The sequence below is a fragment of the Manis javanica genome, chromosome X (genome assembly GCF_040802235.1).
Source record: "Manis javanica isolate MJ-LG chromosome X, MJ_LKY, whole genome shotgun sequence".
In the NCBI taxonomy this organism is placed as follows: Eukaryota; Metazoa; Chordata; class Mammalia; order Pholidota; family Manidae; genus Manis; species Manis javanica.
Genome location: NC_133174.1, coordinates 19,618,620 through 19,906,977, shown reverse-complemented (window position 1 = coordinate 19,906,977; position 288,358 = coordinate 19,618,620).

Below are 288,358 nucleotides of genomic sequence, written 5' to 3'. Positions count from 1 at the left end.
TAATCAACATGTCTTGTTAGAAAACAACAGAGAAACTCTCTATCCATGCCTCCTTCTCATAGGTAAACCGTTCTCTGTAGGTATGCAGTGCAGTTTTTCCTAAAGGAAATCAGTTGAAAAATTAAGCTATTCATTAACTCAGCATGCTTTAAATAAGTAAGTAAATATATAAATAAATACTCTCCTATTTAATTGTTAGGCCGGGTGCTTGGATGTGAGACGCTTTATGCTTTCCTGAGAGTTCAACTCAGAGAAGGTACAAGTAGTCAGGCTTTAAGAGACTTTCTAGTTGCTTCGTATGTTGAAAGGATTCTATCATCAAATCTAAGTGTGCTTCATTTGGGAAGCGTGACAGCAGCAGGTTTGGCATTAAAGTTAGAAACATACAATGAATTGGAGAAGAGGAGTGTTCCTCAAGTGATCTAGACACATGGACTCTGAAATCAATCTCATCTTATTAAAGATTACAGCCCCAAGGTCTTCTGGTGATTTTTCTTCATGACATCCCCTGATAGTTGATAATAGCAAAATAATAATAAATAAATAAATAAATAAAAATAAAACCCAGCAATCCTACTCTGATGTAACTCCAGCTTCTGTTCTATTTAAGCTACTGTGCATTGTGACCTCTTTTATAGCGATTTGTTAATTTTTTCTCTCTTGTATTGTGAAACTTGTACTGCACATTTCCAAAATTGGCAGTTACAATGAAAGTCCACATATCCTCTGTGATTAAGACAGAAATGTTCCATAGAACACACAAATCAAGTATTACAGAAGAGAAATACAAGTCAATGAGACTTACTGGTGCCTGGTTCACAGAAACAGAGCGGCAACTCATCCATTATGAAAGTATTTCAGAATTTGTGCCGCAGTGTATGTGCCTACAGCATAAAGTAGCTATACTTACACTTTTTATGTGTATTTCACTGTATAGTCCATGTGAATCTAGTATCAACTCAAGACATGGCTATACATTTTAGAGTAACTGAATCATGTATGTTTTTGAAAGTTAATAATTATTTTTGGTATTCTCAGAGTGTTGGGACATATACAGTAACTACATGTAGAGATAATACATATTTCTATGACTATGAATTCTAATAATATATCTATTTAATGACTTTTCACATGAAAAGAAAATAACCCTAAATGAAACTTCAGATCAATAATCCTGAGAAAATTAACTACAATGAATAAGTTTTGTGATGCACATTGGACGAAGCCTTCAAATTTGTCAGATCTTTACAAATGATTTGTTTGTGCAGATTCATTGTTATGTTTTATGAAAAATTTTGGAAATTGACTCCACGGAATAAAGTAAAAAGGAATTTTATTAGCTTTTGTGAAATGCTTTTAAATGGTTTCACTAAACATTAAAAAAAATGAAAATAACATTTGAGACCATTACATCACTGAGGTTATTTTAAAGGTCTCTTGGAAGTACATATAACTTATTTGCTATTATAAAAAGGTTTTATTAAAAAATATTTGTATTTTGTGTCCAAAATAACTCAATAATATATTCATTTGTTTTGCAAACAGCAATAGCAGTATTTATTTGAAATCTTACCAAACTTGAGCAGAGACAATGTGAAGACAAATGGACATTTATAATCAATTAAAGACAAAGAGTTACCTTCTCACAGATTCTCCTCAAAAGAACCAGTAATGAACATACTTCAACAAGAAGAAAAATGAACCTAGAAGAAAGGAATTAGATGAAAGAAACAATGAAGAAGGAAGAAAATCCTAAATAGGTTGTATGAGATTTAAAATGATTGTAAAGAAGTTTGGGATGATTTAAAAGTAAAGTTTAATAAAAAGGCTAGAAAACAATACATGGATGATAGAAAGTATTCAGATAAGGTCTTTGACTTGTAAAGGATGAGGAATGAAATATAGACTAACTCTAAATCTGGGAGTTAAATATAAAATTAAATGTGAATATTCATTAAAATGGATAATAGAGTGCAAGAATAAAATGAATATGCAAAACAGAACATGACAACTTAAATATCCTAGAAAGAAATGCATTAATAAAAACTAAATGTAAATGAATTAAACTTATTCATTAGAAGATAGCAAGAAACTAGGTTCTTAAAAATTAGATATACATGACTTACAAGAGAAATACCTAAAGCAAAACGACATATAAAATTTGAATAATCAGATATGGAAGGCAAAATATCCCTGACAAACTAAACAAATAGAAGATGATGAAGCAATATGTATTATTAGGTAAATGAAATTTCACATGCCAAGGATCCATAGGAACTAATAACAGAAGTCAAAATTCATGAGAAATGCATAGCAATCATAAACTTGTACAAACCTATATGAGCTTATCTTTGAAATATAGAACATAAAATAGCATTAAAAATAAAATTTAACATGTCAACCTATTTGAAGATTTTAAGAAAATTGGGAAAAATGTCTTAGAATATAATACATTGAGCATAAATAAATATGAATATTGGTTAATTGTACAGTACTATGTACAATTAGTACTGTACAGTACAGTACTAATTCCCTATCTATGTAGCCATTAGAACCCTATAGCCAATAAAGACAGCACAAATATTCTAGTCTCATGGTGCATAGTATACAATTAAGTATGTATGGATTTAGAAAAGGAAGCTGTAACAAACTCCAAATAATTGATTGGGGCATTTGGTTGAAAAGAACGTTAAGGAGTAGATAAAACAGCACAGAATGCTATTCAGCAGTTAAAATTATTGGAGTCAATTTCAATTTAGTCTTATCATCATGAATAGATCTCAGAAATAATGTTGAAAGATAAAAGCAAGTTGTGGAATGTTTGTATAATATAATTCTATTCAATATTGAACACACTAATTCTAAAAATATGCATATATATAACACATATATATTACACTAAATATATGATGGTTGTTGCCTCTGTGTAGAGGGAAATGGAATTGGGAATCAAATCAGACACAACATGGTTAGTGTCCTTCCTCTATGCGAAATGTTTGATGTTTTCTTGTAATGAACACCCCCCCCCCAGATGGAGAGGGGTTAGGGAGAAGAAGAGAGAAGAAAGGAGGGAGGGAAGACGGAGAGAGGTTTTTCTAACAAAATCTGTGTGGCGGGTCCTTGAGTATTTCTGATATTATTTCTTCATAGTTTTCTGGAGTTGTAACACTTATGAAAACACATTTAAAAACCAACAAAATATTTGAATGTTTTATAAATGATTTCAAGTTAAAGGAAAGGAATTGAAGTCGAGAGATGTGATTTTCAGTGTAGTCTCCACCACTTACAAACTTGCGCAAGTCACTAGTGCTGAACCTAGATCCCTCATTTATAATGTTACTAAGAATGTTCTGCTTAGTTTTCGAGAGTATGTGTAAAAGCATTTTGTAACAGAGAAAATGCTTTCAAAATAATAAAAATGAAAATTAACTATTATCCCCATTTGAAAGGGGAGAAAATTGAGTCTTAGTAAGAAACTCATCTAAATTGATAGGGGTGATGAATGGCACTGGTAAGAAAAGGCCAGAACTTTGCTAATTATAAATAACCTTTCCTTTTGGTAAGAAGTATATCTTTTGCTGCATATGGAATATTTGGGGGTGGGGGAGAGGTGGCAGGGGAAAGGGACAAATTTAAGGCTTTTTCTCATATCTAGCAAGGGCTTATAAAACTTATTAGTGATTGTGTAATAAGTCATTTTTCTGGGTTACGTCCTTGAATCACATTTCCTAATTGAAAGTTATACCATTTGAATAAAAAGATTAGCAGATGCCTTCATCTGGGACTCTCCTGGCTGCAGAACTGCATGTTTCAGTACAGTAATTTTTATATTTCTACCTTCTTAATGACATGTAGCCTTCTGCTAGTAACTGAAGTGGCAGTCTGTCACCCTGCTACTTCTGCTTGCTGTCTGCCTGACAGCTAGGATAGAAAAGAGCTGTCGGCTCTGCCACTCTTGTTCCCAGGAGTCCACAGCTATGCCCCCTAATCTGAATGTTGTGCTTCAGTAACTCCTTAAGAGGGTTCTTCTGCCCACTCAGCTTATGTTCCCTAACCACATGGCAGCTGCTCGGGAAGCAGGCGATCATCACTTCTCTACACAGAGTTGCTCTGCAGCAAATATATGGATTTAATAATGGCAGGCTCCTACGTTACTGATGCTTAGGCCATCACAACATTCAAAGATGAATATGAGTCACTGATACCAGGTATACTTATTCACAAAATGATTGTGATCCATATTAGGTGCTGGAGTTTCTCATTCCTGCACAAGATGCCTCTGTTGACTCAGGAAGAGCAACCCTGTAGTGGAATGTATGAGAAGGAGAAATATGCCCCACTCATTTTGTGAGAGTGTAAGAAATGCCAGGTTCAGAACTCTGTTTCAGGGTTAATTTGAATGTCATTCATTTCAGTGGTTCTCCAATATTTGTTCATGAAAGTATTTCCACCACTCCAATCATTATTTGCTTTGGAACTCAGAGATCTTCATCCTATTAGTCTTGATTCTGTGATTCTGTGACGATTAGTAGCAGAAAAGCAAACTAACCAAATGTGGTCATCCTAACACTATGTTTTCTTTCAAATTTTTGGTTGAATTGAGGTTTCTGGCTGTTGTGCTTATGGACAAAGCTAAAACTCCCCAGTGGAGTTCTAGTCATGTCTTGTAAGATTTATGTACCCCATGAATGAGTACATGTATGTTTTATTACTATTTTAAACATATTAATGGTTAAAATCTGTATGATGAGAGATTGGAATATGCGCCCATATTTACACTTGGCTTTGAATAACTTGTTTTTGAATTATACTAATTTGAGATTGTTTCAGTATTTCAGAATGATTGACTATATATACGAGTGGAAAAGGCTAGCTATAGTGAGATGCTGATGTTTCATAAACTTGTTCTTGTGTATCATCTCTAAGATATATTTACATGACTACTTTAAATAGTTTCTCTTTCCATTATACTTTGAAATGGAATTTTTATAGCCTCCAAAAATGTATCTGACTGTATCATTGGTTTATGTATTCTTACTCTATGTAGAATTTGAAATGAAGTCCTATCTTTTTTATAAATAGATAAAATAGCAAAATTCCCTATTTTCAGGCTCATTTTAATAACATCCAATTGTAGGTAATTTTAAGGTGAGTTGGATGTTAATGCATTAAAATTTTAACATAGTTCACAAAAATAGAAATCATGTGTGGCAAGTATTGTCAAAGTCTCAGGGATGGAAGGTCACTAAAAACTATGGGAATAGGAAATTGATTTGGGGCAGAGTAAACCTTCCTGTTCTTTTTTCCATGTCAATTAGGAATTTTTTTCTCAAAGAGTCATACTGGAAGATGACCTAGGAATAACTCGGTATACCATCAAAAGCAGACAAAGGTCATCCACAGAGTCCCAGGTACTTCTGGTACCATCTCTAACTCTGATCCTGATAAGGCCTGTTGGAATCTGAGTTAGGAACTATTAGAGCTCTGGGTTCCTTAGCAATAAATTCTTCATATGCTTCCCCAATTTGGATAGCCCAAGAACGACAACTTATGAAGAGATGGTTAGTTGCAGTCCACTCATTCACAGATTCCTTTGGTCTCAGTGAAGAGGCCTGAGACCCCACTTCATCACTCGTCACCTGGACTCTCATCTTCATCCTTATATCTGACTCAAACCTGTACCAAGCTTTGATGCATCAAATCATTTCATTCTTTATTCTGGAATTCCCCATAGCCTTGCACTCAAAGTGTTGGTATGACCTGGGAACTTGTTAGTAGAGCAGAATCCCAGACCAAACCTGAGACTCTGTATGTAAACAAGATCTCTGTGCGATTTGCATGTATGTTTAAGTTTGAGAACTACTGCTTCTTATGTTTTCTTACCACATTTATCTAAGTGAAACCTGGCTGTCTCCCTAAGCCATTATTTCTTATGTAGTGGCTTCTTCTCAGAAGATAATGTTCTCCATCCTGTATTCATCATACAATTCTGAAGTTTGGAAGTGTTTCCTCTCAGCTCCTCACTATTGTATTTAAATTGTTCTCTCTCTTCTCCCTAAGAAAACATCTACACTGAAACTTTTGCTCTGAGGTTTCACCATTCTCCTTTATTCCTTGTTGCTAACTTCTACATATCTGTGTGTTTCTCCCCTCATTTCTTGAAGATTTGTGGAATCTGGAGGACTCTTTCTCCCTTGCACACTATTCCTGATATAATTCATGGTGATTTATAAATAGAGAATCCTTCCAATATATGGGCCTCCCAATTTCTTGATCTCCTCGCTTGTGAGTATCTTTGCCTCCACTATACATAAGCCATCAATACCCTGGTAATACCACCAGTGGATATTACCAAATGGTAATGTCTCTAACAGTAATAGAGACATTACCATTTCCAATATGTATGTGTCCTCCATAATCTCAATTTCAAACATTCTACTCTGTAATCCTCACCTTCTCTTTCCAGTTCATCCCCTCTAGTACCTTCACTGACACAGTTCTTTGCTCCCATTGGCATTCATAACCAATTGCCTTGTCCTGTTTTTACTCTCTTTCACCTGCTTTTCCTTTGGCCTGGCTACCAAAGTCTTCTGAAAAACCTGAAACCTGGTTAAATCAAATTCTCTAAGTCTTACAGTTTATCACTTGATTATGTCATATAGTTTTATGTTCATGATACATCAAATCTTAAGTGTGCCTTTAGTACCATCATACAACTTAGCAGTAATTTTCCTATCTGAATGAGACCCACCCTCCTTCTGATAATTATTTCATATTTTCTCCTCTTTTCTCAAAACTCACCACTTCTTCCCCTGCACACTCCTTTTACTATCTGTTGATTGTCTTTTTTCTTATTTCATTGAGAAAACAATCCAAAGAGAACTCTCTCATACTTCTACCTCCAAGTCTATGAACAGATCTGCTTGTGTAGCCACATAAACTTTCTACTCACCCATTTCAATTGATAACCTGTCTGAAATACTTTCTAAGGCCAATTTTCAATGTATGCACTGATTCCATGTCTTTGTGTCTTTTCAAGGACTTTGCTACTTCAATTGTCCGCCTTTCTCCTGAATAACTATGTTCTCCAGTTTAACTGGATCATCCTAATCTTTCTTTTAAATGTCTGTGATACTGTGACCCTAATCTCTATCTGCTATCATTGTTCTTCACACTTCTACATGAAAGAATCGCCCTCACTTTATAATTCATTGTAGCTTCAACCCATTTGTATTAATCTAAGTTATACGGAGAAACAAAACCAGTAGGAGATAAATGTAATTTACCATGAGGAATGGATTCATGGGATTTTGGAGGCTGAGAAGTCCCATGATCTGCAGTTGGCAAACTGGAGACTCTGGAGAGCTGATGGTGTCAGTTCCAGTATGAGTGCAGAAGATCAAAGTCCCAGCTCAAAAATAGGCAAAGAGTGAATTTACCTCTACTCTGCCTTTTGTTTTATTCAAGCCTCCAACAGCTTGGATGAAGGCCCATCCATAGTGGGGAGGGTAATCTGCTTTACTTGTTCTACCAGTTCAAATGTTAATCTCATCCAGAAACACCTAGAATAATGTTTAACCAAATATCTGGGCACCCCATGGCCCAGTCAAGTTGACACTTAAAGTAATCATTACATCAATCACGCTTTCATCTCCAACACTCCAGTAAAACCACTTCTTAAAAGCTGCTGCTAGCCTCCATGTTGCCATCGCAGTGATTAATGCTCAGTTCTCATCTTCCTCAAACAAATCTTAGCATATGATACTCCTACTTTCTTGAAGAACTGTTAAATTCACCACAGGGATGCCAAATTCTTGCATGTTTTTCCTATCTAATTGGCTGCTCTCTCTCAAACTCTTTGAAAGTTCCTCTTTGTTTTCCTTATCTTTAAATTTTGGAGTGTCCTAGGGCTCAGTCCCCTGGCTTCTTACTTTCTCTGTATACCTCCATTCTGTAAGTAAACTCATCCTGCTTTAAATACAATCTCTGTACCAATGACTGTACTTTTCACTACAGCCCTGGGTTCTTCCCTGAACTCCCATTGTGTAGTTGACATGACCCAGCTATATAATAGACTTTTCAATTTTAACATGTCTGAAACCAAACTTTTAATTTACTGCCAACCTAACCTAATCCATCTTATTTGCCATCTGAATAGATGACATCTCCATCCTACCAGTTGTTTTAGAGCAAAAAACTTGAAATGATTTTTCTACTCCTCACATTTCACATCAAATTTAGCAGTAAATCCTGTTGACACTAATTTTGAAATAGATTCAAGTTTTGACCACATGTTGCCTTCACTAAAGCCACTATAATCTCTTCCTTTGACTACCACTAGAGCCTCTTGGCTAGTTTACTGGCTTCTATCCTTTTTTCAAACAACTCTACTGAGATATATTTTACATATAAAACTCATACAATTTCAAGTGTATAATTCAATCATTTTAGTAACTTTACTGAGTAGTGCAACCATCACACCTGTTAGTTTTAAGGCATTTTCATCCCCTCAATAAGATTCCTCGTGCCCATTCCCACCCTTAATTCTAACAACCACTAGTCTACTTTCTGTCTGTGGTCATTTCCTATAAATGGAATAATATAATATGTAGTGTCTTGCATCTGGCTTCTTTCACTTAGCATAATATTTTTGAAGGTCATCCTTGACAGCGTATATCTGTATTTTGTTTCGTTCTATTGTAGAATATTTCATCATATGGATATCCATTCTGTCTGTTTATAAGTTGATGAACACTTAAGTTGTTTCCATTTGTAGGCTATTCTGAATAATTCGGTTGTGATCTTTGACATGCAGGTGTCTGTGTGTACATGTTTTCCTTTTTCTTGGATAGATACCCAGGAATAGAATTGCTGGGTTACATGGTAGTTACATATTTAGCTTTTGGGGAAGCTGAAAAGCCATTCTCCAAAGTGGCTGCACCGTTTTACATTCTACCAGCAATGTATGAGGGTTGTTTTTCCTCCACATCCTTTTTTTTTTTTCCATACTAGCCATACTAGTGAAGTGAAAAGTTATCTCATGGTGGTTTCAATTTGCATTTCTCCAATGACTAATGATGCTGAGCATCTTGCATGTGCCTATTAGCCATTCAGATATCTTCTTTGATGCAGTGTTTGTTCATACAGTTTGGCTGTTTTTTGATTCAGTTGTCTGCCTTCTTATTCTTAACTCAGTCTAGTGACTAACCTATAGCATTTGATATTTCTATTTCTATATTTGAAAGTATATTACTTTTATAATGGAAAAAAAACAGGAAAAATAAAATCCAATGAAAGAAAACAGAGTTGTTTTGACTATAGTCCTTAAATAAAAGACCTGAATGGAAACTAGAAAATTTAAACTTTACTGGACTCAGTGCCTAGGTGATGCCCAAATTATAGAGGAGAAGTCAGATAGACTCCTGAAATAGTACTCAGATTATACTCCCAATTTGGCATTTCCTTATCCTTCTAAATCTCATTTTAACTGCTAATTTTGGATTTGGGGGCCTTCGGGACCATACTAGATTGAGACAAAGAAAGAAAGGAAAAAATTATAACTTTGGTCAAAATATTAGCTTGTGATAGTGGCACTCCATACATTATTCACAAATTAGATTTCCTACCTCAGGCCAGGTAAGGTCAGACATGTGTATAGATCTTTTTTCTGGCATATGATAATACCGCACTTATCTATGTGCCTATAAGTATTGGACTAAATGGATTTTGTTGACTCTAATGTCAGGGTTAATAATGAAACGTGCTCAGCGCACCAAGGATGTTAAGCCTTTCTCTCAGTGTTACCACCCTATACGCAGTGGGGGAGGAGGGATGTAAGGGACAGAGGAAGAAGGGGAGGAGGAAGAGGGTGGTGAAACCTTGCGATTTTCAAAGTGTTGGTTGCGTGACTTCAGAGACATGGCAGAAAGTTTGAGACTGTGGCATACCCCAGACTGTGCCACTGATGGCTGTAACTTGGGGGTCTGGGCTACTCAGCTATCTCCTTTGGTACTGGAAGAGCAGAAGAAAATGACAAGTTTAATGACAAGAGATAATCTGTGACCCAGAGACAGAATCTCTCACAAGAATAAAAAACATCTACTATCTACTTTTAAACCATCTAAAACAATTAAACCATCTAAAAAATGCTTAGCCTTTTTGATAGGCATCAAAGCTCAAAAAAAGAAACAGATTTCCAATTGATAATCTGAAAATTACTACTCTGGAACATTAAGGACTGAAGAGCATTAGCTGGAGGAGGATACACTTGGGCAACAGGACTCAAGTGAACACTTAGACATTCTAATAGAGGTGGTTGAGAATTTGCCTGAAATCCAGCACACTACTGCTGATAGTCACAGATTGCTACCAAGAGAATATGTGGAGTGAATTTGGGGGCTAAATTTCTAACGAACAAGTTCCCTGAACTGAATCCTTACATTCCCATCTGTAAGACTGCTACTTCTACCTTCAGAGAGTGATTGTTGGATGGCTGGGGACTCAGAGCCACCAAGGAGAGTTTCATGAGTTGTGCAGTACCATTACGGTGCCAGACTGCAAGGAGAAGGGACATTCAAATAATACATATCATCAATTTGAATGTTTTTGAAAGAATGTCCTGACAGAAGCAATGTGTCTTGTCCTAAAACAGTTTATTGCAACACATTCCCAATACATTCAACAGAGTGTCTTGAGATTGGGTCACTTTCTAATTTGTAGAAGGCACTAGCATAGCACTGACTGCCTCTCCTTTTTAATGGGCTGCAAAGAATATATACTAAGTGTGTGACCAGTGTATCCCTGGAGGAGGAAAAATAAATATACTTGTGTTTTATTCTTGTGAGAGATTGTGTCTCCATGTCACAAGTTATCTCTTGTCATTAAACTAGTTTCCCATCCCACCCTGATATTGGCAATGTGTCTGCAACTAACGTGGTAAATTATGTGGAAATTGAAATATATTCATGAAACCTAAAAATTCAGTACAGATCAAAAACATATGACAGATTTAGACCCAGATTTAAAGTCGCGGAATCCTTTTTTGGAATATGGACTGCTTAGCTCTCAGTTATTGCTGCTTTGTATGTGTCAGAATATCCATAACAAAGTTAAAATATACTTTTCTTTTTTAATAGAGGCTGTATAAAATAGTGGTTAAGGGCATAGAATCTGAAGCCAGAGAACCTAGATTCAAATCCCATCTTTTTTGATATCTCTATGCCCTTAGGCAAATCATGGAGCCTTACTGTGCCTCAGCTTCTTCAACTGTAAAATGGAGTTGAGAGTATTAATACATATGTCATAGAATTATTGTAAAGACTAAGTGAATTAATGTGTGAGAAGCATTTTAACCAAACCAACATACTAGCACAATATATTTGCTGCTTCTTCTAATACTACTACTATTACATAATAGTAATTAAGTAGTGGTTATATTTTGCCTATGTTCTTCATCTCAAATAAGAAATGAGTATGAAAATTTTTGTGCTAGAGGGGAAATACTTGTGCATTTGTAGGCCTTTTGGCATTCTTCAAATTAACGTATTACTAGCATTTTACTAATTTTTCATCTACATTCTGTCAAAGTATCTTTACTATATAATATATAATTGCTTATCTGTGTTAACCTTTTAGGCACAGCTTTGAGTCTATGTCCCTAAAAACTTTCTCTGTACACAGAAAAGTATTTCTTACCCTTTCTGGCACAATTTTAACAATGTTCAATATGACTATCTATATGCAAATTTGATAGAGACATAGATTTAATACATAATGTCCATCTCTTCTCCCTCTTTTTAACTTTATAAAAAGTGTATGGAATAAAAACTAATCTAAATAAATAGAATCTTAGTCTTGGCTATGATCAGACTTAGACACTGATCATATGAGATACACATAAGATTATATATAGATACATAGCTATATAGATATCTTATTAATTTATAATCTGAAACATACAGTACACAGGAAATTTCTTTTCAGGAGCAGTTTGATTTACTAATTCAATAATGCGGGCTGCAGTAGAATGTTCTGGTAGAGGCGGATTTCTAAGAGTCTCCATTTCTTGGTAGTTTTTGCTCACTCTTGGTCTTTCTTTTATGAAGCAGGCAAGTTATTTGAAGTGGTAATAAACAGATGAGAACATAGTTTAAAATATAAAACAGCATTCTGTGATAATTTACTGCTATTTTAAGTTTTACCTAAGACTGCAGACTTCACAGCATTATCTCATGGTTGGTCGTATTAGCTGCAATTGCACCCTGCAATTTTTTATTTGAATGGCAAAAAATATGGGATATGGATAAGTCAGCCAAGAAAGAATGCCCTGTGATTCCTGTCTGAATGCACTCTTTGCCTTTTAGTATGATGTAAAGTGATACACCTAGAAACCTGAGCCACCCAGAACTCTACTTCTTATTTATACCATTGTTATGTTAGTACAACGCAGGTCTCTCTCTAGCTGTCTGGTCCTTAAACTGCTATGGTCCTGATTCAGTTACTTCATTGCTTATTGCTTTGAGCAAAGCATTCTAATCTCTTTTGCCCTTGGTTTCCTGGGATGTGACATCAAATTATGGATTCTTTATGGTTTTGTTTATACTCTTTCTAATAGGGTTCAAGTTGGAGGCTTTTACCTTCAAATGATTTCAAGTTGTCTTTCCAATTTCTCAATGGCTTTTCTGTTAAATTGCAGTTTGTGTTTTTAAAAGAATATAAAATATTAAAACATGATGGAAAAATTGTTCTTGCTTACAAACAAGTAGTAATGTAATATTTATGACACTTTTCATTAGAAATCAATTACTTGATATCTCAAAGACATACAATATAGTATTTATATTGTTGAAATTACCTTTATTCTGCATTGTGGACCTAACCCAAAGTATTCCATGGATATTCTGATGCTCCAGATTTTAGTATGAATGATGTTAGCACCTCACATATCCCATGAAGACATTTAAGCTGTTGGATAAAACTACAACTTAAAATTGAAGATTGAGTTCCTTTGTGTATGTCATTTTATGTCACAGTAAGATGTTTCATTCTATCACTGAAATTTCAAACTATTTCCATAGACTGAGTTTAGTACCTTTTTATCCGTATGCCAGGTAATACTATTTTCTTTGTAACATAGCAATATCATTTTGTTTCAGAACATTTTTAATAAAGTTAAGCCCGAGAAAAAGGTATTTAGTTCTTTAGAATAAGTCTGCTGATAGTAAAGGTATTTTACTATCAATGGGTGAACATGTTCTTAGTCATTCAGAAGGAAATAAAAATAAGAGTACCTCTGACAAAATTTGGCATCTCTAGTCCATCTGTCAAATGAGCCAAACAAATTCACATACCATAATATCTTTCTAAAGCAACATCATCAACACATGTCAGTTATGGATATTATTAAGGAAAATTGTAATCTTTACAATCCAAGTTGTTAATGGGGGACAGTTTTGAACTTTGAAAGGGGAAACTGCTTAGATGTTGGGAAAAGAAACCATGAAGACATGACTTAAAGGATGAAGGAGGTAAGGAAACGAATGTAATATACACATGACCAGTGTCAGTCATTCAAAGAAGGTATTATTTATTTTTGTTGGTTGGTTGGTTGGTTTTAATGATTATAATATTTTTAGTATTCTTATAAAGTTAATTAGAGAGAAATTAATAAAGATTAAAAACTGGACTTATAATAAGAGAGAGCCAGCTTAATCAGCTGGCCCTTGAGAGAGCAAATGTTGGTGAAGACAAGAATAAATGTAAGAGATATATAATTGGCATCAAAGAGAAATTCCTTTTTCTCTGAAAAAAGAGAGGGAGATATTAAAATAAGGATAAACTTTAAGAGAGTAGGAAAGAAAACTCAAGGACTTCACATCTCATTTTCTCTGTCTTCCCATTAACATAGAAGGCAAATTCATTTATTAACTGGTGGAGAAAGGCACAGATGGAGACGCTGGAAGCTCAGAAAACTGAATATTTGATTTAGGATTTAGAACATAAGGTCTGTTCTCATAGCCAGGCATTATGTCTTTGTAAATTACATTCAGTCCAGGCTTCTAATAGTCACTCTATGGACATGAATTTGACCATTTAGACTGAACTGGTCTACATTCAGTTCTCCAAATCTTGTATTTCTTTAATGTTGCCCTATAGTTCCTGTTTCTGCCCCAAATTTCAAGCATCTTTCTAATTCACACACAGATTTACATTAAACATCCAGTTTCTTTACTAGAATAATACCTGTTAAGTCTCGAGTTGTACCATCCAATATGGTAGTCACTAGGTGCATGTGACTATCTGAAGAAAATTAAAAATTTAGTTCTTCATGTGTAATAGTCACATTTTAAATGCTCAGTAGCCATTTGTGGCTAATGGCTGCCATATTTAATAGTATAGATATATTTCGTGGCAGAAAGTTGTATTGGATATTGGTGGTCTAGAATCATGCCATTCCTACTTGGCTAATTTTTTTTAGTGAGATAAAGATGATCTGTTAAAATCACATTTATAAGTGATTTTAAATTTGAGTGCATTCCTGACAAAGTAGTTTCCTATCCCCATGATATTCCCAAGCCTGTAGGTGAAGTAGGTATATATGCCCAAAAGAAATGAGAAGATTCAGCTTCAGGAGTCTTAATATTCACAAAACTGTAGTCTTTGACTCCTACTGGTAGTTCAATGCAGATCATAACTTTATGTTGGAGAAATTTAAGTAATTTATCATCGACCTCTCTGACTCATTCCTGATCTTGTATCCCAGCGAGAATAATGAGCTAAATTTTTCTCAAGGCTTCAGCCACACCTTTTATACTCCATACTGGTTAAGAAGGCCAGGAAGGTTTGGTTTTCTCTTTTCTTAGCCAGGAAGTGTCTGGATGTCGCAGGAGAAGAGCATAGTTGTTTAGCTAAGGACTTGGGTGTGTTCCAACTCTGTCACAAATAAGTTGTTTGATTCTTCTGATGTTTGGTTTCTGTATTTATTGAATTTGGTTAAAAATACCACCTTTCAGTCTAAAATAAGAAAATATACTTCAATCCACGAAAGGAATCCCAGTCATAGATGGTGCTACCTATGTGTATAGACTGTGCTAAAAGCTTTCTGCAAGTGTGGTAACTAAGTTCTCACAGCAACCTCTTACAGCTTTCATTTCAATTTTAGGGTTTCTTTTTTTATCAATGCAGTGCATCTCAGTGATTAAGAGCATTGTATTAGTGTATATTAAGGTAGATACCATAACTGATAAGCCCCCAAACTCAATTTTCAATACAATCAGTGTTTCTTTCTCATGCAGTGGTTACATAAGAAAAGTCAAGGATGGCTTTCAACCTGGTGATGGACAAGGCCAGATTTCTTCCATCTGTTCACTCCACCATAGGCCAGGACCTTGGAGATATTTGCTTACAGCCTGAAAATGAGAAAAAGAAAGAATGGAGAAGGCACATTAACTTCTTAAACACCTTGATCTAGAAGTGAAACAGATCACTTCCACTCACATGTCAGTAGTGCAAACTAGTCACTTGGACTCACCTAGATACAAAGGATGCTGGAAAATGTATCCTCTGGCCAGTCAGTTATTTCTCAGTAATCAACTCTTGATTATGGAAAGGGAGCATGAATCTAACATCTCCTTACTGTGCATGATTTTACATAATCTTTGTTTTCTCATTTTCTATAATGGATATATAACTTTATGTAATCTTTGTTTTCCCATTTTCTATAATGGACTAAATGACCCTATCTCACAAGAATTAACTTAAACTATTAGGTTCAGGGCTCAAATATAATAAGCGCTCAATAAATAGAACCTCGTTAATTCATTGTCATGCTCTTTAATAAACTGCAAAATATTCTGGTCTCTGCAATATTGGGGCTTCATTTGATTTTGGCAATTTCTTTACTCCAACAATCAGCTTAATTAGGAGGACTCTATCATGTCTGCTAGCTCTCCATGATGCTAAACATCACCCTGCTGATGGTCCCTGGGTATTTTAATTTTGCACAACTGTGCTATGCTTCTTTTTTAGAATTTCCTTATTATTTTCTTTTCTTTTCTTTTTATCTTGTGTTTCTGTTGCTAACTGCACATTTTTTTTCCATTTACTCATTGAAAATTGTACTTTTCCCATAAGTGGATGCTTAACTGTGGCTTAAATTGAGGGTATGTCTCTACCCACAGCATCATGCAAATAGCAGGTTTTAATTTCAGACCTTTGTGAGATTGGTCCATGTTGTATGTGTACCATCAAAGTATAGCAATTGAGCAGTAAATAAATAAATGAACTAAATAACAGTCTAAATGAAACCAGACCATATGTGCAGGAGAAATAATGCTCATAGAAATCTTTTTCTGCATTCATTTTTTAGTTTATCTTCCTTGGACATGGGTATGTATGCATGTACATGTTGTGTGTAATGAATGTGTGTGTATGTGTGTTTAATTTTGGGTTAGATGGTGAAAAGAAAGAAATGTATATAATGTGCATAAATTTTTGTCTTTAGGGGATCCGTTATAAGGAGGTGCATTTAGGAGGGCTTCAGTGGCAATGATCAAGGTGAATATTATTTTTATCGACTAATGGATTTTACTGAAAAAAAGAAACAGGGTTTACACTTACGTTCCAGAGTCTGTGTGTTGTATGTGTTCAAGAAACATAGTATAATAATATTTCAAAATGGAAGTGTTAATTAAAACACATTACAAAATAATGTATTAGGCCAAAATGTGAAAATCTTATAAGTAACAGAGATGCATTTAGAGGAATTTTAGTCTTCATGACCCTATCAGGAGTGTTAAATGATGGGTTTGATTAAATATTGGGAGGAGCCTTTTCTTTGCTGACAACTGTGCATCAAGGACCTCCTTACTCCCCAAGGGGGAAAGATGGTATAATACCTTCTAACCCCAAGCAGGGTCCTAGTAGCTAAACAGAGTTTATTTGAGAATATTTTTAGCAGGTTTATTTGGAAGGAACAAAGTGAATTGAATTCTTTCCCTTCAAAAGGAGAATGGTGTGGTATTACTTCCAAATCCCAAATCAAAAGAGAGTGTAATGGGTAGTAAATAAACCATAGAGATTTGATGTACAGTATAATGAATATAGTCCACAGTAGTGTACTATAATGATGTAATGTGATAAATATTGCTTCAGTGTCAATCCTTTTGCAATATTTAAATGTATCAGAGTAACATGCCATACACTTTAAATTTACAAATTGTAACATGTCAAAATATCAAAACAACAAAAAAAAGAGGGACTTTAAGGAGTTGCCGCAGTGAGCTTAATATGTAAATTTCATGGAAAATAGGGACTGGCATTTAACTCATACCAGCAGCAAGAGACAGCTGTCTGTGTAGAAATTAGATGGCACTCCAAGTATATATTTGGGCAAAATTGTATAGCTATTTCCTGTGGTCTACATGTGGACCATGAACAAGAAAAAGTGAGAATACAGTTTTCTTAGATTTTGTTCAGTGAAGCCTCTGAAAATATTAATTAGGTCACAGAAAAAATAAATCTGGAAACTTTTCCAGATATCTAGGGGCTGGGGAATGAAAGGGCAACTCATGAGCATAGAAATGCTTATGATCTTCCTCATCAATGAAAAAAGCATGTAAGATATTTCCCCATAATTAGGGAAGCCTCAAAAGAACTCATGAGGGTACCTGTATCAAATCTCTATATCAGATCTCTATTGTCACGATAATACGATGTAACAAACAACTGAACAAACCAACCCCACTTCATTCGCATACAATATTAACCTTATGGTTCATCGCCATATAGATGTCTCTATTGATCCTGGCCTGGCTCATCCATACATTTAGGGACTGGTTGCCTCTGAGCTTTCTCTAGGATGCTTCTGGCTGGGGCAACTGAGATGACATGGGCCTTTTATCCTCTAGCAAGTTAGCATAAGCAATGACAGAGGCACAAAAGTGGGGGCAAGCCCATTTACACAAGCCTTTTTCAAGTCTCTACTTACTTCATGATGGTTCACGTTTCATTGGCCAAAACAAGTCATGTGGCCATCTCCATTCCAATTTTTTGGAAATGTTTCCATTAGTGACATTTTTCTGGTTGTCATGTGTAAGTCCTTTATTCAGTTAGTAGGTATTTATTATCTATTATTGAACCTTTGTCATACAAAGTGATAGTTCTAACCTCCAAAAGGCAACTGCTAAAACATAGTTGCATATATATAACTTTTAAGACAGATCATTTTATTTGTTTCTTTAGAAAACAGAGTATCTAGGTCTTAATATGAGATACAGAGTCATAGGTTTAGGGCTAGGAACAACCTTACAGATAGTTTATTCACCTCCCTCACTTTAGCAGATGAGAAAGTCAAGGCCAAAACGCATACCATTATATGTCCACAATTACAGACAATTTTCCAGAATCAGGACTGTAAGTAATGCCTTCAGATCCACAAGCCCACATCTCCTTCCATACCTCATAGCTTCCCACATGAGCACTCTCAACAGGGAATAGAAGAATTTGGATAAGGTGGGTAAGCAGGGGTTAATGTTAAAAAATGGAGTGTAGACTCAATGCAGGTAATAGAAACCAGTTTTATTTGTTTCTTTTAATTTATTTTTTTATTGTGAATAATAGTGATGCTGAGGTTCTTGTTTGCAGAGTCAAAAAATGAACTTAACAAACACTCAAGGTAGGAGAGCCAGGGAGAGGCTTTTATTTAGAGATAAATGAGAGGACAAAGCTCACTCCAGGACGGGACAAGACAGCCTGTAGTTGTGCATCGTCTAGGGGTTTTATAGGCAGTTGAGGATTTTGGGAAATGTGATAAAGGGCTTAGGGGTGTGGACTTGTTAAGTGGTCCCTGAATATTTAAAATTAACTTAACACAAGAAATGTACTGCTCTGATTTCTCCCTGAGATACTGGTGCCTTAGTCTGGGAGCATATCAAACATGACCACCTGCCCAGCCCCCAAAGTGGGCTGAGGTATTGTCTGTTTGCTAAAGAGTAAGTAAAGAATCTTACTCCTTAACTTCCTAGGTATTAAAATACAATCTTATTTTTAAGATGGAATCCTTCCTGCCTTTTACTATGTTGTTTATGGCTGGATTTACTTGCCATTATTAATTGCCCAGATTGCAAATCACCTCATCAGGTCTGAAGGAGGAAAGACAGCACTTAGGCCTGGGCCTTTTACCATGCTAAAGTGAATCTTACACATGATTACAATTAGCATAATAAAAATATGGGCTACTTCCCTTTACCTGGGGAATATTAACTGATCTCACTGAAGAACGACTCTAGAGCTTAATGTTTGACACAGAGTTTTGGTAGGGGGTTTCCTTACATGTTGTTACATAGCTCTGACTGTATTTATCCTGCCTTGCTTTTCCTGGAGGCCCTCACCCTACTCTGAGTATACCCACGGTCCTGTCTCAGTAGTGTTGTAAACATGAGTATACAAGTATCTCTTTGAATCCCTGCTTTGAATTATTTTGGGTGTATATCCACAAGTGGAATTACTAGTTCATATGGTTCAATATTTGTTTTTTTTTTCAGAAGAAACCAGTTTTTAAATTGAAGACTGACTATGCTGCTAGAGTCTTAAATGCTCTTTTGCACAAAAATGTGGTGGGAAATGCTTCATAGGAGGCATAAGGGAGATGAAGAGCCTTCTACATACCTTTGCTTCATGGCAAAGGTACTATTGACAATTTATTTTCTTCAATCACATTCGCATTTTCACAATGATGAAATACCACTTTGTGCCCTGTCATTGTCTTTGTCATGCTTCAGAGTCACCTGAAGGGCCTGTTAAAACACAAATCCCTGGATCTCTCCTCCAGAGTGTCTGCTAAGCAGACCTCAGGGCAGGGGAGGGAGAGTGGTGGTGCTGACACTATATTTCTGACAAGTTCTCAGGTGGTTCTAATGCTGTCAGTCCAGGAATGAAACAGAATCATTGACCTATGGAAATAGTAGTGAATAGTAATATGACAAATGTGGAGACTGCGTGTCATGCTAAAAATTCCATACATTGCCTGTGCATATGTACTACATTTAGCATAGAAGAATTATCTTCCTGATAGACATTAGGAGAATCAAAGAGTTTATAATGTGTGATATAAAATTTATATAAATATATATATATTTCATCTTCACTGTGTATGCGACTGATTAGAGATGTTGCTGCAGCATTTTTTAAATTCATTTTATTATCATTAATCTACAATTACATGAAGAGCATTATGGTTACTAGACTCCCCCTTCACCAAGTCCCTCCCCACAAACCCCATTACAGTCACTGTCCATCAGCATAGTAAGATGCTGTAGACTCACTACTTGTCTACTCTAGGTTGCACATCCCTCCCTATGCCCCCCCACCACATTATACATGCTAATCGTAAGACCCCCTTTCTTTTTCCCTGCCCTTATCGCTCCTGTACCACCCCTCCTGCCCAGTCCCTTTCCCTTTGGTAACTGTTAGGCCCTTCTTGGGTTCTGTGATTCTGCTGCTGTTTTGTTTCTTCAGTTTTTCTTTGTTCTTATACTCCACATATGAGTGAGATCATTTGGTACTTGTCTTTCTCTGCCTGGCTTATTTCACTGAGCATAATACCCTCCTCTAGCTCCATCCATGTTGTTGCAAATAGTAGGATTTGTTTTCTTCTTATGGCTGAATAATATTCCATTGTGTATATGTACCACATCTTCTTTATCCATTCATCTATTGATGGACACTTAGGTTGCTTCCATTTCTTGGCTATTGTAAATAATGCTGCGATAAACATAGGGGTGCATCTGTCTTTTTCAAACTGGGCTGCTGCATTCTTAGGGTAAATTCCTAGAATGCTGCAGCACTTTGATATCTATCTCAAGGAATATAGTTTAGAATTGTCTTGGCTGCAGCTTCACAGCTACTATAAACTACTCTAAGATCTGCTTTAACCTAAAGAACTCTTCATTTATTTTACTTCATTAAGAAAAGCTCAGTAACTCCTTTCTTAAGCAATCTCTCCTCTCCTAACATCTTTTCTTCCCTCAGTCTGTCTGCATATTGGTACAGTTTTATCAATTTTATGCAAGAATATGAATTCTGGCTGCTATACATAAAGGTCATGTGGTTCCACATTGTTTTCCAACTTTCAAATGACACATTTGTACCAAAGTCTTTCTGGAAGTTTCTTGGGGAGTTCAAAATACCACATGCTCTTTGAAAAAGACTTTGACATGTGGTCATTTGATTTCAAATTGGAGGTGTTTAATGAGGGATTCCTAAGGCAAGTATATGAAATACAGCAGGACGAGACTATGACAAACGTGTAGACAAAGTAAAATGGATTTTCACAAACAATGGCCTTAAACTGTCAGCACATCCAGGTATGTTTCTTTCTTCATCCTCTCTTTTCAACTCTCCTTTGACTCTGGGCCCTTGTAAGGTCTTCAGCCGACCTCCGAGGCATGAGCATCCAATGCTAGACACCTCTCCCAAACTTCCTCCTTCCCTTCCCTGTTTCCTCCTCACTTTCTGTTACACTTTCTGAGATAACCTCCCTGTTTATAGGAGTTCAGGAAATACCAGTGGGCCATCAAACAACCTTTTCAGCTATCAACTCCCAAATGACATTTTGAGTCTTATTATAGAGCCTCAGTATGAAATTGAGAGTTTCAGGTAGCCAGGAGAGAAAAAAAGAAAAATAATGCAAATGAGATATTTAGTTATCCTGAAAACCACATCACATGTACAGTTGCTTCCTTGCCTGTATGGATGAATAGTTCTGAAGAGAAAAAAAGAAATAATAAGACAAAATAAAACCAGATGGTGATGTGTGCTCATTTCTGTTATTTCCATATTTGATACTTATATGACAGTAATAATGGAGATAAACATATTTACTGCCAGCAATATAATTACCTACCTTAGATTATAATTATCTGAGATTAGAGCTTGTGTCCCTTCCTATAAATTGTGAATGACAAAGGCCATCACATTTTCAACTCCCATAGCACCTATCATGGTATTTTTGACATAGTAACCAACACTAATAAAAAAATTATACTGCTACAATAATAATAATAGCTACCACAATTGAAGAGAAAATAACAAAAGGAAATACAAATAACCAGAAGAGAAATAATTTAAAGGAAAGGCATAAACATTCCAAAGAGAAAAAGTATTCTGAGAATAGATTGGTGGTTCTAAAGATTATCCTTAAATCATTGCCAAAGATCCTGTACCTGAATTTCAAGGAGAAAATCAGATTTTTCCAGGGGGAAACTTTAAAGGGTACTATGCATATGACTCTATGAGATAGTAGAAGACACCCAGACATTTCTGCAAACATTGTAAGAAAGGGGTGCATAGTGACAAGCATAGATGGGACTTTTTTCAGAGTCCAAAGGGCAGCTTCAGAATCCAGAAGGCAGCTTGTCATGATGGTGCTTCCAGGAAGCTCTGCAGGGAGAGGAGGCAAAGGAAGCCATATCAATGACCTGGTCCCCATGTCATGGATCTTCCTGTCTCTATAACTGAAAGGAGAGAAAAAGACAAGGAAAAATAAAAGATACCTCAAAAGTATTGGACAACATTTTCAGGAGCATCATTGAGATGCCAGATCTACTGATGCCAGAGTAATTTAGGAAGTTATTTAGGTGGGGGAATGAACGCCTCAAAATTGTGATGGGATTGAGAGGAATAAAACACATAGCATGCTATCATTTATTGAGGAACAATTTAAGAGTGCCAGTGTGGCTTAAATGTTTCTTATACATACAGCGCTATCCCATAATGTGTGGTTATTAAGCAAGTGAAACATGACTAGTATGACCAAGGAACTTGGTTTTAAATTTAAGTTAATTTAAATAACTTCCATTAAATTTAAGTGGTCACATGTAGCTAGTGGCTTCTGTATTGACCAGCACTGAACCTATCCTTAATAGAAGTCAGAGATAATGTTTTTAATACCCTGTATTTTAGAAATGTGGAAACTGAGGGAAAAAGATTAAGTAAATTAATCAAGATCACATCTAGACTATAGCTATCTACCACAATAATCCAGAAGTTTCTGACTAAAAATACTCTGTTGTCAGTATTATATCTCATTATCTAGTTTTCTGGAGTGACTGATAATTTAACATACCAAAAGACATACCCAGGAATGCATCACTCTTTGTAAGAGCCCCACACCAGAAACTACCCATGAGCAAGTCAAATGAATAAATATATTACCGTCTATTCACACAATAGATATTATAAGAGAATGAACTATTTACAACTCTGTGTAGTAATTTAGATAAACCTTACCAACAATATTGTTGAGTTAAAGTAGCCAAAGCCAAAAGAGCATATAATAGGTGATTCCATTTATGTTAAGTATTTAAACAGACTAAGCTAATCTATACCTCTATACCATTAAAAGTCAGGGCAGTTGTTATTCCTGGGGGCAGAGGTGGAGGAATGGTGAGTAGGGCAGTAACTGGAAGGGAATGTGAGGGCAACTTCTGGGATGTTACACTGTTTCCCATTCTGGATACTGATTAGCGTTTGTGAAAATTCATTGAGTTGTGCACTTATGATACATGCATTATATTAGTTTTCTGTTGCTGTATAACACATTGCTACAAACTTAGTGGCTTAAAGCCACATAAATTTGTTATCTCAGTTTCTGTAGGGAAAACTCTGGGCATGGCTTGGATGGATTCTTTGATCACAGACTCATTGGGCTGACATTGTCTGGAGCTGTAGTTCTTAATCCAGGACTCAGGTCCTCTTTCAAGCTCACTGGCTGTTGGAATTAATTGCCTTTTGGTTACAGGACTGCAGTCCTCTTCTCCTTCTAGCTATAGATGGTTATTAGAATCTAGAGGCTCTCCATAGATCCTTGCCATGTGGTCCCTATAGTAATTCATATATATATATTTGCTTTGTAGGCCAACTAGAGCAAGTTTCTCTGGCTTCTTTGATCAGCCAGAGAAAACTGTCTGCTTTTAAAGGAATCAAGCCCACCAAGATAATCATCTATCTTAAAGTCAACTAATTTGGGATCCTTTCTCAGGAGTACCTAGATTAGTATTTGAAAGAATATCTGAGAGAAGGTGTGCATACAGCCTGGGTTGGGAATCTTTTAATGCAATCTATGAAGTCTGCCTACTGCAGGTACCTTTTTTATGTCTAGAAAAAAAGTGAAAAATAATCCTGTTTTTATTGACATGTACTTGATATACAATATTATATTGGTTTCAGGTGTACAACATAGTGATTCAACAATTATGTACATTACCAAATGCTCACCCCAATTAGTGGATACCCTCTGTCATCACAGAAAGACAGTACAATATTATAGACTATGTTCCCTATGCTGTATTTTTATCCCTGTGATTACATTATAATTGGAAATTTGTACCTCTTTATCCTCTTCACCTATTTGGCCCAAACCCCCCCCACTCCTTGTTCTGTGACAACCAACGGTCCATTGTCTGTGTTTATAAGTCTTATTTCTGTTTTATTTGTTTTGTTATTCAGATTTCCCATATAAGTGAAATCATATGCTATTGTCTTTCTCTGACTTATTTCTCTTAGCATTAATACCCTCTAGGTCTGTCCATGTTGTCACAAATGGAAAGGCGCCATTCTTTCTTATGGCTTAGCAATATTCTGTTGTATATATGTACTACCTCTTCTGTGTCCATTCACCTATTGATGTCGACATCTAGGTTGTTTCTATATCTTGGTTAGAGTAAATAATGCTGTGATAAACATAGGAATGGATATATCTTTTAAAATAAGTGATTTGTTTTCTTTGGGTAAATTCCCCAAAGTGGAACTGCTGGGTCATATGGTATCCCTATTTTTAGTTTTTTGTAAAACCTTCATATTGCTTTCCATAGTGGTTGCACCAATTTACATTTCCACCAACAGTGAACAAGGGTTCCCTTTTCCCCACATCCTCACCAACACTTACTATTTCTTGTCCTTTTGATACAAACCCTTCTGATTAGTGTGAGATGATATTGTGGTTTTGATGCACATTTCCCTGATGATTCATGATATTGAGCATCTTGTCATGTGTCTGTTGGGCATCTGTACACCTTCTTTAGAAAAATATCTATTCAGGTCCTCTGTCTATTTTTTAATTGGATTATTTGGAGATTTTTTTGCTGTTCAGTTGTATGAGTTCTTTACATACTTTAGGTATTAACCCCCTGTCAGATCTATCACTTGCAAATATATTCTCCATTCAGTAGGTTGCCTTTTCATTTTTTTGATGGCTTCCTTTGCTATATAGAAGCTTTTTTAGTTTGATGTAGTTCCACTTAACTTATTTTTTATCGTTTACCTTGCCTGAGGAGACATATCTAGAAAAAAGTTACTAATACTGATGTTCAAGAGTATGTTTTCTTCTAGGAGTTTTATGGTTTAACGTCTGATATTTAGGTATTAAATTCATTTCAAGTTTATTTTTGTATATGGTATGAGACAGTGATTGGATTTCATTCTTTTGCATGTAGCTGTCCAGTTTCCCCAGCACCATTTACTGGAGAGACTATCTTTTCCCCATTGTATATTATTGCCTCCTTTGTCATTTATTAACCATATTGTTTGGGTTTGACTATGTAAGTGTTGGTTTATTTCTGGGCTCTCTGTTCTGTTGCATTATCTATGTGTCTAGAGACAGTGAGCCAGTACAATACTGTTTGATTACTATAACTTTATAGTATAGTTTGAAATCAGGGAGCATGATACCTATAGCCTTGTTCTTCTTTCTCAAGATTGCTTTGGCTACTCAGGGTCTTTTGTGGTTCCATAAAAATCTTAGGGTTATTTGCTCTAGTTCTGTGAATAATGCCAGTGGTCTTTTGATAAGGATTGCTTTGAATGTGTAAATTGCTTTGGGTAGTATGGCCAAAAATAATTCTTAGTATCCCCTATGAAATACCAGGGATAAGCTTCTCTACCTAGATGTTATAGCACTACTTTAGAGCAAAAGTTAGTGTGAGAAAGGAAGTTCTACAGACAGCATTATGGTAACAGGTATGGGGAATGACATAGCTAATCATTATTTTCATCTTGTATTCTTGATCTTTTCTTTTGCCTAAATAATGACGAGAGGGACTGGAAGCTTCCCAATTGACCATACTCCTAAATATGAATTCAAGTACCCTGGTCCACACAAATTATCTCTGAACATAGTGAGAAATTTATGGCAATGGTTGTTGACCTTGACAGTCTTTAAAATGCTATATTGGCATAGCAGGGATAGTTTTGTACGTTAAAAAGAGATAGAATTAATAGAATTAAGTGCATATGGATCTGTGCAGTCTGTCAGGATGGACGGGCCTGTGTTTTATGACAAAACATGTTCTTTTGACATCCCCAGGTCATGCAGGACTTGATAGATTTTGGAGGTCTCTAGCTCCAGTTTGCTCCGGTTAGCTAAGATTCAAGTAAAGACCAACAGAGTTCACAAGAGCAAGAGATGTCAAGCTAAACTACCTTCATTTCATGACAGCTTATTAGGATAGTAGATCAGGGAACTGTGTGTGTATCTGGACGTCAGCAAAACACATGACATTTTCTCCTATATTTCCATGAAAAACTGTAAACATAAGCCCTGGGTATGAGTTCAGTTAGGGAGAATTACATGTAGTTGACTACACAGAGAAGAGGAGGTCTTGCCTAATATTGTCTATCACTCCAGCCAAGTTCTGAAAAACATGATTATCAAAATTACAGATGACACAGAAGTGGAAAGAATAAATTCCCTGGATAAGAGAATCTGTTTTCAAAAAGATATCAACAGATTAGAACACTGAGCCAGCTCTAACAAGGGGAAATTTGATATAAAATACTTTAAAGCCTTGCATATATGCTCCCAAGTTATAATACCCATGGCTACCTAGTTTAAAATACTACATTTTGGTGCATAATTAGTTTGTGCATTTCCTATGTGCTAGGCATAACACTGAGAATTTGTATTATCTAATTTTATTTTTTTAATCATACTATTTGGGTGGTGATACTTTCCTTAATTAAGTTAACTTATTTTGAGTAGGCCAGAATTGGTGTACTTTGTTACTCTGTATTAGTGTAAGTACATCTATAAAGGGTTGGAGCAGCTTGTGGTTTAGGGATTACACTTTTAGAGTGGATTATAATTGTAGATTCATTAAACAATATATGAATTGTAAGATATGGGCAAAAAAGTAGTTAATATGTGAGATTTAATTCCTTATAAATATGGTGTCTACAATGCTAAAGATGAGACTTTTGTTTTTCCTTATCTACTGCAACCCAGAGCATTGAGTTCAGGTCTTAATGTCATAATTTTAGGTAAATGCAGGCAGACTAGAGCCAATTCAAAATATATCACAATCACTGTTGTGAAAATGCTCAATATTACATCAAAATAAAGAAAAGGAAATGAGATTTATTTTATATTTCTGAAGAAAAGATTTATTAAATTTCCTTTCAGCTATAAACATTACAAGGATTTTCTAATAAAAATCGTAGTAAAAGATGAATCAGACTTGCAAAGTGGGAAATTAGGACATATTAGTATTCTGAGAGTTTATTTCTGTGCAAGGAAATATATTTAGAAATATTTATGGTATAATTTAATAACTTATAGTATTACAATTATTAATTATATTATTTAACAAAATAAATTATTGTTATGAGTGGCTTGATTAATAGTAGAAAAAAAATGACCAGTACGAACAAATGTTTTTTCCATGTAGCATTAAACTTAAACTCTTTGGAAAGGTGAACAGCTTTCTTTACTAGAGAACAAACTTAATTTTCTAGCATTTGCTGATTTCTAAAGCTAATCTATCTATCAACTATCTCTCTATGGTGGTTAGATTTCATGAGACATATTTTCTTGTAGTATATTATTTAAGCTGGTGGGCTTCTATCAACCTCTAAGTGGGTATATTTTTTAAAGTTTTAGGCTTAAATTTAAAGACAAAATACATATACAGTGGTAAGATAAAGTTTTAAAGTTTGTGTAAGTTAACTTCATTTTTGGCATAGAAATTTTATTTCAGTGTTTCATGGGTTACAATCAATATTTACAAAATGATTTCCTTTCTCATGGAATTACACTCCTGAATTTCTTTTTCTTTACCATGAAGAAAACTTTCATTTATCTTCTTGATAAAGATGCTCTACGTACAAAGTTTTATGCTGCTTCCTTTTATTAGATAGACATTGTAATTGTGGCTGCAAGAGAAAGGGAGAGAAAAAGATGTGAAGCAAATTCACTTTGTCTAGTTCCCAATTAGAGACTTTTTCATGACAACCTTTATCCCTAGCTCTTTCTTTTTCTCACAGTTTTCTGGAGTATTTTAGAAGTTACTGTAAGATAACAGTAATATTATATATCAGGATGCTCATTAAATTCAAGCAGTCATGCTCTGTCGAATAACTGTAAGACAATCTTCATCTATTTGTGTTTAGATTTTGTACTATAGCTGCAAAAGTATAGAGAATGAAAGATAAATCAGATAATTCAGATAGAATACTCTTTTTCCTCTAGGTTGATATGACTGTTTATATGTTGGCTTATATAACCAAGGTTACTAATAGTACACAAAACTAAAAGACCAAGATCAAAACTAAAAGAATTACACAATATTGGCTTAATTACACAAAACATCTAAGAGGGTTAAAATACAATGGAAATGAAAATCATGCATAATCTTTCAACTCAAAATACATAGAATTATAGGTTTTCAGCTGTAATCCAAAGATGGTTATATATTGATGAAACCCAAAAAAATGAAATTCAATAGGGATTAATGTAAAATCTATCAATAAATTCTAAAATATCATGTAAACACATATGCAGTCTTTCAGGTATCCAGTTTAATGGGAATTCGTATTAAAATATGCTTCAATGGGTCATTACACCAGATGGTTTTTAATGTCCCTTTCAATTGTACAACTCTATGATTTCATGATTTCTGGCTTCTACTGAAAGGTTAATACAAATTTCATAGAATGTCATGTCAAACAAGTAACTTGATCTTGTATGACTGAAATTCTGTGCCTAAAAACAGCAAGTTAAGAGAGTTCTAGAGATCTTCTGTACACCATTGTGCTTAGCATAGTTAATGCTACACATGCTCTTAAACATTTTGGTGAGGATAGATCTCATGCTATATGGTTTTCACCCCCTACCCTGAAAAAACAAACAAATAAGGCAATAGTTCTAATCCACTTTGAATGACCAAACATATATGAAGTCTGTGTTCACATAAGAAATCCACATTTTTTTTTGAGGGGGCATCTCTCATATTTATTGATCAAATGGTTGTTAACAACAATAAAATTCTGTATAGGGGGGGTCAATGCTCAATGCACAATCATTAATCCATCTCAAGCCTAATTCTCATCAGTCTCCAATCTTCTGAAGCATAATGAACAAGTTCTTCCATGGTGAACAAATTCTTACATAGTGAATAAATTCTTACACGGTGAACAGTACAAGGGCATTCATCACAGAAACTTTCGGTTTTGATCACGCATTATGAACTATAAACAATCAGGTCAAATATGAATATTTGTTTGATTTTTATACTTGATTTATATGTGGATCCCACATTTCTCCCTTTATTATTATTATTATTTTTATTTTTAATCAAATGCTGAAGTGGTAGGTAGATGCAAGATAAAGGTAGAAAACATAGTTTAGTGCTGTAAGAGGGCAAATGTAGATGATCATGTATGTGCCTGTGGACTATGTGCTAATCCGAGCTAGACAAGGGCAATAAAACATCCACGGATGCAGAAGCTTTCTCTCAAAACAGGGGGTGGTGAGGATCTAAGCTTCACCACTGTTCCCGGTTTCTCACCTGATGGCCCCCCTGCGACTGTGCCTGTTTTAGGTTGTTCCTCCCTTGAGGAATCTTACCCATCTCTGGCTAACCAGTCATCTTCCGGGGCCATACAGGGAGATGTAAAGTTGGTAAGTGAGAGAGAGGCAATATTGTTTGAAAAGGTTAGCTTTTTACTTCTTTGCAGATTTATGCCCTGTGGCTTCTATGCCCAGCATTTGTCTTGAGGTATCTTTACCACCTGGAGGAATTATGATTCTCGGTAAATTCGATATGAGGCACGAATTCTATTTAAGGGTTGTAATTAGGAAGGAAGAAGAAAAGCTATAGAGGTAGCAGATGGAAGAAAACATGGGAGGATTGATTATTTCTTTGACATATCTTCTTGTAGAGTACCTTAAGCATGTATAGGTTTTAAACTACTAACTAACTTGCGCACACATATTAACATAATAGGAATACGGTGACATAAACTAAGCAAATCTATAATTACCAGCCATCTCCAGTGAAGCCAAGAAACCCAGTTAGGCACCCTAGGCATTTGTGAAAATTTGTCTATGATATGATGGATATTGCCCAACTGTACTTGAACAGTCTGAGAGAAATCAGACAAATTAAAGCAACCCATTTCTGGGATCTGTTCACATCCCATATGTTCTTTTAACCGTAGATAGTCTATAGTCGTAAGATTTTGGAGCGCTACAACTTGCACCCCTCCCAACTCCGGGTTGAGTTCCAACAGTCCAAATCCACTCAAATTTGCTGTCTCACTGTATGCACATGCCAGCCTAGACATCTCCCTCCTCATTCCAATGGCAAGTCCAGGAAACGGTGGGATGGACGCAGCCACAACCGCAGCATCGCCCGGATCCCTGTGGAGGCTTTTTGATGATCATCCCCCGGCACGAGTCCTCCAGAGAGTGCTGATGCCAGAAGCTCCTCCTCATATCGTATCTTAGTTCATTTTCTGGGTAGCCAAACTAGACCTTGATCTTCTGCATAAAAACAAACAGACCCTTTGCCCACACTTTGACATGCCCTCTATACCACTGTGTAGAACTCATTGGAGGTCAGCACACAGGAACTGCTTTTTTTTTATTAAGAGAAAGGAATATTATCAGAAAAGAGTACCTCCATAGCCAATCATCTGACACCCTTTAAGTGATCAAAATAAGGATATTTAAAGCATGCATTAATCTTTGATTTACCAATAGTTTTATCCTATCAAGGAGTAATCCCCCTTTTTCTTTCTTTCTTTCTTTTTTTTTCCTTTTTTTTTAATCTTTAATCTACACTTATATGAAGAATACTATGTGTACTATGCTCTCCCCTATACCAAGTCCCCCCTAAAAACCACATTACAGTCACTGTCCATCAGCATAGCAAAATGTTGTAGAATCACTACTTGTCCTCTCTGTGTTGTACAGCCCTCCCTCCCCCCCATGCATGCTAATCTTAATACCCCCTTTCTTCTTCCCCCCCTTATCCCTCCCTGCCCCCCCATCCTCCCCAGTTCCTTTCCCTTTGGTACTTGTTAGTCCATTTTGGGGTTCTGTAATTCCGCTGCTGTTTTGTTCCTTCAGTTTTTCCTTTGTTCTTATACTCCTCAGATGAGTAAAATCATTTGGTATTTCTCTTTCTCCACTTGGCTTATTTCACTGAGCATAATACTCTCCAGCTCCATCCATGTTGCTGCAAATGGTAGGATTTTCCCTCTTCTTATGGCTGAGTAGTATTCCATTGTGTATATGTACCACATCTTTATCCATTCATCTACCAATGGACATTTAGGTTGCTTCCAATTTTTGGCTATTGTAAATAGTGCTGCGATAAACATAGGGGTGCATCTGTCTTTCTCAAACTTGATTGCTGCGTTCTTAGGGTAAATTCCTAGGAGTGGAATTCCTGGGTCAAATGGTAGGTCTGTTTTGAGCATTTTGATGAACCTCCATACTGCTTTCCACAATGGTTGAACTAATTTACATTCCCACCAGCAGTGTAGGAGGGTTCCCCTTTCTCCACAGCCTCGCCAACATTTGTTATTGTTTGTCTTTTGGATGGCAGCCATCCTTACTGGTGTGAGGCAATACCTCATTGTAGTTTTAATTTGCATTTCTCTGATAATTAGCGATGTGGAGCATCTTTTCATGTGTCTCTTGGCCATCTGAATTTCTTTTTTGGAGCACTGTCTGTTCAGTTCCTCTGCCCATTTTTTAATTGGGTTATTTGTTTTTTGTTTGTTGAAGTGTGTGAGCTCTTTATATATTTTGGACGTCAAGCCTTTATCAGATCTGTCATTTTCAAATATATTCTCCCATACTGTAGGGTTCCTTTTTGTTCTGTTGATGGTGTCTTTCGCTGTACAGAAGCTTTTCAGCTTAATGTAGTCCCACTTGCTCATTTTTGCTGTAGTTTTCCTTGCCCGGGGAGATATGTTCAAGAAGAGGTCACTCATGTTTATGTCTAAGAGGTTTTTGCCTATGTTTTTTTCCAAGAGTTTAATGGTTTCATGAAAGAAATCCACATTTTTAAAGAAGTTTGACAAACCATGATGAATCACACACAGGGAGCAGAATGAAAAGAAAATTTTGAAACTATTTCATTTTCAGGAAGTTTGAGGACATAGAGATGTTTAACCTCAGAAAATGAAAGCCAGGCCCTATGTTTGTGTGTATGTGCACAGTTGAGTGTGTGTGCATGCATGTGTTTAAGTGGCAGCCAGGTGTGCAGGACATTTGGCATTTCAGTTGTTATGAAAGGAGCATTAAACACATTCAGGGGTTTTCCTGAAGGTTGATTTGGAGAAACAGCTGGGAGGAATAGGGGTAACAGCAGTTCAGTTAATAAAATCATTTCTGCACAGCATAGGGAAGAATTTTAGAGCACTTAAAGATGTCTAATGAAATTGACTTCCTTGTTAAGATATGATGGGGATTCACCCATCTTAGTTATCGAATGATTTTAATAGCCATATAGGTAGGGGAGGTAAGGCAGTTGAAACTGATATCTGTGCATCAGTCCAGGATCCTAAAATGTTCCATATTCAGAAAAAATAGACTAAAATAATCCACTCATCTGCAAAAGGAAACCAGGAAGCTCACCTGCCTCTGCTTGGCCTTTGGATGGAATAAAAACAAACAACAAAGAAAAACAGCCTGAAAAATAAAAAAGACAGGCCTGCCTCACACATGTGTCTGGTTCAATTTTATTATTTCTCCAGGTTCTAGTAAATTCCAGTTTGAGAAATTAACACAAAAAGTGATCCCTGGTTGCAAATACCCATGCAACATCTGGGAGAAGCCAATTCAATGTTACTACTACTATCATTCAAGAATAAGTACAGTGGAGACATTTTCTGACAGAGGAGAGGTTGTCACAGAGATAACTTCCAAATATACAGTTGAAGATGAAAATTAAACAAGACAGAAAAAAACAGATAAGTCAGAAGGTCGAATGAATGAAAACATGAATAAACTTGTTGGGAAGTTTAAACAAATAGTGAACATAAAAGATGAACTTAAATAATGGACAGTATTATGTAATAGGAAACTTTTTTTAAGGTTATTGTATTGTTTCAGAGAAAGATAGTGATGTTACCTATAAACTTTGAGTTAAATGTGGATGTTAATATTACATGTATACTCAGTGAAATAATACATATAGAATATATAATACAGTAAGAAGAATAATACCTCTTAAAATCAGGCAATAAATGAAGGCAAGAATGGAGGAAACCCCAATAAAATTAGAATAAATGAAAAATGAGATAAATTAGTTAGTATATCAATAAACACTATATATGCAAATAGTCTAAAATCTACATATAAAATATATATAAATACATAGAGATGTAGATTTAGATATTGTAGGTCTCTCTGTCATATATATTATATATAACATATATAACCATTCTTTTAATTTCTAGCAATTTGCTTTTGTTTTAAGTATGTCTCTTAAATAGTCCCTTAATCTTTACAAAATAAACATTAAGACAAAAATATTCCTAGACTCTATCACAATATAATGATAATTTCAGTTCATTAGTGTAATAAAAATACTCAACCAATATGTACCTAATAACTGTATGTTGTGTCTCACAATATGTAGAACAAAAATTATCAGCATTTCAGAGAAATAGACAACTCCAAAATTAGAATGGAAGTGTTTTCCAAAGAATAACATTGAAAAAGATATTTTTTAAAGTATGGATTTAGAGTACATTGAGACACAATTAGCAAAATTAACAAGCTTATTAAAGAGTTACCCTATGCTTGTATCCAAACAGGACTGTATACATTTTTAATATTATGCATACAAAAAATATTTTAAAAGTTTGGTCATAATCTAGGCAATAAATCAAGACTCAGAAAATTTAGTCTGTATCACATAGACTATATTCTCTAACAAAAGTACAATTTAGTAACCAACAACAAAAAGATTCCTGAAAAACCACGTATGTTTTAGAACTAGAGAAATGAACTTATGGGTGAAGATATAGTGAAAATTAGAAAAGTACTGGGAGCTGAATTAAGATAAAACTACTGCAGATAAAGATTTTTGTTTAACATTTACTTAGAATAAAGATAAAATATAGGAAAATGGTTGGAAACTAATTTTTTAAGTATTCAACATATGAAGTAAAGTAAAAACAAGGCCAGAACCATTGAATGATATTAGAAATTAAAGAGTAGGCACAGCTACAGAGAAAACAGATTAAAGAGACTGTTTTAAAAGACTTTATGCCAACATGTATAAAAACATAGTAAAAATATACAACTTCCTCACACATACACAGAGACACACAGTATATTATTTGTTAGTCCTAAATCTAAAGTATATACCATATATGCTTACACACTAATATGAAAAAACTGGAAATATTTTGATGGCTCTCCTTGGACTGTGGGATTTTGAATAATTTTTCAATATTTTTCTTATCAGTTTTTCTCAGAAGAGTCTAAGTGACCCAGAGGTTTTAACATAAAGCTAATGCTCTAACCATAGTAGAATGCCTATCATTCTTGTATCTGGATTGGAGTTAGCACAACCATTTTTCTGGTTATATTTACAAGTATTCTTTGTCAGTATACTCTTTCTGGATAGCTCTATAAAGGGTGGACTTCCTGGATTAGAAGGGAGTGACTGCCTAGCAAAAGTAGAGATAGTGCCTTGATTAAATCACAGACTCTTCTGAGACACTGGAATTACTTTTGCTGCAGTTTGGAAATTGGATACATAAGTGAATCCCAAGAAATACTTCAAAATAAAACTGTACATGTTCATCGGTGATTTTATATTGATGTCAGTATCTCTCCATTGACTAGGTATGAATATTAGAGAAAAAATACACTGATTTAAAACCTTATTGAAATTGTTCTACACACCACCTTTCCTAGTCAAATCAGAAGTTTGTTCTGAATAGTGTTACTGCCTGCAGATGTCTCTCTGATATTTAAAACCATTCAATGGACTAAAAGTGACCATTCCCCCAACATAGTGTATAAAAGGCTGAGGGAAGGTGACTTGGTCATATTCGGGTATTTCTCTATATACAGAGATCTAATGTTCTATGAACAGAAATTTTTAGTGACTGGATGTATTTTTTTAAACAGCATAGAGAATAGAGTCAATAATTCTGTAACATCCTATGTTGACAGATATTAACTACTGGTTGAGGTGAAGATTTAATAATGTATACAACTGTCAAATCACTATGTTGTATACTTGAAACCAATATAATGTTGTATATCAATTATAGTTCAATAAAAAAAACAAAAATAAAGAAATTTAAAATGCTTTATTTTTCAGGTAAATTTTATTATTTACTAAGCACCATCGGATATATTGCCTCACACATAAAATGTCTAAACTCAACCTCTCTTCTCCTATCCACAAACATGCTCCTTCTGAGAGGGGCAAATAGCAGCTGCATCCAGGGCTTGCTGGGCATGTAATCTGTGAAGTTGGTGTGAAGCTCCACTGTTATACTCTTGAAATTTCAATCAATTTTGAGCAAAGTACCTGCATTTTCGTTTTGCACTATGCTCCACAAATAATGTAGCCAGTTGACTGCATTTTCCAACTGCTTAGGCCAAAAAAATCTCAGTCACATTCATACCCAAACTATCAACACTTCCTATTTATTTTGCCATCAGGTTATATTTACCTCTCATCAGTATCACTACCACCACACAAATCCAGCCACCAGCACCCATACACTGCTTCCTAACCGGTCTCTCCTCTTCCTTTCTCAGCCCTCTCCTCAGTCTCTTCTCAGTGGAGTAGTTGAAGTGATCTTTATAAGAAAAGTTGAGTCATGTCACTTCTTTACTCAAATCTCTCCAATTTCACTTGACTAAAGGCCCAAATCTTCACAGTGGCCTACAAGGTTCTACAAGATCTGGTTTCCCAAAATATTTCTCTCCTCTTCTCTTGACATCCCCTTTCTTATCCACTCATTTTATCAACACTAGTATCCTTCCCATTCCTGCAACCTCCCTGGGCTTTGGAACTTTGAATATAGTTTCCATTTCTCTGCTGAGGGTCATCATCTGATTATTTATATGTCTATATTTTCCATCAGGTTCCTGAAAATCTTTTACAGCTGTTTTAAAGTATTTGTCTTATAATTGCAACATCTGGGCCCTCTTAGAGTTGGTTTATTGGCTTTTCTTCTTAAGTATAGATCAAATTTTTCTGTTTCTTTACATATCTAGTGATTATTGGTTGAATACTGGATATGAATGATATATGCTAGAGACTCTAGATTCTGTTCCTCTGAATAGTTGGTTATTATTCTAGTATGTACATAACTTGGAGGGACCCACGTTCCAAATTCCATCTCCCCTGTGGGCTGCAAAAGATGAAATCACCTTTCAGTCTTTTCAGTCTCCAGCTGGTGAGATTTTGTTGCATCTCTTGGGTTTTTAACATACTTTAGAGATCAGCCAAGGATCTGGTTGATTTTATACACAGTTGGGGCTTGCCTCCTCTACAGCTCCCTCACTTCCAGAATTACTAGTTTTTCTGCCTGTTCTTCTTCCCCAAACTCTGTTAGGCTGTAGCTTTTTGTGTCCCCATGTGTATAGAGATGTAGGTATACTACAAGGCAAAAAGACAGGAACTCACAACTTTCACCAGTCATACTTATGTTCTTAGAAGGATAGATTTCCCTCTAGTTTCTGCCCACTTTTGTTCTGTCTTCTATGTCTTGAAGTTATTATTATTTTATATATTTTCCACATTTTATAATTGTTATCTATGAAAAGTTAGTCGGATCAAGCTTCTAGTTGCACATATTTATGCACATTATTTATCCCCTCTGCACATTATTTTTTTCATCTGTAAGATGCAAATAAGATGCAGATAACAAGGTCAGTGTGAGGATTAAATATCTTACGTATGTGTCATGAGTTTGCACTGTGTCAACTTAGTTGAGCTGGAACTCTGTTCTCAGAATTCCCTTTCCCTAATAGAGACATTTTGCATGGGAATTTGAAGGTGAAAGTGATAAATATACTTTTTGCACTTGGAAGCATAGTGCATGGCCCCAACCTCTGTTGCAGCTCACACCTGTTGTCATTGATCTGCTGGCTCACCGTGTTGGTGTGGGGCAGTAGCTGGGCCCACAGCTCTTTCAGCTCCCAGTCGATCTCCTGCTTCAGCTTCTCCAACTTTTGTGTCCCTGCCTGTTTAGCTCCAGATAAAAGGGCACTAACCAGAGCAAGATTCGGGGATTAAAAAGATATGACTGAGAAAGTCAAAAATCATGGTTAATAATTCCCCATATCCTGTCAGATAGTCTCGAAGTAAATCAATCAGTTGATCAGGTGGTATCTGTTGGTTGAGAAGAAGAGTCTGCAACTGAATTTAGATCTTAGCAGATTAGTTACAGAGTGTCCTTGCTTTACTAAAATGGCCTGTCAGGACCACTGTGCATTGGCCCTTGAGCACCAACTTGATTAATCAGTCATTGCAAGATAGTCTCTCTAGGAAGGGCATGACATCTGGGTTAATTTTGGAGAATGCAGCTTGAATTAGTGAAATGACATGTAATTTTGCTTCAATGCTGATATTTTTAACAGTTCTGGATTCTTTTTTTGGAATTGTGCCTGAGGACATCTGACAAGCTGCACAAGAGAATCAGTCAACCATGTATATTGTCATCCTTCATTTTTTATCTGAAATAGAATTATCCACCTTGATTTGCTGTCTCTCTCAGTTAATGTGAAGTCAATAATTAGTGCTGATTTTAATTCTCATTCCTGATTAGAAATGGTAACTTTACATAGCCATTTATTTTCCCCAATTCTTACAATAAATAATTATTGACCATTTCCTATTTTGTCCATGCATATCACACTGAGTTAAATATAGAGGTTGTTTTTATTATTATTAAAGACAGGCTCACATAGGTGTGTAGTTAAATTTTCTTTAGTAGTAATCTACTCATGATTCTTTCTTTGACTTTCTTCCTTCTTCCTTCTTGTTTCAAACAAATTATGACTACCTACTAAGGGTTACTATCTCTACCAAGGAAACAGGATGGGTGTGGGAATGGAGAGGGAGGAAGAAGAGATTAATTGGATTTAAAATGAGATTATCGAACATAACTTGTTTCCACAGGCTGAAAATCACCTCATCTGTGGAACTGTGTTAGGCACTAACAATTTTATGTAGATAGATAGTGCATTTTACTTATACACTGTATTATTTGTACCCTATTTGTATTTGTATTACTTATGTACTCTATCCCTTACTCAGTTTGGGGGGAGTGAATATATAAAAATCTATTCAGAAGGTTTTGAGCAAATCAGATTGACTAATTAGGGATCTAATGTGGATGATGATAACTTTCCAAAGGTAAATGGTGATGAAACTTCAATATGAGGTGAAGAATTTTACACATTATCTTCTAGGCAATGAGAGGATACTGAATATCTTTTGGTTAATGAAGCTGTGTGTTACAAACATTGAATTTGTTGTAATATACAGGATGAACTGAAGGACAGAGATTTCAGGAACAGATGACCCATAAAGAAGACTATTGCTATGTGCATATTTGATGCCTTATACACAGAATATATATAAACACACACACACACACACACACACACACACATACACTAAGGAACTTGTCTCTGTGGTATATCTAATGGTGGTGCATTAAAAAGTAGTAAAGTAAACAATAATAAACAACTAAAGAAAAATTTTAGAAACATGCCTGATAGATCTGATAGTAACATGAGGACTTCAAAAGATTGAGAGTACAGTTTTAAAATAATTTATATTTCAACAGCATTATGAAACATAAGCATGCATCAAAAGAGCATGGTATTTTAGAAGAGAAAGCACAAGAGTAGAGGTCTCAATTTTAAGGTCACTTATCTAGCCAAATAGTCACTTAGTATTTGAGAAGAGTTCAGAAGGCAAAATAGCACTCTTAATTATTCTCGGCATAAAACCTTCAGGTGTGGAAGTTAACTTCTCTGGAATTTAAAAGAGAAAATATATGGCTCCTATGCTAGGCAGTTTCCACGGGTCAGAGCACTCTTCCTAAAAGATTTCCCATTTGAAATGAGGAGGATTCTCCAGTTGGAGAGGTGTGAGGTGAAAAAATAATCATGATTTGCTGGTTCTCTCTGATAATTTCTGCCTTAATACTTAGCATTTGGTCAGTAGACCACGAGTAGAAAAAATGAAACGGAATAAAAAATAAATAAATAAAACTTTCTTGATACACTTAATATTGAAATTACTCTAAATATTCAAATACGGACATAAATAATTTTTATATTTTCAATAGAAGCAATTCCATGCTTCAAGAATCAGTATGAAAAAAGGGGAGACATATCACACATAAAGCATAATATTTTCTTTTTTTCTTTCCCTTCCTTCCTTTTTTTCCTCACTAAAGCTACTACAATTTGGGATTTTCTGCATTAATGATACACATCAATAAAAGTGTCCTTACAAAGTCAGATGTCAGCCTTTTAATATAAGTCATAATGTGATCTGTTAATTGAAAATAGCCTTTGTTTAAGACAAATGCACAAATTGGGACTGGGGCTGACTAGGAGAAAAATTTTAACCAGTACGTATTCTTGTCCCCTTGTCTAATCTAATCTCAACGTACTACGTGTTATATCTCATGAGCCTTAAACAAGCCACAGAGCACTGAAAGAGACACGATTGCTGGGACACCTGTAATGTCATATAGTGTAATAAAGTGAGCATGAGGTGACAAGCCAGGATCAGGATCAGGACTGACATCAGTGAATGCCATTTAGTTATTAATCACACAAATGGCCATGACAATGGCAATTCTTAATTACCTCAAAGATGATTATCTTGTCTGTGTATTAATCATCATCCCTTTCTTTTTCCTTTTTCCATTCACCTTTAGGACAAAAGAAAGGAGAGCCTTACAATATTCCTGCTTACTAAATTTAGCAGGTGGAAGCTTAAAAGAATGGTTAAAAATGAGATATTTGGATCAATGATGTATTTGGCATCTCTATAATTTTCCTTTATCTTATTTCTATAGATGACTGAAAAGAGTTCTTTACTTTTACATATATCAGTTGTCTGCATATACACCTATTTTAGTCCAGAAACCACATTGGTTATAAAATTTGTCCCTAGATATTTACAATAGGAAATATTTTATATTTTCATTGGCCATGATCCTTTAAAGTGCCACTTAGGATTGATTGTGATAACATTGCTCACTTTCTTAATTTTGATTAAGTAGACTCATGTAACAATTGGCATCTCCCCCATTCCAAAGTGTTGCATAAAAAAATTCTGAATCCTGACCTTGAGCTGCTGAGAATGCCATTTATATTGAGCAAATTAAACACAACTGTCTTGGGCATTTTAAGTAAGAATCAATCTTGATCATTCCTTTTGGCAGATTTACAGGTAAACGTAAACCCAAAATACTTAAAAAACAAACAAGCAAGAAGATAACAAGGTCTAAAGAACTTGGAACATTTACAAGAGGACAGCAAATCAGATTAGTGGCCACACTGGAAACAGATGTGGCAAGGAGATAAATAGATATTTCCTGAGCTTGACAAAGAAACAAATACACTACTTGACACTTTATGAGTAATTAATAAAAGAGATGAATAATGATTTTGTCATATTTTTATAAAATAAAGTTGGACCATAGGGAGGAGAAGTACAGTCTTATATTTTAAAAAGGTTATTGATCTCATGTAATTAAATTCTACTAGAGGAAAATTACATCACCTAATGATATTAAGCCTGTGAATTTCTTTAGGAATTCCTTTGAGAACTGATCAGTAAGCACTTCATTTGTTTAACTAGTTCACAGGTATAATTGTGGGATTAAATCATTATATTATGAGAAGAATTTACTCCTACTTTGGAGGTGTCAATCTGTTTTCCTCCTGGCAGTTCACATGTTGTTTCTTCAAAATGCACATGTTACAAACCAAATACAACGAATAACACTAAGCACTGCACACTTCGTGTCACAAAACAAATTTAGAAATACTTCTAGGTGTTAATGTGGCTGATATTGATGACATATGAATATAATTTAATGTGGCTGGATTTTAAAATAAAAGTAAAAAGAAATAATAAGTAAATACAGAACGTGCCAAACCATTGTCTGGCTGTTCTAGTGATTTCCTTCTCCATATGACAATTTTAAGTCTGTTTTAATTTTATTCCAATGAACGTGTTCCTCATCTGCCCTAGTCCATTATTCAGGTATAATTGTGGTCTTTTGGCATAGTTCTACTTGCTTGGCTTTAGCTGCTAGAACGCAATTATACCAAATGATTTCTGGTAGTTATTGCTGCTATTATCACTTGGCTGCCCAGGACCTGCCAAGATTTTCCCAAATACCATGACAGTTTTGTTCAAGAAAAAGAAAAAATAACACAGCGTCATTTTATTCCCAAATTTGCATCTCCCTTGGGAACCACAATTGTGATGTTCTTTTCCCTACAACATTTTCTTTGTGTTGATTTTCATACTAAACATCATGGGTGTAATGTCAGTCAGAACTGGCTATCAAGCCTCTCAAATTATGTGTTTTCAGTTTATACCAGATTCTCTTTTCTACCATACAGTCCAGCTAACCCAACTATTATTTCTCAGGGTATGGTTTACTCTTTTCTGCTTACAATCTAAAACCAAACTTACATTTGGTTTGGTTTATGCAAATGCGGGTTTGCAGAAGGTACAAATGTAGCTGGAGCATGCTGTCAGTTTCATACAGCTTCCTCCTCATTTTCTTGCCAAGTAGACCTGATAGGTAATACTTCCTTTACTTTTGTTGATGGCTCTTGATTTTTCTTAGTCCATCAGTTTTAATGACTATGTTGGTCTTTCATACTGCCTGGATGGAGGAAAGGTTTAATTTAAAATGAAGAATACTTGATAGTGGTGACAACAGACCCAAATGACACAGAAAGCAATAGATGTATGGGAACGTTTGGAAAATGAACCCAGTCTTTGTGGGAAGGAGCTAAATAATAGAAATTTCTCACCTTTTGGATTGTTGTGCATGTATAGTAAAAGTCACTTTTTTGGTCCAGTTATTTTACTTGTATATTTTGGGGGAGGCATAAAAAAATATATTATTTTTTCCTTATGCATGCCAGATTGAGCCAAGAATGCATTTTGAAAAAAAGATAACTTTTGCTGTTTAAAAAAACATACATTCAGATGTATCAATAAATCATGTTCACCTAGAGACAACCATGCTCAAAATCCTCTTGGTTTTGTGGGTATAAAATAATAGAAAACCTAAACTTTGCCTTCCAAGAACTTGAAATAAACTTGTGGAAGAAGATTTGTGTCATTTTAGCTATAAACACAAATATAAAAGAACTAATGGTTAAAGTAGATTATGATCATTGTTAGGGTCTATTTGGTCTCCTTCCCATCACACTTGTCTCCGGTTGTCTCTAGGCGTGCCCTGCCTCCAGAACCAGCATGAGCCCTGCTTGAATATAGCAAGCACAGTTTCTCTTTGCACCAGCAAGGTGGGGATTTGGAAGTAACTGTTTAATACCATATGCTATCCCTCTACCTTTCTCTATACTTGACCCTCATTTCTTCCTGTCCTGTCACTGGGTTATTAACTAACTTCTGTCCTTGAAGTTCACCTCATTTCAACTTGCTTCCTTATTACTAGCTCACCCCCTCCTTCCTCTCAGTGTGCCATATGTCCAGTGTTGCTGAAAAGGCGATGCTAATTCTTTTATGACTGTGAGTGCCAAATCGGTACACTGCAGCTTATAAACTCTACAGGAATTTAAATAAGTGAGAGATGAGTCTAGACTAGGTTATCGGGGATCTTGGTCTGCCTAGAAATCAGAATGTATAGACTAAAAGGGAAGGCTTCCCAAGTGGAGCAAATAATGATAAAGCCAAAGATAAGAAAATGCTTAAGTGTAGAATGATGATACAAATTTGCTTAGATAAGAGGGCTTGTGGAAACACAGATGAAAATATAGTTTGGGGCTAAATTGTGAATGTTCTTGAAGCTAAGATGTTTGGAATTATATTGTATATAATGGAAAATTATTGAGGATTTTTGAGCATAGGCAGGTCATATTTAAAGCGACATTTTAAGAATTTGGTTCTGTAAACATGTCTATGACATTGCTTACTTGCCTTGCTTACCTTGTTTTATTGAAGAGATGCTGTGGTCATCGAAATGATATAATGAGGGCTCAAATAACTGGATACACATTAATTTCTGTTCTTCTTCTCTCTTAGACCCAAATATCATGAGTAGGGTCTCTTCTTTTGATGACTGCAAATACTAAGGTCCTTGGTCCAGAACACATTTCCCTGTAACCATTTCTCAGAAAAGGAGATGGCAGTCTACTAGCTCTTCAGAATGCTAATTCTTAATGAATTGCTCCCAGAAGTAACTGTGATAGCCTCCAGTTTACCTGGGAATTCCCAACCTCAGGTATTACCCTTCCATTGATGAAACTAGGCTGGCCTTGACTCGCTCAATCCAGTGGTGCATCGTGAAGGGATGTTGTGCCAGTTCCAGGCCTAAGCTTTAAGGAGGCCTGACAATTGTATGCTTTTTTGCTCTTGGGAATGCTGAGCTGCCATGTAAGGAATTTGTGCTACTGCAGAGATGTTGTGTTGAGACCAAATGGAGAGGCCACAAGGAGAACATCCTCTGAGACTACACAAAAAGTGAGACAGACACCAAATCAATCTAGTGTCCTGAGCTCAGCTCTTCAGCTGTGCCACCATTGAACCAGACATAAGAATGAGGAATTGTTCCAGCCCAGTTGAGCCTCCAGATGTTTGCAACCTAAGCTGGAATTACAAGGAACAAACTTATGAAGCCAGTCAGCTCAATAGAACCATGAAAAAAACAAAATAAAAATCCAACAAGAATGGCAATGATGACACAACAAAACAGTTATTCCTTTAAGCTGCTAAGTTTTTGAGTGTTTTTCTTTATTATTTTTTTTTTACACAGCAATATACTCTTATTTTAAAGGGCCTCCAAAAGTCTCTTGGGAAGATGTATCTTGAGCTAAGTTCCACTCTCTTTTTCCATACCACTCTATTCCAAAGTTTCCTAGGGGCATCCTTTTTATTTTTCCTGATCTATAATATAATTTTCATATATTTTCTCTCATTTCATTGGTACCCTGAGAAGAAGGCAACATCATAAATGTTCTCAGTTTTGCATCACAAGCTAGAGACCAATAGGTTCATTATCTCTAATTATATAGATGATAGAACAGTTTGAATTTAAATGGCATACTTTAAGTTACAGCTAGTTACATCTGGAATTCAAACCATTCCTATATTAGATGTTATATCCAAAGGGAGTGAAAGTAAGACAATATTTTTGAAATCTACATTGTATTTTATACACACATGCACGCTGAAGATCATCCACCTCATCCTAGAAATGGTACATGTAGTGGCCACTCACTGTTCATTTGTCAGAAGAAGCCACAAGCCTCCAAACTAATTCCAAAGGAAATCAGAAGAAGTTAAGAAACTCAATACTAACTGGGTCTGCTTGTGCTGGTTGAGAAAGTGGTGTTCACCCGAGTCATCTTGAAAATACCCTGTCTACTGAATAAAGGGTCTGGTAGAAAAAAGATGAAATTCCTTACCGAGAAACTTAGATGTGTCCTCAATTTATTTGTAGGGGCTTTAAATTGTAACCATAACCTAGCATTCAGTGTTGAGGTGTTGGGATTGCTTCTAGGCAAGTATCTTTGTTTTCCACTTAGAAGTAGTCACAACCTTTTTTTATGTGCATGAATGAATGGAGCTGCAAAAGGTCACAAAAGGGAATATTACCCAGCTTAGGAAATAATGGTGGGGTGCCTCATCTCACATTTTACCTAAAAAGTCATGTATGCAGGTGGCATAGATTCATGATGGAGGAGAGCTACCTGGCTACCTGAACCATAAAAGACAACAGAAATTGGGAATACATTATCATTCTGTTAATCCACAGCACAATTTAGCATTAACTTAAAAAATACAGGCATTCACTTGGCCACCAGGAAAACTCAGACAGTCTTAATCCACCAAATTATAGGAACAATTTGCCTAATGGTAGTTCCCATCACAGGTAGCATTGCTCTGCCTCTTGCTTCACACTTTTTTAAACATCTTCATGGATTCTCCCAGATACTGATGAAAAGCCAGATTTGTCCAAGTGCCCTGCTCCAACAGTGTTACATGGGAACCCTACCAAATTCTAAAATTCAGTAAGAATCCAGAACAGGTCTCTTGCAGACCCTAAGACTTGAATGGGAAATGGAGGGAAATGTTGTAGCACTCTCTACTTCTGTGAAGTTCTTAGAAAAATACTGTTAAGAAATTTTCAGCTTTCTTTTATATGCAGTAGACATGGATGATGGTCATGAAACCAGTTTGACTACTTTTTGTCCCTTCTGCCTTAATGTGTCTGGGCTGTCCTTTTAAACTATTTGAGCTCTTGCCCTCCATTGCTGTCAGCTTTGGTTCTCAGTCAGAAATCTAAAGAACATTTTTATCATTGTGTTGCAAATATTTGAGTAGGCAGTCAAACAGGCTATATTTTCTTAGGATTTTTGTTATATAATCCAACACTTTGATTACCTGCAATATATTGTGAAGTATCCCTTTCATTTTTACTTTCTTATTTTCCTTCTAATTCCCTGCCCTTGTTTTTTTCCCAAAATTCAAACTGATATATGGATGGTAGTTAACTAGTTTGGGATATGTGATTATGGGAACAAGGCCAGTCTATTTCCCACATGTCAAACCCTGGTTATTACTCAGTAACTGTGAAGAAACCACTTTTGAGGTCTGCAAAAAGTGAAACTTAGTTACAGACCCTGATTCTAATCTAGAGTCATTGAGAAACAAGTTTTAGACCTAAAGGTTAGGGCTACATTCAAAGAAGGGGGAAAAAAAGGCTATGAGGTAATAAGTGCAATGGCTTTTCTGAAGTAGTCCTACTACCTAATTCTGAATGTTGGGTTGTATATTTTTTTAAATGATAGTTACATAACATGATAGAGGTGCTAATTATTGCTCCAATGACAATCATATTATAATATATAAATGTATCAAATTAATGTTGTATACCTCAAATTTAAATAACATTATATGTCAAATATATTTCAATTTAAAAAAGGGGGTGGTGAAAAGATGGTGGAGTGGGATAGCAAAGCAAAAACCTCCCATGTACACACCCAGGAATCAACTACCGCAAATACAACTAAGTCTGAAAACAATCTGAAGACTGCAGAATAGACCATGTACACCTAGAGAAGAAGAGAGACCACACTGCAAAGGGTAAAGGAGCAGAGCCATGATCGATTGGGATCCAAGCCCTTCCCCCATCTCAGCGCACAACTGGGAGGGAGAGGAATGGAGTGGGGAAAGGAAAAATGCTCAGGAATCTGGCACATCAGGGCCTGTAAATCTGCTATGGAACACAAGTCCACATTGCACTGGGCTTTGGTGACTAATGGGGCTAGACACCAGGGAAAGTGGGAGTACTCTGGGGAGCCAAGACTCCTGTCACTCATACAGGCCAGGCATGTTCTATTAGTCCCACTTAGACTCAACACAGAGGTGGCAGTTTGAAAGATTTACAAGCAGCAGGAAGTGTGCCAGAGGGGCAGGGGTTGAAGGGAGCTCTCTCTGGAGGAGAAATAGCAAGGGAATGAAACTTTTCAGCCCTCCCTGAGAAAGCTCAGCCAAACTGGTCAGGCACTTGCAGGAGTCAGCTCCAAAATGCTCCATCTCCCTTGGTGGTGGCTCAGTCCCTCATACGCACTTCCCTTCACACCTTCCCCACCCAACACACTCAGCACAACAGTGGCCAAACGTTACTGAATGACAGGCAGAACTGACAGGCCGAGAATGGACAACACTTTCCTGACTCTCCTGGCCTGTCCTCAGCTCAACTGGACAGACTTCAGCAGGAGCCAGCTCTAAATTCTTCAACTCCCTCACTGTAGACTCAGCCCCATGGTAGTGCTTCACTGCTTGCCCACCCCACCCAGCACACTCAGTCAAGCAATGGTCCGTGATTGCTGACCAGCAGGCAGAAGACAGACTTGCCCCAACATATCACAGCAAAAATGCCTCACATCACACAAAGGTCACACAGAGGTGAGCTGTGGGGACAAGCCACTATCAGCAGACAGGCAGAAAGGCAGAAATCCTTCAAATTTAAATGATAATCTTATTTTCACAGCCCACCAGCAGCAACTATGGCTCAGCCACAAAGGAGAACCAGGTGCAGGTGAGAAAAGAGTCCTGAGCCTCTGGACACCACAGGATTCCCCCTCCATAAATCCATTACTTTCAAGAACAGGAAGTATAGCTGATATAATACAAAGGAAGAAACACAGAAATGCAGACAAAGTGAGGTACAGGAATATGTTCCAAACAAAAGCACACGGTATGATACCAGAAAAAGGGCTAAATGAAATGGAGATCACCAATATTCTTGATAAAGAATTCAAAGTAACAATCATAAAGATGCTTACTGAACTGGGAAAAGAATTGATAATCTCACTGAGAACTTCAACAAAGAGATAGACAATATGAAAAAGCCACTTGGAGCTGAAGAACCCAGTAACTGAAATGAAAAATACAATACAGGGGATTAATGGCAGACTGCTAGAAGTGGAGGAAAGAATCAACGAGATGGAAAATAGAAAACAGGAAAAGAAGAAAGAATTTCTAAAAATGAGAAGACATTAAGAGAGCTGTGTGACAACTCCAAATGAAACAATACTCTCAAGTTGGGGTTCCAGGGGGAGAAGAGGAAACGAGAGTACAAAGTGTCTTTGAAGAAATAATAGTTGAAAACTTTCCTAATCTGGGGACTTTAAATAGGCACCAGGTCTTGGAAGCTCATAGAGCCCCTAACAAAAAGAACCCCAGGAAAGCAACACCTAGACATACGAAGATTAAAGATAAACAGAGAATCTTAAAAGCAGCAAGAGACAGTCAGACAGTTACCAGTAAGGGAAACCGCATAAGGCTATCAGCAGATTTCTCAGCAGAAACTTTATAGGCCAGAAGGGAGTAGCATGAATAATTTAATGTATTGAAAGGGAAGAACCTACAACCAAGAATCCTCTACCCAGCAAGGTTATCATTCACAATTGAAGGAGAGATTAAAAGTTTCCAGATAAACAAAGGTTAAAGGACTCACCATGACTAAACCAGCCTTATAGGATATGTTAACAGGACTTCTGTAGATGGAAATATTCTTAAGTTTAAATATTTATCATCAGTGAAAATAAACCTACAATAAAGATAGTAAGCCAATTAATTACTAGGCAAGTTTAAAATTAAAAAATTAGAAGTAGTAGGATCAACTATACACAAAATTAGTCAAGAGGTACACAAAAACATACAGATTATGGTATACATAAAGCATTGAGGAGGAAGAAGATAAAAGTACTTTTAGGCTGTGTTTGAAATAGAGTGATCATCAACTTAATAGACATAGATTTAGCGAACTATCTATGAACCTTATTGTAACCACAACCTAAAGCTACCTAAAAATTTTTTTAAAAGAAATCCAAGCATAACATAGAGAAAACCATCAAATAACAAGAGACTATAAGAGAGGAAAAAAGGAACAGGGAAAACTACAAAAACAACCAGAAAACAATTAATAAAATGTCAGTAAGTACATACCTATCAATAACTACCTTGAATATAAATGGAGTGAATGCACCAATCAAAAGACATAGGGTGGCAGAATGGACAAAGAAACAAGACTCATCTTTATGCTGCCTGCAAGAGACTCATTTCACACTTAAATACATAGACTGAAAGGGAAGGGATGGAAAAAGACATTTCATGCAAATAAAAGAGAGGAAAAAAGCAGGAGTAGCAGTACTTATATCAGACAAAATAAACATCAAAACAAAGAAATGAGAGACAAAGAGGGACATTAGATAATGATAAAGAGATCAATCCGACAAGATAATAAATTGTAAATATCTATTCATCCAACATAAGAGCACCTAAATTTATAAAACAAATACTAACAGACCTAAAGGGAGAAATAGCAACACAATCATTTTAGAGGATTGTAACACCCCACTTACATCAATAGATCATCCAGACAAAATAAATAAGGAAATGAGGCACTGAACAATACATTAGACCAGATAGCTTAATAGATATAAATGGAACATACCACCCAAAAACAGCAGGGTACACATTTTTCTGAAGTGCACATGGAATATTCTCCAGAGTAAATCACATATTAGGATACAGGAAGAGCCTCAATAAATTAAAAAAGAATGAAATTCCCTAAGAATCTTTTAGAACACAATGGTATGAAACTAGAAATCAATTAAATGAAGAACAAACAAATGCATGGAGGTTAAACAACATGCTTCTAAATAATGAATCAATGAACAAATCAAAAAGGATATCAAACAATACATGAAGACAAATGAAACTGCAAACAAAACATTTCAAAATACATGGGATGCAGCAAAAGTAGTTCTAAGAGGGAAGTACATAGCAAAACAGGCCTACCTCAAGAAACAACAAAAATCCAAAATAAACCATCTAACCTCACAACTAAAGGAACTAGAAGAAGAAACAGAGCCCAAAGTTAGTTGAAGGAGATATTGATGGTATGTTAGCTGACATAATAAAGAGCAGCAGAAATAAATAAAGAATAATACAACAATAGAAAAAAATCAATGAAACCAAGAGCTGGTTCTTCAAGAAGATAAACAAAATAAATAAATGCCTATCCAGATTTACCAAGTAAAAAAGAGAGTGGATACAAATAAATAAAATCAGAAACAAAAAAAAATAGTTACAACTGATACCACAGAAATTCAAAGAATTATAACAGAATTCTATGAAAACGTCTATGCCAATAAATTGGACAACCTAGAAGAAATGGAGAAATTTCTAGAAATGTACAATCTCCCAAGACTGACCTAGGAAGAAACAGAAAATCTGAACAGACCAATTACCAGTAACAAACTTGAATTGATAGTCAAAAAGTTCCCAACACACAAAGGTACAATGACAGATGGCTTCACAGCTGAATTCTATCAAACATTTAAAAAGCTAATATTCATCCTTCTTAAAGTATTCCAAAAAGTAGAAAAGGAGAGAGTACTTCCAAACTCATTCTATGAGGGCAGCATCACTCTAATGCCCAAACCAGACAAATGCACTACAAAAAAAGAAAATTATAGACCAATATCCATGATGAACATAGATGCAAAAGTCCTCAACAGAATATTAGCAGACCAAATTTAAAAATGCATCAAAGGTATCATCTAATGACCAAGTGAAATTTATTTCAGGAATGCAGGGATGGTACAATATTCATATGATATACCACATCAACAAAACGAAGGATGAAAATCTAATGTTCATCTCAATAGATGCTAAAAATCATTTGACAAAATTCAACATCCATTCATGAAAAAAACTCTCAACAACATGGGTATAGAAGGCAAGTACCTCTACATAATAAAGGCCATATATGATAAACCCACAGCTAACATCATACTCAATGGTGAAAAGCTGAAAACTTCCTGAAAGAACAGGAATAAGACAAGGATGCTTGCTCTCACCACTTTTATTCAGCATAGTACTGGAGTCCTAGTCACAGCAATCAGACAAGAAAAAGAGATAAAAGGCATCCAAATTGGTAAGGAATAAGCAACACTCACTATTTGCAGATCACATGATACTATAGAAGGGAAACCCTAAAGACTCCACCACAAAATCTATTAAAACTAATAATTGGATTCAGCAAAGTTGCAGGATACAAGTTAATTAACAGAAATCTGTTGCATTACTGTATACTGTCAATGAACTAACACAAAGAAAAATCAAGAAACCGATTTCATTTACAATTGCATCAAAAAGAATAAAATACCTAGAAATAAGCCTAAGCAAGGAGGTAAAAGACCTGTTGCTCTGAAAACTATATGGCACAATGCAAGAAACTGAAGGAGACACAAATAAATGGAAATTTGTACCATGCTCATAGATAGAAAGAATTAACATTGTCAAAATGGCCAACCAGCCAAAAGCAATTTACAAATTCAATGCAATCCCTATCAAAATACCAAACAATGCATTTTTCAGTGATCAAGAGCAAAGAATCCTACAATTTATATGGAATCACAAAAGACCCAGAATAGCCAAGCACACCTGAAAAAGAAGAACAAAGCTGGGGTATTATGCTTCCTGACTTCAAGCTATACTGCAAAGCTACAGTAATCAAAACAGATTGTACTGGCACAAGAACCAGAACCACAGATCAATGGAGCAGAATAGGGAGTCCAGAAATAAACCTATGCATATATGGTCAAATAATATATGACAGTGGAGCCATCAATATACAATCAGAAAAGAGTCTCTTCAATAATTGGTGTTAGGAAAACTGGACAGCTACATGCAAGAGAATCAAACTGGATCACTGTCTAACTCTATACACAAAAGTAAACTCAAAATGGAACAAAGACCTAAATATAAGACATGAAACCATAAAACTCTTAGAAGAAAACATAGGAAAAAATCTCTTGAAAATAAGCATGAGCAATTTTTTTCTGTATGTCTCCCCAGGCAAGGGAAACATAAACAAAAATGAACAAGTGGAACTACATCAAATTAAAAAGCTTCTGTACAGCAAAGGACACCATCAACAAAACAAAAAGATAACCTACAGCATGGGGAATACTTCTGTAAATGGTTTATCCAATAAGGCACTAGCATCCAAAATATATAAAGAACTCATATGATTCAACATAAAAAAAAAATTAAAAAATGGACAGAGGACTTAAATAGACATTTTTCCAAAGAAGATATTCAGGTGGCCAGCAGGCACATGAAAAGATGCTCCACATTGCTAATCAGAGAAATGCAAATCAAACCATGGTGAGCTATCACCTCACACCAGTTAGAATGGCTGGTATCCAAAGACAAGAAATAACAAGTGTTGGTGAAGGTGTGGAGGAAAGGGAACCCTCTGATACTTTTGGTGGGAATGTAAATTGGTGCAGCCACTATGGATAGCAGTATGGAGGTTCCTCAAAAAAACTAAAAATATGCAAACCTATGCTTATTGCTGCATTATATACAATACTCAATATATTGAAGCAACCAAAGTGTCCATCAATAAATGAATGGATAAAGAAATGTGGTATATATATATAGAATGGGATATTATTCAGCCATAAGAAATAAAGAAATCCTGCTATTTGCAATAATGCAGATGCACTCAGAGGGTATTATGATGATTTCATTTACACGTGGAACATAAAAATGAAGCAAAATGTACAAAACAATTGACTCATAGACACTAAGAAGTGACTGATCATTACCATGGGGGAGGGGTTGGGGTGGGTAGGTGAAATAGGTGAAGGGGATAAGTAGGCACAAAATCTCAATCATAATATAAATTAGTCACAGGGATGGAAGTACAGCATGGAGAATATAATCAATAGTTCTGTAACATGCTTCTATGTTGACAGATAGTAACTACACTAGGTGGGGTGAGGATTTAATAAAGTATATAACTGTTGAATCACTACGTAGTACACTTGAAACCAATGTAATATTATGTATCAGCTATACTTCAGTTAAAAAAAAACTTAAGGTACTTAGTAGTTATAATTTAAGTGATCACTGAAACGCCATCTAGGTTCCTTGTTAAGGAATTATTTTCTCTCTCGATTGCAAAACATATTAAAAAACCCAACAATTTATACGCCCATCAGATTGTTAAGAGAACTACATGTCAGTATGGTCTGTGGTATTCAGAATAATGGCCTCCTAAAAATGCCAATGACCTAATCCTCAAAACTTGTGACTGTGTTAATTCACATGATAAAAGGGATTCTGCAACTGTGACTATCATTAAGGCTTGGAGGTGCAGAGTTTATCCTGGATAAGCCAAATTTAATGACATGAACCATAATAAGTAGAACAAAAGATGAAATAGAAGATCAGAGAGATGGCAGTATAAGAAGGACTCAATGTCCCATTGCTGGTTCTGAGATGTGAGTGTGCAAGGGCCAGAGAAAGACATCCAGGAGCTAAGGGCATCCATCAGCTGACAGCCAGCTGATGTCCTCATGGAAATTAATTTCGCCAACATCTGAGTAAGCAAGGAAATAGATCTTCTTTTAGAGCCTCCAGAAAGGAATTCAGTCCTGCCATTACCTTAATTTTAATCCAGTGACACCTGCATTGGACTTCTGGCCAGAACAACTCCAAGATAATAAAATTGTGTTGTTTTTATGTTGCTGTGCTTGTAAGGAATGTGTTATATCAGCAGTAGAAAATTAATACCACCAAGTAATAATGGTTTTCCTAACATAGCAACATAAAGTTTTCTTTAAACATTGACCTGTCAGCAGATAATCTCATTGCTGTATTTTACTAGTGGCTCCCAGCAATGAATCTTGGCAGTTGATTAGATCTGTGGTGTCTCCCATCCACGATAATAATCTGTTGCTCTTTCAATCATGGGTTCTCCATGGTAGGGACACCCATGGATAACTAATACGCAACTGTTACTCTATCTGGGATATTTATGAGTAGTCTGACACTGTTGCTAGTGTATTATTTAGGTAGATCTGCCCAAATCTTGATTACTGGATCTACTGGGTACCAGGTCCTTGGGTAATCAAACTCACCAGGATGAGCTCTAGTTTTCTTCTGTTACAAAGAAAAGAATGTAATATTCACATTCTCCCCCATAAGGATTGTATAAGGATTCATGAAGATGTCATATTGTGGAGTGCTCATCACAGTGACTACATTTGATAAATGTTATATCCTATCTCCTCTTTCCCTCTCATTCATTCATTCAACAAATATTTAATGAACACTTACTTTGTGCTAAATATTCTCCTAGGCACTTGGGGTACTTCAGTGTACAAAAGACAAAAATCCTCATGTGAATTGTATGGAAGACTCTCTTGCTCTCTCCATTTGGTAATTTAAAGTAGAAATTTTTTTTTTTTTGAGAGGGCATCTCTCATATTTATTGATCAAATGGTTGTTAACAACAATAAAATTCAGTATAGGGGGGTCAATGCTCAATGTACAATCATTAATCCATCTCAAGTCTAATTCTCGTCAGTCTCCAATCTTCTGAAGCATAACGAACAAGTTCTTACATGGTGAACGAATTCTTACATAGTGAATAAGTTCTTACATGGTGAACAGTACAAGGGCAGTCATCACAGAAACTTTTGGTTTTGATCACGCATTATGACCTATAAACAATCAGGTCAAATATGAATATTCGTTTGATTTTTATACTTGATTTATATGTGGATCCCACATTTCTCCCTTTATTATTATTATTATTTTTATTTTTAATAAAATGCTGAAGTGGTAGGTAGATGCAAGATAAAGGTAGAAAACATAGTTTAGTGCTGTAAGAGGGCAAATGTAGATGATCAGATGATCAGGTGTGTGCCTATGGACTAAGTATTAATCCAGGCTAGACAAGGGCAGCAAAACATCCACGGATGCAGAAGATTTCTCTCAAAGCAGGGGGACTGAGGTTCTGAGCCTCACGTCTGTTGATCCCCAGATTCTCACCTGATGGCCCCCCTGCGACTGTGCCTGTCTTAGGTTGTTCCTACCTTGAGGAATCTTACCCGTCTCTGGCTAACCAGTCATCTTCCGGGGCCATACAGGGAAATGTAAAGTTGGTAAGTGAGAGAGAAGCCATATTGTTTGAAAAGGTTAGCTTTTTACTTCTTTGCAGATTTATGCCCTGTGGCTTCTATGCCCAGCACTTGTCTCGAGGTATCATTACCACCTGGAGGAATTATGATACTCGGTAAATTCGATATGAGGCACGAATTCTATTTAAGGGTTGTAATTAGGAAGAATAAAGTAGAAATATTTTATGTAGAAATATTTTAAAGTAGAAATATTTAAATATAAAGAGAACAAATAATCATGTATTTTAGTTGAGCCACACACAGCCATAGAGACATGGCCTTTAAATAAATGAAATGCTTTTAAAACATACATAAATATGTAATGAGTGATTTTCAAAAAAAATCAAAGAAATAAAAAAACAAGCTAAGATACCCTCTGTACAACTGCTGAGAAATGTCTTAACCATAAACATAATTAATGAGTATTCCTAAAGGAGAACCAATTTTGGATAATGGGATATCCAGGACTATTGTTAGCTATACTTAGTAACGATTTCAACATGAAGTTTTCAAGTTGAACAGATGGCTCTATTTCAGCAGTGTCACTATTAGCTATGCAATATAAATAAGGTTTGTTTGCTTATGTTTAAGTGCCAGTTATATTTTTATTTACATATTCATTTTTAATAGATTATTTTTTCAGAGATGGTCTTTCTAAGAAGAAAAAGGATAAGCTAATTTTAAGATGTAAAGTTAACATTTTATCTAAAAATATACACTGTATCTCTTGGGCAAATAATGGTTTACAGTGAATTTCCCTTGTCATTCAGACTCAGCACATAGAAAAAATATTTCTGTTGATAATTCTTATTTTTACATTTTGCCTCTAAAAATTTCCCTTGGGAGGATTGAAAAATAGTACTCTGAATTTCTGGAGACTAGTAAAACTGATAGGTGTCTTCCCTTTCTTTAGCCTTTCCTCTATACAAACTGATAGAATCCAGACCTGAGTACCACCTTTCCAATAAGCCCACCCACCATCTCAGAGGGGCCTAGATGTCATCTTACCTAGGCTACAAGCATTCTCTATCAGCAAGCCACAAGCCCACCTTCCCTCTGACCTCTTCCCTCAAGGAGCCTGCCAAAAACCCTGGCCATAAAAAGCCTCTTGACCTGTTAGAGACCCTTTCCTTTGTTCTGCTGGACAGAACCAGAGGGTCCCTCTCAGGTTTAGCAATAAACCTGCTTGGACTGTTGAGTTTGCATCCCCTCTTTTTCTTTCATTCATCCCTTCTTTTCTTTCATCTATCCCCTCTCTTCTTTCACAAAGCCCCTCACACAAAAATGACTGAACATCAGAGTAAACACAAGTTTATTTTAGAGGAGAGGTCAACATGTATAGTTAGGAATAAATCCATACAAATTTGAATCAATTCTAATTTCTGAAAGCTGCCCAAATCCTTGTGCAGTGGCAAGTGGTTTATGAGGTAAATTTCAGTCTACTTTGGGCTGCCACTGGAAAAACAGAGAGTTCTCCTTTTCAGCTGCAAATAAAATAAATGACTTTGGCTAAGCAGAAAGCTCTGAGACAGGGAGATAGGAACTGGGAGGAGGGCGGGCGGTAAATGACTGACTGACAGAATTGTTAAGGGTGTGTGAATGTTTTTCCAGAAATGGGAGCCCTATGCAAAAGAATATAGGGTGAATGCTCCAATGAGGTAGCAAGAAGCCAGAGCTACGGTAAAGGACTTCTACAGAATCCTTCTTGGTCACTCAGCCAAGTTTCCCCTCAGGAGTCAGCTCAGTTAGGCTGTTCGGACTGATACCTCCTCCAACTTGGAGAGTGGATCATGCTCTTTATGTATCCTCTCTCTCGACCCCATTCTCTCCTCTTCACCTAATACTCACTCATCCTTCAGATCTTAACATCACTGTCTTCCTCCAGAAAGACTTCGAATACTTCCGCAGTCTGTGTAAGGGGCTGTTTTCCTCTGCCATGTTCCCTTAGGGTCTGTGACCTCAGTCACAGCACACATCATGCTAGAACTTTTGATTTAATTGTATGTGCTGTTTTGTGGACTCTAAGGTTTGGGGGAAGCTTTCTGACATTATTACCAGTGAATCCCAAGCCCTTAGCTTGTTGTAATGTACATACTGTATTTATGGAATGACTGAGCTGAAAGCCGGGAGCAGAGTGGGCTATTTAGATCAATGTGTGACTGCAGTCAGTGCTCCCCCCAGGTCCCTTCAGATCTCCTTTATCATTTCTGTGTATTTACATTTTCTTGGTACATTCACTCAACTCTAATGCTTTTATATTCCATCATTACTATGTAGAGTTATGTTATCAGTGAGAAGAATAAGGAATCTGTGACTGAGTCACACTGAAACAGACCGTCATCAGCATTTTGCAAATGGTTTCGTAGCCTCCTAAAAGTATCATATCATACAGGGGCTTTGAAAAAAATGCTACCCAAATACATGAGTTGGAAAGATAACTGCCAACATGTGGAGATTTTAGAATTGAGATTTAGTATATAAAAATCAATGAAGCTTTATATAAGATCACTCATCAAAAAGTAACTTTGAGTATCAAGTTGGCGTAATGTATAAATCAGAAACATAAAAAATAAATATAAAATTTTCTCTAAACAACTACAGCCTTAACCTTAAATTTTATTTCCAGATGAATAGAAGTTCACAGAATCTGTTTTTTCTAATCAAAATAACTCCTCCTCCTGATTCTAAAGCAATGAAATGAAATGGCTAAAATCATGTTATTTTATGATAACAGTTTTACAGCTGCTAAGAGGGAGACATTTTTAAACCTCCCATACCTCCCATATCTATTATAAACGCCACTGAAATTATCATCCTTAGATTGAAGAAGAGGGTGAAATATTTGTCACAATATAGTCTCTCCACCCCACCATCCTGGGAAGAATGCTATGACTAAAATTAGAGAGTGCATGCAGCACTGCTTAATTTCAGTCTTCTGCAGAAGGAGGAGAGAATTGGGCCTGAGGAGATAAATAGAGATCAGAACAAAGAGAAGCTAGTCAGTTCATGTGAGTCTCTCAACACCCTGGGTGGTAAGCCCACAGTCATCCAAGAAACAGATGCTAGGCTTAAAATGCAATTCAGGGTGTTGGTGAATTGCATTAAACCTTGTATTTTGTTTTTCTCATGAAGAAAAAAGAAAAATATGTTTTGTTTCTCGGACACAAGCACGTTTTTGTACAGAGATTTTGTCCTGATGTTCTGCTTTAATTTCACATTCCCTAACATGTTCCAGTAGCCCTTAAAAATTTTGTCAACCCAGTTTTACAATCATAAATTAACTTACCGCTCACGAACAGTTTCAGTAGTATAGTCAACATGGCCAATCACAAAATGTTTGACTTTTATTTACATAATGGAGCATGAGTCATACATTTAAAGCTTCAATATATTTCTCCTGTTCTAAAGAGTTATCTTGGATTAGTGGAGAATAGGTAGCAGAGTGAACAAATTACACTAGTGGTAAGACCACAATGAAATATTTAATTGTCTGTAAAAAGAGTATCTTGGGATGGTCTCTTATTGTATTGCTACCTCTCACATTTATTATGCATCTTTGAAAACATAGACAAATATTCTGATTGGAATTAAAGAAGCAAAAGTTACTCTCTATCAAGTGGTCCTGTCATTTGGAGAAGTTCATTTTTTACAAAATTGGGAATTGTTTGTCATGCTAAGAAAATTTAACAACCCAGCAGTATTTTTTTTTTTTGGTACATGTTTATATGCTTAGATACTTTTAAAAGCAGGTAGGTATTGCGAATGAAAATACAGTGGTATGAATATATTATAATGCGAGGAATTGGGATTTACATTGCCATGAGTATTTTAAGTCTACCTTTATAAACCAGTCTTGTTCATTGTCACCACTTAATGTTCCCCCTTTTACTCTCCTAGGCAGAGATAGTGTATATTGCATGTAATGATTTATTTTCAGTTACTTTGTACCTTCATATGAATGACTTGTAAACTCCTGGACAAAATGATGTGAGGGTTCTTGTTTGCAGAGTCAAAGAATGAGCTCCACAAACATTCAAGGTAGGAGAGCAAGGTACGGGCTTTTATTTAGAAATAAAGTGAGAGGAAAGAGCTCCTGGTTCATGCCTGGAGGGGACAAGAGAGCTGGGGTGGTACGTTGTCTAAGGGATTTATAGGCAGTTGAGGACTTTTGGGAACTGAGGGTTTAGGGTGTGGACTTGTACCACCTGCCCTGCCCTCAAGGTGGGCTGGGTAGTTGTCTGTTTGCTAGGGCTGTTTACAGTGAAGTCACGGGTTATGCTGAGATACTCTTGCAGAACACTCAAACATTCCAGGCCAAGTTGCTCCTGGCCTTTTGACATTTAACTGATCTCACTGAAGATGTCTATATTCCTAGTCTGGTATCTTTACCCTAGAGAATTAGTATGACCTTGACTTTGCATAATGCTTAACACAGAGTTTTGATAGGGACTTGACATTGTTACATTGCTTTGACTGTAAATGTCCTGCCTTGCTTTTTCCAGAGGCCCTCACCCTACTCTGACGACACCCATGGTCCCTGTCTCAATACGTTTTTCACTACCAACTTTTTAAACTCAAAATCATAGTAATTATTGGTAGGGTATTTTGTAATCATTAGATATCACAGGGGAGGAAGAATAATTTTCCCTCTAACCTTCTGGGTCCTTGGCTGAGACCCCCTGCAATAAAGGACAGATTAACAGGAGAGAAACAAAATTTAATCATGTATGCCTCTTGTATACACGGCAGAGATCCAAGAAAACTGAGTAACTCCCAAAATGGCCCAAGCCACCACCTCAAATACCATCTCCAGCTAAAGACAAAAGATCTTAGGGTGAGGTGGGGGCAGTTATGGGAGGTAACTGGGAAAAGCACCATAAACAAGGGTAAGATTGTTATGCAAATTTAAGTCTTTGTCTTCTCTATTGATAAGAGTTGCTAGAGATGGAATCATCCTCCTCTTCCTGGTACAGAGAGGGCAGACACCCTTACACATGGAGATTTCACTTATATATGTGAATGTCTCTTACAAAAGAGTAACTTCTAATCAGTTTTTCACAGCTTTCCCTATGTCTGCCTTTGAATGGAGGATCAAGTAGAAAGTTCTCTTGCTCATTTGTATATGATTCACTTGTGCCACATGCTGGCCAAGCCCCTGGGTTTAGACCAGGCTAGCAGGAAGAATAGAGAACCTAGAATATGAATTACCTGATTAAGATTAAAATGCCACCCTTCATTGATATACCTCTTCAGAACAGGGCCATTCCTGGGGAACTCTTATATCAGACTAAAAGTTGCAGTATTCCCATGCCTCTGTGGGCTTAGCAAAACATGAATGCTGAGGATATGGCAATGATTTTCTAACCATGAAAGAACTAAATATGACAGTATCTTTTTAACAAACAGTTTCTTCTTTGAACAGTGATTCCCAGTTTCAAATGTATAATTCAAGGAAACTCTAAAGAATAATGAGGTTCTGTGAGACTTGCCTCCTGCCAATATTTCAAAACTCTAATAAGTCTTCGAGTAAATTTTCTAAAGACCCTAGTGAAAAATCATTTTCAAAACCTGGGGTCTAAAGGGGAAAAATAATGGGTGGGCCCTAGTTGGTGAGAAAAACTGGAGGTCATCTATCTAGTGTAAAAATTTCCCATGTTTATTACTCAAAATTTTTTCTGTAGGTTCATAGGCATTATTAGAAACTGGCAAAAATAATGCAATGGTCAAAAATGTTTAGGAAATGCTGTGTTTAAATAATTTGCCTTCCTATCAATCCCCAAAGGGAAATAGAGGTATTTTCCCAAACTTATTTTAGGATTGCCCAAACAGTCCATAGGATTTTTATTTTTTTCTTTCAAAGAATCTGGCAGAACTAAAGTTCTGCTGAAGAGCTCGATTGGGTAGCGCTTACTGAGATGGTAGAGCCAGCAACACAGAAATGGATACCTGAACACAAAACCACCCAGCCTCCCTTAGACTCTTTTAGAGCATTTTCACTTTAGTGGAAGAATCTGGAAGCCATAGGCTTTTCTCTGGAGGTCTCTTCTGACCTAGTGACTCAGAATTCTTTCTTAGAACTCATCACTTTGAAATTTGCTTTCCGACTACTTCCATAAGCTGTCTGCTGAGAATTAGGTTTTACCTGACTTCACAATACAGATCCAGGAAGTAAGAACCTGGCTTTTTTTCTTAACTTCCAGAGAGGTTATGTCATGATTCAACTACACTGCAGCAGCATCGCGTGCCAGACATTCCAGCAAGGCAGCAAGGAAAACATAATCCCGGCTGGCTATGAAATTAAGGATCCTTGGAACATGTGGGACCAATGAGTTAAACTGGAAAGATGATCTGGGCAGATACCCATGTGTTATTCCAGCTAAGCTTGGCATATTAGAAAACCACAGTATTTGCAAGCAAAAAGACAGGAGCTCTGAATCTGACCTCTGGCCATTGTTTGCCTTTTAATTTGGGCAATTTATATAACTTTTCTAACTTTCAACTTTCTCACTTGTAACAAGAAGGCAACACTGCCAACTTTGAATACTTAGATCATTAAATAACATAATTTCACATTGAAGATGCTGGTATATAGTAAGTATTGAATCAGTAGTATTAGTATTAATGAAATGGAATGTAAAACTGTTCTTTTAAATCCTCATGCCGCTACCACAATCCTTTGACCCTGTTTCCTCCTACCCCTCCTTCCTTTCTGTACCTCTCCTTACCAGTAGACTGCAGGAAATGATTCTGGCTAAGTAGTGATGCTGGGGTTCTTGTTTGTGGAGTCGAAGAATGAACTTAGCAAACAGTCAAGGTAGGAAAGCCAGGAAGAGGCTTTTATTGAGAGATACAGTGAGAGGACAGGGCTCCTGGCTCATGCGCAGGAGGGGACAAGACAGCCCGTGGTGGTGGTGCATTGTCTAGGGGTTTTATAGGCAGTTGAGGATTTGGGGGAACGTGAAAAAAAGCTTAGGGGTGTGGACTTTTTAGGTGGTCCCTCAATATTTAGAATTAACATAAGGAATTTCCTGCTTTGATTTCTCCATGGGATACAGGTGTCTTGGTCTGGGAGCATATCAAAAGGCCACCTGCCCAACCCCCAAGGTGGGCTGAGGTATTGTCTGTTTGCTAAAGAGTAAGTTGAGAATCTTCTTAAACTTCCTAGGTGTTAAAATGCAATCTTATCTTTAAAGTGAAATGCTTCCTGCCTTTTACTATGCTGTTTACAGCTGGGTCTGCATGCTAAATTAGTTGCCCAGTTTGCAAATCACTTCATCAGATCTGAAGGAGGAAAGACAGCACATAGGCCTCGGCCTTTAGCATGCTAAGGTGAATCTTACACATGATTACAAATGATTAGCATAATGAAAACATGTGCTACTCTTCTTTATCTGGGGAATAGTAACTGATCTCACTGAAGAATGATTCTAGAGCTTAATGTTTAACACAGAGTTTTGGTAGGGGGTTTCCTTGCATGTAGTTACATTGCACTGACTGTAATTATCCTGCCTTGCTTTTTCTGGAGGCCCTCACCCTATTCTGTCTAAGTCCATGGTCCCTGTCTCAGTAGTATAAGGTGTTTCTGTTTCCACAGATATTTTCTTTTCAGTGGAGGATATCTGATGATTGAAAACACTTATGAAAGGAAATAAATTCATTTCTCATGATGGATTTTCAAATCATGAAGTAATGTAGAGGAGTTATTTCTAATATAACCATTTCCCCAGCATCCCAATTTTTATCATGTGTGTGTGAGACTGAGTCCTCACAAAGCTGACCCTTAACCCCACACTCAACACTCAACACTTCTGGGAACCTCTTGAACCTTCTACTCCAATGATTTTGATAACAGAAAGTAGAAGCATATAATCTATTGTTTTTCTAGCTATTTTTCATTACTCTGTGCAAACTCAGATAATAAAGTCTTATTTTACAGTGATTGGGTTCACTTTTTAAGAAGTTTCCAAATTTCAATTTTATTTTCAATTTCATGTCTTCATTCTGTTACCGGCTGAGATGCTGTACTTCCTGGGGTCGGGTCTCGGAGGCAACAAAGAATGAAACCAGCAGACAAGAGAACAGAGCAACCAGCAAAGCTTTTAATGAGAAATGAAAAGAGAAAATTTCCTGTTACCCAGGAAGGGCTCTAAGAGACCATGCTGTTGAAATGGCTGGATCTGGGGGTTTAGAAGCTTCCACGAAGGAGGAAGCCCACACCCTGTGGACCTAATAGATAACTGAACTGATGACATCACAACTCACTCCTGATGAGCTGAAAGTACGATGCCCCATTTGCCCAGGGCAACTCTTTCCTAACTGACTGAAAGTAGGATGTTCCTTTTGCATAGGGTGTAATCAGTCAGGGCTGAGGTCTATCCACCTAAGTGTACTTTTGAATGGCTGGGTTAGATTGGAGCTCTTGGAGGAGGAAGCCCCCATGATTGGCTGAGAGTTGCTGCTGGCGCTAAGATGGGGATGGGAAGACTTTCCCATCTTCCAGGACAAATTTTCCAGGAAGCAGTTTTTTATTTACTGCTAAGCCCTGATCTTAGTTCCCTGGGGCCATGAGTTCTATTTGCCTGTGTTCCACTAACTCCTGCCTCAATTCTATCTCCTTATTACAACATTATAAGCAGGAGTGAATTTTGTGGTGTTAAGTACTACGTGTGAACAGCAGAAATGTGTGTGAAATTCAGGTCTGCCACTAAACTTACACAGTGATTGCAAACACTGAAATTTTATGTAAATGTTGTCTAAGTACAAAAATGAGATCATTTAGTGTCACTCAAGCGTATATTTATAGATTGTAAAATTGCTAATATTCAGTGTCCCCTGTTGTTTGAAGTGCTTTATTTGCTATGAAATATTTTAATCATTTTTCTCCATTATTGACCAAGCTTTAAGTCACATGTAATTTTACTAATGGCTCCAGACGATACTCCGCATGTGTGTTTTCTTATAGCTTGGTTCATGTTCTGTCCATAAGCAATGTAGTTTTGTTTGTGTTTTGTGTTTTTCCAAATGGGTCGTGCAGTCTTACCTTGTGTTTCCTTTATTCAAACTGGGTTGAATATCTTCTCGTGGGCTTTCCTACTATTTAGTACTTACATCATGATTTTCACGCTCTTCCAGGATTCTCTCTTTGCTATTTCGTTCCCCACAACCAAGCACTTGGTTAGAACAATATCCTACCCACTACTGTCTTCTCAAGGCTTATCCCAGCATCTGGCCCATCACAAATGCTTAAGAAATGTTTGATCCATGAATGAATGTATGAGTGAATGTCATTGTAGAATTTTGATTCTGGGAGGGGTTCATGTTCCATTTTCAGAAATCACATGCACAGTAATACCCATGGGGGTGGAAAATATAACTTCCAGTAGAACAATTCTAGTAATTTTGAACTTATTATAGAGCTCATCTAATTTCTAAAAAGTTCATATTATTAAGAAACTTTTTTGGTTATGCTGATCCATAATGTGGTATCTGAAAATATTCTCTCTTCTATCTTCTTCTAAAGTAAAAAGTAAATATAGTTTTATATCCATTTGACATCTTATCATATCTGCATAATAATTAATTCATGGCATTTTATTTTGTTTTAGACTAAACCTTATCAGATGTTTTAATAGTCTTTGTATGCTATGTTATAAGGTCCTAAGTCAACTTTTCTGTAGCTTGAACTCCAGCCCTTTTACACAGAAAAGACGCAGATAGTGAAAACCCCAGGAATTGGAAGAATCAGCTTTTATCCAGAATCAGGTCACATGTCCTGTTTCTGTTTTCACAGGGCAAAAATGGAAAATGATGAAAATGAGAAGAATCAGCCTTATTGTCACTTAGTAGAGACCAAAGAAAGCTTGTTTGTGGAGCTGTTGAACTGCAGATCAAATGTAGAGTGCCAGGTAAGAACTGAGGACAGTGACCAAGATCTGGCTTAAAAAATTGTGTTTAGGAAATACACTTACAGGTCTGAGAAAGACTATTTAATTTGCTACTTTTAAAAACATGTAAGCTATCTTCTTTCTTGAGGTTTTAGTCTTCTTATAATGTTTGTAAGATCTCGTCTCCCACAATTTCCCAGTGGAAAAATATGCATGTGATAAACTAAGTTTGGCTTCAGTTTGTGTTAGTATAATCTAGTCTGTCTCCTTACACTTGGAGCTTGTATCCCATTTATACTATTGCTCCTCAGCTTGACTGAATTCCCTGTTAGTGATGAAACTGTATAACTATGTATATATACATGAAACATCTTTCATAGTACACTTGGATATCATCTTACATATATCTTAAAAACGTAAATCCTAGGGAAATATATTCCTACTTATTTTACAAATACCAATAAAATATGGACATTTTCCAAATAATTCAGAAATTAAAAATAAAATTGATAAGGCCCCCAAACATAAATGAAATGGATAGCACCCAATAAATGTCTAGTAACTAGGAGCAAGCGGTTGTAATACAGCAGAATAAATAAAACTAATACATCAACTTGATGAACTACTTCTTTATAGACTCTGCTATGTTTCTTATATAATTTTATTTTGACAAATCAAATCTATGTGTAAAATTCATGAAAACGATTTGGAAAGAATGTTGAGTTAATCTATTCAGTGAATCATACTGTATTCATTTTACTCCTTTGCCAAGTATTTTCATGGATCCTTGAAATCTGTAAACACATTAACATTAACATTGTAGGCTTTTTTTTTATTAACTGGACAAAACAATACCATAGTTAATGATGTTTATATTTCAAACTACAACAGGTTTTCACATTAAAAAGGTTCATGTTCTGGCAGATGATAGAAACAACATATGGGAGGGAAAACGTACTCTTCTTTGACTCTCAAAAACATTTTTACATATTTTGGAAGCAGAAGTTCAAGTTAAATCATTTTGCTTCTTAGTGAATTAGACCCTGGATGGCCAAGGGAAATTAAAATGCTTTAAATTAAAATGCTCTTCAAGGCATCAAAATGAGCAAATGATAATTATTTCTTATATCTTAGGAATTAAATAGTGGAAGGAGTTTCCCAAGTACAAAATAGTAGTTGGCTTAGACTTAAACATCTATCAAAAGTTTATTCATATTTAGGACATAATTAAGGCAGTTGCTTATTTAGTAAAGAAATAAAAAAGGACAATAATTCATGCAGCACAGAGGGATCATACTTTTGGCATGCATCTCTTTTTATATCCAGTGACACTTTACTGGTGAATGTTCCTTACTTAGTTCAACCTGACTTCCTACCAACAAACAACATGTAATTGGGATGTTCATAGATTGATACTGGATGAGCTTAATAAAGGGTTCTACTTCTGCACATCTCTGGAATTAAAACAAAAGGCACCAAACCTACAATTAACAGCTGGAGATAACATATAATTTTCCAGAGCCCAATAGCAGTTTTTATGTTACTCCATTGTGCTTCATGTATTGGCCTATTTGCTGTGGATTCTGCCCCAGGAAAGCTGAGAGTTTGTGTGTGCTGAATTGGGATGTCATTTTCTGTGACCTCTGAGTGTTAGTGATAAAAGCTTTACTGTCAGGGAAACATAGGCACCGTCTTGCCTTTTTACCGTTAGAGATGTCATTTGCTTCTCAAAACAAATGCCTGTGGGCTGCACCACAGCTGAGACACAGTTTGTCAAACATCCTTAATCATCAAACACATCAGAGAGTATAGTCCTGCTTGGAGCCTCCATTCCATCCTGGGAATCACGTGTTATTTAGCAAAACACTCTGCCAAAGACATCACTGAAATAATATGATGTGATAATAAGAACAATACTGTATAAATCAAGGAAAGGAACAGCAAAACGTTGAGACTTTTCTTGACAGCCTACAGTATGTTGTAAGTAGTTTGTTATGAGCATTTTTTCTTTAAAAATTAGGAAGTATCAAGTAATTGAGATGATTTCATTGAATTGCAAATACTCAGATTGAATAGTATAAAGATAGGGAAAATCAGAGCCAAAGCCTAAGCCATGATGTCATAAAACTGTAAGAATGCTGTCTCAACCATGTGGAAATAGCTCATATAAAAATACACACATGCAGAAACATACGCACATATGTGATGCCTAAGCAGAATTTTCAATATTTTTAAAATTCACGCAAAAAACACAGAAAAAAGCATTTATCATTTCATACAAATTATTAAGCAACAGATTATAAGAAGAAAAAGGTTTTTTTAGTAAAAGAAAATAAAAATAATTTTGAAAAAGTTTGTTAGTAGAAAGTCAGGTGATGTCCTAAGGTTACAGGCTTAGTAGGTTAAAAATTTAGTCAAAATTTTTTTTTCTATGAGTGCTTATTTTTAAATGACTTTTAAAGTTTCTGCTGAGTCTTGGTTTTTGGGTTTGGGGATTCATTTTATACTTACATCTCCTTTTATCCTAAATGCTTTATGTGGTAGCTTGCAACAAGCTGATACATAAAAGTATATACATATATATATATATATATATGAAACATTGGAAGGAATTTTATATGTGAGGAAATACTATGAAAAGTGCAGATATAAAGTCACTCTACAAAAATGCATACATAATATCCTTGCAATATTCAAGTTGGACTGTGAATTTGGTTGCAAAATTCCTACAGATTAAAACAAAAAAATGAAATGTACTAGGTTACAAATTTATATTGTGTATTGTCTAAATCATCATACATACATAAGCAAGAAAGTATAAAAATAACATAAAAGAAATCCCAAATATAGCAGATATGTTAATATGTGTAAATGTAATAAACCCATTGTGTCAGACTAAATATGAAAGGATTTTTTGCATTTGACAAAAAACAAAAACCTCGTTTGTATGCAGTCCATGAGATAATGTACATGTATAGAAGAGCTGAAGCTGAAAATACAGGCATGACTATGGGATCTCACACTCAAAATGTTTGACTTACTAAGATTGCACACTAAATAATCCTTTACTCTGACAACAAGCCACATCTTCACCAATGAGTGAATGGTTAAACAAACTGTCATACATGCAGCCGACAGAAGATGATGAAAAAGAAAAACAGCAATATAAAATGTTGTATTAAACATTACTACAATAAGCCTCCAGGAGATTGGTATATAGAAACCTGATAATGCAGCACTGCTCATTTAGTTTCTTGAAACTATCAATGTTCTTGGTGATGTTGCCTATTCTTGGCTACCTATTATATAGGAGCTTACATGATCTGAGCATTTTACCAGAGCTGTTTAGTGACCCAGATGGTGGCTGGTCCATGGAGAAAGGCAGCCCATGTGTAGTAGTCAGTTGCAGGGATGAGCCCTTTGATATATATGTCAAGTTGTCCAGGTTGAACACTCAGTGCTTCTTCAGCTCCTGGGACAAAGAGCCAACTGCAAGGCAACGTGGATATTCTATAAGGATTTGGGTTTCAGTTCTAACAGTGATGCCAAGTCAGGAAGGAGGAAGAGAAACTGGAAACGTTAGTTTGGATAGTTGAAACCACATATAGAAGGAAACCGCAACAGCTGAAAAATTGCTAATGGTTGACAAGGTGTGTAAGATGACAGGATCCAGTCCAATTCTGAGGTAGATAATAAAACAATGCAGCTTACAAAGTGGTGCAAAATAGCTCAAAGACAATGAACAGGACCAGAATATGATAACCCACAACGTGTACTGTAGTTTATAATTGAAATGAAAAATTTCTCTCTGTAGTCATGCTCCTTTTCATCAAAAATAATCTCAAGGAAAGATGATTCTTGATCACAAAATAAGTCTGTCTCATTAGATTTGGTCTGATTATTTACATAGGTGCAACGAGAATAATTTTCTAAGTAGGCCTTTTAAATTTTGCTCTGCTGGAAGTTTTTACAAAGAATTTTGGATTGGACTTTAAAAAGTCTCCTGAAGTTAGTAAGCCAAGCCAAGAAGTCACCGCCATATTTCACCTGCAGTACCTATTAATTCCTCTCTTCTCAAAGTCTCCCAAATATATATGTTTCCTGGACCTGCCAGGACACAAACTTCCTTACTCATCTGAAAGGCTGTGAGTCCTGTAAGCCAGGTGCCAGGCTGGCTTTCCCAAGAGGGCTTTGTAAGCATTGGCTTTAAAAAGTCAGCCTTAGTTCTTCAAAAGTATCTAGTCATATCTGAGTCTATGAGCATCATTCTCAAATATGACATCCCAGTCAAAGCATTAGTTAGTTATATAACCAGTGTTTCCAATCATGTTCTGTTAACAAGGAGAACAGATTCTTATTACACCCATGCAAACAATTATTTTGCCATGAAAATAATACTCAATAGGAGATTCTGAATTCTGGAAAGATAAGGCCAAGAGAAAATGTGTCTTCTCTGTTTATAAAATTATAATCTGCTAAATTGTTATAAATTATAGCTAGCTTAAAGAAAAAAGGAATTCTTATAATCACAAATATTAAAGCATCATCAATATTTCAAACAAAAACTTCATGAGTTCATTTAGTCTTACACATGGAATTTTTGTTTGGCCCCATCTTAAATCAGCAGTCTCATGAGCTCATCAGCTTCTCTGCTAGAGTTCTCAAATCCTGATTCAGTCTAATAGGTTAGCCTTAAATGTACTTAAGCAAGGCTATTCAGAAGTCTGTGCTCTAGAATACTAGGCATAGCCATTTCTGTGAGTCTCATAGGCAGTCCTTTTTTTTCTTTTTTCAAGATAGGCATTCTGGCCTGAGTGTAAGCACTTTCAGGGAAACCTCAGATTGAAACAGAAAAGTATCTGTGGATGTCAAAGGACTTAAAATAGCCCCAGTTAAATATCTGATGAGACTGAATTTCAAAAAGAAATGAAAAGGGCAAGGAAATTTGGTTGTTTCTGTGTTACACAACATTTTAAAAAATAACTGAAAGTATGACTAGTAACACTCTACTGGTGTTGTACATCATTAGGCAGAGCAGCACGAGGACGTATCATGGACGACAAGGACGTCAACAAGTCTCTGAGAACTTCATACAATTTCTGAACTATTTATATTAGTAACATTTCCCCATACAAATTGAAACTATGGAAGGTTAAGCATCTCTTATTTGATAACACTTCTCATACAACTCATGGCATGCCTAATTAGTTCTCTTTTACAAGGTGAAAGGTCCTTCGTGATTTTCTATGGATCCTCTGGAAAATCTCAAAAACAGGTTGAGATAAAGAAGATATCATTTAGAATTTGTTTTCCAGAATGTACAATGTCAAAAGCTGTCAGGAGGTTTGAACACTTGATTAAATTGGATCATGGGTCACTTAGAAGCAATATGTGGCTAACTATTTAACCAAAGTGATCATAAATGATTTCAAAAGTAAATATAGGAGGTAACATGATTTTATAAAATCTTAGCTCTTTCAAAAGTGAGACTTTGTTTTTCTAAATAATCAAGGACATGGTGAAGTCCACATAAAGCACAGGATATTTTTTTGATAAAACACAGAATATTTCCATACTAGGTAGTTTATTTAGGAAGCACAGAAAAACATCTTATAAATTCTTATTAAGATGAGTAGCCCTAGAAAAATTTATCATTTTAAAAGAAGACCAAATTCTAGTTTCATATCAGCACAATATTTGATACTAAAGCTCTTTTAAAAAATCTTAAAATAAGTAAATAAATACATCCGACAAGTCTTAACTAGTTTTGACCAAGACAAATAAAGTTCCTTTTCCAAAAACATTATACAACTTGTTCCTTTCATTCAAATTTTGTTTTACACTTCCTCTTTCTTTCTTTTTTTTTTTATTAAAGTATCATTGACATACAGTCTTATGATGGTTTCACATAAACAACACAGTGGTTTCAACATTCACCCAAATTATCACATCCTGACTGCCACCCACCTCTATTGAGTCACTGTCTATCAGCGTAGTAAGATGTTATAGAGTCATTAATTGTCCTCTCTGTGCTGTACTGCCTTCCCCGTGACCTACCTATACTGGGATTGTGAATTATAGTGCACCTTAATCCCCTTCTCCATCCCCACCCATCCTCCCCAAACCCTCCCCTTTGGTAACTACTAGTTTCTTCTTGGTGTCTGTAAATCTGATGCTGTTTTGTTTCTTCTGTTTTGCTTTGTTTTTATACTCCCAAATACACATTTGTCTTTCTCATTCTTGAATAACCAGTCATTTTACTTCAGGATGAAATTACTTTTTGCTTAACAGAAAGACATCCTGCATTTTAGTTTATTATTTTTACTAATGGAGATTTTTATAACTGAATTTGACAAGTAGGGCAGATGAATGCCATTTCATTCATCTAATGCCAAAGAAGTAAGAAAGTCTGTGTAACTTTTTCTTATGACCCTGTAATTCTTGGTTATTATTTATTTAATTTTAATTATTTAATTAATTTTAATTTAGCATAAGTCCAAAGTGTTAAGGTATACATGATTAACTTGATTACTTAATTTTAATTTTAGCATAAGTCCAAGGTGTTAAGGTATACATGATTAGTTAATTCATTTTTAATCAAGAAGGGAAATATCAACATACTGCCTTCATTTGAAATAAAAAAATACCAAATATAAATTCTTTTACAAACTATGTAATGATGTGGTGTCAGAAAGGGAGAAAATGAGAAAAATATGGGGAAATCATTAAATTTAGATGAGCCCTGAAAATCTAGACAAAGCAATTATCAACTGATAATTTGGAGTTACTTGTTTTCCAAAACTTAATTCAAATATGATGATCTTTTCTTATAGTACCCCAGGTTACTTTTTATTTTGATGCATAATTCATTTAAAAAATTAAAACATTATTCTTAAATCAATTGAAATACCTTTTCATCACTTGTTAAATACAAGGGACATTTAAGTGTATATTATGAAAGCTTAAACCTATACACATTTAATGAAATGTCTCTCCTAAACTTATTGGTAGCAATGGGATCTTTCAACATATTGTACAGCATATTCCTATAAAGGTTATGTTAACCATGCCACTTCCTTATTTCAAGATATATCTTATTCTTTTTCCTTTTCAAATTAAATACATTGAGTTTTCCAATTGGTCATTTCATTAATGGGAAATTTTTATAACTGAATTTGACTGTGTTTGTCATGCTTCTTTTAAGGGCATCACAAAATTTTGTATTAGATATTGATTTTTATTTACTCATACTTTAGTATACTTTTACCAAATTTTCTACACTGCTTTTCTTCCTCAAATTAATTACAAATTCAATTGCGATGAAAATTATAGTAAATATTTGTAAGTATCTTGGAGCACAAAACAAATAAACTTCTTATGCTTGTGTTTTATTTTAACATAACTTTCCAAATATTTCAGACAAATATAGGGTTTTTCTTTAAGAAAAAAAGTCCCTGTGTGGACTTTTTAAAAATGGGTATAACCAGACTCTGTGGTGCAATTGTAAATTTGAATTGTTATGGATATTCTTTTCAGTACCTGGTTATTGTATTCCTTGATTTTTCAAGTGAAAAATCTACAAAATACTATTCTTTCTCAAGTAATCCAAATATGAATGATAAAAGAAGCATGGCTTAGAAAAAGACTATAGTAGAAATTGTTTTTGCCCCCTCAAACTCAAAGGTTAGAGAGACACGCAATTATTGGAATGATGGTAATCCTCTATGTGATGTGGTACCTACATAAAATCCAATTTTTAGTTTAAAAAAGACAAAAAAAGCTAGTATTAGCTAGCTTTAGTTATGAACTAAAAGCAGAAAACTGACATTGGATAAACTAGATATTTAAAGTATTCTTAATCCAAAAGGATCTAGAAGTTGTTGACTGATAGTCTCAACCAAAATCCACAGAATTATGGAGGCATCATTACCAAGGAAGAGGGTCCTCCCATCTGTTGTTTTCCTTGTTGACCCTCTTTTCCCTGCCAGAATATGAAGGAGACATTAGAGACAGGTGATGCAGGGTCAGATGACAGGAAATCTTTTCAAATATAGAATCACTTTTCCCCCCAAAATTAATGAGGTAGAGACTAAAAAAATCATTGGAGACAACTATAGCTTAAGGTGTTTTTGCTTAAGATGCTCTTTCTTCCGTTACTGATTTCCCAAGAATTACAGGGTCATAAGAAAAAGTAACAGGCTTTCTTACATCTTTGGTATTAGATGAATGAAATGGCATTCACCTGCCCTAATTGTCAAATTCAGTCACAAAAATCTCCATTATTAAAAGTAATAAACTAAAAATGAATTCATTTAATCAACCATCCAACTTAAAATGGTACCAAGAACATACCCTTCTTCATACTCTAGATTTTTAGTATTTATTGTTAATTTTAGCACTCTGTTTGCATTAGATGTCCAGATTTTATTCATCTTCAATAACTGAAACTAACTGTTTAATTTATTTTTTTTCCTCCCTTTTTTTCTTCCTCCATTCTTTATATATTAGGTATCATATTCTGTACTCTTTGTCTATCCCTTGATTGACTTTGGAGGTAGATGATTTAATTTTTCATCTTCTTAGTAACTAATTGTTCTACTTTCTTTACTGTTGTTTTATTTCCCCTGGTGACAGCTATTTAGCCTTAAGAACACTTCCATCTATAGCAGTCCCTCCAAAATATACGGTAGAGGTGGTTTGTGGGAAGTAAATTCTCTCAGCTTTTGCTTACCTGAAAATTAATTCCTCCTTCAAATTTAAATGATAATCTTGCCAGGTAGAATATTCTTGGTTCGAGGCCCTTCTGTTTCATAGCATTAAATATATCATGATACTCCCTTCTGGCCTCTAAGGTTTCTGTTGAGAAGTCTGATGATAGCCTGATGGGTTTTCCTTTGTATGTGATCTTTTTTCTCTCTCTGGCTGCTTTAAATACTCTGTCCTTATCCTTGATCTTTGCCATTTTAATTACATGTCTTGGTGTTGTCTTCCTAGGGTCCCTTGTCTTGGGAGATCTGTGCACCTCCATGGCTGAGAGACTATCTCCTTCCCCAGATTGGGGAAGTTTTCAGCAAGTACCTCCTCAAAGACACTTTCAATCCCTTTTTCTCTCTCTTTTTCTTCTGTTACCTCTATAATGCAAATATTGTTCTGTTTGGACTGGTCACACAGTTCTCTCAATATCCTTTCATTCTTGAGATCCTTTTTTCTCTCTGTACCTCAACTTCTTTGTAGTCTGTTCTCTAATTTCTGTTTCATTTCTCATATCCTCTACTTCATGTAATCTGCTTTTAAATCCCTCCATTGTATGTTTCACTTCAGATACTATATTTTTCAAGGTCTCTGTCTCTTTCTTGAATTCCTCCCTGAGATCTTGAATATTTTTCTGTAGCTCTATGAGCATGTTTATGATTTTTATTTTGAAATCTCCTTCAGGAAGATTGGTGAGTTCCATTTCACCTTGCCCTCTTTCTGGTGTTTGTGGGATTTTGGTTCTAACCAGTTTCCTTTGACATTTCATATTTTTAGTTGGTGCACTCTAGTGCCCAGAAGCTCTACTCTCTCAGCCCCTGGTACAATGGTCGAGATCACAGGCAAGCAGTGCTGGTGCCTGCCAGGAGGAAAGAGCTCTTTCCTGCTTCCTGGCTGCAGTGCCTGCTTCCACTGCTAGGGCCAGTGGGCCGAGCGTGCAGGGAGGAGTCTCTATGCTATGTCCTTGTAGCTGCCATAGGTGAGGCCATCCTCTGTCTGCCCTTGTGCAGTGGCATGGGAAGCCAATTTGCAAGCCAATGCCTGCTGGGAGGAAGGAGCGGCTGGCTGTGTATTGTGGTCACAGGCCTCAGAGCTGCATTGCCAACCAGGGGGATGGAGCACCTGAAGCTCCTGAAAGTTCCCAACCTGCTGGGCTGAGTGTGCCAGGACAACTTTGTCCATCTGTCCTTTCTCCTGAGCAGCAAACTCTATGTAATCCTTGCCCTTTTAGTAGCCTCTCACTGTAGGGAAGTCTGTCAGAATGCCTGACTTTCTTTTGTCCCAGAGCAACTGGTTGTGTGTGTGCATATTCTTCATATGCAGCTGGAACCTCAGTCTCTCTGAGTATTCCTTCTTTCTTAGCTTTCCAACCCCACTCATCTCAAGAGCACCATGTAGTGTAGGTTTGTGCTCCCAGAGCAGATCTCCAGGGCTGGTGTTCAGCAGTCCTAGGCCTCCATCCCTCCCTGCTCCATTTCTCTTCCTCCTGCTGGTGAGCTGGGGTGGGGAAAGGGCTTGGGTCCCACCAGATAATGGCTTTGGTACTTTACCCTTTTCTGTGAGGTCTGCTCTTTTGCCCAGATGTAGGCAGTCTATCACAGCATTCTTTCCTCTTGCTCTTTCAGAGTTAGTTGTATTTGCTATATTTTCATAATATATGTGGTTTTGGGAGGAAGTTTCTGTCTCCCCATTCATGCCACCATCTTTAAGCCAGCCCCCTCCACTCCCAGGTGATTGCATTGCTGCTGCTCCTTGGACCAGAAAAAAAGAAAGTAGCAGGGTTGGTAAACTGCTTAATGAGCTAAATATTTCCCCAAGCTGAGAGTTATTTTTATATTTTGTTAATGAAAGGAAAGAAAAAGAAGAATGATATTTTGTGATACATGAAACTTATGTGAAAGTCACATTGTACTGTTAATAAATAAAGTTTTATTGGAATACCACCATCCTCAATCATTTATGTATTCTCTATGGCTGCTTTCATGCTACAATGAAAGAGAGTTGAGTTGAGTGGTTGTGATAGAGACTCCATGGCCGAGAAAACAAAATATTTATTATCTCGCTCTTCAGAAAAAAAAAAATCAACCCCTAGGGCATGTTGATGGAAGTAGCATTGCTGGTTTTGGTATAAGTACATGTTCAACTTTCTCATGCCATGACAAAATGGTTCAGAAGTGGAAAGTAGTACCAATTTACAGTCTTAGCAGCAGTGGGTGAAACTACTTGTTGCTCTTCATATTGGCCAATGATTAGCTTACTTTCAAAGGGTACAATATTGCATTTTTTATGATTTTTAGTTTTGTTACCCTGATTACTAATGAGGTTGAAAATATATATATTTTTATGTTTGCAGGTCACATGTATCACGTCTTCTATGGAGGTTCTGTTTATGCCTTTTGCCTTTATTCTTTTGCAAGTTTTCATCTTTTGAGTACTTCTTATTCTTTATACTTCAGTATAGTGATTCTCTGTCAGTCATACAGATTGCAAAGATTTCCATCCAGTTTCTGCTAGTCTTTTATGTAACAATATTTCTTAATTGTATTAAGTTGCATTTACCAGTTTTCTTTAAAGTGTTTGTATTTTAAGAAATTTTCCTTTTATTTGATGCATTAAATGTTTTCCTTTATTGACTTGGAAAAGTTTCATAGTTTTTCTTTTCAAAATTAAGTCTTTAATAATGATGGTACTGATTTTTTAATGGATTAAAGGGATCAAATTCTGTTCTTCCATATGGGTCACCGCTTATTCCACCATCTATATTTCCTCAAAGATATTCAAAGCTGACTGTAGCATAAATCAACTTTCAATATAAGCATGTATCTATTTATGGCCTGTTTATTTGCTTCCATGGCACCAAATCTCCATAATTTCTGTTACAATAGCTCAGGAATGGTTTTGCTCATGGTAGGGCATGTTCTCACATTTGTTCTTTTAGGGGAATGTTTTGGCCATTCTTGTTTAGTTCTATACAAATTTTAGAAGCAACTTGTCAAATTCAATGACAAAAATCCTTTGGGATCCATGCTGAAATTATATGGAATCTATAAAATAATTATTGAGTAAGTGACATCTTTCTGATATTGAGTCTTGTTGGCCATGAATGCAATATATATCATTATTTATTTAGGTCTTTTAAAAATGTATCTGTAATGAGATTGGCCATATTTTGTTGTTGTTATAAATGATCTATTTCCCCCAAGTTTATCACATTTAAAATTTTCAAACTGGAATTTTTTAAGACTAATAATCACCTCTATATCATCTACATAAATTCAAGGATTGTTCATGCTTTTCTAGAGAAGGAAGGAGAAGGATATAAAATATACTTTTAATGTAAAATCTTGTATATGTGTGTGTGTGTGTGTACGTGTGTGTGTGTGTGATCATATCAATACTTCTGGCTGACTAAGAACTTTTAACCCAGTGCTTTTAGCATTCTTTGATGATCTTTGCCATGGGGTTTATAAAATCATGATATTTCTAATTCTGTCATTCTTTGTAGATTTTTAAAAGGCATTATTCTTCTAAAACAAAGAACTTTCAGCACCCCCTTCTCTCTCTTTTTTGTATGGTTTTTTGGGTATTACATTGTAGTCATGATTTTCGTTTATTCAGTGTTTTGTAATTTATTTAATTATAATTAGCTAAAGTAATTCTTTTAGATGCTCAGATTGTTCCCAGCTTGACCTTTCTGAACCACTGAAACAGGTCCCAGTGTCCTATTAACAGGATTTCATTAGTTTGTTAGTGCTTATTTGTATAGTGGCACAATGAGATGTCCCAGGTTTACCTGTACTTTCCCTTTCATTGACTGAAAATGAGACTTTTTTCCCCAAGAGCCCCCAGTAACTTGCTACTGCAGTGTCATTTCCTCAGATCCTTTCTAGGGAAAAATTAGAAATTACTAGTATATGTCTCAAAATTACATGCTCATGTGGATATTTCCTATTCAAATTTATCATTATAGGAGTTTCTTTAAAATATTGTATTTTATATTTGTATCTCCTTTCCCTACAGTGAAATCTTGGTTTCAAAGATCCATTTTCTTGTTTTATACTGTAATATTTATAAAATTGTCTCCAAATTGCTATATTACTACTCACATAAATGTTCTTTGCAGTTTTTGCAGTTAGGCTAGTGTGCTAAAAATTACAGCAAATAATTATTGTCTCTGTGTAGTTATGTGATCAATTTGATATACACTCGACTTCGTTTCTTTTCTGTTCAACTTTCTACTTTCATATTTCAATATGTGAACTAGTTACATGACTAAAAAACCTGAAGAGCTTAAAAAGGTACATTCATATATTACATTCCCGTTGGAGCACCTGACTCCTGTGATAACATTTCCATTGACTCCTGATTTATCTTTCCTGTATTTCTCTCCACAAAAATAAACAAATACATGATATTAGTGTTTACCCTGTTTCTTAAATGAAAGAGGTCACTCTATACATTGCACAGCACCTAGCCTCTCACCCCTACCCACAGTCCCACAAATCACTGCATACCTGGTCATTGCGATGTACATCATTTAGTTGTAAGATTATATAGTATTTCATTGTGTGAATGTAAGATAATTTATTCAAGTGGTCTGCTTTATATAGGCATTGAAGTAGTTCTCAATACTTTTGTCATTATAAATAATGCTACAATAAATACTTGTGTGTATATATTGCTTATACATTTGCAGATGTGTACCTTCCAAATAGGTTTCTTGAAGTAGGATCTCTGGGTCGAATGCATGTTTAGTTTTATTACCAAATTGCCTTAATGTAGGTTCTACAAATTTGCACTCCCATTAGCAATGTAAAAAGAGCCTTAATATGGATAGTATGCTTTGGGATTTTTTTTTACAGGTTACAAATTGGATTTTAATGTGGTTTTAATGTGTATTTTTCTTATTAAGAGTGGTACTTTATAATTTTTCATATATTTAAGGGCTAACTGTTACATATTATAAACTATATATTTATGTCTTCTGCAAATGGAGTTTTATCAGCTCATTCCAATTCTTATGATTTTAATTGTTTTTCCTAATTACATTGGCTTATATATCCAGTGTGTGATATAATACATAGGTGTGAGCATCAATCTATTGCTTCTGCCTCTCTTGTTTCACCCTTAACTAAGATGCTAGTTTTATGCTGTTTGTCTCCTATTTGTCTGTCCATCTGTCTATTTATCTTTCTATCTACCATCTATCTAATCTATCTACTCTATCATGTATCTATCGTCTGTCTATTTATAGTTAAGGAAGTTTCTATTGATTTCTAATTCATTAAGTGTTTTTATCACAAATGTTTATTGAATTTTATAAAAGTTTTTTCAGCAGCCAATTTCATTTTGAATACCTTTGTAGAAATTGAAAATAAACTACTTGTAATAGAATCCAAGCCTTCCCTCTCTCAAGAAAACTATACCATGAGCAATAGGGTTGATTTAAAAAATACAAGTCTTGTTCAGTATTAGAAAATAATTAATGGCATTCACCATTTCTAAGAGCAAAGAAGAATAAAATGAGATTGATTTATGGTTTCATTTTCATATTTGTCAGATTTAGATATCAATGCTATTCTTCATTTAAAACTTTTTAAAGTTAAAAATGGAAATACCATATGATCCAGAAATCCCACTTTTGGGTATTTACCCAAAAGATTTGAAATCAGGATCTCAGAGATTATTTGTACACCCACATTCATTGCAACATTACTCACAATAGCCAAGATGTAGAAACAAACTAAATATCAATAGATGGATGAACGGATAAAGGAAATGTGGTTTATACATACAGTGGAATATTATTCAGCTTTAAACAAGAAGAAAATCCTACCATAGGCAACAACATGGTTTAAACTTGAGGGTACTACGCTAAGTGAAATAAGCCAGTCACATAAGGGCAAATACTGCAGGATTCCATTGATATGAGGTATCTAAGGTAAGCAAATCTGCTTTTATGTGAAGCAGAGAGTGAATTAGTGGTTGCCAGGGGCTGGGGGACAGGAGAAATGGGGTGTTGCTATTCAACAGATATGAAGTGTCAGTTGTGCAAGATGATTAAGTTCTAGCAGTCTGTTGTACACCATAGTGACTACAGTTAAGAATACTCTTGTGTACATAACAGTTTGTTAAGAGGGCAGGTCTCATGTTAAGTGTTCTTACTACAAAATTAAACAAATAAAACAAAAAATAAATAAATACAATCATTGTTTAGAAGTGTTCCTTCTTTTTCTATGCTCTGCAAGAGTTTCTGTCAAGTTAGCATCATCTGTTCTTTGAGGGTGTAGTAGGATTTCCAATAAAACAATTTGAACCTGCTCCTCTATTTCTTCCATGGAAATTGGTTTGGCAATTTTCTTTATCTGTAGGCTTACATTTTGTTAATTATATTTCCTTATAAATCATGCACTTCACACAGGTTTTCAAGTTCACTTGCAGAGTTTTGCAAATGACTTCCTCTGTTTCAGTGGTTATTTCAGACCTACTGTGAATTATACTGTTTTTCTTGATTAGTTTTGCTGAGTATATCTATTTCATTAATTTGTCAAAGAAGTAAGACTTTGATTTATAAGTAGTTGTAGTACATTTCTGTTTTGAGTGCATTAATTTCTGCTGTAATCCCTGTTCTTTCTTTCCTTTTGATCTCTTTATCTTGTTTGTTTTTTAGTTTTTTGAGTGGGATATTTCATTCATGTGTTTTCATCTTTTTCATTTATGCTGATAGGAATATTTAAGGGTGTGATTATTCTATCACTGCTTTAATTGTATCATGGGATCTAAATTGAGCTTTTTACATTTCTAGAAAGAATGGACTTTTAACAAAAATATCGATTTCTAACATTGAATTGTGAACCAAGTATGCTGTTTGTGTTATTTATACACATTGACCTTTTCTTTTTGAAACAATCACATAACTGTCTCAAATGCTTGAGAAAAATGTGCCTCCTCAATTACTGGAGTGCAAAGTTTGATATATACTCTATCAGATAGACTTTAAGAACTAGTATGCTTAGGTGTTCTGTATCTCTAGTGAATTTTCAGTCCACTTCACGTAACTTGATTTGTAGGTAGTGTGTTGAGCACTCATATTGATTAGTGTGTTTCTGTTATTCGTAGCATTTCCTGTCATTTCTGCATTATGTTTGTGTGCTATTTTAGAATACAGGTCTTCATTCATAGCTGTTATGTCTACATTGTGAATTTGACTTTAGAATTATCATTTTTTTATATTGTTGTTTTTGAACTGAATTCTGCTTTGCCAGATCTCAAGATTGCAACCACTACTTTCTCTCTTTTTTCCCTCCCTCCTTCCCTCCCTCCCTCCTTCCTTCCTTACTTCCTTCCCTCCCTCCCTCCCTTCCTTCCTTCCTTCCTTCCTCCCTTCCTCCCTCCCTCCCTCTCTCTCTTACTCTCACTCCCTCTCACTTTCTTTCTTTGGCAGTCTCCTGAAATTCTTTTTCTTATCCCTTTATATTTAGCCTTTCTGAATCACCTTCAAAAGTTGTATCTCTTGATTTCAGCATAGACTTGGATTTTGCCATGAGCCACTCTGAAAATAATTTCCATTTAATAGGTGATTCTAGCCTATTTGTTTTTATTAGGATGGTTGATATGACTGACATAATTAGATTAACTCTGTTAAATTATTTTATGTTTTCTGTGTATTATGTTTTATATATGGTATTTCATTCTCTGGTCTCCTCATTTGAGTTTTTTTCTTTTTGGACTTAGGAAGGTTTTGATATTTTTCTAGTGGTTCCCTTTAAACTAATACTCATAATGCTATTAACCTTCTTTTTCTTATTTCATCAGATCTTTGGTTAATAAGCTTTAAATATGATTCCCCACTACCCACATACTACCTATCTAGCAAAAAAATGTGTTCTGCATTTTAATTCCTCTTGATTTTTAAAATTCCATTTTATCTCTCTGATGGAACAAGCAACATTTATATTTCAGTCTTCAATTCTTACCTCCAAGTGTGTTCTTGATATAAAGCAACGATTAAATCCATTTAATGCTTATTACTAGTCATCTTTCTCAAGTTTCTCCTGTCATCAGTGGATAGTATGAAGCTTATACTCTAGTTACATGAGCATAGTAGATTTGTAAGGGCTTATGAGGACAATATTCTCTTGAGTTCTGATATGTCTGACTGTAGTTCCAGGGGGAAGGGTGTTCCTGGCCTGAGGCAAATCCCCTATGAAACCAGTGAAACTCAAATAAATCAAGGAAAGAGATAGGTTGGGAGAAACTATTTTTATTGCTTACAGCTTGCTTGAATTCACGAGGGAGGCCCGATGCTGTCCATCTCCTTCAGCCACAGCTCACACTCTGCCACCTCAGGGCACTCTACGTCGTGCCTAACCCTTCCAGGTAGAACTCTATTGGCAGGTCCTTGGTGATTGGCAGATGCCAGACAGACCAATAACGTACCAGGAACAGAGGGGAGGAGGGAATGGCCATTTCCTCTCCACCCCTTACCCCAGATAGATGGGAGGCTCTGCAGTGGTAAACACCTATTGACATGTAAGCGAAGGAAGGCTTGGCAGGAATTTCCAGAAATTCTGTCATTTACCCACCACTGATAATATTTTTATTTAGCCTTATGGTTGCAATACATTACAACATATAAGCTCCTTGATTGTCACTTTATTTTCTTTCATTTTTTGAAAATGTTTCTCTGTTGCTTTGCTTTGGGTGCTGCTGTCCAGAAGGCAGATTTAAGCTTGATTTTTTTTCCCATTATCATGTTCTTTTCACCTGGAGGACCAAAGGAGTTTCTATCTTTTAAGTGTAGTCATTTTCCTAGCATATGTTTCAGAACTGATGGGTCTGGATTCTGCTGCTGATGTGCATGTCACATGTTCATTTCTGTAATTGCCTTCCATTTGCTCATTTCACTTCCTTCTGAATATTGTGTTTTGCTCTATCTTCCTATTCACTCATCCTCTCTTGTTGAGTGTAATTTCTTTTCTTTTATGCCTGGTTATGTTTTACTGAGTACTGCACACTGCATGTGAAATAATGTGGAACTACCTTGAGGACCTATCAGTTCTTTTCCTAAAGATTTATATTTATTGGCTGTCTTTTGCAGCAGGATTTTATCCTAGTTTGTAGCCTTTCTGGTAACTTCAACAGATCTCTCCTCTTGGCAGGACCTGAATTCCATTGTTATTTACCAACCCCTATGAGTCTGAAAACAGTTTCTTAGATTCTCAGCTGCATCTTTAAATATTAGCAAATGTCCCAGAGGGAAATCCATCACAAAATCTGGCATTATTTCCATAGAGTTTGCTCTTTATCTTTCGCAGTCAACAAGATCTTCCAACAGATGCTTCTATTTTATCATTTTTCCAACTTTACATATTCTCGATAATCTCAGCAGGAGAGAGAAAACAAGACAACCTATTCCTCATTAGAAGATGAAGTAATTTATTTTTCTCTCACCACTTCTGAATGGTTCCCTTTACCTGTAGTGAGTTGCTGATACTTAGGAGCAAGATTTAATGGTCAATATAAGTGGTGTTCTTTCTAATATTTATAGTAATCTATATATCTTTATAGAAAATACTATAGCAGAGAACTGGTATTTACTTTCTTGAATGAGTATTGAAAGGATGAAACCGGGTTGTGGACAATACAAGAGAACTGCGTGGTCTAGAGGTAAAGGCACCACCTTTCACCAGAGAGCAGGGAAGGGGATTTTCTACCTGTAGGTAGTTTCAAGATCTATTGTCATAATGTTTTCCGTATTTCTACTTAGTGTCTGTTTAGTGCAGCTTCTCTGACTTTGTCATTGAAAGTAAATCTTAATATTGTTTATATCTTGCTTTTTTTCCCTTGCTGAATCTCACTAAAGTTGTTTAAATCTTTTTAAATAACCAAGTTTTGACACTGTTCAGTATTTATTCCCTTTGTCCTTTTTTAAAATTTATTTTACTGTTTCTTGATAACTACTTAAATTTGATAACTAGCTCATTAATTTTCATCCTGCCTGGTTTTCTAGTATAGCATTTAAAGCTCTCATTTTTCAGCTCTTTCAATTTTTTATTTGGAGCATTTTGCTATTCAGTTATAAGTATTACCTTTATTCTAATTTATTTTTGACCTATGAGTTGTGGAAGTATTTGAAGTTGTCTAATTATCTTTTCATATTCACCCAATGTGTACTTCAGCATATACTTTCATATCTCACATTGATCTGTACTGAATTTTGAACAAAATAGTTTGGCATTGCTTGAAAAAAGCCTGTCAGTAATTACAAAGCAATTTGCCAAAAAGTATGCCTTTTGTGTGTGTTTGTATATGCCTACGTGGATGTATTTTTTTCTTCTTTTCCACAACAAAGTAATGCCACAAATAGGTAACACTCGATAATTCAACTACGTGACAGTCCATCAACAGAGTTTTCATTTACTTTTAAAAACACTGAACTACATTTGTGAATATAATAAGACATAAAATGTGTAAACCACATGACCTTTTTCAGACAAATATTTCATTGGCCTGCAGAAGATATATTTTTGATTTCTATTTATCTTGCTTCCTTTCCCCATACTGTGAAAAATACTTTGAACATTCTTAATTAGTGATCTTTCCTCAAAATTTTTTTGAAATCTTACATCATAAAAATGTATTCATAATAAATCCATTAAGTCCAAAGTTCTAGTTCTCAAAATTACCATTTGTAAGAGAACTAGTAAGTCTGTAGGGGAGCTGAATATTGAAGCCAAAATCTTTCATTCTAGGATGAATTTCTAAAATATTAATTGCATTTAGAATTCTAGTAGTAATGGACAGCATATGGTTCTGTGCCCTTCTGCTTGTATGTCTCATAATCTATGAAATGGATGCTGACAACGTGGAACATATCTTAGTTTTCTCTTAATTCTAATTTTAAATATACATGTTAAACAAATTTGCAAAAAAATAAAAGCCCTACTCCCATATGTTTATTTATTCTTTGTTTAAAATAATAACAAAATCAAGCTGCATAAAGAATAGAATATAATTACTGTTATATTTTAGAAACACATTTTTAGCACATGGTTCCCATGAATTTATGATTATTAAAAGCATTTTATGGAAACTAAATGTAAATTATGGAGGTAGTTTAAATTTTAATAACCATTTCCAGCACTTTTCTCATTTAAAGTAACTCACGTATTTTCAAATTTTTTATTTTGTAAAAACTGGTATTAAGGAGGGAAAACTTTTGCCTGTCCTCTTTTCCATTCCAGTTCAGTTGAGTCATTCTTAATTTAATGCTCTAAGTTTACTAAAGGAAAAACAGTTTAGCCAATCATTATCCATAAGCTATGTATGTATGTCCTTAGGTTTTAACTACGGATGCCCTGAAATTAGAACTAAAGATGGAAAGCACATGGCTATGAGCTCATCACACCATAATGAGACGGGCTTCAGAGACTGCAAAGTGCTTCACTTCCACAATATGCAAATTGTGTACAATGCCAGATGCAGAAACGCCAATCCAGTTGCCAAGTTCTATGCAGGGCATGGTGATTCATTCACAAATTGTCACAAATTTAGATACTCAGGAACTAGCAGCCTGTTTAAGGCTGCCTACATGCATGGTTACTGTGCACTATTGTATGACATTCCAGCACCTGGAAGGAGATCTCAGCTTTAAGTTTTGTTAAACTGCCATTATGTCAGACTTGGTTAACACCAGGATATAACTCACTATTTTTATGTGCCTGTGGATATAGATCTGCCTGCTCATGACAGAGAGAAACCATTTAATTCAAAGAACAGAACTGACCTTGATGTAGATTAGCATCTGTTAGCACCTCTCCCTGCATTCAGATTTACAGATTCCTCCTTTGAAACAAATTGTCTTTTGTCCCCGTAAGCCAGTATTTATGAAATAGCCAGTGTGAGTTTCTCCATGACATACGATTATATGTATTTCACCATCTTAGAATAATATGTTCATTTATTCAGCAAATAGTATTTGATGACTTACCAGGAGCCAGGAAGTAAGTTGGATGTTGACAACAATAAAACAAGTTAGAGTGTGCCTTAAAAATATCTAAATTAGTGGAAATATAAATAAGTCATATGTTCTTTGTTATCGGTGTGTGAACAAAACTATTTGCTTTTTAAAATATTTTGTTTCGGCAGTGTTTGAGAGTTAAACAAACATTTGGTACTGAAAAAAATAAATCCAGGCCAGTTTTTGAGATATTCATCCTTCTAAATAAGAGTGTAGTGAGACTTGTACAAAAGAGTTAGTGGGTTTGTTCACTCAATCAATTTTCTGCAGGTTTATCCCTGAAGTCTAATGTTTTGGCCTAACAACTCTTTCCCAAGGTACGAATCCTCTGAAAAAATGAAATACTGAGAGAGAAAAGGCTAGCTGATCTTTACTTTCTCTTTACTTTCTTAAGGGAAAGAAACTATATGTTTTTCTTTGTATAAAATGATATAGATGCCTGTGGTGTGTATATGTGATATCAATGGAAAAATATGCATTCTAAAATCTAGATAGTTTGTTGCAGGGTCAGCAAATGATGGCCTATGAGACAAATCAGGCCTGCCACGCTTGTTTTTAAATAAAACTTTATTGGAACATAGCCATGCTCACTTATTTACATACATTTACATACTGCTTATGATTGCTTTTATACTGTAGCAGCAGAGTTGAGCAGTTATGGTTGAGACCATACAGCCTGCAAAGCCTAAAATGTTTGCTATCTGGCTGTTTACTGAAAAAGTTTACAGACCCCTGGTTTAGAGTTTTGCATTACATTTCCTCTAAAAATTAGTATTTCTTTCAGTAATTAACTCATGTTTGCAAATTATTGCCCAAATAAAAAGTACTAAATGATAATGTTTATGCAGGTTAATTTATATCGTATTTCTCATAAAAATGCAAAATAATAAATAGAATCAAAATAATCATTTTGTATAGAAGCTAGCCTATAGAATATGTTTAACAGAGAAGTTAAAAGAAACATGAGTACTACCCAAGGATAAATATTTTCTACGAAAATTACCAAATTTGGTACTATAATTTCCATGTGTATAAGGATCCAGTGAGGAAAACAGAAGTCATACCGCGTAGTTCATTACAAGACATTTAATATCAGGTACGAGGTATAAAGACACTAGAAGAACTAAAATTGAGTATGGTGATTCAACTCAGACCTTACCAACTATATGGTACCCCTGCCATCTGTACAGGTAAAAGAATAAAAGGATGCATGAGGTGAGGAGGTAAGGCTTCTTGTGTGGAAACTGGAATCACAGCAGGTGCTGCCCACTGGGAACTGGGACCGTGGAGGGGTAGTGTGTTGGTTTCCTTGGACTGTCATAACAACTTCTCATAAACCGAGTGACTTAAAACAACAGAAGTTTATTCTACTACAGTTCCGGGGTCATGGAGTCCAAAATCAAGGTATTATCAGAGCCATCCCTCTGAACACTCAAGGGAGGAATTCTCTTTGCCTCTTCCTAGCTTCTGGTGGTTAATGGCAATCCTTGGCATTCCTCAGTTTGTTGCTCTATCACTCCAGTTTCAATTGTGTTTAAACATCACTGGTTTAGATGAAACAATATCAACTTTGAGTTAAGAATTGTTGAACTAGGTGATGGGCACATAGTGGTTTGTTTTATTATTCTCCATACTTCAGTATATTTTTAATACTGTCATAATGAAAACTAAACAACACAAAATAAACTACTTAGAAACTGTTCTGCTTCTGCTAGATTTAGTTGTTGAATTAAGGCTGTTACTAAAGGTCACATAAGTCAATACTTGAATCAATTAGTAATGATGCTAATGAATTTTGAAGGTCAACTTCTGAAACGACTTTGCACTGAGAGAAATTGAGCAGGTCTATATGCTCTGTATCTCCATTATCAATATTGGTGTGTTAAATATACAAATGTATACAACACCACATTACATATTTATTTTTAAAATATATTCACTCATATACAACCCAAGTCTCCAGAAATTTTCAAATACAGATGGTTCTTTTGCATTTAAATAAAGAAAACTCATCAGCTTGGCTTTGTATCTGCCAATGCAAATAGACAATCAGATCATATCACACAACATAGCTGCATCCTAACGTGAACCAGAAGTGAGTCTGATGAGTTTGAATTCCAGTTTTGATATTATCTACATTCCTATTTTGGACATATGATCTGTATAGAACCTCAGTCTCTTGAGGACAAAAGAATTAATACCCAATGCTGTTACCATGATCTTTCTAAAACATATACCATAATCATTTTCTTCTTAGACCTTAAAGGATGAAATGGTATCTATATTCCTTAAAATCTTGCCTTTGCTCATCTCTGTAGTTATGTCTTGCCATTTCTCATGTCTCTGTGCTCCATTCATGATAAACTACTTATAGCTCTGTGTAGGTGCCATGGTTTCTGATTTTTCCATGTCTATCCATACTCCCTAGATTGACATGTATCGCATTTGGCCCATTTCACTTTTTTATCACTGGCCTGATGCCATCATCATTTGAGTTGCACTTCCCTATTCATGCACAAAGACTCTGCTCCCTTGTTATGACACAAGACATTCACCTAAATACCAAGTAAATAGTTGAAATGTATAACAGAACTTATTTACAGGGTATTGCTAGTATCTATTTCAATGTGTAACTATGCGATGTATCATTTTTCTGCAACAATCTTTAGTAATGATGACTTAAATATCCAAAATTTTCTAGCTTCTCTTTTTATCATGTAGAGTCTCACCTCCTGTTCCCTATACTTACTGCCCTTCGATAAAACACTTTAATCAATAACTTCTCTTTTTAATGAATTGTTGTCTGTGCTTCACTTTTATTACTCATGAACTTCCCTAGGTGCCTGTGAGATGAGATGCAGACATCTAGCTTTGTGCTACTCTATTCCACTTCCCTGTAGAAAACAGCCAACACAGTTACTAGAACCAAGGGACTATGGGCACGATAACTTTTAGCTTATTTTCATCTTCAGGTAAGGTTGGAATTTGCCTTCACCTACTTTAGAGGTATGTGCAGTAAATTTCCAACGTAAACATGCAATAATGTAAACAAAAATCCAACATATCTATTTCCATCAACTTGAGGGCAAATGGTTACATTTTTGAAATGTAGGCAGTATTGTTTGGAACATTAGAGCTGATTTGGCTTGAACCCCCACCCGGTTGGCATATTATTATTTGGAAGTAATAGTTAAGCAATCTGATCACTTCCTTGAAAGTTCTTTCCCCCTCTATTGAAAACACTGAATGGTCACTGATGTTTGAGTCACGTGAGTTTCAAGGTATATCTGGTATCAGGACAGCATTTGTTCATCTGGAGCAGCACATTCCAGATTTGAAATATTCATTATTCCACATTTCCTGCCTGGTGGAAATCAGTATTGATCTAGGTATGAAAAAAGGATAATCCAACAAGATCTGTACTTTTTTGTCAATTTGCATTGTTTTAATTTTTATGAATTATGCAAGTCTTTCACATATACCATAAAGCTGAGAATATTTATAAAATGGTATAATCATACTCTATAACTCTTGTATAAATATGGTCTTCATGCCCATTCAGTTTGTATACCTTGATAAGAGGACAAAGCAAAACCTTTGAAAATGTATGTGCATGCATATTTTTCAGTAAATATTTTGCTACCTGTGCATTGTCTTGTGGTATTTATCTAAATTTTAAAATTTCCATTGAGGCTGGGTGTATAATTGTTTATTATGTATCTCTAATTCATAGAAATAACTTAAATAAGTTTACACTTCATAAACCCAAATTATTTCTTTTACCTACTTGGGTTTATTAAATATTTTAAATTACAAGGATATAAAGTGATCATTGTGTTAGAAAAGTATCTTCTCTTGGTTTCCTCTCACACTTACAGTCTAATATCAGAACTTAACAATCCTTTTAATATGAAAACTTCAGAAAAGTCACTTTTTGTAAATGGTCTGCTTAAAAATACAGTTTCTGAACATATTTCCTTATTTAATTTTGCTCCTTAGTAGCAGCGTGCTTCACCACAAGGTAAACAAGATTTACTTGTAAACTAAGAGCCAAAAAATAGGATGGCATGAAAGCCTTCCTGGTAAAGGAATTTTTAAGCAACAGATCATTTACTGTCAAGCTCTGAATAATATTACATAGGAATGATTTAGGCTGACTTAAAACTAATTGTCCCCATTTTGGATTTCACAATTAAAAGGGAAGGAGGACTTCCAAACAGCCTGCTTTCCAGAAGTATGAGTGTGTCTGGAGTTACAATTCTGGCAGTGATCACATTGCTGCATGTTAACAAAATGTGCTCCCTGTTGTGTACCTGGGGTGGCAGTGATGGCTGGCTTGGTGAGTTGCTCAACCCCTAAGGACATTTTTGCAAATAGAGGCAAAACGTCAAGACCTTTCTCAAAAATTAAATCAGCAAGCTTCCTAGTTATCCTCCTGTTTTAAGTAGATGGAGTAAATTCCTGTTCCCTGAAGTACCTTGTGAGAGCAAAGCTGCTTGGGCACAGTTCAAAGATGCCTTTAGCATGAATGGGAGCTGGAAAGAAATAGCCTTTTGAGAATATAAAGCAGAGAAAGTTTTCTCTTCCCATAGATGTATATGCCATACCCTTATAAAAAATAATTACTACGTAGAGTCTGGGCATTGGAGTAACACTAGTGATCTCTAAGCAAGGTCAGAATCTTAAGAAATAACTTCATTTACTTATAAGGTGCTTTATATAAAGATGTACAGATGTGTGTTTCCATGGGTATCTATTTCAGATTCTATAATCTATCTTCAGCTTTCTGTATCTATTTTAAACTTGACTTTTCCCAATGATTTTAAATACAAGCGTGCTGTACTCTCTGTAGTGCTGTCCAACAGAACTTGGTGCTATGATGAAAATGTTCTATATCTACATTGTCCAGTGATGGCACCTGGCTGCTCATGACCACTGAGCGCTTGAAATGTGGCTAGTGAGACTGAGGAACTGAATTTTTAATTTTTAAGTTGTAATGGACATAAATTGAAATAGCCATGTGTGGCTGGTAGCTATTCTATTGGTATTGGGCAGCACAGCTTTAGAAGAGCTCTTCTCAAGTTTTACTATGCACCAGAGGATCTTGTTCAAAGGGAAATACAGATGCAGTGTGTCTGGAGAGGCCTCAAGATTCTGCATTTCCAGCAAACTCTCCCAGGTGATGCTGATGTGGTGCCTCACACCACAGTTCAAGACTGGTACTCAGACCTTTGATGCATGGTAAGATAACATTAAAAGCCCCAGTGCCCGGGCTGTACCCAGTATTAAACAAACAAGGAATTCTCTTGGTGAGACAGAGGCATCAGTATATTTTTTACACCTCTCTAGGTAATTCCAGTGTCTAGTCCAGTTTGAGGACAGTGTTTATTGTACTTTAAAGTGCATAGAAATGATCAGGAGATCGTGTTTAAATACAGATCCTGCTTCAGTGGATGTGCAGTGGGGCCTGAGAGTTTAACATTTCTAGTAGGCTTCCAGATGATCCCAAGGTTACTGGTCTGCTCTAGACATTGCCATTCATAGGTTGGGTCATGGACCAGCATCACAGCATTACCTGGGAGCATTTTAGAAATGCAGAACCTTAGGCTGTGCCCTAGAATAATGGAATCAGAATCTGTTTTTGACCATCATTCACAGGCAACTTGCATGTACATTACAGTTTAAGGGCCACTATCCTGAAATCACAACCATTTAATTTGTTGATATTGAGTTTGAGAGTAATTCTGGAAATTAGAATTTGAGTTCAGTGATTCTCATAGTATGATCTCAGGTCCAGCAACATCACTGGCCACTCACCTGAGGATAGGGCCCAGCAATCTGTGTTTCACCAAATCCTTTGGGTGATGCTCATGTGTGGTACATTTTGAAAAAGACTGTTCTGGCTTTGGTTGGGTTCAGGATTCTGAAGAAAGAAGCTTTATCAATATTTAGTTTGTACAATTCTTGTAATGTATGGAAGACACATACCCAATGCTCTATACACACAGTTTTGTGCATTATGTTAAGTACTATGTATCCCAAGGAGCAGTGCTGTCACAAAGATGTTCAATTTATATTTGTTGAATGAATAGCTACATGGTTGTTTATCAACAAAATGCATAATATGCAGAATTTTTAGGATATTCCAGGATGATATTTTAAAATACAAATCTTACCATTTTATTTCCTCACTAAAATTCTTTAACACCTTACCATTTCTGTAAGGATACCCCTAAAACTCCTTAAATTGATCCATAGGATCTGGTCACATTCAATGCCTTCAACCCCTATCATGGATTCTCTATAACAAAATTATGTAGTTCTTTATAATAAAATTATTATAGCCTTTCTTCACTTTGGTATTGGAATCATGTTCTTTCCCATCAGGACCTTTGCACTTTTCCTTTCTAAAGACATTATTCTTTCTATATCTGCCCTTTTACCTAGTTAACTAATTCTTATTCTTAGGACAACATATCTGATAACTCTTTGAAGAGAATTCTCTTGTGAATAAATGAAGTCCATCTTTTATGAATTCCTATAGCTCTTTGTATTTTCCTTTAGTTCATACATATTAGTATTTATACATTTATTTGTTTAATTAATTAAAGTCTATCTCTGATTCCATATTGTAATTCTCTAAAAGTCAGAGGTTAGGTATGAATTATACCGCTAGTGCCTAGCATATACGACCTGTGTAATATCTGTTGGATGAATGAAGTAATTCATTCAAATTAGAGTGATCAACTGTAATACCTCATTTTTTGGCTCCATTGCCCCCCATCTCCACTGATGTTACGAGTCAGAAAATTGAACCACTGATATTTATCCAGAAATATTCAACTAGGAATACTCAATGAGTTCTCCTAATGTATTTTCTTTATATAAATTAGAAATTCCTAGCCCACAGTATTCCAAAAGAGAGACAATAGTCCATTTGGAGCTATTTTCTTTGTTGTCTTTTAAAATGAATTTTTAGATCTTTCCATATTTTTTTTTTCCTAAGCAGCTAGATTTATAATTAATTTAGTGCTGGTTCCACCCTTTTGTTAGAGCACTGAGAATTCCAAGTTAAATGTGCTTTTTTCCCATGTTATTGCTCCTTTTGTATTATTTTCTGAGACTGCCCCAGCAAATTGCCATAAACTCGATGGCTTAGAACAACAGGAATTTATTTTATATTCTCATTCTTCAGGATGCTGGAAGTCTGAAGTTTAAGTGTTGGCAGGGTTCGTTGCTTCTTGGAGGCTCTGAAGGAGAATCTGTTCCATGTTTCTCATAACTTTAGCTGGCTAGTGTCTGTCCTTTGGTGTTCCTTGGCTTACTGAAGTATAACTCTAATCCCTGCCTCCCTCTTGACATGGCCTTCTCCCCTCTGTGATGAATTTTTCTCTTATAAAGACACCACTCATTGGATTAGGACCAACCCTAATCCAGGGTAACTGTCATCTTCACTTGATTACATCTAAAAGACATTATTTCCAAATAAGATTATATTCTGAGGTTCTGGATAGACATGAATTTGGGGCTGGGGTGGGGGGGGGTTGGGGAGGGCACTATTCAATGCAGTACAACTTCTTTCCCCAACAAGGAGGTAAAGATTCAATTCAAAGGCAGGCAATAAACACTGATTAGGTATCTACTTACTCATTTATTCTATAATACAGTTTACCCAATAAAATTGTGAAGTATGTAGCATGATCTCTATTTGACAAATGAAAAAACTAAGGTTAAAATGGAGTAACTTGTCTAAGGACATATGATCAATTTGAAGCAGAATTTCACTTAAATCAGATTATCTGACTTTCTAACCAAAACCTACGCTCTTTCTATACCATGATCCATACCAGTCCATACTGGCCTTCCTACCCTACCACATTCCACAATCTAGAATAATATACATTAATAGTATAAACTCAATATTTATTCACAACATTGTTAAAATGTTGCAGGAACAACTAAATATTTACTCTTCAAGTTCTACTTATTGTGCAGCTACTAGACCCAAGATTTGGCCAACTCTGCCTCTTTACCATTTTAACAACCTACCTTCTGATGCAATGGGCAGAGACATAGTGAAACATAGCATTTGCCAAAGGTAAGTCCTGGGCCCCGTAGTCTTACATATCATCATTCTCCCCTTTTTCCACATGCCTACATATGTGTTCTAACTAGCCCACTGAGGTCATATGTCCTGTACAGACACGTCATATATGTTTTCTTTGTAGAAACTAATTAACAAATGTTAACGGCTGCCATCAGAATTTACCATTATTTTCAACAGCATTCTAAGCATTCTCCAATTAATGATTTCTATTGGCAATTAGTTTATATCATTTTGTTACCTGTATATGTAGTAACAAGAAATGATTTTTAAAAGTGTGTGCTCTTGATGATTTTCAGAATATTTCTATAATAAGTATAAGGAACAGTTAATCTATATATATTATTTTATTAGACTAGACATATAAAAAAATTAAAAATTAGCCTGAATCCTAGAAATAAATAATTTTAGCCCTACCCTGATGGTTATCAAATACTTGGTTTATTCTTCTTTTTGAATGAAAAATACACACATCTCCCTGACATCTTTCCAAAGAGTAAGATCCAAAAATCCATCTTATCATATACATTCGGCTGAAATTTCAGAATTTCTGAGTGATGTGTGAGAATCTTTATATCTGATTCACAGACCTATGACTTATGAATTATAGGTGAATAAATGATGTGTCCAGCACCAAAATTATATCTATCCTGGGAAACAATATCAAGATGAAAGCTGGAAGGGATGTGAGTGGGTAGAATGGCCTTTGAGGAGGCCCTGATTATGCTACAGGGAAGGTATATCCAGCTCCATGGTCTCTAGCTACAAACTTTAAAGATGTTTCCTTTCCCATTCATTATTCTCCTTGGACACATCTGAAATAAACATTGGAGACTATCTCTCCTTGGAATCTTTGCAGTTTTCTCAATCTGCTGCCTCTAGAAAGGTTGAAACTCCAAGGGGTCACTTTGAGTCTTAAACAGTCACAGAACTTTCCATTTCTTTTGCAGTAACATTCTCTTAAAAATTCAGGAGACTTATTATGTATTTAATTCTAGTCAGTTTCATGCTATAAAAACCATATACACAATCATCATTTTCTGTATTTACTTATTAGATTCTATGCTATATTTCTTGGTTTTCTCTTCACCATCCATGTCTCTTCTTTCAACTTAATTACTTATTTCTTGAGCTTATTAAGTTCTGTAGGTGAATCATAACTTTACTTTTCTTCTTGAGCCATTTTATCTAACTGAAAGGATTTAGTGAGTGTCAAAACCTTCATTGGGTCTTCTCTCTGAAAGGTCTTAATTTGTTCAGATATTTTAATATGGATATACAGGGAATACCCTTGATTTGATTTCTGTCACAAGGCTGGGTTTTAACTGGCCTTTGTCTCTCAAAGCCCTTATCAGGTATATATTTTAGCAATTACTGTTAAAAAGCAGTTGCCTCTTCTAATCCTACAAGGCCCCAACTTTCCGGACTCTCACTTTTTCCTTTTATTCCTGCTTGCAAACCAGCCAGTCCTTTCCAGAGCCAATCTCTTTCTTTTAGTACTTTATCAAGGTTAGAAACAAATGGATACACACACTTGTGTACTTTTTCAATCTTTGTTTCTTGATTTACAGATTCCCAAGGTATATAATTTGTCTTCTAGATTATCTGTCAACAATTTAATCAAATAATTAGATGCTGCATAACATAGATCACCATTGTTACAGCCTCTGATAATAGTTTCCTCACCACTCACTTCCCTGTCTTTATTGTAAGGTTTTGTGATGGTGGTACCACATTTCTAGGTATATATTTCTTCAGTAAGCAAAATAGATGACATTGTACAGATTTTTCTGCATTTAAAAATCATTTGTGGCCTATATCATCAGGACATATTTCTTGCTCCCACTAAATGGGAAAGCTAGAGGCTATCTCTTATTCTACTGTCAATGTAATGGTATAGGGACAGGAAGATGGTGATTCAGCCTAGAAAAGATACATCATGTCCTGCTCACATCTTCTCAACTAGAGCAATTCACAGGTTCAGTTACAAATTCAATAGTGGGGAGGCACACACTTCCCACATGCAAGGAAAAGGAAACAAAAAAATATTTTGTAAATTGCACCAATGACTATCCTATCAAATGATAAATGAGTCAGTTTGGCTATCAAAAATATTGGAAGAAAATTTGACATGAATCTGTAATTTTACTAGTGCTCCAAAATAATTTAAAACACATGTGTTTCCTACATATATATACACACACACACACACACACACACACAGTATATTATATAATACATTTGTATTACATACATTTTCCTACTATATTTTCCTAAGTATTTTTGTTAGCATAATAAAAATAGTGGTTATATAAAGTGGTCACAGTTATAGAGTTTATTAGACTAGACATATAAAAATTATACATTAATTCTATACATGTTAATTCATTTTATTCTTACAAACACCCTATAAGGTAGGTGTTGCAATTCCTATTTCAGAGATGTTGAAATATTAATATTAAACAATCATGCTCATGAAATGCACTCATCACTTGGCAATATGTGAAGATGGGCAAGACTCACATTTCTACTTACTTTGCTTTGTGTACAGTTCATCTGACTATTCTATAAGCACTCTGAGATTAAGACATTTTAAAACAATAGCAACAAAAGCAGTAGTAGTAGTAGTAACAGTAATACCACTACAACTCCTACAACTGTGATGAGGTGACTACCACCTCTAATCAAGAAGTTTTTATCTTCTTTGTTGTGGAGAAATGCATTAATACCATTGAGGTTGGGAAATTTAACTTTACTTTTTACTCTTTCCTATCACCACTAGCTAACACATCAAAGTTCTGCAGAGTTTGTCTCTTTAATTATTCTTAATTGTTATCAAATGAGTTCTACTTGGTGCCAAAGAGTAGAATAATGCCTACTAAATAATGGATATTTAATATGTAAGAAAAACTCACGTAACGTAGAAGGGAATCTCCAACACTAATGTGTTCATGTTTAATTAATGTGCTCTGGACCAATATGTTACAGAAAACTTTCAAATATATAATGGATCAATTAAATTAGACAAACTACAAAGTGCTTTTAAAATCTAGGATTCTATGACTACTGTGCCTACAAGCAGACCTCCTTTCTTCTTCTTTTCATATTTCTAAATCTTTTTATAGAAATTAGTACATGTATACACTTAATTTGAGTTTTGCCTCCAAGTTTCATAACTTAAAGTTTGTTATCTCTGAAGTCATTCTCCTATCCTTTCAATTCTTTCACTCTCTTAATTGACCTCATACTGCCTTCTTCAAGCCTGTTCCTTCCTACTTGCTATTTGCTCACCTTTTTTCATTCCTTATTTCCTATTTTTCCAATATAAGTTGCAATGGTTCAGGCATGTCAGGGCATATCTACTAGTTCCTTTGCTGTAAATCATAGTATCATCTTAATATGTGCTGAAAAATCCTTTGATAAATCCCAATACTTATTCATGATAAAAAATATTCATCAAACTAAGCAATTCTTTTAGACTTGAACCTGATAAAGGATATCTATGAAAAATTCTATAGCTAACATCATATTATTTATGAAGTACTGATGCCGGGGTTCTTGTTTGCGGAGCCGAAGAATGAGCTTCACAGTCAAGGTAGGAGAGCAAGGTACAGGCTTTTATTTAGAGATAAAGTGAAAGGACAGAGCTCCTGGCTCACGCCAGGAGGGGATAAGAGAGTCTGTCGTTGATGCGTTGTCTAGGGGGTTTTATAGGCAGTTGAGGATTTTTCGAGAACATGAGAAAACTTACAGGTGGGGACTTGTTAAGTGGTTCTTGATTATTAAAAATTAACCTAACTGTAAGGAATTTCCTGCCTTGATTTCTCTCTGGAACACCAGAGCCTTGGTCTGGGAGCATATCAAAACGCTGCCTGCCCAGCCCCCAAGGTGGGCTGAGGTATTGTCTACTTGCTAATGATTCTTGCGTCTTGAACTTCCTGGGTGTTAAAATGCAATCTTATCTTTAAGATGGAATTCTTCTTGCCTTTTACTATGCGTCTACACCTGGGAATGCAATGCTAAATTAGTTGCTCAGTTTGCAAATCACCTCGTTAGATCTGAAGGTGGAAAGACAGCACATAGGCCTGGGCCTTTTATCATGCTACAGTGAATCTTACACATGGTTACAAATGATTAGCATAACAAAACATGTGTTACTCTTCTTTAGCTGGGGAACATTAACTGATCTCACTGAAGAATGATTCTAGAGCTCAATGTTTAACATAAAGTTTTAGTAGGGGGGTTTCCTTGCATGTAGTTACATTGCTCTGACTGCAAATATCCCGCCCTGCCCCCTCCAGAGGCCCTCACCCTACTCTGACTACATCCATGGTCCCTCTCTCAGTACTCAATTTTTACCTGTAAATCAGGAATGAAACAAAGATATTCATTCTTACCACTCCTATCACTCAACAAACAGATTCAGCAATTTAGTTGGGGGACCTAGCCAGTGTGAGAAGGCAAAGAAAAGCAAGAAAAGTCATAGAGGATTAGAAATGAAATAATAAAACTGTTTTAAATGTATATAATATGACAGCACTTAGAAAATCCTAAGGAATCTTCAAAAACATATTAGAACTGATAAGTAAGTTATGCAAGGTTGCAGGATACAAGATCATATGCAAAATTAATTGTGTTTTTATAAACTAACATTCAAAATTGAAAATTTAAAATTGCATCCCCAAACATGAGATGCTTAGGTAAAGTCTAAAAATATAGGTGTACAATTTCTACATTAAAAACTACAAATCATTGCTTAGGAAAACAAAACATCTTCAGAAATTTTTCATCATCGCAAATGTAAACTCTGTATCCAATAACTCTTCATCCCTTTCTCCCCTCAACTTCTGATAACCACTGTTCTACTTTCTATCTTTGTGAATTTGACCATCCTTGGTACCTCATGTAAGTGGAAGCATATATTTGTCCTTTTGTGTCTGGCTTATTTCACTTGCATAATATTTTCAAGATTCATCCATGTTGTGGCATGTATCAGAATTTCATCCCTTTTTAAAGCTGAATAATATTTCATTGTATATGTGTACCACATTTTAGTTATCCATTCAGCTGTCCGTGGACATTTGAGTTGTTTCCACCTTTGACTATTGTGAAAAATGCTGCTGTGAATATCAGTGTACAAATATCTGTTTAAGTCCCAGCTTTCAGTTATTTCAGGCATATATCTAGAAATGGAGGACATTGCTTCTGTTGGTGGGGAGGATTTAAGGGAACTCATGAATATAATATTCTCAGGCTCCTCCACCATCACATATCCTCTTTCCAGATTTCAGGACCCCATTCTCTTCCCATCAGAGTTGATGCTGCATATCCCATCTCTTTTGTAGCTCTGCTATATTTATAATCAAATCTTATGCCTGATTCTTTGAAACAGTAATATAAAGTATGGACATTTTCAAATATTTATAGAGGTAGATGTAATAATCGTAAAATGAAGGTACTAGCACCCACTGTGTAGCTTCCACAATTATCAATGCCTAGCATTGTTTTAAATATACCTTCACCCACTCCTACCACCTGATCATTTTGTAGCAAATCTCTGGCATCAGTATTTTATTTGTAAATATTTCAATATACATATTTCAAAAAAGTAAAACTCCTTTTACTATAACCAAAGTATTTTTATAATACAGGAAAAGAATAATAATTCTTTAAAATTATCAAATATCTAGTGTTTACCTTATTTTCCATAGTATTTTGTAAATGAGTAAATAAATGTGTGTGTGTGTGTGTGTGAGTGTGTAATAGTTTGTTTTCTAACAAAGCCAAGGCCTGTCTGCCTTGCAGCTGTTGGGAATGAGAGGCCCTCTGGCTTTTACAGCATGCCACCTATTGTCAGTTGGCTTCTTTGAGACTTTCATTTCATTTGGCCTAGGCTTTTAATGCTATTAACTGAAGCCAGCCTACTCTACAATCATTCTAAATTGGCTTTGGCCTCATACAGTTCAATTGCTATAGCAACCATATATTCCAAATTCTCACTGTCAACCTACATTTTGTCCCAGTTAACCAGAGGTTTTGGGCTTTTTTTTTTTTAAAGCTTTTTTAATTGTAATGCCATTGCATGACATGGGCATCACTGTTGGATTACCTGATGAATATTCCAACTAGAAAAATCCATCTAAAAGACACCAACTATCAGTCTGGATCCTCTAAAGAGCAAAGCTTGAGGGAAATCTTATTTAATAAGATTAAATAAGTGCTGCTAGTTTATTAGAAAGTAGAAGCCCAAAGAAGCAGAAGTGAGGTAAATGAAGACTGAGTCAGGGGGAGGAGACAATCAGACGGAGGGTTATCAAACTGATCTCCACGTGGTGACAGGTGTAACTTAATTTTCAACTTCAATGGCATTTCTTTCCAGAAGCCTTGTGAACAACTGAGTCTCAGGAGAGTTCATTGGAGGGATGAGTACTGAAAATTGTATTCACTGGCTTCCAGTTACCTTAATTAAAGCTACTTTTCCATGGGTTTCAATTCCCCCACTTCTGGATTATGCTTTGATTTCATACCTCAGTGGCAACTGGGAAGTTCCAGGTGGGAGGCTAGAGGCACACTGTAAAAAATGATGAGAGGTCATGTTGTGTTGTGCCTTCATGTAGCCCCAGAAAGGGTAACTTCAGCAGTGTCTGGGGTATGTATTAGAAGGGGTATTGCAACCAGTGGATCAAGGTAATCTGAGATGGCACGTAAGATGTGTCTGATACAGAGCACTGGCATAGATTATTCCGACCACACTCAGTCCCTCATTATCCACTTAGGCAGTATCTTGTCAAGTTAAAAAGAAGTAACATAAGTCTCTAGTCAAAATTAGTTGAGTGAAATTCTGTACCATGGAACATGAAATCTTGAATGAAAATGATCTATCACTGTCAAGTTTGGAAAATGCCTTTTGAAGGAGAGAATGGCAACCACCCACTTACATGATGTTATGAGCAACAAAGAAAATATCACGTGGCAGTGATAGGTAGCTATGCTGTCTGAAAATTCTGTGTGTGTTGCACATCAGATCAAGTATCAAAGAGATGTAGATGCATTTTCCTTGTTGCAACACACAAAAATCAATTAAAACATATTTCCTAAAATGGAGGGAAAAATTTGGGGCACTAAAGGGGAAAACATGGTACAGATGAGATTTTGCATCATCCTACTGTGGCAATAGCCCATTAGTCATGAAACACATGCCACTGGAGAAATTACAACTTCTTCAGTCAGATTGGAAGAATGGAGAAGTAAACATCAGAGTAGTTCTTAGCTGAGAGAAGATGGAAAGGGAAAGGGCTGATAGCTCTTTGCTAACAGAGTCGGGGATGCCTCTAAATATCTTGGAGCTGTTATTGTGTAACTAAAGTAAATGTGAATTGGTTACTGTGAATTCTGCTAAATACTGCAGTGCCTGGAGCTAATGTAAAGGGAACTGTTGGTACTGTCACCAGCATACTACTTTCTGTGTTGGAGCATGTTATCTGATGGCTCCATCTATTAGGTGAGGGAGGATATTTTAGAACTAATCTGGGCCCAGTGGTTTGAATTGTTAACAGCAAGATATCCAGGTCAGATGCCCTTTTCAGAGCTCCAAGTACTTGCAATTAGAGTGCACAGATTTCATCTCACTAGAACTTAATGAACTTGTCATGATGTTTACTTTACCAACTATGCACAGACTTTTCTCACCAGGGCCCAGAAGGTGTCCACCACTGTGTCATTCTGGGTACAGTGACATTTGCTGTATAGTTTCAGTGGTAGAACTCAATCTGATCAAGGCTTAAATTTTGGAAGCTATTTTCTGTGGAAAGTACACAGCTCTTCAGAATATAGAAAAGTAGAATTTCCCCTTATAATCCTCAGTAAAATATGCAATCAGAGAGAATTAACTAAATTTCACCAATTTTTTTAATGGAACTTCCACTAGATAGAAGAAACTTTATAGACAATGAGTCGACTTATTGGTGCATGACTATAATCCCATGAGGATTTACACCACTGTCTTTCTCTTATTTCTTAATCATTGGCAAGAAAATAGGCTGCCCATCAGTCTCCATTGAGGAATAAACAAGCAAGGTAAGATTTCTGAGAAATTCACTCAGTATTCAGTGAAACTTAAATAGACTGTGTAGACATTAAGTTGATGGGCCATGCCTTTCAATGCTAGAACAGAAACTGGTGCATGGTAGAATCTTGAAATACTGTTCCAGCTGTGAGGACTCCTTGTAGGAGCAAAATAACCAACAGTTATAATCTACCTTCTGTTTCAAGGGTGGAGAAGTAGGTTTATGACTTACCCATATACCAAAAGTGAGGTGAGTATAGGTTAGGGGTTCATAGGATGATTCATGAAATAACTTCTTGTCTACCTGGGAATTTAATGGGGGAATTTACCTCCCATTTTCTGTAATGCACAGGGAGCCTGTCAGAATGAAGGGTGGAAAAATCCCTTCAATTGAAATAGCAGATGTCTCACTACCACTTAACCAGGACACTAGGAGGAAAAGTGGGGCAGTAAATCAAAGTGGAGCAATGGGGACTGCAACGTAACTATGGCCTCAGGGCCTCAAACTTTTGTTATTAAAAAAAGATGGGAATCACTGTGTTTTATCAATTAGAATTCAAGTGTAGTTGTACCATGTGGTAAAAATATTCTGATTCCCTCTCAGAAGGTTTATGTGGGAAGGATATAAAAGGAGAGTTGGAATTTTTCCTGGAATGTCTTTCTGATGTAATAGTGACCAATATTTTGATATGTCAGAATTTTCCCCCGCAGTGGGTCTGGAGTGGAATCTTCTGTCCTTTTTATTGCTCACTGTTAAAATTCCTCTTCCAATCTGACTATATACAATTCCCATCAGATCATAAAATTCTCCTAAATCGTTTTATCCTCCACATTATTTTTTTCTCTTGTTTCTCATCTCTTTATTCTTTTCCCCTGAATTTTGAAATATTCTCCAGCTCATGAATTTGGTTATCTGAAGTCATCCCTTTTACCGTATAGCCTATACTTCTGAGTTTCAAACTTCAGAAATCAAGATTTAAGTTTGAATTACATTTGATTATTTCATCTTCATGGTCTTTTCTTTTGGAAGTATGTCTGCTGGCATTTCTCTGAAGATATGCATTATACTTAATCTTAATATGTTCTGTTTTCTGTTCTGTCTCATTGTGAGTTTGCTCATTTTTTTATTTGGCACCCCTCTTTCAAGCACTTGTTTTTCCTCAAATGCATGGTGATACTTGTTTTCTCTTCATATTGTAGATGAGTTCTAGATTTAACATTCATAATTTGCATATGTCTCTTTAGCTCAAGTAAAAATCTTATCCTAGCATTGTTTAAGGATTCCGAGTATCAGAGCCCTAATTCTGGAAGCCTCATGATGGAAGGGCACATAAATGGACAGTTCCTTCATTTAGGATGTTCAGTTTTAACTCCAAAAGTCATATCCACCTTCCTTTGTGATACTATAGTTACCAGAACACTTCTTATTTATCCTGCCCTTGTGACCACTATGAGATTACCTAGGGTTACAAAGTCCTACCTCAGAAAACTATATTCTAACAAGTACACTGAAAGCAGGGCCTATACAAATGTTATGCATGTATTAGGTGCAATATTTACCATCTAGAATCTAATCTAGAAGTGTCACAATTCAAAACAATCATTTTATCATCAAAGTAATTAAATTGCTTTTAATCCATATTACTATGGTAAGTATAGGCATGTGACATGTGCTTCTGATATAATGGTGGATAACACAGATAGGGTTCTACCCTCTGTTGGTTTATAGCCTGGTAGAAGGGCATAAAACACAACTATAAAATAATCTAATTACTGCTGCAATAGAAATGTTATTTAGCACTGATGTAGAACAAGGCAGGGATGATAAATTGAACATGTAAAGGAAGACTTCCTGGGAATAGTGAAATCCAAGCTGGGATATGAAAGGTAACTAGAAATTATCCAAATGAAGTTGAGAGAAAAAGTGTTCCAGGTTTGAGGAACAGCTGCTATGATGGCACAGAAGCAAGATAAAGTGTGACACCTTCAAGGAACTAAAAGGAACTTGAGTATAGCTCAGAACATGGAATAGAGGAACCTATATAGGCAGTGGAAAGACATGAGGCTGGAAAGGTAAACAAGTTCAGGTCATGGAGGATCAGGTGTGCTGTATGGAGGGATATGGCGTGTTTGTAGATATATGAAGAGTTTTAAGAAAGAGACTGATAAGATCAGATTTCCAATTTAGAAAGCTGACTCTAATTACATGATGAAAAATAGAACGCTGGGTGAGAAACTAGAGGCCAGGATAGCGATCAGGAGGTGCACAGTGCTTAGGCAAGAGATGTCAGTGACCTTGACATGAATTTACTAAGAACAATAGAACTTGGTTATGCTTGGGCTGTGGAAAGAGGTCAAGACAAATACTCAGGTTTGTGGCATTGGTGACCTGGGGGACGTTGATTTCATTTCTTAGAATCAGAAGTACGAGAAGAGCTATCATTGGCAGCAGATTATTTGGGGGCAGTGAAGATGACTTTAGTTGTGGGTAACTTATGTTGAATTGACTGTGAGATATCTATATGTATATATCTAATAGGCAATTGCTTATATCAGAAGCCTGAAAAACAAAATGGTATATCCAAAATGTATGATTAGAGAGATTTTACAGGAAGACTGTTATAAAATGTAGGTAGAGTTTAAGAAATCAAAAAGGTTGGTGAAGCACTTAAGGCTAGCAACAGCAGGGAACCTTTACTTAAACCTCTGGGAGAAAGGGGAATGAGCAGTTGCCAGGATTCAGAGACATACAGCTATAGGAGAGTATCACAGGGCAAGAGCTATAGCTTCCAGTAAAATAACAAAAACCACTGCCAAACTATGTTCTGTCAGTGAGGGAGCCAGTGGAGTACATGCCTTGACCTTTCTCTCCTTTTGCCCTTCCATTTCCCACTAGAACCCCTACTTCATGTAACCCAATTAAAAGCAAAGGGCCAGGAGCCCAGTCTACAGAGCTCAACTTCCGCAGTCACAGAGCAAGGTAGGGAAAAATGGATAATGGACACACAGAAATACAGGGAGATTATCCAGTGCAAGATCTGAATCTATTATCTGAGTTACAAACAGGATTTTTAGGAGCTATCTACTTTTTAGATAGAAATTCCATTGTGTATTTGAGGTGGAGAAAGGTAAGCTCATTCAGGAAGGTTATATAGTGAAAATAGAATACATATCAGGGCTCTACATTAGGGGTCAGTGAACTTCCTCTATAAAGGGCCAGGTAGAAAACATTTTAGGCTTTGTGGACCATGTAGTTCATGTCTCAACTATCATCTCAGTTATTTGCTCTTGCTCATAGCTATAGACAATACATGAATGAATGAGTGACTCTATGTTCTAATAAAACTTTATCTACAAAAACAGGTGGAGGTCAGCATTTGACCTGCAGGCCATAATTTGCTGACACTGGCCTAAAGGAAACCAGAATGAACAGAATAAAAAGAATTATGAAGGAACACCACGACTGACAGGATAGCCACTAGATTAAAATGAGGAATATGAAGTGTTGTAAAGCCAGGTATAGTGTTTAAAGAACAAAGGAATGACCCATAATGTCAGAGGAATGCAGGGAAGTTCAACCAGAAAGATACTAAGAAATTTCTGTTGGATTTAGGTATAGGAAGATCATTGGTGATTAATGTTCAGTGGTGATCCCGAAGTCAGATTTCAATGAGTTAAAAAGATGAACTGAGAGTAAAATCACTAAGTGTAAACAACTCGTTAAAATTATTGGGTTGTAAAGAGAAGAGATATGCTACTAACTAGAGGTGATGAAATAGGTCTGAAAAATACACTTTAAGGTAAGACAGAATAAAAGTTATTTAAATGTGAACAGAAAAGAACTCATAGAGAGGTAGTGGTAGAAGATGCATGATATACATGCTAAAGAAGGAATAATTTGACATAAGAAAGGTCCCTTGAAAATGCAAGAGAATGAACAAATATGGAAATTCAAACTTAGAGAGGAAATGGAATATCATTTTCATTATAACTGGAGGAAAGGAGATAATTGTGGCATTTGAGGCTTGTATCTATTGTCTATCCCTGCATATCAAACTACCCCCAAAATCAAGGATTTTTTATTCACACTTCCGGAGGTTAGTTGGGCTCACTTGGTGAGGTCTGCTACTTCACATGCACTGGCTGAGATACTGCCGGTGGCAGCTGTTATCCAGAGACTGTACTGGGGCTGAAGGAGACAAAATGGCTGCTCTTGTGTCTGGTGATTGGTGCGCCGAAAAACAGACTTCTAGCTCGTGTTCCTCTCCAGCAGGCTAGCTATGGCTCTGCAGAACATCAAAAAAGTGAAACTGGAAGCCGCAAGGCTTTTTAAGGCCAAGCCTCAGAGTTTATACAGTATGTTTTCTGCATTTTCTTTAAAGTCACAGGCCAGCCCAGATTCACGGGGAGAACAAGTAGGCAGTGCTTCTTAAAGGCAGCAGGAGGGGAGCAGTCCCATTGCGACAGGTTATGTAAAATGGGAGGATTTGTTTCTGGCATCTTGGTGAGCCACTTCCCATAAGACTTTATAAAACCTATTCGTTTGGAAAAACGCCTGCTTTTCTTCCTGTTCTCAACAAAATGGACTGATTAGAACTACAGAGTAGGTATGTAAAATAAGCTATAATCACTAATCAGTAGAATTAAGAATAATCTTTAATTGATTTGAATCTTCCTGACAATACAGAAAAGTTAAACAAGGGCATCTAGAATACTTCAGATTCTAAAATCCTTAATGGATAGAAAAATATGAAAATACTTCTTTTGGGTTGTTTCAGACACTAAAATCCAAGGTATGACAACTCCATTGATGTTTGTCTTAAGGCTTCTGTTTATAACCTGCTTTCTACTTTCAGCTAAAGAGTAATTAAAACTTGGTCCCACTGAAACTCAGATTCAAAGGGATTCAAAGGGTTGAGATAGGACAAAAATGCTTTGGAATTATTTGGCATATTCAGTTGACTTCTTGAAATATGATTGAAAAGTGGCACGTGCAATTCTTAACCATCAGAATTTCGATTGATCCGTTTATCTGGATAGAGTCTCAGTGGGTGAAAATCACTGAAATTGTAGAATACCTGAAACAACTTCAATCCATCACACTGCAAAATATCATCAGTGGGCTGAAAGGAATACAAAACAATGTTTACTTGCCTATTTTTGGTTCAAAAGTTTTCACTCTAAAAACTAATAAGCAGCTCAAGGTTTCCTAGTTGACATCTTTCTTAAAAACTACCTTTATAAAATTTCTCCTCTATTCAATAATTCCCAAGTGCTGAGTCCAGTATGGATGATTTTTGAGAATTCTTTTATTCTCTCACTCTCTCTGTTTCAGTCTTTCTTTCCCCTGCCTCATCCTTCCTTTCTTCCTCTGTCCCCTATCTCCCTTTTCTTTCTATAGGTAGAAAGGGAGTATATGTAGAATGTTTAAGAGCCCTTACTTGCAAATGCGCCAATCTGAGATTTTATGCCTTTGCTCATTTTAGTTGAAATTTTTATTAATATTGAGGGGTGGCTCTTAACCCTGAATGGAAGTTCAGCCGTGCCCAGATAGGTCTGACATTGTGCTGGATTGGGCAGTACCAGGAGATGATTTGTGTAGTAAAAGTTCCAGGCTAAAGGAGAAACTTGGGTTTCAACGCCTAAAGGGAAATCTGAGGTCAAGCAGGAAGGAGGAGACAATCGCGGCCAATTTTAGTTACTATTTAACTATCCTAGTTTAGAGCAATTTGTATGTAAACTAACTGAGACCCAGATGTAAGCATGTCTTTTTCACCACATCTTGACTAAGTCGCCATCTTCAGGGGCTTCTATTGTCACCATCAACAACACAGTCCAGAGCAGAGCATGAACCACATGAGACCCACTAGGGACCCAAAAACTGGGTAAGACTTTGAGGGGCCCAAGTAACCTGAGGAGTCAAGTAAGAGGAAGAAAGAATAAAATGTAATCCATTATATTAATATCCCCCATATTTATATATATGGCCTGGTGAGTTTTGAGAGACTGAGGCTGTACTTGCATAATTTGCAAGTGAGTATGTAGAAATTTAGTTGTGAAGCGATTTCTGATTTATTCTGGACTTGATAATGAACCTCTTAGGATGTATTAGGCATGCATTATGCCTCAATAATTTCTTTTCTTTGATGACTTTTAAAGGTAATACTAAACAGGAATAAATAGCATCTTATTTGGGCTGAAGTTTGTGTAATTTGCCTATCCCAAATCACAGATAATTGACTAAATTATGCAAATCATTGTATATAGTTTGGGCCATGAGATCATTAAGAATTTTGGACGTAATTGATCACAGCTGCTACTGGGTAAGTTTGCCCTTGTGGGAAGTACAAATACCCACACATGAATGGAGTTATCCTATGATTAACGTACACTTCAGAAGTGAAACTCCCTTATTAAAATATTAATTATTTGTAATAAATATACTTTGATTAGGGCAGACAAACCAGCATGGATCATTTATGTCCTTGTTATACTTCACATAACTTTACAGAGTGCAGTTAAAATAGCTTATATGCATCGTCTGAATATTTGTTATATCCATTGCTAAATATTTCTTAAAAACTGTCATTACTCAAGATTTTCTTTTGTGCACTCTTAGCCTCCCATTTCTAGATTTTTCTTTTATTCAATATTCTTGCACTTTCCTACATTTTTATTGATCTTATCCTCTTACCAAAATCTAATTTTCACTTGTTCTATTAATTGATTACACTATTTTTTTAAAAACTCAGTTTCAATGTGCAGCTCTCTGAGTGAGTTTCAGTGTACCTACCACTCCTACCAGCAAATTGCCGGTTAAGCCATTCATCTTCAATTATGAAATTTAAAGGCTCTGCCTTTAACAAAAGAATTTGGCTGGTCAGGGAGGAAGTCTGCTGAATTGCTTTAACAGAAGAATTCTCTGTATAAAGTTTCACACTGGGGCTGGACTGCCAGGCTCAATGTGTTTACACATGAATGGCCTATTTGGGAAAGAGGTGGTTTAGTCCAGTTTGAGACTGAAATCAGGTTTTAAGAATTGAGTGTATTTTATACATTGAGTCATAAAAACAGGGCCTTGCAGTCTTCTTTAATCTTTCATATAATGACACTAAATCTGCTCTTACTACCTTACCATTAATATAATAATATTTTGTCATAAATTCATTATAAACTTTTACATATGGGATATGTATAAATATAAATTTTCCTATTTTGCTCATAAATTCTTTCTATGAGGGGAATACCAGAGGTGTCTTCTAATATTATAAGCAACATAAGGGGGACCCTGAGCAGTGGGGACTATTAATCTTTATTACTTTGCTGTTTCATATAAATTTCTTGGAAAAATGGGTTTTTCTATGGGGGTTTTTCTGTGGCCCAGTTTCCCGTAACTCCTGGTTACTCATGTTTGAATTGTTACAAAAGGAGGAACAAACTGCATCTAGTGTTGAGAGGCCTGGGCTGTTCTGCCTCACTTCTTTGTGGCAGTCTGCCTGCAATAGTTGGTCCCATTACACTGCTTTCATTTCCAGAATTGCTGCTTTGATCAATATTTTGGGTTATGTTATTTACTAAAGATGAATAAATCTTAAAAACATAAGAGTTCCCATATATGAGCCCAATCACCAACATCATAACTGCAAAAATAAGTGTGGGCATTAGCAGGGCCCAGCTCTGAGGTTTCCTGTGTTCAGGATTCCTCCTCATGCCTGGACCTTGTCACACAGCGTGAGCAGCATGGCCCACGCCATCTCACCCTTTTTTATTTTTTGCAGCTAATCAAAGCGTTTTTAATTTCAAATGAGTTGTTCATATTTTTTTTGCTCAGCATCTTTAGGAAATGTCCTCATGGCAAGAGCTGTAATTTGGGTTTGGAGCAAGTATAGGTGATTGAAGAGTAGAGCCAGAGCCAGATCATTAAGGGGTACTCACTGGGACTGTTCAAGTTACAAGCCCAAGGTAGGGACTGCAGCCAATTAACTCAGGTTGTGTGCTCAAGATTAATGGAAGGGTGTGTGTCTGAATAAAGTCTATGATAGCACAGAGACAAATTCAGGAAACCAAAAAGCAAGACTGAAGCTACAAACAAAAAGGGATGGAAACTAACTGGTGTAGGTATCAAGGCTCAGGGCCAATTGGGGACAGGAACACTGCAGTGAATTTCCGGGAGAACTGGTCCTAAAGTATCCCATAGTTGTTTGGAGTCTAGTCTGATAAAAAGACCTGAACTGGGTCTGCCAAATTCCAGTGCAGTGCTAAACATTAATTCAAACTGAACCAACAGAAATAGGAAGCCAGGGAATAGTGGATCAATGAATCCCCTAATGATGTACCCCACAGAGATTGCCTTTGAATACCTGCCACAGATATCTCTGTCAGCACTAGCCAGAGAAGCGGTAATAAGAAAGAAAGGGGAGGGGATTGTAACCAGTACAGGCTAAATAAAAAGACCTTTTTCACTTTCCCTTTCTTCCTTCTTATACCAACTCTCTGGCCTTTGAAGAGAGTGTGGGGTTGGGGTAGGAAACGTCTACAAGCTAATCTTGCTCCTGTCAGCCACTATAAGCAAAGTCCCAGATCAAGCTCATACGGGGAAAGAGGAGAAGAGAGAGACTGAACTAGAAGGGCCTAACATGCCACTAAGGGAATAAGCTGTTAATAATGTTTTATTGCAGGAAGTCATTATTTACATTCCCCTCAGTTAAATTTTTTCAATAAATAAGTTACTTGAATAATATGCCATTATGTTATTGAGCCTTGTGTGGCTCTTATATAGAGTACCAGGGTACTAAAAGTACTAGTTTTGTAGGTTTATCATGATAATTACCTGCTAAATTCCTAAAAAGATGAAAGAGCAAAGCAGGATCTCAGGATGTAACCAATATTATTGATGTTCCCCTCCTCCCATGGAAAGAAGGATCAGGAGACTATTTGGATTTCTATTGTTTAAACAGAATTCTAGTCAAGTGCTGTGACTTGCAAGCTTGACAGGCTTTCTAAGGCTTTCTGCTTATTATCAGTGAAAAGATTGCTAGTATTTTTAATAGGATGTTAACATTTATAGATATCCTTAACTTGTATTATCTTTTCTAAATTTTCCTAACACCCTTGTAAAATAGGGAGGGTTAATTTTAGCATTTTCATTTTATAAGTGAGGAAAATGAATCACAAACCTTTTAAAAATTGTCCAAAATCACAAAATTAGAACTTAGTGGTGACTCTAAATCTCTGACTCTTTCTCCTTATTAGTGATTGCAACATTTTGTTTTTGTCATTAGGTCTCTGGAAATGCATACACAAACACGAAAGGCAGGTTTTATGTGATAATGAATCATACAACAGACTACCATCAACTACACAGGAATATTAAAGTAATAACTTAAGCCAGAAAATATTTGTTGAACTTTTCCCAAGATACTTAAAATGTTAAGATGCCTAATTGTGCAAAATGTGAGTGTATCCAATTTGTGCACTGAAATAGGATAAATAGCCCGAAATGGAAAGTTTAAAAAGTCACCTTCTATTTCTCAAAAAAAAAAAAAGGTAGTTGTGTCAACACCGTATATGAAATTTAGAGTCTTTATTAAGGGCTGCTGATCTAAGAAGTGAAGTTAGGTTATAGATAATTTTCATTAACTTTTTGACTATGAGAATACCTATGGGTTTCTCAAACCATGAAAGATCCTAATTTAAGCACCACATACCAAAGATAATCTGGGTCTATGTATTCCAGAGGTCATTGTCTTTTTGGACTGGACTGTGAAAGCATCAGCAGCATGTCAGTCTATGATTTTCTTTCTCCTCTACTCCCATTCAGCTTGGTGATCATGGTTAAGATAACTACATGATTGATTCCTGCCTTGCTCCTTGTTTTTTTCCATTGTGTATTTTCTCCAGCAGTCCACAGGGAAATGGCAATGTTATATAGATGCCAGCAAAGTCTCATGACTATATTGCTTCAGCAAAATGTAATATTCATGTAAGAGAGCCTCAGAACATTTGTTATTCTGTGTGTGTTTGTGTGTGTGTGTGTGTGTGTGTAGGTAGGTAGGTAGTGAATAATGGGCAGTTTCAGATATCAAAGATAGAAAAAAGGCCCTTCATAATGATACAGTGTACTTCCTGTGCTTGGTGAACTGGTTCCTGTTTTTGTTAGTTCCACTTGCCTTAATGTTAAGAACCACACTGAAATTTGTCAGATTTAATTCAGGATCAAGTCTTTTTTTTTTTTTTGGTCAAACAACTCTGAACTCTTCAGTACTCTTGGACCAGTTCTGGAAACTCACTACTGTGTTTTGTCCCCTATTGGTCCTGAGTCTTGATACCCTATACCAGTTAGTTTCTATCCCTTTTTGTTTGTAGCTTCAGTCCTACTATTTGATTTCTTGACAAAATTATTGATACGAGTGTAAGATGAATGCTGTTTTAATATTTAAAGTGGGGTAGCTTACTATGCAGAAATAGATAATTGGAATAGATTGTTTTTAACCTGGACTTTTGTAACAACATGTAAAGTTTATGACTTTGGGATAAGGCAGTGTACAAGGTTGCAGAATCTTGAAGCCAGTGATAATAAAAAACTAAAGGCTCTCAAATACACCAAAAGAAAATGAAAGTAATCTAAAGAGAATCTCACTTTCAAACCATACCTCAAATAATTTCTGTGTATAAAATTTCAAGGAATATGAACTCACTTTCAAAAAAACCCTTAGAATACACAAAGAAAGTAATCATCATGAACATGAGTCAAAGGAAATGAGCAAAATGAGACCAACCACTTCGATAAACATTAGAATTATTGGCCATATGTAGAATATCTTAATAAGATATCTTAATAACTTTAGAGAAATCAAAGGCAATGCTGAAAATTAGAGAAGTAAGTCTGTAAACATTACATGTATTTAAAAAAAAAAACTTCTGCTTCTAGTAATGGTAAACTAGTTAATTTGGACCAACTCTCCCACATAGAATAACAAAAATTTGTACAATTAAAAAAATATATTGGTTTGGAAGCACTGAAGAACTAATGTGAAATGCAAGAAATAAGGGACACCCAGAAAGGTGAGTTGAGGATTTGGGGATTTTTTTCCTAGGAATATCTGGCAAACATAAAAGATTCTGTGGTGAAGATAAGCTGGGCTTCTGATAGATTTGCAGGGCTGGGAAAGCAAATTAAGATTTAGTTTCTTTATCAGACTTTATAACTTTTGTGTTGTCAACACATGGGCTACATGACATAAGAGAGTGCTCTACCTGTTTGGAAGAAAAAAAATAAGTTCTTTCTTGAGGAAAAATACATCAAACTAGACTTAAAATTATTTCTATGGCTTTTCATATACGGTGTCCACCAATCAATGAAAAACTATCAAGCAGACAAGTAGACAACAGGAATATTGAAATCAGAAAACAACAGATAAGCAAACAGATTTAGAGGAGAAACACAGATAATGAAATTAATACACACATTTTTATTTTGCTTTCCAGCTTTATTGTGATAGAACTGACATGTAATATTGTGTAAGTTATGTTTTTGAGTGACCATGCATAATATGTTATGGAAATAAAAATGAGAAATAATAATTTGGGAGTGAAATGAAAATTATGCAAAGAACAACATAAAAATTCTTGAAATAAAAAAAATCTAATTGAAATTTTATAAACATAATGTATGTGGCTAACAGCTGATTAGACAAAGCTAAAGAGATCATAGAATATTCAAAATGAAGTATGTTGATTTAATAGAAGGAATGAAAATAAAGGAAACTAAATAATGGTCATATGAGGTACAGTGGAAAAGTTAACTATACTTGTAATTGGAGTCCCATAAAGTGAGAAGACAATGGGAGAAAAAATATTTCAAAAGGAATACAGAAGAGAAATTTTCCAAGGTCATAAGAGTTATGAAGCCACAAAGCTCTAGCAATTCCAGAAAATGAAATACAAAAATCCACACCTTGCACATCATGTAAAACTACTGAAAGCCAATCATGAAAAGAAAATTCTAGAAGTCTGAGAGGCTTCCTAGCAGTGAGAGGGCTGCTAAAGGGGCGGGGTCTGCATGGAGCTTGCTGTGTGGGAGAGAAGGGATAGGCGGACAAGACAGTCTGGGTGTACTCTGCCCAAAAGGTTGGAAACTTTCAGGAGCTTCAGGGGCGCCATACCCCTGGCTGGCTACTCAGCTCTAAGGCCCCCCACTGTGATATGCAGCCTGCTGCACCTTCCTCCTGGCCTGTTGCCACCAGCTGGCAATCTGGCAGTCCCTGTCCTGGCATCAGGCTAGCCAGAGGGAGGCCCCACCTATGAAAGCTACAGACGCAAAGTACAGAAACTTAAACCTGTGTGCTCAGTCCACTGCCTCTGACAGTGGAAACAGGCACTGCAGCCAGGAAGCAGGAAAGAGCTCTATCCTCCCCCTAGGCATCAGCACCACTCCCCTGTGACCCCTGACCTCACTTGAGGGGCTGAGCAGCTCCAGAGATAAAAGCTTCTGGGCACTAGAGGGTGCCACATACAAATATGAAACATCAAAGGAACCTGGTTCAAACAAAAATCTAACACCAGAAAAAGGACCAAATGAAACTGAACTCACCAATCTTCCTGAAAGAAAGTTCAAAATAAAAATCATAAACATGCTCATGGAAGTACAGAAAAATATTCAAGAACTCAGGGATGAATTTAGGACAGAGATTCAATTATTAAGAAATTCCCATAAAATGGAGGGATTTAAAAGCAGATTAGATGTAGTAGAAGAGATGGTAAATGGAACTGAAATTAGAGAAGAAGAATACAAAGAAGTTGAGCCACAGAGAGATAAAAGGATCTCTAAGAATGAAAGAATATTGAGAGAACTGTGTGACCAATCCAAACAGAACAATATTTGCATTATAGGGGTACCAGAAGAAGAGGAGAGAGAAAAAGGGATAGAAAGTGTCTTTGAGGAGGTAATTGCTAAAAACTTCCCCGATCTTGGGAAGGAGAAAGTCTCTCAGAGCATGGAGGTGCACAGATCTCCCAACACAAGGGACCCAGGGAAGACAAAACCACGAGGCATAATAATTACCATGGCAAAGATCAAGGATAAGGACAGACTTTTAAAAGCAGCTAGAGAGAGAAAAAAGATAACACACAAAGGAAAACCCATCAGGCTACGCAACAGAAACCTTACAGGCCAGAAGGGAGTGGTATGATATACTTTATGCAATGAAGCAGAAGGGGCTCAAACCAAAAATACTCTCCTTGGCATGATTATCATTTAAATTTCAAGGAGGGATTAAACAATTTTCTGATAAGCAAAAGCTGAGAGAATTTACCTTCCACAAACCACCTCTACAGTTCATTTTGGAGGGATTGCTATAGACAGAAGTATTCCTAAAGCTAAATAGCTGTCAGCAGGGGAAATAAAACCACAGCAAAGAAAGTAGAACAATTAATTACTAAGCAGATACAAAATCAAATCAACTATGCCCAAAATCAATCAAGAGATAGATAAAGAGTACAGAATATGATACCTAATATATAAGGAATGGAGGAAGAAATAAAGGAGGGAAAAAAAAAGAACCTTTAGGGTATCTGTATAAAAGCATACTAAGTGAGTTAAATTAGACTGTTAGATAGTAAGGGAATTACCCTTGAACCTTTGGTAACCATGAATCTAAACCTCCAATGGCAAAATATACATCTTATTGATAATCACCCTAAATGTAAATGGACTGAAAAGGCACAGAGTCACTGAATGGATAAAAAACAAGACTGATAATATGAAAACCAGGCAAAGACACCACAAAACAAAAAGGAAAATTACAGACCAATATCTCTGAAGAACATAGGTGCAAAAATACTCAACAAAATATTAACAAACTGAATTCAAAAATACATAAAAAATATAATTTATCATGAGCAAGTGGGAATCATCCCAGGGATGCAAGGATTGTACAACATTTGAAAATCCATCAACATTATCCACCACATCAACAAAAAGAAGGACAAAAACGACATGATCATCCCCATAGATGCTGAAAACAAATTTGACAAAATTCAACATCTATTCATGAAAAAAACTCTCAACAAAATGGGTATAGAGGACAAGTACCTCAACATAAAAAAGGCCATATATGACAAACCCACAGCCAACATTATACTTAACAGCAAGAAGCTGAAAGTTTTTACTTTAAGATCAGGAACAAGAGAAAGATGCCCACTCTCCCCAATTTTATTCAACATACTTCTGGAGGTCCTAGCCACAGCAAAGAGACAACACAAAGAAATAAAAGGTATCCAGATTGGCAAGGAAGAAGTTAAACTGTCCCTGTTCACAGATTACATGATACTGTACATAAAAAAACCCTAAAGAATTCACTCCAAAACTACTAGATCTAATATATGAATACAGCAAAGTTGTGGGATAGAAAATTAATACACAGAAATCTGTTGGATTCCTATACACTAAAGATGAACTAGCAGAAAGAGAAATCAGGAAAATAATTCCATTTACAATTGCATCAAAAATAATAAAATACCTAGGAATAAACCTAACCAAGGAAGTGAAATAACTACAAGACACTCATGAGAAAAATTAAAGAAGATACCAATAAATGGAAACACATCCCATGCTCATGGATAGGAAGAATTAATATTATCGAAATGGCCATCCTGCCTAAAACAATCTACAGATTCAATGCAATCCCTATCAAAATACCAACAGCATTCTTCAATGAACTAGAGAAAATAGTTTTAAAATTCATATGGAACCACAAAAGACCCCGAGTAGTGAAAGTGCCCTGAGGAGGAAGAATAAAGGGGGGGAGGGGGGTTATGCTCCGTGACTTAAAGTTCTACTGCAAAGCCACAGTAATCAAGACAATATAGTACTGACACAAGAACAGAACCATAGACCAATGGAACAGACTAGAGAACACAGATATAAACCCAAGCATATATGGTCAATTAATATACGATAAAGGAGCCGTGGATATACAATGCAGCCTCTTCAAAAGCTAGTGCTGGCAAAACTACACAGTTACATGTAAAAGAATGAAACTGTATTATTGTCTAACACCATACACAAAGTAAACTCAAAATGGGTCAAAGACATGAATGTAAGTCATGAAACCATAAAACTCTTAGAAGAAAACATAGGCAAAAATCTCTTGAATATAAACATGAGCAACTTTTTCCTTAATGCATCTCCTCAGGCAAGGGAATAAAAATAGAAAATGAACAAATGGGACTATATCATGCTAAAAAGCTTCCATACAATAAAGAACACTATCAGCAGAACAAAAAGGCATCCTACAGTATGGGAGAATTTATTCATAAATGACATATCCGACAAGGGTTTAACATCCAAAATATATGAAGAACTCACACACCTCAACACCGAAAAAGGAAATAATCCAATTAAAAAATGGGGGGGATTATGCTCCGTGAATTAAAGCTGTACTGCAAAGCCACAGTAATCAAGACAATATGGTACTGACACAAGAACAGAACCATAAGCCAATGGAACAGACTCGAGAACACAGATATAAAGCCAAGCATATATGGTCAATTAATATACGATAAAGGAGACTTCTACAAAAAAGAAATTCAGATGGCCAACAGGCACATGAAAAGATGCTCCACATCACTAATCATCAGAGAAATGCAAATTAAAGCCAAAATGAGATGTACCTCACATCAGTTAGGATGGCCAACATAGAAAAGACTAGGAACAACAAATGCTGGTGAGGATGTGGAGAAAGGGGAACCTTCCTACACTGCTGTTGGCAATGTAAAGGAGTTCAATCACTGTGCAAAACAACAGGGAGGTTCCCCAAAAAAACTAAAAATAGAAATACCATTTGACTCAGGAATTCCACTCCTAGAAATTTACCCTAAGAATGCAGGATCCCAGTTTCAAAAAGACATATGCACCTCTATGTTTATTATAGCACTATTTACAGTAGCCAAGAAATGGAAGCAACCTAAGTGTCCATTAGTAGATGAATGGATAAAGAAGATGTGTACAGAATGGAATATTATTCAACCATAAGAAGAAAATAAATCCTATCATTAGCAACAACATGGATGGAGCTAGAGAGTATTATACTCAGTGAAATAAGCCAGGTGGAGAGAGACAAGTACCAAATGATTTCACTCATCTGTGGCGCATAAGAACAAAGCAAAAACTGAAGGAACAAAAGAGCAGCAGACTCACAGAACCCAAGAATGAACTAACAGTTACCAAAGGGAAAGGAACTGAGAAGAGTGGGTGGGAAGGGAGGAAGGGGAATAATGGGCATTAAAATTAGCACACATAATGTACAGGGGGCACAGGGAAAGCAGTATAGCACAGAGAAGACAAGTAGTTACTCTATAGCATCTTATTATGCTAACAGACAGTGACTGTTATGGGGTATGTGGTGGGACTTCATAATGGGGAGAATCTAATAACCAGAGTGGTGCTCATGTGATTGTATATTTTTTTATTGGTTTATAAATTCAATTTAATATGTATATTTCTAACTTTCCTAATAACTTATTAAAACATGATATTCAATATTTTTCCTAATTACAGTTTCAAAAGTATTATAGTTAATCACTTAATGTATTACCTTGCCATAATTAAGCTGAAAGGTAATTTTACTACATACATGCTTGCCTTCAAGTACATCGGCTAATTTCTTTTCTGTCATTGGACATCATCTAAAATTGCCATATGTACATTAATAACTTAAAACTTATGATACAATGTAGTCAAATTCATGATTTAGGACTACAGACTCAGTATGTTTTTCACATACAATAATTTATTTTATCCAGTAATTGTAACACTCCAAAATTTCATTGCTACAGTATTCACATCTCTAATTACATCATATCCTTCTAGGTTACACCTATCCATACCAACAATTCTTTCACCTGATCAATACCTCCAATTTTTTAAAATTATTTTTATTTTCTTGAAGAACATTATGTTTACTAGGCTCTCCCCTACCCCAAGTCCCCCCCACAAACCCCAATATAGTCACTATACATCAGCATAGTAAGATGTAGAATCACTACTTGTCTTCTCTGTGTTACAAAGCCCTCACCTTTTCCTTCCCCCCACATTATACATGCTAATCATAATACCCCCTTTCTTCTTCCCCACCCTTATCCCTCCCTACCCTCCCATTCTCCCCAGTCTCTTTCCCTTTGGTAACTGTTAGTCCATTCTTGGGTTCTGTGATTCTGCTGCTGTTTTGTTCCTTCAGTTTTTCTTTTGTTCTTATACTCCACAGATGACTGAAATCATTTGGTATTTGTTCTTCTCCACTTGGCTTATTTCACTGAGCATAATACCCTCTAGCTACATCCATTTTGTTGCAAATGGTAGGATTTTTTTTCTTCTTATGGCTGAATAATATTCCATTGTGTATATGTACCACCTCTTCTTTATCCATTCATCTACTGATGGACACTTAGGTTGCTTCCATTTCTTGGCTATTGTAAATAGTGCTGCGATAAACATAGGGGTGCACCTGTCTTTTTCAAACTGGAGTGCTGCATCCTTAGGGTAAATTCCTAGAAGTGGAATTCCTGGGTCAAATGGTAAGCCTATTTTGAGCATTTTGAGGAACCTCCATATTGCTTTCCACAATAGTTGAACTAATTTACATTCCCACCAGCAGTGTAGGAGGGTTCCTCTTTCTCCGCAACCTCGCCAACATTTGTTGTTGTTTGTCTTTTAGATGGTAGCCATCCTTACTGGTGTGAGGTGATATCTCATTGTGGTTTTAATTTGCATTTCTCTGATAACTAGCGATGCGGAGCATCTTTTCATGTGCCTATTGGCCATCAGAATTTCTTCTTTGGAGAACTGTCTGTTCAGCTCCTCTGCCCATTTTTTAATGGGATTATTTGCTTTTTGTTTGTTGAGGAGCATGAGCTCTTTATATATTTGGATGTCAAGCCTTTATCAGATCTGTTATTTACGAAAATATTCTCCCATACTGTAGGGTACCTTTTTGTTCTATTGATGGTGTCCTTTGCTGTACAGAAGCTTTTCAGCTTGATATAGTCCCACTTGTTCATTTTTGCATTTGTTTTCCTTGCCTGGGGAGATATGTTCATGAAGAAGTTGCTAATGTTCATATCCAAGAGATTTTCCCTATGTTTTTATCTAAGAGTTTTATGGTTTCATGACTTACATTCAGGTCTTTGATCCATTTTGAATTTACTTTTGTGTATGGAGTTAGACAGTGATCCAGTTTCATTCTCTTACATGTAGCTATCCAGTTCTGCCAGCACCATCTGTTGTAGAGACTGTCATTTCCCCATTGTATGTCCATGGCTCCTTTATCATATATTAATTAACCATATATGTTTGGGTTAATGTCTAGAGTCTCTAATCTGTTCCACTGGTCTGTGGCTCTGTTCTTGTGCCAGTACCAAATTGTCTTGATTACTATGGCTTTGTAGTAGAGCTTGAAGTTGGGGAGTGAGATCCCCCTTACTTTATTCTTCCTTCTCAGGATTGCTTTGCTATTCAGGGTCTTTGATGTTTCCATATGAATTTTTGAACTATTTGTTCCAGTTGGTTGAAGAATGCTGTTGATAATTTGATAGGAATTGTATCAAATCTGTATATTGCTTTGGGCAGGATGGCCATTTTGATGACATTAATTCTTCCTAGCCAAGAGCATGGGATGAGTTTCCATTTGTTAGTGTCCTCTTTATCTTCTCTTAAGAGTGTCTTATAGTTTTAAGGGTATAGGTCTTTCACTTCTTTGGTTAGGTTTATTCCTAGGTATTTTATTCTTTTTGATGCAATTGTGAATGGAATTGTTTTCCTGAGTTCTCTTTCTATTGGCTCATTGTTAGGGTATAGGAAAGCCAAATATTTCTGTGTGTTAATTTTGTATCCTGCAACTTTGCTGTATTCCAATATCAGTTCTAGTAGTTTTGGAGTGGAGTTTTTAGGGTTTTTTATGTACAATATCATGTCATCTGCAAATAGTGACAGTTTAACTTCTTCTTTACCAATCTGGATTCCTTGTATTTCTTTGTTTTGTCTAATTGCCATGGCTAGGACCTCCAATACTATGTTAAATAACAGTGGGGAGAGTGGGCATCCCTGTCTTGTTCCCGATCTCAGAGGAAAGGCTTTCAGCTTCTTGCTGTTCAGTATGATGTTGGCTGTGGGTTTACCATATATGGCCTTTATTATGTTGAGGTACTTGCCCTCTATACGCATTTTGCTGAGAATTTTTATCATGAATGGATGTTGAATTTTGTCAAGTGCTTTTTCAGCATCTATGGAGATGATCATGTGGTTTTTGTCTTTCTTTTTGTTGATGTGGTGGATGATGTTGATGGATTTTCGAATGTTGTACCATCCTTGCATCCCTGGGATGAATCCCACTTTGTTGTGTTGTATGATCCTTTTGATATATTTTTGAATTCGGTTTGCTAATATTTTATTGAGTATTTTTGCATCTACATTCATCAGGGATATTGGTCTGTAATTTTTTTTTTGGTGGGGTCTTTGCCTGGTTTTGGTATTAGGGTGATGTTGGCTTCATAGAATGAGTTTGAGAGTATTCTCTCCTCTTCTATTTTTTGGAAAACTTTAAGGAGAATGGGTATTATATCTTCTTTGTATGTTTGGTAAATTCCTAGGTAAATCCATCTGGCCCCAGGGTTTTTTTCTTGGGTAGTTTTTTTATTACTGCTTCAATTTCTTTGCTGATAATTGGTTTGTTTAGATTTTGGGTTTCTTCCTTGGTCAGTCTTGGAAGGTTGTATTTTTCTAGGAAGTTGTCCATTTCTTCTAGGTTTTCCAGCTTCCTAGCATATAGGGTTTGATAGTATTCTCTAATAATTCTTTGTATTTCTGTTGGGTCCATCGTGATGTTTCCTTTCTCATTTCTGATTCTGTTGGTGTGTGTTGATTCTCTTTTTCTCTTAATAAGTCTGGCTAGAGGCTTATCTATTTTGTTTATTTTCTCAAAGAACCAGCTCTTGGTTTCATTGATGTTTTCTATTGTTTTATTCTTCTCAATTTTATTTATTTCTTCTCTGATCTTTATTATGTCCCTGCTTCTGCTGACCTTATGCCTCATTTGTTCTTCTTTTTCCAATTTCGATAATTGTGACATTAGACCATTCATTTGGGATTGTTCTTCCTTCTTTAAATATGCGCAGATTGCTATGTACTTTCCTCTTTAGACTACTTTCGCTGCATCTCACAGAAGTTGGGGTTTTGTGTTGTTGTTGTCATTTGTTTCCATATATTGCTGGATCTCCATTTTAATTTGGTCGTTGTCCATTGACTATTTAGAAGCATGTTGTTAAGCCTCCATGTGTTTGTGTGTCTTTTTGCTTTCTTTGTACAATTTATTTCTAGTTTTATGCCTTTGTGGTCTGAAAAGTTGGTTTGTAGGATTTCAATCTTTTTGAATTTACTGAGGCTCTTTTTGTGGTCTAGTTTGTGGTCTATTCTGGAGAATGTTCCATGTCCACTTGAGAAGAATGTGTATCCTGTTGCTTTTGCGTGTAGAGTTCTGTAGATGTCTAATAGGTCCATCTGTTCTAGTGTGTTGTTCAGTGCATCTGTGTCCTTACTTATTTTCGGTCTGGTGGGTCTGTCCCTTGGAGTGAATGGTGTGTTAAAGTCTCCTAAAGTGAATGCATTGCAGTCGATTCCCTCCTTTATTTCTGTTAGTATCTGTTTCACATATCCTGGTGCTCCTGTGTTGGGTGCATATATATTTATAATGGTTATATACTCTTGTTGGACTGAGCCCTGTATCATTATGTAATGTCCTTCTTTATCTCTTGTTACTTTCTTTGTTTTGAAGTCTATTTTGTCTGATACTAGTACTGCAACTTCTGCTTTTTTCTCTCTATTGTTTGCATGAAATATCTTTTTCCATTCTTTGACTTTTAGTCTGTGCATTTCTTTGGGTTTGAAGTGAGTCTCTTGTAAGCAGCATATAGATGGATCTTGTTTTTTTATCCATTCAGTGACTCTATGTCTTTTGATTGGTGCATTCAGTCCATTTACATTTAGGGTGATTATCAATAGGTATATACTTATTGCCATTGCAGGCTTTAGATTCATGGTTACCAAAGGTTCCAGGTTAGTTTCCTTACTATCTAAGAGTCTAACTTAACTCACTTAGTATGCTGTTACAAACACAATGTAAAGGTTCTTTTCTATTTCTCCTCCTTCATTCTTTATATATTAGGTATCAGATTCTGTACTTTTTCTCTATCCCTTGATTGGCTTTGGGGATAGTCAATTTAATTTTGCATTTGCCTCACAATCAGCTGGTCCACCCTCCGTACCATGATTTTACTACCTCTGGTGACAGCTATCCAACCCTAGGAACAGTCCCTCCAAAATAGACTGAAGAGATGGTTTGTGGGAGGTAAACTCTCTCAGCTTTTGCTTATCTGGAAATTGTTTAATCCCCCCTTCAAATTTAAATGATAATCTTGCTGGATAAAGTAATCTTTGTTCCAGGCCCTTCTGTTTCATGGCATTAAATACATCATGCCCTCCCTTCTGGCCTGTAAGGTTTCTGCTGAGAAGTCTGTTGTTAGTCTGATGGGCTTTCCTTTGTATGCAATCTTATTTCTGCCTTTGGCTGCTTTTAACAGTCTGTCCTTATCGTTGATCTTTCTCATTTTAATTACTGTGTGTCTTGGTGTTGTCTTCCTTGGGTCCCTTGTGTAGGGGGATCTGTGGATCTCCATGGCCTGAGAGACTATCTCCTTTCCCAGATTGGGGAAGTTTTCAGCAATTACCTCCTCAAAGACACTTTCTATCCCTTTTTCTCTCTTCTTCTTCTTCTGGTATCCCTATAATGTGAATATTGTTCCGCCTGGATTGGTCACACAGTTCTCTCAATATTCTTTCATTTTTAGAGATCCTTTTTTCTCTCTGTGCCTCAGCTTCTTTGTATTCCTCTTCTCTAGTTTCTATTTCATTTATAGTCTCCTCCACGGTATCCAACCTGCTTTTAATACCCTCCATCGTGTTCTTTAATGATTGGATCTCTGATGTGACTTCATTCCTGAGTTCTTGGATCTTTCCATACCTCCATTAGGATGTTGAAGATTTTTATTTTGAACTCCCTTTCAGGAAGAATCACAAGGTCCATATCATTTAAATCTTTCTCGTGAGTTGTATTAACAGTTTTACTCTGGACAAGGTTCCTTTGGCGTTTCATGTTTGTATATGGCACCCTCTAGTGTCCAGAAGCTCTATTCTGGAGCTGCCGAGTCCCTGAAGCAATGTCGGGGGTTGCAGGGGAGCGGTACTGGTGCCTAGGGGGAGGAAAGAGCTGTTCCCCACCTCCTGGCTCCTGTGTCTGTCTCCACTGCCTGAGCCAGTGGGCCGGGAACACAGGTATAAGTTTTTGTCCCAGATCCCAGAGCAGCCAGATATGGGTCCCTGCCTTCCACCAGCAGCTGGAATCCCAGTCTCCCCAGGAACTCTGCCTGTATTAACTTTCCAACCCAGTAGTCATGTAAGTCTCATGACAGCATCGTGAAATGTAGGTTTTTGCTCCCAGCACAGATCTCCGGAGCTAGGTATTCAGTAGGCCCAAGCCTTCCACTCCCTTACTGATCCATTTCTCTTCCTCCCACCGGTGAGCTGGTGTGGGGGAGGGGCTTGGGTCCCGTGGAGCCACAGCTCTGGTACGTTACCCTGTTCGCTGAGGTCTGCGCTTTTCTCCAGGTGTGTGCAGTCTGGCACCATCCTCTTTCCTGTTGCTCTCTCAGGGTTAGTTGCACCAATTAAATTTTCTAATTGTATCCAGTTTTAGGAGGAAGCCTCTGTCTCTCCTCTCATGCTGCTGTCTTTAATGTGATTGTATGTTAATGATACCAAAATAAAAAAAAGAAAGATAAAAGAAAGATGTCAAATTAACAACCTAACTTTACACCTCAAGGAATTAGAAAAATAACAAAGTAAAAAAAAACGTAGCAGAAAGAAGGAACTAATAAAGGTTAGAGCAAAGATTAATGAAATAGAGATGAAAAATATAGAAGAATATCAACTAAACCAAGAGTTCTTTTTTGAAAAGTTCAACAAAACTGAAAATCCTTACCTAGATTAAGAAGAAAACAGACTCAAATAACAACCATCAGAAACTAAAGAGACATTACAACTAATGCCACCAAAATAAAAAGGATAATAACAATATTATCAATAATTGTATGCCAATAAATTGGATGACCTATAAGAAATGGATAAATTTCTACAAACACACAATCAACCAAGACTGAATCATGATGAAATAAAAAATCTGAACATATCTATAACTAGTAAAAAGAATCAGTAATCAGATATGTTCCAACAAAGAAAAACCCAGAATTAGATGGTGTCACTGGTGAATTTCACCAAGTAATTTAAAAATGTTAACATCAGTACTCCCCAAATTCTTCCAAAACCTAAAAAGAAAAAGAACATTTCCAAACAAATGTCATGGGGATGTCAAACAGACTTGAGCATATGCTATGTATCTGAAGAATTTCGAAACTAAGAAATCCAGTGTACGGTTTAAAAGTTCAACAAAGGAAACACTGAGCCCAGACAGTTTTATGCTTTTTGTTGCAGTTGTTTTTAACAAACTTGCCAAGCTGGTTCTCAAATTTTTGTCAAAGAACCAACTGCAAATAATATATAAGATGCTCCTTAAGAAGGACATGGTAGGTGGTTATTGTATTAAATGGTAATTATTATTTTAAAGTAATCATTAATTAAGAGAACAGGATGTTTTTGCAGGAATAGTCAAATGGAAGATATTTTTAAAAAATCCTCAGAATGAGAGCCACTGTATATGAAAACTTAATTCAGTTCTGAACTGAGAAACTTTAATAAATGAACTGGAGTGTCCTATAAACACTGATTGATCTAAGCTTTCAGTTGCTGAAAGAACTTTAAGGGCTCAATCAGTTATATTTACAGCTTTGTTTAGAGGTAAGAGATATGCTAGAGCAGCAGCCAGTGAATCATCATCAGACTTCTCAGCAGAAACTTACAGGCCAGAAGTGAATGGGATGTATATTTAATGCCATAAAACAGAAGGGGCTTAAACCAAGAATACTGTATCCAGCATGATTATCATTTGAATATAAAGGAGGGATTAAACAGTTCACAGACAAGCAGAAGTCGAGGGAATTTGTCTCCCACAAACCACCTCTACAGGGTATGTCAAAGGGACGGCTAAATAGATGTCACCAGAGAAAATAAAATCACACCAAAGAAAGCGGACCAACCACATACTAACTAAAGGTAGAAAAATTAAATCAACTATTCACAAAAGCAGTCAAAGGAAACACAAAAGAGTACAGATTAAAACACCTAACATATAAAGAATGGAGGAGGAAGAACAAGAAGGGAGAAATAAAGAATCATCAGACTATGTTTATAATAGCTTAATAAGCTAGTTAAGTTAGACGGTTAGATAAAAAGAAGCTACCCTTGAACCTTTAGTAACCACGAATCTAAAGCCTGCAATGGCAGTAAGTACATATCTTTCAGTAATCACCCTAAATGTGAATGGATTGAATGTGCCAATCAAAAGACACAGAATAATAGAATGGATAAAAAAGCAAGACCCATCTATATGCTGCTTATAAGAGACTCACCTTAAACCCAAAGACATACACAGACTAAAAGTCAAGGGATGGAAAAAGATATTTCATGTAAACAATAGGCAGAAAAAAGCACATGTTGCAGTACTTATATCAGGCAAAATAGACTTCAAAACAAAGAAAGTAACAAGAGATAAAGAAGGACATTACACAATGATAAAAGGGTCAGTCCAACAAGAGGATATAAACATTATAAATATATATGCACCCAATACAGGAGCACCAACGTATATGAAACAAATACTAACAGAATTAAAGGAGGAAATAGAATGTAATGCATTCATTCTGGGAGACTTCAACACTCCAGTCACTCCAAAGGACAGATCTGCCAGACAGAAAATAAGTAAGGACACAGAGGCACTGAACAACACATTAGAACAGATGGACCTAACAGACATCTACAGAACACTACTCGCAAAAGCACCAGGATGCACATTCTCTCAAGTGCACATGGAATATTTTCCAAAATAGACCACACACTAGGACACAAAAAGAGCCTCAGTAAATTCAAAAAGGTTGAAATTCTACCCACCAACTTCACAGACCACAAAGGTATAAAACTAGAAATAAATTGTACAAAGAAAACATAAATGCTCACAAACACATGGAGGCTTAACAACATGCTCCTAATAATCAATGGATCAATGACCAAAATAAAATAGGGATCAAGCAGTATATGGAGACAAATGAAAACAACAGCACAAAGCCCCAAATTCTATGGGACACAGTGAAGGCAGTTCTAAGAGGAAAGTATATAGCAATCCAGACCTACTTAAAGAAGGAAGAACAATCCCAAATGAATAGTCTAAAGTCACAATTATTGAAACTGGAGAAAGAAGAACAAATGAGGCCCAAAGTCAGCAGAAGGTGGGACATAATAAAGATCAGAAAATAAATAAACAAAATTGAGAAGAATAAAAGAATAGAAAAATCAATGAAACCAAGTGCTGGTTCTTTGAGAAAATAAACAAAATAGGTAAACCCCTAGCCAGACTTATTAAGAGAAAAAGAGAATCTACACACATCAACAAAATCAGAAATGGGAAAGGAAATATCACCATGGACCCCATAGAAATACAAAGAATTATTAGAGAATACTATGAAAACCTATATGCTAACAAGCTGGAAAACCTAGGAGAAATGGACAACTTCCTAGAAAAATACAACCTTCCAAGACTGACCAAGGAAGAAACAGAAAATCTAAACAGACCAATTACCAGCAATGAAATTGAAGCGGTAATCAAAAAACTACCCAAAAACAAAACCACCGGGTCAAATGGATTCACATCTGAATTTTATCAGACATATAGAGAAGAGATAATACCCATTCTCGTTTAAGTTTTCCATAAAATAGAAGAGGGAATACTTCCAAATTCATTCTATGAAAGCAGCATCAGTCTAATACCAAAACTAGGCAGACTCCAACCAAAAAGAAAATTACAGACCAATATCTCTGATGAACATAGATGCAAAAATACTCAACAAAATATAAGCACACCAAATTCAAAAATACATCAAGTGGGATTCATCTTAGTGATGCAAGGATGGTACAACATATGAAAATACATCATCATCCATCACATCAACAAAAAGGACAAAAACCACATGATCATCTCCATAGACGCTGAAAAAGCATTCAACAAAATTCAATATCCATTAATGATAAAAACTTTCAACAAAATGGGTATAGAGGGCAAGTACCTCAACATAAAAAGTCCATATATGACAAACCCACAGCCAACATCATACTTAATGGTGAGAAGCTGAAAACTTTTCCTCTAAGATTGGAAACAAGACAGGGATGCCCACTCTCACCACTGTTATTCAACATTACTGGAGGTCCTAGCCAAAGCAATCACACAAAACAAAGAAATACAAGGAATCCAGATTGATAAAGAAGTCAAACTGTCACTTTATTTGCAGATGACATGATATTGTACCTAAAAAACTCTAAAGACTCTACTCTAAAACTACTAGAACAAGTATCTGAATTCAGCAAAGTCGCAGGATACATAATTAACAGACAGAAATCTGTGGCATTCCTATACAATAACAATGAACTAGCAGAAAGAGAAATCAGGAAAACAATTCCATTCACAATTGCATCAAAAGGAATAAAATACCTAGGAATAAACCTAACCAAGGAAGTGAAAGACCTATACCCTGAAAACTACAAGACACTCTTAAGAGAAATTAAAGAGGACACTAACAAATGGAAACTCATCCCATGCTCTTGGCTAGGAAGAATTAATATTGTAAAAATGGCCATTCTGCCTAAGGCAATCTACAGATTCAATGCAATTCCTATTAAAATACCAACAGCATTCTTCAGTGAGCTGGAAGAAAGAGTTTTAAAATTCATGTGGAACCACAAAAGACCCTGAATAGCCAAAGCAATCCTGAGAAGGAAGAATAGAGCAGGGGGGATTTCGCTTCCAATCTTCAAGCTCTACCATAAAGCTACAGTAATTAAGACAATTTGGTACCGGCACAAGAACAGACCCACACACCAGTGGAACAGAATAGAGAGTCCATATATTAACCCAAACATATATGGTCAATTAATATATGATAAAGGAGCCATGGACATACAATGGGGAAATGACAGCCTCTTCAACAGCTGGTGTTGGCAAAACTGGACAGCTACATGTAGGAGAAAGAAACTGGATCATTGTCTAACCCCATACAGAGAAGTAAGTTTGAAATGGATCAAAGACCAGAATGTAAGTCATGAAACCATGAAACTCTTAGAAAAAAATATAGGAGAAAATCTCTTGGACATAAACATGCACAATTTCTTCATGAACATATCTACCCGGGCAAGGAAAACAAATGCAAAAATGAACAAGTGGGACTATATCAAGCTGAAAAGCTTCTGTACAGCAAAGGACACCACTGATTGAACAAAAAGACATCCTACAGTATGGGAGAATATATTCATAAATGACAGGTCCGATAAAGGGTTGTAATCCAAAATATATAAAGAGCTCCCCCACGTCAACAAACAAAAAGTAAATAATCCAATTAAAAAATGGGCACAGGATCTGAACAGTCAGTTCTCCAAAGAAGAAATTCAGATGGCCAACAGACACATGAAAACACTCTCCACATCTCTAGTCATCCAAGAAATGCAAATTAAAACCACAATGAGATATCATCTCACACCAGTAAGGATTGCCACCATCCAACAGACAAACAACAACAAATGTTGGCGAAGTTGTGGAGAAAGGGAAATCCTGCTGCACTGTTGGTGGGAATTTAAACTAGTTCAACCATTGTGGAAAGCAGTATGGAGGTCCCACTAAAAGCTCAAAATAGAAATACTATTTGACCCAAGAATTCCACTCCTAGGAATTTATCCTAAGAATGCAGCAGTCCAGTTTGAAAGAGACATATGCACCCGTATGTTTATCGCAGCACTATTTACAACAGCCACGAAATGGAAGCAACCTAAGTGTCCATCAGTAGATGAATGGATAAAGAAGAGGTGGTACATCTACATGATGGAATATTATTCAGCCATAAGAAGAAAGCAAATCCCACCATTTGCAACAACATGGATGGAGCTAGAGGGTATTATGCTCTGTGAAATAAGCCAGGTGGAGAAAGACAAGTACCAAATGATTTCACTCATCTGCAGAGTATAAGAACAAAGAAAAAACCCAAAGGAGCAAAACAGCAGCAGACTCACAGAACCCAAGAATGGACTGACAGTTACCAAAGGGAAAGGGACTGAGGAGGGAGGATGGGTGGGAAGGGAGGGATAAGGGGGGGAAAGAAAGGGGGCACCATGATTGGCATATATAATGTGGGGGGTGCCACAGGGAGGGCTGTCCAACACAGAGAAGACAAGTAGTAATTATATAGCATCTTAATACGCTGATGGACAGTGACTATAATGAGGTATGTAGGGGGCACTTGGTGATGGGGGGAGTTTAATAAACATAATGTTCCTCATGTAATTGTAGATTAATGATACCAAAAAATAAAATAAAATAAAATAATTTCAATCTTCATCAGTAAATAATGATGACAGGCTGGTCAGGTCCTACCCTGAAACAATTTATGCCCTTGCTCCTGGTTATAGAATATCAATTCTGTGTAGTTACTAGATTCTATAGCTTGGACCAAGAGTTAGTCCTAGGCTCCAGAGCTGCCTAGAAAAAATATGTGGTCCATCCAGTCCTGCTGAGATTAACCCCTGCTATACATGAAGTGAGAAAATATATTATCCACAGGGAAAAGCTTTGAAACTAAGCCTCTGCTATGGTGGATAAAACCATTTTCTGTTGGATTATAGCTTTAAATATGAGGGCCATACTTATGTTTTAGAAAACAATATAGATTAACTTTATGACCAGTGGAAGAGAAAGACTTTTTTAAAGTATTCACAAAAAGCATAAACACATTTTTAAAAGGATTGATAATATTTACTACTTTAAATTAAGAATTACCTTTTTTCTTGGGATACATATTTTAAAAGGGGAAAATATGTCTCAAATAAGGAAAAGCTGTGACATATATAACTGATTAATCATTAGTATTTGCAATACTAAACAAAAATCCTAGAATAAGAAAAAAACAACCCAATAGAAAAAAAATATGGGAACATTTTGAGCAAGTATTTCCAGTTGAGAAATATAAGTGAACACCAGTTATATGGAAAAAATATTTAACTTCATTCAAAGTCAAGGAAATGGAATTTAAAACACAGTGAATTATAGTTTCACATCTAATAGATTCCAAAGGAAATGAGAGAAGGGAGGAAGAAAATAATGGGGCAGTGGGGAAGGGGGTTGTGAGTGAGCATAACTTGGTATGAACATTGGAATACATACAATTTAAGAGTTCTACTCCTGGGTAGTTATCTTAGAGAAACTGTTGAACATGTGCACCAGGAGATGTATAAAATGATGTTGTTGGAGTATTGTTCCTAACAGAAAGAACTGGGAACACTCTAACACATATCACTCATTTTGTAGACCAATTAATTTCAGATATTCATTCAATACACTATACAGCTGTGTAATTGAATGAACCACTGCTAACCACAACTACACGGAGGAACAGCAAACATAATCACAAGGGAAAGGAGCAAGTCACAGAAGAATATTTTATTTATATAAAGTTCAGGAACTGGCAAATGGAAACACAACCTTAAGGTCTGTTAGTATTTGTGTTATATATTTAGGTACTCCTATGTTAGATACGTATATATTTACAATTGTTATATCCTCTGTTGTACTGATCCCTTTATCATTATGTAATATCTTTCTTTGTCTATTGTTACTTTGTTTTGAAGTCAATTTTGTGTGATATAAGTACTACTATCCTGCTTTTCTCTCCCTTTTACTTGCATGAAATATCTTTTTCCATCCCTTCGCTTTCAGTCTGTTTAAATTGGTTTAGGCACTATGCAAAGGGATGGAAAGAAGGAAGGAAAGAAAGGAAAGAAAGTTCTATATATTTTTTTTCAGATATTCAAAGTATTAGGGATACAAAGCCGAGATGGACAGCCTCTGACATATTAAATCATCCAAATGAGAGGCCTGGACATATAACCAACCACCCATGAAAGGACTGTATCACCAGCGCTGGAAAATTCCGGAACAGGGAGTATGAAGGTATTTTTGTAAGAAATAGCAGACCCAGGCAGGAAAGTTCAAATAAGGCCAGTGGCCAAAAGAAGGTCAGAACTAGAGAATCTGATATGAACATCAAAGTAAATTCCAAGAGCAAGAACTATTAGTCTGAATTGAGCAATGACCAGAGATACTATCCTACTCCCAGCTGACAGCTCATGGCTCTGCCTTTACAGCAATGATATTGTCAGCAGAAGAGGGTACCTGAGCAGAGGGCTTGCTAAGTGTGACAGACTAATACTTTAGATAACTGTGTGTTTTCCTATTTCATTGCTTTTCATGTTTTTTGTACCTTTTTACAGTTTACTATTTAAATGTGTCCTTTTAAGTAATGAAAAAGTATGAAGAAGATATTCAGAGAAATGTAGATAAAGTTGGGAAATTTTGGTAAAGTTGGAAGCTTTGATTTCCTGACAGTAAATAACAGTTCTAAGGTCATGGTCTAGTCCTTTTGTATTAGAACTTTTTTAATCCTAATTTAACCTTCTCCACAACCCCCCAAATAGACATTATTCCTATTTTGCAGATAAGGAAACAAGGCCCATAAAGTCTTAGATTTCTATGGAAATAACTCTAAGCATGTCTAGATCTGGTTTCATGGTATTTCCTTGGGGAGAATATTACCTTCAAAACTAAGATCCTCCTTCCTTTATAATAAATTCCTCAAATATTTGCTTTTTGGTGTTGATTCACTTTAAAAAGCCAAAATACTTTTAAATGCCTCTCCCTTTGTGTAGAGGAATGAGGGGGTACCAGTGTGTTATAGAAACAACATTGGTAAATCTATAGAAAATATCATTCTTTAGGATGGATTTTAAGATAGCTAGAATTGTATTTCCAAACTTTAAAGGAATGGATTTTTTTTTTCAAACGAGATCTTACACAAAACTATATATAAACAGATAAAAGAGGAGCTGAGGTTGGCAGAATTGAGGCTGAAGGAGCCTCTTGGATCCTGAACTCTCTTCCATTCTAGCAGTGGTGCCCTGGGACACATCTCGGAAAACCCAGAGCCCTGAGGAAAGCAGGGTTAGAGCTTGAACAGTCTGAGTGTCTAAGAGGGAAGGGAGGATAAGGCCTCAGAGGTCAGGGGGTGGGCAATCAAAGGGGAAGTTAAATATAGCCTTCTCTTCATGTTTTAAACATGGCTGAACCTCATTTCTAAAAGTTCATACTTCCATCATTCTTCGCCGTTATTTTTTTCCACACTGCTTCCGGACATATGTAGTTTGGACACTTTGTCTGAAAAGTAACTGAATCCCAGCTGGTAAATTCCAGTGTTCTGGTATTCTCCTCCTGGGGGACTACTCGGGCCAGTATGTATGGAGTTTAGTGTAGAACAGGGGTACTGCTGTTCCCTTTGATTACTAATTACGGCATTCAAAGTCATATCCTAGCACAGACATGCATACTGTTTCCTGATTCTCACCTTTTTCTTTTTTTTTTTAGAAATCTGCACTAATTTCTCATTGCCATTCAATTCCATATGTATTTCTGCATTCAGCTAATTTAGCACATTTCCCTTTTATTCATCCATACTGTTGATTTCTTTCTCATATATCAGGAACTATGGTAAAGAATGGTAACTGGCTTTATCTCCTAATCATATGTTTATTTAATGATTCTCAAACTACTAATGGAAAATTTGTTTTTACTATTAATTCTTCATTATAGATGATGATGGTAAGCCCTCTGTGAGGGTTTTATATTTCTTAGCATTCAAATCTTATAGTGAAACTATGTGGTATGTTTTCTCTATTCTCCATTTTGCAGATGAGATCATTTGTTTAATGTTTTAGTCATATCAGTGTGAACTAATTTGGCCTTTAAATAGACAGGGGATATTAATTCTGGTTTTGGCTCTCTGAGATAGAAAATAGAAGGCTTATTTCAGCTATTCCCACGTGAAAAAAATGGATCTCTTTTTCAATAGATCAATATTGAAATGGCATGATTTGCCTCAGTTAATGAAAGTTCTTTAAAAATGGAGAGCTGTGTAATGACGCTGTCCAAAATAGAAGAAGAATAATCATGGATTACAGGAAAGCTCCTAAAACTTGATTTTAATTTAGAGATGGCTCTGCTATTTATACTACTTTTAATAAGATTTAGTTTCATAATGATTAGAGTAGTATACATTTGTATAGTGATAAGTAAAGACACACATACTGATCATTTGTGAAATTATGAGATTTATGCATAATTAGAAATAGACATTTCTAAACAAAATGTCAGATTTTTCCATTCATGATTAACAAAAATCCCACCAAATATAACTCTACCTTATTTTTTTTCTACATAAGATATTAAATATCTATACCCTATAGATATAAAATAAAACAAGTTCAGTGTTTAATTTATTGTTAGTTATCCTTTCTAGATAATGCATAATGGGATCTAAACCATCTTCTTCTAATTCAATTAAAGAAACATTTAGTGGTGTGAGAAACATTTCATTTAGGTTCTTTAAAAACTCTAAAAACACATATAAGTAAATGCAGTCTTGGTCCTTTGAGTTGTTTCCAATAGATCCTGAGTGAATATGAGATTCTACTTTCTGGTGTATAGACCATTCCCACATCACAAGGGCTTCATTCATTCATGCCTTCTCTCATCCAACAAGTATTTATTGAGAACCCACTATGCTAAGGTGTGCTAATCACTGATGCATTACATGATTGACATAATGTACTCTCTCATACATCTACTGGAGAAGATAAAAAATTAGACAGGCAAAAAATAAGTTGTAATAAGTCCTGTGATAAGGGAAACACTGAGTGGTAAGCAATACATTGCAGGAGCATGGGGAGCTTGGGACAACTTTGGATTCTTAGTTCACATTCATTGGCTTTTTCTTCTTTCTCTTCTAGCAGATGTGCCGATGCTCTGCCTGTATTCCCATGTAACTCACAATTCTAGTAAGAGCCTATACAGCACCCAACTGTAAGCACTGGCAATCCCTCAGCACATGTATGGCACAGGCCAGAATTCCCAGTGAGTTGATGCCCCTAATATCAGCCCTTAACCAATAGCATGGGGTTTGGAGATGAATATCTAAGCTTCCTCAACCCTCAGGGAGGAAATCTCAGAGGTACATTCTACAAAGTATCCCAGAGTTTCTCAGTGGGATTGTGCCCTGGTTGACCCCTAGATTAACCTGATCAATAACATACCCATTATTGGCTTCCTTTCCTTACCTATGCTGTGTCTCCCCCACCAAATGGGTGTTTCCAGGATCACCTTCCAAATAAACTACTTGCATCCAAATCCTTGTGTCAGAGTTTACTCTAAGAGGAGCCCAACCTGTTATATTCACATTCTGAAACCTACAGAAGCTTCTGTAAAAATTCGGGACTCCTCAGTGTTAGTCAATCCACATGATATCTTTTTTATTACTCCTTCAGATGAAAGAAATGAAGGTCATTACATTTTACGACCAAAGCCATAACTAAAATACAGTTTTTCTGAATCCAAGACACACTGATATTTCTACAAAATCACCATAGTCTCTTCCCAGTCAGCCGCTTGATCTCATTGGAACAAAAATCATGTCATATAGCAGCATTCTAAATATCTGGTAAATAATTTCTCAGCTAGATAATTGAAATTGAAACACTAATCTTAAGTACCAAAAAGCAAGAATTTTGTCATTATTCCTAGACAAGCCACATTTATTTGGCCATATAAGTTACTTGATGTCTGCATTCTTATGTAGAACTTTGCCATGGAAAGTAGAAAATAAAGATATCAAACTTCAAGACCCAATTCTTACAAATGAAAATCATGCATAAGGGAACTATAAACATGTATATTACTATTAAAAAAACCTAGGTTATTATTTAGAATAGAACTAATGACAATCACAAACATATAACTAACTTTTTTTGTATCAGCATTTGCCATGCCAAACTATACAGAAATTATCAGAATTAAAGGAGAGAATTTAGGGCAACTTGTACTGCCATGTATTTTGGGTTCGTGATAAAAGCAGATTTGAGATATTTTCTTCAAGGACAGAAAATACAGTTTTCTATTTATCTTTTGTGTCTTGAAATGAGTCTTGATCAGTTATAGAAATTGCAGGTATCTGTATCTTAAATCACTTGAAGTATAACTGAAAACTGGTACTTGTCTGTTGTTTTGTTTAGAAGATAGGTTTTTATATTCTTTCTCTTAAAATATTTTTATGAATATCTGTACAATGATGCTTTTCTAAAGTTTGGATAAATAAAACTATTAGGACTGTACTGTGGCACTCAAGGGCTTTTGGTAGGTAGCAGGCACAAATTAAATATACAATAAGTGCATCAAGTAATTGATAAACTGCTGATTTATATATTAAAATATGTATATTCTATTCTAAAAAGAGCCACTTGACAAAAATACATGTACTGAAAAAGATCTGAAATATATTTATTTCAGATACCAAGATAAAGGGAAAAGAGCTACAGAAAAAGAATGGTATCAAGAGTAAAGTTAGTATAATAAAAATATATATATGTAGACAATCTTAGATTTTTATGGAGGATTTCAAATTTGTTGCCAAGAACCTTTTGTTGGATATCTTCTATTCAGTCCTGCAGTGCAGTTCCATATCCTTCCATACTTTGGAATTCTGCCTTATAGTATCTGATCTGAATGAACATCAACAAACTTCCTAGCCCTCTGGTTTCCTTGAGTTCCACCATGGGTACACCCAGTAGGAGATTGTAGAGAAGCAAGAGAATGATGTCAGCATAGTTCTTTCTTTTGCTCTTAACCTCTGGGGTCACCTCAGCCCTCCTGTGTCCTTCCAATGAAAGTCACTATTTCTTTGAAGGAAGCCCTATGTACACAATAGGTTCTGGGTTCTAATCACCTCTTTATTTTCTCATAACCTCAGGCTTGCAATTGGTGAAATCTTGGCTGTTACAGGATCCCTGTGCCATCCCTAATGACTTCCCAACAGACTGGTGACACTTTTACAAATAGTCCCTTCATTAGACTCTCTTTGAAATTTTCTGTTGTAAGCATGACATTTGTTTTCCTTCAAGACCTCAACTGATACAACTCCAGTTTCTAAAATGAAGAATTGATCTAGAGAAAAATCAAGGTGTGAATGTTTATCAGATTAGAAACAATAGCAATTAAAGAATCTTTTTTAGCAAATGTATAAATCTTCCTAAAGAGAAGTTCATAGCAAATGCATTATAATGGGTACCCATAGAATTAACTCTATATAATAAATGTATATCTTCAATAGCAATTCAGGAATAGGTTGAAAAGTAAATGGCTGTTTTTTTTGCAGCATCCTTCATGTAACTAGTAAACACTATGTTGAACATATGGATCTCATGTGATTTATCAGAAAAGAAGTTTCTTTTTGTCCCCTAGTGCCCCTTCAGTGTATTTGACCGGAATGGATACCCCTGCCTCTGGATGAAATTTATAGCAAATATCATAATGTTTTTGTTTCATCTAGCCAATAGTTAAGATATGTATTCCAATGTAGAGATCAAAAAAGTCTCCTAACTCAGCCTTGCAATGAGAATGTAAGGTCTTTTTTTTCCCCGGCCTTTTGTTTCTACCTGTCCTTCTACATCTCTCTTATGATTTATGGCCCTTTCCAGGAGGAGCAGATGAAGTGATAAGTATCAGAGGAAGGGAGATGATATAAAGAGAGCAGGAAAATTTTTCTTCGATTGGTACCGTGGCGGCGCTTTGGTGCTCTGAAGTTGGAACGTGTTTGATGTTGGCTGTTCGTTTCAGGGAGTGCTTCTATAGATTCTTCAGATTTTTTCCTTCATTCCCAACCTCTGGCCCCAGGGTTTCCTCACCTATCTTTTCCTTGACAAAGAAGAATTTTCCAGCAGGACGTTGTCACTCATTTGCATCCTAGGCATGTGGTGGTAATTTCTAGCTTATTAATGAATGGAATCTATTTGTTTCTGTAAGAGAACCTTTAGGATTTAAGACAATCTATGAGGGTTCTTTCACACAGAGCCCCAAGGAGAACAGTTGCATATTCAGATCTCTTAGAAGCTTTCTGAGAAGTATAATTACATACTAAAACATAGTCCATGTTTCTGATGCCAAAGACCACTTCAGGTTGCCTCTTGTCTTTTATATTTCTATGCCATGAGCAAGACCCACAGGTATTGTTCCCTCTTCCAGCCTAAAACAAAAGCAAAACCTCCTGCTGGTGAAACATACTCAGTCTTGTAAGGGGGCTCTTTCAAAGCTCCTCAGCTCCTCTCGGGTTGAGACTGAGGAGAAAGCGCTAACAAGCCCCTTCTTTTGACAACATAATATTTTCTTACAGCACACAAATGGTCCTCTTACTAATCACCTTCTCCCAACCATTTTGTACCTGCATTATCAGTGACTTCATATCTCATTATGGAATATACCTCAACCAGCACTTCCATTTTGATAGGTTATTATAAAACTTGATGGTCTAATGCATAAGGATAATTCCATAAGTGCACTTTATAAGAAGTCAATAATATCATCTTTCCATCACAAAATCTACAAACCTAATTGCATCCTTACCCATAGGACTCATTTTCCTTTGTCTTACAATGGAAAATACGTACTGATATCAGAGAAAGGTAAAAACACTCCATTTGTCCCCTGTAACCCTTCTCTCTCCAGGACTTTGCTCTTACAATGATCTCTCCTCTGTCCTATAGCTTCAGTATGCTTTTAGAGAAAAGCATGTGGTAAAGACTGTATCATTTCCATCTGTATTCAAGGTAATCTAGTAACTCCCATACTAAAAACGTTCGTTGTAACACATGATCCCCTGTTGGAGCTTCAGGAGTTACCCAGTAACTCACACTGTTCTTTTCCAAGATCTCCACCAACTGAGAGATAACATACAAAGTATAAGACAAAATATTAAATCAACTTTACTTACCTGGTACATTGGCACTTCTTGATATTCACATTAGAGAAACTTAAAGGTGCAGGGTAAGTCTTTTCATTGCACTAAAATCTGTAGAAGCAAAAAGAAAATGGTTATGACCTAATGTCCATCACAAAAAAATTAAACAAGACACAAATCATGTTTTCTCACTGTGAATACCATGCGGCAGTGAAAATTGTAGATAAAGATGCATACATGCTGATTTAGAAAAATCTCCAATGTGCACTTGAAATAAAAAAGCAAGCTGCAAAATGACACATATGTTATGTTACAGTTTATACAAATAAATTACAAAATATCACTATGCTTTTCTATTTGGATGCAATTAATATATAGAAGGATTCTGTGGGCATAACTTCCAGATAAGAAATGACATTGGATTCAGGGATCATGATAGACTGCAAATGGCCACACATCTTTGCAACTTCTCTGATTAAGAGGTAGAGTATATTTTTCTCCTCATAGAATCTGAATTGGCCTTGGGACTTGCATTGTCACATTGTTCAAGTTCCAAGCCTAGGTTTCAAAAAGTCTTACATCCTCTGATCTACCTCTCTTGGAACCCTGAGAGCACCTACTTGAAGTCTGAGAGGTCACATGGAGAGAGACCCAACCATCCCAGCTATCCCATCCATCCCCCACACACATCCATCCCAGACAGCCATCCCTTCCATCCCAGCCATCCCAGCCATCCATCTCAGCTACCTGTCCCAGCCATCCAGTGCGGCCATCCATCCATTCAAGCCATCCCGGCCATCCCTGCCATCCTGGCCATCGAGCCATCCCAGCCAGCCATCTCTGCCATGCCAGCTAAGAGACATGTATGTGAGTGAACCCAACTGATACCAAGTAGAGCAGAAACCAGACTTAGCAGCTGCTAACAGCCCAAATTATTGATCTATAGAATAGTGAGAAAATAAGGTTTTTTAAATGCATAAAAAAGATTAATACAGGGTTATTCAGAAGTATTTTAATTTTATGTGTAATTTAAAAAATATTTAATGAGGAGACTATATCTCTGTATTCCTGTGCAACTAACATTTCTTAAAAAGCTAAAAACCAAAATTCTGGATAAAGAGAGAAAAACTGTGTGTAATACTGCTCACGAACTACCTTTATGGACTAACCAAATAAAACACTATATACCCAGGTTCCAAATAGAGCTGAAGGCAATTTCGGGTGTATTTAGTAAATACAGTAGGAAGAAGACCCTCTCTTTCCTTTTCAACCTTCTTTGCCTCAGAGCAGATTATTCTAATGGTTTGGTCAACCCCTCCAGAATGGATCCTCCTCAATATTTGCTTTCCTCAAGTCTCTGCCTGAACCTTTATTTCTGTGAAAATGTTAAAACATGAGCATTAGGTCTTAGAAATCATTATGTAAATAAATGGGATTTAGTACAGCAACTGCTAAATTCCTGGCAATGATCAGCTTCAGTACTGTGTTAAGACAGGATCTCTGGAGCTCCAACTGCTTTAATACTTGATGAACCCTACCAGTGTGCCTTTGGGCAAGTTACTTAACCTCTCTAAGCTTCAATTTGCTTATATATAAAATGAGTATCATCATAATAATACCTGAGCTGTTATAAGAATCAACCTACAGAAAACATTTGAAGTTAAAGTGCTTGGCACAAAGTGTTACGCATATGTTAGCTGTGAAGATTTTGTTGTAATTATTTTCTGTCAATGGAGTTAACACCTGATTCTTAGTAATATATCTTGCCCAAGTTTGCCATGTTAAGAATTTAAGTTCACTCTTTCTTCTTCCACTTTTTTTTTACCTTAGTAAAACACACATAACAATTGCTATTTTAACCATTTTTAAGTGTATGGTTTAGTGGTATTAAATACATTCACATTGTTGTACAACTATCATCGCCATCTATCCCCATAACTCTGTTCAGCTTGTAAAACTGAAACCCTATATCCATTAAATGATTTAACTCCCCACCCTCCCTTCCCCTTAGCCTCTGGCAACCACCATTATACTTTCTGTCTTTATGATTTTGATTACTCAGTATCTCATGTAAATGGAATCATACAATACTTGTCCTTTTGTGACTGGCTGTAACTCCAGGGGGAAAATCCTGGGGCAAAATACCTTTGAAACTAAAATCAGTCAAAGGGAGAAATAAAATGGGAGAAACCCATTTATTGCTTACAAGCAGTTGGGCACTTCTGCTCGCCTGTGTCTCTCACAGCCTGACTGCAGAAAAAGGGACCCCACCCAACCTCTCAGATCCAGATATCCCCTAGCTCCCCCTTGTAATTCCCTATTGATATGGAGATGCACTAAGGCTAGGCAAGAGATTCTGGAAATGTTGCAGTTTTACCCACAGTCTTATTTCACTTAGTATTGTCAGGTAAAATCGAGTCGAAATGACCAGGCGAGGAGGCAACAAAGGAGCCAAAAGTTTGATAGGGCGCAATCCTGGGCAATGTTCACTGGTCTGGTTAGTCACAGGCCAGAGACGTCGCGCCAAGCAGGGCAGGCAGTGAGTTTATAAAGAAGTTAGCGGGAGGGAGAGCATAGGTCTACAGTGGCGGAGGATTGGCTAGCCTAAGGCACATGTCATTGGCCTTTACAGTAGACAAAGGACTAGAAAGTTACTACTACTTTTCCAGGTTGGGAGGGGCAGCAGCCGGGGATTTTGGCACGTCATCAGGCCAGACTCTGTTGGTCTTTTCCTCTTACTAGGCCTGGGTTGGGGGCTTTGCTTCCTGCTTTCCTTATTTGGTGAGGGCTGAGCTAGTCTGATGTGCTCACCCCTCCCTCTGGTGCCTCCAGCCTTACAAGTATGATGTCCTCAAGGTTCACCTATGTTATAGCATATTAGAATTTCCTTTGTTTTAAGGCTAAATAACCCATTTTATATATATATATATATGTATATATATATATATATATATATACATATATATATATACACACACACACACACACACTATGTTTTGCTTATCTGTTCATCTATCAATGGACAACTGAGTTGCTTCCATTTCTTACCTATTGTGAATAATGCTGCTGTGGACATAGATGTACAAAAATCTCTTTGAGACACTGGTTTCTATTCTTTAGGTATATATGTGGAAGTGGAATACCTGGATCATATTGTAATTCCATTGTTAATTTTCTGAAGAATGGCCATACTGTTTTGCATAGTGGTTCTACTGTTTTACATGCCCCCAACAGTACACAAGGGTTTCAATTTCTCCACATCTTCACCACACTTATTCTTTTTTTTTTCTTTTTTATAGTAGCCATCTTAATGGGTTTGAGGTGGTATCTTACAGTAGTTTTTATTTGCATTTCTCTAATGATTAGTGACACTGAGCATCTTTACATGTGTATATTGGCTATTCATATATCTTCTTCGGAGAAATGTCTATTCAAGCCCACTTTTGAATTGGGTTGTTTATATATTTGTTGTTCAGTTTAAGTGTTCTGTATATATTGTAGATATTAATCCCCTACCAGATATATAATATGTATCCATTATGTATATATACATAATATATATACATTATATATATATATATATACACACACACACACACACACACACACACACACACACACACACACACACACACACACACACATCTTTTCTCCCATTCCGTGGTGTGCCTTTTTACTCTGTGGATAATGTCTTTTGATTTGCAGGCCAGGGTCCTCTTTTTTCCACCCTGGCTTCTGCAAACTGCCTGAAAGCTTCTCTAGGAGAACATACACAGCTGCCTGCCACATGGCCATGGTCTGGGCCTGGGGAGCTGCTACTGTGCTAAGAGCTGAAATGGACCAAAATTAGCAATTCCCATCCAAGTCTTCCCCTGGATGTTGTAAGCCTTCAGTAGACTCCAGAGTTCCAAAATTGTTACATCAAGCAGATTCTACCATGCAATTGTTGTGTAGGTGGGCAGACAGATTCCTCATGTGTTCTACTCTGCCATCTTCCCAGAATCCTCTTTGGATTCATTCTTAATAGTTTTTTATTCTTAATGGTCAGCTCATTAGAGTTAGGACTTCTTCTAATTTGCTCAGCTATATTACTTTCTTAGTAAGTCTAATTTGCAAAATACTGATAAACTACTTTGCAATTATAGTATACAAAAGGATTTGTGATCCATTTGTTAAGAACAATACTTTTATTTTCTTATAAAAGTTATTGGTCTGTTTCATTTGGAGTTAAGTATGAAATTTTAACAACCTGACACTAAGTTTCCTTCCATGTCCCAAAATGAAATACAAAATCTTCAGCTTCTTATACAGTGAAATAGCAAATGTTACATGGAAGATTTTACAACTTCAACATGGAAGTCAAGACTTTACAAAAGCTTACATATTACAGAAGGCAGTGAGAAGGAAAATATGAAACCTATACTTAAAACTTGGATTGTAGAACAACACATGCACACACACACACAGATATATACACACTCACAAAAGTAATTGCTAGTATGAGCATTTAAAATACTTAAAAATCTACCTTAAATATGTGAATATTTAAACTCAATATAGTGTTACTCTCCCCTGTCCTAAGAGAGATAAACTCAAATCTATTCCTTAGGAAATCTCCATATAGTATTACCTAGGCATTGATGCTGACTTCTCTTTAACCCATCCTAGTGTCTACTCACAGAATTCACGATCGAAGGAACATCAGCAGAAGGTGCAAACAATTTCCTACTGCTTCTGAAATAGTTCTCTGTAAGTTGTTAGGAAACAGTGAAGAGGAGAAATGCCTAAACTTTTCCTGTTCTTCATGTAGAATATTGATCAAATAAACCCAGTCTTCAGTAAGGAAATTTTACAGACTTTGAAAGGAACGTTTAAGAATTACATGAGCCTGTATTATGAGTACAATAGGGAAGTGACTTTTAAATAATTTTATACAGGACATCCAAATGGAATAATAGCCATAAAGTTACTGAGCAAAAGTAAGGCAGTAAGAAGTGGATCTTTTCTTCAGAATTCTAATAAATAGCAATTGCAGTACATGCTCTTTATCAGCTCCTTGCTTATGTGAGTATTAAAGGGTGATAAGACTTCCAGTTTCTTGTTTGAAATGTAAGAAGCTTCGAAGTCACCGCTTGACCGTAACAAGTTTGGTGGTGTCTTACAAAACTAAGCATACTGTTACCATACGATCCAGCAACCACACTCCTTTGTGTTTACCCAAAGGATTTGAAAACTTTGTGCACAGAAAAACCAGCACATGGATCTTTATAGCAACTTTATTCATAATTGTCAAAACTTGGAAGCAACCAATATGTCCTTCAGTAGGTGATTGGATAAACTGTAGTACATACAGACAATGGAATATTATTCAGTGTTAAAAAGAAATGAGCTAGCAAGCCATGAAAAGATAGGGAGGAAACTTAAATGCATATTACTAAGTGAAAGAACCCAGACTGAAAAGGCTCCATACTGTATGATTCCAGCTATATGACATTCTGGGAAAGGAAAAGTTACAGAGACAATAAAGACCCATTGCCATGTGTGGTTGAAGAGGTGTGAGGAAGTGGAGCACAGTAGATTTTTAGGGTAGTAAAAAAATACTCTATGATATTTTAATGATGAAAGCATGTCCTTGTACATTTATCTAAACACATAGACTGTCCAATGCCAAGAGTGAACCCTCAGGTAAATTATGGACTTTGGGTGATTATGATGTGTCAGTGTAGGTTCATCAACAACATCTTTTTAAAAAATGATAGCCCTTTAAATCTATTTACAAAAAAAAGTGTATTTCAAAAGTCATATATATGGAAAATAGTGTCATCCCCCACAAAATAGTCTCAATTACATTTAACTACTTTTAACTTGTAAAGGTATGTTATTTTATCTATAGCCACACAACCACACACACACAGATGCATGAGTTTATCCTAAGTGGTGTCCTACTGCCGTGCAGACATCGTCTTTGTCCCCTCCTTCATAGTGCAGTCATTTTACACTGTCATTAAGCACCCATTCCTATATTTTAGTTTAACGGTCATATATTATTACATCAGGTCACCAGTTACCTTTCATTACTAATATTTATCAAACACTTATCATTTTAAATGCCATAGTCATGAATTTCCTCATGTTTAAATCTTTGTACACAAGTATGATAATTTTCTCCAAATAAATTACTAATAGTTCAAGAGACTTGTCATCGTAGAGCATTTCTACTTATAACCTACTCTCTGATTTAAACATGTAGAAATTATTGAGAAAATATTTATATTAAAATGTATATAGGTATGCATGGGATATGTGTATATAAGGATATATATATACACATATATATGTTCACACACATAATTTATATTTATTTACTTATATAAATTATATGTAATCTCCATTCACCCAGTTTTATACAGGAACCCTAAGCAGTGAATGGAAGCTAAAGTTTTGAGATCCAGGCTTTTAAAGACAAGAAACTGGCAGTAAGGATGGGTATGAAATTACTTTCAGTAATTAGGAATCCAAAGTACTGAACAATGGCATGGAACAAAGCCAGTCCCCCTGCCTGAATCCAGGGCCCATGCTCTGAACCGAGAAGTAGTAGCTCGCTTATAACAAGGGGAACAAAAAACCATAATGGGAAAACTGACAATGTAATTATCTCAAAATTAAATAATCTGTTAAAAAAATGACATAAAAAGTTAAAAGACAAAGCTGGGAAAATGTTATTTGAATATATATCAAACACAGTATCAGAACTCAGAATATATAACAAACTGTTGTGAATAAATAAGACACAGGCAAACCTTCAATAGAAAATTGGATACAGGACTGGAAAATAGGTATTTCAGAGAAGGTGAAACCCCAATGCCCTGTGAATATATAGAAAAGGTTTAAGCCACACAGAAAATGAGGGACTGAAGAAGCGTCTTCTTTGCTTGTGTCACCATTTTTAAACTATTCATCTTCCTTCTCTTTCAAAATACCTGATCTTTGGAAATTCATGGCATTAGTCTTCATTAACTGATATTCCTCTTTTTTTTTCTTTTCCAATTCATTATTAGGGCAAATGCCCAGCTTTTATTAACAGAAATTTACAACATATACTTCTAGTGCTCTTTTTTCATAGCCTCTAGAAAACAGTTCTCTTAACTGACACATGCTGGAAGTCTTCAGTAATTTGCTATTCCATTCTAAAAAACACAAACTGGTTCTTATTTTACATCAGTCATTGAGATAACAGGATTACATGTTTGGGGTGTGACTATCTTTGTTGAGAGAGTGGTCGGACTCTATTTTTTCTAGGACCTTCTCCAGGTGCTTAATTCTCTTCTTTTAAATCTTCCTGCTTCCTTAATGGCATATTCCACAAATTGTTTCCTCACTTCTACAGGTTCTCGCACTCCTTCAAGCAATTTGAAAATTCTTTCATATTTTCGTCCAAACGGTCAAATTTCCTTCATTAACTGATGTTTTATAACAGCACTTGTTTCCTCTGGACATAGTGGCAATTTATTTGGTATCATTCCTGACACAGACACTGATGTGATTTTTTGGTCATATGCAGAGAGACAGCTGGTAATGATTTGTCCTAAAGTGCATTACGTGTAGGTTTGTCCTAATAGTCCCCATCTACTTTCATCTACCAGCCAGCTAAGTCACTCTCATTTACCATTGTGTGTCCCAGCTAGCCTACTTGGTTCCTTTTTACCACTTCTTATGTCATTATACACCTGGATATCTCAACATCCATAAGGGTGAAGTCTCTCATGCTTTGTCTTCCCAGTTTCTGACCATCTGTCAACTTCAGTCTCTGACTCTCATACCCTTATAATCATCAATATTTGCATGACTCCAATATCTCTGCTGACCAATATATCTGACCAAAATTTCCTACCTTCCAGGTTATCTAGTCTAGAATTTTCTCTTCTGTAATTTTTCAACAATGAGACCTCCACTGATTTTGTGAACACTTATTATTGTTACATATTAACCCCGCTTCCTTCATTACCCAACTTGGATTTTGTTCCCTAACTGTAGTGACACATTTCAATTCCATTGCCTTTCTCTCCTGCCACAGTACACAACTGGCAAAGCTCTGATTTTGGCTGAAACAAGGTATCTTTCTACTCAGTGGTTTCTCCTAAGCAGGTGGATGCTGATTGAAGAATAGTACACATTATTACAGATATATTTGCCTTTAAAGGCAAATAACTATTAATATTAAAAAGGCACTCTCTGCTGGTCAGAGTTTCCACAACACTTCTCTTTTATTTTACATTTCTATTCTTACAGAATATCATTTCACATAGTCTACTTATCTTCCAAATCCTGTATATGTCTTCCCCCTAAAACTGTATTGAAAGAAAAATTTTATAGAAAAAAATAAGCCAAAATTTCCTCAAGTCTCACCAATAGTGTTACCGGATCTTATGCATCCATATGCATAATCACTGCTGCTTCTCATGTTGTAAATTAAATAAATTGCATGCATAAAAGCCAGTTCCTCTGGGTCGTGCCCTATCTCAGCATCTCAAAGACTTAATTTCTGCAGTTATCACATCCTCTCTCCCTCTTATCATAAATTTGTCTCACTCTACAAGATCATTCCCATCAGCATACAAATGTATTCTCAAAGAAGCATTTCTTAATTACTTAAAAATTTTAAACAATTGTACTTTTTAAAATGGAAAAATAAAATAAATTCATGCATAACCTGAGATACTGCTAAGATACTAAAAAGGATAAAATAGTCTATGGGTGTTAATATGGAAAGTTCCCAAGAAATAGAAATTCATATATACATATTCACACACACACACACACACACACACACACACACACACACACATACACACACACACTTATGTTTGTTTGTATACCTATTTCAAGTTTTGGGCATTTGTACATGAAATTTCTAGGGGTTAGATACTACATTTTTAATAACAGTTACTCCTAGAAAGAAAAATAAGATTCTGTTGTTGAAGTAAGATTTATAACTTTTTGTTTTACATATCTCTCTATTATATACATAAGCATAATTTTGTAAATTTACTCAGGGAAAGGATATATTCAAATTGTTGTTATTGCAATAATAATCCAAGCTTCAGAGGAAGCTAAAGGGAAATGAATATTTATTGAGCACCCACAGCCTCCTGTGCTTGCTTGACTTTCACATAGAGCATCTGATTTATTCACTTAATTTTTATGCATACCAAGTAACATAGTGCCTTTAATAGAAAGGATAATCCAGTGCTTCTATCTGGTTTGTGGAAGGAGATGGTGAGTTCAATACTTAAGAGGTTCTTTATGATTTTTTCCCTTCTCCTCAATTTAGGGTTACTTCTCATGTTGGAAATAAACAGCAAAGTTCCTCCCATTTATTTTACAGAAGCAGTCAACAAATCAGAATGAGTAACATATTCTAAGGACTCAGTACATATTTGCTTAATTAATGAATGCATGGATCTTTGTCAATTCACTTCATGCTTATGTAAGAAAACAAGCACAAAATTAGTAGTGACTCATCTGACTGTAACTCCCCATGATATTTTTCAGGTCTTCTATAAAATAAAGGCTGCATACAATGGCATGGACCTCACCTTGATGATTTTTTTCAATCCTTCAAGAATATTCTTTCACAAAAATAATGGGTTCCCAATTATAACCATAGGTATCTGTGTGGTCTTCTCTGTGATTAGGCAGTTGCTTTTTCTATTAATTAGTGCAGTGATTTCTAACCTTGGCTACACACTGGAGTCACTGGGGGAGTTTTTAAAAATCCCCATGCCCAGAAAACTGAACTCCAAACCAATTACCTGAGAATCTCTAGGGGTACGACCCAGGCATCCGTCCTTATAAAAGCTCCCTAGGTGATTCCAACATGCAAGTTTGAGAATTGCTAATAACAGGAGATGTGAACTCTCTCATCTAAGCTATACCTCTGAAAACTGGCATGTGAAGTAAGCAAAAATATCAGTGCTTCTTTTTTTTTTAAAAAAAAAGTTATTTTAAGTGTAGAACAGAAATGAAACAGAAGGCTCACCTATTGAAATATAAAATTGGAGGGTGGTGGTAAGATTTATTTATACAGGAAAGGCTGGCATCTTATAAGTAGCTTCAGCTAAAGTTGGGATTTGCCCAGGGCAATAGTACAGTTAATGAAGACAGAGAAGTATTAAATCACAGGCCCAGTGATTTGTGTTTTGATTGACTTCATGAAATTGTGAGAGCTACATTTTAAGTCTGATCCTCACACACTGTCTATAATCAATTACAGCTTAAAATAATCATTTGTGCTTATTAAATCTGAATTTAGGAATGCAAATACATGTATGTGAATACAGATTAGAACGTGAAGATAAATGGAAACTAATGCTTCCTGTATATTTGATTTCTCCTTCCAGCAGAAAGAGTAACCCAATTGCATGTTTAATTTTCCTTCATTAATTGTACATTATACTTTCAGATGTTCCTTTAATATCTATGACTCAGGATGTTGTACGTTATTATTCTACACAAGCATAATACTCTTAGGAGATTTTTGCATGATTTCCTGGGGCAACAGAGTAAATTTTTCAGAGTGATTTTTTTCTGTAGTTTCCAATTCATAATGTTTCAGAATTCTTAAGATGATATTCATACTTAAATTGTGTACTTAATTTGTTAATTGTGTCTATTCAACAAATATTTTTTATAATAAACCATATCTAGATATTATGGTCATCCTGTGGAGTATATAAGAAAAATATACCATTCGTCTTGCTTTAAAGCATCTTAAAATATTGTAAGAGTCAACATATGATATACATGAGGACACAGAAGTATATACAAAAATAAAGTATACTTACACATAGGAAAAAGAATAGCAGGTAAAATTAATCCAGTTATCCTATGGGCTAAGGCTTGTGTTTGGCTTTGGGCTTGCTTACATCAAGATACAATGTCCAATGTCTTCATAGACTTTACGTACTTTAGGGTGTGTGTGTGGGGGGGATAAATATTGTATAAGTGTGTTCATTAAAACTTGATTGAGTGGAAATATGTGATGTGCACACACTATAAGAACATTTTCCAGGAAGAACTAACCCTAACCTGTGCTAGAGCCTGGGAAAACTAAGACTAAATGAAGCTATTGCACAGTATTGGTGGGAAAGATCCAGACCAGGGAAGGAAGTGGGAGAAAAGTGCAGCATGGTAAAGCACATGTTTCAATCAGAGGGTAGCAGGCGTATGTCCTCTGGTATACTAAAAGATATCCAAAGAGATCAGAAGATACCAAATCGAGATTGCCTGATGGAGGCAAGGTGGCAAGGTGAAGTTGAAGAGGGAGGTAGGAGAGTGGTAACGCTGAGCCAACGCAGATTAGGTATTACATAGGGGCTATGTGAGGTCCCTGCACAGTTACGTTTTCAGTGACAAAGCCTTGGTCCCTTCTTGCCCTCCACAGGTTAGCATGTTTGCATGGAGAGGGCTCAAGCAGCATCATGTTATCGAGATAGGCCTGCTCAGGCACTCAGGCACTGATAAAAGAGAAAGTCCTCCCTGTATCAAACAAGCTAGATGAAGATGGGCTTCACTTCCAGGAAGACATTCCTACTGCTCTGAATTTGAACCCCAGGAAGTTTTGGCATTCCAAAACACATGGGTCTCCTCCCACCTCCATTACAGTGGTTCTACAAATGTGTTCCAGGAGATGTTTGGCATCACTGAGACCCTTGGTATCATTTCATAGTAGTGGTAAGACATTCAGTGTTTTTTAACTTCTAGTCTCTCACAAGTATGCAGTGGAGTTTTCCAGAGGCTATATGGCATCTAACATCTCATAAGACTGAACAGAAGCAGATACGTGAGTTCAGTGATCTTCTATTAAGCCAATACTGAGGATATTTGCAAAAGTACAAAATAATGCTTACTCTTCTCACTATCTTTTTGCTTTGGAAAATGGTTATTTTAGTTATTCATAAAATATGTTATTTTAACATGTAAGGGGGTTATTTTCATTTTTAAATGAGTTAATACTTATAAATTCTCAGTTCTAATTTTTAGTATGGTAAATATCAGTAAGTATTATTCACATTAACAAAGATAATTTTTGCATCCTCAGTAATTTGTAAGATTGCAAAAAGTTCTGAAACCAAAAATTTAAGAACTTCTGGTCCATTGAATATAACAGCACCTTCCAGTCTGTGTTTAAGCAAGAGATATATACTTATTCTTTTTTCATGGAGGCCAACATTCAGCCTGTGGTTGCAAAATATACTGCACAGCTAGATCAGTTTGAGTCCCTTCATTTTGAAATTTAGATGTATTAATGGTCAATTTTTGCCAAATTAATTTCAGTAATGTGATCTCAGTGAGTGATGAGATGGCCAAACTACAGGAATAAACTTAAAAAAAAAGGGTCCACTACCTTTAATTTTGTAAATATTTGCCCCTTTTTGGTAGTCAAGTGCTTACCAAATTCAGGGCAGTTTCCTGAAGTGAGTGAAAATGAAAGGGCACCATCACAAAAGTTTTTAAACCTGTAAGTTTTACTAAAGTGCATGAAAGACGAAGTCAGTACATTTAATTTTGTCATCAAGTGTATTGTGAGATAAAATTATATATAGTGCTTGTTGGATAATAGCTTATCTTGCTTCACAAATGGTTTAGAGACAAACTGTCAATAGATTTGTATTAACGTATTCAGTGTCAGAATGCTATTTCCTAGAGCCCTTTGTATAATGAGACTGGGATAATCTATCCTACTCCTTTCTCCATTGTGATTTCGGATCCCTTTAGTTCTCAAAATACTTCAGGCTATTTCCTTCATCTCTTACATTCATGAAGATAATAAGAAAAGTGTTGCTGAAATGGGGAGCGTATGCACACCTATGGCTTGGCTTCTCCCTTGAGAAGGTTCTCACTTAAGTTATGATGTCTCTTTAAGCTTAGTTTTCAGAAAGGAGGGTGGTGGTAATGGTAAGGAGAGGAGGGAAGGGGCCAGCATGGAATTTAAGGCATGTAGAGATCAGTGGGCATTAAGGAATACAGTGGAAGTTACAGAGCAAGAAGGAGAGTCAGAGAAAGAACAGGAGAGAGCCAAGCTTGTCCGTGTCGGATAGTGACCTAGGACCTGTCCTCTTATTCTAACTCAAGCTCTCTATTTTGATATTAAACCTGTTCATAATACAAAGAACTAATTTAACCTCCTTTCTCTTTACTTTTAGCTGCAAAATATACTCTAAATTTATTAGTGGAGACCCAGAATGCTTTTCTTGTTGAGTCTTACTCTCTGCACTTGTGAGCATTGTTTGCATGAGCACTAACATTGGACACTATACATGTGGAAATGCTCTGAGCTCCCTGTGGGAGATTTACCATATTTAATACTCATTGTTATAAGCCTGGCTCCATGGCCAAAAATAGAGTAAAAAGCTCCAGGGAGCAATCTCACCATCCATATAAAATCATAACATGTTAGGGCTCCCAGAGTCTTTGTGATGATCTGATTCACTGATCTGATTCAGATGATTAAATTACCGCCCACCAAAGCTAAGAAGAGCCTGACACTTCTTTAGGGAATAATTGAGCATTGCAGAAAAAGAAAAGGACCCTTCTCAACCACCTATTATAAACATAGATCCAATTACTTGCACAGGTATTTTGGATTAACTCAGACAACTAGGGCTCTTTCTTCTAATTCCCATCCCACTAGTCCTTGAAATAGTTGCAATATGATGTATTCAATCCTATCAAGGTGAAGGACAATCACTATTAATCCATGCCAGGCCCTCAAAGTAAAGCAAGCGGTGATGAAATGCATATTCTGTCAGGCACAGCTTACTCACCTAGATGTCTCATCCAATATTCTTTGGGAAGAATTTTGAGCTTTACTAGTCCCTCTGTAGTTTGCGAAAAAAAAAAAATCTTCTGGGAGTATATGAGTTCTGTGGGTTACATTGTATGAGATCCTAACATTTTGCACTCTGTTATCACTTTTCCAGAGTTACTTGAGAAAAACAAGGGAGATAAATGATGCAGCAAAATAAAACTTCTCTCTCCTCCCGCCTTGCTCTTCTGTGCTATCCTGTATTATGATTGTTATATAACTTATATTTTCATATTATATCAAAACAGAGCATAATTTTTCCAGGTAAAAAACTTACTTGCATTTTTGAGAGTAATAACTTTCTATTTGCTAGAAACTAAACGTACTTATTTATACTAAGTAAAATAAATGTATGCATGAGACCTCTTATCTATTTCCCTTCATATTTTTTTCGCAAACCAATACAGTCTTAGCCAGTGCTCAAGAACAAACACAACACATTTAGTAATGCCAAATGATACATCCAAAAGGATGGAGAAAATGTGTGAGGAGATGATGAATAACGATTAATGGCGATTATGATGATTAAGAATAAATGATAGGTCCTGGGTATTTTGGGTCTCTCACCCCCTCCCATTTGTATAACAGATGACAAATGCAACATACAGCTGCATCGCAATTAAATGTCTTTTTCCTTTGTAGAATTAGAACCCTTTTCGAGACTGTTTTATATGCTGGGTCTACAAGGCAACTATACACATAAAGGATTGAGTCTGGACATTAATGATTTAACCAAAATTATAGGAAATGATACTGGTCAAAATAATTTACAAAACCACAGAAAATTTTCATGGCGTGGGTAAATGCTTAGAAATAATAAAACTGATAAAAATTTATATAAACCATATACATTTTACAAAGGAAAAGGTGTTTATTTTCAGAATTGAACAGGTAGAATTTTCATGTAAGGCATTTATAAAAAGGCAAAAATTTTTGGCATCGACATTCTCTTGGAATTAGTTCTGTCAACACCCCTACAGGTGGTACAAGACAAACAGATGGAGAAGTTTGTTGATAATATGGGGTCGTTTCAGAATCCCACTATGGCTGTTCTCTTCAGCATCATTTTAAGCCCCTGGATCCTACTCATAAAAATCTTTTTTATTTGGAAAATAATTTTCAGCATCTTACCATAAATAAGAATACTATTTCATACCAAGAGTATCTATTAAAGGTCAAAGTTTCCCATGTGTCTTAACAGAGTTGAAACATTCCCACTGGTTCAAGAAGATGATGCCAGCTCTGGCTTAGATGACTCACAAGGTAGGTCATGAGTGCAGTGTATGTATGGATTTCATTTCCACTCTAGGCTAACTATTGGGATGTGTACCAGCAAAAAGTCCTAATATTAATCTGGCTTACTTCCTGAAGACTGTTGAAATAACTTATGTTTTGTTAAATTCACTTTTGTCACATGTATTATATTGCTAACATAATTGTCACTTAACCTTGTCATGGATTGAGACCACAAATTAATCAATTTTGTCTTGCTTACTTTTAAATCCTCAGTACTTATATGGCAAACAGTATGCACTAAGTAAATGTCTGTTGAGAGATGATAATAATGAATGAGTACATTATTCTATGAATACTGCTAACTCATTTCACTATGAATAATAATAACACTTTTAGTAAGTTTTCCAATGTTGTTTTTAGTAGTTAATAAAAGCACTCTAACTAGTATCTGCCCAGTTGGAATATTGCAATATAAATAGCACAATAAAAACCATTACTTTGAAAATCCCAGCCATCCATCTAATTCAATTTTTCTCTGACTCAATATTGGTTGTGAAGCAAAACCTACATAAACCATGATAAACAATTCAGGCATCATAATTAAAAATGACCTTCTCTGTCTGTTGTCTATCATCTGATTCTGTTTTCCAAAAAAATCACCAAAGCTTTTGTTTATCACATTGACTGAAATGTCAAGGTCTCTTGATGATTACAACTCAAAGAAAAGCTTTTATTAGAAAAATGTAGCACTTAGAATACTTGAACATAGAAAACCACGATATAAAAATGTGCTTTTATTTTGAGCTCTGTAGCATTCTAACTTTATAGCAATTTATTTTACTTTCTGCATTTCAGAAATTAAACACAATTATAACAGTAACTCAGGCTTTTCAATGGGAAACAAAGAAACAAAAAAAATAGCAAAACAATTGTCAAAATAGGATACATGACAATGGCATCTAGGATTAAAGCATCCGCCTTCACCAATGTGAATTCTGTGATCAACAAGTTATTTGTGAGACCTGTCAGGTGTGGGGGAAGGAAGATGGGGAGCAGGGATAAGAAATTCTGTAAAGTATAAGGTGCGTTTAGGAGAGGAGAGCAGAGAGAGAGTGTCAAGGCACCAGGCCTTTGGGAACTCCAAGATTAATTTCCAGGTCCAACCAGATTGAAAGTTGTGTAAACTTTCCCAAATTACTATGCATACAAAACTAGTGTATATTACTAAAAAATTGTAATGTAATTGTATCTGGGCAGAAATGGGAAGGAGAAACAACCTTTACTATAGTATGTTAGATTTGCCATGATTCCAGTGTAATCTCTTAGCAACCACCTGACTGTGTATGTTCTTATAATAAGGAACTTTCAGATTATTGAATTGAACCCCCCTTTTTGTCTCTCAATTTTGGTCTTTTTCAGACTATGCTCTCTCTGGAATACTTCTCCCCTCTCCTATTGTTACTTCGTCGGTGATTCTTATTCACCCTCCATAACTCAACTTAGAAATCACTTTCACAAGGCTTGGCTGACTCCACTAAACCTAGGTTGCGTATTCTTTCCAAATTCTCCTATCAACCCAGAGGTTATGACATTAGATTGTAATTCAGGATATGCTCTGTACCATCCACCTCTTAAGTTATGTGAAGGCAGGAGATACTTCCAGTAACAGTATCCCTCTTGTTCATCATTATATGACTAATTCCTAGCACAGTGCCCATTTCATATGGTAAATGCATCTGTTGATTTAAATAGAAATTGAATGATGAAGAAAGACAGTTATTCATTAACTATTTATTGTAGAGACCAAATAACTCAGAGCAATCAAAAGTTAATACCAGGCAAGGAGACAGAAACCAAGACAAAAATTCAGCTGCAAGGGGTTCAGGAATTCAGACCAGCAATTTGGGCAAGATGATAGTTACATCTTCTAACAGCCTGGGCAGCAGGATTGGAGAAATAGATCTTTTATTAATAAAGAGGGGATCCAGAATCTAGCAACAGGTAGAATTGAGGCAAACCTCAGATTTAGACAGAGAATATTTTATGCTCTTATTTTCAAGACAAAACTGATCTTTGCTCAAAGTTGGAGAGAGAATAGAGTGATATTTAGCATTTGCTTTGTGATTAAAGATACATTCTTTTATTTGATCAGTTTCATTGAAATACAGTTAACAAATAGAAAAATTCATCCTTTTCAGAACACAATTCTGTGAGTTTTGACAAATGTATACAGACACTTCACCACCACTACAATTGCAGTATAGGTCAGATCCATCACTCTGTACTTTGTGTCCCTTTGCAGTCAATCCCTAACCCTCACCTCTAGCCCCTGGCAACCAATGATCTGTTCTCTGTCCTCTAGTCCTGCCTTTTCCAGAATGTCATATAAATGCAATAATAAATTGTGTGGCCTTTTGAGCCTGCCTTCCTGTAATTAGCATAATGCATTTTCGATTCATTCATGTTTTTATGGGTATTAGATATTTTTATTTTTGTTTTTTAAACCTGCTAGCACAAATTCTTTAGTCAAGCTTCCCGCATGTGAGAAAATCACAGAGGTCAGCACGTTCGGAATGCAACAGGCAAGTCTTGCCCTGGAAAAACCAATTTGTGCTCATGTTATCTCCCCTGTCAAGTAAGTATGTATTCGATTATCTTTTGATTGCTGAACAGTATTCCATTGCTGAATATATCACTGATTATTTATCCATTCTCCAACTGAAGGCCATTTGGCTTGCTTCCAGTTTTTTGCAATTATGATTAAATCCACCATAAATACTCATGTACCAGTTTCTTTCTGATCTTTGACAAAGAAGCAAGGATAATACAGTGAAGCAAAGATCATTTCTTCAACAAATATTGCTGAAACAAGTAGAAATTTACATGCAAAAAAATTCATCTAGACACAGACCATATACCCTTGACAAAAACTAACTCTAAATGGGTCATAGGCCTAAATGTAAAGTGTGAAACTATAAAATTGGAAGATAGCATAGGAGAAAACCTAGATGATCTTGGGTAGGATGGTAACTTTTTAGATACAACACCAAAGACACAATCCATTAAAGAAATAATTGATAAACTGGACTTTCTGTGAGAGACAAGGGAATGAGAAGATAAGCCACAAGCTGGGAGAAATGTTTGCAAAGCATACATCTGATAAAGGAATATTATCCAAAATATACAAAGAACACTTAAAACTCAACAATAAAGAGAAGACCCAAATAAAATTCGGTCAAAGACCTTAGCCACCTCACCAAAGAAAATACACCACTGGCAAATAAGCATATGAAATCATGCTCCACATCATATGTCATCAGGGCAATGCAAATTAAAACAAAAACGAGAGACCACTGCACACCTATTAGAATGGCCATAATCCAGAACACTGGCAAGTACTGGTGAGGATGCGGCATAACAAGAACTCATACACTGCTGGCAAGAATGCAAAATGGTACAGCCACTTTGTAAGACAATTTGGCAGTTTCTTACAAAACTAAACATACCCTTACCGTACGATCCATCAGTTGTGCTCCTTGGTATTTACCCAAAGGAGCTGAACACTTATGTTCACAAAAAAACCTGCACACAGATATTTATAACAACTCTATCATAATGGCAAAAACATGGAAGCAACCAAGATTGTCCTTCAGTAGGTGAATGGATAAATAAATGGTGGTATGTCTAGACAATGGAATATTATTCAATGCTAAAAGGAAATGAAATAGCAAGTCATAAAAAGACAAAAAGTAACCTTCAATGTATATTAACTGAAAGGAGCCAATTTGAGAAGGCTACTGTGTGCTTCTAACTACATGACATTCTGGGAAATCAGAACTATGGAGATAATTTAAAAAATCAGTGGTTGCCAAGGGTGGAGGGAAAAAGGAAGGGTTGAATAAGCAGAGCATAGAGGATATTTAGGACATTAAAAATATTCTACATGATACCATAATGATGGATACATGTCATTATAGGTTTGTTCAAACCCACAGAACGTACAACATCAAGAGTGATCCTTAAGGTGAACTGTGGACTTTGAGTGATTATGATGTGTCAGTGTAGGTTCACACTTGGTAACAAATGTACCATTCTGGTGAGTGATGATAATGGAAGAGGCTATGCATGCGTGGGGCAAGGGAGTGTATGGGAAATCTCTGTACTTCTCAATTTTGTTGTAAACCTAAAACTGCTCTAAAAAAAAAGTCTTCTAAAAAGCCGCTTAACCAAATATATGTGGGTCTATGTTAGGACTCTATTCTGTACCATGGATTTATCTTTCTACCCTTTCTCTAATACTACATTCTCTTGATTAGTATAACTTTATAAAAATTATTGGAATCAGGTAAGTATGTCTTCCAACTTTATTCTTTTCAAACATGCCTTTTTACTCTTCCAATTCCTTTGAATTTTATGTAAGTTTTTAGGATCAACTTGATTTTCAGGAAAATTCTCGCTAGGATTTTGATTGTTGCTGTTTAGTTGAATCTCTAGATCAGTTTTGTTAGAATTGCCATATTAACAGTATTGATTTCTTCCAATCTATGAACATGAGATATATCTTCCTACTTATTAAGGTCTTCTTTGATTAACATTATTAATGTTTTATACTTTTCAGCATACAGATCTTGCATATATTTTGTCAGATTCATATCTAAGTGTTCATGTTTTGATGCAAATTTAAATGCTGTTTTTCCATAAATCTTAAAAAATTTAGAATAGAGTTAAACTAACAGAAAATTTTCAAAGTACAGAGTTCCTAAATGGCACACATCCACTTTCTCCCATTGTTAACAACTAAGGAACCAACATTGTTACATAATTATTAAGAAAGCTTCACACTTTATTAGTATTTCATTGATGTCCTCATTCTGTCCCTGGATCCTATCCAGGATACCACATTACATTTAGTTTTCATGTCTCCTTAGACCCTTCTGATTTGCAACAATTTCTCAGACTTTCCTTGTTTTTGGTGATCTTGACAGTTTTGAAGAGTGTTAATCAGGTATTTTGTAGAATTCTTCTCAATTGGGATTTGTCTGATATTTTTGTCATGAGTAGACTAGATTTGGGAGTTTGGGAGGAAGATTGAGATAAAGTGCCATTCTCATCACACCATATCATGCTATGTGGGGTATGACTTACCACTTTTGATGTTAACCTTGATCACTTCGCAGAGACAGAGTTTGCCAGATTTCTCCACTGTAAAGCTACTTTTTAAATGGCATTTTTATAATTAAATCTCCAGTGTTTCATTGCTAGTATATAGAAATACAATTGATTCTTTTATATTTACCTTTCATCTTGTGATCTTGCTAAATGAACTTATTAGTTCTTTTAGCTTTTTATAGATTCTATTGGATATCCAGTGTAGAAAATCATGTCGTCTGCAAACAGATAATTTTATTTTTTTCATATGTAATCTGTATACCATTTATATATGCATGTATATATGTATGTCTGTATGTACTGCCTCATTGCATTGGCTAGGACCTAAAATACATGTTTAATAGGACTGGTGCAAGTAGACATCATTGCCTTTTCCCTGTAATTGTGAGCAAAGTATTCACTCTTTCATCATAAAGTATTATACTGTTGGATTTTTAGATACCCTTTATCAGATAAAGAAAGTTCCTTTCTCTAGTGTTCCAAGAGTTTTTATCATAAATGGATATTCAATTTTGTCATATTTTTTTTTGCATTTATTGAGATGATTATATTGTCTTGCTTCTTTAGTTCCTTGACATGGTGTATTACATTGATTATTTTAAACCACCAAACAATGCTTTCTCCAATCTTGTACCCTGCTCATAATCTTTCTCTTCAGCACCTGATGAAGTCTTACTTGTGTTTATAGCTCTCAGGGGTTCTATAGTTTCATGCTAGTCAACACTCAGCCTTTAGCTAATTGTCAAATATTTTAGCTGAAATCTTCTTAGCCACTTGTATGCTAGTCCTGTCTTCCTCGTGTGCTCTGCCACAGGTAAGTCGATGGTTGTGCCACATCTTACCTTGGAAGTGCCTCTCTGTCCAAAGATTTTAGCCTTGTGGACTATACTGTAACCTCACATCTCTGATGGGTTCAAGAAAATGTGTGATTTTATAGTTGCTTTTTTTCTCATTGTTAGTGTGGAAATTATGGGCTTTCCAGCTTTCTAAATTCCAAGTAGTATAGTAGTCTTTGTGATTAAAAAAAAAAATTGACTTATCTCCAACAACAAAATGATATGGGACATCATTTCCCCAGAGAATTTTAAATATACCCTCTTTTTAAAGAGTAAAATGTAGCAGTGACATTGGTCTAGGCTCATATTCAGCATAGACAAGGCTAGTTTTACTATTTGTTCTGTATAGCATCTAGTCCAATGTTAGAATGTGTGACTTGGATAATAGTTGTATTTGCATTTAAGGAAATTCTCCCTCTAGGCTTAAAATTAAGAAGCCAAGGGATAATTATAGAACTTCTGGCAGAGTAAATAAAAAGAAGAATAAGGTGTGAAATTATTTGAAGTTGCATAAATCAAGCCTACTGACCGTTTTCCCTAAGTATGAAACCAGTGAGTGCCACTCAAAGGAGAATTTCACATTGTTTTTAAAGAAGAAGTAAGTGATAACAGCCAATGCAGATGAACATTACACATGTTATGGGATTTCATATGAATGTTTATTACATAAATACACTGATTCTTTAATTCAATAAAAGTTTATTGAACATCTAAAATATGACAGACACTAATCTGCCATTTATGGAAGAAACATTCAGACAGGCAGTTAGGAGACCTGAGGTTTAACCTTGATTTTGTTACTAACTCTTTGCATTATCTTGGATATCTAACTTCTTTAGACAAAAATCAGTGAGGGGTAAGGTATATCAAGGATTTCAGATATATAGCCATACCACTACATTCCACCCAGTCTATTTCACCCAGCATTTATGTTGGACTAGGTAATTCATACATGATTCTTCAGCCTAAAACAAGCTGGATTATTTTAAATTGTTTATCTTAAAAGAATCAAAGAACCAACAAAAGGAAAAATTACTAGACCAAGATCTGGGAGAGAATTGAGACCCTGAGAGATGTAGCTAGCATCAAGGCTCTCTGTTGTGCTAGGAGGATATGCCAATCAAGAAGAAATGTCTGAGAGCCTGATATATTCTTTTTGGTGGACTTTCAAGGTTAAATGGACAGACTAGGAGTCCATAGCTCACCAAAAGAAGTGATCCTACTATCTTCTTTAGCCCCACCCTCCAATTTGGGTTGGGATCCTAAAGACCTGTCTTGTAGGATTAAGGATAAACCAGAAGTGAACCAACCTCACAGGAAATTCCAGTTCAATCCTTGAACTCAGGTTAAGATGGCTCCTGACTACTAACATTTCTGGGATGCTTCATAGAGAGAAAAGGAAATCTTATGTGAAGAAAAATAGTACATTGAGCCAAAGTTATTTCTACAGATAATTTTTCAAATATGATAAGTCCAGTTAAATTTAACAATTTAACAAGGGAATGACTTAGCTAGAATCAACAGAAATATTAAACACCTGCATGAGCTTGGGTTTTGGAAATAATAGCACATGTTTGAAAAATCCATAAGCTATTATATTCAAGGATTTAAAATAATAGAAATTTTCAGCAACATTTATATGAAAAACAAGAAAGGCCATTCTAAGAAGAATGAAACCAATAGAAGACTAGATAAAGCTGGAGACAGAAGTAGTAAACTGAAACTTAGGTCAGAAGAAAGTGAAAACCTAAGCAAGCCAGTCAGAATGGCTAAGTCAAAAAACAAGGAATAACAAGTGTTGATGAGGACGTGGACAAAAGGGAGCCCACATACACTATTGGTGGGAATGGAAATTGTTTGTCACTATGGAATACAGTATGAGGTTCCTCAAAAATTTAAAAATAGAACTACCATATCATCCAGTAATTCTAGCTCTAGTTATTTATATGAAGAAAACAAAAGTACTAATTTGAAAAGATGTATGTACCCCTATGTTCATTGCAGCATTATTTTCAATATTATAATTATATACATTTATATGATTTATACTTATAATTATTTATGATATTATATTATTTACAGTAGCCAGGATATGGAAGCAACCTAAGTGCCCATCAAAAGATGAAGGGATAAGGAGATGTAGTATTTAAACACAATGGAATATTGCTCAACCATAAAATGGAATGTGGTCTTGCCATTCATGACAACATGGATGGACCTAGAGGGTATTTGCTAAGTGAAATAAATCAGACAAAGAAAGACAAGTATTGTATGATCTCACTTAAATGTGTAATCTAAAAAACAAAATAAATGGACAAACAAAAACCCAGAAACAGACTCATAAATACAGAACAAATTAGTGGCTGCCAGAAGGGATGAGGTCAGGGAGATGGGTGAAATAGGTGAAGGGGATAAAAGGTACAAACTTACAGTTATAAAATGAATAACTCACAGAGATGAAAGGTCCAACATGGAGAATACAGTCAATAATGAAATAAATCGGTTTGGTGACAGGTAGTTACTGTATTTACCATGGTGAGCATTCTGTAATGTATATAAATGTTAAATCACTGTGCTGTACATCTGAAACTATAATAATATGTCAACTATACCTCAATAAAACTAAATAAATAAATACTGCATTTTTCAAAAGAAGGAAAGAAATGCCATAATAGAGGTGTCAGCCCTGTGTGTTGAGGGATCTAAGAGAAAAGAACAATTAGTTCCAATTCGGGAGGAGATTAGAAAAGTCTTCATAGGAACAGTGACATATAAGCCTGGCCTTGAAGGATGAGTGACTTAGATAAGCAGGGATGAGAGGGGAAGATCAATTCTAATACAGTTCTTGACACATAATGTGTTTTGACTGATGTATCACTAACTGTCACACAGTTACCTTAATGGAGAATAAGGCTCTATATGCAGGCTGGATCCTTAAAAGACATCTTGGCATAGATTTAAAAATCACAGAAGCAGAAAGCTTGGGAGAACGTGACTACTACCACAAACATTAAGAGGTATTAGTCAAGCAAAGGGGTAAATGAAGTTAGTTCAGGCAGAAAGAGGAATGTGTACATGCTGGGAGCTCAGAGGACGAAGTAGCAGGCAGATGTGGGGAGTGAGAGTTTGGGAGGTGGGGCATAGAAGTCAGAAAAATGAGGCTGAACAGGTAAGCACAAGGGAAGGTTGAGTGAAATCACAAATAATTTATAAATAAATAATATTAAAAAAATTAAAAACCTAAGCAATGAAGTCAAAAACATCATAGCTAAAGAAGAAAAAAATAATATATGTGGAGGATAAAATCAGAAATTGCCTATTACAATTTCAATTAGAATACAAATAAAAGATAAGAAAGAATGGAGAAGAGTAATATTTGAAGGGATAAGTAAGAGTTTTCCAAAACTGATGGAAACTTCATTCCTCAAGTACAAGAATACCAAAGAATCCCAAACTGAAGAAATAAAAATCTATTTCCACCTAGTCACATCATGGTGGAAATGTAAAAGAATAAAAGGAATGAGAAAATCTTCAAAACAGCCAGGCAAAAAGACGTATTTCCTTTAAATAAGTGATAGACCACAGACCCATAGCTGACTTCACAACTTTCCTCTATGAGTTTCTCTTTCCTTCTTCTTTTATTTATTATTTTAGAGATTTGCTTAAGGATTTGAAATACAGCAATGACCCCCAAAATTATCTTACAAAGTGCTGAAAGAAAATAGTGGTCAGTTTAGAATTCTATTCCCAGCCAAATCATTGTCTTCATCATCATCCTTGACTTAAAGCAAAACAGACATTTTCCAGATAAACCAACATTGAGTATTTGCCGGAGGACCAGCAATGAAGGAAATTCTAAAGAATGCCCTTCAGAGAGAAGGGAAATGATCCTAAATGGAAGGAGAGAGATGGAAAAGAGAAACAGAATGAAAATAAAGTGGTTAATATGTAGGTAAAACTAAATAAACTTTAGTATCAATGTGTAAAATGTATAAATGTATAAAATGTATTTATATATGTTTGTATAATGTATTTATGTACTTTTATAATTTATAAATGTATGAAATATATATACATATATATATACACTTAGTATAAATATATAAAATGTATAAAGTGACTTTTGTGACTGATTCCCTTTTGAACATGGTGAAGTAAGCTTTTGTCTCCTTTAGACTATTTTCTCCTTCTAAACTGTCTTTTAAATCAATGTCAGTGCTTCCAAATCAATCTACTTTGAAGAAAAAAAATTTATTTTACTTTATGCTGTCATTTGGGGAAAAATTCAGTACTTGGGTATAATTTCTAGCTCTCTAATCTGCTTTTCCATTCTATCCATTCTACCATTTAACTTAGACATCATCTCGATTTCTTATACATAGTAATGCAGTGTTCTATAATAATTTACTGTTCCTGTTCCAATCATATGCTATTGATCTAAAATAAACTTTATTTTAGTTTCCTGCCCTCATGGTTACATTAACAATTTTTCTCTGGGTATAACTTCTATTTCTGGTGTCACTATTCTCTTATTCACAATATTGGCTTTACTTAAATGTTTGCGGACCTTTAAACAGGGCAGTTTTATGTAGCAATGGTGTGAAAAGGAAGTTAGAATGGGCTAAAATTTGAATGAGAAGTAAGGGAATGCAAACACAATAACTATCCAATAATTTTAGAAGATTGTCTTTAAAAAATAGAAAGAAAAGGGGAGGCCCCAATAGTTCGAATGGATAAGGGGCAAAAAGAGGTTTTGTTGAACGTGTGTGTGTTTTGCTTTTTGTATTTTATTTTATTGTTTAGACAGATACTAGATTATGCTCTTTTGCAGTGTGAGCTTGCCGTGCTCACTCCATTCAGCAAAGGAGTCTATTTCTCTTCCTTTTGAATCTGGGCTCTGCAAGAGGATGTGGAAGAAGAGACAAAGTATGACTTGTAATAGTAGATGTTAAGAAATCTGTAACTACACACTATACCACTTGGAATGCTCCAACCTGGTAAAATAATCAATATAAAAGGCACACAACTGTCCTAAGGCAGCCATGCTGTGAGGAAGCTCAAAAGAAGTCACATGAGGAGAGAGAGGGAGTCCCTGTGGAGGAGCACAAAGGTACCAGACATGTGAGTGAAGCATTTATGGACTTCTAGCCCAGTTCAGCATCCAGGTGACTGCCGCTGAGTTACTGGAGTCAAAGAACAAACTAGCTGAGCTCTGAACCCCTGACCTATGGTTTCATGAGCAAATAAAATACTTAAACTTCTAAGGTTGTGGTGGTTTGATATGCAATAGATAACTAAAACAATTAGAGTGTATTTAATACCAGCATGCCTTTTCTTCCTAAGCACAAATATTTTTAATGGGTTAATAATAGTCTATGGAGAGTTTTTTTGTGTGTAATTAACTTTCATACACCGCATTTATAAAGATTAAAATAATAAACTCATTATGTTAATTACCCAGGTTAAGAAGTGAAGCTTAAGAAAGGTAGTAACAATCCCCTGTACATCTCTGTACAGCTGTATCTTCTTCCCTCCTCTTATGAAGTAACTCGTATCTTGTTATGTTTATTATTCTTAATAATGTCCTATATGTTCACTACATATATATATTTAAGCACCATATGCTATTCTTATGCAAATTTAACCCTCATACAAATGGCATTTTGCTACAATTACCCATCAGCAAACTGTCATTTTTTGTGTGCAACGTTAATTTTTAGAGATTCCCCTATATTGATACAAATTATTTTAAATCATTTCATTGACTCTGGGTTGTTTCCAGTTGTTTGTATTACAAACAGCATTGCTGTAAATACTTTTTCTATGTTATGCACCAAGGATTGAAAATGCTAGGTTGTAGGGTATGCAGTCTTGCTTTTGTTAGAGAAAATCATACTGTTTACCAAAAGTCACCAGTAAATTTTTTACACAGTAGTCTCTACTTTCTTGAGATTCTTTGAACTCAAACCAGAGTAATGATAGTATGCTGCCCTTTATAGTTTTGATTTGGCAAGGTCAGTATGTAGGTTGTCTCACCTTAGCTTTTGACATTTATTATATAACATATTTAATTATTATATAGCTAGAAGAGTAATGTTTCAGAGTGTGGGAGCAAAATCGGAAATGGTTCAAGTTGATCTCTTATGGACTTAAAATTTGGCTTTCTGAGACACTGGTCTCAGACACCTCTTCTTCCTTCTTTAAAAAATTCATAACCAAAAGTCAAAATTAAAAATTCAAACCTACTTATTTCCTTCCCATGCCAGAATATCACCTCTTCATTACCCTTTTTTAAATCAGAAGATTAATTTTTCTTCCCTGCTTGCCTCTTTTTCCTTTAATGCAATTCTTATATTTTCTGTAACACTGACTTCTATGGTTCTTCTGTAACTTTATCTCTTTCTTCAGGACATAACTCTAAAGAACACAATTAAACAGAACACAAGAGGGTTTTAAAGTAGAGATAAAACGTCTTTTCTCTACAATAATGGTGGAGTAGATTTATACATATTGCATTATTGGTAGTTCCCAATCCACCACCAGAAATCAACAGCAAAATATTTACACACAAGCAGTCTGAATTGTTGCCTGGAGTGCTGTATTTGTAAATATGTAATGGAAAAGGAAGAACAATCAAATTCTCAATTGGGTTTCACGTTCGCCTTGATAACACCCTCTTCATACAGGAGGCAGCCCCTGTGCTGCAGTATTCTCCCAACTCAGGCTCCTGCAGTGGGAAAATAAATATATGGAGGGAAGCACTTCTTGGCTCCAAATATTTTACCCTTCTCTCATATTGTTTCAGGGAGAATACTCTAACACTCTGCACAAACTCTAACAGTAATATTTTGTATAACTTAATTCTGGACATCATTTCAATAGTCCCTCCTTTGTGCCATCTAAAGTTTAAATCCAATTCTAAAACAGAGTTACAACGTAAAACTAAGGTGTGAGGTAAATGGAAGTTTTCACCCAGAATTTCCTATTTTAATTCGCTATTTGAATCACAGGAAACTATTTGTAATGAAAAATAGTCCTTTATATACATAATAGACTGTTAAAATGATATTTGATTCCAGGCATTGGTAAAATCATTGGACCTTGGATGCTGATCATGACTAATTGCTTCCGGTCCTCTTTGCTTTGTCATAGAATTCCTGATATTCGACTCTATCAAATCATCTTCCATTAGTTATTCATTGAACTATCAAGTTTGTGATGTGAACAGATAAGATACTTGATGTTAAATTCTATTAAATTTATCTCTTAGATTTCTCTTTCTTAAAAATGGATGAAATTAGAAGGAATACAAGCGTACAGAATTTTCCCATTTATCCTTGCTAATATTTAACAAATACTAGAAAGAAATAGGGGAAATTTTTCTGCATTACCTAATAAATATTTCCACAATTAGTCTACTTTAAAAGCAGATTGCACATAATTTGTATTAGGGGATGAAGTAAAGTTTTAGAAGAAGTAATGGCAGAAGCATAGATTTAGAAATACCATTTTTTATTGAGCTGTTTCTTTTGTCTTTTGATAAATTGTTGGGATTATAAAATCAGTTATTTTAATGTGTACCTCTAGGATAATCAAGGCATAGTTATATGTTCTATATTTAAATACGTTTCTTCCTTTATAAAATAACTCATGTATCTTTTTTATTAGCTTCCTATGTGTGTAGAATTTAAAAGGCATTTCTTTTTGTTACATTTTAGTGAGATGAAAGTAGCAATGGTAACAGGAAATACAACTAAATTTTATATTATCATTTATGTTGATTTTTAAGAAAATAAGCATTATAACAACACATAAGAGTTTAGAAATTTCATAAGATAAAATATCTCTTAAATGTTACTGCATCACTGTCATTCTGTTAAGAGGAGCTGTTAAGGGTTTCTTTGATGGATTTAAGATTCTCCATGGAATTCATTCATTCATTTATTTATCAAATAGGTACCAAGAGTTGTGCTAGGTACTGAGGATGCAGGATAGGGCTCAAATACTTTACAATATTCACTGAGGAAAACAGATAATTTACTTTTAAAAAAGTAAAACAGAAGTCTTTATATCTGTTTCCAGAAATAAGAAATTCTGTTATGGGGAAGGAAGACAATACTAAACGATGATAAAATGTATGTGTATGTGCTCTCTACCATTAAAATAGGGCCTCAGGTAAAGGGACTATGTTTTATTTTTGTCTCTTAGTAGTGGAATATTTGCTATACCAAACAGATCTCAGTGGCTAAACAGAATGGAGGTGTATAAACATCTTTTTATGGTACAGCTAAATTGGTTATTTTGGAGAAGCGTTTCAAAGAGGGGTTCAGAATGAGATGCTCCTTTCATTCAGGGGATCCACCATTTCTTAGGCCTCAGAGAACCTCTATTTAGCCTTCTGCTACAAGCCTAGAGACAAAGGGAGAACAGACCTGGGAGTTAGCAAGTGGTCTTAGTCTGGACTGGAAGTGCCATATATTAATTCTGCCCACATTCTATAGGGCAGAACTCTATCACGTGATCCAAATTTCTCTCCAGGGTTTGTGGAAAGAGAACTTGGATATTGCTGAACTTGCTCAACTCTACCACATATTTTTTTCTTCAGCCTAGCCCAATGCCTGACAGATACTTGCTATTAATAATGTTTGTTGAACTTTCAGTCTGTATTAAAAGAACTTGAGCAAAGTTCATGTACTCCTACAGCCACAAAATGTGTTTGATTTGCATTGTATAGTTAATTTACTCTAAACTAATTGTGTATACTCCGCTGAGCAACTGAATACACCATATCTTTCCATCTTTATAACAACCCATTATTTTTTCCATTTTTCTAACAAGGATAACAAGCATACTCAAGATTAAATTACTTGTCCCAAATCACAGAAGGCAAGAAATCGGATTTCACTGAGCTTTGTTATTTGATGGTGATTTGATTACTTTCAGTTTTTGAATATAATTATTAGTTGTGCAGTATTGGTCACAAGAAACTTAGGCAAAGGGTTTTGTGATACTGTGGTTTATAACAAAAAATACATACTTGCTCTTCTTCCATTTCTGGCAGGAGCTCCTAAAATCCTAGGAATTTCCTAAGTGTTGAGAGAGCTGAAAGTGTCTTTTGTTATGTTAATGAGGTGACTTTTGGAAAGCACAATAGGATGGGGGCTGGTTGCAAAGAGAACCAACCACATGATTAGAGGGTAGGAACTTTCAGTCCCCCCCATACCTGCATGGTGGGGAGGGGGCTGGAGGTTGAATCAATTGCCAATGGCTAAAGATTTAATCAATCATGACTATGTAATGAAACCTCTGTAAAAACCCAGAAGGACCGGGTCTGTAGCACAACAGTGGAGATTTGGGGAGAGTGGTGTTCTCAAAGAGCGTGAAAGCTCCATGCCCTTTCCCTATGCCTTGCTCTGTCCTTGTCTTCCATCTGAGTTATTCCTGAGTTATGTCCTTTCATAATAAACCAGTGATCTAGTAAGTAAAATGTTTCTCTGAATTCCATGAGCCATTCTAGCAAATTAAACCTGAAGAGGGGGTCTTGGGAACCTCTGATTTATAACCAGTTGGTCCGAAGCACAAGGTGACAACATGGGCTTGGGAACAGTGTGTGAAGTAAGAATGTTGGTGGGGGGGGTGCAGTCTTGTATGACTGACCCCTTAACCTGTGGAATCTGATGCTGTCTCTGGGTAGTGTCAGAATTGAGTTGAATTGTAGGATACTGGGTGTCATAAGAATTGCTTGGTGGTGTGAGGAACCCCTCTCCCCACATTGGAATTGGTACCCGAACCTATGTAAGTGTAGGGACCAAGAGCAGGCTGCCCCAAAATGTGCTACTTTGGCATACTGATTACTTTGAATTAAAACGGCTGGAGAAATAGCAGGAAGAGGTGGGATTCTCTGACCCCCAAGGTCCCCCTCACCTTGAAACCAGGAAATCCCCACATGAAAGGCCCTCCCTGCCCCTGTTGCATAGAAGACATCCTTATCACTAGAGACAGGGAATTGAGAGTGTAGAAGGCTGCATAAACAAATCTTGTTACTTTTTTACTAATTTACTACCCCAGCCTAAATGCTGTTTAGAGTTCCTTACTAACTGAAGTTCCCAAACCTAAGTTTTCTTTGTACTGCCATTTCCTCACATATTTTTGTTTCTTTGTCCAAAATGTATAAAAGCTTCAGGCCTTGGTCATTTCTTTGGATCTCAATTATATTATTGGGCCTCCATGCACACACAATAAAACTTAGGTTTTTTTCTCCTGTCAATCTGTCTCATGTCAATTTGATTCTTAGATCAGCTACGAGAAACTTGAAGGGTAGAGGAAATTTCTTCCTCCCCAACATAAGCTTTTATTCTCTTAGATTGAGTAGATGTTAAGATAGGAAAAGAGAAGATTTGGAGCAGATTGAATAATGGTCATATACTTTAAATGTAGGTACAGAAGCAAACTCGGTGGCATTGACTTTAAATTTATTAATACCCTTCATTTTTTGAAGTAGGCCAAATGGTGTTCTATAACCCTGGATCCCTATCTAGTTGTTAATATAAGACATTCCATTGGTAATAGAAATGTGGGTCAAAATATTTGTTAAAAGTAGTACACAAAAATGGTTTTTAAATGGAAGATAAGTGTTGTGAATGTTTATCATTAAATAATCTTATATCTGTACCTAAAAAAGGGCATTTTAAATATAGCCTGTCTCCACTGTTGGGACACACTGGGTATCATTAGTCAGAATCTGAGACTAGTATGACATACATTGAGCTGTATATAAGACTGGTCTTCTAACCACAGTTTGTGAAATTGTTATACCTTCTTGGAGAATCAGCTTCTTTGTCATTATATTGTGCCCCTTTTCATTCTATACGATTTTCCTTGCTTTGAAGTCGGCTTTATCTGAAACATAGCTACTCCAGCTTGCCAGCATGGTATATATTTCTCTATCCCTTTACTTTCAATCTCTCTATGTCTTTACATTTATAGCTTTCTTGTGAACAGTATATAGTTGGGTCTAGTATTTTGATCCATTCAGATGGTCTCTATCTGTTAACTGATGTGTTTAGACTATTCATATTTCAATCAGTTATGGATGTAGTTAGTTAAATATTGACCACATTTTAACTGTCTTGTATGTATTGACATTTATCTTTGTTTCTTTTCTCTTTTTTTTTGCCTTCCTCTATTTTTTTCTGCCTTCTCTGTTTGTAACTGAGCATTTTATATGATTTCCTTTTCTTTCCTCTTTAGCATATTAATTATTTAGCTGGAAGTATATATTTATGATGACTTAAGTCCAGTTTCAAATAACTTTACTGCTTCATAGATTGTGTGAGTGCCTTATAGCAAAATATGCCCCATGTCATATTGTTATGACACTGCTATCATTCATTCCACTTATCTGTAATCTCTACTCACCAAGTCCACTGTGGCTATTATTATTTTGAGCAAACTATTATCTATCAGATCAATTAAGAATAAGAAAAATTAAAGATTTTATTTTACTTTCATTTATTCCTTTTCTAATGGTCTTCATCATGTAGTTCTAAGTCTCTGACATATATCACTTTCCTTCTCTCTGAAGAACTTCAAACATTTCTTGCAAGGCAGGTTTACTGGCAACAAATTCTCAGTTTATGCTTATCCATGAAAGCTTATTTTTCTCCTTCACATTTTCTTAATTGTAATAAAATGTGAAGAATTTAAAATTGGCTATTTTATCATTTTAAGTGTACAATTAAGTGACATTCACTTCATTGCTCTGATCTATTTCAAAACCTTTTTCATCATCCCAAACAGAAATTCTGTTTCTTCCTCTTTCTCCTCCTTCTGGTATCCCTATTCCAGGTCTATCACACCTTTTGTAAATGTCCCACAGTCCTTGGATATCTGATCCATTTTATCATTCCTTTTCTCTTTGTTTTTCAGTTTTGGAAGTTTTTATCCTCAAGCTCATTGTTTCTTTCTTCATTTGTGTCCACTCTGCTGATCGACCCATCAAAGGGATCAATTTTTTGTGTAAGTGGTTTTGATTTCTAGCATTGCTTTTTCTTAGAGTCCACCTCTCTGCTTACATTACCCATGTGTTCCTGCATATTGCCCACTTTTTCCATTAGAGCCCTTAGCGTATTAATCTTAGTTACTTTTAATTCCCAGTCTGATAATTCCATCATCTTTACTATATCTGTATCTAGTTCAGATGCTTGGTTTTTGTTTCTTTAGACTGTGTTTTTTGCCTTCTGCCATGCTTTGGACTTTTCTGTTGAAAGATATGGTGTGTTGGGTAAAAGGAACTGAGATAAATAGGTCTTTTGTGTGAGGTTTTAGGTTTATCTATGTGTTAGGCTGTATGTACTGTTTGTTGTAGTGTTGATGTAAGAGGCTAAAATTTCTGCTGATGTCCTTGTTTTGGTCTCCCCTGTTGTATTTCAGTATTCCTAGAGATTCCTTAAATAGAATCCGAGCCTTGGAATTCTTTTCAGCTGCAATGTCATGTTATTTAGAAGCCCTGCTGACATGAGGGTAAGGAAGGGGGCAGAGGTAAGGTGTTCTATGCTGCTGTGATTAGGTTGCAGTATTTTAGTGGACTGGAGGCCCTGGGCTGTGACCTTACAAGTGCTTCTCAGCTTTTTTGCTCAATATAAGAGGGTTACAGGGGACTAGAGTTAGACATTTCTCTTCTCTCACCTTAGTTAGGCTCTGTTGAAACCCATATTGGTTGGGCTTATATTTCCCTTGAGGGAAGTCTTTTGCTTAATGGGAACAGGCCCTCCAGAGCCATTTCAAAATGATTGCTTTTCCTTTCCCACTGAGGGATGCATGAGGCAATTTTCTTCACCCAGAAAACTAGTGGTAAAATTCAATACCTGGTGATAAAAGTGTGGATGCCCCACTAAGGATGGGCCCTCAGGAGTTTTATCTCTCAAATTAGTTCCCACTCATAACAATTAATCCATTACCCTTTAAGTGTTCCTACCAACCCCCAGATATTCCTTGTGCTCTGGGTAAGCACTGACTGTCTGTATTCATCTCTCTCTCTAGTTTAGTTTTGAACCAGCATATTGCCCTGTGACCTCAATTCTCTAATGGGTCTCAGTAAGTTGCTGATTTTCAGTTTGTTCAGCTTTTTGTGAGGATGAGAGTGTCCGAATTCCAAGTTCTTTATGTCAGACTGGTAACCAAGTCACCATAGTTTGTGGGAAGAGTTTACTGTGAAAATCTATTTCCTTTCAAAGTTGCCCTCTGAATAGCAAGGAGTTATCAATATTTTGGAACAAAAGTCTGTCTTGAAAAGAAATATGTATATACTTTCTTAATAATCAACTTTGTAAGGAATAAATAATTAAATATATGATAGTTGTTTTGGTCAAAATATTGTAAAATCCTCATTTCAATTCACATAACCGAGAATCCCTCAAATTTTGTCTTAGAATCACCAGTGTGAACTACAGACTAGATGAGTTCCATAATTACCTATTTATTGTAGGTTAATGCATTCATTTTTTTAAAGCAGTTTGACTACATTATTACATAGTACCCTAATCAGCAATCTGACAATTTTTCACATGACACCAATTGACATCTTTGCTCAAGTTATTTTTATAAAATATCTGTCCTGTCAAGTGCAGAGAACTTCTATGACATTTAAAAATGACTATACAATTATTTACAGGTGCTCAGCTGCAACGTGGTAGATTTTAAAAACAAGTTATTTTACTTGTACAGAAAATTGTGAATACATGTGTCATAGGCTGGGTTCCCTGGGAAACTGATTCTGAGACAAAGTTTAGTTTGCAGGGTTTTTTATGCTGGAGTGCCCTTAGGATCAAAACCTGTGGGAGGAGAAATAAGGCAAGAATGGAAAGTGGGAGAGTCTGATTTTGAGGCAGGTTCATCAAGACTCTCAGCCCATCCCATGGGGAATGTTCTAGAACTACACTGGTCTTTCAGAATTGTCCCTCATGGGATCAAAAGGCTAGCCCTTTATACCCTCATCTTGAGCAGTCATTTCATCTGGGCTGTGAGCGACAGCCATGACTTCGAGCAAGGCAGCTGAAACATTACCTGAAGGGGCTCAGAGCAACCCGGGCAACAGTTCCTTCCTTGAAGGGGAATGGTATTACACCTTTCTGCTCATCGTAGCATGAGGGTTGGATAAAAAGCACATTTCAGTAATTGTTTAAATATGATTTGAAGTTAAACAACAGTCAAGGAATTGAGAGATCTTTGTTTTATAACCTAAACAGATATTCATGTATATGTGAGATTAGCTAATTAATATAAAGCAGATATTCCCCTTACAGGGAATTTTTGCAAAGAGTGCATTACAAACAAAAAAACAGATCAGAGATTAAAAACAAAATATGAACTCATTAATGTAGTAGCCCTTGAAAAGTTGTTCTTACAGAGTGATTCTCTTTTTATTTCAGTAAAACTGAAGATTAAGACTCTTTATTTGATGGCATCTTGCTAAAACGTATTATATGTGCTATTGCTTTTATAGTCAGAGTTAAATGAAGTCTATTTGAATTTTTTAAAAATTTTATTTGGTCAACATTTTGATATATTACATTATATTATATTATATATTATTATATCACATATAGAATTGGTATGTACTGAAGAAGATGGGTCAAATTGGGTTGGGAAGTGATTATAGAGATAGGATATGTTGAAAGGTTAATTTGGAAAGATTCTACACTGAGCTAAAGAAAAATAGCAGCAAAGTTGAGAAAAACTAGGAGATTTATTGAGATGAAGGTTGAGCCAAGAGTTGCCAATTGTTTTACAGCCAGGATCTTTAAAAGAGTATGGAAAGAAACGGAGGGAGACCAAGGGATGAGAATATTAAAAAGGCAGGTAGAGAACCTCTTTATAGGTAATCATCTAGGCTGAAAACATGTGATGATGCACTCAGTTTGTACCATACACAAGAGACTGTGCTCTATGAATATTCTTGTGCACCTAAAATTCCTTTAATCTACTTGTGTGTTCATTATTTCACTCAACATACATTTATTGTTTGCCCACTATATTGTGAACTATTAGGAAAATTTGGATCTTAATTTTTCATTCTTCAGCTAAATGTATGTAAAGTCAATGAAAAATCCAATATACTGATAATTTGCCATTTATTCACCATACTCTTGTTCAATCTAAAGTCAACTTTACTCTTCTCCTTGTCTAGTAGCTTTTGCATTTATAAAAAAGGTAATGAAATTATGCTTTTCAGGCACTTCTGCTAAGATGTATCTTTACCATTGGATTATGTAGTGGGAAATTAGTGACAAATCAAAAACTATAGAGACCAGGAGCTCTCTTAAATAAAAGGGTTTATTGAGCCTTTACAGATGCAGCCATAGTCCTGGAACAGGAAGTTTCTGCTTCACCAGCACCAAGGTCAGTTAACAGAAACAACTTGACCACCAGACTCAAGAAACAGGGTACTTTTACAAGGGGTCTTAAAGAAGGAAAGTGTGTTAAATTCACATTAGCTACCAATAAGGAAGATGGGCTAATGTGAAGCAGGGGAAATCACGGGATAGGTGGTTAGTCCATAGAGAAGGCTTGTGGATTAGTTGATGATGATCAGACACTGGTCATGTGCAAGGGGGATGTGGTGGTTCTAGGGACCTTCCGGGTGATCAGGCTTCATCCAGGAACATGGACTTTTTGGTTAGCCATGGCCTGTGGCTATTGACTGATGACCTTCCTTTCTCTCTCTCATTCTCAGGCCCTTATGTCATTTAATTTAGGACATTTCAGAATTTTTTTACCTTGTCATTAGGAACAAAAAATATTTAGAACTCTACAGTATCCCTTGTTAGCTTCCTCTTGTTGAAAGCCTAAATTTGTAAAGCTTTCAACACCAAACCCGGAAGGTTTTAGTGACAGAGCCGAGAAACTATTTATTTCTACTTTGTACTTTATTAAGTTTCCATACTTTGTAATGTCACTGAAGTAATTTAACTTCATCTTTGAAAATGTAATTGAGTGTTTCATACTGGAAATATGACCACTAAGAGTTATAATTTTTAAATATTTTGTAGCAGTAGGGATAAAGAAAATAAGACAAATGTCTGTATAATCTTCTTATGCCCTGGGTTGAAGGTAAAGATTAATTATGAGGATATGATGTTAGACCACAGAGAATATAACTTTAGGGGAATTTTTATGAAGCTCTAAACCAGCATTTCTGAGGTATTATTGTCTACTGATTTTTCTAAGTGTACTGGACATACAAATAGTAACTTTTAGGATTTAAGGAAAAGAAGGAATATATATTTTCTACAAATTTCAAGCTCCTTTTCCCCCATCCAGAAATGATTAAAGTATTTTGATTAATTATAAACATTAAAATTTTGGAAATATATCCCTTTTTTTAATTAGCATGAAATAATTTAAAATACTTTCTTAAATAATCAGAGTTTGCATATGAACTTTTTTTATTGAAAGATTTATAAGAGAATACTATGCACAATATTATTTGATATAGAAATATACTAGATCTTTTCGGTTCCCAAAATATTTGTGGCAAAATGGATACAGTGTCCTCCTGACATTGATTTCAATTGTGTTAGTATGAAGTATAACCTTTATGGTAAATTAAGCACATTATACTTTCTGTCAAAATCAAACCAGTTTATTGAAAAAAGTAAGTATAGTCAAGTGATTTCATTTAGATGTAATCTCACCAAGAAATTCTAAAAAATTCTACAATTGCTTTAGGATTTGGATATTCTAATCTGTGAAGCATGAAGATAGCATATACCTTTACTGTTCATGTGTGCTTTATAACCATTTTTTAAAAAGGCACTTAAAGGATTGCTTTCGGTTGTAAACATGAATGCCTCCTAACTTCATTCATATTTTGAATTTTAGTTGTTCCCAGTATACTAGACCAAATACTGGCTTTATTCTAGCTGTTAAACTTGAAGAGAATAGAGGAGAAACTTAATATACTTTAGGGAAACATAGACATTATTTTAAAATTATTATAGTTCAGAATCACAATGCCCATTCCCCTAAACAAACTGCATGCATCTTGTTTTTCTGCTTCTCTTTAAGCTTGATTACATCTCTGCTCAATTACAGAAATGAGCTTTTAATTGGACTTCCTTAATTGGAAGTTTTGTCAGTTGCAGAGCACAACTGCTCACTTGTTCCTTAAGAATCAGTTAGGTCTGATCTATACAGCATGAAAGAATGAGGAAGATTGGAGAGGGATCACAATGTGATCCCTAACACTCAAGTTTCTAAATCACAAATAATACACAATGCTTAGCCATGTCCAACCACGTCATTTTATTTTTGTCTTATTGGTGTCTGGTAGTACTTGACATCTGTAAATGTAAATGTTTTAAATTACCTTAAATCAAAAACATACATCATTATGGTTTTTTAAAAATTGAAACATGCTCGTTTATAAAAATTCCACTACTCAAAAATTCTAACAATTTTATAAAAATATAATACTAATATAGGTGCTCCTTTTAAATTACAAAGCAATACATTTATTTTTAAAAATGAACTGAAAGGAAATATGGAATAACAGAGCTTCAGGTGTTTATTTAAAAAATCTAAATCATATGACCAAATAAAAAAATGTATTTTCAAAAACATTAAGAATTTGGAGCCATTTTGGTGTTAATACATGTTTCTGTTTCAAATCTGCTTGTTACATTTTGGCACCTTTTTATGAAATTTGAGAAAATTGGCATTTCACCACTTACTTATTATGACTTTCCCTTCACCATCCTCAGCTTTTTTTCACTTATAATACTTTTATTATTGTCAAGTTTTATAACAGTTATATATACTTCTCTAACTCTAAACTAAAAATAGCATCAATTCTTTAAATTTAAATTAATTTCTTTTTTTATTATTTATAAATTGACTTACAGATCACCAGGTTTACTCTATGTCATCCTCAATTTCTATATTTTAAATCATGTAACTAGTTAGTTGTATTTTATGATCAAGTAGTTTTTGTTTGTGAGTTTGATCTGTGAGAAAGGAAACTGTATTTTCTGGGTATTACCTACCTTAGAGTAAAGATGTCTTTTCACTTGAAGAAAATCTTGTCTGGATATAATATTCTTGAAACATAATCTCTCCCTCAGAATGAGGTACCTTTGTTACATAACCTTGAGTTGAATGTTGACTTGTAGAAGACTGATGTCAATGTCCTGTCTACCACCTTGTGCATAACTTGCTTTGCATCTACCAGTGTATATTCATATAGTTTTAATGTACTTAATATTCAATAGCTAATTACCATATGCCTTGGCATTTAGCATTTCATTTCAGTTTTTCCAGAGACAATGTGGCCCTTTTGCTGTGCACATTAAAATCTTTATTTCAATGACGACTTCTATCTCAATCTTTTCACCTTTGTTTTGGTAATAATCTCAAGCCTGCTAGGCATTTCTTCATTATGTTGTCATTCATGCCTATTCCATTTGTGCTGATGCTAATAATGTCTTTAATCCCTAAATTTTTTTTTCTTCCTTGACTTCCTGGAATCCTAGCAACTCACAATTCACTTCCTTCTCTCTACTGAAGTCTTTACTATGTTCTTTAAAATGGTTACACAAGACATTAAGCAATTTTGTGTAATTTTTAGAGAAAAAATAAACGTTGTCACTAATTGCCTTAAGATGATGAAAAATTACTTGTTGGAATCTTTTTTTTCATGATGTAGCTTTTCTTTTATTGTACATTCTTTGTGTGTCTATGTGTGTGTGTCATTTGTACAACTCATGATGGTTTCACCATAATTATTCAACTTTGAATGGATGGCTACTAACTAAAATTTATTTTGTGCATGTTTTCCTGGAAGTAATGATTTCTTATGGAGTCTGGACTTTAGAGAATATTATTGGCCTTACATAAGTGTTTCAGGGAAAGTTACCAATAGAAGGACATTTGTGTATGGAAAAGAATATTTACTACTACTTTTCTCATATTCAGTAACATTGTAATTCTATGAATCAATTTTGAAAATAAATTTAGTATTCTTGCACAAATATTATTAAAGTAAAATATACTAAATATTGCTGGACATTTAGGTATTGATTACAAACTTAGTCAAATGCTCTTAAATACATTCATATGCCACTATGCCAAATGTCTTCAGTTCCTTCCAATGCCTTCATCATATACAAATTATTATATTATATATTGCATATATTACCATAGTAGAAGTTGTTTCTACTCTATACAGTTAAACCAATATTAAATATCAACATCAAGTCTTGTCCTGTTTCTTTACTAACTCTATACATGTCTAATTTGACCTCAGAGTACAGACATACTAGCAGATCCCAGAGAAAAAGAGCCCAATATCAGATCAGTTAAAGTTGCTGATTCTGGCCAATAGGCTCTAATTTTATCTTTGAAATGGATTCAGACCTGAGCCAATTCTCTGGCTGGGTCCTTCTGCAGAGTTAAGATTCATTGCTAATTCACTTGGAATTTACAAATCCATGCCTGATCTCAGATTCTTTCTTTTGTGTCTCTTTACTCACATTCCCATTGAATTTTGATCTGAGAATATTATTCTTCAGTTTAGAAATTCCTTCATAATATCTAATAGGAATTTATTATTAGATATTAGGTTATCTAAATATGTCTGCTCCAAGAAAAGCATGTATTGTGTCTGTGTGATGACTTCTTGTCTCTGGATTTTTAGCTGATCTATCATCTTGCAACTCATGGCTGTGCTCTCATTTGTCAGGTCATTGTGCGTGAACACTAGCGCTGATTAGCCCTCCTGATTTTATCAGTGCCTAACTTCTGGGAATTATACAGTTCCTTATAGCTAGTATTTTTGTATCTCCCTTACTTAAAGGAGATACAAAAATACATAGCAACCTATAATTAAAAAGAAAAGAAAACAACACAGAAAGAAATTCCCATTTTCATAATAGGATGCCATTATATTTAAGCATATTCTGTGAGAGTCATCTTCTTCTATATTTACAATAAACTTTTGTACATTTTAAATTAACTTTTACACTTGCAAGTGTCAAAAAGACCCAAGGGTATTTTTTCACAGATAAAACAAGTTCCAAATAATTGTAATTATTTTTTTCTTTTTGATATTTCAGTTTTTCACAATTTGGCTAGTGGGAGCTTTTATAAGGCACAGCTTTGATCTTTTAACCCAACTGAAGATCTATTTTGAAGGCACCTTTCTTTTCTGGCAACAAGGTCTTCCAATCCATTATTCATTTTTTCCTGCCTTAAGACATTAAATTAGTTACTCCCCCCACTGCACAATTATTTTGAACTGAGAAAGACTTTAAGAAGTGAAGCAATTGGGATTTATATTCAGGTGCTGTTAACAAGGTCTGGAAATGATATTTATTTAAGCAGGTTACAGGTTTATTTTTCTTATTCCCAGGAAGAGTTTCAGAGGTCAGCTGTCCAAGATTAATTATAATATTTAATGTTTTTGCCTTCTTGTCACCTTCAGGTCTCTGTTTTGACATATACATTGGAATGTATCCCTGAGCAAAAATATGCCTAGCTGAGTACCTTTTAAAGTACATTGAATAATTATAACAACAATCATTCAATTTTCTTTTTTTAAGTCCATGTATTTCTTTTTATTCTCAAATATTCCTTAGCAGTGTTAATACATGTATGCTAGTAGAGTACCTTGTTTTTTTCTACTATTGAGATATAATTGACATAAAAGATTATGTAAGTTTAAGGTGTACAACATGATTTGATACACGTGTATATTGGGAAATGATTATCACAATAAGGTTAGCTATCATATCATCCATCACCTCACATAATCACAATTTTTGTGCATGATGAGAGCATACAGGATCTTTTAGCAACTTTCAAGTATATAATACACTATAGTCACCATGCTGGACATTAGAGCCCCAGAACTTATTCATCTTAAAATTGAAAATTTGTACCCTTTGACTAACATCTCCCTGTTTGCCCCAGCCCCCAGCACCTGGAAACCACTATTTTACTTTGGCTTTTCTTTATTTTGGATTCCACACATAAGTGAGTGTTGGTCTTTCTCCATCTGACTTATTTCACTTAGCATAATACCCTCAAGGTCCATCCATATTGTCAGCAATGGCAGGATTTCCTTCTTTTTTAAGCTGAAAAATATTCCATTGTGTGTGTGTGGGTGTGTGTATACATACACATTTTCTTCGTCCTTTCATCCATCAGTGATAACTTAGGTAGTTTGCATGTATTGGTTACTATGAATAAGGCAGCAATGAACATGAGGGCACAGTTATCTCTTTGAGATACAGATTTAATTTCCTTTGAATATATACCCATCTCCTCTTCCTTTTATTACTCTATTTCCTTACATAATAAGTTATGACCAAAGACCAAATCATTAGTAACTAAGCAATTATTTTCTCCTTTTTTGGTAGTGATAAGGGCTTGTTTAATCTTCCAGTCCTTCTGGAAGGTAAGAGAAAATAGCTTTACTTATTCTTCTATTGTTCCAAAAACAAAACACAGCTAAGTTTCTGTGATAACACAGAATAAATATTCACATCTGCAAATTTTGTTGATGTCCTGAAAACGAAGGCTTGTAAGAGTTCATATTCTGATAGCTGAGTGCTAAAAAGGAGTGTTTGTTGTAAATAATGCCTTATACTTTATCATTAGTATTTAAAGTATAGTTCATAAAAAATAGTTAATAGAACAGAAGATGCAGGCAAAAATGACAGAATTCATAGGTATGAAATGGCCATTGGAGAGTGTATCTGAGGTAGAAAGAAAATGTGACTTTTAGCAGATACCTCTTGTGTTCCAATCAGTACAAATTATGTGATATAATCAGTAAGTATTCATGAAGCAAAAACATTTATGGAGCTTCCCAGGAAAGTGATGACTATTAGGAAGAATGAATCCTATTTTGTCAACAATTTATCAGGAAATGACCTATGTGAAGGTCATACAAACTTTAATCCACTCATTTTGTACCCATTTACAAAGTATACTCTGAAGGACTCAGTTGAGCTCGTCCTAAGGATAGTTTTTTTTTTTTAATTGAAGGGTAGTTGACACACAGTATTACATTAGTTTCAGGTGTACAACACAGTGATTTAACATTTATATACATGATAATTCTAGGTACCAGCTATCACCATACCAAGTTGTTACAATATTTTGACTATATTCCTTATGCTATACATTACATCCCGGTTACTTATTTATTTTACAATTGAAAGTGTGTACTTTTTTTTTTTTGTGAGGGCATCTCTCATATTTATTGATCAAATGGTTGTTAACCACAATAAAACTCTGTATAGGGGGGTCAATGCTCAATGCACAATCATTAATCCACCCCAAGCCTAATTTTCATCAGTCTCCAATCTTCTGAAGCATAACGAACAAGTTCTTACATGGTGAACGAATTCTTACATAGTGAATAAGTTACATGGTGAACAGTACAAGGGCAGTCATAACAGAGGCCTTTGGGTTTGATCATGCATTATGAACTATAAACAGTCAGTTCAAATATGAATATTCATTTGATTTTTATACTTGATTTATATGTGGATACCACATTTCTCTCTTTATTATTATTATTTTTAATAAAATGCTGACGTGGTAGGTAGATACAAGATAAAGGTAGAAAACATAGTTTAATGTTGTAAGAGAGCAAATGTAGATGATCAGGTGTGTGCCTGTAGACTATGTGTTAATCCAAGCTAGACAAGGGCAATAAAACATCCACGGATGCAGAAGATTTCTCTCAGAACAGTGGGGGGGAAGGTTCTAAGCCTCACCTCTGTTGATCCCCATTTTCTCACCTGATGGCCCCCCTGCAATTGTGCCTGTCTTAGGTTGTTCCTCTAAGGATAGTTTTTAAAAGAGAATTATGGGAAAATAATTTTCACAATACCTACATTGTAATTAGTTCCAATAAACTATGACTGAATTTTATTAGGCTGATACAGTACTTCTTCATGAATCTTATTTAGTTTTATTTGAAAGATAGTAAACTTTAAGAAAAATCATGATTCCCCATATATAATAAAATTATGTGACAGTTGGGGCAATTTCCTGTTGAAAGAATGAGTATTAATTTAGTGAATACTAGTATGGATATCATTGAAGTTAATCCATTTTATTGTCATTCTACCTAGCAGTGAAACATAAGAAATATTGCATCATTCCTAGTCTATAATAGACCATGGCTATTCATTTGAATTTTTAAAAAAATAGATCTGAAAATATTATTTGGATCCTAAAAAATTTGCAGTGGATGACCTTTAGTTAACTATGGAATTCAGCCTCCTAAATGATTCTCAATCCTTATTGTGAGATGATAAAAGTATACACATTTTTTATTTACCCACCCATTGCTAGCTTCGATTTCCTATCAAGTTCAAGAACTAGCTCAGGCTATTTTCTACTATAATAGTTTTCTGCTGTTGCATTACAAATTAATGCAGATACAATGGCTTAAAGCAACACACCTTTATTACCTCACATTTTCTGTTAACCAAGAGTCTGGGCATGGCTGGCAGGCTCCTCTATTTAGGCTGCAGTCAAGATGTTGGCCAGTTGGAGTCTTACTGGATGCTTGACTAGAGAAGAATCTGCTTTCAAGCTTATTCAGGCTGTTGACAGAATTAATTTGCTTCTGTCTGTATGATCGAGGTCCCTGGCTCCCTACTGGCTGTTTGGCTGGAGGACAGACACAGTTCCCTGCCTGTTCCTTGACACATGGTCGCGTTCATGGTCCATTCACACCGTGGCAGTTTTCTTCGAAGCCACCAGGAGAATGTCTCTCTGTCAGTCTCTGTCTCTCTCTCTCTTCATACGTAACAAAACACCACATGAGAGTAACATCCTATCACCTTTGTCATATTCTATTGGTTAAATTCATATTACAAATTCTGCCAGCACTTGAAAGGATTGTGTAAGGGTGTGACTCATTAGTGTTTGCATTATAGTGTGTGTGCCACACATGTCATCCCAAAAATCCACTCTGAGGACACTAAAGAGATAAAAAGACAGCATTGATTTGAGCAAAAATAACAACAAAAAGTCAGAGAATTCCTGGAGAGTCCTAGGCTCCCTGAATGTTATGTGTACTTAGGAGGTACACTGTATCTTGGAACTGAAAGTAACCTGAGACAGCAATAATAGAAAATGATGAGAAGAATATGTTAAGTTCTGTTCTGCCTCTGTCTTTTACCTCGAAAACAGCTCTTTAGCAAAGAATTCTGCAGCAACAGAATAGACCACCCGGGCAGAAAATAACAGTACAGAACAAAAGTCCTGCAAGGATGAGTTCAAAATAACATGTGTGGGCTAGCCAGACACATAGGGGAGTTCACTTCTCTATGCCCTCACACTCTAAACCTACAGGCCTGTGGATTATAATCTAGGGAGACCATCTTCACTCCTGCTGCTTTTTCTGAATAGTTTAAAGTGAAATCCTTGCCAGAGGGGTTATTTCCTTGAGTGGCAGCAGTTGGGAGTGAAGTACAGTGCTTCTGGGGTTCCAGCTATTCTGCCTCTTTCTCTTTAAATTCACCCAAAGGAAACTGTATTAGACCTTGACCTTGACTTTATTCCAATACCAAGCAGAATAGCTGACACTACCAGGGAACATGTGCTTTCAGATCAAGTATATTAGACACCCAAAATACCACCACCTCACAAGAAAGGCAAGAAACAACAGATAGCATATGAAACAAGAGAAACACCAGAAAATCAAGTACACTTAAATAGTTAAGAGGTGATATAAGCAATAAAAATCATTAACAATAAAACTTTAAAAAGAACTAAGTGAAAATGTTTGATATAAAATTTAAAATATTTGAACTAAGTATGAAAGTTGGATAAATAGTAGGGTAGATACATCTAAAGAATTACTTAATGAGTTGAAAAATGAGGTTGAAGAAATCTAGACAGAAACCTGAAAGGAAAAATAAGTCAGAAAATATAAAACTAAAGCTGAAAGTGAAGGAGGACAGCATTATGAGTTATAAAAAGCAAGTTAGAAAGACAGGTGATGTTTGAAAAAAAATTTTTAAGGAAATTTTTAAATGTTTTAATTGAAGTATAATTGATATACAATATTGTATTTGTTTTAGGTATATAACATAATTTGACAGATATATAAATATATAACTGTCAATATACATTATACATTACTAAATGCTCACCATGATATGTGTATTTACCATTTGTCAACATACAAAGGTATTACAGTATTATTGGCAGTATTATAATCATCCCCATGACTAATTTATTTGAAATCATAGTGTGATACCCCAGCTTTGTTCTTGCTCAAAACCACTTTGTCTATTTGGGGTCTTTGGTCATTCCATACAGATTTTAACATTCTTTGCTTGAGTTCTGTGAAAAATGTCATTGATATTTTGATTGGGATTACATTAAGTCCATAGATTGCTTTGGTTAGTAGGGTTATTTTAACAGTTCTTCCAATTCATAAACATGGAATATTTTTCTATTTATTTGTGTTGTCTTCAGTTTCTTTCATCAGTGAAATTAGATTTATCCCTTGGTACTTTATTCTTTTCAGTTGCAATTGTAAGTAGGATTGTTTTCTTAATTTCTCATTCTGCTGGTTCATTATTTGTATAGAGAAACATAACAGAGTTCTGTATATTATTGATTTTGTAGCCTGTGACTTTAATGAATTCCTTTAGTAGTTCTAATTGTTTTTTGTGTAGTCTTCAGGGTTTTGAATAAATAACATTGAAATTTTTCCTAGAGCTTAAGAAAAACTGAGATAAAAATTTTAGATTTACAGTATCTCTAGAAAACTAAGTGGAAAAAAATCCACACCCCAACACATTATAGTAATATTCAGGAACACCAATGACAGACACAAATTTTAAATGATCCTAGAGTAAAAAAAAAATATCTAAAGAAAAATAAGGATGAGCCATTATATGAGAATTATTAACAGCAAAATTGAGCACAAAATAAATAATTATAAAATAATTAAAGAAAAATATGTTCAGATCAAGAATGCAGTATTGAGCCTCATAGTCATTCAAATATGAAGGCATAATAAAAAATAATTTTCAGTGTGATGTCGGAATGTTTGCCATAAAAGATACACTTAGAAAAATTATGAGAGAAACAAACCCAGAAATACACTTCAATATGTAGGTGATGTAAGAATGGTATAATCCTTTAGCAGGCTTTCTGTGGTCTAGAAAAAAATTTTAAGCTAATTCCCCAAAGGTATAAAAATGATGTATATAATATCAACGTAGAAATAAAAATCCAGGCAATCTTACCGTAATGAAAAATTTCAAGGGCAGGTATAAAAGGAACATATTTAAATACTTGCCTGTTAAATATATAATTGTTAGGGGATAAAACTTTATACATTTAAAACTTCAAAATGAATAAGTTTTCATTTTGATTCAAGTTTGGATGTAGAAAGTCACAACAGAGCATTGCCCTCACCCTAAGAACTGGAAACTAAAGACACAAAGAAACATATATGAACTAAGCTCCAGAGAGTGAAAAGCCCCTCTTAGCAGAAGAGAGATTTAACAGCTATTCTCATGTCTGGTGGAAAGGAGTTCACCATAGTTGGTGCTGGTACTGGTGAGGAGAAACTAGCTGGACTTTTAGTGAACTTTTAATGTTGAATGATAAGACATTCAAATGTGGAGGTTCCCCAGGAGCAGTGCAGCATTATAGCCATCTGCCATCTCTCCTTGAGGTGTTCCCCGAATGCTCAATGATAGTGCATTATAACTAATGCAATTTAGGAAATATATTAAATTGACTAATTTATAGAACAATACTGTACACTGATTGACTGATCTCCACTATACAGATTAGGAAAGTGAATACAATCAACATTTTTGAAATTCCACTGATCAATAAGTCAGTGAAATTCCACTGACTTATATCATAATGAATATTTTTGAAATCTTTGATCAAAATTTTGAAAATTTTGGTTAACTATTATTTTTACAAACTGTCATGGTTTATTTGTTTTATAATGTGTCATTAATTTTGCAAGTTTTTAACCTTTACATAAATGGAGTCACATAATTCTTTTTCTGTAACTTTCTTTTAAATTAAGTAATATATTCACTTGATTTTTTTTCACTCAAAATGAATGTATAAACATTTATCTCGATTGTAGATACATAAAACTGGAACTGCAGATATTTAAACAGTTTTTGAAAGTATATATAACAATTTAAGATAATTTCTGATGAACTATACTTCAAAAAATACAAGATAAACTGCCAAACTTTTAGTAAGGTTTTACAATCTCATTATCTTACAGTATTTTTAAAATTTTCATTACCCTATTACTTAATAGAATTGAACAAATTTTCATATACTTACTGGTTATGTTTTTCTCTTCTAGGAAATGTTTGCTAAAAACTTTTGTTACTTTTTTCTAGGGGAGACATTGTCTTATTGACTTACAGGAGTTCATCATATGTTCTAGATTAAAATTATTTTTCATTATGTATGTAATGAGGATCCTTTCTCATTTTTGGCCTTGTTTTTAAATTTTATAGACTTCTAAAAAAGTTTTATGGTTAAAAATACATTGAATTTGTTATCTTAACCATTTTTAAGTGTACATTTCAGTAGGCTTAAGTATATTCACAATGTGTAACAGATTTCTAGAACTTTTTCATCTTGCAAAACTGAAACTCTATACCTTTTAAACACTAATTTTCCTTCCCCCAGGCACTTGACACCCATCTTTGTACCTTTTATTCCTATGACTTCATCAGAAAAAAAGGAAATTAAAAACACAATTTGATATCATTACACACACATTAAGATGGCTCAAATTTAAAAATCTGTTGAGACAAAGTTTAAGTGAAAGTGTACAGCAATTGTACTTTCATACATTGCTGATGGGAATGTAAAATGGTACTTAGAAACCAGTTTGACAGTTTCATATAAAATTAAATATAGATTTAACAGTGACTCAGCAATCCCACTCTTTAGTATTTACCTTGAGTATTCATGGTCGCTTTACTCCTAATGATCAAGAATGTACAAAAACATTTTGGTGCTTCCATTCAGTAGAATCCGGTTGAGCAGTAAAAGGTAATAAACTGATATGTGTGCAACAGTATGGATGAAACTTAAAGCATATTGTTTGATTTCATATATGTGAAATTATAGAAAAGATAAAAATTACAGTTACAGAAAGCATATATAGGCACCAGAGACCAGTGGTTAGAGGGGAGGACTGACTTCAAATGATCACAATAGGACATTTTGAGCTGATGGAGATGTTCCGTGTCATGATTTCTGTGGTCATCTCCCAAGTAAACAGATGTAAAATCTCGCTGAATTGCACACAAAAAAACTGATGAAATTTATTGCATGTAAAGTATAGTTCCCTAGAGCTGATTTTAAATTTAAATATAGAAATCACAGTATTTGAGTAGAAGAAGAATCCAAAAAGTTATACTGAAATTTTTGAAAAGAATGTAAGAAACCTTTGCATATATGGATGTCTGGCATACCTGGCATTCGTTCACTGTATTCATGTCATTTGGTAATGGTTAATGGGAAATAGTTTAATAGTGTCCTATGCAATTTAGAAACTTTGAAAGGTAATGAGGAGTTAATTTATTTTTAATAATACAAGTGGTTTCATGCTTAGGTTGAATTTACAAGCTTCTAGTATATATTAGCAACATATAGAAACTCATCCGTTAAGAGCAAATGATCAACTTGGTCTTATAGGCAGTCATGCTGTGGGGTTATCTAACAGGCAATTTAAAGTTAATATGTCCCAAATACAGTTTTTTAACTTCTTGATATGCGATTCTACCAATATGTCGCTTCCTGGTTATTCAGAACTAGTCCTTAATTTAGAAGTCATTCTTAATTTCTCTTCTTCCTTACCCACTACATAAAATCCATCAATATATTTGGCTAGGACTACTTTAAAATGTCCTCTGAATCTGGTCACTTATAATCTGTATAACAACCACAGTTTCAATTCCAATGAGTTCTTGCCTGAACAATCACAATAGCTTTCAAACTAGAATTCTGCTTTCAATTCTTGCCCATTCTCTACAAAATCACCACACTGACCTTTTAAAACCTAAATTAGATCATGCCTGTCCTCTACATATAACCCAATAATGGTGCTCCACCATATTTACAATAGTATCCAAAGAGTTTCTCAAGATTATAATGCCACTTATATCATATAGTAAAGTGGTTCCTTTTTTATTGTTAAAAAGAGCAAAGTTCAGTGAGCCTGCTTTATTAAAATATTTTAGAATTTAGAAATATGAACTTGGCCTTAATTTTTTTATATGCACAGACACACACACTCTTTCTTTAATTCACTTAGTGTATGTATTGCAATTATAACATTACCTGGCATGAAGTGCATACCCAATACATATGAATTAAAAAGAAAAGAATTAATGAATGGGAATGCAGTTACATATAAGTCTGATTTTGGGTAAGTTTATCTCTCATTCAGTGAACATCAAATTACCTAACACATTTTAATTTAACTTATCCTAGTATTTTTGCTATAGAATGATATAAGATAATTGTATATGTATTAGATTGTGACCAAAACACCATCACCATCATCAAGCCTGAGTACTTCTCCATAAGGATTTTATAAACACAACAAACTAAGAATAATGACATAGACTAAGTTACAAGTATCTGACTTGTATGCACGTGCTATACATAAAATCACAAATGAAGTTTTCTCCATACTATCTAGTCCTCATTAACAAGCTTGTCATATCATTTCCAATTCCAGATACTAATCCAACCTCACAGAATTATAGAGCAACCCAAGGTTTACAGTAGGGAAAATTCATGAATCGATTCACAAACAAAAGCGTAAAGCTGAGAGTGATTCATTATCTAATCTGTAAGGTTAGCAGTTGTCTATGTGTACAATGGGAAACTGTGGTCCACTAAGACCCTTGCAGGTGATCTGTGAAGTCAAAACTGTTTTCATAGTAAAACTTGGATGCTATTTGCCTTTTAACCTTCATTCTCTCAGGAGTGCACTGTGGACTTTTCCAAAGGCTACAGGGAATGAGATATTGCAATAAATTGGACACCGAAGCAGATATGAGAACCCAGCTATGCTATATTAAGCCAATAATTCAAAAGATACACAAAAATATTTTTTAAAAGCTACCTTTCTTTTTTTTTCTTTTTTACTGAAATATCATTGATATACAATCTTATATTGGTCTCAAATATACAACATAGTGGTTTAACAGTTACCCATATTATTAAATCCTCACCCCCACTAGTGCAGTTACTCTCTGTCAACATAGAAAGATGTTACAGAATAATTGACTATATTATCCATGCTGTACTACCATCCCTGTGACCAACTTATATTATGACTGAGAATTTTTATGCTCATTTATCCCCCTCCCCCACCCCATCCACCCATTCCAGTCCCTCCCCATGGTAGCCACTAGTCACTTCTCAGTGCATATGAGCCTAGTGCTATTTTGTTCATTCTGTTTTGCTTTGTTTTTATAATCCACAAATAAGTAAAATCATATGGTATTTGTCTTTCTCCACATGGCTTATTACACTGAGCATAATACCCTCTAGAAGCATCTTTGTTTTTGCAAATGGCAGGATTTCTTGTCTTTTTATGGCTTAATTATATTTCATTATTTGTATCTACCACGTTTTCTTTATCCACTCAATCCACTCATCTATTGATGGACCCAGGTTACTTCCATACCATGGCTATTGTGAGTAATGCAGCAATAAACATAGGGGTGCATATATCGTTTTTGAATTAGGGATTTTGCTTTCTTTGGGTTAAATTCCTAGAACTATAATTACTGGGTTGAATGGTACTCCTATTTTAATTTTTTGAGAAACATCCATACTGCTTTCCACACCAGATGTACCAATTTACATTCCCACCAACAGTATAGGAGGGTTCCCATTTCTCCACATCCTCGCCAACCCTTGTTATTTCTTGGCTTTTGGATAGGGGGCACTCTGTGTGAGCTTATATCTTACTGTGGTTTTGATTTGCATTTTCCTGATGATTAGCAATGTGGAGCATCTTTTCATGTGCCTGTTGGCCATCCATATTTCTTCTTTGGAGAAATGTCTGTTCAGGTCCTCCATACATTTTTTAAACAGGTTATTTATTTTCTGGGTGTTGAGGCATATGAATTCTTTATATATTTTGGATGTTCTTTATATATTTGGATTCACCCTTTATTGAATGAAACATATATGAATATATTCTCTCATACTGTAGGGTGCCTTTTTGTTCTGAAGGTGTCCTTTGCTGTACAGAAGCATTTTAGTGTGATGTTGTCCCATTTGTTCATTTTTTATTTTATTTCCCTGGCCCAAGAGAAAAATTTCTTATAGTTATGTTCAAGAGATTTTTGCCTATGTTTTCTTCTAAATTTCTTATGGTTTCATGTCTAACATTCAGGTCTTTGATTCATTTTAAGTTTACTTTGGTGTATGGATTTAGACACTAATCCAGTTTTATTCTCTTGCACATAGCTGTGCAGTTTTCCCAACACCAGTACTGAGGAGGCTGTCTTTTCCCCACTGTATATTCATGGCTCTTTTATCATATTAATTGATTATGTATGCATGAGTTTACATCTGGGCTCTCTATTCTGTTCCATTGATCAATGGGTCTGTTCTTCTGCCAGTACCATATTGTTGTGATTACCATAGTTTTGTTGTATAAAAAGCTGCCATTCTTTTCCTTAATTTTTTGTGAAAATGTGTTTTATATGAAGTATTTTTTTGGTTAATATGTAAAGAACTTACTAGTGTCATTTTAAATAAAGTAATTCATATAAATAGTTCTTAAATTTATATGTTAATTTCTAATATGGTAAATATTGATAGATATAACCAATACAAACAAAAGCTCTGTGGAGTGCTCAATAATTTTTAAGTGTATAAAGGAGTCCCAAGACAATAGGTTGAAAGCGCTATATTAACAGGAACTTCGTTGTTATTGTTACCACTATTATTAGCAGAATAATGGTTTAGAATAGAAAAGCATTGTTTTAAACTCACTTTAAAAATTGTGCCTACATAGGATGACTAAAAATGGACCTAAGGTGATATTTAGCCAAATCTACTCTTTTTCTAAATGATATCAAGTGGTATTTTTGACTGTTTTTTTTTCACTACAGATAATTTTAGTTAAGAATATAGCCTTAAATAAGAAACACAGCAAAAAAAAAAAAAAAAAAAAAAAGAGAGAGAGAGAACTTCAGCCTGAATCTAAAATGCTGATTTCATTTGTGAGTAAAAGGGCACCAACATATGTACATTTGAGGAATAAGGCTCTCAGAATGCCTTCTTTCTATTTTGAAGTGTTTGTTAGATAATTGCTCATTTTCATTTTATGGTACATGATGGAGGAAGGGAATGCTTTTTCACATATAAATGTAAATTGTACAAAAACTATTGGCAAGACTTCTCATGACATTTGTTGGTTAAAAAATTGTAGTATGGTAGGCTGTTTAACAAATTACTTCCAAAAACCAAGTTGCCTGACAGTGGTTATTTGCAGTTATCTATGAATATTTGACTTGATTTTATTTTTTAAACCTAGAGGGAAACTGGAGAAAAATGATACTAAAGCAGGGTCCCGTGAAACACTGAAAAATGAGGTAGAGGAACAAGAATGAAGATTGCTTTTTTCTCTAGGCCCCACAACCTATTCAACCTAGAACTAAAACTAGACTTTCTGAAAGAATGAAAAATCACAAAGTTGTTTGTATTTATGATTTATTAGTGATATAGAATTAATGGACTACCTGCTAGCACACATAATCAAGGTCAAGTTTACCCTAGAATTATTTGACAAACAGACTGCATATGAAATTATAAAAGTCTACAAAATCACTCTTTGTTACAGAAACAAATAAACTTACATTGATATAGGGAGTAGTGTAACATACTAATTAGCATGGAAGTACATGGAACAAAAAGTAGTTTTAACATTATGTAAAAGAAGATTGGTATTCAAGTGTAACATCCCCTTGCTAAGAGAGTAAAGGAAAATACATTAATGTATAATAGTGGTACATTAATGTAGTAGTATTAGAAAGTATGTAGTAATTAAAATTGAATGAATATTCAAACTTGAACAGAATATTCAGCATTCTAGGTTAGATGACCTTTGGCTATATAGAAATTCATAGCATGCCTAAAAAAAGAATGTATCACAAAATCTCAATCATATAAATTAGTCATGGGGATAAAGTAGAGCATAGAGAAAAGAGTCAATATTTCTGATATATCATTCTATGTTGACAGTAAGTACAGTACTTTGGGTGAACATTTAATAATGTAGATTACTGTCAAATCACTATGTTTGATACTTGAAACCAATATAATATTGTATATTAACTACACTTCAATAAAAAAACGTATTAATGAAGGGAGTTGGTTTGTAATGAATGCACAGAAAAACTTTTAGTAGCACAAAAAATACTGATAGAACTCATCAAAGTACTACGCAGGGGAGAATTCTTGACCAGCATATTTGAGTGGTAGAATCTCAACGCAAAGCTATCTCCTAATTTCATTATATTGTTTTAATATGATAGAGTTAAACATTTAAAAAAGCATTTTGAAAACATTTTTCCTTTATTCCCAGCCAACTAAGCAACCTTTTGGGACTAGATGGTATGAAACATAAAGCTGTTCATATGGAAATATGTTGTTGGTCATGGGAATATAGTTATGCCATGGCAATTCTAGTTTTTTCCAATATAGATCTCCTTGCCAGGGGCAATAACTATTGATATTTTCTTGTATGTACTTCCAGACATTTTCTATGTCCTTGTATATCAGTTTAATACTTTAATGACTAGTTTCCTATGATATGGCTTTAGCTTAATTTATCTCTCCTGCTCCCTATTGATGGGCATCAAGTTAATTTAGGTTTTGTTATGGACAGGGTTTCTAATTTTAAAATAATAAACTATCTTACATGCTTTAGTGCCCCATCTAAAAATATTGTTATTATGTGACTGCCCCTCATACATGAATCTATTTTCAATATGATTTTTTAAGGCTGAAGAAAAATTCTCGATCAAGATAAATTTACCACAGCAATTTCACTGTGAAAGTTTATGATGAATACTACCTACTAGAGAGGGGCTGAGCCTGCCATCAGGAAGGTATATGAAATTTCAAGAATATTGCTGGGGTTAACTGAATTGATATTAAAAATAATGGTTCAATACCTAGACTGACTCACAATTATTAATTTCATGAATAATGTAACTGAGTTATGGAAGCTAATATTAATGTATGACATGATGCCAAAGGGAAATGATAAGTTTCCCTTTTGGGAATCCCAAATATATCTCCTCACCTGTTGATAACTCTAAAGTTCACAAGGACTCTTACTGTCCTACCTCATCAGCAAACAGGATCCCAGTTGGGTGAGGACTAATGGGCCTTTGTGGAGAGATGCCAAAATGTTGTTTGTATTAGTCTAACCAAATAATTTGTGTTACTAAATTGATGACATTTTGCTAAATTTTCTTTTTGTATTATTTATAATATAGAGTAAAAAAATGCATTATTGTTATAGGCCTATTGTTGGACAGTGTCCCATACCAGATAAATCTATGAATATGTGGTCTTGAAGGATAATTATAAGCATTGCTAACAAATGTTCACATCTACTGATAAAATAGTTTGTCAGTGTTTGGTTGGTTTTGAATCTCCTAAATAGCCTTGGTGAAATTTCCAGCTTGCACTGAACTCCATGCTTGGAGGGATAATACTGACCCTGCACCTGTCAGTGAGGCTGCAGATGGTGCACGTAACACACACGATTGCCTTCAAAACAGGAAGGAGGAGGACAGGAAGGAACAGATTGCTGTGTGAAATGAACACACACTTCCAAAAGGCTAATTATTTGTTCTCTAAAACTATTTCCAGTGTGCTGCATCCTTAAATACTGCGGCTCATTTCTGTGCATCATTAAAAAGCCAAAGGAAATTTACAACAGCAAATGCAATACATAAATACATTGTGGTGTCATTCACCAAAGTACATACTTCGTATTCTTTTAGTTATTTGAGTTTGTGGGAGGAAATGTGATTGTAGATTAAATTTTCTCACTGAAATTAGGCATAGATGAACTGAGAAAATGTTGCATAACTAATTTTTTTCAGGAGGGAAACTGAAAAATTGGTATTAGTTTCAATGTGAGTCTTTCAGATGACCAAACTTCACCAGAATATTGACTTAATCAAATAATATTTAAAAGAATTGGCTATGAAAAAACTTCGGCATTAATCTTAAAATACAAAGTTGAAAAACATTATTACAAATAAGTCTAAAGTAGATCTTATTTTAAAAGAAATAGAAAATAATAGACGTTAACAAATAAATATTTTTGAGCAATAATTATATACTAGTGATTATGGTATATATTATATTAGTATTTTTGTGATATGTTTTTATCACAAATGAAATTTATAAACTGATAATTCAAAATTCAAATTATTTGACTTAAAATACATGAAATGCATGATTCACTGGTGGTAAGAAATCTACTTTTAAATTTAACATATTTCTTTAAGCTGAAACTAACATTCAATGCATTTAGTAAAACTGGTTTTCTGATAAGGTAGCCTTTACATATTCTAAATGTTTTAGCAAGATAAAAGAATTTGAACCCTGATCATATTTTCCTATCTCATTGTTCCTATCTCTAAACTTTCTCAGAACAGCAGAAGTTTGGATTTCTAAGCTGTTTCTGGGACATTATTTGCACTCTTGTATAAAAACTCACATTTCTTTTAGATTGATGTCATACTTATTACTTCATTATTTTCTTCCCAGATGATCTGAATTCTGGCTGGTGGATTTCCTCTCCAAAACAACTTTCTGGTAAAATTTAAGAACAGTTAAATGACCTTGAAGACAATGCATCTAATATCTTCATTCTGGGACTGAGGACCTGCCACTATTACATAATCCTGCTCAGGCCATTCAATCTCAGGGCCACAACACTGCTCACCCAGAACTATTTCCAACCTGAAACCATATACAACAATTCCTGTTATTGACGCTGTGGCCTCTCATAGTCTTGACCTATCACAGTTTGCCTTTTCTTTCACTTCACATGGGTGGCTAAGGGGCTTTAATAAAAATCATGTGTACATGTGAATTAGTACCATGATGAATCCAAAGCTTCCAAGTGCATCTCAGCCCCCAGAACTTTCCCAAGAATCCATGTGCTTGTCAACAGTCAGCTCCTGACCCCATCCCTGTTCCTTCAGTGACTCTTCCTAATTACCCTTCTTTTGTAGCCCCCTGCTGGGGATCTAATTCTCTGGGGATAACCTAGTTTACACTTACACCATTGACAAAATTGCTCCTGTTCAACATTTTTCCCCAAACCTAAAAGCATATCTGCATGAACCCTTTCTTACTACATTTAATCAACTCTCAGAGGATAAGGTACCTCCCTCTCTCTGGTCAAGGCCACTTACTCCAGCTGTACCACGGACACCCTCCTTCCTTGGAGTCTTATTTCTTGATGGTTATCATTCTCTGGTCTCTTCATTCTCTTTTTCGTCACTCTAGTCACCAAACGTGCTGAGGTTTCTAGCAACTTAAATATATTTCTTGAACTTTGATCCCATCTAGCTGCCATACTATCTTTATTTCCTCATATAGACTTCTTAAAAGACTTATCTAATTCTCCATTTCCACTTATTCTCTCAATTTAATTTTCCAACCCATCAGAATCTGGCTTCTGCCCCTTCTTTTCTCTCTCAAACTGGTAATGTAAAATGTCATCCAAGACATTCTCATTTCCGAAATAAGAATACATATTTATTCTTGTGAATCTGTCTGCTGCATTTGGCACTACGGAGCACACTTTGCTTCCTATGTTGTGCAAATAACACTTTTTCATTATGAAGTAGCAAATTAACCAAAACAGGCCAGCATGATAATCTCCCTTTCTAGACTGCTAAAATGGAGTCTTATGTGGCATAATATAATCCCGGCAGTGGCACCCCATCACCTTTGCCATGTAACATCATGTGTTAGTCTGCTTAGGGTGCCACAACAAAATACCATGGACTGGGTAGCTCAAAAAACAAAAACTTATGACTGGTAATATTTATTTAAGTATTTTATGTTCAATAAAATGTTATTGCTTCATTGATATCATAAAATTATTGCAAAATATATGTACAACTATTGGTAAAATGATGACACTTTATATAATCAAAATTGTATGTGGAAAAAACATTAATTAAAAAAAATACGTCAATATACACATTATTGAATAGTCTGATCATTAGATGTCAGGTGATTCTCCTGTAAGATTGTTACAGCTCATGGAAATTATAATGATTATACCCCCACATTTCCAGTGACCATAATTGTTCTCTTTATCGAGTCTAATTGGATTTACTTGAACTTCTGGAAAAAAAGAGTTACTTAATAATATTAAAGATGAGAATAATTTTTCTCCCTTTGTAGTGAGAATTACTATAACATATCTCTACTAATTACAATTTGAATAGTAATTTGGCAATGGATAATTTTTAACATAAAAACGGAAAAAGTTGAGATATATATGCTGGACTTTAACAAATTTTAAGCATATTTTGAGAGAAACATTTTCTCTTCTAATATAATGATGCAATACAATTCTTTAATACACTTCTATTTTAATTATATAAATTATATAATTAAATAATATTTTTAGGAATTAAATATTATTTAAACATCGTAACTGTAATAAGGTAATCATTTTGTTAGAAGGGAAGTAAGATTCTCCCATAAGATGCTGAAAACTTATTTGTAATTCAAGAAATGACCTATATTTAGTGATAATGACCATCAAAAGATATTACTGTTTACCATGTATTAGTAGTTTGAGACTTTTTGCATTATAATTTCTAAGTGATATTGGTTCACATTTTCTATTCAGAACTACTTTTACAGGATTTGTTATGAGGATTTTATATGCTTTGTAAAACAAGTGGGAGAGTTGCCATAATTTTAAATTCCTAAAAAGAGTTTATAGAGAATAGAGTATAACTAGGTTCTTTAAACTCTAAAAACATTCTCTTGAGTTTGATATTTACTTCTTACAGTTTCATTTTTTCCCTAATTTAGCTAAAAGAAAATTTAAGAATGTGTCATTATGGTCTCATTTCACAAATTTTGACATATATTAAATACTTCATTTTGCTAGTGAATTTGTAGAATATTTTAAAACTAATTGTTAAGCACTTCCAGTTTTATTATTGCATTTTGGTCAGAAAATGTAGCCTGCACAATTTCTGATTATAAGATATTTATTTTCTCAATTTTACCTTTTGGTATAATATGGCTAATTTTTATGAATGTTTCCCTAATCAAATGCTTTAAAAGAAAGCATATTAAATCATGTTACCTTGTAATAGATGATATTGATAATATAAAAATATAATCTTTCTTAAATGCATTACAAGTTATGTATTATTTTAGAACATTTATATTCCAACATAATTGTTTTGTTTCACTAAGTTGATATCTGCCAAAAGTATTGTGATATTTTTCAAATTCTTTTTCTCATTCCAAGAGTTATTTTTCTTTATATAGTATAATGTTTTATTTAGAAATCAAAGCTTCATTGAACCTCATTTTAGTTTTCTTAGACAACTTTTATGTGTTTTTTTTAGGTTTTGGAAAAAGTACTAAGCTTACATTTTTCTTTATTATCAAGTGTGTTACTTTCAAATTAAGATTATTACAGACAACAGTTCATTTATTCTCACATATTCTTATTCTGCTTCCCATATTTTAATGGTAGAATCTAGAATTTTGTGTTTTATTCATCCTTTCATTGCAATTTTTAAATATTCTGTCTTTTCTTTCAAGAATTTTATGATATTACATCCAGATATTTAAGTGTCTTTGCAACTATTAAGTGTAGAGTTATGTTAGCTTATTTTGGTATTTGAGAAAAAAATTGCTTAAGATTAATTTATTCTGATCTTTTAAAGCAGATTTTGCTTAATTTACCTCCTGAGTTACTCTGTGTCTGAGAATGCCAAGCTATTGCATTTGCTACGATGATAATTTGACTGAGTATTGACTTCCTGGATAACTAATGTTTTCCCCACAAATTTTTATACAACTTGCTCCATTGATGTCTGAACTTTTATATAACAGTGAAGAACTTAGTAGCTAGCCTGTAGGTAACTTATTTGTTAGACTGATTTTTAATCTTCTTTTTTGTATAATTTTCCTAGATTACACAAATGGAGGTTTTATCCTTTAGTCGTCAAAAGTTATCCAAAGTGCATCTATTCATTGTCTTCACAAAAATGAATATTACATGTTTTAAGATGGGTTTCATACCCTCTCCTGGTCTGCCAATGTCCTATGAAAAACAGGAAATTCTCTTATTATCATCTTAATCTTTCATCTCTTTTAAGTGCTTTCTTTATGTTCTTTACTACGATGAAACTCAGACTCTACTTAAAATTCATTTCTGCTTTTTGCAGAAATTACATATCATGTTAATATGTAAATATATATATATATATTTATATATGTGCATAAATGTATGTACATGTGTATGCATAAACAAAAGTTTCTCTGCTACGTGTATAATGCTTTGTTTGCTCATTTTTGGCTTTGCTCTCTCTTCTTCTAATGAAAAACATCCTATCGTAATCTGGTTTTGGCCAAAAAAAACATGTGAGTGCATTTTTCTTCTAGCATTTCCTTATTTCCATGAATACTTTATAATCTTGTTTTCTATCTTAAACTGAAAAATTACATAAATCTGTAAAACCAACTCAGGAACCCAAGAAATACGTTAGTTTGTTTATTTAGCATTCCAATTACTCAAAAAAGCCACAACAACATGGTAGGCCTAATTATATAAAGAAAAAAGGACCTAGCATGGAATCTCAGTAGCTGTGAGACCGAGGATTTTACTTAATCTCTTTGAGTCTTTTCTTCCTCATTTGTAAGGTGAAAATTATAAACCTGTGTCACATCATTATTAAAAGCTTGAAATGTTAATACTGAGTGCAAGTCTCTTACAGAATGTCTAGAGATCAGAAAGTACAGAAAAATGATAGTTTATTATTCTCAACTATTGGTTTCTAAGATTATGAATGAATAAATCGATGAATGAATCAAAGTATAAAATAGATAAAATTACACTATGTCACATTCTTTCAACTCTTCTGAAAAAACTGATAGGTTATGTTTGTAAACCACAGTAAAAATAATCACTTTTCTGCAAATATCAATTCAGGAAGGTGAGATTATAACTATTCCAGTAAAAGAATTAAAAAATTTAAACCAATGCAGCTTTAATGTGCTAGATATGTGCTCTGTTCTATAGGATGAATGTAAAAAATATGCATGCATTTTCAAATTGCATACTCAATGATAGCTACTCCTCATTTAATTTAAATGATAGGATTGATATTTGCAATGGATAAGTCATAAGAATATTATACTAAACGTTAGCCCTGAATGGAGACATAAGGTAGTGATTTATTTTCTTATTTTTGAGTGTTCCAACTATAATAATATTCATAGGCTCAATGATAAAAAGATTAGGGAGCAAAGGGGGCAAGTGGCAAGTATCTTTGTGTACCAATTTGCCTGATTAGGCACTTACAGTGGAATTTCAATCATAGTACTCTTTTTAAAACCGTTAACTTGACATACGTAAGTCTGTTAAATAATATGAAAAGTATAGCCTTAGTTAAGGCTCGACATGTGCCTGCTCTTATTTTATTTTTCCCTTTTGAACATGTAACTCAGTTCTTTGTACAAGAGAAGTGTTTAATTGTTACAATAACAAATTAGGTATCATAAAAGACTTTTTATGCATCTTTAAAACCTAAAGTTGGGACCCATTCCTAGTTCTGCCATGTTTTCCTCAATCTTGGTTGGGGGAATAACTTTACATCTACATTTCGGCCTCTTATACTGCCCATCTCTCCACACCATTGCCCCAGCAGAGATTGTTATATCCTGTTGCAGTCTCTGTTCACTGCTAATATGAAAAAAATCGCCTGAAATGTCTTCAGTTTACTGCATTATAACTCTTTCAAAACATTGTTTGAAAGCTTATGGTGTTCTTTGTAACAGGTCAGTCTTTATCATTTTTTTTACCTTTCATGAGTGTTACTTAATTGGTATGATACTTTAGGTATTTTGCTCTTCAGAATTTCATTCAAGATCCAGAATACTGAATTCCTGGTGACTAACATTACACTGTGAAGGGTAATAGACTATCAGATTTGACTTAGAGAAACTTTCTGGTTTCAGTAACTTTATAATACCTTCAAAAGAAAGTGGCAATAACTCAATATATCTATATCTGAAACAAAAAAGGGGCTGTAAAATCTATTGTAATAGCCATTGTAAATAAAAACATGCGGTGTAGTACAGTCTTTCTGAAGATGCCAAAGGAAGTTTTCAAGGACCACACAGCAAAAAGATAATACTATGATTTGTTCCATAATTTCATAAATATGCTCTGTATAATCTGAAACATAATACAGAAAATAATTGTAATAAAATGACAAAGAAAATTAAAAATCATTCAAACTAATTTTTAAAATAAGTGCAAAAGACATTTAAAATATAATGTCCAGCAAAATTAAGGGTTTAAAATGATAGTTTCCTTCCATTTGAAGTAACTTATGTAATTAAATATTTCTCCTGAGTGAACTAACTTGGCATTAATTCTCTCCCTCTGATCCTCTGCATATGGCTACCATTCTCCCAATTAGGAAACCTTAAGGTTATTTTCTGGAGCAATTGATGGGAAGAATCTCCTGATTCAGAGTTAGGACGCATACCTGTCTGGCAGAACTTGGTAGGGAAATATACGAGGCTGAACATAGAGACACTCAATGGTAATCTGCATAGTGAATGACAAGGTCTCCACCTTCCCACTGCCCAGCTTTGCAAACATTTTGAACTAGGAACTCCAGGCAAGATTCTGAAGAGTTATATTCTAGAGATGCTCAATAACCCTAGACATAAGACTTCCAGCTTCTGAAATTTTGAGGATCCTCCCAATTTAAAACTCACCACCCAATCACCACATAGTGAATTCTATCAGTAAATAATCTTCATATTCACACAGTCATCTTTTCAACCAAAGATTAAACGTTTGAGAAAAATCTCTAAGGTGAAAGACAAGCATCTAAAAAAATAAGGCAAAACAAAACCAACAAAAGGAAAATTAGTTAAAACAGAAATGATACAGACAGCATAAAATAAGTTCAATTTTTCATAAGTAGTAGTCTCATTGTAATATTATAAATGAAAACAAAATATTTTAAAGAAATATCTATAGGATAAAGAAGAGCTCTTGGAAATTGAATATAGGCTGATAATAGAAATAAAAAACAAGGCTAAAAAATGAAGTTGAGAGCATTTCCCCAAAAGTGGAGCAAAAAGGAAAAGAGGTGGAAATTAGCAGATAAATGAAGATAGGAGAGTGAGTCCATAAGATCCAATAACCAAATAAGAGAAGTTTTAGCAATGGAGAAGTGGAAAATGGAGATAAGGGAATTAACAAAAGCATTTTTCAGGATGAACAGCATCATCTTTTATATGAAAGAGTCCAGTTAGTGACTACGACACTGAGTGTAGTATTGAAATCATCTCCATCATGTCAGTGGCAATGGCATAAATATAAAGAAAATTCCCTCAGTGAGGGTGAACCGTTTGCAAGTTAACAAAGAGACAACCGGATTGCTCAATAGCCATCCTGTGAAACGAATTTCTGCAAAATTCACAATGATTTTTTTTCAACCCAGGCTTCTATATTGGTTCAGTTATCTTTAATTGTGACAATAGGATAATTTCAGTCCTTAAAATAAGTGTATATGTGCAAATGTGCACACACATATAGATGTATAGGCATATATGCATGCATGTGTGTGTATATATACACACACATATTCATGTGATTATATATAAATAGATAACAAAAATATGTACATATACTGATTCATTAATTCCAGTTTTAGGCTGTGTATAAATATACTTCAAGCATTATTCTTATATTTACCAGCAATCATGTATACATAGGACCTGCCATCTTGCTTTAATGCCCTGATTATTTCTTTTATTGACTTACAAGTAGCACATTCACTGTAGAAATATCAGATATATAGAAAATCAAAAAGAAGAAAAAGTCAATAATATATTGTTAGATAGAACCATTTACTGCACATATGAAACATATATACATGTATATGTACACTCATATGTGCATGTAAAGAATATTACACTTAACACACTTAACATGCTGTTAGGATGACCATATTTATTACTTAATATATCATTTTTCAAAATATATACTCTCCAAACATGTAGAACTCAATGGATATTTACAGAACACCTAATATATTCAGAGGACTTTGAGAGTATATGCATGAGGATTTTTATTATAGTGTTTTCTGTGGAGCTAGAAAATTGAAAGCAATCTGGGTATGTATCCATAATTGAGGTAGTAGATAGGATATACAACAATAGCACATCCTGGATATGCAGGAGTTTGAAGCAACAAATGAGATACACACAAAGAAAGATGTATGGATCTTAAAGCATAGTGAATGCTGAGTAGAAAAAAATGTAAGAAGAAGTATGAGACACATAATCCCATATAATATGCATAAACCCAAAATCAAGAATGTTACCTAATCTATGAGCAGACAACCTTCTCTAGAGGTTCAAATGCCTTTTGTAGAGATGGATTTGCCATGGATTTTCTGGATATTGTTCTGTAATAGGATGTTAACAGTTACATGGAAATGTTTTTAAGGCTATTACTTGCTTATTGATTTTATCAATGGCATCTGACCTACAGATCTAACCAGTATTTAGTAAGATCTATTATTGAGAAGTTGCATCCCTTGAACATTTTACTTTATGGTTCTCCCTAAGCCCTATATTCCTTAAGGTGGACTTTGTGGACTTAGCAGAAATACTGCATGTTCTTCCACTTTAATCAGTGGCTTAATTGTATATACATTTGGACTGATAAGAATAGAGGATTGATAATATTGAGATGGAGTGAAAAGTTCCAAATTTCCGTTAGTGTTTTATGTTTAGTATTAATTCTTGCTTTTGTATTTTATTATTTCTTTATCTAAATTGAGATTCATACAATAAAATGCACAAACAGTGTAGAGCTCAAATTTTGACATGCATGTACACTCATGCAACCATCACCCAGATCTAGCTATTAAACATTCTCACTAATTTTTTCCCCTTCACCTATTTCACCCATCCCCACACCTCCCTGCCCTATTGCCATCACCAGTCTGTTCTCTGGGTCTATGAGTCTATTTCTGTTTTGTTTGTTCATTTTTATTTTTTAGACTCCCAATTAAGTAAAATCATATGAGATTTTTTTTGTCTTATTTCACTTAGCATAATAGCCTGCAGTGATATATTATCAGTTACTATATAATTTTTCAAAATAATTATATACTCCCTAAACATGTAGAACTCAATGAGTGTTTACAGAACACCTACTATATTCAGAAGACGTTAAGAGTACATGCATGAGGATTTTTATTGTATTTTAAAAATCCATGTTGTTGCAAACAGCAAAATTCTTTTTTATGGCTGGGTAATATTTATTTATCTATTGATGGACACTTAGGTTGCTTCCCTATCTTGACTATTGTAAATAATGCTGTGATAGACATAAAAGTGCAAGTATCTTCTCAAATTAGTGATTTGTTTCCTTCAAGTAAATTCCCAGAAGTAGAATTACTGGGTCATATGGTATTTCTGTTTTTAGTTTCTTGAGAAGACTCCATACTGTGTTCCATAGTGGCTGCACCAATTTACATTCCCACCAACAATGTACAAAGGTTCCCTTTTCTCCACATCTTTACCACATTTGCTATTTCTTGTTATTAACCACTCTCAGTGGTGTGAGATGATATCTCATTGTGGTTTTGATTTCCATTTCCAGAATGATTAGTGATGTTGAGCATCTTTTCATGTGTCTGGCTATCTGTATGTCTTCTTTGGAAAAAATGTCTATTCAAGTCCTCTGCCCATTTTTTAATTGGATTATTATTATTACTTTTTTTGGTGTTGAGTTGTATGAGATCTTTATATGCTTTGGATATTAGCCCCTTATTGGATATGACATTTGAAAATATCTTCTCCCATTCAATAGGTTGCCTTTTCATTTTGTTAATGGTTTCCTTTGTTGTGCAGAAGGTTTTTAATTTCATGTAGTCCCACTTGTTTATTTTTGCTTCTGTTTCCTTTGCCTGGGGAGACATAGCCAGAAAAAAAACTGCTAATACTAGTGTTCAAGAGTTTACTGCCTATGTTTTCTTCTAGGAGTTTTATGGTTTCAGATGTTATATTTAAGTCTTTAACCTATTTGGAGTTTATTTTTGAGTATGGTGTAAGATACTGATACAGTTTCATTCTCTTACATGCAGCTGTCCAGTTTTCCCAAGAGTTTATTGAAGAGACTATTTTTTCCCCAGTGTACATTATTGCCTCCTTTGTCCTATATTAATTGACCATATAAATGTAGGTTTATTTCTGGGCTTTCTCTTGGGTTTCATTGATCTATGTGCCTGTTTTTGAGCCAGGACCATACTGTTTTTGATTACTGTAGCTTTGTAGTGTAGATGGTATCAGGAAGCAACATACCTCCAGATTTGTTCTTCTTTCTTAAAATTGCTTTGACTTTGCTTTTGTATTTTAAAGATGTTTCAAAATATGATTTTACTATGGTGGTATAATAATAAAGCATTTTGCCTGTACAAGGGATCACCAAATTCTCTGCTAAGGGCCAGGTATAAATATTTCAGGTTGTGTGGTGTTTGACACGGCTGCTCAACTCTGCCTTTGTATCTCATGAAAGCATCCATATACGATATGGAAATGGATGAGTGCAGAATGTGTTCAAATAAAACTTTCACAAATATAGATGACAAATTAGATTTGGCCTAGGGGCCTTTGTTTGCTGACCACTGGTCAACACTCTTGACTACTCAAAGTATGTTCTATGGACCAGTTAAATCATCATTACCTGTGACTTTATTAGTAATATAGATTTCAAACAAAAGCTAGTGAATCAGAATCTATAGTTTAACAAGATCCCCAGGTGATTTATATACTCATTAGAGTTTAAGAATCACTGGTCTATTCTATTCTGTCCAGTTTTGCCAACATCAGTTGTTGAAGAGGCTTTCATTTATATCAATGGCTCCTTTATCATATATTAATTGGCCATATATGTGTGGGTTTATATCTGGGCTCTCTATTCTGTTCCATTGATCTATGGGTCTGTTTTTTGTGACAGTACTAAACTGTTTTCATTACTGTGGCTTTGTAGTAGATCTTTAAGTTAGGGAGTGTAATCCACCTGGATTTGTTGTTCCTTCTCAGGATTGCTCTGCCTATTTGGGGTCTTTTGCAGTTCCATATGAATTTTAGAACTATTTGTTCTAGTTGATTGAAGAATGCTGTTGGTATTTTGATAGGGATTGCATTGAATCTGAAGATTGCTTTAGGTGGGATGTCCATTTTGACAGTATTAATTCTTCCTATCCATGAGCACAGGATGTATTTCCATTTACTGGTGTCTTCTTTAATTTCTCTCATGAGTGTCTTGTAGTTTTCAGACTATAGGTCTCTCACCTCCTTGGTTTGGTTTATTCTTAGGTATTTTATTCTTTTTGATGCAATTGTAAATGGAGTTGATTTCCTGATTTCTCTTTCTGCTAGTTCATCATTAGTATATAGCAATGCAACAGATTTCTGTGTATTTATTTTCTATCCTGCAATGTTGCTGAATTCAAATATTAGTTCTAATAGTTTTGGGGTGGATTCTTTAGGGTTTTCTATGTATAATATCATGTTATCTACAAACAGTCACAGTTTAACTTCTTCCTTACCAATATGAATGCCTTTTCTTTCTTTGTGTTGTCTGATTGCCATGGCTAGGACCTCCAGTACTATGTTGAATAAAAGTGGTAAGAGTGGGCATCCTTGTTTTGTTCCCAATCTTAGAGGAAAAGCTTTCAGCTTTTTTCTGTTAAGTATGATGTTGGCTGTGGGTTTATCATATATATAGGCTTTATTATGTTGAGGTACTTGCACTCTGTACAAATTTTCCTGAAAGTTTTTATCATAAATGGATACTGAATTTTGTTGAATGCTTTTTCAGGATCTATGGAGATGAAATGCAATTTTTGTCCTTCTATTTGTTGATATGGTATATGATGTTGATTGATTTTCAAATATTGTACCATCCTTGCATCACTAGAATAAATCCTACCTGATTATGCTGGATGACCTTTTTGATGTATATTTTAATACAGTTTGCTAATATTTTGTTGAGTATTTTTGCCTCTATATTCATCAGGGATATTGGTCTGTAATTTTCTTTTTTTGTGGTATCTTTGTCTGGTTTTGGTATGAGAGTGATGCTGGCCCAACAGAATGAGTTTGGAAGAATTCCCTTCTCTTCTACTTTTTGGAAAACTTTAAGGAGAATAGGTATTAGGTCTTCACTATATGATTGGTAAAATTCAGTGGTGAAAAAATTTGGTCCAGGTATTTTGTTCTTAGGAAGTTTTTTTTATTATCAATTCAATTTCATTGCTGGTAATTGGTCTGGTCAGATTTTCTGTTTCCCCCTGGGTCAGTCAGGAAGGTTGTTTTTTTCAAGAAAGTTGTCCATTTCTTCTAGGTTATCCAGTTTGTTAGCATATAATTAGTCATAGTATTCTCTAATAATTCTTTGTATTTTGGTGGTGTCCATAGTGATTTTTCCTTTCTCATTTCTGATTCTGTTTATGTGTCTTAGACCCTATTTTTTTCTTGATAAGTCTGGCCAGGGGTTTATCTATTTTATTTCTTTTCTTGCAGAACCACCTCCTGGTTTCATTGAGTCATTCTATTGTTTTATTTTTCTCAATTTTATTTATTTCTGCTCTGATCTTTATTATATCCCTCCATCTACTGACTTTGGGTTTCATTTGTTCTAATTTTTCTAGTTTCATTAATTGTGAGTTTAGACTGTTCATATGGGATTGTTATTCTTTCCTGAGGTAGGCCTGTATTGCTGCCTTTGCTGCATCCCACAGGTTTTAGGGCGTTGAGTTGTTTTCATTTGTCTCCATTTATTGCTTGATGTCTGTTTTTATTTGGTCATTGATCCATTGATTATTTAGCAGCATGTTGTGAAGTCTCCATGTGTTTGTGGGCAGTATCGTTTTCTTTCTAGTTTCATACGTTTGTGGTCTGAGAAACTTTGGCACACTTTCAATCTTTTTGAATTTACTGAAACTGTTTTTTTTTTAAAGTATACATTTCAGTGGTGTTTGTTTTTTTTGTATCATTAATCTACAATTACATGAATGACATTATGGTTACTAGACTCCACCCATCATCAAGTCCCCACCACATACCCCATTACAGTCACTGCCCATCAGTGTACTAAGATGCCGTAGAATCACTACTTGTCTTCTCTGTTGAACAGCCCTCCCTGTGTCCACCACCCCCTACATTATGTCTGCTAATCGTAATGCCCCTTTTCCCCCCTTGTCACTCCCTTCCCACCCATCCTCCCCAGTGCTTTTCCCTTTGGCAACTGTTAGTCCATTCTTGGGTTCTGTGAGTCAGCTGCTGTTTTGTTCCCTCAGTATTTTTCTTTGTTCTTATACTCCACAGATGAGTGAAATCAGCCAACAACCATCTCCCTCCACTTGGCCCACCCCACTGAGCACAGCACCCTCCAGCTCCATCCATGCCGCCGCAAATGGTAGGATTTGTTTTCTTCTTATATTCCATTGTGTATATGTACTGTATCTTCTTTACCCATTCATCTACTGATGGACACTTGGGTTGCTTCCATTTCTTGGCTATTATAAATTGTGCTGTAATAAACATATGGGTGCATATGTCTTTTTCAAACTGGGCTGCTGCATTCTTAGGGTAAATTCCTAGGAGTGCAATTCCTGGGTCAAATGGTATTTCTATCTTTATTTTTTTGAGGAATCTCCATACTGCTTTCCACAATGGTTGAACTAATTGACATTCCCAACAGCAGTGTAGGAGGGTTCCTCTCTCTCCACAACCTCGCCAACATTTGTTGTTGTTTGTCTTTTGGGTGGTAGCCATCCTTACTGGTGTGAGGTGATATCTCATAGTAGTTTTAATTTGCATTTCTCGGATGACTAGCGATGTGGAGCATCTTTTCATGTGTCTGTTCGCCATCTGAATTTCTTCTTTGGAGAAGTGTCTGCTCAGATCCTCTGACCATTTTTTAATTGGATTATTTGCTTTTTGTTTGCTGAGATGCATGAGCTCTTTATATATTTCGGATGTCAACCCTTTATCGGATCTGTCATTTATGAATATATTCTCCCATACTGTAGGATGCCGTTTTGTTCTATTGGTGGTGTCCTTTGTTGTACAGAAGGTTTTTAGCTTGATATAGTCCCACTTGTTCATCTTTGCTTTTGTTTCCCTTGCCCAAGGGGATATGCTCATGAAGAAGTTGCTCATGTTTATGTCCAAGAGATTTCTGCCTATGGTTTTTTTCTAAAAGTTTTATGGTTTCATGACTTACATTCAGGTCTTTGATCCATTTCAAATTTACTTTTGTGTATGGGGTTAGACAATGATCCAGTTTTATTCTCTTACATGCAGCTGTCCAGTTTACCAACACCAGCTGTTGAAGAGGCTGTCATTTCCCCACTGTATACCCATGGCTCCTTTATCCTATATTAAGTGAGTATATGCTTGGGTTAATACCTGTACTCTCCATACTGTTGCACTGGTCTGTGGGTCTTTTCTTGTTCCAGTACCAAATTGTCTTGATTACTGTGGCTTTGTAGTAGAGTTTGAAGTTGGGAAGTGAGATCCCCCCTGCTTTATTCTTCCTTCTCAGGATTGCTTTGGCCATTCAGGTTCTTTTTTGGTTCCATATGAATTTTAGAACCATTTGTTCCTGTTTGTTGAAGAATGCTGTTGGTATTTTAATAGGGATTGCATCAAATATGTAGATTGCTTTAGGCAGGATGGCCACTTTGACAATATTAATGCTTCCTAGCCAAGAGTATGGGACGAATTTCCATTTGTTAGTGCCTCTTTAATTTCCCTTAAGAGTGTCTTGTAGTTTTCAGGGTACAGGTCTTTCACTTCCTTGGTTAGGTTTATTCCTAGGTATTTTATTCTTTTGGATGCAATTGTGAGTGGAATTGTTTTCCTGGTTTCTCTTTCTGCTAGTTCATCGTTAGTGTATAGGAAAGCAACAGATTTCTGTGTATTAATTTTGTATCCTGCAACTTTGCTGAATTCAGATATTTGTTCTAGTAGTTTTGGAGTGGAGTCTTTAGGGTTTTTTATGTACAATATCATGTCATTTGCAAATAGTGACAGTTTGACTTCCTCTTTACCAAACTGGATGCCTTGTATTTCTTTGTTTTGTCTGATTGCTGTGGCTAGGACCTCCAGTACTATGTTGAATAACAGTTGTGAGCGTGGGCATCCCCGTCTTGTTCCTGATCTTAGAGTAAAAGCTTTCAGCTTCTCGCTGTTCAGTATGATGTTGGCTGTGGGTTTGTCATATATGGCCTTTATTATGTTGAGATAATTGCCCTCTGTACCCATTTTGTTAAGAGCTTTTATTGTGAGTGGATGTTGAATTTGGTCGAAGGCATTTTCAGTGGCTATGGAGGTGATCATGTGGTTTTTGTCCTTCATTTTGTTGATGTGGTGGATGATGTTGATGGATTTTCAAATGTTGTACCATACTTGCATCCCTGAGATGAATCCCACTTGATCATCGTGTATGATCTTCTTGATGTATTTTTGAATTCAGTTTGCAAATATTTTGTTGAGTATTTTTGCATCTATGTTCATCAGGGATATTGGTCTGTAATTTTCTTTTTTAGGGTCTTTGCCTGGTTTTGGTATTAGGATGATGTTGGCTTCATAGAATAAGTTTGGGCATATTCCCTCCTCTTCTATTTTCTGGAAAACTTTAAGGAGAATGGGTATTACGTCTTCTTTATATGTCTGATAAATTTCAGAGGTGAATCCATCTGGCCTGGGGATTTTGTCCTTAGCTAGTCTTTTGATTGGCAATTCAATTTCATTGCTGGTAATTGGTTTGTTTAGATTTTCTGTTTCTTCCTTGGTCAGTCTTGGAAGGTTGTATTTTTCTAGGAAGTTGCCCATTTCTTCTAGGTTTTCCAGCATGTTAGCATATAAATTTTCATACTATTCTCTAATAATTCTTTGTATTTCTGTGGGGTCTGTCATGATTTCTCCTTTATCATTTCTGATTCTGTTGATGTGTGTAGATTCTCTTTTTCTCTTAATAAGTCTGGCTAGCGGTTTGTCTATTTTGTTTATTTTCTCAAAGAACCAGCTCTTAGTTTCATTGATTTTTTCTATTGTTTTATTCTTCTCAATTTTATTTATTTCATCTCTGGTTTTTATTATGTCCCTCCTTGTGCTGGCTTTGGGCCTCATTTGTTCTTCTTTTTCCAATCTCAATAATTGTGACTTTTGACTATTCATTTGGGATTGTTCTTCCTTCTTTAAATAGGCCTGGAGTGCTATATACTTTCCTCTTAGAACTAACTGCCTTCGCTGCATCCCACAGAAGTTGGGTCTTTGTGCTGTTGTTGTCATTTGTCTCCATATATTGCTTGATCTCTATTTTAATTTGGTCATTGATCCATTGATTATTAAGAGCATGTTGTTAAGCCTCCATGTGTTTATGAGCCTTTTTATTTTCTTTGTACAATTTATTCCCAATTTTATACCTTTGTGGTCTGAAAAGATGGTTGGTAGAATTTCAAATTTTTTCAATTCATGGAGCCTCTTTTTGTGGCCTAGTATGTGGTCTACTCTGGAAAATGTTCCATTTGCACTTGAGAATAATGTGTATCCTGTTGCTTTTGGGTGTAGAACTCTGTAGATGTCTATTAGGTCCATCTGTTCTAGTGTGTTGTTCAGTGCCGCTGTGTCCTTACTTATTTTCGGTCTGGTGGATCTGTTTTTTGAAGTGAGTGGTGTGTTGAAGTATCCTAGAACAAATGCACTGCATTCTATTTCATCCTTTAATTCTGTTAGTATTTCTTTCACATATGTTGGTGCTCCTATATTGGGTCCATGTATATTTATAATGGTTATATCCTCTTGTTGGACTTTCCCCTTTATCATTATGTAATGTCCTTTGTCTCTTGTTTCTTTCTTTGTTTTGAAGTCTATTTTGTCTGATACAAGCACTGTAGCACCTGCTTTCTTCTACCTATTGTTTTCATGAAATATCTTTTCCCATCCCTTGACTTTTATTCTGTGTGTGTCTTTGGGTTTGAGGTGAGTCTCTTGTAAGCAGCATATAGATGGGTCTTGCTTTTTTATCCATTCTATTACTCTGTGTCTTTTGATTGGTGCATTCAGTCCATTTACATTTAGGGTGATTATTGAAAGATATGTACTTATTGCCATTGCAGGCTTTAGATTCATGGTTACCAAAGGTTCAAGGGTATCTTCTTCACTGTCTAACTTAACTTGCTTATTAAGCTATTATAAACACAGTCTGATGATTCTTTATTTCTTTCCCTTCTTATCACTCCTCCTCCATTCTTTATGTGTTAGGTGTTTTAATCTGTACTCTTTTGTGTTTCCTTTGACTGCTTTTGTACATAGTTGATTTTATTTTATGCATTTAGTTAGTATTTGGTTGGTCTGCTTTCTTTGGTGTGATTTTATTTTCTCTGGTGACATCTTTTTAGCCTTAGGAGTGCTTGCATCTAGAGCAGTCCCTTTAAAATACCCTGTAGAGGTGGTTGGTGGGAGGCAAATTCCCTCAACTTTTGCTTGTCTGGGAATTGTTTAATCCCTGCTTCATATTTAAGTGATAATTGTGTTGGATACAGTATTCTTGGTTCAAGGCCCTTCTGTTTCATTTCATAAAATATATCATGCCATTCTCTTCTGGCCTGTAAGGTTTCTGTTGAGAAGTCTGATGGAACCTTGATAGGTTTTCCTTTGTATGTGACCTTTTGTCTCTCTCTGGCTGCCTTTAATACTCTGCCCTTGTCTTTGATCTTTGCCATTTTTATTATTATATGTCTTGGTGTTGTCCTCCTTGGGTCCCTTGTGTTGGAAGATCTGTGGGCCTCCGTGGTCTGAAAGACTATTTCCTTCTCCAGTTTGGGGGAGTTTTCAGCAATTATTTCTTCAAAGACACTTTCTATCCCTTTCTCTCTCTTCTTCTTCTGGTACCCCTACAATGTGAATGTTTTTCCATTTGGATTGGTCACACTGTTCTCTTAATATTCTTTCATTCCTGGAGATCCTTTTATCTCTGCCTCAGCTTCTGTGCATTCCTGTTCTCTGATTTCTATTCCATTAATGGCCTCTTGCCCCTCATCCAGTCTGCTCTTAAGTCCTTCCAGAGATTGTTTTATTTCTGTATTCTCCCTCCCAACTTGATCCTTTAGCTCTTGCATCTTTCTCTGCTGGTCCATCAGCATGGTTTTGACCTTTATTTTGAATTCTTTTTCAGGAAGATTAGTTTAATCTATCTCCCCAGGCCCTCTCTCTGTTGTTGTCTGGGTGATTCTGGACTGAACCAAATTCTTCTGCCTTTTCATGTTGATAGAGGTAGTTGTAGGCTGGTAGCATGTGTGTTAGCTGGGAGAACAAAGTCTCTTCCTGCTTGCTGGTCATCTTGCCCTTCTCCGCTGACTATGCTGGTTACCCACACATGGTATCAGGCTCTGGGTTAATTTCCTGAGCTGGGGCAGGTGGGGCAGCCCAGAGTCCTGCAGGAGAGGCAGGCACACCAGGTGTGCTCTCCTGCAAGAATGGCACCCCTTCATGCCTTGCCCCTGCTTCCTCTGCCCATGCAGGACAGCTGCTCATGGGCATCAGCTTTTGGATCTGACCCCAGCTGCTGCACGCTGGGAGGAGTCTCTGGGCAGCTGCTCTGGGTACAGCCACTCCCAGACTGCTCTGCCGGGGCCACCCCATTGGGGGAATGAATGGCAGGATGTTCATCACCATGAGGGGCTTCAGAGCTGTGTTGCCTCCCAGGGGTTTGGGCACCTGAAGTTCCTCGGGATTTCCAGCTGTTGGGCTGAGTGTGTCGGTAGGATTCCATCCAGCTGTGAAGTCCCTGTCCCTTTAAGACTTTCAAAAGCAGTCACTTTTCTTTTGTCCCAGGGGAGCTGGCTGTGTGGACCCGCTCACAGATTTTACTTTTCCATTTTCCTAATATCCAGTACACCATGCAATGTGTGTCTGCACCCCTGGTGTGGATTCCTAGGGCTGGTTATTTAGGAGTCCTGTGCTTCCACTCCCTCCCCACTCCAACTCCTTTCCTCTGCCGGTGAGCTGGGGTGGGAGGAGTGCTTGCATCCCACCGGGTCGTGGCTTGTATCTTACCCCCTTTGTGAGATGCTGAGTTCTCGCAGATGTAGACGTAGCCTGGCTATTGTACTGTATCCTCTGGTCTCTCTGTTAGGTGTAGTTGTATTTGTTGTATTTTCAAAAATATATATGGTTTTAGGAGGAGATTTACACTGCCCTACTCACGCCACCATCTTCCCCCCAAATTCCCAGAGGTATTCTTAAAGATAAATTTTGTTTTCAAAAGCAGGACAGATACTGATTATACTTAAATAATCCAAATTTATCTTGATATACTGTCCCAGATATAGAGCTCCTCTCTGAAAATTTAGGTACCTGGAAAGTTTTTAATTTATACTCACACATTAACACACAAGCATACCTTATTCAATAAAAATCTAATTACTGTATGTCTCTTTTTTTTCTAAAGCAAATGGATGTGAAACTATGAGAGAAAGGTTCTGGAGTTGAGTATAGTTATCTGATGGCTTCACTGAAGAAGTAATGTCTAAGCCAATATCAGGAGATGAATGTGAATGAACTAGATGAAGGAAAACTTAGAAGAGCATGCCAGTTAGGGGGAACAGGCTGTGAAAATCCTTGTAGCAGGAGGGAGCATGATGATTTTTAAGGAATGGGAGAAGATAATATTTCTGGTATTTTGTCAATGAGAGGACAAGTTGAGTCTTGGCCTTCAGGGTTTTGCTGTTCCCTAAAATTGGTAAGCTTCACTGAAGGTATGTAAGTAGATAGGTGACCAAATCAGATAATCTTGTCTGCCTTGGAAAATATTGATTAGGCAGAATTTGTGGTGAATTCTGGGAGACCACTTATAATCTAGTTGGGTTGTTTGTTTTTCACTTGGATGTTTTTTTCCTAATATCTTTATCATGTTGATATATTACACAGGAATGGGCACAGCAGTGATTGTTGGTTTGTTATGTTATGTGCCCTGTGCCCAACACTGTTAGAAACACAGTGATTCTTAAATATTTGATAATGATTAATTAGCAAAAATGGTTATGGCAATATAAGGTAAATTACAGAGCATAAAGACAAATATATAAAATTTCTTGTAATCATGAAATGATAAGCTTCATAATAAAGAGAATAAAGCTACATACAAACTGTTGGCTATATACAATACCATCCATTAGATAACTGCATCATCTAATATTTCTATCACTAGTAATAATAATATCATTATTGGCTACCAATTACTTAATGCTGTGCTAGCTATTCTGAATACTTGCTATAACTTATCCTCAGAATAACACTACTGAGTAGTTGTTTTAATCCCTTTTTAGATAAGAAAACTAAGGTTCAGGAAGATGGAAGTGTGTGCCCCAAATCTCACGGGTAATAAATAATTTAACAGGCTTTCCAGTAATGTTCCATGTGTAACCACAGAAAGAATGCTTACTGGATCTACTGTTTTGCCTCCCTCCATGCTCTTTGTAAAATAGAAGTTATGAATTTCAAAACCATTTCTGTAACAAATGGAATCAAGTCAGAGAGGTTTTTAAAGTGGCATTTCAAAAGCCTTAGCTTTCATCTTGCTTCTCTCTGCCAGGTTCTCTACCTTGGATGAAGTAATTCATACACAAAAAATATATTAACCTACCATGTTGTTAATATGTAAATTGACCTTTAGAATTGAGCAGGTTTTTCCCTTCCCACCTGTCAGTTTGACAGGGCCAACTATTTAATGAGTAATTTGTTATGTGTCTAAAATTTATCTTAAGGGTATAAAATTGGGAAAAGATGAATAGAATGAAAAGCAAATTACTCCCAAATGAAAAAGAGCAGAAGTACTCAAGGCAAAGAAATGGACCATTTGGGATCCTATAATTAAAAGGAACTAATTGACTATTTCATAGTCATCTCAAAAACTCTGTTTTCTGTATTAAAGTTAAGATTATACTGATATGATATTGCCCTTCTTTTCTCTACTTGGTAATGTTATTCCTAAAATAGAATATTTCCTTGCTTTTGATTCATACTGAAGTAATACAGATTTTTTTCTCAGATTTAGCAATGGATTTTAGAAGCTGCAAATGGTAAAACTTATTGACTTGTCATCTACTGGTATTCATGGTTATAAACTAGGCTATATTCCTGATGAGAAAAAAATTACCTTTTGTAGCTTTTGCTTCCTTTTATCATTAAAAGAAATTCAAATAGTGCTTGAAATAAAACCTAATTATAAAATTCTGTGTTAGATTTGCCAGTGGGCTTTTACACAAATGGCCAATTGTAGGCATAATAAGTAAACAGGAGGGAAACATGCGAACAGAGTTCACTTAAGCAATGTCAATGAATATTCTTTTTGACAATAAAAAGTGACAAATGGCTACCTTCTTAGTGCCAGTGCTAACTATAATGGTTTGACACTTAAAAAGAGTATTTCCCTAATGACACAAGTGCCCTTTTCTGAAAATTGTTTGTACATTATCCTTTTTATAATATGACTATTAATGTGATACTAAATGAGTTATTTCAAAAGGAATGTTTTGATTTAACCTCACAGTCAGCCATAGGTACTCTGCAAGAATTGTTGCAATACATGTGTGTACTGTCTAGGAACAATATCAGTGAATGTGTACTATTTTTCTTAAATCATTGACATGCAATAAATTTTAGGGATCCATCCATGCCATGGGTAAAAAGACACAATATCTGATAAATTGTAGAATATCATTAAATACCTATAGGGAGTTGATAATGCCATGATAAATTGTAGATAAACAATAAATATCATTATTTTAATTAAGGATACATATCATTGCTTCCTAATTTAATTCATTCATTCATGCTCTTACACTCCAATGTAAAAGCCTGCAAACATATGTTAAGGTTAGAAATACTAATGTTGGCTGCCTCCTAGACCCAGACCCCCCATTTCCTTCTCACTGCCTTCCTTGGAACTGGGTCTGCCTACCTGTACTTTATGATGTCATAGTGCTTTATTCACTGAGCTTGAATACCCTTCCCCAAGCTCTTTCAAATTTTTGCTTTTGCCAGCCAGACACTTCCTAAGGCTTGTGACTGAAGAAAACAAACTGATCCATCACCTTTCTGAAAAATGTTAGTGAGGAGCTTTCTCCAGTATTCTGAGGCAGCACAGATAGGTAAAAAATTAGGGGAAAAAAGCATTGATAAATCCATGTAAACAGCCCCATTATTGGAGAATGGTGAACTAGTGCGTTTAAGGCTACATCTTTTACTTTTAAAAAGGACATAAGGGGAAGAGTCATGCCTTCTCTCGTATTTCCTCTGCATCCCCAGTGGATGTGTCCATGAGACAGCATAGAGTTTTGGTAGTGTACAGAAAAAATCCAAGCCTTGCTTGACAGTTCCCCAGTTCTTATTAGAAATATTTTTAGAAGTATGATAAATTTATCAGCAAATATGGGTACATGACATATACATTCCAGCTAAATTCCCTTGGTAAATAGAACTCTACTAAACAGTGTTACCTGAAAATGTAGCTGTTTGTGTGCCACAACTTAGTAAAAAAATCCTGATACAGGCTTTTTATTTAAATACTAAATTGGTTAATATGAGGATATAACAATAAAAGGAACTGACGTGAGATATTTTTGTAATTAGACATGCACACACACACACACGCACACACACAGACCTACATAGAGCAGTTCCCTACTGCGTAAACAGGTCCCTATAACTATGAGTGCAGAAACAGGATTTTTAGTACAAAATAATGCAAACTAATTCAAACTGGGTGTCAGGGCCCTTGGGTTCCTGCTCAGATCTATCATTAAAGACCTGAGTGACATTGGTAATATCACTTTCCATTTAACTTTTTAGAACTTCATTTATTAAATGTGGGGGTGAGAGGAAAATAGTGGTTAGGTAACCTAAAATTTTTTACTGCTATTATTCGATGGCATTTCCAAAGAATTCTTTATTTCTAACCAATTCATAATTGGAAGCACTATCTGGTGTCATGAAAAGGAATGTTGGGAAAAGTTTTAGTTGTCTTTGCAATGTGCGTTATTAGCTTATGGGGGGAAAAAGGAATGTATCAGAATGTAGCACATATTATCTTGACAAATATCTATTCAATGGTATTCCAAACACCACCAAAATAAGCATGACTGACATTTTATATATTACTATTTTCCACATCACAAGTGTAGCTTTTGATTATTTTACCTCATTTTCTATGCTTTGTTTTAACATTAGTATTCTAGTATCAATTTGGGAGCTGATCTGATTGGACCATTTAGTTTGGAGATGTTTTTATTCAAGTAAGATATTATTAAATCAATGGATTAAAATAAAATACTATCTCAATGTAGTTTCATCTCCAAGCACCCAGTTGTAAATTGTGAAAATGTCCAAATAAAAGATGCCATTGAGTGTTTTAAAAAATAAGTGCTTAAGATGTGTTATGGTGTTATGGAGTGGTTCAAGTCACCTATTTTAATCTTTTTAGTCTACTCTATTTGTTCATTTGGATAACCACACCTAGGGTTCTGGCATGAAATTATTTCCAAGGAACCTAATTTCTCTGAATTCTACATACTGGAAGAAATGAAGTGAAACATTTAAATGAGGACATTTACATGCACTTGAATTATCTTCACAATATGGAGTTAATAGGTTCCAAGGGCTTTGAAGGGTAGGGTCCTGAAAGAATTGCTGCCATGTTGGGAAATAGCACAGTTGAGGCATCAAACACTAACTTACCTTGTGAGAAATTTGGACTTCATATAACTTATCTCAGCTTCATTAATTAAAGGAAATCAACAGAATTTGCTCATTTTCTCATTAATAATTAAGCAGCAACTTTTTGTTTTTAATGCAGCAATCTTTAAGAGTTACTCCCCTGGAATTTATTATAGCAATAGCAGAAGAAAAACTATAGTGTATATCTTTACAAGTTTTAAAAATAGAATTTTAAACAGCAAATAATATGGCACTAAAACATTTTAACCATTTGGATTCAGCAACCACATAATAAAAACTAAATCAGAGTAATTAGTTGATAGATATAAAGCATCTTAAATTCAGAGTTAAATTCAGCAAGTAATTATCCGAAACACACACAAAATATATTCTAAAGAAAGTTTGACCATAATCAATCACCAGGTGTCTATTTGCCTGTAAGGATGAGGCACATTCTAACATTTAACCATCTGTCAGTCAACATTATTTATTGAATACCTGCTGTGTATGGAATAGTTAACCTTAAAACAAATCAATCACAAAAAAGTCAAGATTTTAATACAGAATACAAGCAAATTAAAGCAACTACATCAATTTCTGGCCAACAGTTTAATAAGAAGTTGCTTCATCATTTTGCATTTCTATTGTGTACATACTCTTGGAATGTATTCTATACCTATACCACAAATACAGGCCTTTAATTAGAAAATCGAAATACATAGTATGCAGGTATCCTCAGCACTTGTCTTATAGCTGAGATTATCCTCCTGTCTCTGATTTACTACCCAATTATTCTTAGATAAGATGCAATGTGCTAACTTATCTGTATCATATAATGCTATTATCAATGTTCTCAGTAAGTATTACAAACAAATCCTCACTTAGTCTTTTTCTTTAGATGTGGATGTAATGTTTCCCTCTTAGGTTTCTGGTAGAGTCTATTAACATTTTGTGTACATATTAGGCACTTAATATATTTTATATCTTTATTTCCTTTACAACCATTCCCATTTAAAAATGCAACTAGAAAACAATATTAGGGTATTATATAATGTGGTTTATTAGAATAAAAGAGGTCTCATCTCTAAAATGAAGATACTTAGAAGCCTGAACTTTGAAAAGAGGGAGGTTCACTATTTTAGTTTAAGCTAGGAAAAAAGGAGGAAAGAGAGAAGGCAAGAAGGAAAGAAGGAAGGTCGAAGGAAGGTAGGCAGGGAAGAAAGAAGAAATGGAGAAAAGGAGGAGGGAGGAAGGAAAGAAAGGAGACTAAAAGTGCCTTAGAATAGTCTTAACATTAAAAAAATTAGTTCCTGGAAGGGTCCTGGGTCTTTGCTGAAGGAGGTGAAGGAGCACTTGGCTTGTCACTCCTTTATCCCCCAGCATGATCTGCTTCCTGGATCTTGAAGGGGCTTCAGGAGGAGGGGCTCAGGTCTGGGAGCTAGTGGTCCTAATTTCTGAATGGCTGAGGTAGAGAGAGGAGCTCAACGAAGGACCTAGGTGGGGTCGAGTAGAGTGCCATATAGTAGGGTGGTTTTTTAACCTCCAAAAATTAGCATATATTGAGGGCAATATACTTTGGCCCTGAGAAAGGAACTGATTGTTTTGTCTGCTCCATTCCTTGAAATTCATTTGTTCAATAAATATTCATTGAGCACCCACAGTGTACTAGGCTCTCATTATTAAGTTACAGTTAATAGTCACAGAGGATAAAAAATGTAAGTACAGTCATTCACTGATGCAGCAAATATGTTTTGGACTCCTACTCTTTTATAAGGCCTTATCCTCAACTCTGAACCAGATTCATTCCATCCTACAAAGAGTTTACAATTCAGAAGGGAACATTGACAAATCACTATCTACACGTGAGACTCCATTCTGTTCCACTGCTCTGTCTGTCCTTGTGCTAGTGTTGTGCTGCCTTGCTTCTTGTACCTTGATAGCAAGTTGAAATCTAGTAGAGCAGCTCCTCTAATTATAATTTTTTTCAAGATTCATTTGGCTAATCCTATAGATATTTTTCATATACATGTCTACAAAAAAGCTTGTTGGGAATTTTGTCGAGTTTGTATTGAACTTGGAGAGAAGTTCAATTTGGGAGAGAATTAACAACTTAACAGTATGGAGTATTCCAATGTGTGAACATGGTATATAGCTTCAGATAGTGATCTTTTCACTGTTTCCATAGTTTTTCCTTTTTTCACAATGTCATATATTACACTGTATTTATCCAGATAGTGATTTCATTTTCTTCAGATATATACTCTGAAGTAGAATTGCTACATGATGTGGTAGCTCTATTTTTAATTTTTTGAGGAACCTCCATACTGTTTTCCATAGAAACCGGAAATTTGCATTCTCACCAACAGTGCACAAAGGTTTCCATTCCTCCATATCCTCACTGACACTTGTTATTTCTTCACTTTTAATAATAGCTATTCTGACAGATGTGTGGGGTTATATTGTAGTTTTAACTTACATTTCCATGATGATTAGTGATGTCAAGCATCTTTTCATGTGCCTATTGGCCATATGTATGTCTTCTTTGGAAAAATGTCTATTCAGATCCTTTGCCCATTTTTTAATCAGATTGTTTGTTTTTTTGTTATTGATTTGTATGAGTTCTTTATATATTTTGGATATTAACCCCTTATCAGATATACAATCTGCAAATATTTTTTCCCGTTCAGAAGCTTGCCTTTCATTTTGTTGATAGTTTCCTTTGCTCTATATAAGTTATTTAGTTTTATGTAGTCCCATTTGTTTATTTTTGCTTTTGTTGCCTTTTCTTTTGGAGTCAGATACAAAAGATCCCCAATATCAATGTCAAGGAGCTTACCACCTATTTTTTCTTCTGACAGTTTTATGGTTTCAGGCCTTACACTCAAGTCTTTAGTCCATTTTGTCTTAATTTTTGTATATAGTGTAAGACAGTGACCCAATTTTGTCCCTTTATATATGGCTGTCCAGTTTTCCCAACATTTATGGAAGAGACTGTCTTTTCCCCATTGTATATTATTGACTCATTTGTCATAAATTAATTGACCATATATGCTTGAGTTTATTTCTGGGCTCTCTATTCTCTTCCACTCATCTATGTGTGTTTTTATGTCAATCATATTGTTTTGATTCCTATAGCTTTTAGGTTTACAGAAAAATTAGGGAAGTACAGAGAGTTCTCTTAATGCCCTCTCCCCACCTCTCTCAGTTTACCTTATTATTAACATTTTACATTTGTGTGGTATATTTGTTACAACTGATGAGCCCAAACTGATGCATTCTTATTAAAAAGCCCATACTTAACATCAGGTTTCACTCTCTGTGTTGTATATTCTATGGGTTTTGATAAATGTATAATTAATAAAAGCATCCACCATTACAGTATCATAGAGAATGGTTTCACTGTCCTAAAAATCCCCCATACACCAGCTATTCATCTCTCCCTACCTTCTACTGAACCCTGGGCAACCACTGATCTTTTCATTGTTTTCCTTTTTCACAATGTCATGTAGTTAGAACCATAGAGTATATAGCCTTTTAGGATTGGTTTCATTCACTTTGCAATAAGAAATTAAGGTTTGTCTGAGTATTTTCTTGACTTGTTAGTTCATTTCTTTTTTTAAAACTGAATAATATTCCATTACATTCCATAATATTCCATTACTACAGTTTGTTTATACATTAACCTATTGAAAGACATCTTGGTTACTTCTAAGTTTTGGCCATTATGAATAAAGCATCTATAAATATTAATATGCAGGTTTTTATATACTATATTAGTCATGGTTCTCCAGAACCAGTAGGAGAATCTCCTACTGGTTATTAAGGAAGGGTCACATGATTATGGTGGCTGAGAAGTCTCAAGATCTGCAGGCAGCAAGCTAGAGACCAGAGAAAGCCAATGTGTAGTTCTAGTCCAAATACAAAGGCTGGAGACCAGAAAAGCTGATGGTATAAGTTCCAGTCCAAACACCTGCAGGCTCGAGACCCAAGGAGGGCCAATGTTTCAGTCTGAGTCTGAAGGCCAGAAAAGACCAATGTGTCAGCTCAGCAGTCATTCGGGAGGAGTTCTGTCTTACCCAATTTTTTTGTTCTATTTGGGTTTTCAATTGACTGGAATATGCCCATTCACAGTGCAGAATACAATTTGCTTTACTCAGTCTATTGATTCAAACGTTAATTTCATCCAGAAACACCCTCACAGACACACCCAGAAAAATGTTTAGCCAAATGTCTGTGTATACTGTGCCCAAGGTAAGTTGACATGTAAAATTAACTATCATAAATCTACCTCTTGTTAACTTGGCATCAGTACGTAACTCCTTAAACCATACTTAATCTCTAAATAAAGACAGTAACAAGGTAATAATTCTACATATCATTATAGAACTATCTTGTATACAACTGAAATGCATTAACTCTTCCCCTAAATCCAGACAAATACACCAAAAGAAAAGAAAACTACAAACCAATATCCCTGGACATTACTGATGAAAAATCCTCAACAAAATACAAGCAAATCAAATTCAACAGTATATCAAAAGAATTATACACCACTTTTAATGTAAATAATTGCCTCAGTTGACCATTATGCTATGTGGAAGTGCACAAGAAATAGCCAATGATATTTTATGACTACTGTTAAAAAATAATCAGATACCTGGTGTGTGATCAAGATGTTCAAGTGACTAAACAGGCCTAGAAAAATTAAACATATTATTAGATAGAAATAGACACATGATATGAATAGTTCCTATCCAAATCAACTTCTCTCACAGCAAATCTATAAGCCCAAGTAATAAGAATTCTCCCTATTAATGTAGATATGGACAATATTGAATTAATGATCCCATCAGATACCATGATTTATTCTGTAACTACCATGTTAATAATCTAAATGTGTTCCCCAAAAGGCAAAAGTAGAAGAGAAATAAACTTTTTCTTAACCTTTAAAATCTTCCCAAATGCAATTATGTATTTCCCAAGATAGTGACAACTTCCATTTCTACACCTATACTTTCCTGTCTGTGTGGAGACATAACATTTTCCTGTTCTCTGCTCTTTTTATCAGTGCTTGTTCACCTTGTTAAAGGGTTTTAAATCTGTCTGCGTATGGAAATTCCTCACCCTAGCAATTTATGATTTATTCTTGCTGCTGCCTTTCCTCTAGACTTTCAAATCTTATTAGAGCCAGTCACTCATTAATATCAATACCCCTGAGAAGTTAAGTGGCCAATTTACCCCAATTTGATAGAAAGGGGGAAAGAGAATTTAAATGATTTTGCCTTTAATTAAGTTACCACAGTCCCAGAAGCAGATCCTTATTTCTTTGCTATTTTCATCACACTAATAGCATAGGATAATACAAATATGAAACTAACAAGAAGCTACTTTCCTTTTTGCACATAAACCCAATATTAATGTAGAATTTTTTACCATGGAAAGAAAGAAAAACGATTCATTTGACACTTTTAATTTTATCTTAGTGCAAAAGTTATGGAAGGGAATTGGGAGGCAACATGCCCAGTAGTTAAGTATAGATTCTGGAAGAAATATGCAAGGGTTTGGTTTATGACTCTTTTATTTAATAACTGTATGATTTGGAACAATTTTCTGAGCCCCAGATTCATCATAGAAATAAGAATGAGAATAATAGAAGGTACATCACAGAGTCACAGAGTCAATGTGAGAAACAAATGAAATAAGATGTATTAAGCATATAGAATAGTCCTTGGTATATTGTCATCAACAACCCCACTTCTTTAGTTTCAAATTCAGAATCAATGAATAACTACACAGTGCCTACCATAAGCCAGTCATTCTAATGTGTGCCTTCCTATACATGTTTAATAAACTATCCTGGTATATGATCTTTCAGGTGAAATGGTTTGCATCTTAATGAGCTGGGGAAAAGCAAATGTTTTCGCTGAAAGAAAAATTTTGACTAAACCCTGCATCATTTTCAACTGGCTATAGGCTCTCTATCAATTAAAATCCTGTAAGTTGAGGTAAGTCCCAACTAGTTACACTGTAAAATGGAAAGAGAACTTCAGCCAAAGCTCACATTTATGCAACTTCCAAAACTAGTGGGTACCTAATTTAAAACATATATATTGCTCTAACTTTTGCTTTACCCAGACTGCTGACCCAAGAGAGGGTAGGTCTCCTCCAAGACTTACTATATGAAAATCTTCTTCAAACAAGAACCTACCATTATTACATAATTGATAGCTAATAGTAATTGACTACTTTTTGCATAAATGTATTAAGCAAAATGGTAGCACTTTTCATGGTACATCCAGTTCTGCCAGATCCAGAATAATGAGAGAACAAGGAATTGGTGTTCACAGTGGCTTTTCTGCCTGTAAGTTTTCCCAGTAAAATTTATTTTATATTTATACCATTTTTTATATAAGCATGGGTCCATGCCCTTCTTATAATACACATCTAATATTTCTTTTCTGACCCTCTGATAAAAACAAAAAACATCTGTGGAAATGAAATTCATGAATGCGTGAAGGTGGAGAAGAACCTATATGGTTGTGAATCATTCTAATACATTTGTAAATAAACTATTTTTATTGGTGCTGTTTTCAAGCTACCCTGACAATATTCTTCTCAAGAGTCAAGAGAAACCTAACACCCATTTCATTCTGTGTGTGTGTATATGTATACATATATGTGTGTGTGCGAATATATATATAGGCATTCAATTACATATACAAAGGTGTAAACATTGTTTAATTCAATATATGATTTTTGAACACCAGCAATGTATCACACACTCTTCCAGATACTATGGAAATGTGAATGACAAAAACAGGCAAAAATATTTTCCCTCATTGAAATTGTATCTTAAGAAGTAAGAGAGAAAATAAAGAAATAAAATATATAGTATGTTAGAAGGTGATAATTGATAACTAAATAGGGTATTAAACCTGTAAGGGGGAGAAAGAGTTGAAATTTTAGAGAGCGTAGGAGACAAGGCCCCATTGAGAAAGTGACATGTCGCATATTAGACCTGAAGAAATTGAGGTACGTTAACTGCAGATATCTGGGGTGACGTTATTTCAGAATGAAGGACAGCAGAAGATCATGCTGGGCTTATTTAGAAAACAAGAAGAAAACCTATGAGTAGAAGAGAGTGAGCAAGTGGGAGAGTAGTTGCAGATAAAATTAAATGAGGTAATAAGAGGAGAGCTAGACCTTGTATAAACATATGTCTCTTACTGTGATTGAGATGGGAATCTAGAAGGTTCTGAGCACAGAAATGACATGATGAGATGTGTATTTTATGGCTGGATTCAGGAGGCCCTTTTAGAATGTTATTATAGTATTTCAGGCAAAAGCTTATAGTTGCTTAGACCAGAGTCATATCACTGGAAGTGGTGAATACAGACACCATATTGTAAAATAGAAGGGAGATATTAACTTCACTGTCTATATGAATGGTAATACACTGCACCATTCTAGGTGGAAACATTTACATGGCGTGCATATTAATGCACACCCTGGAGTTGTACTGCACAATAGCCCTGAGAAGCAGTCACCCTCTGTGTATACTTGGAAGGTAGAGATGATAAAATATGACAGGTTGAATGTGGGTTGTGAGAAAATGAAAGGAGTCAAGGATAACGTTAAATGTTTTGGATTGAAAAATGGTAAAGATATGGCTGTCATTAACTAACATAGGAAAAACTGAAAGAGGTGCAGAAATGTGGAGAAAAAAGAATCTCAGTTTTGAGGAATTGTGTTTGTGTTATTAGACAGACAAGTAAATATTGCAGTTTGTTAGATATACAAGTTCAGAGCTCAGAAGAGAGATATGGGCTAGAGTTATACATTTGGTAGTAAACAGCCTATGTATGCATTTAAGGCTGTGTGACTACAAAAGATCTTCACAATAATAAAAGTACAGTGGAAATACAAGAGGTCACAGAAGTGAATTCTGGGGCAATCTAGTGTTCAGCAGAGGTGTAGGGGAAGAGCAGCAGCCAGCAAAGGAGACTAGAAAAATGTGATAGAGAATATTAGAAAAAATGATAGCACTTCTCTTGAATGGTGTTAATTTTTCATTAGCTGATAAGAGTTTAAAATTTAGGAATGACTAAACGAATTATGTAATATTGAATCAATTGGCCACTGGTTCACTGTTAAAATTGTTCAGTGGATGGAAATGTAAGTGTTTAAAAAAGCAGGAAAAACTCTGTACATTTTTTACTTGGTATATGTGTATGCATAATATATATATTACATATATATTATAAAAATGGAGGAGCATAGAGAATTACATAAATGGCATTTTGTTTGTGAGATGGAGTTCTAAAATAATAAAGACAGCTATCACTAAGAAGAAAGAGTATATGATACAACCATGGCATCTCATATTGTTTCCCAGTGTTCCATGAAGATTCATTTTTCAATTTAAAACTTTTTCTTCAACTGTAAGTTTTGATTGATTCAGGGATGTCAGGTAAGAAGCAGGTACTGGAAGCCTCCATGTAACACATAAATATAGTCTTGAAAATGGTGATTATGCTGATTGTTTGGCACAGTGTCAGGCTCATGTCACTTTAGTTCATGCTTCTTGAAAGGAGGTGCATTATCCAGGTTCAGTCTATTGTTTAAAGGAATCCTGAGTTTAATTACCTTTAATTAAATTGATGTAATGTTGATATATTTAATCTGTTGAGATTGAAAGATTTAGCCTAAATTATCTTTTGAATGCTAGTGCTTTGTGCCATATGGTAAAAATATGACTGGCAATAAATAAATAGTAAATATATGCATATGTATATTTTATGTATTTATACATATATAAAACTTAAAAAAAAAAAGCCTGAGACCAGTTACATGGGTTGATTTTAGTTGAGTATATGCTGGGTCCTATTAAAACAATCCTGCAGTTTCCAACCTGAGAAGTGGACCCATTCTTTGCTATCTAGGAAAAAATAGAGATTGTAAAGGCTGCCGTATTTGGACCCAAACAGATTTTACAGTACATCAGAAAACACAGGTTAATAGCACTGAAATCTTGCTGGTGATTACATAATAAACAAAGTAGGAAAAAATGCTCCAGTTTAGAAAGGGATACCAACATTTTAAAAGCCAAATGTGGATATCAGCTTATAAGATGCAGTACCTTTTTCATAAATTGTTCATTCATTTATTACCCCTTTCATTCCACAAATACTGAGTACCTACTATTTTCTAATCATTCTTCTACACAACACACAAGTGAAGCCAAGAGGCAAAAATTCTTGCCCTTTTGGAGTTTACATTGTAGAGGGAAGGCAGACAAATTAAAAAGGGAAAAATAAAGGATGGCAATGAGAAGTGATGGGATCAGGCTGGGGGATGGTGTTGAAATTTGGTATATGTTGGGCTGGGAAAGCCTTATTGAGTTCACTCAGGTACTACTTGAATAAAGACCAAAGGGAGTAGGGAATGAGGGATCAATCCATCTGTATATGTGGAGGAAAGAGCAGAATATGTCACCCCAAAATATGCCTCTTTGGCATAAGTATTATTTTAGGCTGATGATTTTTAAGAAAGAACAGACACAGGAGTAGCTCTGAAAAGCTCAGTAGAAGTTACCCTTCTGAAGTGACATGTACATGTACACGGGAAACCTCCATTTGAAAGGGGGTCTCCCTCTTGTAAGGAAAAGGAGGATGACTAAATCTCTAGAAACTCTTATCATTGGAGGAGGCAGCAATTTAAATCTGCATAACAACCACCCCCTGATTACTGTGCTTTTCCTGGTCACCTCTGTAAGGGCTCCGCAACCCCAACACCTTCTTCTGTCTTTAGCTGAAGATGATATTTAAGGTGGTTTAGGCCATTTCAGGGCATCTGTTTTCCTGGGTCTCTCACCTATATACAGGAGGTATGCATGTTACTAAACTTCTGTTTTTCTTCTGTTAATCTGTCTTTTATTCTCAGGGGTGGGGGTGAGGGTGGGATCTCAGCCAAGAATCTAAAAGGGTAGAGGTAAAATTATTTGTGTGTCCCCATACCAGCCAAGGAAACAAAGGGAAAGTGATGTAAAAGGAATTGTAAGTACTTTGTCTTTAGTGATATGGGACGCTATTAGCATGTTTGAGAAGTGACATGATTCAACATAGATTTTAATAAAATCCCCGTGGATCCCTATGCTGTGTTAAAAATGAGCTCAAGGTAGTAACATATTCTCCATGATATCTCTGCTTTGGAATATCCTATTCTCTCCCTCATCTGAATTACTCCGATTAGTCCAAGACGACAGCTCATGCCTCCCCTTTCCTGAAAGCATTTGCTGATCTCCCTTCATGGACAAGAAAGAACAAAGGTACAGCATTTATGCATTTAAAGGTCTTAATTCTGGATTGTGTACAGTACCTTGATATACAAAAGGTGATCTGGAAACCTAAATGCTATAGTGATTGGATTACATGAAATATTTTTGGCTACTGAAGCCCTAAAGGAAGGAAGTAATTTGAATCAGATAAGTTTTCTCAAATATGAGAATGCTTTATGTGGTACATCAGCTTTAAACATTTTCTTTACTATTTGCACAATATTAAGTGTAGAGCTAAATCCTAATGTTCAAAATATCATTGACTTTAAACTAATTTCAAGTAATGTCATTCAGTATAAGCCTCATTATTAAAACATATAAACTACTGTTTCCATACCCCTCTTTCCCACCCCGACCACCCCACATTTGCATCTCACCCTGGATGTCATTAGCAACTGTGCTGTATTCTCTTAAAAATTCTCAGCAAGATGGGCTAGTTCTTTGGAATAGTTTTCCTAGTGGTGGTTACTTCCGATTACCAATTTGGGCTTTCAGTTTTCACAAATATTCATAAAGCAGCCTTTTTTATCTTCAATATGATTTAACAGACTATCATGTGGACATTCATAGCTAACTCCGTAAGACTTCATTCTAAATTAAATGGCTAAATTAAACTGATCCAGTCAATTCTTCCCTGACAAAGATCTTCTAAAGATCTGATTTCTATCCTTTAATATATTTAGAAACTTAAGCTTTCTTCTAGACTAACCCATTTCTGCAAATGATTTATTGCTAAAAAAGTACTAATTACTTTACTAACATGAAGTGGAAAGGATAATTTCTATAAGAAAATTCAAGCCCTAAAGTATGCAACCTATGAAGCAAACAAAAATTCCAAGAGGAAAAAAATGACTCAACAGAAACTGCCTCTACTTGCCAATTAACTGCAGAAATCCTTGTGCCTTTTGAATGTTGGAGAGGGCGAGTTTTCCTCCACCCTTCAAGCGTCTTCTAGCTGGTCTAAGAATCAAATTGATATGAGAGTGATTAACAGGAGAAGAGAAACACAAAGTTTAATTACATATTGTCTTGCCAATGGGTTTCAGCCCTGGGCAAGTTCACTATGGATTCAGTGTGACCAAAGAAATTGACAGCAAAACGTTCTTGGGGTGAAAGGGTTATACCCAAGTTTATTTCCAGGTGGCAGTTTAGTCACTAGAATCCCTTTCACTCAGAGCGAGTCTGCATGCAGCAAGCCTGTCTCTGCTTCTGGGCCCCTCTGTCCGCACAGCCGTCCTCTGGGCCTCTATCTTTAGCACTTCCACCACTCCAGCCTCGCTCTGCTCTGCTCTGCTCTCCTGCAGCCTTGCAGCCCTGCCACCATTGTTGCATGCAGAGCACAGGGCGAAGCTCTTTTTATAGAGTCAACAGCCATGTATTGCCCTCAGGTGTGCAGTGAGCTAGTCAACCACAGTCAGGTGAGAATCCTGGCCACAGGAACTCTCATTTTATCCACACATATGTACAGGGAACCTATGGACATGAGATTCCAAAGACAATCAGACAATATACTCTCAAAATGAAGTGTGTATGTCATCCTCAACTAAGAAAAGGGGGTAGGGAAGGAAGGCAATTTACAGGAATATGAAAGAATAAATGTTTGGTAAACAAACTTTTGCTGGGCCACACAGAAACAATAGTACACAGAGAGGAATTTAACCAACTTTGCCACATCCCTCCCTACCAAACCTAGTTCCTATTATAACACAGTTTATATGGGATAGCTATGGGGATGACCCTTTTCCTGGAGCAGGTCTTCCATCTGAATTCTTTTTATGCAGTTTGGGAGGTGGGGAAAGGGGGAGGTCAAAGCGTCTGAGTCTTTTGGGACTGAATTGTTTTCAGCTCTGACACAATCTACACAGCACAGTGGCACCTTTTGGCACGGCTTGCCCTCAGCCCTTACAAGAAGTTGAAGGGAAAATTAAATTACTTAGGATCAGCTGTTTATTTTAACAAGCACACTATCACCTTATTTCACTTACATCTATGTTTCAACTGTCTGTTCAGTGTCATCATTAAGAACTGTTTACTCCTGGTTTCTCTTTTGTGTTCAAATTTTGCATCTACTTTTCTTCTGGGTTTCTGGAATATCTGGAATGCTGATTTTTCTTCTGCTTCCCTGCTCTAAATGCCGGGTCATATTGGTAAGACAGAGAAAAGAGACTATGACTCCCGTCAGCATGATAGCACACCTGAAGTATATTTCTAGGGTGCTCTGTTTTAGAAGATTTTCTTTGTCTACTTAAAGTGTGGTCCTGGGGTTTGCAACATTAATGTCACCTGGGATGTTTTACAAATAAACATTCATGACCCTACCAGGGCAGTCAGGCTCTCTGATGGTGGGATTCAGGAGTAATTGTTTCAAAACTCTCTCCAGGTGATTCTTGCGCACGTTAAGTTTAAGAAGCAGGGCCTAGCAGACATTTTCCTTTATGAAAAGACCCTGAGAGGATGAGTGCTTCTCAGTTAAGGAGGCAACCAAATGAAATACCCTGAGAGGCTAGGCTCCTAGTAGGTAGCCCAGCGAGCAATACAGAGCATTGTGAGGACGGAAGGGGAAAGGAAATTCAGAGAGGAGGAACAAAATGATTCTCTAAGGTAAGTTCTTAGGGTCTGGTGTGTGGTGTTACTAGTTCTCTGTGTACAGTGATGTTCTGAGAGTGTTTTCGTTCTGGTCGTGGATTGTATGTATCTTCCTGATAATTCAAATGTCACAGGGATGCCAAACGAGCTAGAGTTACTAATGCATCAACAGAGTTGAGATAAATGGAGTTGCATTATCCTTTCAACCTTGATTATTTAGGAGAAAGTAATCAAGGTTGTTTTGTAGCATTGTATTGCCAACCCATAGCCCTGGCATTTCTAAATGTTAAAAGCGTGCTATTAGCTGTAATATGTGTTTATGCAGAACCACTGGTGGTGGTAGTAACTAAAATACGTTTTCATGGCATTTATTACTTTACATGAAGTGTTCTTATACATTATCTCATTTTGTCCTTACAAATATAAGCTATTATTTTCAGGAAAAAAAACTATCCCAGGAGAATGTCTCCTTGCTCTGCCCAACATTACAGCTAGAAAATTGCAGACCCCTGAACTTAAATCTGTATTTTCACAGTCTATGTTCAGACTTTTTTCTTTGGGTCTGTGGTCCTCAAGATAAGGGCCCCTGAATCCTGGGCAAGCATGAGACCCTTTTGGTTCCATGAATTAAAAAACAAAATAATAATATGAAAGAGTTATTTCTCTTTTTCACCATGTTAATATTTTTATGGAAGTTATGAAAGCAATGTTGGATAAAAGCTACCACCTTAGGGCAAATTAAGGCACTGGTGCTGAATGTACACACATTATTTTTGTTTAAAAAAAAGTTCACTTAAGTATGTCCTGGGAAAAGTAGAAAAAATACTAGTTTTACAAAATTCTGATTATACATCTTTTAACATTTTGTGTGCTGAAATGGGAAGTATGGAGAAAGCATTTTTGCTCTATATGTAAGTAAATGATTATCTTAAGGAAATCATTTGTGTGGTTGAGTTTTGAGTTGAAGTAGATTTTTTTTTGACCATTTTTTTCTTGAAAAGACTGGCAAGCAATGATTATTCAAACTACAAGGAAAATAACTGACAATATTTGTTGCCAATGAAAAATTAAGAAATTTCCTGCAAAATTTAGAATTTTGAAAAACTTGTAAATGCTCCCATGAGCTTGATGGCCTCTCAGTACTTTTCTGTTGAAAATAGTGGTGATGTTAATGAGTGTATATATTTTTTATATTACATAAGCAAATACAGCAAACCAAAATGCTCCATAGACCAATGTTTGATGTTATAAGAGTACACTTGTGTAAAAGATACATTAACATCCACCAATATATTGGGCAAGTTTAATGTAACAGCACAAAATGTCCATTGATAGTTTCAGAGTCCATACTGCAACATTTCTGAAACTATCACTTGTGAAGTTTGATTACAGAATTAAAGAAGAGTATCCAGAATTACCTTAAAAGGCCATTAAAATATTCCTTCCTTTCCCAAATACCACTGTGAGGCTGTATTTTGTCCATATATATATATACTTCTACCAAAGCAACATGTCATACTGAGTATAGAACAATCTGAGAATCCACCTGTCCTCTACTGAGCTAGACATTTAAAAGATTTGCAAAACTGTAAAACAATGCTACTCTTCACAGTGTTTTATATATTTTTTAACTATAGTTCTTTTCAAAGTATTTTTAAATAAGTTTTAATATCTAAAGGATAAATATTAATAAATATGCTTCTGCCAAAAAAGCCCTTTGGGGGGTCTTAATCATATTTAACAGTATAGAGGTCCTGAGACCAAAATGTGTGATGACCAGCTAGAGTATACCAAGCAGTAGCAATAAAAAAAAGAGCACCTTACCTTTACATAGCCTTTTATATTTAAAATATCATAAAAAATTTTTACACTTGATTTTCAGAAATTAAAAAAATCTGTTGCTTACAGATTCATGTATCATGGCACAAATAGTTTGTTTAAAGTAAAATTATTGTAAAATTTGTCATGTGTCTTATGCTGTAAAGGTTAATTTTAGCAGGCTTAAAATTGGCTTGCGATGTTTTGCTCAAGTAGGACATGTACCTCCTGCCTAACAGTGACCAATGGTCAAAGTATGAAATATATTAATAGCATGTTTTGTAATTGTGGGCACAAGGGGAAATTTGGGGCAGTTTATACCAATTCATCAGCATCATTTACTCATTATTTAGAGATTGATGGTTTATACCTGGTTTAGAGAAACAACCCCCCACCTCCCCACGCCCCCAACCCCCAGCCCCGTGAGCACTCCCAGGGGCTCTGACATTGGAGCTGGTTAGTAGCAAGAATGAGCCTATGAGACCAGAAGTGTGTAAGAAGCCCAGCTGAGATTGTTTTGAGCTTTCTGGTTTCAAGGTGTCCTGTGTACAACAAGTGGTTTCTGAGAGAAACTGTGTCTTTGTTTGGCCCTTACAGAGGGACACTAATTGGTGCTTTAACTTGGCTTCTTCAGACCCTACTGTGAGGCAGTCTTTGGCTATGATGCATAGCCGGTTTTAATGCTGTTTCTGTATCATCTCCTTTTCTGGAACTGAACTGTAGATTGATAAACCATGCCATTTTGGTCTTCTTTAGCAATTGCTAAGTCATCTTTAATAATCAAACCCTTTCTGGTTGCTGCCATTAGTACATTAGTCAAATTAACTAAGAGTAACAAAAACAACCATGCACTGATTCTCTAGGACTTATAAAAACATTACAAATAAGATGTTCTTTCAAAATATTAACAATTTGTTAATTTTTCTGGACACTATGTTGTAATATGTACTCTAAAATATATCAAGCCATTTGTTATTAATGTCATAAAATCATCTAGTCATAGAGAGGTATATATGTTAATACTACATCTATCCATTAGCATAGTTTTGATGTCAACTACATTAGTTAATGTACTTACCAAAAAGTCTGGAGAAAAGGGGCTTCAGGGTAAGCTGAGATACTTGGTAATGTAGTTAAGTACTCAGACTCTTACTAAAATGATCTTCCACACTTAGAGGACTGATTTTCACCTTCAGGATTATTGCTTTGTGGTGATGTGCAGGCCACATAGGTATCATATCTGTGCACAACTAAAGTCAAGTAGATGAGGGGTTTTGTTTCATTATCACTCATATCTCTGACTCGCAATCTAGGAAATCCTCAGCGACCCTCTTCTCTTTCCAACAAACTTGCCTTTGGGCAGAATTAAGTTACTTGGACGCACTTGATGGCACGTGTGGCTGGGACCAGGAAAATATGGCATTTCAGCCTCCATCATGGATGGCAGCCTTAGCTATCAAGTAGGAGGAGGGAGAGAAGAAAAACCATGGTGGGCAAATACCTATTTGTACTGTTACAGTGTAGTGCACATGAATGAGTCCCTATAGACACATGTCAGGTATAAAGAGGGAACTGTATTATGGGAGATGGTATAATAATATGAAATCCCTCAGGTCCAAATGAATGGATGAACTTTCTGTTAAACACAATCCTGGACAGATTATTTTTTTGAAATTCTGCTGTGGGATGCCTGTTTTCCTTAAACACCTAAAAGACATTATCTTTCAAGTTTCAAGTCAAATATCATTTCTCCTTTGAAATTTTCCTAGACACCAAAAGAAGGAAGTTTCTCCCTTTTGAGACCTTACAGCCTTGTTTTAGCCACTGTTCTAGAAACTAGTTGTATTGAAATTACCTGTTTATTTTCTGGCTGCCCTCGTAGATTGAGGTCCTATCGTAATAGAATTGTAATTTGGTTTTTATATGCCTAGTGCATTATCAGCTTTCATATAATGAGTATATTATTACATGTGTATTAGATGAAAAACAGATGGTTGAAACCATATTTTTCACTATAGAAGACTGTAAAATGGGGTTGAAGAAAATAGGAAAAAATCTATTATTTATTCAACACCATTTCTTAATGACCATGCTACGAATCTGGGCAGTATGGACAAATAGGCCTGTGTTAGGCTCTTTACAAAAATGAATCTCTCCATTCTTGGGTTAAATAGGTTGCAAGATACTAATGAACAGGCTGTGTGAACAAAAAGGATTGATAGTATATACATCCCTTTTATGTGTGAAGCATGTTTGACCTTTGGGTTTAACTGCTATAGTATACTATTTATATCTTTAAAAGTTATTAACAAGAAAATACCAGGCATCCTCAGTGGTAAAAATAGCTTCTCCAGCTAAAATAACCAGCATTAAAATAAAAGAGCTATAAATATGCATGCTTCACAATATAAACCCAAATGTCCCCTATGGTATAATTAAACCAATCCTTAGCATTTAGAGAGAGCTTTTCACCTGTGAATCTCAAAGTGATTCACACATTATTAATTCCACAAAAATACCTCTAAGGAAGAAAAGTTATAGATTAGGAAACTGAGATTTGGGGTTCACTTGCTAAAGGTCATAATGCCAGGAGGCTTCAGAGCTGGGTTTAAAGGCTGAGTAATGTTTTCTTTACCCTCTTCACAGGGCACTAGCTAAATTTTATCATTATCATATAAAAACATGTTTTAATAAGCAGCAGTGGATAAAATGAGAGTTCCTGTGGCCAGGATTCTCACCTGGCCCTGGTTGACTAGCTCACTGCACACCTGTGGGCAATAGCTGTTGACTATATAAAGAGCTCCGCCCAGTGCTCTGGGCATGACATGGCGGCAGGGCTGCAAGGCTGCAGGAGAGCAGAGCAGAGGCTGGAGTGGTGGCAGCACTGAGGACAGAGGCCCAGAGGACAGCTGTGTGGGACGACTGTGCAGAGAAGCCCAGAGAACACCTGTGTGGGATGGCTGTGCAGAGAGGCCCAGAGGATGTCTGTGTGGGACAGCTGTGTAGGCAGGCCCAGAGGATGGCTGTGTAGACAGAGGGGCCCAGAGGCAGAGACCAGCTTGCTGCATGCAGACTCGCTCTGAGTGAATGGGATTGTAGTGACTGACCTGCCACCTGGAAATAAAGTTGGGTATAACCCTTTCACCCCAAGAATGTTTTGCTGTCAATTTCTTTGGTCATATTGAATCCATAGTGAACTTGCCTGGGGCTGAAACCCATCAGCAAGACACAGCCAAGTGTTCATGGTACAGTGCTGGGCACAGAACATATTTTAAAACACAATCCATACCCTGGACTCAAATCTAAGGCAGGAAATGTAGATGCAGACAAAATTCTACAAAGAAAACAAAATAAGACTTGTGATAAATTTGTTGGCAGTTGAATAATTTTGAAAATATCAAGTAAAAATTTACTTGGTTTCTCACAGTATAATGGAACCCACTTGGCATATATATATATAGTTATATATAATGAAAATTAGATATGTGGTCTTAGAAAAGGAGGGATGAGAATTGGGAGGAAGGGAAGGGTGAGCAGGGGTGGGGAGGGCAGGTATTTTGGGTTATGAACACATTCTAAACATTACTATGACTTAAATCAGGCATTACGTGGACAAAACATGTGGACACAACCCAGGTTCAAGGAAGAACTGGAAGAAGGAAAGATGAGCATGTAAAAATGAATATTAATTAGGAGATCTCTGTGTGCATGTGCTCACACATGCCTCACTGACATTTCATTATCTTTTGAGGAAAACTCATGTTTTGTCCCAGTCTGACCACTGAGAGATTAACTTCACTTAAAAGTAATCATCACTACCACATAAACATCTTTACATCTTGATTGCCAGTGCTTGAGCAATAAAATACTTACCAAAGTGAATTCTCCTCACAAAACACTTGTATATGCTCTATACACTTTTCAAAAATAATTCTTTAATTACGTGAATAGGCTTGAAACCTTTTTGAAGAGTATTTCAGCATCTAAAGGTTTTCTCAGTGATGTACTCCTTAGAACTTTCCCTTTGCACTAAAACTTTGTAAGGGATAGGCCCTGAGGGACTTTATCCGCTAGAGACCTGTCCTATCCACTAGGCATTTGGAAAATGCAGCTTATAACAGAGTAATAGTTTACTCCTAGAAATAACCCTGGAGCCAGGAAATGCACTCAGCCTGCCGTAAATCTCCTCCAGCACACAGCACAGTAAAGCACTTCACCCTTTGATCCTAACTAGTAACTACCAATCTCTCAAAGGAAAATGAAATCTAAAGAAAGGCAGGCCCAACTTTGGAATTCCCAGGAAGCCACTGGGCAGAATTTTATAGAATATAACCTGTAACTGTGCATTAGGGACTGACCTTTAAAAACAGGCTCTGAAATCACCACTGCCAGTTCAGAGATGAAAACACAATTGATATAATCATTGCTTTGCCAACTACTCATCTTCACCGCTTTGTTCATGGAAAACTTATAATTTTGAAAAACATATTTCAGAATATGCTATATTATAGGTAAGTTAATTTTAAGACACAGTGCCTTTTCTGCTTAAGTAATTTCAGTGCACCTTCATGTTTATGTCTTACCTAGTGCACTCATTTTCTAATTTGGTATAACACATTATTATAAACTTAGTGATTTACATGACACTCATGTGTTGGCTCATAGTTCTGTAAATTATAAGTCTGGACACAGTATGGCTGGGTTTCCTACTTAGGTATCAACAAGATTGAAATCAAGGTGTCAACTGGCTACCTGGCTACTTTCTGGAGCTGGGGGTTCTCTTCTAACTTTGTTCAGATTGGTAGAATTTAGACTTAAATGTAAGACCTGAAACCATACAATTCTTAGAATAAGACATATGGAACACTGGTCTTGGCAATGATTTTTTTTAATCTAACATTAAAAGCAAGGCAATAAAAGCAAAAATAAACAAATTGGACTGTATCAAACTAAAGGCTTCTGCACAACTAAGGGAACAACAAACCGAAAAGACATCCTGTGGAATGGGAGAAAATATTTGTAAACCATATATCCAATAAAGGGTTAATATCAACAATGTACAAGGAACTCTTATAACTCAAAAACAAAAAACAACCCGATTAAAAAATGGGTAAACAACCTGAAGGCATTTTTCCAAAGAAGACATACACATGGCCAACAGGTATATGAAAAGATGCTTAACATCACTAATGATCAGGGAAATGCAAATCAAAAATGTGATACCACCTAACATATCTCTTAGGATGGCTCCTTGTATCCTAAAGAAAAAAAAAGAGAGATGACGAATGTTAATAAGGATGAGAAAAAGGAACCCTGGTATGCTGTGGTAATGTGAATTGGTAGAGCTATTAGGGAAAACAGTATGGAGATCTTAAAAAAGCTAAAAGTAGGACTCATATGATCCAATAATTCCACTTCTGGGTATTTATCTGAAGGAAATGAAATCACTATCTTGAAGAGATATCTGTAACCCCATATTCAGCATTATTCACAATAGAGGAGACATGGATTGACATCCATTGATAGATGAATGGATTAAATGTAAGCTATACATATATATGTATGTATAAAATGTGACATATGCACAATACACAGGAATATTATTTTGCAATAAAAAAAGGAAATGAATTCTGCCACGGGCAACAACATGGAGGCACCTTGAGAGCACTATACTGAGTACTAAGTGAAATGAGCCAGACAGAAAGACAAATTACTATATGGTCATAATCACTTATATGTGGCACCTTTATTTTTTAAAGCCAAACTTACAGAAAATGAGTACATTGGTAATTGCTGTGGGGTGGAGGAAATGGAGAGATGTTCAAAGGGTGCAAACTTTCAGTTGTAAGATAAAGTTCTGAGAATCTAACATACGGCATGGGGACTAAAGTTAATACTGGATTGTATACATGTAATTTGTTAAGAAAGATCTTAGGCACTTGCACGAGAAAAGTATAACTGAGGTGATGAATGTTATTGGTTAACTGTGGTAATCATTTCACAATATGTAGGTATATTAAGTCATCAAATTGTATGCTTTAAATAATTGCAATTTTATTTTTCAATTATAGTTCAATAAACCTGGAAAAAATACTTAGTGCCTTGCTGGCTAATAGGTTAAGGGTCACTCTCAGCTCCTAGTATCAGCTCTAAATTCTCAGAAGCTGCTTTCCTTGTAATCCAGGTACCTCCATCTTCAATGCCAGCAGTGGAGAATATTCCCTCATTGTTCAAATCTCTGAATTACTCTGACCTCTAGACCCAGGTTTGAAGGACTCATGTGATTATGTCAGGCCCATGAGATGATGTCAGGCCCATGAGGATAATTTCACTTTGTTAAAGTCAACTATGCCCTGTTTTACAACCTAATAACAGAAGCAAAATCCATCATATTCCCAGTCTGATGGATTGTACATGTGGCTGCCACAGAGCTATGATCTTGGGGGACATTTTACAGCCTGGTGCCTGGATTATTATTGAAATGTCTTTTCATGTCTTTAACAGATAAAAATCCACCTGGACATCAGATTAGAATTCTTTTTACATAGTATCAGAATGAAATTTTGAAATCTGACTTAAGCCTTTGATAGTGTTCCTTCAAAAAAACATTTTGAATGCTAGTATTGCCTTAAACATCTTTTCTCCATTAATTAGCCTTAAGAAAGGCAAGGTGGTTAAATCTAACCCAGAGGTAACTAATATTTTGAATTTTTTTCCATTGCACTGAATACATAGCTTTTGTTTACACACTACGCATAAAAATCACAACAGTGTATCTGCAGCATTGCCTCAAATCAAAAATACATAAATATTTTTTCTTTGCAAGAAATATTTCCTTCATATAAAAATGATTAATTTTGCACAAGAGCAGAACTTGTTCTATGGTTTTTTATGAGAGTAATGGTAAGTCAGTCCATGCTAAATGTTCCGCTGCAGGCAAAGATATTTTCTTTCCACTTTAAAAATTGAGCAAAAATAAATTATTAAATATAATTTCTGAATTAATACAAAATGATCATTATACCTTTAAAAACACCATATCATTGTCATCACAAGTGTAAGATTCTACATAATTGTTCTCTTTGAATACAGAAAGAAAGAATGGTATATTATTGAATAAGTAAAAAATTGCTGCCCTTGCCAATTTAAATCTGAATGAGCTTTATAGAAGTTAGGAGGAAGCTAAACTATTATTACTACACCCCAGATGAAGTTCTGAACATCAGTCTATTACTTTTTTTAAACTTAACTTACTTTTATTTTTATTTAAATAGCATGATTTAAGGAATCCTAATAAAGTAAAAAGTACTGCTGGTGAATATATTCTCTGATTTTAAAATACTGCTAATATTGTTCCACAGCACTAATCATCAGGGAAATGCAAATCAAAACCACAATGAGATATCACCTCACACCAGTCAGAATGGCCACTATCCAAAAGACAAGAAGTAACAAGTGTTGGGGAGGATGTGGAGAAAAGGGAACCCTCCTGCACTGTTGGTGGGAATGTAAATTGATGCAGCCACTATGGGAAACAGTAGGCAGGTTCCTCAAAAAAACTAAAAATAGAAAGACCATATGACCTAGTAACTCCACTTCCAGGAATTTACCTGAAGAAACAGAATCTCTGATTCTAAAAGATATATGCACCCCTACATTTATTGCTGCACTATTTACAGTAGGCAAGATATGGAAGCAACCAAAGTCCCCATCCATAGACGAGTGGATAAAGAAGATGTGGTTGATACATGATGGAATATTATTCAGCCATAACAAAGGAAGAAATCTTGCCATTTGCAACAACTTGGATGGACCTAGAGGTTATTATGCTAAGTGAAATAAGCCAGGCAAAGAAACAAATACTGTATGATTTCACTTATATGTGGAATCTAAAAACAAAACAAGATGCAAAAAATAGCAATAGACTCATAGACCCTGAGAAGTGACTCATGGTTACCATGGGGGAAGGGTTTGGGTGGGTGGGTGAAACAGGTGAAGTGGATAAAGAGGCACAAAATCTCAATCACAGTATAAATTAGTCACAGATGAAAGTACAGCATAGACAATATAGTCAGTTCTATAACATCTTTTTGTGTTAACAGATAGTAATTACATGAACTGGGATGAGCATTAAATAATATAGATAACTAAAAAAAACCTAACTGTAATCTATTGAGTGCTGATGCATGCTAGGAAATGTGTATTATCTCCTTTAATCTTAACATTCAAAGCTGGTATCTCTAAAAGTCATTTTAAAAATATAACTGCTATATCATTGTTATACCTAATTTTTTTTAAATCCTAATTCCTTAAAGTAATTAATTAAATATCCATTCAGTGTTTGAACTTCCCCAATTTCTATATATAAATTTTGCACCATTCCTTTGCTATTACAAAATCTTGTACACAACATTATACATGCTTTGCTAATTCTGTATTTTTGCCTTGTGTACTGGTATGCCTAGTAAATTTACCATACCTTGTATATGAAATATTATAGGGTTAATTTAAGGATGTAAATTATTTTGTCTTTCTTCAAAGAAGATTTTCATTTACTTCTGGCAAATTCAGGATTAAGGTGATATCTTTCTAATCTATCTTGGATTGAACCAATTCAAAGCTGGCTTTCAACTTGATGAAGGCCGGTCTATTTCTGGGTTGCCCTTTTTCCTCCACTGGAGTCCTTTACATATCCAAAACCAAATTCTTAAGTGATGGACCAGAGTCATTCGTCTGGGCATTCACTGAATTCCTGAGCTTTATAGAATTTGCTACATCTCAGCTTCAGCTCTTCAGCCCTATACCCCTGCTCCTTAACTCTGTGTTGTTTAGGAATATTGACATGCCTCATGGGTAAAAGCAAAGTACTTACTTCTCTTTTCTCTCGAATCTTGGATATCAAAACCTGGATGTCCTGGTAGCTTTCTGAGTCCTTCAAATGGACTTTTCTTATTTATTAAGATTTGGTATTCTTAGAAGGTTTGAACCTAAATAAGCAACATTGTCATAGATAGAAATGGAAATCAGTAATAAGTTTTTAAGTAGAGCTTTGCCATATTACTCTGTAGTGAAGTGGTGGGAAGATATTCTAAAATGAGTAGTTGAAGACAGTATCAACATATCATTTTAGGATTTTTGCTATAAAAAGGCAATCACAGAAAAGGGGAAATCACTGGTCAAGGATAGTTTCTCTCAAGATAAGGAAATTACAGCATGTCTATGTGGTGATGGAAATGATCTAGTAAAGAGGAAAAATTAGAGGAAGGCAAGGCCTTTAAAGAGATAGGAGGATGTGGAATTGAGTGTGCAGCAGACCAGTTGTTTTCATATTAGAGCTGCTCATACAGGCCAACTGTTTAACAAGAAGGAGGGCAGAAAATGTGTACAGGTGCAGATAAATTAGTATAATGGAGATAGGATGTTTTGATTCATTTATTTGGTTGAAAAGTCAACTAATTGGTTGTGTGAAGGATAGAGTATAACATATACTGATGATTGGGGGAGAGAGGAGAAAGTATAAAATAATCCTCTTAAAGAATGAGAAAGTGATTTGTCCAATGGTATAGTACGTACGTTTTCTAGGAAGTACAGAGGATCCGTTGGGATTTGTGAATTGGTTAGTCTGTATACTTTTCTGTCTTACACAGCCTGCTTGAGGGGGACACATGATTAGATAAAAGCTGGATTTAAGTAGGGCTAAGATTTTATCTGGTGAGTTCAACAAAGGTTAAAAGTTAAACGTTTTGGGGGGGTACTTATTATTTTTTTTAGTAGGTAACGAATTTTAGTAAATGGTAAAATAAGGACAAAATAGTGAAGAACATAGAAATGTGATTGGGTCAATGGACTGAATGTGTTACTTGCTTCAAAGAAAAATTGGAGTGAGAAAATTTGAAGAACATATCTGAAAGACAGGAGTTGGTATTCAGATAAAGGGATTAAAAGCTGCATATTCATTGTGCCTTTTCCCCACCCCCTACTCAGAATCCTCACCAGCATGGCTGTGAATTCTAGGAAGTAGATAACTGAGGCCTGAAGAAAGATCTGTACTCACAGGGACTCAAATAGCTCTGCTGTGGGCCTCTGCTGTGAAAGATCTGACAAGCAGAAGGCATTTCCCCACTATAGACAAAGGGCAAGTGGTGTTGGTGGTCCTCAGGAGATGGTGGCAGGGAGCAACCTGACAATGTAGAGGCAGCAGAAACAACTGTGACAGAAGGAGTAGAAAAATGGAAGTTGGGAACATTTAGAATTAGTAGTGTAGTATTTATTAGTATTTATATTAGTATTAGTGTATTATTTTTGTTAGTATTTTAGAATACTAATTCATTTATTAGTATTACAGGAAAATCAGGAGTGGGAAAAATCTACAAAAAATAAATCCCATTAAAATCTAGACTAAAATTTTAAATTATATTTAAAAAACTAGATTATTATCCTTAACAGAAACTCAAAATTAATTCAGTTTATGCTTAGAAATATTAAATTATACCAAATCTTTGAATAAAACTGGTTAAGTCAAGTCTTGATTCCCCCACCCCTTCTGGCATCCACAGCTTAATCATGGGGCCATTTGGGGAGAGTAATTTCAGGGTTCTATTGATTTTTCTCATAGATCTTGATTCATTGAAATTCAAATAAATCTCTATTGAAGTGCCGGGGCTTTTTTTGTTTGTTTTTTTCATTGTTGTCCTGAATTTTTAACTGATCTCACTCTGTCAAATGTGTTAGGTTTTGGTTCAAACAATTCCTCACCAAACCTTCCCAGAATTCCTATTTCCTGGATCATTTGCAAGCTCTACAGATTTCACCCTTTTTTATCCTTAAATGCAAATTAAGTTTTACACTCCTTACTTCATAGTGTACTATCATCAGCAGACTATATAAGATACCTTTCTTCTTATCTGCTTACCTGACTTCTTGTCTTTCATTCTTTCTCCTTTCCCTTTCATTCCATTCCTAGTCCTTTACACAGCTGAACTGCTATAAAAATATATTTGTATCTTTATATTTTCAAAATGTCTTGTTTTATGAGCAAATATTTTTAATTTGTATAAATGGTGTTATATATATATATATGTGTGTGTGTATGTGTGTGTGTGTGTGTTCTGCTTTCTTAAGTACTGTGTTTTAGGTTCTAGCCATGTCTGATGACATACAGTTCAATGCTTCTGACTACTGCAAAGTACTCAATGGTATGCAATAGCTAGCTCTTATCAGTCTACTCATCAAGGTATGTGAAAGGAAAGGAGCGACACACAACAGCAATTCACTGGAGAGTTCTGCTTTATTAGGGAAAGGTGCTGGGTTATATAGGAAGGGGCATAGGGTGATTGTGGTGTTACTTCTACGGGGCTGGTGGCTGTTGGCTAGGTGCTGGGATTGGGAGGGGGGCGAGAGGTGATTGGGCTTCAGGTGGCGCCGGCGGGAACCGAGGACCCCGAAAAGAAGCCGGAAGTTCGCCATCTTACTGGTGGGGACCCTTCATTCCCCCCTTTCTCCTCTATGGGTTTGTGGACGTTGCTTTCTCTCTGACTGCTTCCTGCTGAACAGGGGCGGAGAAGGGAGTGAGGGTTTGAGGATTGGGAGGAAAGGGTTGATAGGACTCCCAACAGTAAGGATGAGTAGATGTGGACTTCTTCAGGTTGGAAATCAATGAAGGTTCCCTGTAACCATAGGTTGAGGACCTGTTGATTCCAATGATGCCAAGAGGATATGGGTGTCAGGAGCCAGGCGTCTGCGGCCATTGTTTCCAGGAACAGTTTCCAGCGGAGAGAGGGGTCCATCTCAGCATGTGGTGAGGAGGTCACGTGAGGGTGAGGGATCTTCCGTGGCCAGAAGCTGGTAGTTCCTGAGTAAAAGCTGGTTGAAAGCTTGATTAGAGATTTTTCCGACTTGGGATTTGATGAACTTTATTATACAGGGTAAGAAGAGACAGACGAGAAGAATGACTATTATGGGGCCTGCAATGGGCCAGAGCCAGGTGAGGAGGGGGTTTGTTAGTATTGAAGAGAATGGGTTGGAATTGGAAGCAGAGTGGAGGCTGGAGGCAAGGTCGGTGAGTTTGGTGATGTCAGTTTCTACAATGCCGGATTCGTTGATGTAATAGCAGCACTCTTCCTGGAGGAAGACGCAGGTGCCGCCCTTCTCGGCTGTAAGCAGATCTAGGGCCCGCCGGTTTTGAAGGGTGACTTTAGCTAGCGAAGTGACCTGTCTTTGGAGAGAGGCTAGGGAATCAGCAGTGGATGTCAGGGCTCCCTCAAGTTTGGCGTCGAGATCTCTAACTGCCCATAGAGAGTGACCCAAGGCTCCTCCCGAAAACCCCACCCTAATGGCTGAGGTGATTAAAGAGATACCGACCATGATGGGAAGGAAAGCAGCCCTTTTTGTGCGCGAGTGCAAGGGAGGTTGGAGCTCAAGGAATTCTGCCATGCTGTAAAGTGTAAACTGTGGGATTAGGGTGACGAGAATGCAGGGTGTATCGGAGTTGAGAGGTAGTGAGTTGAAAAGGCTGCCATTACACCAAAAGAAGTGTCCTGGTTGCGTAAAAGTCTTAGAGCCGGAGGTAGGGGTGTAGATAGAGAGGCAGTGAAGTGCACTGGAGGGGGGTGGAGTTGGGCCTACACAGTGGTGGATGGTGAGATTATCTGGGTATTCTGGTTCTCACAGGGGTATGTCTGCCAGGGGACGGAGGGGTTGTCCTTCTGCATGGAAGGAGTAGTTGGAAATATTGAGGGGCACGGCAGCCAGCAGTGGGCGCTGTAGTGATGCGCACAAGAAACAATTGGTGGTGTTGAGGGTGTGGTTGAGAAAGATGGTGGTGTCTTGAATGAGCTGTAACCAAGAGTAGGAGGAATAAGAAGATGAAGAGGCGCCGTCAAGAGTTTGGATAATGACTTTTTCGGAATGTCTGATATCTGATGCAACTTGAGAGATCTGGGAGCGAGAGGGAACATACTCTCGAGAGATATGAAGGGTACCGTGGGGGGTCGAGGACCCCTTGTAGTAAACTGAGGCTGTTACTCCAGCAGCCCATCGAGAGTCCCAGGGATCTGGGATTAATAAGGAGAATGAGCCGTTGGGATATTTCATGAAACGGTTGGAGGAGTAATACTGTGGGTACTGGAAGTCACCCATGTAGTGAATGGTGCAAGACCAGTAGGGGCATCCCCCGTAGGTGTCTTGCCATCGCCTGCAATAGGCTTGTCTTTGGTCATAGAGGAAGCAGAGGTAGGGAGAATAAAGGTAGCTGTAAATGAATACTTCAGTGGAGGGAGGAAAGTGGAGGTACAAAGGCTCAGAGCAGCCTTTCAGAGGGCAGTCTGGTGTGGCAATGAGGGCAGTAACTTTTGTTTGATGCTGTGTGTAAGTCTGCTTGACTTTGAATCGCCATGCAAAGGAGGGTGGGGCAGCAGGGAAGACAATAGGAATGAGGGAAAAAAGCGAGAGAGCAGTAAAGGAGGAAAAAGTCATGATTCAGGTATGGATGGCAAAGAGGGTGCACGGGAGATGCAGAGCTTCAAGGGATCAGAGGGATGAGGCGTGGTAGAGTAGACAGCATCTTGGGCTGTATCCGAAGGACTCTGGATTGTGACTGATGGGTCTTGGGTGTCCAGAGAAGGTGAGTCTTGGGTATTTGGTTTCAACCTGGAGATATGAATCCAAGGGGTGACAGAGTTATCAGGCAGTGAGAGTTTGGCGGCCGAGGGGGTGCAGAGAATAACTGGGTGTGGACCTTCCCATTTCGGGGTGAGAGAGGGCTGATCTTCTGGTGGCTTATAAAACACTAGTTGGCCGGGCTGTAAGACAGGAGGATTTTGGGAGGTGGATGGATCAGGAAGGAGCCAATCTTGATATTTCCACAATTCAGTGCGGAGGAGAGAGAGTAGTGGAAGGGCTATATTGGGAGGAATTGGTCCTTTGTGGGAAGGGAGCCCCGGGGGTAGAATCGGGCGGCCGTACATGATTTCAAAGGGTGACAAGAAGGAAGGTTTCTTTGGGAGGGCTCGAATGCGGAGTAGAGCTAAGGGAAGTAAGCGAACCCAGTCAAGGTGTAGTTCTAGAGATAGTTTGGTCAGGATGTCTTTTAGAGTCCTATTGGCTCTTTCTACTTTTCCTGAAGCTTGTGGTCGATAAGAACAATGTAAATGCCAGGGGAGCGAGAGCGACTTGGAGAGGTTTTGGATAATTTGGGCAGTGAACTCAGGGCCGTTATCTGATTGGAGGGAAGTGGGCATCCCGAACCTAGGAAAGATCTGGGTGAGGAGGATAGAGGCAACTACGGATGCTCGATTGTTAGTGGTGGGGAAAGCTTCGACCCATCCTGAAAATGTATCTACTAGCACGAGTAGGTATCTGGTACGTCGTACAGGGGGCATGTTGGTGAAGTCTATTTGCCAATCTGCAGCGGGGACATTACCCCTTGCTTGATGAGCTGGGAAGGGTCGGGCTTTGAGGGGGGTATTAGGGTTAGTGCGTTGGCAGATGGTGCACTTGCAGGTCATTTGGTTAAGTAGGGTTTTGTCTTCAGGAGAAAGAGGAAAAAAAGATTGTAAAAAATGGATTAAGGATTGGGGGCTGGGATGGAACAGGTCATGTAAGAGGCGGAAGAGAGACTCTTTGTCCTGAGAGCAGAGGGCGTCTTGTGATAAGGCTAAAACTGCAAGGGCAGACGGATTGTTGTCTGGTGCGTTTTCTGATAGGGCAACTGACCGGGCTACTCTGTCGGCCTTGTTGTTACCTCTTGCAATGGGGGAGTCGTCTTTTTGATGTGATTTGCAGTGGACTATGCCTAGTCGGTGTGGGAGTTGTGAAGCCTCTAAAAGTTTAGTAATTAAGGCTGAATTAGTTATGGAATTCCCTTTTGTGGTGAGGAGGCCTCGTTCTTTCCATACTGCCGCGTGGGACAAGAGAATGTGGAATACGTACTTGGAGTCAGTGTACAATGTGAGAGACGTGTCCCGGGCCAGAGTGCAAGCTCTGGTGGCTGCAATGAGTTCAGCCTGCTGATTGGTTGTACCAGGGGGTAGGGCTCGTGCTTCAATGACATCTTCGAGGGAGACTACTGCATATCCTGAGTAGTGGGTGCCCTAATGTTTAAAGGAGGACCCATCAGTAAACCAGATGAGGTCGGAGTGTGAGAGGGCTCCTTCGGAGATCGTGGAGTGGCACGGAAGGAAGTTGTGAAGGGCTTCCAGGCAATCATGCGAGGGAGTATGAGGAGAGTAGGGCAGAGGAAGAAGAGTGGCCGGATTTAGGGGCGGGCAGGGGAGGAAAGAAATGTTTGGATTTTGGAGGAAAGAGGACAGTAAGGTCAGGAGTCTGGAGGGGGGGAGAGTCTGTAAACTTTTGTAGGTTAAGAGATCTTTTAGGTGATGTGGGGACAGAATGGTAAGGGGCGCTCCGAATGTTAGTTTGTGAGCTTCTTTCTGCAAGAGCTGTCCAGCGGCTAATGCCCGTAGGCAGGGGGCCCATCCCCGAACTGTGGGGTCTAATTGCTTGGAGAGATAAGCTACTGGGGCAAAGGATGGGCCATAATATTGGCCTAGGACTCCTAGAGCTTGACTGGACCTCTCATGAATGTATAATGAGAAGGGTTTTGACAAATCAGGGAGATGGAGAGCTGGAGCTTTTACAAGGGCTTGACGGAGCTTAATGAAGGAGTGTCGGGGTGAGGATGATAATGGTTCTTCAGGGGGGCCCTTGCTGAGGTCATATAGGGGTCTTGCCAACAGGGAGAAGTTAGGGATCCACGCTCTAAAATACCCAGCCAAGCCTAGAAAGGAAAGGATTTCTGTCTTGGTTTTGGGAACGGGCAGGTCAGAGAGGAGTCGTTTTCTGTCTAAGGTAATGGACTTTCTTTGCTGAGACAGAAGGAATCCAAGGTAAGTGACAGAAGGGGAAGAGATTTGAGCTTTGACAGGGGATACTCGGTAACCTCTGGAAGCTAGAAGGTTAAGTAGAGACGCAGTGTCAAGTTGAGACTGTTCCCACGAGGGACTGCAGAGCAGAAGATCATCTACATATTGTAATAAAGTGGACTCGGGGTGATCATGGTGAAACTGTTTGAGGTCTTGAGCTAGGACTTGTCCAAAAATATGGGGACTATCTCGGAAGCCTTGTGGTAAAACTGTCCAAGTAAGCTGTACAGAATGTCTGATGTATGGGTCCGTCCAGGTGAAGGCAAAAAAATCTTGGGAGGAGGGGTCTAGAGGAATAGAAAAAAATGCGTCCTTGAGATCTAGGACTGAGAAGTGGGATGCAGAAGCAGGGATCTGCGATAAAAGGGTGTATGGATTTGGAACTAAGGGATGGATAGGGACAACGGCTATGTTGATGAGGCGAAGGTCTTGGACAAGGCGGAAAGATCCATTGTTTTTTTTCACAGCTAATATGGGGGTATTAAATGGGGGGTGAGTGGGTCTGAGGTAGTTTTTGTTTAAGAGATCTTGAATGATGGGTTGGAGGCCTATGAGGGCTGAAGTGGTTAGGGGGTATTGGGCCTGACAGATATACTGAGAGCGGTCACGTAATTTGATAGAGGCAGGGGGACATAGGGCCATGGAGGGGCTTGTAATGTCCCAAACTTTGGGATTTACAGGGTGTATAAGGGCAGAACTGGAGCTTTCATTGGGTAGAGGGGGGTTGTCGGCTATGAGGGCCATCAGAAAGGGAGTACTGGGGGCTGTGGGATTGGATATAGTTATGGAAACGTGGAGGAGGGAAAGGATGTCCCGTCCTAGTAAAGGGATGGGACACTGGGGCATAACTAGGAAGGAGTGGGAGAAAGGTATGGGACTGTCTAGGATTGTGCATAAAAGGGGGGGGGTTTAATGGGAAAATCTGTTTACCTCCTACCCCGACTATAGGAGTAATGGCTGGCGTGGTAGGGCCCCGGTATTCTCGCAAGACTGAGAAGGTGGCTCCTGTATCTAGGAGGAAGGAGATGGGGCGACCGTCTACTGTTAAAGTAACCCTGGGCTCCTGTTTGGTGATGGAAATGGTCGGGCGAGAAGCCCCCGGGCCCCGTCAATCTTCTTCTGCCAGCCCCACTAGGGTGGGCTTAGGATGGGGGTTGTTCGTCCAGCCTCCCCTTCGGGTGGTTGGGCAATCAGACCCCCAGTGGCCCTTTTTGTGGCATCTGGGGCATGGGGTGGTAGGAGATCTGGGGGAGGGGCACGCCCTTGACCAATGTCCCTCTTTTCCGCACTTGAAACAAGCTCCTGGCGGGGGCTTGTCTGTAGAGGGGCGCCCAGGTTGTGGTTTTATCAGCTGGGCCAACATCTGGAAATTGGCCTGATCAGCTTTTTGTTTACGGCGTTCTTTCTCCTCCTCCCGGTTATGGAAGACTTTAAAGGCTACTGTTAGGATCTCAGTCTGTGGGGTAGCGGGGCCCTGTTCTAACTTTTTGAGTTTAGCTTTAATGTCGGGGTAGCTTTGAGCTAGGAAGTATGTCATAAGGACCTGTCTTCCTTCAGGTGTTTCTGGGTCCAGGCTGGTATACTGTAATAGGGCTTGAGTGAGTCTATCTAAGAACTCGGAGGGGGTTTCGTCTCTCTTTTGAATTATGTCTTGGAGCTTTTGAAAATTGACTACTTTACGAGCTGCCTTTTTTAGACCTGCTATTAAGCAGGAGGCAAAAATATCTCGAGAGTGGAGACCCACAGCGGTGTTATAATCCCAGTGTGGGTCTTGTTCGGGGACAGCAGTGGGACCAGGGGGACAGGTGGGGTCAGTCCTGTGGGTTTCGGTAGCATGCATTTGGGCGAAGTCCCAAGCTCGTCTACGCTCCTCAGGGAGGAGAGTATTGGCCAGGAGCATGAAAATGTCATGATGCGTGAGGCTGTAAGACTGGAGGGTCCATTGAAACTCCTTGATGTAGGTCGTGGGATCAGTGGAAAAGGAACCTAGGCGTTTCTCTAGTTGGGCTAAATCTCCTAAGGAGAAAGGTACGTGAACGCGCAAGATGCCTTCGGATCCTGCTACTTCCCGGAGCGGGGCGATAATTTTGGGAGGCCCTCGGGACCGAGTCTGAGGGGGACTGAAGGGTTCTGGCTCAGTCTGTGCAGGGGAAACAGGTAATGGGGGCAAAACCGTGATAATTTTGGGGGGCTCTCGGGACCGAATCTGAGGGGGCAAAGACGGACGAGGCTCTTGGAACTTAGTTAGAGGGGGGCTGAAAGGCTCAGGCTCGATTTGCGGGAGGGGGGAAGGTGAGGGGGACGGAGGAGGAGGTGGTGAGGTGTAGGAGGAGATGGTGGAGGAGGGGGAAGGGAGAGGATGGGAGGCTTCTGCGGGGGTGGAGGCGGCGGCGGCGGCGGCGATAGAGGAAGGGGGAGGGGCTGTTGTAGGAGAAGAAGGGGAAGGGAGAGGATGGGAAGCTTCTGCCGCGCGGAAAGCGGCAGCGGTGGCGGCTGTAGAGGAAGGGGGAGGGGCTGTTGGAGGAGAAGGGGAAGGTAGAGGATGGGAAGCTTCTGCCGCGGGGAAAGCGGCAGCGGTGGCGGCGGTAGAGGAAGGGGGAGGGGCTGTTGTAGGAGAAGAAGGGGAAGGGAGGGGACGGGAGGCTTCTGCCATGGGGAAAGAGGCGGCAGCGGCGGCGGAGAGTGGAGGGGTTGTAGGAGGGGGAGGGGCTGAAGGGGGAAGTCTGTATGGCGGAGGCTCGTCGGCCGGGTCAAAGGTAATTGAAGAGGGACTGGGAGTGTGTGGAGGGGAGGGAGACGGCTTGCAGGCTAGGAGAACTTGGGGCGGGGAGCAGGTGGTGCAGAGGCTGGGATTTTGAGCTAGGAGGCGAAAAGCTTCGATATAGGGAATCTCCTTCCATTTTTTCAGGCGCTGGCAGTAGTTAAAGAGATTGCGAGTGATGTTAGGATCAAGAGTTCCCCCTGCGGGCCATTGGTTGTTATTGTCTAGGGGGTATGTCGGCCAGTCTTGGGAGCAATATTTACGGAGAAGTTTTGGTTTTATATCAGGCGTCAGGGAGAGGGTAGCTAGATGCTTAAGCAGGCATTCAAGAGGTGAACTTTCAGGGAGGGATGAGGAGGCTCCCATGGCTAAAGGACAGAGAAGGAGACAAACAGGGGAAGACAAAGGGAGATCCTTGGACTGGAGGCAGACCACAAGGAGACAAAATGGCTAAAGGACAGAGAGGGAGACAAACAGGGGAAGACGAATGGGGATCCTCGGACTGGAGGCAGACCACAAGGAGACAAAGGGCGTCCCCGATGATCCTTGGTGGTCTGCGGAAACTCGTATACGAGTCGGAATTTCTTGGGAAGTGTGGGTCGTCACCCAGACTTCCCTAAGAAGGCAGAGTGCCGGAGTCACGAGGTACCTAGCGCTAGGCGTTTTCGGCAGACCGAACAGGTTTCGGCGGACGGAACAGAAGGAGGAGGGGGCGGGAAAGGGAGCGTTCTCATCCGCAAAGGAGTCACCTCATTTATGGCTGTTGGAGGGGGAGGGGGCTGAGAGTCTGCTGCAGCTGTGAAGGCCTGAGGTGGGGGAGGTGGGGGTTTATGTCTTTTGGAGGAGGGGCCTGAGGGTCCGCTGCAGCCGTGAAGGCCTGAGCGGGGATTTATGGCTGTCGGGGGAGGGGCCTGAGGGTCCGCCGCAGCCGTGAAGGCCTGAGGCGGGGAGCGTTCCCTCCTCGTCCCCGAGCGTCAGGGCCTTGCCGGACGATCACGGTCAATGGCACTGCGATAGCTCAGGGAAGAGTGGCCCACCCCGGGGAAATTTTGCTTAAAAAGTTTCAGCTGAGGCGGGGGTTTATGGCTTTTGGAGGAGGGGCCTGAGGGTCCGCCGCAGCCGTGAAGGCCTGAGGCGGGGAGCGTTCCCTTCTCGTCCCCGAGCGTCAGGGCCTTGCCGGACGATCACGGTCAATGGCACTGCGATAGCTCAGGGAAGAGTGGCCCACCCCGGGGCGGGGGTGGGGGGACTTACCTAAAGGCCAGAGAGGAGTGGTGAGTGTGATGAGCCAGCGCCGGAAAAAGAGGACGAGGGCAAGCTGCTGCTGGTGTTGGGGGAAGACGGGGCCCAGTTGGGGTGTCCCGTCTCCCGGGTTTCGGCACCAATGAAAGGAAAGGAGCGACACACAACAGCAATTCACCGGAGAGTTCCGCTTTATTAGGGAAAGGTGCTGGGTTATATAGGATGGGGCATAGGGTGATTGTGGTGTTACTTCTACGGGGCTGGTGGCTGTTGGCTAGGTGCTGGGATTGGGAGGGGGGCGAGAGGTGATTGGGCTTCAGGTGGCGCCGGCGGGAACCGAGGACCCCGAAAAGAAGCCGGAAGTTCGCCATCTTACTTGTGGGGACCCTTCAGTATGGACAACTGGATTACCTTGTTATCTCAAATTTTCATCAATTCCAAGACTCCACAAATAATAATTTTTTAAATTTTGGTATCATTAATGTACAATTACATGAACAATATTACGGTTACTAGACTACCCCCATCATCATGTCCCCACCACATATGCCATTACAGTCACTGTCCATCAGCATAGTAAGATGTGGTAGAATCACTACTTGTCTTCTCTGTGTTGTACAGCCCTCCCCGTGCCCCCCACCCTCTACATTATGTGTGCTGATCATAATGCCCCTTTTTCCCCCTTGTCCCTTCCTTCCCACCCATCCTCCCAAGTCTCTTTCCCTTTGGTAACTGTTAGTCTATTCTTGGGTTCTGTGAGTCTGCTGCTGTTTTGTTCCTTCAGTTTTTTTCTTTGTTCTTATACTCCACAGATGAGTGAAATCATTTGATACTTGTCTTTTTCAGCCTGGCTTATTTCACTGAGCATAATACCCTCTAGCTCCATCCATGTTGTTGCAAATGGTAGGATTTGTTTTCTACTTATGGCTGAATAATATTCCATTGTGTATATGTACCACCTCTTCTTTATCCATCCATCTACTGATGGGCACTTAGGTTGCTTCCATTTCTTGGCTATTGTAAATAGTGCTGCGATAAACATAAGGGTGCATATGTGTTTTTCAAAGTGGGCTTCTGCATTCTTAGGTTAAATTCCTAGGAGTGGAATTCCCAGGTCAAACGGTATTTCTTTTCTTAGTTTTTTGAGGAACCTCCATACTGCTTTCCACAATGGTTGAACTAATTTACATTCCCCCCAGCGGTGTAGGAGAGTTCCCCTTTCTCCACATCCTGGCCAATATTTGTTGTTGTTTCTCTTTTGGATGGTGGCCATCCTAACTCGTGTGAGGTGATATCTCATTGTGGTGTTAATTTGCATTTCTCTGATGATTAGCGATGTGAAGCATCTTTTCATGTGTCTGTTGGCCATCTGAATTTCTTCTTTGGAGAAGTGTCTGTTCATATCCTCCACCCATTTTTTAATTGGATTATTTGCTGTTTGTTTGTTGAGGTGCATGAACTCTTTATATGTTGGATGTCAACCCCTTATCAGATATGTCATTTATGGAAATATTCTCCCATACTGTAGGATGCCTTTTTGTCCTACTGACGGTGTCCTTTGCTGTACAGAAGCTTTTCAGCTTGATATAGTCTCACTTGTTCATTTTTGCTTTTGATTCCCTTCAGCAGGGATATATGTTCATGAAGAAGTTGCTCATGTTTAGGGCCAAGAGAGTTTTGCCTATGTTTTCTTCTAAGAGTTTTATGGTTTCATGACTTACATTCAGGTCTTTGATCCATTTTGAGGTTACTTTTGTGTATTGGGTTAGACAATAATCCAGTTTCATTCTCTTACATGTAGCTGTCCAGTTTTGCCAACACCAGTTGTTAAAGAGGCTGTCATTTCCCCATTGTATATCTATGGCTCCTTTATCGTATATTAATTGACCATATATGTTTGTGTTAATATCTGGACTCTCTATCCTGTTCCATTGGTCTGTGGGTCTGTTCTTGTGCCAGTGCCAAATTGTCTTGATTACTGTGGTTTTGTAGTAGAGCTTGAAGCTGGGAAGTGAGATCCCCCCTGCTTTATTCTTCCTTCTCAGGATTTCTTTGGCTATTTGGGGTCTTTTGTGGTTCCATATGAATTTTAGAACCATTTGTTCCAGTTCATTGAAGAATGCTGTCAGTGTTTTGATAGGGATTGCACTGAATCTATAGATTGCTTTAGGCAGGATGGCCATTTTAACAATATTAATTCTTCCTACCCAACAGCATGGGATGAATTTCTGTTTATTAGTGTCCTCTTTAATATCTCTTAAGAATGTCTTATAGTTTTCAGGGTATAGGTCTTTCACTTCCTTGGTTAGGTTTATTCCTAGGTGTTTTATTCTTTTGATGCAATTATGAATGGAATTTTTTCCTGATTTCTCTTTCTGCGAGTTCATATTTAGTATATAGGAATGCAACAGATTTCTGTGTATTAATTTTGTGTCTTGCAACTTTGCTGAATTCAGATATTAGTTCTAGTAGTTTTGGAGCAGAGTCTTTAGGGATTTTTATGTACCATATCATGTCATCTACAGTCACAGTTTAACTTCTTCCTTACCAATCTAGATTCCTTTTATTTCTTTGTGGTGTCTAATTGTCATGGCTGGGACCTCCAGTACTATGTTGAATAGAAGTGGGGAGAGTGGGCTTCCTTGTCTTGTGCCTGATCTTAGAGGAAAAGCTTTCATCTTCTCTCTGTTAAGTATGATGTTGGCTGTGGGTTTGTCATATATGGCCTTTATTATGTTGAGGTACTTGCCCTCTATACTCATTTTGTTGAACGTTTTTATCATGAATGGATATTGAATTTTGTCAAATGCTTTTTCAGCATCTATGGAAATTATCATATGGTTTTTGTCCTTCTTATTGATATAGTGGGTGATATTGATAGATTTTCAAATGTTGCTCCATCCTTGCATCCTTGGGATAAATCCCACTTGATCATGGTGTATGATCCTCTTGATGTATTTTTGAATTCAGTTTGCTAATATTTTGTTGAGTATTTTTGCATCTATGTTCATCAGGGATATCGGTCTGTAGTTTTCTTTTTTTTTATTTTGGTATCATTAATGTACAATTACATGAACAACATTATGGTTACTAGACTCCCCCCATTATCAAATCCCCACCACATACCCCATTACAGTCACTGTCCATCAGTGTAGAAAGATGTTTTGGAATCACTACTTGTCTTATCTGTGTTGTATTGCCTTCCCTGTGTGCCCCCCCCACCTTATGTGTGCTAATCATAATGCCCTTTTTTCCCCTTTATCCCTCCCTTCCCACCCATACTCCCCAGTCCCTTTCCCTTTGGTAACTGTTAGTCCATTCTTGGGTTCTGTGATTCTGCTGCTGTTTTGTTCCTTCTGTTTTTCTTTGTTCTTATACTCCGCAGATGAGTGAAATCATTTGATACTTGTCTTTCTCTACCTGGCTTATTTCATTTAAGAGTATATTAATGATACCAAAATAAAAAAAAAAAAAGAATGGCGGTTGCCAGGGGCTGGGACTAGGGAATCACAGGGAGTTATAGTTAGTGGGTGCAGAGTTTTGATTTTATAAAATTAAGTTCTGGAGATAGTGGTGATAGTTGTACAGTAATATGAATTTGCTTAATATTATAAAACCATACATTTAAAAATGGTTGAGATAGTATATTTTATGTATGTCTTACCACAAAAAAATTTAGAAAAAAAGAGTTAAGAATTATGTTTAGTTTTAAGAAATACAAGAAAGACAGTTTTTTACTTACCAATTATATTAGTTTTATTTTACCATAATTCTAAAGTACCTAAAGTCATATACATGCCAAAAGTTTATACAGTGTCAGAAGCCTAGAAAAGTGTTATTTTAGGAGAAGAAACACAAAAGCAATATAAAGCAACTTTTTGTAATGTAAGCCTGTTGCATTATTTTTAGTGTGTCTGCCCTAATTCCTTTTTAGTTCTCAGGCACAATTAGTACTGTTTATTGTCAATGCAATTTATTTATGGGCTGAACTCCCATCAAGAGGGTCTCCTTTCTCTGTCAGCAATGGCTTAATGAAATAGCCTTTCACCTTTGAGATAGGCCTTTAAATTCTCTCTGTACAAATGGAAATGCTCTAGGTCATTTTCTTATAATTGCTTGTGGGCAAGGATTGACAAGCCACCACACAATTTAGCTTGATTGGCAGATTTTTCTCAGAAGTAGTCCAAGCCTGAACCAGCAATTTCAACATGAGATTTAGATGTCTTGACAGAGTTTGGTGGTAAAAATTAGCTTTATTCTGAGTTTTCCCAATGGAGTTGTTTAAAACAAAGAGAAGTATATCACAAGTCTTTGACACCAGATATGATGTTTTATTTGTCTTATAAAATAATTTGATGAGAAGCTTTGTACTTGACATTTAGTAGCTCTTTCATAATCTTAAAGTAAGAAACATATGCAAGGAAAATATTTTTTTGAGTTAGGATTAGGATTATTTTTTAATTATATGTATCTTAAAATTATTACAGTTAAAAAATTAAGATGTAAATATTTGAAATAAAAATGTGATATGCTATAAGAAATGGTTAAGGGTAATAAGTACATTTAACACTTTTCTGTGACAGAAATGCTTTTCTTTTTGTCTTGGTGTTATTTTTCAGTATGTCACCCATCATTGCAAATTATCAAAAGTGTTTCTGCTAACTGATCTACCTGCACTCTGTATGAGATCTTCTAAGGCACATTCTGAAAATAATGGTTACATAACTGTTTTCTTTAAAAGAAGGTCAAAATCCTTGAACTGTTAGGTCATTTGTTAGGTCAAAGACTTTGAGATAAATAAAGAATGGGTAGTAATAGTGAGGTGTCCAGATCAGCAGTCCTTAAGCTTTTTGGTCTCTGGGGAACCATTTACACTCTTAAAAATTATGAAAGATCCCAAAAAGCTACTGTTTATGTGGATTAAGCCTATTGATATTTACTATATTTGAAGTGAAATTAAAAAAGAATGTAAAACATATAAATTATTCTTAAGGGAACTGTAACTTGGGGGGGGGGGAATCCTGGGGCAAAATACCTTTGAAACCGAAATCAGTCAAAGAGGGAAATAGTCGTAGAAACCCATTTATTTCTTACAAGCAGTCATCCCGCATGTCTCTCCACCCAACTGCAGAAGAAGAGAGCTCCACCCAACCCCAACCTCTCCAGTCAAGATATGCCCTCCTCGCCCTTGTAATTACCTACTGATATGGAGATGGACTACTTCTCTCCACCCCTTGGAAACACCTATTGCTGTGGAGATGCACTAACGCCAGGAGAGAGATTCTGGAAATACTGCAATTTTACCCACAGTAACAATAAACCCATTCATTGCATGTAGCTCTGACTAACACAATTTTATTTTAAAAATATTTTTTCCTTGATAAAAAATTAGGAGTATGGCACTGATTTACACTTCTGCAAATCTTTTAAGTATCTCTGATTGTTTTATTTAGAAAAATCATTTTAGAAAAGCATGCATTGGCTTTGGCAAAGGGAGAGTATGAAAATGGCACCTGCCAGCCTCAGTCGTTGGAGAGTATCCCAGCAGGCACCTGCCCCATTGGTGACAGTTTAAGATCAGGAAATGAGTCTCAGTCACTTAAAAAGAGCTTCTGTGCTGCACCCTGGGGTGAGTGAGTGTGCTCCTGTGCCCTTTAAAGCCATTTCTCAGATCCCCGCAGCCTTTTGGTTCTCTCGGAGGTGAGCCGCAGTGGTTTTCAAAGCCAGATGTTTTGGTGGCTTGTTTCTCAGGTACAGATCTTAAAAGCTGGGGTGGCTGATATGAGGTATGAGCACTCCTCAGGGAGAAACTCCAGATTTAGAACATCCCACCCCATTGAAGGTCACTGTACCAGGGCTGGGGCTTATGGCCAGACTGGGTCTGGACTTCCTACCTGCTTCCATGTGGCCTTGTTCTCTTCTGTGTTGTTGGACATGAATGAGCTGCTCAGCTGGTTTGCAGGGCTTTTTCGGAGGGAATTGTTCCATGTGTAGCTGTAGATTCAGTGTGTCCTTGGGAGGCAGTGAGTTCAGGATCTTTTCATATTGCCATGTCAAACAGCCTGGCTTAATAGAAGAAGGCAGTTGATTTCTTATATATGTTTCCATGTCTATTGCAATATCATATGCCATAGAACCACTGGGCAGCTCAACTGTATTGGTTGTGAGAGAATAAGAGTAAAAAAGGCACATTGTATCTTATTATTAAGATAGTTTTGCATGCAGACATCTGGGAGGGTGTCAAGGATGGGCAGGGGTCTCTGGACCACATTTTTAGAATCCATACTTTAGACCAAAATTTATATTCCATAGATGGTGAAAATGTTTTGTTTTTCTGTTTGAAACAAAAATACTCCCTTTGTTTAAAGGTAGCATCAGAAATTTAGGTTTTTGAGACCAAAATTTATTACTATTTTATTCAGCAGTTATGTTTCACCTTCTGGAGAAAGCCGCCTCATATATTTGAGCCAACTGTGGCCCCAGTAAGAGTGTTGTGGGGATGGTATTTGTAGAGTGGTAGAGAATATTTTTCTTCATAAGACGCTGAAGGCTGCGGAGCCACAAAACAAATCGAGTTCCATTAAAGAGCAAAAAAGTAAAGTACCACTACTTATGTTGTGTTTTTTAGAAATGCCTTTTCATCTACTCATCTGTGAAGCACAGCAGCAGTGCCCAAAGACAACCCTGAGGGCCAGGTGAAATAGAGCTAAAAGTCTTGGATTGCCATTTTGTATGAGTGGAATGATTCCAATCATTTGTTTAGTTTTTACATAGGTCACAGTCACACAATTGATACTTTTTTAATAGAATATTGCTTGTTTGTTATACTCTTATTCCAGCATTTCTGGCAATATCAGAATCAATGATAGTTACTTTTACTGCAGGTTTCTATAAATTAAATTAATATAAAAGTTATTTTAGTTACTGATCTATACAGTTTACATATGCTTTACCCCCAAACGGCCAAACTCCTGACCTTGTACTTACTGACCTAGGTTATAACAGCTATGTTTATGGCTTGGTTTTGCATATTTGCATCTTCTTACAAGTTCCCAGCTAAAGTTTATGTCAGAATAACTTAAGGATCACTTTTAAAACACACCAGCTTGGGTCCTTTTCCTAAACGGTTGGATGGTAGTCTCTATTTTTCAAAAACTCACAACACTGAGTCAGACAGCCTTCTCTGTTGTTACAGACAACGCCCTCATCTTTTTCACACCCACCTTTTCTGTAATTCATAGGATGTGTAGAAAATTCCTGGCCTCTTGAGTGGTGTCCTGACAGGCCTTGTTGCCTCTGAAATCCATTTCTCAGGAACTACCAAATACCACCGTGTCTAAGGGAAAGGGTTTTTAAAGATGTCTTTCAGTAGACAAGATATCGTTTTCCATTCCCTGGGGAAGTCATTTCTTTCTTTCCATTGCTTTCCAACTAGCTCCACCCTTTGCAATGGGAACACACAATTCTAGAGTACATTTGGTGTTTGCTATAAAACAGTGTTACGTTGATCATCCTTAAAGAACCTGAAAACCCTTTAGTAGGCTGTTAAAAGAGAGGGAGATATTTTAATGTGGTTAATGTGAGAATCCCCTCAAGAGGAACCCCACCTGGGATCAGCGGATGCCCCAGTTTGCCAAGACCTATGATTGGAGGGGGCAGTGGTGGAGGGGGTTAGTTGGAATGCAATACTGTGAGTGGCATTATAGGGGTCCTCTCAATATTCTATCTGGAAAAAGCAATCAGTAAATTCTGTATTGGTAATTAAGAATTTTATTTGACAGTTTTTTCTTTTATAATTTGATAGGTCAAAATCTAAATTGATGCCAGTTTGTATTTGTAGCTGAAGTAAACATGTAAACTTTGTAGTGGGGATCTGGACAATGAGGTAGTAGAGATACTGAGATACTTACATTTACAGAAACAAAGCTTTAAGACTGGTCATTAAAGTCCTTGGGACCGTTCATGATGATCACTGTATGCATGCAAAGTTGCATTATATGGTTATGAATAACCTCTCCCTGGCAAGTGTAAAAAGTGGTGTGACTCTGTCTTAGCCGGAATCAGCCACATGATACAAAAGAGAAACCTGTAAGGCTGCTGTTGATATTAGATGTAATGCGGCAGTACACACATTGAAAGGTGTGTCGAAATCACTTCTGATGTTAGAAGGAGTACACCTTTCCATCTCATTCTTTTAGGTGTTTTTGCCTTTTATGCTTATTTATTTGAGCTAGTGGGTCAATAATAATCATGCACATTACCTCTTATCCTTATAACCCTGTATTTTCAGTATTATTTCTATTTTAGGGATAAAACTGAGACCCACAGGCTTAATTTCACCCAACTAACAAGTGTTTGGCTTGGTGTCAAAACACTTCACCCTATGAACCCCTTTTCCAAATCCAGGAAAAGAAGAGAATCCTGGCCTCTGTTATCCATTTATGGAAGATTAGATATCTGAAAAATATTTAACCTATATAACTTATATAAGGCCAATTTCTCTATCATCTGAGCTCAGTAGGCACAAAAGAGAGCATTTGGATTTTAAGTCTTGCACCAGATTAGCCTGGATTTTAGCAAAAAATAAAATACAAAAATAGCAATTGAATGTTTGAGTTCACTTGGGTGTTTTGTGATTTTTCAAATATTTTCATGATTTTAGTACAGCCATACTTCATGGGGAGTTTCTTCAGTTCATTCTCCTTTTTTAGCACGAGTCAATGTTAATTTTACAGACACAGACACCCTATTGTTTTAGAAAAAATCTTATGAGAATAATTACCTTGCCCTGTTGACAAATTGTTTAGCCTAAATAACAGTGCCATCTGCTGAAAAGGACTAGTGAGTCACAGAAAAGTTTTCAGAGGTCTCATTTTGGTTGAAATCCACAAAGGCTAAAGAGTAAAAGAAAAAGAAAACACCAGAGGAGTTAAAGGCTAAACCTAGAGGAAGAGGGAAATTCAGGGAATAGGGAACTTTAAAAAGCCTTAATATGATATAAATTAAAGCAGAGCAGCACTTAGGCATATTGAAAAGTTCAAAATATTCTCATTGTTTTACGTCCATCATAATTATTATTCCATTCTGGTGAATTGAAGGAGAGTACTTGAGGCAATGGTATGATTTAATTAAAAATAAACAGGTTAATGAGAATAGGTTCTTAAGTATCCTCAGAAATACTCTGATGAAAGGTTGGCAATAGATGGCATTGCTAAAACTTTAAAGATCAAGAAATAAACATTAATTATTGTTTCTCACCAATATTTGAATTTTGCTGATGTGTTGATAGTTTGTTACAGGCCTATCAGATAGGCAAAAATCAAGCCTTTAAAATAAGCATCTTAAATATTGTGTTATTACTTCCCATAATATTTCTAATTTCTGGTTGTCTCGTTTCTAACTGTGTCCAAGTGACAGTTCAGCAATTACTAACTGGTGTTCTGAGTGTGAATGGATGCTGTGATTATAATGAAAGGTTTGCCCTAGAATGTTTTTTTTTTATTTTGTTATCATTAATCTACAATTACATGAAGAACATTATGTTTTCTAGGCTCTCCCCTACCCCAAGTCCCCCCCCCACAACCCATTACAGTCACTGTCCATCAGCATAGTAAGATGTTGTAGAATCACTGCTTGTCTTCTCTGTGTTGCAAAGCCCTCCTCTTTCCCCCACCCCCCACATTATACATGCTAATCATTATACCCCCTTTCTTCTTCCCTGCCCTTATCCCTCCCTACCCTCCCATCCTCCCCAGTCCCTTTCCCTTTGGTAACTGTTAGTCCATTGTTGGGTTCTGTGATTCTGCTGCTGTTTTGTTCCTTCAGTTTTTCTTTTGTTCTTATATTCCACAGATGAGTGAAATCATTTGGTATTTGTTTTTCTCTGCCTGGCTTATTTCACTGAGCATAATACCCTCTAGCTCCATCCATGTTGTTGCAAATTGTAGGATTTGTTTTCTTCTTATGGCTGAATAATATTCCATTGTGTATATGTTAGAATGTTTTTAAATCAAAATAATAGTATGGAGCCCCTTTTATTGCCATTAAAGAGAGAGAGAGTCTAGAATGCACTACTAATAAACCTGCATTTCAAGAATTGTGTATCTCTATGTTAGTAATGTAGCCTTAGGGATATAAATATGTGGCCTTCTGTTTTAAAACGTCTTTGAATATAGTTTCACAATGTTAAATGGATCATTGCATTTTTCATTGTCTTAATGTATATCCCTACTGAGTTTAAAGTTTTCTTATACAATGATAGGCAATTGCAAATGTTTACAGGGAAAGTGAAAATTTATAGAAAACGTCCTGATCTCTACATTCTTTTTATGGCCATCCTTTCATGTTTTAGTTTTCTGAATTTGTTTTAAATTTATCTTCTATATATGGCATACCATTGGATCTGGTCTTGTTAGCTACTGTGAAAACATGCTTATTTTTTAAAATGTGAATTCAGCCCAATTACACTTACTGATATTCCCACTTCTCTCTGCCATACCTTTTGGAATTTAGGAGGCTTTGACTCTTTTCACGAATGATTAAACACACACACACACACACACACACACACACATACACACACATATAATCTTCATGGCCTCTTCTTTATTTGGCTATAATTTATTGCTTCCAAACTATGCAATTCTTTTCAGCTAGTAATATCTTCTTCATCTCTTCCCTTTCTCTTGCATCAGATTTGAAAGTCATTTTTCTTTTGTTTAATGCTTATAATGAAATCTGCATGTTTATTTTACTTTTCATGTAGTCTCCCCATTCTCCATTTTTCTTAGTTGATACCATCTGTGATTTCAGAACATAGAGCTGGAGCATATTATATCTAATCTTATATCTAAATCTATGTTCTTAAGTAGTGGTAATACTTAATTCTCACCACCACTCCTTAAGTCATTATCTCTCTAGTCATTTGGGATGCCTAAAACTTATTCTCTGGAACATCACTGGATAAACTCTTGTAGTAAAAATATTTGCTGAATTCTTGTACATTCAAAAGATTGTCACTGGTCTTAATGTTTAAATGTTTATTGGCTGAATATAAAATTCTTAGCTAACATTTTCTTTTTTACCAAAGTACAGTAAATAGGCACTTCCATTGCCTTCTGCTATGAGGTATTACTGTTGGAAAATCTAGTAACAAAATGATTATTGTTCTGTTATGTGTGACTTCAAATTTTTGCCTGAATACTCCCTTTTTTTTTTCTCATAAGGCCAGTAGTTTCACTGAAATTTATGACAGTGTTGATAGCTTTAGCTGATTTTTTTGCCCATGTACATGGTGTGTTTTTTCCATACAGAATTTTCATTTTCAGGGAAATTTTCTTTCATCCTGGATTTAAAAATTTATTCTGTTTGATTGCTTTACTTGGGGGAGAGGGAAACTTACACATTTATTGACTGTTCATCATACTTCTTCCATTTCTATCATTTTTTCTTTTTTTTATCCTTTCTTCAATTCCTTGTGATAAAAAAGTCAGTTCATCTACTCCTTCCCATACACAGTATTACTTGTGTTCACTTGCTTTTCCTTCTGATTTAGTTTGCACATCTGAAATATTTTTGTTTTTACATATAATTACTTGAGTCTTGCTACCTTTTTTTTGTCAAAACTTCCTTTTCTTCAGTTACCTTACTAAGTTCTAATTCTAATTTAGGTTCTCTTTCATGATTCCTACCACGATCTTAAGTAATTTTAGGAGAGTGACAACACCAAAATGGCAGAAAAGGAGTTTTCTATATCTTTCCCCTGAAGAAGATCGATATTTTACCATCACCCACAGATAAGAGTGCACATAAGTAGTATGACAAGAAAATATCTAAAATTGATGTATTGAAGATTCATTTCACCTATATCACTGTACTCCCAAACACCACAGCCCACTGCTAAGAGAGTCTGGTTTCAGCTGGTGATTTCTTCCATGGAGGAAAGGAGACTGTGAGAATGAGAGCCTGGCTTCTTCAGCTGTGTGTAATGATGCCAAAGGGGCCCACTTCCTTTTTACCCCTTCCAGAACATTGAGGCAAGCTGCACAACTGGGGAACAGGAAGCATCTGGGAGAACAGCAGCCAGGCCTCAGAGGAAATCCAAGGGATGCAGATCCTACTGTGTGCTTCACAGGCTGCGTAAAGAAGTTGATCTGCAAGCCACTGGGGATGTTCTGCCCCCAGACCCCCTTATGGCCCACGGAGACCCCCATCATTGCACCCACCCCCACTTCGTGGTTGGCTCCCTGTGCACACCCTCAAGGGCAGGAAGAAGTAGCCTTTGCCAATGGCTAGTGAAACAAACAGAAAGCCAGCTCTGCTCTATGGGTCTACGGGAAGCACACACACTTGGGCATTCAGCACTAGCCAAGGGAACGCACAAAGCTGTGAGCATGCATTCTGACTTTACAAGATTGAGAGAAGGTATACAATCTTAAGAAGCCCCCTCCCCATTCCTGCCAAGAAGGAATCAAGAAGTGTACAATAACCATATCTAGACACCTGAAACCACAAAACTCCTAGAAGAAAGCATAGGGAAAAAGTTCTTTGACATTGGTCTTGGCAGTAATGTTTTGGATGTGACACCCAAAACATAAGCAACAGAAGCAAAAAGAAAGAAAAATCAAGTAAGATTACATCAAATTAAAGACTTCTGCTCAGCAAAGGAAACAACAAAATGAAAAGGCAGTCTATCAGATAGGGGAAAATATTTGCAAGCCATCTATCTGATAAGGGGCTAATATTCAAAATACATAAGGAATTGTTAAAAACCAAAAGCAATAAAAACCATCTAACTAAAAATGGACAGAAGACATGAATAAACTTTTTTCCGAAGAATACATACCAATGGCCAATAAGTATGTGAAAAGGTGCTCAGCATCATGAATCATCAGGGAAATGCAAATCAAAACTGCAATAAGATAACACCGTATACCTGTTAGAATGGCTTTATCAAGAAAGACAGATAACTCTTGGCAAGGATGTGGAGAAGAGGGAATCCTTGTGCACTGGTGGGAATGTAAATTGATACAGCTACTATGGAAAAAAGTATGAGGGTGGTTCCTCTAAAAATTCAAAATACCATATAATCCAGCAATTCCATTTCTGTGTATATATCCAAAGGAAATGAAATCATTATTCTGGAGGAGGTATCTGTAGCCCAATGCTCATTGCAGCATTATTCATAATAGCCAAGGTACAGAAACAACTAAGTATCCATGGACAGATGAATGGATTTAAAAAATGTTGTATATATGCATATATACAGTGGAATATTGTCAGCCTTACAAAAGAAGAAAACCGTGGTATTTGCAATAAATAAAATGTGTGAATCTTGATGGCATTATGCTAAGTGAAATGAATTAGAAAAAGGCAAATATTGTGTGATCTCATATGTGCAATCTAAAAAAAGCTACACTCATATATAGTTTAGGATCATGGAAGCCAGGGTCTGGGGGAAATGGGATGTTGGTCAAAGGGTATAAACTTCCAGTTATAGGATGAATAATTTCTGAGGATCTCATATAGAGCATGGCAACTGTAGTTAACGATACCTGTCTGTTACTAAGAGAATAACTCTTAAAATGTTCTCACTGCATACACCCAAAAAATGATCATGTGTGATGATAGATATGTTAACCTTATTATGGTAAACATTTTACAACATGTACATGCATCTTTATCATATTATGCACCTTAAACTTTTACAGTGTTGTATGTCAGTTATATCTCAAGCTGGAAGAATAACTTAAAATTGAATTACAAGTTGCTTTTAAAAAATTTAGTGTGTGGGCACACATTTCTTTTGTTCCATAAGTGTCTATACAGCATTATTTTACTCCTTGTTATCTTTTTTGTATGATACTTTTGTATTGAGTTTTGACCAGGATACATTTTCTTTGTTTGTTTGACATTTTGAAATCATTTGTTTTCCTGTGCTTTTGAGAGAGTAAATTAGCCAGGAGAGTTTTACTAACTTCATTCTGGAGTTTGTTCTTCTGTTGTCTTCATGAATTAACAATAAATCCTGCTTCATATATTCTGAGCTCTGCCTCTTCTGTTCCACTCTTTAAATTTTATTTCAACCTTCCTTTTTCTTTGCCTCTAGTTTTCCTGTCCTTCTTAATTTGAATTATACTACCAGCAGTTTTTCCTTAGTGATGGTTTTGTTCTGGAACAAAGTTTGTGTATTTGAACAGTTGACAGTGCTCACATCACTGTAACACCTTTTATGTTCAGTCCTGAATTTATAGATGTGGAAATGTGAATAAAATATGAATGTTACACAACATATGTGATCTCATTCCCTTTCATTATATACAATCTTTTATTACTATATCAATAATGTGAAAATGTTTTAAATACCACCTAAATAATTACTATTTTAAGACATTGCATATTGAACATAGGCATCCCAATGTTAATATTTGAAATTTATAATTTTCAAAAAGGTCGTAAAACTATTGAAGGGCTATATGCTCCTTGTTTCAATAATATGTATTAAGGATCACAAATTTTGATAATTAAATTCATATATTCTGTATTTGAGAGTCACTGTCGAGTTTGCCAATATTAGATAATATCAAAGCATACATAAGGTAATTTTATCCCCTAAGGAATTCTCTCAAAGTTCCAACACATAATGTCAAGTCTGAAAATTGATGTTTAAAGATAAAAGTAAATAGCCAGATATTTTCTAGGTTGGGGGTTAGTGAAATGAGTATAGAGGGGCCAGAGGAAAGGGGGATAGATGAAAAAAGTAGTTCTTAATGACTTTATAATTATATTTGAATTGAAAAGTCCCCTGTCCCAAATTCCTTGGTAAAGAAATAAGAGAAATGTCTTAGTAGTCCATAAAAAAGCAATATTTATTGATAAAGTAATGCTTTTTGTTTCAAAGAACAAATATTTTTATTGTATTGTTGTCTGTGTTGGTTTTTGTTTTTCATTTAAGTATGTTTTACTTTCATGTATTTACTCCCAGGTATTTCGGAATGGGTTTAGATCTTTCTAATCATTCTGCAATGATTCAGGTAAGAAAATCACTTTATTACTTAAAGAAGATCGTTTGAATATATTTTTTTTTGTGAAGAGTGGTCACAAACAGACTTTTGAGTTGTGAGAGTTCTTTAATAAATTCTGGATACAAAGTCTGTAAGATATATATACACTGCAGAATTCTAATTTGTGCTTGCATTCTGGTTTTCTTGATTGTTGAGCAGATTGTACATATGACAAAGTCCAATATATGAATTTTTGTTTTATGTTTAGTGCATTTATTTTCTGTTTATACCTGCCTTTATCAGGATTGCAGAGGTTTGGTTTTGTTTGGTTTAGAAGCTTTATAGTTGCTTTTACCTTTATGTCTGTGATTCACCTTGAATTAGTTTTTGCATGTGAGTAGCAGTTGAGGCTCTTGTTTTTCCTGATGGTTATGCAGTTGCTATATCACCATTTGTTGAAGAGCATTTTCTTTCCTCATTGAGTTACTCTGACACTTATGTCAAAATCAATTGGTCAAATATGTGTCAGTCTATTGTTGGATTCTTGATTTTGTTCCATTGATCGAATCATGTATAACCTCATAAATACCACACTGCCTTGACTACTGAAGCTTTATGGTAAGTATTGAAATCATGTGTAACTTCTGCAACTTTGACTTTTCCAAATAGATTTGGTAATGCTGGTCCTTTATAATTCTGTGTTTCAATAAAGCCTACTGGATCTTCATTGGGATTGTGTTGCATCTATAGATCAATTTAGAGGAAAAGGACATCTTAACAATATTGAGTGTTCAAATATATCAACTTGGTATAGCTTTATTTAGCTTTCTTTATTTCAGCAGTAGAGAGGAGTGGTATATCTTCTGTTATATTTATTCTCAATATTTAAATTTTCATATTATTTTTCCATAGAATGTTCTTTAATTTTTTTCCAAGTTTTTTCTTTCATAAAGAAATACAGCCAACATTTGAGTATAAATTTTGTAACCTACTTATTAGGTGGGTAAACTCTGCTTATTAATTCTAATAGGGTTTTTTATATTCCTTAGGACATTAGATGTAGACAATTATGTTATTTGTTAGTAAAGACAATTTTCCTTATTGTTTGACAAATGTTATACCTTTTATTTCAGTTGCTGCCTTAGCACTTGTTTTGACTTCCAATACAGTATTCTCCCTTTATCCACCACGCATATGTTCCAAGACTCCTAGTGGATGGCTGAAACTACAGATAGTACCAAACCCTGTACATACTATGTTTTTTTCTGTATATATATATATATATTTGTGATAAAGTTTAATATATGAATCAGGCACATTTAGAGATGAACAACAACTAGTTATTAACTAGTAATAAAGTAGAACAAATACAACACCATACTGTAATAAAAGTTATATGAATGTGGTCTTCCTGCATAAAACATTGTATTGTGCTCACCCTTCTTCTTGTGGGGATATGAGCTGATAAAATGCCTAAGTGATGAGATGAAGTGAAGTGATAATGTAGGCATTATAATGTAGCATTATGCTGCTCTTGCCCTTCTGAGACTATGTCAGGAGGAGCATCTACTTCCAGACCTTGGTTGACTGAAACTGAAAGGTAACTGAAACTGTGGAAAGCAAAAGAGCAGATAAATAGGAGACTACTCTACATGTGTACTAAATGTGGTGACAGCAGATTATCTTGTTCTTTCCCAAGTTTAGTAAGAAAGAGTTCAATGTAGCATAATTAAATATGATGATAGCTGTAAATATTGCAAATATGCCCTTAATCATGGGGGTATTCCTAAAAAATTTTAAATAATCATGCTGTCTCTCGTTTCTTAGAAGGAAAAATGTAGCTATTCATGAGGGTTGCAAAGGCAACTCTATAAGATATTTTAGGGACTCCAATAGAGATGAAGAGCCTATGTACAGTACCATTAAATAAGTCTAAGATATGTGTTTTTCAGTATAGCTCTTTAATAAAAAATGCTAATAATAAATTCTATACTTCATAGTATGTATTCTATACCTAACCGGCAATGTAGCCACATTTATACAGACAAGTGAACACATATTTTTTTTCCTGAAAGTGATGTCTAAAAATGTAGTCATAGGTATTCTGTACCAATAACAGTGGTATATCCTTAAAAAGTATGGATTCAGTAAAAACAACTTAAATAAAAGTATTTCTCCATTGAAATAACTTATCCTGCTAACAGATAATTTAAATACTTAAAAAAATTAATTTCATGAATTATAGCTTATTAATGAATATTATACATTTGCTTTCTTCCTACCCTGGCCTATTAAGATCTATGTTGAGTTATAATATGAATATTTTACTAATATTCACTGTGATTTAACTACTATTCATTATCATAATATTGTGAATATTTAATATTTAAGTAGATAAATTAGAATCCATGAGTTAGAGTATATCTTCACATTTTTGTATATTTGAAAAATAACTCTAGACAATTTATTAGGAAGAACACATTTATTAGCATGATTCCTTATGCTTCTCTAGACAAGGTTCTCCTTGAAGGGTAAATACTACTCACATCCTTCATTGTTTTCCTATACTATCCCTAAATTATGAAGTTTGGAGAGTCACGTTAAATACACAAGGGACCCAGGCTAATGTGACAGCCCTGGGGGAAATAGAAATTAAATTCAATCTGTCAACACAGTCACAGTGCAGCCCAATATTCAGTGTTTATGCAGAGCTACTGCTACAGCTAGGCAGCTAACAACGGCCCACAGTTAAGCTGAGATGAATGAAAGAACCATATTGAAAGAAGAATTACCTGTAATGTCCAAAGTATGCGTAAATCTTTTGTTCTCTTAGAGAGATGCTAAATTGAAGTTGGGACCAAACTCATTAAGAAACACATTTTAAGAATAAAATCAAGTCCTCTTACCCATAAAAACAAATGGGTGGTTACCTACGTGCTTCTAGTAGGTGAAATAACCAGAGAAGAGCACATTTTAAAGGATGAAATAATAAATTTATGTAAGCCAAATTGAGTAAATCATGATTATTAGAAATATACTCTAAACATGCTCAGGCATGTCTAGTTTGGCTTATCCCAATTCAGACAACCCATATACCTCAACTATTCTATCATTAGAATGAAAAAAAGTCATTATGTGACTTTGTTTTTAATATACTTATTTATGCATTTAATCCCTTTATTCACCTACTGTCTATTGAGTGTTGACCACATTCCTGGCTCTTTGTATAGTCCCACTGAAATCATCAGGGAAACAGCCTGGCCTAGCTGGGAACATCAGACCAGTTACTATAATACTGAGACCTAATTGTTGACGTCACGACAGCCTGTAATAGCCCTGATGCCTCGTGGTGAGTGTCAGCCCAGGGCCTGGAGGTCAGGAGCTGATTATTTCTCTCCCATATTTTTGCAGTCAGCAAGAAGGACAGTTGGCTGGAGTACAGTGAATGACGTGAGAGTAGTAGAGCATAATGTCAGTGGAGTCTCAGAGGCCCAGATCATGTAGATCCTTGTAGGTCAGGGTAAGGGTTTTGTTTCTACTGAGAGAAATGAAAAGACTGTGGGAAGAACGGATTTGCCAAGCATGGGAGAGTGGGATTTCAGTTTTTTGCCTATTGAGTTTGAAATGCCTATTAGACATTCAAATTCAGATGTCAAGTGGGCAGTTAAATAAATGAGCCTCACACCCAGGGGATATATGAATTTGAAAGTAATCAGCCTGAGTCTGTTTGAGGTCACCTAGCACTGAGACGGAAGTAATCAAAAGACTGAGCACTAAAATACTTACTCTGTCACTAGAGACAGGAAGATAAGAATTGGTAAAGGCGACTAAGAAAAAGCAGGCAGAAGACAGGAGGACAAATCAGAGTGAGAGGTGTCCTTAAAGTGAAGAAAGTGTTTGAGAAAAGAGGTAGTCAAAAACGGTGTCAAATGCTGCTGCTAAGTCTAGTAATATTCGGACTGAGAGCTGCCCAAGAAATTTGCAACTACTGAGATTATTTGTAATCTTGTCAAATAGAAGTTTTTGTTACAGAAACCAAAAACCCCATTTGGCATGAAACCAAGAAAGAACTGGAGGAAAGGAAGTATAAGCAGTGAGTAGACAAATTTTTGAGGATATAGGTTTTAACAGAAAAAAAAATTTAAGCAACTAGTTAGGTGATATTATAGCATATTCTGCTGTGATTACAGTGATCTCACAGAGTGGGAGAAAAGAATAATATGGAGTTGAAAGAACTTCAGAAAAAATGACCCTAAGTAAATAAGGAGAGATGATTTTATTCACTGATGGAAGTGTTAGCCTTAACCAGTAACATAACCAATTTGTCCGTACTAACGAGAGAAGGCCAAATACATGGGCACTTATTTTGAAATCACCAGGAATTATGAAAGTAGTAATACTGGAGAAAATTAGCTAACTGTGCTCCAGAATGAGGGAAGGGATCTGGGGGGTGCATGAATGACTGCATCAAAGAGAAATAGCAGGTGATATGTCAGTGATACTCAACTTTCAAGTTCAAGTTTCCAGAGACAGGAAATAACAGTGCAATTGCTTGGGAGTGGTGATAAGAAACAAGACACGGATCCTACTTGGCACAGTGGGGAGCAGTATCCTCAGTGTAATGTGCTTTCAGTTAGAGCAAGAACGTTCAGGAAAGGTGGGATTTGCCAGGGAACAGTACAAAAAGGTGTTGAAAGTTGGAGAGAGGAGCAATAGCGGTATGAGATTAGAGGATGCCCAGAAGGTATGGATGGGTTTCTGGTGATGGGAAATAGAGGTCTTGGGTATATCTTACAGTTACTGACATATACATACAAGGATTTTGAGAATGCCTAGGTTAGTTTTGAGGATCTTTCAGGTGGTTTTGGTAGTGAAGCTTATTTTCTGGGAAAGTGATGTTTTCCACACTTATTTCCTTAGATGAGTAGAGTTGGAACAAGGTTGTGGAGTGGGTTATGGGGAGAGGAGAGCAGGGACATGTTTTAATTTCTTTTAGCCTTGCGTGTCTCTGGAGAGACTAGAAACCTAAATCTCAGTTTTCTTTTTTGGTAGAAAAAATATCTGGTTGTTACTGGCATTTAAGTAATGATTTGATTTGTTTTTTCCAGATAAAGTATTTGATACATAGTCTGTCACATAGTGGATGTTCATTAACTAGTAGCTTTTACGTATTATTGCTTTAGGAAAAAATGATTTTAAGAACTTGATATTTAGTGAGCATTTCTGGTCATAAAAATGTACAAATATACCTAAAAGAATATGCTCTAGAAAAGCAAGTGGATATCATTTCTGATGATGTATGCAGTATTAAAAATATATATTCATGGGTCTATTGACCTTATCTCCTTGTTAGGGTGCATTTTTTTAGCTGTTCAAAAAGCATGTCTTTGAAGTAACTGTCATAAGGCTTATAACTATAATTATAATTCTGGATACAACTGCAGTTAACTCAGTGAATCAACAAGACGAACATAAGCAAGCCCTGTGATGTCTAGAAGACATTTCTGGCAAAAGCACAGCTTTGAACCTTAGTATTTGGTTATTCAATTTTCTTCTTCTGCATGTTTGATTATATTGACTCTGTGGGTTTGCTTTGACCTATAGGGAATTACAGACATGAATTTTTTCCATTTTACTAAATCTGATACAAAAAAATGAAACTCTCAAAGGTGGAAAACAAATGACAATCTTTTTATTTAGAAACCTTTTGAAGTATGCAATGATATGCTCTGAACCACATGTACTTCAGAAATTTCCCTCCCTCTTTCTCTCAATCTTTTGGGCTGCCTGTTCATTTGTGCTGTGCATTTAGTCCATGACAAAGAGTTACCTAAACTGAGTATGAATAGAAATGATTGGATTGCCCTGCTTTCTTGAAATAATAACCTTTATAAATGCATGACAAACTTTGCAAATCTTTTTGTTTTTCTTTCCAGAACAATTTATCATATGTGTCACATTTCTAGTCATGGTTGCCTAGTTTTGGAACCTTTAGAAATTATGGGTTTAGGATCCAAAAAGATCTTAGCTTTTTAAACAGAAGAATATAAAACTATGAAGGGATGATTTTTACAAATATTACAAAGCTGAACATAAGATAAACCATATAGTCATGGTTAATAATGATCATTAGTATGAAAATATGATATGTTATTACACTTTGCACAGTGCTTAAGATTATACTAAATCCTTTCACCCATACTCTCTCTATTGATTCTCACACTTATTCCTGAGGTAGGTGCTAATATTCTCATATTATAGATGACAAAACTAACGCTTGAAGAATACAAGTGGTACTGCTTACTTTTACAGAGTAGAACTTGATTGAAGGACTTCTTTGCTAATGCCATGCTTTTACCACCAGGTGATTGGTTTGAAAAATTCCATTTCTTTTTAAACACCACTATCTTCAATCTTAATTGTTTAAGTTCCATAACATTTCTTCCAGGGACAACATGTAAATTCTTCCTTCAATGCATTCTTTTTTCTAAATTCACAAGGTCACTACAATGAGCCTTTGTCACTTCACACAGTCTTGCCTGTGTTCCTTCTGTAGCCCTGTCTTCCTTCATACTCTCTACTTGATTATTCTTTATAAAATGTAGTATTATACAGCACCAATTTTTTAATTACCACATGATTCTAAAAATAATATTCAAACTTGGAAAGGCCTAGAATTCTATTCATGAATACAGTCTGGTTAATGCCTTCAACCTTATCTTCTGTAATCCCTTTATTCCAGGCATAGGAAAAGCGAAAAAGGAAGGCTACATGCCATATATCTACATTTTTAAAAGGTGTAAGTCAAGTTGTATAGTAAATAGAATGTACTTTATATTTCTACTTTAACGTGTTCACATCAATAAAATTGAAAATTATGTGCAAAGCTGTGTTTAAAAGATGGGAAAAATATTAAGGATAACTGAGCATTTTACACACATCTGGGTGTTCTGATAATGGGATAGGGGGTTCTGGAGTCATAATTATATAGTTATTTAATAAAGTTTACTTTTCTTGTTTTAATTTCAGTGAATCGCTACTTATTTAGTCTACCAGAAAATATTTTTCACAATTTATGTGAACAGAAAGTAATACTCTATTTTAAGTTGTGCTGTCTGATACACAAGCCGCTAACCACACATGATTACTCAGATTAAAATGAAACAAAGTGTAGTTTCTCAGCTACAACAGTCACATTTGAATAGTTTAATAGCCACAGATTGCTGGTAGGTACTATATGGAATGGGGCAGGTAGAAAATATTTTCATCATGGCAGAAAATTTTATTGGAAAGCATTGATCTAAAAGATTAAGAAAGTTAGCATAATTATATTCACAGTTTATATAACTTGAACATAGAATCATCAAAAATTATAACTAGACTAAATAGAAAAACAATGTTGTAAAAAGTAATTAAAATACTGACGATTAAAAAAAATGAAAATCATGTTTGTTTGCTCCACTCATTAGAGAAAAAACAATGATATTTCATCAGTTCTTTGCTTTTTTGAGTAATACCATTATCTCCATCCAGCAGTCACGGTCTCAGCTATATTCACAATCAAACAATTCTGTTTGGTTCCTATGAACTGCTATAAAGATAGTTATAAAGTGGATGAGACTGGAATCATGGGGTTCTGTGACTCAAAGTCATCCAAGTCACATTTGGTGCTTTGTTGTCTCTTCAAAGAGGGTCTGGCTGCCCAATGAGAATGAATGAGAAGGTGATTAGCGAGAAGGCAGGGAGAACATTTTACCAATGCCTGTCCTGGCAAGGCAGACAGAAACTGCTGGTAAGGGGTCAAAGCAGGATTCCAATTTTACCTTGGGATCCAACCAACAGCCCTGTTGCAATGCCTCCCAGCTCTGTGCTGCTGTATTAGATCAGGAAAAAGCAGAACCAAACCACAAACATAGAACTATGAAAGCTGCCACATTAAACCTGGTAACAAGAGTCAAACTATTGCCAAAATCCTAACTTTAAGAATCAATCCTTTTCCTCCCTTTTTTGCATTGGTGTCAAATCTCAGTGTAATAAGTCATCCTTCTAATTGTCTCTGATGATATACACCTGCTTCTAAGTATTTCTTAGCTGCATTTTCTTCACTCGCAATCCAGAGCAACCCTTGTGAACAGGCTGGCCAGGTAAAACACAGAAGACCTGGTTACATTTAAATCTCAGATAAACAATGGATATTTCTGTAGTGTAAGTAAGCCTCAAATAGTTTATGGGATATAATTATACTAAAAAAATGCATTGTTTATCTGAAATTAAAGTTAACCGAGGGTCTTGTATTTTAATTCGCCAAATCAGACAATCTCAATTGCAACTTTAGACTGTCTTTGTTTTCCTTTTCATACTCTGTTAGACTGGTCAATGTTTATTTTCTTCCATAGTCCAGAGACTTTAAACCATGACTGTGCATTCAAACAAGAGGAAGAACTTAAAAATAACGTCCAGGAACTACTGAGGTTTGGTATGAAGTCCTGATATTTGGATTTTTTGAAAGCTCCCCAGGTTACAATAATAAGTAGCTGTTATAATAAGAACCACTCACAGCACTTGACCATCCTCCTGCCTGCCTGAGACCTGAGAGAAAAGGAACAAAATGTTCCCTAGCTAAGAGGGGACTAAGGGTTACAATTTCTAAATACTTTACCATGTAAGAGTTGACCCAATCTGAGCGCAGGAAATTGTTGAGATGTCAGAGTAGAAATTATTCCTTCCCAGTCTAGCTAGAACAAAGCCAAGACTGTTTTCATAGCTTCCAGCAGATCTCTTAGCACCATCAAAGGACATATGCTTCTCTGTATTTATTCCCCTCTTCTTAAGGCTGAATAGGTGGGGGCAGAGGAAGCTGGACACAAGAGCGCTATAGTCACAACAAAGCAGGCCGGGGTGTACCAGTTGGGCTATTCCAGCTCACCAAGGATGGCAGGATATTTAGAGACTGGGTTTCTCAGGCAAAAATAATTTACCAACCCTTTTAAAACTATCCATTTCAAACATAATATTGATGTGTAAATTTAAAAGCTATGTTATAATCAAGTTGCATTAATCCATTTTGTATCCCTAAAGATTTTTGTTGCATTAGTGAATGATCTGGTGACTCTAAAAGTAAATTCTTGTTATATAGTTGTATTTGTTCTAAGTGTCTTTGAACCATATTCCTCAGATTGTGTACAGAAAAGCAGCAGCTGAACACCATCTGGGATCTTGTTAGAAATTCAGACTCTCAGGTTCCACCCCAAACCCAGGAATCAGAATATGCAGTTTAACAAGATCACCAGGTGATTTGTATGTGCATTAAAATCTGAGAAGCCTTGATCGAGACCCCCGTGTAGCACATGGCCCAGAGACCTCTACCATGACAGTATCAAAAAATGCAGTACCGTAGGCAAATAATATACACTGTACTACTTGGTGATTTATTAGTAACATTCTATTTTTTTAAAAAGAGTACTGAAAGTGCCAGGTTATTTTAAATGTAGTCAATGCAGTATGGCAAGTAAACTGTATTTATACTTCAAATTCACCATAATTTACGTAGGCCCTATGGAATGAATAAAAAAACATGTTTCAGCTTATTTGCAGACACACACAATTTGAATTATGCAAAGGGACCTTAGAAGTTATATGATCCAGCACACTAATCTTATCAATCAAGACATTAGACAATTTGCTGAAAGTCATAGGAACAACGTGCCTGATGACCCGTTCAGTGCTCATACTTGCACAATATGCAGCCTGTTCCCAGGGTCTCGTGATGCAGTGTTGTAGAGCCATTCATAATCTTGATTAACCATGGTCCTGGACCCACTGTATGTAAATGATTAGGACTATAAATTAATACAAACTTCCAGGAGGGCCATTTTTCCATATAGTATTAAAAGGCATATTTTTATCTACCATCTAGTAGTTTATACTAAAGAAAAAAATAGAACAGTATTTTTGCCTCCCAAATTACGGAACAGGAAAACTCATAAAGACTAGTTGCCACTTCTGAGCATTTAGTTAATGTAACTGAGAAATATGACAAAGTCTTACATAGATAAGAAGGAAAATTACAAACTTAATGAACAGAGAGAAGAGCTTTAAGTGACTGTTCAAAAACAAAGAAATTCAAGCATATGAAAAATATCAGTAATCAAATAAATACCAGTTAAAGGAAGAATAGCAAATTATTTTTTCAAATAATACATTAAAACTTTATTGATTAGTTCATTAATTGTTTCCATACCTAGTTGTTGAGGGTGCTCTATAACAGGCACTGCCTTATATTGGTTGTGTAAATATAGGTTGGTAAAAACGATTATTAAAAAGTTCTGGAGGGTTGATTTTTTTTTTAATCAAGCATAAAAATCCTTAGAATGCAGCATGTCTTTTGCCCAAAATCAGTTCTACTTAAAACAATTTATATCAAATAAACAATCATGGTGGTTTACAAAGAGTTGACATTCAGGTTAATTATCAGAAGTAGACTTTTAATAATCAATTTTAAGAATAAAAAATGGACATTTGTCAAGTAAATTTTTATGGATACAACTTAATGGAGCCATTAAACTAGACATTGTAAAGAGATGTGAAAATATATCACAAATATATTTATAGAAATTTATGAATAAAGAATAAAATTTGGAATGAAGTAGTATGTTCCAAATTTTAGATACTAAAAGTAAATATCAACATATGCAAATATGCATTTTGGGAGTTAGATTGTGGATATTTTTATTTTCTCTTTTAGGATTTTTCAGATTATCCTGATTTTTCAGCAATCAAAAGTGATGATAAACTATTATCTATATGTATCTATATAACTATATTATATATTACATATAGCTATTACCTTTGATAATAGATTTATATTGATATATTTATATTGCCACAGGTAACAATGAACAATATATTTTTAAACAGATTGCAATAGGGAAAGGGTTTCAACAAATATGTTTGAAAGCTTTTATGTACATTTATGAAAGAGACAGTAAAGAGGGAAGTAGTTTGAAGTTAAGGAAAGAATACCAGCTTTATTTGGTCATACAGACAAGGCATAATACTCCAGACCTGCTATTCCCTCAAAGTCTTAACATCTTTGAGTTTTACTATTTCCTCCCCCACCATTTTTAAATTTGAGATGCTTTGTATGATTCTCAAAGTATATTATGTAATATCAGGATGATATTCATGAAATAAAGCAAAAGATACAATTACTTCTACAGTTAAAAGTGAATTAAAAAATTAAACTCTTTGACAGGAAATCTTTAATTGCACTTAGTTTAATATGAAAAAGTATAAATTGCTTAATATCAAAGAAAAATGATGCTCTCCTTAAGATATCCCACCTTTACTCTGTGTTTTTCACATTTCTGCCTATAAAATGCTACATTGCCTTGGTCTCAAAAAGAGATGTGACAGTAATTTTGTACATGTTTTTGGCTGTATCAAGAACTGCTATTTGTCCTTTATCAATAGGAGTAAAACTCCTTTTAGCTGAGTACAGAGTGAACCAACTATATTTCACATCTTCCATTGCAGATAAGTGTGGCCATGTGACTAAGCTCTGGACAGTGGAATGTGTATTGGAGTGGTATGAAAAAATTCTGGGCAGTTTCATTAAAGGGAGGAATCTTCTTTAGAGGAGGAATTGTTCTTTCCGTCTCTACAGTTAGCTGGAAGCAGGCATGGCGTTGGGTGTTAGCTGCCTGACCACACTAAGGATCAAGTCACCCAATAGGATGGTAGCCCAACAAACTAGGCTTCTGCAACTGCCATACAGTTGACCCTTGAACAGCACAGGCGTTAGGGGTACCCACCCCCATGCAGACAAAAATCTGCATATAACTTTTGACTCCCCACAAACTTAACTACTAGTAGCGTACTATTGACCATATAAAAAGTCAAGTAACATGTATTTTTGTATGTTATATGTATTATATACTGTATTCTTACAACAGAGTAAGCTAGAGAAAAGAAAATGCTTTTTAGATTGTCACATCTGCACAAAAATCTCCAATATACTGGAATCTGCACAAAAATTTCCAGTGTACTGGAAATTTTGAAAAAATGTCCATATGGCAGTGGACCCACACAATTCAAACTCACGTTGTTCAAGGGTGAACTGTAGAATCTTTGAAACAACTATAAAATCTATTATTTAAAAGAAAAATAAACTCGGTCTTTTTAAACTCACTGTAATTATCCACAGCTAAGTCTGAATATACCTGACAGAGTGACCTTTTGGATTACCTGTACCTTTTTATTTTGCTGAGAGGAGGTAGGAAACAGCATTGACTACCCTCTCTACAAAATCTGTTCAGTCTCTAGGACCTTATTTGTCCTATTCCACGATAGCCTGAGCTTGGTCTTGCTATTAGCAGTTACCGCTGTTAGATTTACTTCTTCATAACTCAACTGTAGCTCTTTGGGAAACAGGATTAGACAGACCCTGTCTGAAAGAGTAACAGAGCAAATAGCATTTTGTAATTTGCTGACATAGCTTTTCTTCCAGTTTACAAAATAAGTCTCAAGAGTGGTGGGTGAAGACAGCTATAGTTCAGGGGAGTGCTTTTTACAAGGCCTTACACACATCCAGCAGAATTAATTTATGCAGCAGCCACCTTCATATTAAATGATAGAAGTGAAACAGGATAGTTAACATTCCTGAGTAAGCAAAATAATAGTCAGTTGAGATTTGTAGCAATATGGAGATACTAAGTTACAGTGATTTAACACAAATTACCTGCTTAGAAAATATATTTCAGTCTATTAAATATTGGTCTCTGAAACAGAATGAGACTTCAGTTGCTATGAAAATATGGAGGTATTTTCCCCTTTGAACTATATATATTTAATGATTAATTTCATATTATGTGCATGATTTTCCTTCATTAAATCTTTAACTATGATATCAATCTGAAAAAAGGTCTATCAGTAAGAAAGAGATACTTTACAATATGATGGTGTAATTTAGGCAGTGTATGTTACATTAATGTTGATACAAAATTAAATATATTCATTTTAGTGAGGAAGCATTTATCAGATTATTCCTGATATGTGAAAATGGAGAGTTTGTCTATTTTTCTATTTATTTATAAAAGCCATCTACATCTTTATTCTACACTATAGTGCTTCAGAACTTAAAATAAAGATAAGATTAGTATGTGGTTATTCTAGTTATCTGTTTCTAACATCATCTTGATAGAAAAGGAAGAGAAGAAGACATTAAAATGATAAATCTTCATGGAAAGCATACAGTTGTGGCTGTGATTTGTGACAGCACATTTGTAGGTATAACCATGATACCTATTAATCCCTTTCTTTGCAACAATGTAAGAATGAAGAATAAATACTGATGTTATTAGACACTGATTAGCAAGCATATTTAGTCAGTTGGTTAGCTGCTAAATTAGAAATTCTTATTTGATTTACCATACTCCTTACAATAAACAAAAACTAACAAGCAATTTCTATTCTATATTCTTTAGTCCCCAAAGGGCCTTTCTGAAAGTTGCTTTTAGATAACAGTCATAGAGACTCATAGCTGTTAGGCAGTCTATGGATCCCCAGGGAACATATGTTTGTTGGCATTGCTTACTTTATATACAATTGATAAAATTCTCCTATATTTTTCACCAGTCCTTCCTTTTGTGAAAAAGACAAGGAGTAGGTTAAAAAAAATATATAGATACAAACTATTTTTTTAAGCAAAGTGAATTTTCATTTAATAGTATAGCTATTCTGTCAAAGAAGATTGGAGAAGGAGCTGTAAACTTCAGCCCTTGCCTATTTATTTTAGATATAATCCTTCAGGTAGACTCAGGACTCTAGAAATGTACTCTGTCTTTCCCTGAAAATGTAAAAATGACATCCACCATGCTCTAATAGAATTAAGTCTGGTTGATGCAGAGATTCACTATAAAAATCAGTTTTATTTGGAAAACAAGATGTTCAATTACAAAAGATGGAACATCAGACTATGAAGGCATTCACTGACTCTGTTCAGCTAAGAAGTAATGGTGTTCTATAATATTGTTTTCATTCACAGTATCTGTTACAGAGTACAGTTGACCCTTGAACACCGCTCAGGTTAGGGGCACCAACCCCCTCAGGCAGTCCAGAATCCACTTCCAATTTCTGACTCTTCAGAAACTTAACTGCTAGCCTACTGTATATAAAATGGGTCGGTTAACTTCAAATGCAACAAAGAGTATAAAAATGGGAATGAAATGGGAGGGTTGCAGAGTCCAACAGAGAAAAGAGAGCAGCCATTGGGTGAATCAGGTGTTCTGCTGGTCCCTGCCAGGGTTGACACCTACCTGTAGGTAGACCAGGCAGCATTGGGAGGGGGGAATTTCAAAAGGGCACAAGTTACCTCACCTAGGCCTTGCCTCCTCTGCCCCTCTCAGATTCCAACATTTCCCCCTAATTCAGGTTGTAGCAGGTTAACTCAGTTTGTTTGTGTGGTACTAATAGCATGAAGGCCACAGGTTCAGTCCCCAGCTGGGCCACTGTGTGTAACAGTGTTTTCACTTTTCCACCAACCATATTACCTGTGGGATCTGTTGCCTTATATTCCATTACAGGTACTGTGTATTTATTGAAAACTTCTGCATGTAAGTGAATCCTTGCAAGTTCAAACGGTGTTATTCAAGGGTCAACTGCTGTTCATGTTTCTTATGGAAAAACTAGCCTGTAGGAAAAGGAAATGAAGGAAAAACTCATATAAAATGGAACCACTCAGATCATTATTGTAATCTATTTGGGACATTTTTCTTCTGTTCACATATGCACCCATACATACTTAAATGACTATGGAGTCTCATACTCTTCTGTCACCACAAACATTTTTATATTACTAAATATCTATCTAAAAAATAATTTTAATGGCAACCAATAATGTTGCTGGCTGAGACACCATGGACAAAAAATGAAATCCCATACCCAGAACAGGTATTTATTCCTGAGTATTGAATATACCGCTGGTTCTTTCAGGGTCTCTGCAAGGAATGTTGTTATACCAGGGGCTCATTGGTGGTTTCTCTTACACAGGTTCAGAGGCAGCAATAGCTAGATTATTCTTATAACTAGGGAGGCCATGTTGTTGAGACCATGCTGTTCTCCACCTCTGTCACTGTGATCACTCCATTCATGTGTCCATCACAACAGTTCCAGAATGGCCAATGTTGAAGGTCTGCTAATATTGAGTGGCCAAGTTATTTTTTCCATTTGGTTGTTAGTGCCTGTTCAGTGGAGGGTGTTTTCCGGAGGGTGCTAATTTTTTATACAAAGATACTGTCATTTAGTTCCCACTCACATGTCCATCCACATGCCTTGTATTTCAGACCTTCTTGTCTACAATCTCCTGGTCTTTCTCTTTCCAGGACCTTGATCAGGTGACCAGGCCATTTGCCACCATCTGTGAATACATATATATTCTAACCTGTGGTTGTTTCTTATCTTACATAAAAAGGATGACTAGGTGTATTGTTTTCCATTCTACCCATTGGGAAGATTTTCCCTTCCACTCTTTTCAGGTCATTCTTGAGAGTGCTTGTAGTGTAGCCATTTTCCCTTTCCAGAATTTTCCCACATTCTGAGGTGACATCTATAGAACAAGCCCAGATTTTCTTTCAGCTAGTCATTCAAGATCTTATACAGAGGTAGATGTGAGCTAAGAAAACAACAAGGTAACAGAGGTGGTGTTCCACACAGAAATCTAAACAAATAACTTGTTTAATTATTTTCTAGGGGTTATAATGTAAGAGTATGAGCTCAACTCAAAGCTAAGGTGGACCCTAAAGGAGCTAACAGCTGGAGACTGTCTGCTATCCAGTCTAGCTGCTCTTCAGCTTATGTTTTCATAAATCGAGGCTGTCATTGAGATTCAGTTTTCCAAACTCTAAATACTGATGTAATTTATTCACAATTAGAATTTACGTATTGATTGCAGAGTTTTTTTTTACAATGATTCTTTCTAATCAAGATCATTACATGTCTTCATCTGACCTTATCTTCTTCTGTCTCTCAGTAGTTTAACATTTTTATTCATATCAACTGTATACATTTCTCATTTATTATTTTTATCCTCATAAGATGGTTTTATTGGCTATTGATTTATAATAAAAATATTTAATACTGGTTTACTTAAAGTTCATAAATTTTATTCCATAATTTTTGTTTACCTTGGATTTTTCAGATAATTATAATTTGAAAATACACATATTCAAATATTGAATAATTCTTGCACAAATACAAGGAACCCTAACTGATCATAGTGCTTCTTGTTTATATATGCAAAATTATATATACATATTTTTTCCTCCTTTATAAAAATATTAACTTTTATACCAGTTTTATGTACAAGCCGTTACATCTTCCTTCTAATACTGTATATCTGCATTTTCTGTTCTGGGGGTTTAGTTGTGTCAGTGGTTGTTATTCTTGCTTCTTGAACTCTTCTAGGGCCTATTCCTAAAAGCATTTAGTGAACTGAGGTTCCTGGGTTTCTGCAAAAAGCATAACATTTTCCTTAGACTCATGTTTTATCTACAAATACATGTAAATTTTGTGAACTATTCTATGACATCCAGTCATTTTTTTAATATTAAAATAATTGTACTTTTTTCTTCTGCTTTTTTTGTGTACATAAGGAATATTGATTGATAGTTGTTCATGTCCTGAATGCTGTCACCATAAAAGACTAATGAGAATCCTTGTTTGGAAAGCTTGGTTTGATTCTGAGGTCATCCACCTAGGCAAATAGACCAAATCCTGTCTGTAGCTTGTTTTTGTATAAAATTTAATTGGAGCACAGCCACACCCATCATTTACATATTATCTATGACTGCTTTCATGCTACAGGGACAGATTTGAGTAGTTGCTACAGAGACCACATGCTCCGCAAAGCTTAAGATATTTACTCTGGCCCTTTACAGGAAAAGTTTGCCAATCATGAATATATTGATTTGTTCAAAAAATTTCCCTGTGTTATTTTTTAAAAATGTAATGTTTCTCTGTTTCTAATGAATTCATATCTAATTATATCTTTATCTCTTCTAATTTTCTTGGTTTTATTTGATCATTACTTTTCTAATTTCTTGGAGTTAATTTTTTTCTCCTTTTATTATGCTTTCTCACTCAATGAAATATGATTTGTAATACTTTTACCGAGTACAAATTGAACCCCAGTAGATTTTTGATATAGGATATTTTCTCATTGGGCTTATGCAAAACTGTCTAAAATTTCTATTTCAAGTTCTTTTCTTCAATACTTTTCCCCAAAATATTTTGATTTTTTTAATGTAACATTTTTGCTTCTAATTTGTAGTTTTATTGAACTAGGCTCCAATAATTATAACTATGCAAAATCTACATTTGGAAATGTATTAGGATCTTCCTTTAGGCCTACGACAACATTTTAGGAACTTAGAAATATACTAAGAATATTGGAAAGAACTTTGAATTCCCTTAAAGGGACAAATTTAGAAGTACATCTTATTCAATTCCTCTGTTTGACTACTTTCATTGCTGAAGCCAGAACAGTGTATGTTAAACATTTCTCAAGCTGAAACTTGACCTTGTGAAATGGGCAAAAGCTTTGTCAGACCAAATAGAAAAACTTTATAGGATTAGCAGTATAGAAAGAAAAGATAACAATGAATTTCATAGATTTAATAGGACAAATCCGTATGTTGCCAAATCCGTATTAAGACAAATGTACCATGATGGACACTTCTGAGTTCTTCATCGAGTTACAGGATCAGAAACCTGCTGTTCCACAGTGCTTAAGGGCACCAGTCAGCCAAGATAATATAGTTCTCTGTCTGATTACAATATCCTTGAAATAATGGAAAAATTAGACCCTAGTAATGAATCTTTGATCCTGTCTTCCAATCTTAAATACATTTGCATTGACCCTCTGATTCTTCCCTAATTGATTTAAATACATGGCAGTAAGTTCAGAACTGGCAGTTAATATAATCTATGACATGAAATAAAGACTAGGCCGGGGAATCATCTCCTTCATCCCTATTTCTTCTTTAAGAAAAATAAAAAAGCCATTTGCTTCCTGAAAATATGTTGTTATATTCATTGAGTCTAGGGCCTATAACATAAAAGTTTTATGAAAACTTGGAAAATCAGCTAAGGATAATGATTCACCTTTTATAAAAAATGGAAAACTAAGATTTCATGTAGGTATTTTGAACATAAGTACAACTTCTTGAGACAATAGTATAAACTTTACATTTAGTGGTTATAAAATAAGTATCCAAGGACCATACTACCTTCACTTCATGTATCTATGCTTAGGAATGAAAGATAATGAGTATTATGTAGAGTTGATGATGCAATGGCAAACATTTGTATAAGTGAATCAAGAGTTGCTTTTAAGGAACACTGCAACCACAGATGTGGGAAATAAATTTCATTCTTAAAATGCTCGATAGTAATTTTTTTGTCATATTTTAGTAGAGTTTGCAAGAATTGCTTCCATTTCAGAAAGGTTTTCAAATTCCCTTTCTTCAGGATTTAAAGTACTTAATCACCATTTACTTTTGTTTGAAATCAGTGCAGAAGAATGCAGTATAATATGGAGAGGAAATTAAGAGGGAAAATATGCCAAAAACCAGTACAAACTGGCACCATTACCAGTGGAAGGCAGATGCAATGCAAAATATTTTTATTATTAAAAACAAATGGAAAAATAGGATTCATACTAAGAAGCAGTATGTGGAAAACTGCCACAAATCAATATTTGAAGAAATAATTAGTTTTTAAGGATGCCTAACATCTTAATAATCTGCATTGAAATATTAGCTACTCCTTGAAAATATTAGCAGTAAGTCACAGGGGCTTTTAATGTTTATTAATTTAATATTTAAAAATACTCCATTAAAAAAGAAAAATAGCATGGCATATTTTTCAAATTAATGCTTCACAGTTTATCATATTTAGGCACAGCAGCTTTGTCAAGACATATTTTAACATTTGATTTAATGTTAAAAATGTAAAAAGAATGCTCATTTATTTTACTTCAGACATAAGTTCTTTTAAATCCATGTACATGAAAGAAATTCTTTGGTTGGATGAGATACTCCAGAGTGATCTCTGTGTAGGAAATATATCTAAGGTGTGTGGGTCTCATACATAATACATTATAAAGGTGCTCTCTTTGGAAAATGGTTGTTTTAACATTCTGTTTCACAGAGGAGCAACTCTGCATGGACTTGCCTGATAGTTGGACTTATGCTAGTTTTTGTTTATTTGTGAATTGCCTGCATTAGGTGGAATCATTTTTGAGATTATCAGATCCAGATCCTGATCATCTGATGAAAAAGTTCTCAAATCAAGATTCATTAGTATATGGAATAAAATGTTTTTTAAATAGGTTACAGTTGAGGCAATTTGCCAAAAATTTCAATTCTGCAGT